At 38.8% G+C, this 243,793-nt stretch overlaps 2 protein-coding genes across 18 annotated transcripts; both read left to right on the top strand.

Annotated features, from left to right (window-relative positions):
* The first annotated feature begins 12,398 nt into the window (after nt 1-12,398).
* PLEKHA5 (pleckstrin homology domain containing A5) lies at nt 12,399-178,079 on the top strand. 16 transcript variants are annotated; one of them, XM_021535133.3, is made up of 30 exons: nt 12,403-12,547; nt 12,695-12,771; nt 15,573-15,630; nt 107,503-107,586; nt 108,470-108,590; nt 114,770-114,874; nt 119,433-119,505; nt 122,865-122,965; nt 123,898-124,013; nt 128,990-129,457; nt 135,138-135,606; nt 138,985-139,068; nt 141,634-141,753; nt 142,488-142,541; nt 149,059-149,139; nt 154,793-154,855; nt 155,426-155,506; nt 155,641-155,790; nt 157,114-157,215; nt 158,248-158,359; nt 158,585-158,631; nt 159,415-159,603; nt 160,131-160,248; nt 162,514-162,629; nt 164,561-164,770; nt 168,500-168,658; nt 169,838-169,959; nt 170,750-170,895; nt 172,011-172,091; nt 175,117-178,079. In XM_021535133.3, exons 1-29 carry the CDS (start codon nt 12,459-12,461, stop codon nt 172,079-172,081), a joined length of 3,786 nt encoding a protein of 1,261 aa, XP_021390808.1. In that variant the 5' UTR covers nt 12,403-12,458; the 3' UTR covers nt 172,082-172,091; nt 175,117-178,079. The 16 variants fall into 16 exon arrangements, with proteins under 16 accessions (XP_021390821.1, XP_021390820.1, XP_021390823.1 ...); XM_021535132.3 differs by having other exon boundaries at nt 171,987-172,091; XM_021535135.3 differs by lacking the exon at nt 149,059-149,139 and having other exon boundaries at nt 171,987-172,091.
* A 15,846-nt stretch (nt 178,080-193,925) lies between these two features.
* On the top strand, nt 193,926-234,221 carry AEBP2 (AE binding protein 2). Of its 2 annotated transcripts, XM_077783259.1 has the most exons (9): nt 193,926-194,599; nt 211,533-211,740; nt 214,731-214,838; nt 222,119-222,305; nt 227,208-227,332; nt 230,067-230,134; nt 232,361-232,474; nt 232,732-232,798; nt 234,110-234,221. In XM_077783259.1, the coding sequence occupies exons 1-8, from the start codon at nt 193,953-193,955 to the stop codon at nt 232,784-232,786; spliced, it is 1,512 nt and encodes a 503-aa protein (XP_077639385.1). In that variant the 5' UTR covers nt 193,926-193,952; the 3' UTR covers nt 232,787-232,798; nt 234,110-234,221. The 2 variants fall into 2 exon arrangements, with proteins under 2 accessions (XP_077639385.1, XP_021390805.1); XM_021535130.1 differs by lacking the exon at nt 232,732-232,798.
* Nucleotides 234,222-243,793: the final 9,572 nt, after the last annotated feature.

Here is a 243,793-nt window from a genome sequence, read left to right as displayed (position 1 = left end):
TGACTGACACATTTGCACCCTTTTGGAGCAACTGTCCCTTGAACTACCATTCCAGAAACAATTTGAATTTTCAGCCATTTAGATTTTACTTTACTTTTACTTTACTTTAATATGATGTCTATCCTATTATGTCATCTCCTGTGGGAACATGGAAGCATCTTGATTTCAGTCCCCTTTGGGTGGTTTCTAGGATATTTAGTTATTTTTTAAGCTATTTTTTAGCATGTCTGTGAAATTTGGTTACACACAGTTGCCCTCCCTCCCTCCCTTCCTCTTGCTCTCTCTCTCTTTCTTTCTTTCTGTTTTTCTATCTTTCTTCTTGTGCTGGATGCAGCCTACAACCCCAGCCTTTTCTACAGTTCATTATTCCTCTCTTTCATAAAGGTATTCTGCTGTGAGCATTTCTGTTGCATTACAATTATTACAGTGGAAATCTGACATTCTCATTTCTTTCACTTCTACTTTTTTACCTCATAGTATTACTGGAAATGTTGTCTCTTCTGCTGGTGGTATAAACAGCGCTGCTGGTTTACATGATCTTTTCACTGGTGGTCAACAACATGGAAGAAATTGTTCCCTGGGATAGCTGGACTGGTAAAGCATTTTCTTTCACAATCACATAAACTGAGCCACTCTTGTTAAAAAAAACCACCCTTTCTCCTGCTTGTTTTTCTGTTGCAACAGGCAATCTTTGTAAGTGGTGCTAGACACAAACTCTGCCTATCATCAAGAAGAAATCAAGCACATCCTTTTCTCTGCAAACCCATTCCTTTCCTCGCATTAATAAATAAAAGGACACACAGATGGTAACAATTGCATTGTCCCATCTCCTACCACACACATTAGGGCATCTATCTGGTAAGTTTTAGGGCTCCTTTGCAGGCAGGTGAACACACCCAGGAGGGTTTGCACAACTCCTCTAGCAGGGTGGCCATGTGGCAGGGAGCTCCTCTGCTGCAGCTCCTGGTGAAGCACCAGCAGCCCTTGGGCCTCTGGCATGCTGCTGCTCACTCCTGGTTTTCATTCAGCAACGTTGCTTCATTTGTCAGAGCTTTTGCAATCCCCTCTGCAAGTTGTCTTTGTTATTTAAAAGCCCTTCCCCCTGCCCTTGCTGAGGAATTTCTTTCTCCGTCATTTCCAAAGATTCAGGATTACTTAATTTCTTTCTGTTTCAGAGTGCTGCTGGCCTATATTTTTTTTTACAAGCAGCAGCCTGACCTCACAGAGATTTTCTTATACTCTTCTTACTATGACAATAGCACCTTTTTTTTTTTTTTTTTTTTTTTTTTTGTTTCATGATGTTTTAGAAGTAAAAGCAAAGCTTGGAGAAGTTAACCTCTTCAACTTGCAGTTCTGACACATGCCTCCTTGACCTCTCTAAAACCTGAAAAATTAAAAAACTTGCATGTTTAATGTTCTCAGTAGCTTGGTTGATGGAATTAACATGAGCATGCTGAAGAATCATGAAGAAAGCAAAACAAACAGGGCTTATCAGGAGAAATAAAGCAGGTGATCTAGCAAGGAGCAGAGATTTCAGTGCAGAAAATGAAATCATCAGCTCTGGGAAGCAAAAATGGAAAGGCAGGAGCCAGTTGTAACTGAAGGCTGGGTACAAGGGAGAGAAGAATGGTGTCACATGGACATTAAACATAGAAAATGAGTGGGCAGGGAGAAAAAAAAAAGTGATAGTCAGAACAGACTGGAGGGAGGGAAGCCTCGTTATTCACAGCACGAATCTGGGTCCTCTGGGGACCAGCTGGAGGAGCAGAAATTATCACAAGAGAGGACAGGTGCACAGCCAGCCTTGGAGAGAAGATGCAGCCTTTGGGGGAAGCCAGGCACAGGGAACAGTTCATTTTTACCTGTTCCTCTCCTCTGGAGAACGAGCAGAAGTGTAAATGGAGGAAGAGAGAGATTGAGTTAAAAGGGGAACGCCAGGAAAGGCAAAGATAACGAGGAGGAAGTAGGGTTCAAGGCAGAATGGCCTTCTTTCAGAGGAAGATAAAAAAGACGTTATGAAAGGAAGACAAAATGAGAAAGTAAAAGCTGGTGAAAGCAGCAGAACAAGACAGAAAGGAAACAAAATCAGATCATTCAATTGTTTAGATTAGGAAAAACAAGATATTCTACATATGCAGAAATCCGTATAAAAAATTTTGAGGTGAAAATTCCACAATACAGAAAATATAACTACAAAAAAACCTAAAAGCATAAGGATAAAAGGAAACTACTACAAATCAAGCTGGCTTAACCTTTGCTACAAGCTGGGACAAATGGAAATGGCTGGGGAAAAAAGGAGATGCATTAACAGCATTATTAAACCAGGGAGTTACAGCCTGTGTGTGATGTGTGAACCACTAAGAGTTCAGTGAAAGATAACCTTGTTTTCAGCTAATACAATCCTGCCACACAGGGCTCCTGCCTCCCCTGGAGAAGAGAAATCCACAAAAATAAAAATGAAGGTTGGAAACCATTTGAATGGCAATAGGAGATGAGAAAAAATAAAGTATGACAGAACTACAAGCATAAAACCAAGCACAGATGAGGAACTGAGATGATAGCAAGACAAATGTCAGTGGGTTTCTGGCTATAGCAAAGTGACCCATTGCCTTAGAGGCTGGAACACTCCCCAGTTCAGCAACTGCTGTCACTGAGACTTGGTGACAGAAACTGGCTCAGTGGAACATTTTTAGCTTCTCCTTCACAAATTCCTTCCTCTCTTGTACCTTTGTAACATATATATATATATATATATATATATATATATATATATATATATATATATTTATACATATTTCTATATATATATTTATGTATTTTTATATATTTATTTACACACACACACATATATATATATATATATGTGTGTGTGTGTGCACCTTTTTTTGTACGAGAGATGCCTTTTTTATCACTAATCTGGTGTTTTCTTTGGTGCAACTTAACATGCAGAAGAGTACAAACAAAAGCTGACATGGAGGAAAAAAAAGACCAGAAGGAGTGGTAAGGAGAGAACACTGTGGAGGAGAAACTAAAAAAAAATAATAAATTTCAAAGCTTATTAAATTCTCCTGAAATGGAGGATATGGTTGAAGTAGATTCAATAAAATAACACAGTTTTTCTTTAAAAAGGAGACAGGGCTGATGAAAAGAAAGATGAATTAAGGTAATTCTGAGTACTGCAGGACCAGAAGCACCAGATTGCAAATGAGAAATCCTGTGCTGTAGAGATTTGAGAAAATACTGTGCTCTAGGAAAGACTGAAATATTTGAGACATGGCCACTGTATAACTGAAACCAAGAGGAAATCTTTCCAGATATTTATAATGCTTGGAAGTCCTGTTGATCATGTAATTTTCAAAATCAAATCTGAGTCAGAATAGGGACCAAGAAACCCTCAGAAAAGGGTTGCTAGAAGCACACAGCTTTAGCTTGCTAAAGACTGTGAGAATTGGCTGCAGAACAGAGCTAGATCTGATTACAAGTTTTGAAAATGAAAACAGCTGATGTTACAGAACCTCATCGCAAAATGAAGAAGCAGAACAGGTCTGAATAGTCAGAGGTGAAGACTAAAAACTGCAATCAACCAGCATGAAGTTTCATGAAGCAGGGGAAGAAACTGATCAGAAGAAAACGCACCGTTGAATTTACAAGAATAAAAACATCTTGTAAAAGCTTCCCACGAGTGACTACAATTGTCTTTAAAATAAATAGCCTGTATGGGAGGTTCTTTGTGGGAACTGTCCAAATGGCAGCTCTGTTTCAGGTGGGATTTATCTCCTCTGACTACAGCAGTTTGCAGTCAAGGCCTCTCCTCCTGCCTGGGAAGGAATCCCAGCACTGTAAGAGAGTCACTGCAGCAGAACAGCTCACGGTAGGACTCAAGTGAGCAGACACAGGTCCCTACATCAGAATAAGAACTGCTCTGTGGTAAGCACATTTCTTTCTTTTTTAGGATTTTTTTTTATAGAGGTGCACAGAGAGAAATGAAAGAGAAAACAATTTCTATTTCTGCTCCTTGTTTTTCCCATGTGGAATATGTTTGGAGAATTGTTTACCTGGGGTGATTGCTTGGTTGGATTCTGGTGAGGATTGTTTGAGCCTGATGGCCAATCCAACCCACCTGTGGCTGGACTCTCCAGAGAGGGTCACGAGTTGTGTGAAAGTTAGAGATATGGTCAAAGAAAGTTGTATGTAGTTTTAGTATCCTCCTTTTATATAGTATATTGATGTATTTTAGCATAGTTATAATAAAAAAATAATTCAGCCTTCTGAATTTAGTCAAACATTTTCATTTCTTCCCATTAAATTCACCCACATTTACAATACTGCTCCACAGTTTATATTAAATACATTGACTAGCCCACTGCTGTTGTAAGTGAGGCCTTGGAAAACGCCTTCCTTTTGTCAGGAAAATCCAGTCCCAGTACCTGAAATTCAATGAGTTTGAGCTGGACGCTGTTTTGCAAGCCAAGTCTCAGTAACATTTTTTTTTTCAGTTAAATAACTATTAGGCATGAGGTAAACTCATGTCATGCAGTGAACAAAATATTCTTACTGTGAGTAAAATGTAAATCAGATGTAAAGGAAACAAATGTGAAAGAACAAAACTCAGTCTTACCTCCCATTGGGAGAGCTGAAACTATAGAAGAACAGCAGTTCATGAAGACAAAATGAAAGAAAGGTGCACAGGAAAGCTGAAATACACAAAACTACAACAAAATAAGAATAGAATTTCGAGGCCAGAAAGAACCTGCTAAGATGATAAAAAGGGAGTGCTGTTAACAGCAAAACAAGCCTTGAAACAGATACCAGCCCGTATCTAAATATAGTCAAGGGAATTTTAGATCAACGAGTTAAGATATAGCTTGGATTTGGTTATGATGCTGGGAAAATTACAGGCTAAAAATAGATTACTTTTCTTGTTGTTCCGCTGTAACACTATTAAAGAACATCACTGGTAATCTTATGTCTAGTCCATAAAGACTGACACACGTACTACACCAACTGTGGTAATTACAGAAAATGGCCCATGATTTGATTAAGACGTTAAATGGCTTACAAAAATAGTATCACTTAAAGCACTTCATGGCCAAGGTATCCACAGCATAATGATATTATGGAAAATGTCATCTAGATTGCAACAAGGGTGCCTAGTAAAATCTCAAGGGTGAAACACAGTATTATTTCACCCTACTTTGAAAAAAGACTGTCAGTTGCTGAAAGTTTAATGGGAATTGCTTAAAATTCGTAATACAGTTGGTATTAAATACAAACATACTGCAAATTCTTACTAGCCACACTACAATAAAAAAAAAAAAAAAAGGGGAACAAAGGAATGAATGCAAATGAGTAAAGGTATGAAAAAAAACACATAAAAGCCCATATAAATAAAGCCCTCTCAGCCACAGTGCCCTGCATATCTCGCATAATGCAAACCACAGGTGAAGCCCTTCCAGATATTCCACATGAAGCTCATTCCTATTTGTTCAAGCAATTACTGAACAAACAAAGGCAATTCTCAGGAGGAACTCAGGTCATCTTCTGATTCTTCCAGAACAGAGAAAGCTTCTTTGTCTCCTACAGTTTGAAACAGAGCAGGTTTTTGTGCAACTGGACAGCAGCAGTGAAGGTAACCATGTGAAGAAAAGCAGATGCTGAAGTCTACCAAATCCTGAAGAGATCTGTGAAACAGAGAAGCCAGCTGAGAGACGGGGGATTTATTTGTGTTGTACTGTATATGATTTCCTTCTAGATGATTCAAATGAGACGGCTTGTTTGAAAGATGAAATACCCTGGCTTAAGTCAACTGCCAGTGAGAAGAAAAGTAGGCTGTTGAGATCACCGTGTTTCCCTCACAAATCCTTTCCTTCTCAATACTATTTTAAACTAATCCTGGCAATAAACATGCTTTTAAAATGTCATTTTTAACAGTGTGAAAGCCACGGGCTTGTTATAATGAGGCTTGGGGACTTCCTAAGCAAGAAGGTGTGAAAAGGAAGAAAAGAAGGTTCCAGAAAAGTAGCTGTTCATCTTGAAAAGTAGCATCTTCCACCTTTTTTGAGACATTGAATATCATAGGATCAGTAGAAGAAACCTGAAGGTACCAAATATAGCATGGAAGACTGATCATGTAACCTCATCATGGTATATACATGGCATGGAGCATACAGTGAATGAGTTTCTGAAAAGAGGCTTGCAGCAAAAACAAGTTCTCTGTTCAAAATTGCACTGAATGGGCAAGATGATTCTGGCAAGATGATGCTGGTTCAGAGAACAAGAAGCCCTTTTGCTTTCCTGGTGTTGTCTGCCAGGGAAAGGCAAATCTCACGCTTTGGCTTTGGAGTTTGTTTTGTGTTAGTCTGACTGGATGTTTCAAAGAAAGCGGCCTCATATTAGGATTCACTGCCATGAAGGAAACAGAGCACAGCTAGACCTGGAAATCATTAATTGCAGATAAAAAAATAGTTTTGAAATGAGAACAACTGCTTTTCCTGTCAAGCACAGATTGCAAAACTTACTAAGCTGTAAGACAGTGCTCTGTTTCTACTGCCTGAGCGTGCACGGGCTTTGGTTGTCTATCTCACAGTGTGGGAGGATATCTGGTGCTGATGGCAGGCAGGCCAATGACCCAGTGCTTGTTCACATTGGTGCTTTGCACTAGACCAGAAGAGCACTCCTGTGTTACTGGTACCAATGACCCCCAGAAAAACTTCCAGCCTCTGGAGCTTCCAGATGGGAGCCCTGGACAGTCATCAGGCTCTGTATTTGGAGAAAAGCAGAGGCTCCACTTTACCAACAGAGCTGTCTGCAGAGGCTGTGTTCAACAGCTTTTTTCCTCTTTCTTATTTCCTCTGACCCAGGCTAATTGCTTCTTTCATCTGCATGGAGATATCCTGACTCCAGAGAATGTCAATTAGCGGATTTGTTGATTTTTCCCCCCTCCTCATCATTGAGGACTGTAGCCTAAAGGAGTGGTTCTTCTCACCCCATGTGCTGGATCTAGTTATCAAGTGACCTCAGGATGTGTTAGATCAGCTTATTGATCTGATAGGAAACTCATTATTTGAGAGGATTTGTGATTTATGTTCTATCAGATCAGCAAACCCATGTAATTCACCATGGACTGCAAGGGGGTACAAAGGCAAGAAAAACTAATGTTTAGGGATGGAGTAAAAAGGAATCCACCCTTTAGAAGTAGCTCCCTGGTGAGAATGTGTAATATAAAACTGCACCTCCAGCAATGGTCTTTGCTCACATTTCAAGGGTTATATTTTGTCACTAGTTAAACAACGTAAAAGATGTAAAGTCACAGACTCCATGAAATAACCCCATCCAGTTTGATTCATGTTGACAGAACACACAGAATCAATCAGTCCTGTGGAGAGGTTTTAGGTGAAGTGTCTGCACCTGAGATAGGGCAGCCCTGGCTGTAGGGACAGGCTGGGGTCTGCAACTGATGCCTAGAGAGGCTGACCTGGAACAGAGGCTGGGCAGAGTTAAAGAATAAAGGAGGGATTTATTAGGCCTCAATGGATGCAATTTACAGCACAAGAGCCCAGCCAGGGCTGCACCCAAGATGAACCAAAATGGTCCCAAAATGCATGACTGCTGACGGGGTCTCTCACTTTTATAAGTTCTGCTGCATATGCATATTGGAGTTAATTGCCCAGTTATAGCTTTAGGTTATGAAGTCACATCCTTCTTCTTTTTCTCTCTTCAATTCATTGTTGTTTATGCTTTTTTGGGCCTGAAGCTTGTAACAATTGTCCTTGGTTCTCAAGATGGAAAAGAATTGGTTTTTTCTAACTAAGCTTTGAAGAAAACCTGTTGACATTACATATGAAGCTCAGAGCTACACACCAAGGCAGCCCAAAAAAAAAAAAAAAAATGAAAGCCAAAACTTAAGACATCATTTCCCCACTTTAGAGGCTTGACAAGATGTTTATCTTTTTGATTCTCTATTCTAAACATCTAATAACAGGCATTTAATAACAGATCAGTATCTAACAATAGTAAATAACTAATAATAGTAAACATCTAACTGTTGCTATTGAGGCAGGATGGGAATGAAGAGGCTCTGATTCAGAAGGCTGCTGAGAGTAAAACTCCAATTTATTCAAAAGACACTGCTCTTTAATACAGAGCTCCGCTAGTAAGAATCCATTGGTTCTGAAGTGAAAACAACTTACACCATTGGTGCAGAGTGCTTGACGCACAGTGATAGAACTTAACTATAAACAATGTGAAAAACAAGAGAGATAAAGAATTATTTACATTCTTTCCCAGCACTTTCCCAGGATTTTTGCCTGGCTAGAAACTCTCAGTTTCTTTATTTGACTGAATCTGAGACCCACATCTAACAATAGATAAATATCTAATAGTAAATACCTGATAGATAACTGAAGAGCAGTGCCATGGAAAGGGATCTGGGGGTGCTGATGGAGGACAAGTTGGAGAGGAGGCAGCAATGCCCTGGCAGCCAGGAGGGACATCCCAGTCCTGGGGGCACCAGGCACAGCATCACCAGGCAAGAGAGGGGATTGTCCTGCTCTGGTCGGGGCTGGGGCAGCCTCAGCTCAAGTGCTGGGGGCAGTTCTGGGTGTCACAATGTAAAAAAGACATTGAGCTGTTAGAGAGTGTCCAAAGGAGGGCATGAGGAAGGTGAAGGGCATCGAGGGGAAGCCTTTTGAGGAGCAGCTGAGACCACTGGGTCTGTTCAGCCTGGAGAAGAGGAGAGACTGAGGGGAAACCTTACTGCAGTCATGACGGGGAGAGGAGGGGCAGGCACTGATCTCTTCACTCCCATGACCAATGGCAGGACCCAAGAGAATGGCCTGCAGTTGCATCAGGGCAGGGTTAGGTTGGATAACAGGAAAAGGTGTTCCACCCACAGCATGGCTGGGCACTGGAACAGGCTGCCCAGGGAAGTGGTCATGGCACCAAGCCTGGCAGAGCTTAAGAAAGGTTTGGAAAACTCCTTCAGGCACATGGTGTGACCCTGTACAGGGTCAGGAGTTGGACTTGTGATGATCTGTGTGGGTCTCTTCCAGCTCAAGATGTTCTGTGACTCTCTGACTGCAGTCTACTCACTGCTTAAGAGGCTTTGTCAGATGCTATGCTTACAGTTAAAAAAAAAAGCCCTTTTTTACTGGCTCATCATCTTTATTGTCACCTCATACCTGTTGAGAGAGGTGTGGATGGAATTCTCTGAGTCTCATTCAATGACTGTTCTCTCAACGCTGTTTTTAATTAATCTCATTTAAAGGGACTCATTGTTTTGTGGGCAGGGTTCCTTTGCCCCAGGAATTTTAAGTATTTTGATTATGAATACATTATTGGGCCAAAATTATTTTTCTTAAAACATCAATAGTCTTCTCCCTTAGTAATCCCTGGCCCTGAGGGAGTTGCTAGGAAAGGTTCTGTCATGTGGAGGTGAAAGAGGAAGGGAAGAAGCTTGGGTCAGTGTGGAGAAACTGAATTTTTCCCATGAAAAATCTCAGTGGAGCTGGGTTTTTACTTCATCCCAAGCTCACAGTGGTGGGGGGCCAATGTACTGATGGGAGGGCTCTGTCTCTTAGATTAACATCCTGCCCCACATCCTCTTCCCATCAGTGACAGGAGCAGCAGATAAAGAGAGCAGAGCAGAGAACAGCTGTGCCAATAGTGGTCACCACTCCAACAGTCTCTCTTCAACTCTTCTGGGGAAAAAATCAATTATTGGCCAGATGGGAGCACTGTGATGGGTTTCCCTGAGCTTTATAAATCACGCTGACCAGTTTCACATTTGGAATCATTAGTTCATTTTTATAGTAAAGAAGAATGATGTGAGAGGTAAGATATGTAGCATCTTGAATTATGCATGCGGTTTTTATGGTGATATAAACTCCTTTCAAATAAGAGTTTTACTCCCCTTAGTGATAAACCTTTTCTTTTTTTCTAAATGTTGTTCCTGAGTCCCTCTTTTAAGAGCATTCATGCACTTATCTGACTGTAAAAATATGTACCATTATTGAACCTTGCAAAAAACTCCACGTGTGATTTGTTTTGCTCAAACTTTTAGACCAACTTTTGAAGCAAAAGTTTTAACTGTGGAACTTACAGCAGCCTTCAGAAAGAAAAACTGCCAGCACCAGCCTGCACAAATGATGCAGATGTGGTTTCCTTCATACCCTTTGTTCCAAATCAGGGTAAAACTTCAGGCTCCCAGAAATCACTGGGAGTTCAGGGTGCATAGCACCTGGCAGTGTGAGCATTTGCAAATACTTTTTATTTGATGGCTGCTTAACATAAAACACCTGAGTCCCTGAACTAAATGTCCTTGAGAAGTAGAACCAAGGTCTTCCCTCACTCCCTGGCTGAGCTTCTTATTCATGAGCCCAGCAAGTCATGCCACCACCCTACAGACCAATAATTATATTAGCAAAATCATGTGAGGGGGAGGAGGAGCATCTTCAGTATCCTCATAGGATAGTCTCAGCTTCAGAACAACTTATGGCTTGGAGCAAAAAGCATTTTCCTGGGAATAGAGTGGCATGGTTTTGAACACCCTTCATCCTTGAGGCTGAACATGTTCCCCGTAGTGCTTGTGGTGATGACTCTGTGCCAGCCAGTTTGCTGTGAGTTATTCAGAAACAAAACTTCCAAGTCTTTCTTAGGTGTGGCCCGAACACGGCCAATTTACCCAGCCTCCGTGGCATTTGGGGCAATAATGCCTTTGCCTGAGAGTTCATCCAGGTTTGGGCATATTTTAAGTACCGTGATCCTGGTTTTACCAAGATGACAGCAATTCTAAACACAGGCAAAGCAGAAAGAAGCTGCAAAGAACTTAGTTGCCTACGGAAGCCATTTGGCAAAGCACATGCTGGGACTGGGCATGATTTATGCACCTAAATTCTACCTGAACACCTAATTTATGGATCTGGGCCAATATAAGTCTAGCAGTGCTGCATGCACTCCTCTGCTAAGGAAAAGAAATTGGTTCTGCATAGTGGAAGGTATCCACTGTTCTGGGGATTTAAGAGCACTTGCTTGGGGAAATATTAGGGCATGACCACTCCCACCTCAGGAGCCCAAAATGCACACGATTTCCCCCTTGCTGTTGCCAGCCCCTCACAGGAAGAGCCATTACTCACTTCACTCATCATCTAAGGGCTCTTGCTCTTAGGAGAGAAGGGAACTGTTTACAGAATGACTCGTGTTTTCCCCAGAGTATTGTTCCTCTGGTAGCCCATCAATCTCAGGTGCTGTCAGTGCTGAGTTGAAATGAAAGGTATTGCTGGACAGGGAGGAATTATTATTTTGCATCCAGTTATTTAAAGATAACTCCACATCTTCTCATATTCACTGCTCTTTGTGTCTGGAATATCTTGTGTGGGACAACAGGGACTTAAAAGTTTTGACCACGTGGCACAACGGGACCAAACTACAAAACAGCTTGTCTGTCCAATTTTATTTTTCTTGAGGTGTTCAGAGTGGGAGAGGGGACAAAGCTGCCCGTGCAAAATACTGTCAGCTGTGAATTACAAATGCTTTGTGGACAGGGGAGTGCTGCGAGCCTTCCCAGCATCAGTGCTCATTCAGAAAGTGGTTTGGCAAGGCAAGGTTCTTTTAGAAACATCACGGCCACGGCACAGTTTTAGTAATTCACATTTGTCACGTATCACTTCAATCGAAGGGGGGGATGGCTGTGCAGAAATGCACATGCGATGGGATTATCCACGTGAAATAAACTAGACACCCCGGCACAGAGTAATTTTTGTGGACTCTACCGGAATTTCCACCTCCCTGAAACACTGCAAACACGCATCCGTGCCACATCCCACCCCTCCTTTGGAAGAGGGGCACAAAACACAAATTTGCACGAAGGGGAAAATACGCCATCTCTTTATACTTTGAGCACCAAGCCTTTACACAAAAAATTCCAAAACCCGAAGCGGAGGGTGTGAGAAGCCGGGTTGTGGCGGGGAGGAAATAGGACAAAACTTTGGATTTCCTTTGTCCTTACGGACGCCACCAGCGGCGGAGCCGAGGATTTTGGAGTTGGTAGCGCCGCCGGTGCGAACGAGCGGGGCCGGGTCGGAGGATCCCGGGGCCGCGCTCCGGGCCGCTCCGCTCTGCCCGTCCCTCCCCGCCCCCGGCACGGCCGCTGCACACCGGATCCCGCCCCCATCCCACGGGACGGCCCCGCATCCCCTCCCTCCATCGCCGCCGCTCCCGCCCCGCCCGCCGGCACCGCCCCCGCCGGCCGGGCGCGCCCCCGCGGCCCGCGCGCCCCCGCGGCGGGGCGGGGCGGGCGCTGCGCCCTCCCCTCCCCTCCCCTCCCCTCCCCAAGGTGTTGGCGGCGGCGGCGGGGACGCGCTCGCCGCTCGTGGCCGCGCCGCCCCCCCGGCCGCGCTCCCCTCGGCTCTGCCCGGCGCTGCCCGGCGCTGCCCGGCGCTGCCGGCTGCGGCTGCTCGGCCATGGCGGAGCTGAGCGCGGAGCGGCTGCGGGCGCTGCCCGGCAGCTGGAGTTACGGGATCAGCCAGGGCGGCCGCGTCTTCTTCATCAAGTGAGCGCGGGGCCGGCCAGGAGGGGAGTGGGGCCGGGCCGGGAGGGGCGTGCGGGGAAGGGAAGGAAGGGAAGGGGAGGGGAGGGGGGGAGCAGGGGGCGGCGGGGCTGCGCCTGCCTGACTCGGTCCGTGTGTCCGTCCCCGCAGCGAGGAGGCGAAGAGCACGACCTGGCTGCACCCGCTCACCGGCGAGGCCGTGATCACCGGGCACCGCCGCAGCGCAGGTAGGACCCAGCCCGGAGCCCTGCCCCGAGCCCCGGCTCGGCCGCTCCCGCCCTGCCCTGCCCCGGGCGGGCTCGGCCCCGGGCGGGCTCGGCCCCGGGAGCCGCCGCAGCCCCCCGGGACAAGCGGTGGTCGCGCTTTCCCCGCACTCGGCGCGGTTGTTCCCCCCGGGCTGAGCAGCGCTGCGGTGGCCGCGCAGTCCTGCGTGTCCAGCCTGCTGGCCGCTGCCTTCAGGCGCCTTGTGCCCCTGCCCCCGAGTTGTGCCTGTGTAATGTGTCTGCCTCTGCTCTCCCTCCGTTGCCTTGTCTCACCCCTGCGAGGCTGTGTAGTTACCATTAGAGACCGCCTCGTTCCTCCCCTGCTCCTCGCTGGCTACCCCTGTTATCCACCTGCATAGAGCATCCTTCCCCAGTTTAGCACGAAACCACTCGTCGTATTTCTATTTCCAGCAGTGCCTAGATTTAACCACGATAGGTGTATTAGAAATGTAGGGGATGATTTCGCTAGAAACCCTTTTTATCCTCGCGCTTCCATCCTAGGCTGAGAGTCTGTGTGATTTCCAAGTAACTGAGAGAGGTGGAATAGGTAGGAGGAAAAGGGACTTGAAACATTAGAAATAACTTGGAGGGAGGAGGCTGGAATCAAGTCTTTTTGCTTCTGCTGTTTGTTCCACTCTGGAGAAGTATCAGCAGGAGGTGCTGGAGGAGGAGGATTTAGAGCAGACACTCCGGAGAGCCGGAGCCAAACTCTTGACTGCTGAAGCTGCGCACAGGCTGCATATGCCACTGGGAGGTGGTGGAGTGTAGTAATACGTGCAGTTGTTTTTATGTATATAAGCACTTGGATAATCACGGCGAAATAATCTGCAAGCGAATTGGTCTGTATCAGATTATTTGCTTTTTATGTTTGGTTAATACTTATGCATTAAGGAATCAGAAGCAGCCTTTTAGAAAACTGTGGGCAGCCTTTCTTTTATTTTTTTTTTTTTCGTTTTTGAGTTGGGAATAGTTTAAAAACCACAGGTTTCTGGCTATTAGAACCCTGCAGCTTGATTCGCAGTGAAGGTTCTGTCGTTTGTAAGAAGTCATTTAATGCTGGGGAATAGAACTACTGATTGCTATCAGGCTCCTCTTGCTCCAGCTCTCAGGGCTCAGATTGAGAAAGTGGCCTTCATCTGCAGCAGTATACATGGGGGCAGATGTGTGTGAAGTGCTTTTCTTGTTCAATACTGGCATTAGCTGAGTATTAATTCTTTTTTTAAACTATTCCCACTGTCCCTGTTGACTGATGATGATTTCCTGGTAATTTTCCAAGTGTCTCATTTGTTTCTGCTGTTAAGTGCCTTCTAAAGGAAATACAGTTTGCTTTTGAGTATCTGGAGTATTGTGTGTAGCAGAGCAGAGCAGAGTCATCATCAGGTAAATTAAACTTGTTTCTGAACACAAGGCTGAGGCATGACCTTTGACCATAATTCATCAATCAGATATCAAAGTGTCTAAAAACCAAATCTATTTCTCTAGTTTTCCTCATTCATGTGTATATTAATGACTCTCTCCACACACAGATATAATCAAAGAGAATTATTCTGGCCATTGTTCTGGAACCTAATCAAAATATGTTCAAAATACATCTTCTCTTAAGAAACAATTTTTGAGTGAATAGCACTTCTTTTGCAGATGCATGTTATTGTAAAGCTCTCCGTTAAATAATTCTGTGAGGCATGTTCTAGATGATGAGAAAAGCTTTGTCCTCCATTACGAATTGAAGCGCTTTTTATTCTTTGAGCTATTCAGCTCAAACTGAAGGGTATTTTTTGCAAAGTTCTTATAGCAGCCATAAATACTTCTGCTGGGGAAACTTCCTGTTTGCTGTACTTTGCCCCATGCCGTTATCGAAAGACACCTTGATTTTTGTTCTGCAGAAGACAGGACTCAAGAAAAAAAAAAGGAGCCAGAATAAATAAGTAATGGGCAGGATAAAAACCACCACATAACCCAGCCAGATTTTTTTTTCTTTAGGAAATGCATTCTTGCTTTTATAATTCAATGAAGAACGCTACATATCAATAATTTTCTTAATTGATGGAGCAGACTTTTAAGGGTAGAGGTGCATGGAGGTACCCAACATCTCCAGAGCTTCCATCACACCAGGAAACTGTTACTTGAGAAATTTTGACCATTATTGGTATGGGTTTTTTTTCATATCTGGACTCCTGACTCTTAAGAGTGGTAATACAAAGGAAGTGATGCACCCACATCCTTCACTAGATTTACATGGAAAACGATTTTCATGTAAAATGCATCAGAGTTGTAAACACTGCAGGAACACTTGTTAGTCACAACAGTGGTGGAATTATGCTAATGCAATGCTAATGCTCTGTGGTGCAGTTGATACCGTGCCTCTTAAGGAGCTTGTGACTTGCATGTAACTCAGATGGATTTCTGTTCACATCTCTGCCTGCCAGGTGATCTGATGCTGCTCAAGTTCAAGGCAGAGAGATCTGCTGGGCAAAGGGTGGGACGTTAAACGAGGGAACACTTAAACAAAGCATCGTTGTTATTATTTGACAATGAGAAACGCCAGTCAGATTTCTCAGGCGTGCAGCTTCTCTTGGCTTACAGAATTCCCACTTAGGCAGTCTTGTGAGTCAATTCTGAAATTCTTGTTTCTGGGACTAAAGGTTTCGACATAAGGAATCAGACACGGTATTTTAACTACCTTAGTGTTAGGGAGCAGACCAGTATGGCTAGCATAATTTCTCATTTCAAAAGGTAATTGGAATGTTTTGCTGCTTGTTTTCCAGACTTACCTACAGGTTGGGAGGAAGCCTATACTTTTGAAGGTGCAAGATATTATGTAAAGTAAGTTGAATGTTTGTCACAATACTATAATTTTCAATTAGTTAGTCTAAATGTCACTGTAATTCTGAATGCTTTCCATACGGAACTTCAACGTTGTGCTATAAATCCAAAAGGAGCATTTAAATTTGTCATAGGGTATCTAGTCCTTTGTTTACTGAATTCTGCACAGCTAAAACAATTTCTTGCCTTTTTGTGTTAATTAAAGCTGTGTGAGGATGCAGATTCAAGTGTAGTTTCTGCTGTGAATGTAACCATCTAGCAACAAATGTCCTTGCAAGCCAAGAAAACCTTGAATTTGTCTGTTTGACATTTGTGTGTGTACCCTCTTGTGCCATAAATGCTTTCACAAAGGCAAGATCTTACTTCATGACTTGGAGAAGAGTCTTGATTTCAACCCTGTTCTCTAATTACATGGTTTAAATCCACTCTGAAGGTTTAATTTGGCCATTTTCTTTGCTTCTGCTTCTAGCATTGATTTCAATTTTTTTTTTTTTGTTCTGGTTTTAGTATGTTTTGAGGAGCATGTTCACTGTGGTAGCCTTGCTGTGTGTATTGTCTTTTTGGATGAGAGACATATAAATCAAGCTCTTGCATAGAAGTTCAGAGCATGTATTGGTTGGATCTGTACAAACGTCTTACAGGCTTTTCCTCTCCAGATAGTTAAACCATCCTTACCTGGAAAATTTTTAAGTGGCACCTATGTATATTGGGTCAATATGCTTCTTTTTCCTCTGTTTAACAATTCACAGGCTTTTCTCAATTGATTCAGGAGTTTTTGCTCACTGCACTGTGTGTTTGGTTTGCTGTCATTAAACTAAAAATGTCATTAGTGTGATAACTTTTATGAGTGAAGATTACAGATAGAGTTTATAGGCTGCAGGTAGGTTTTTTTCTGTGTTGCAGTGTTGAGCACAAGGCTGCTGCTCTGTGTAAGATGCATTGTAGGCAGTGTAAGGTGGATGTTTTATGTGTGTTTCATGGTTTATTTTATATGAGTGTGTTTGATTTGGTCCTAAACAAAATTAAAAACATATATTGAAGCGTAATGCTTTCAAAAATTTGACCGAAATACATGCTTTGAAGTGTAATGCTCCCAAAAATCTGACCAAAATACATGCTGTGCTGTCTAGGAGGGCAGATTGTTTATTGATAAGCAACATGTTTGTTTTTCTGTTCTGTTCTGCCTTCTTGCAATCTACATTGCAGGAGTGTTGAGTAGCAATTGACAACAAATACACCAGACTGAGGACAGGGATCCACTGAGAATTTTACCTCTGCAGTTCTGTGCAGATTGTTAAATGAAGACAAGTGAGAATTAAAGAAAGCTGTGTTTGTGTGTGTATACGAAAAAAATTCTTCTGGACTTTGAGATGGAACATTTTCTTGTAGTATAAGCCTATGAACAGTGTGTTGGCCAGCTGTAGTAACTGAAAAATAGCAACTTGAGTTTTCCTGGAATAAACAAGTGTGTGAGCAGCTGTTGTAGAGCTCTTGTGGACAGACTTACTGAGTGCTAGGTTGTTTGTGTACCCTTGTCCTTCCAAGATCTTGTGTTCCAGGTGTTGCCATAACTGTGAGGATGTACGTGGAGCCGATTGTTTTGCTGATAGCCAGCACCAAAGAGCTCAGTTTGTGTCGGAAAGTTGTGCTGTCTTTGCAAACACGTTGCACAGACGCTTCTCTGGGATTTGCTAGATGTAGGAGGGTAGCAGGGAAGGTGCTGTCAGGCCTGCTGAAAGGTTCACATGGTCTGACCAGTTTGGCATCCTCAGTTAAATACTGGTTTGTTGTGTTTGAATTCCTGCCCAGTGATAGCTTCTCCTTTTAGAGCTGTCTCGCGTTCAGCCTTGCTGGTGCTAGAGAGGATGTGGGAGCTAACGTAGACAGGTTGACAACATTATAATCACTGTCCTCTAATCCTAAGCAGTGTAACTCGGGGTGATGTGTTGATTATAATAATTCTAGTTGTCTGAATTTTAACTACTGTGGGGTTTCTGCATGAGGGGCAAACAGCATAGGCTGTTGTGACCTTCTGCCATGCACACACCCCCACATGTGGATTTTTAACCATAACCTGCTCATTCGTGTGTAGTGATTTGCTGAATATTAGCATTTGTTATGTCAATTACAGCGTAATAAGACCATGTCAAAACAATAAATATTGAAAGCTTCTTTGTGGTTAGGTCTGAAAGAATCATATTGTTTTATGTTCCATATGAGTTACAAAGTTACAAGGAAATGAATTTTGATGTCATGCTTTTGGTGCTTCAGCCAGTGAAACCTGTCTGTTGCATTCCTGTGTCCAGTCAGAGTGAGACAAGAAGGGCAGTCAAGTTTCCTAATCACATAAATAATTTGACCTAACTTCTGAGGCTCAGCTTCAAATATGTGGGTTGAATAGAAATGTTTAACAACCTTTCTTTATGGTAAGATCTTATGCTAGACTGTGTTTGAAAATAAGAACCTTTTAAAAATTATTCTTCTGGTTCTTTAATAATAGGTCTTCAGTATTCCACGTGGGTGTGTTGCTGAATCTATTACTGTGCTTTTTTTTGGCTTTGATGTAGTAAACACTGTATAATCAAATTGGGATAATGTCATGGAGATAATAGTCAGCTAAATCTTAACATTCCTTGCACTGGCATTTCAAACAAATGATTCAGGATACAGACTGCACTGAAATGTGATTCTTTTTAAAGGACACTGTATTTTTCTTGGGATGTGTGCACTCGGTTTCAGAATAAGTAAATACCAAACGGTGACTATTTTACACATTTTTTTTTCCTCTCCTGTGGCATTGAATTTGTTCTAGTTTTAGAGTGGAAAGATACACTAAAACAGGGACAGATAAGGAGTTGTTCCCATTGCATACTGTGGTTTTCTTTTGGTGTAGGGTTGTCTTAGTAAGTTGATGCTAGCTAGGACTTTGACTTTTTTGGCATGCTATTTTTTCTGGGTTTTTTTGAGCAGTAGAAAATTTGCTAATGACAGAATCATTTCCCCAAATCCTCCTCACATCTGGTAAACCCGAATGACAAAAGGTGTCGTTTACTATTTGGAATTAAAAAATGTGCAATGCTTTGTGTGTGCTTTCAGGAGAGTGGTTAAATTATTTAGGGGTTTTGTCTCTTTCAGGGTGAGGGAGTCTGGATTTGTTTATTTTATATCAGATCTATGCACAGCCAGCCAGCCCTTCATTGGCACTTGGTGGGAACTCTAGCAGTAAACTTTGCTGAAATAACTAAACTTTTACCCAGAATATAGGGCCCTTGACTTGTAGAACTGGTAACATTCAATTATAATGTTTGTTATTTTCAGTTAAGTATTGAATCTTCTGTATTATGAAGCTAAACTCCTGAGGCTTGAAAACTGTCGTGCAGCAAACTTGCTATTTTATTTTTGTCCTGCTTGGGGTCCTTCACTTGACTGGTTATTTGTATTGAGTGTAATGTGCACTCCTGAGCTCTGAAAAGTTAAGGGCTTTATCCCCAAAACACATCTAAGCTGGACAGCAGAATGGGAATCTTAAGTTATTTATGATATTTATAATGGCCAAGGAAAAGGACCTCACAGGAAAATCCCATTATGATACTTGTCAGTAGAGAAAATACACCTGTTCACAGGCCTCAGACTCCTCCCCTGGTAAGATCATTGCAAATTTCCAGCTTGATGTTTTTAGGACTTTTTGATGACTTCATAATCTTTAGGCACCAAAGCACTGGCTTTGAGGACCATAAAATTACATAAATGCGTGTGTGTCTATTTATGCATGTGTTTAAGAAACCCTTACCAATAGTTAAAATGACCCAATGATCTAAACTCAGGTATTTGCTTACTTTTCTTGCATTTTTGGTTCTCATTGCAGTAGTTCTGAATAGATGTTCAATTTTTTTGTATTGCTTTTTTCTTTTCAAAGAAGGGTTATAATATTTAAATTACTAATTTGCCAAATAAAGTTGTTCTAAAAATCAATTATTAAATGATATTTGTGGAATTTCACATCACTCTGCCTAGGTTGGTTTCTACAGAAGTACTATTAGGTAAGCTGTATGTATGTTAGAATTTGGTTTTTCGTAACTTTGCTGCAGGACTGACACTTTCTGGGCAGTACAAAAGCTGATTGCAAAAGCTTTTAAAAACTGAAAGAATTAAGAGGGTTGAAGTTTCATTTGTGGGGTTTTCTCTTGAAGTTTACCTTTTTCTGTGTTCATCAGAACAGTTTTTGCTTCTTGTTGACTGAATCAAGGCATTGGCAAACCCTGGCCAAAGCCTTGATTGGCAAACCCTGGCAAAGCCTGGCCAGGTGCACTGTTGCATCAAATAGAGGTTTTGTGTGCTTTTGTGGAGACTTTTTGTCAGTGCAGGTTTGTTTATTGTAGACTTGTAGCTTGAAAATTGGAAAGGCGAGAAAAATTTATTAAGTGATTAAAAGGGATAAGATCTCGTTCAACTCTGAGTTTCTATTGTTTACTAAAATAAACCTGTGCTCATTGAGAATTCAGCTTTCGTTTGAACCTTTGTCTTTTATGTGCATTCTAAAGATCCTTTCCCATTCAGCTGAGACTTTCTCCAGAATAATCAAAGAACATCCAGTGGTGTTTGCAGAAAAGCCCTTTCTTGAAAGGAAAAACTGGAATTTGAAAAAAATAGGAACAGTTGAAACTGTTTTTCTCCAAGACTAAGAATCTCAGTGTTCCTCCTGGAAATTTAGTTGTTTTCTTGTTACCTCTGACCTTTTCTTTACTAAAATGAAGAATAAACTTAATTCTTTTTCTCACATGGTAAGACCTGTAGGTCAAATAAGAGTGTATGGGTGAACTGGGACTTAGTTACAAGCTACCCTGTGCCTTTTGGAGTGAGCAAAGCTGCTCAGATAAGGAGAACTTTTTTTGGGGAATGCCTGCACATTTATAATCTGTTTTAACATTTGCTTCTTTCTTCCACTGAAATATTCCAAGAACCAAAAATACCGCAGAGCTGAAGCTGGGTGTGGAGGTGGAAGGATTCTAGGCTCAGGAGGAAATGGGTGTGGGTCAGAGGAGAGGTGGGACTGCATCCAAAAAGCAACTTCTGATGGGTTGGATGTGGAAGGACAGGGCTGTTGGTGTAGTGCTGGACTGCAGGAGGAGGCTAAAAGGGTGGGAGCAGTGGCAGAAGGAGTGGAGAGACAACCAGGCAGAGAGGAGCAGTCAGGAGAAGGAGTGGGAGCTGATTTCCTAGGAGCCAACTTAATGGGATTTCTCCCAGAGGGAAGGGTGGCAAAAGTTCACCCTGCAAAAACAAGTTGTCTGACTCGTGTGCGGGTCTGGAAGGGGCCATTATCCCTGGCTTAGGAATCTGTTTCACAGTTAGTCTGGGAGGTGGAATATCAAATGTGAATGTTAGGAATTGCTGTGCTTCTAAAGGCTCTTTTTGCCTGTGACGTCTGTGGTTGGTATTTTGAGCTGTCTCTTTCCTGAAGTGTGTTTCTAAATTGGGCAATACCTTAAATGCTTCAGTTTCACTGAGAAAGACTTGAAAATGAATAATTATTTAAAACCACACAAATATCTATGCATAAGTAGTTACATGAAATATTGAAGTCCATGAGAAAGATATTGAAGACACTCAAAAGAACGATATTGAAGACACTTTTCTGATATTTGTGACCAAATTAGTAAATTGATCTCTAGCTTCAGAACCTGGTTTTTGAAGTGCAAAGATCTTTTCCCTAGCTTTGGTCTCTTTTGGTGATTAAGTACTAATAGCAGATAAAGTGGATATGCTCTACATTTACTACAGTGAAGTGAATTCTTACATGGTCTTTTCATTTTTGGTATTCATGTGTGAAGAATGGCAAAAAGCAAAGGAAATGCTCGTCAATCAAAACTTTCATGTAGGAGGTTGCTGCAATGTTTAATAAATATAGTGGTACATTTTTTCCCCGCCCCCAAACCCTCCCCCCTTTGCATTGATGGTCCTTCTTAAGAATGATTTTGGGGCACATACCAGTATTTCACTTTCCTGTTTTGTCTGGGTGCTGCACAGGTTCTTCTTCTTTTCCCCATCTTGGAACCCATATCCTGCAGCACCTGGAACTGAGGGACACTTCCAAAAACACCTCACCTCTATTGTTACACAATACACCTCTATTTGTCAGAACTTTCACAGGTCCAAATTTCACCTGGTGCCTTTTATGTTCTGCTTTTGCTTTAAAGCAGTTGCACCCACTTTTTTTTTTTTTTTTTTTAAATCCCTGTGGTCTGACAGAGTTTTGTTGTGCTGATCAAACCTGGTGTCTGTTGTGGTGTTGCGCCAAGCCTGTTTTTCCTGCACATGTTTATGTTACCCCTGCTCTTATTCTAATGAATTACACTTGCATTAAACCTGAGATACACTGGGGCTGGCAGTGCAGAGCACTCCTCAGTTTGCTCCTGTGAGAGGGGGAGAAGGCTCTTGTGGAGCTTCAGGCAAAGAAAGCCTTGCTGGAAGCAAAGCTCCACAGCCCTGACTGCTGGGATTTCTGCCAGCGTGGTGCCTGGATGTGTGTTCTTTTCTGTGTTTCAGTAAGTAAATAGCTAAATTTAAACTCTTTCCCCTCCTCTCTCCCTCCTCCCTCGCCTCCTTGTTTTGGGATGTGTGAGCTCACCATTTCTTCCAGTTCTCTTGCATTTGGTTGAAGGGAAGGTGTTCTCTGACAGTGATGTTGAGAGGGGAAGAAGCTGCATGAGTAGTCACCATCAGAAGTAGAAATTTGGGGATGGGAATTTGACAGCAGAGGCACTCCAGTGAAACTGCTCCCCAGTGCTGGCTAGGACAGGAAGGTCTGGTTGTATGGTTGTGAAGTTTCATCTTTCTGCTCCAGACCTATGAAACTTGAATTGAGTACTTGTTTGAAATTTATGGGATGGGGGAAAATAAGTCTTCTAAGACAGTATTTTGAATGCCTGTGTGACCCATGATTGTCTTTAAGCTTTATATAAATAATTAAAAAGTCTCTTGCATATTCAGGAGGCTCTACAAACTTAGTTCTTTATGGCTTTCCCCACTGTGATTTAGAAAGAGCAATTATTTGTAAGGAAAGGTATATTGCCAAGCAACCTAACCTTTAAAATTGGCTCCCTGCTTTTTCTTCTTCCAGAATCTATTATAAATCATGTTTAATAGAAACAAGTGCTTTAAAAACAAATTTTGTGCTTTAATAACTGGAAATGTTACAGTGTGTCAGACCAAGCAAGAGAGGTCCTAGTAAGAAAAGGTGTTTGAAAGCAAAATGCCTGGTGAAAGTTCCAATTTCAAATGCCATATTTCCATTTCAGTATTTCCTGGAAGCTTTTATCATCTTTACTACTCTCTGAATAAACAGCATACTGTAATTGCATAAATCCTGTAAAAATACAGCTTTGGATTTTGTTCTGAGCTGTAATGCAAGGAAAATTCTGTCATTTTGGATTTTTTTTAATTCCCTATTTTTTCATTAAATCCTTCAGATTATGCAGCTGCTGACCAATGTCCATAACATTTATCATTTTTGAGAATCTGTTTTCAAGATGAGTAAAAATATGTGATGTATAATCTTTAAAATTTTTCAATGAGCTTGGCTTATAAAAAGGACAGAAATCTCTCTTTGAAATAAAGTTCTGTGAGCAACAAGCATAAACACATGATGCTCTCAAATGTTTACAGTGAAGAAAAAAACCTTTTAATATGATTTACTTGAATGCCTAAAAGGGTAACTTGGTTTCCTCATGACTGAGATTGTGGAGAGGAGAGTTTTGTTGTGGATTTTAGATGTTGTTCACACCATTTTGTAGGATTACTTTTGTATTTTTTGGTGAGCAAGGAAAATCCTCTAGATGAATATAAAACTCTGTGGTTGAAATATTTTGTAAGGTTTGATGCAAAGGTTGAAAAAGAAAGTTGCAAACAAGAATGTATGTTTGAGCAATCAATGTCGTAAGAGCAAGTGTTCATTTTAATGATGAATTTTAATCAGAAGAATGATGCAAGTTAAACCTTATTAGATATTCATATCATCTGTTCTCATCTGAAATCTCTCTTGTGGTACAAACTCAGATATTCTCTCCTTGATGTGGGTATCTGTTGCTTACCTGGTCTGAAACACCGAAATATTTTCAGTTGTTAAAGCACACAAATGTTACCTTTTTTTTAAAATTAATAACATATCAGCTTCTGCTGTTTGATCCATCTTCTTTGTTGTGTCAGAAGAGTTAAAATAATTTGACTTTTCAATCAAGAAATTTTGAACTCGTTTAATTGAAACCTAAAGATATCCCTGTTACAGTGAATTTTGGAGGAGTAGGTCGCTAAAACTACCCTAGGTCAGACAGGAGGTGGTTATTAACATTGTCCTACAGAAAATGGCCAGAGGAGCAGGGAGGTCATCCTGCCCTGTGGCACTGGTGAGGGCACACCTCAAGTGCTGAGCAAAGTTCTGGCCCCTCACTTTGGGAAGGATGTTGAGATGCTCGAGCACATCCAGAGGAGGCAACGAGGCTGGAGAGGGACTGGGAACAAAATTCCTGTGAGGAATGACTGAGGGAGCTGCAGATGTTCAGCCTGAAGAAAAGGAGACTCAGGGTGACCTTATTGTATGACTTAAATCTCCCTTAAAGGTGGTTGTAGTCAAGTGGGGTTGGTCTCTTTCACCAGGCAGCACTGACCGAACCACAGGACACCGTCTTTAACTGCACCAAGGGAAATACAGGTTGGATATTAGGAAAAAGTTTTCACAGAAAGAGTGAGAAGGTTCTGGAATGGGCTGCCCTGGGAGATGGTGAAGTCACCATCCCTGGATGTGTTCAGAAAAAGACTGGATGTGGCACTGGTGCCATGGTTTAGTTCAGGTGTGGGCACTGGTCTTCCAGCCTAGTCATTCTGTATGTTCTGTGAATTGGAAGAATTTGGGAACCTAAATACTTAACACTCAGCATGGTGGTCTTGGCCTATGTGTTTGGAGTTTGTGCTCTGCAAAAAGCACTGGGCGGGGGTTTCTTACCTGGTTCCACACCCACCCCTGGGCACTGCAGCAGAATGTCCTGATCCCTGCCAGGCAGCCTTGGCTCCTGCCTGTGCCCGTCCTTTTGCTCAGCTCCAGGTAAAAATGAGCCGACAAGTCCTGCAATCTGCAAGGTCTCTTCATCAACCTTGCCTTGAAGTGCTGTGGGGATGAGGCTGGAAAGAAAGCAGGGTGTGAATTGTGCCAACACTGCTGCCAAAGGTTTTATATCCTCTGTACTGAGCCTTGTATTTCTTTATCTGCAACTCCTGTCTGTCTGACAATTCAAGAAGTAAATGAAAGGATTTTTCCTGTAAACTGAGTTTAAAAGTTTCCCAGGTTTAAGCTTTCTCTGTAGTGATTGCCACAAAGAGAAGGGTTTAAGGAAAGTTTTTGTTCTTAAGAGCAGATAAACTGACAACAAAACCATTAAATTTGCCTATTCTGCTAGCTGAAGTTATTGCACAGAACACAGTAAACAGCATAAAAGGTGACATTTTAGAATTATTTAGATGCGTGATGCCTAGTGGTATGGTAAAGTGATATCTGCTTAAATGTAAATTTAATGAAAGGTTATCCTTTTGGTCTTCCTGTTACCACTGGTGTTTATTTCTTACATATATATATATGTATATATATATATATATATATACTCACATACCTATACAGAGCACATTGTTCTTTATGCCTTGTCTGCAGACCACCCACTCCCAAAATTCTTACCTGGAATATTTGCACTTCGCTTCACTTTCAAAATACAATAAAAATCTGAACCTTTTCCTGAAGTGCTCCTTATTCTTGCATTCTAAGCTACACACTGCAATGTGCTTCAGAGTTGAGCTCACTCTGTGGTTTTCATCAAGCTCCAGGTGAGAGTGCCAAACCTGTCTAACAAGAAATTCGGGATTTCTGGTGCCTCTGATTGCTCATTTTACCGTTCAAAACAACAAAAAAAGTGCTATCAAATTCACCAATTCAAATGCCAGTGTTTTATCCTATTCATTAGAATCTTTTGTTTGGGTGCTTGCTGCCTCAAAACACTTTTGAGTTCAGATATGTAAGTTCCTTGAAAATCTTGCTATTGAATTGCTGAAAAAGAAGTGAGACATAAGTAGAAAACATTCTGTTGACTAAAGTGGTGATGTCCTATTCGGCTCTAAGTGGGATTTGCTGTGTTTCATAGCCCTCGATGATTTAAGCAATGATTGCATCAGGCTGAGGAGTTGGAATTATCAGGTCTTAAAGAAGAGGGGGAGGACATCTTTTGCTCGGTAATGGAGTTGTTTTTTTTCTTTCTGACTTTTAGTGATGCTGTTTTTAAGTCATTAGTGCAGACAGACTTCTCAAACTTTTAATGAGAATTGAAGGTACTGTCATTTTTTGTCAAGTATTGCAAACATTAGCTTAGACAAGAGTTCTTGCTTTTATTATTTTCCTTGAAAAACTACCTTGTGCAATTGTAAACAGGGTTTTAAAAGACGTTCTGGTAACTTAAGTATTTTATTTAATTTTTTCAAGGAGGTGAAGAAATGAATCTGGCGCTGTTTCAGAACATGTCTGTCTCACACACTTTCACCAGGCCTGGTATACAGGAGATTATGTTGTTGGCAGAGTGATCTGTAAAGAACAAATGAAATGTTTCACTAGTTTGAAGATGGGTCTAAGAAAAATGGGAGTGGAATTTGTGGAAACTTGGATCTTGTATTCCTACCTAATTTCTTTGCAGCAGTGGGGACCTGAATTGTAATGAATGGAGGTGAACAGGTTTTGGATTTAACAGCTGGGTTCACCAAGTGTATCTATTAGGAGTGTAGAAGGAATGGTCAAAAGCAGAGTTTATGGAGGGTTTTATGGTTTGGGTTTTTTCTGTCCGAGTTTGACATCGATGTGTTGACCACAACAAAAAAATCAAACGCAATGCAGACAAAGCTACAGTTGACAGCTGTTAATTTGTTTTGATTAGAGGCAAATATTTTAACTCTTCTGATCAGTTTATTTTCCTTGAGCTGAAGTAATTTGGTTTTTTAGTAGTCTAAAAGCCTCTCTGCATCACTGGTTTGGAAAAAAAGAATAGGAATTTATTTATATCAGAAAAACAACTGTCTCCAGCTCTTTGTCTCTTCAGTTCTTCTCTTCTTCTGCTGTTTGACCTTCTCTTTCTCTTCCTTTTTATCTTATTTCTGTATACATGCCCTTATTGTTCACCCTACTGTTTTCACTGTTACTCTGCTTGCTTCTAGCACTGGTAGCTCAAGTAATGTTAGACTTGATCTTCCCCAGTTGGACTGCATGCCAGATTTTCCTAAGGGGAATGTAAATACTGTGAGGTCAATGCAGTATCAAATGCCTGCAGCCTGAAATGAACCCAGCAGGATTTTCTGCTATTCAGTCAAAATTAAAACCTGCTCAGGATACACTGCTAAATGTTGAAATGTCAAGACTTTGAATTATGTATTAAGCTTTACAGATTTTCTAAATTTTTTTTTTTTACTTTAATTAAGCTTTCTTTTTTTTCCCCTAATGTGAAAGAGTGTGCACTAGGGACTATTCACTAGAACTGTGGTAATTAACAGATATGTTTAGAAACCTCTCTCTGTAAACTGATGGATTAGGTTACTTGGTTTATTTGTAAAAATGAGGAAGAGGTGAATGGGTGTGCATGCTCACCTGCAACATATTTAATACAGTGACATTTAAACATTCAACTAATGTGCTGTAAATAGCAAATAAAATCTTCAGCCCATCCATTCCTCTGAGTTTCCCCTCACCTCTTTCACTCCTCCCTTTCTCCCTGAAAAAGAATGGGTAGGGGTAAACTCACATGGCACAGCAAAACCAAATTGCTGTTTATGACTTTCTCCTCTGCTTCAACCAACCTGTTCTTCTGAGGGAGAATTGCTCCCTGTGATCCCTTCAGGTCAGTGATGCTCTTTAATTTGCCATGTGTTAGTTTGAATTGCTTGCATCTGTGTGCTGCTAGGGACCAGAACTTCTTGTTTTACAAGGAGGGGAATTAGAGATTAACAACTGAACTCGAGGGGGTTTTGCTGTGTAGGGCTGCTGTCAGTAGATCAAAACACTTTAGCTTTATTTGTCTTTCAGACTGTTGTCTGTGAAAGACTGGCTGCTGCTAGTTTGGGGAGGAATATAATTGATGAAATTAGAAGAAAATAACCTCTGAATGTTCATAGACAAGCCAGGAGTGGAGTTGTTCTTTGGTATTTTCTGTTGGCCACACCATGGCAAGACCAATTCTTTCTCCAGGTCTCTTAAGATGTCGTGGTAATGTCACTGTGAAATGACAACAGAAAAATAAGAGTTGTGGTCAGGGAATGTTTGCTTTTTTTGAAAATTAAAGCTGTTTTATTTTTGTGAAGAGATAGTGTTGTGGTTGTTAGATAAGTCCCTGCTGCTTCACAATGTTTCTGTTATGTTCCTAGTAAAGTTTCATGGTTTTGTGTGGGAGACTTCATGATGCTCAGATGAAGGAATATTTGATTATTGAATGCTACACTTTGATTTTCTCAGTGGATTAAAGTGGGTATTGAAAATAACTGTTAGACATATTGATGAAAAACTATAGTGCTGAACAGAGAATAAAGCAGATTTTAAAATGAAAAACATTAGTAGCTGTCATGTAAGCAAAGTAATATTAAGTTCAAATGAATACATTATGAAATACTCATTCTGAAGCAAAGATGAATGTATTATGGAGTGTAAAACTATCTTTCAAGAATAGCACTAAAATGCAGTCCTTGAACAGCTTTATTAATGCTTAGTTTTGTGCCATTGGACAGCATTTTTTACTAGAAATAATTTACTTGGGAGATTAACGTTTCTCTCTAAAAATGAAAAGCATGAACACCTTTATGCTTAAAATATTCAAGTATAAAATCAAGCTGTTGGCTGTGAAGAAGTAGGAACGGCTCATCTACCAGTTGTATTTTTTTTTTTAATGAAATGAAAAGCTATTTTGTTACTTAATAAAAGAATGTATGTGTGGGGTTTTTTTGTTGTTGTTTATGTAATGATATAACAGTAATTCCCAAAGTCCATTTGAAAATGAAGGGAATTTCATCAGCAGGATTGCAAGAGGTCTGGCATGTGATGAGCTTGTTTGTTTTTTTACACTTTGCAGCAGTGTTGTTGAATTTCTAAAGTCAGGGAATGAGGGTGTTGTAAGCACCAATAAGTGCCTCATTTCACCATCTGGATTGGTTCTGGAGCTGCTTGAGTGAAGGGCACAATGTCCATTGAGCTCATCCTAGCATCGCCGATTTTCCTGGTCCAATTCTGGAGCTTCAGCATTTATTTTGGGAAAGATCCAATATTGTTGGCTGAGATGTCTACAAGGGAATGTAGGGTTTGTTTGGATTTCTTTTTTTTCAATCAAAAAGATCACTGGGCTTTCTTAGAAGCTTTTTTTGAAGTGTTCAATGATTCCTCCTCATGAGGTGTGATGATTAAACGTAGCATCCCCAAGCATGGTTAGAACTGGAGAAAAAGTGATATTTGGTTTTCATTTCAGTAGGAAAGAGTGGTTGCATCTGCTGTCTCTTGCACAACTCTGTGCCCTGTAAGACACGGATTCTTCCCATTGCTGAGTGAAAAATAAACCACTCTGAGAACAGCAGTGGTTCCCTCACCGTACCCCTGAGCCCACCTGGGGATGGCTTTGGAGCGTTTGTGGTGCTCCCTCTCTGCAAACCCCTGGCAGCTCTGACATCTGAATTTCAGCAATTTCTCTGCACCCCTTGTCTGTGGATGAAGCTTTTCCCAGTCAGTGAAGATGGATTTTGGGTTTTGGGAGTAAGTTCTCACCCATGAGAAGGCGGCTGCAACACCTCTACTCCAGGGGCACTTACAAATTTGCATTTGTTAGATTTTGTCATCCTCAATAATTGAATCCAAAAGTAGAGGAATTCGTTAGCATCTCTAAAATTATGTGGAGCTTATTGGCAAATCCTCTTTCTTCATACACAGTTTTTTAATAACTATAAACCTAACTTTTTTTTTAGAAGGGAGGAGATGAAACTGAACACAGTTAATTGTTTAAAATCCCGATCACACCATAGACAGTAAAATCTTATGTCTGAGCAACCACTGGAATATAATAATGTAAAAATTAAAGTTACAGGAAATTATGTTGCTGTGGAAAAAATAATTTGCTTTATTCCCACAGGCACCAATTATCAGGGCTCTAGACTGAAACTTGTACTTTTCTGCAAAGGATCCTTGTAAGGAAAACATAATCAAGAGCCACTAAAATCTCTGGTCTTATTTTTAGAGCTAAATTGTGCTATTTCACTGGTTGCTTTCCAAGTTATGTATTGAAATGGTAAAACAAAAAAAAAATTGCTTGACTCAATTCCACATAATGATACATTCTTAGCACTCAGCACTCAAATAAAAGAGGTGGGAATGGAGAAGAATGTAATTTCTTAATACATTTCCACAATTTAGCAACTTGGGTTTACTATGTTTTTAAATATGTGATTTTTTTTTTTAATTTGTGTACAAAACCACTGCTTGTGTTTGTTCACTTTCCAAGGCATCTCAGGTTTTCATGCTCTTTATACCGTGTTTTGTACTGCACAAAATACCATGGAAATGTTAGTTCTAAAGTTCTGTGACATTGCTTTGAGCTGTTTCTGATTTGTTGTTTTGGTGATTCTTTTGACCACCAAAAATTATATAAGATCATTGCTAGTTTGTAAGCGATACTTGGATATTTAATACATATATATATATATATATTTTTTTTTTTACTTGCTCGAGGCGTAGTAAAGAAGAGTATATAAATATTGTGTGTGGAATGGTCTTTGAAGCTGGGATTTTGTTTTCAGTAATTTGCTGTACTCCTCTTCCAGTGTTCCTACTCTATGATTCACCTGGTGGTGTTGTAATAGCCAGGGTAATAATTTGGGGAAAACTGACTCATGTAAAGCTGAGGAGGTGCAAGTCCCAAAAGAAGATAATGGTACAGAAGAAGAGCTGATGTGCATCAGCAGCTGTAAGGATGTAAATGTTTTGTGAGTTCCAGCAGTAAATAGGGAGCTCTGTGGGAAGAGGCAGCATCCCTCTGAATGGATGCATTTCTTCAAAATAAAACTTTTAATGGAGGAAAGAAAATATTTACAAGAAGGATTGGTGCTCCAAATGCTCAGGAACAGGATTGATGTGCAGTCCTTGCAGCTGAGGAGAGAGTGATGAATGCCCTACATGAAATTAGGGCAGGGATTTACATACAGGAGTTGCTTCCTTTAAGCTGAGGATAACAGCAATGTTTTCAAGATATGACCTGTCTTGGCAGAAGATGAACTGAATAGTATGAATTCATCAAGAGTTTATGTATTTTTGTAACCTGTTTTGAGGCAGCTGAAGTGGTTCATGTTAAATATTTTACATGGCTCAGCTCTCCCTTTTAAAGAATTTTTTTTTTATCTAACCAAAATTAACCATCTGCTTGTCGGAGATAATTTTGCCACAAAAACAGATTAAAGGTTTTCTTTGTGGTGCAAGATTAATAGCTGGAAGACTATGAAGTTAGAGGCCAATTAAAATATTTTCTTGGTTACCCTGTATAGGTAGTCGGCATTAAAAAAAAAATTGAGATGTGTAATGGCATTGTACAGAGACTTTATTTTGCTAAATGATTTTTCCTCTATATACTTGTTCATTTTGACTGCTTAATTGATTTTTTTTTTTTTCCTGGGGAGAGAGACTTTTTCAAAATTAAAATAATAACTAAAAAAAGCACATTTGTGTAGTGTTAATACTGGTTCAAGGTTTTTCTCTTTGTACTGACGTGTAGTGTTCATTCTTTCAGTACTGACCTGAACATTGAATCCCTTTCTTTGCAGAAACCACTGGTTTCTTTAAATAATAAATTAAATATGAAACAGATCATTATATTTTTTAAGGTAACTAGGAAGAAAACTGCCCTCTCACTTCAAATATGTCAAGGTGAATACTGAATTCAGCAGTAACACACAGTACAGAGGAGTACAAGCTCCATGTTCTTTCAAAGATTTTCAAATATATCCCAATTCTTGTGAGTTGTGGTACAGATTTTTGTGAAGCAGGCACTAAAATTAAAATTTAACTTGGAGTTAAATAACAGCTTGCCTCTTTTTTTTTTTTTTTTTTTTTTTTTGTTCCCTGATGTGATTTGAACCTCTACAAAGGCAATCTGTAGATAATAGATGCTATTTTATCACTTCAGCTTATGGAGCCACCAGGTCTTAAATTTTTGTGATGACTTTCCAAAGTTGGATAAGTTGTTTGGTTGGTTTTCTTTTTTCCCTCTTTATGTCTGCTTTTGAGCCAGTATCTTAATTGAATCTTTTATTTCCACTTTACTAAAATAAACTTGGAGCAAATGTTGCTTCTTGAATGGATGTTCTTGTGGTTTGAGTGAAGAAACTCTGCATGCATTTAACAAAACTTTAATGTAGCTATATCCATTTGTTGCCTTATTGGTATTTCTAGTGCTTAGAGAGTCCTAAGCTGCTTAGGAGAGTGGGTTTTTTTAAATAATTTAATTTGGAAAGTAAAACGAAGAGAATTCTTTTTGATTTTTAGGTGTGCTCTTTTTTGTCACAACGCCACTGCTTTTCACTGACCTTTTCATGCAAGGATTTCTGTCTCTTTTTAACAAGATTTCCCATTTGAAAGGCAACACTACTTGCTCAGATTTGATTGATATCTTCATGATGCTAAGCTTATGAATTGAGAGAATTGCATGCCCTCAGGATAGGGAAAAAATGCCATCTATTGATATTTGGATTATATTTTATCACTTCCATTTAGGAGAAGAAGCGGAAACTGTGGCCTTCATCCACAGTCCAGAGAAAACAGACTTCCTAAAATCAAATTACAGATGGAAAAGTGGAATTTTTAAAGGCCTGACATCTGAAATAATGCTGTTCCAGTTCAGCATGTCTAGAAATAGGAGCATAGTTCTACTGTAAAGTAGTGCTGGTTTAACAGGAAAATGATACAATAGAACTGGAGACACAGGGGTGCTCAGAGATGGAAGAGCTTCATTTGGGGAATGCCTGGAATACTTACAGAGGGCTGATGTGGGGAGTGTAAGTCTTCAGAGTTAGAAATGGTTGAAAGGCAGGTGAAGAACAGGTTTGCTGTATATTCCAAGAAGAGAACTAGCAGGAGGAATCACAGATCAGGAAGAGCTGGCCCTTGTGGCTGATGTTCCAAGGTCTGAAAGAAATGTCTGTCGTTCAGGAAAGCGGCTGAAAATATGTGGGAAGTGTTTCCACGTGCAGTCATGGAATCCTGTGCTCACTCCTTCATTTGGGAGCCCACTTGTGAATTTTGTAATGGCCAAAACAAGGCATCCCTGTGCATCCCACCCATGTCAGGTGTTGGCTGCTGATCCCAGCCCTGCTTCAGCAGCTCTGGAGAGCAGCATTCATCACCAGGGTATACATATTAATTTGCCAGGAGTCAGTGAGAGGAATGTTGTTTTAATTATGGTGCTGCAGGTACTTAGAGAAGCTCTTGCAGAGTATCTCTGACTGGTATCTTATCACGAAAGCTTTGATGGGTGCTGTGTGTGCACAAAGCATGGCTGCATGGGAAGACTTAATAGTTGGCTTATAGTGAGGTTTTGGCTTTAGCTTGTTTTGAAAATAAACTATGTAAACATGAAAATCTTACTGATCTTCCTACTGAAGCTTTACTGTGCACAGAGACTTAATGAGAGAAACATAAAAGTTATGAAATCACTGGATACTGTCTGCTGCCTGAGTATTGATTCAGACTGGTGTAATTGACTTTTTACACAAAGGGGTTTGGGTAAGTGAGTTGGAATCTGGCAAAGAGATTTGAAAGCTGAATTGTTTTTCAGGTTATAAATAGATTTGAAGTATTAAACTTGTACCTGCTTTCAGAAATCCTATGAGATCATTTTAGAGATAGTAAGAGATTAATTTAGAATGATACAAGCTTGGGGAGGGTAGAGTAAGATGCTTACAACAGACTAAATGATGAAATGTTTACTTACTTGAAAAGAAAATCTTCTCTTTCTTTTTCCCTTCTTCCCAAAAGATTTGTTCTCTCAAAGCACACGGGCTTTGAAGAATGATTTTTCTTTAACTCAGTGCTTCAGATCAGTACTTGAATTATTAGGAAATAACTACCTTTTCTATGTTATTCTTTCAATAAATAAATTCATTGGAAAATGTATTATAGGTTTAATCATAAAGTTAAGGGCTTGTGTTTTGGGTTTTTTTTTCCCCCTTTTAACTAGTGAAACTATGAATTTATATGAGTAATGAATCCAGAAGCTTTGTTACATATGGATCTCAGTGTTGATCAACTCTGACCATGAATTTCTGTTTCTCTAAGACAATCATGTCAGAATATAGAGTTGCATATTCATAAAATCTGAAAGCCAAATACTTACTGTAATATTGCTAAGGGTAAATCTCTGTAGGTTGTATACACACAACTCCAAAAGGGTTTGGAGGACAAGAAATCTCTGTTAGAAGCTTCTGTGAAAGGTTTGGTGTTTTGGGCTCGGTATTCTCAAACAAAACAGAAAACCTGTGGTGTTGTTCCGTTTTAGATGCATGGAAGAGTGGAAATACACATTACTGGTCTGACACACATGATGGGTTTTGCTGTTAAACTGCATTTATGGGGATAGAGTTGTAAACTCTCTCAAAGGATGGAAATCAATTCCTAAATTTGCTGGATGTGCCACTGAAACATCTTTAAAATATGAAGAAAATGCTATAAAGAGAATTTGGCTGGCGAAAGCTGCTTCATATACCACCAGCTGGATTCCTGCTGTAGGATTCATGTGCTTTTAATGATTTCTCATTTGGGATGAGGGGAGCAAGATCAGGAATAAGTTATCTAATAGCACTGGAAACCTGGGTTCTCATGGGCTCTAGTAAACAAGGGAGAACTGAGTAAGAAGAATATTGGAAATGAACACTTTTTAAATCAAGTTTGTTCGTTTAAGTTGTTCATCACCAGAAATTAGGTTGTGAAGCTTCTACCAACACTGCCTGAATGAAATCCTATCAGGTATCCTCTAAAGCTTTTAAAGGCATTTGGTGGTTTTGTTTTGTTTTTTTTTCGCATGGTTATCCATTTCTGCAGAGAGAATAAGGAAATAACAAAATTGAAGAATAGCTGAGTGAGTTTCCAAATGCTGATAAAGATCTTGCCATGCTTTCCCAATTTTCAGGCTCTTTAATTTGGATTGGTTTGTGACTACTCCTTTATCCAAAAAGAAGTCAGTTTAAATCCTGAGAAACAATAGAAGAATTGTTTGGCAGAGAAGTCAGCAACCAGTATCTTGGCACTGCCTTCAGCTTTCTAAGCCAGGTTGCTGACAGCAAAAGCATGAACAGAACTTTGGAAAAAAAAAATTAAAAATCTCCTGTCTTACAGAAGCAAGTCTAAATGGAAAATGGAGTCCACTCTAGAGGGACTACAACAGCTTTCTGTGCAGTTACTTTAAAATTCTTTTGCATAAATAATGACACTTGAAATATATTTTTACCTAAAAATAGTTTTTGTTTTCTGTGCCAGTTTTTTAGCTCACATAATTACTAGCACCTAATCTAATGTGGTGGCATGTCCACATAAAAAAATTATTGGGGTGCAGCTTTCTAACTTTTGTTCTCTTCAAAAAACTCTTGGGACCTAATTCTTGCAGAACTCTTTGTAATAGCTGAAGAAATTGGAATACAGGAAAGAAGACAAGGAATGTGACATAACTTAGAAGTTATGTCAAAGGCTGCATTTGTCAAAGCAGCATTTGCTGTCTGCCACTGTTTGATGTGTATTTTTTGAGCAGGCTGGAAGCAATGGTGAATTGAGGCTGCTTTAAGTGCTGACAGTAGAAAGTATGTAAGCAGAATAGGGGAAAGATGACAATGGATCTTCTTCAGGCTCTGCTGTACAATTTTTTATTGTAGAATGTCTTAGGTTGGGGGGACCTTAAAGCTCATCCATGTCAGGGACACCTTCCACTATCCCAGGTGGCTCAGAGCCCCATCCAGCCTGGCCTTGGACACTTCCAGGGATGGGGCAACCACAGGGCAACCTGTGCCAGGGCCTCACCAGCTTCACAGGGAAGAATTTCTTCTAATATCCAGTCTAAACCTACTCTCTGTCAGTTTGAAGTCCCTCCAGACCCTTAGAAATAATCCCTCTCCATCTTTCCTGTAGGCTCCCTTCATGTACTGGCCACAATTAGGTCACACCTAATCCTTCTCTTCTCCAGGCTGAACTATCCAAGCTGCAGACAGAGAATTCCACAGAATGGATGTGGGTTTGCCAAGCTCAAATTTCATGGCTCACTCCAAGGAGAAAAGTGTTCAGGGTTTTTTGTTTTTTCTTTATTTGCTTGTGTTTTCATGGTACCTTTGGAGCACTTTGCCAGGATTGCTTCATCTTGGCTGAGATTGGCTTGGAACTATAAAAGTTAACAGTGTCACAGATTCATTTTCCTGTGGTCATGAAGTCTTTCCTCTCTTATCATAACTTTTCCAGTCATCCAACCACAGGGCAAATCTCATCAAACTGAAAATGTGTCAATTGTAGGACTACTTTACAGCGAGATATGAGCTGATGTGAACCTCTGCCACTTTCCAGAAGAGCTGCTGCAAATACCAGCTCCTCAGACAGTTTCAGCTATTCAGGGAAAAGACTTTTATGCTAGCATAGGCTCCATGTGCCTAAAGAGGGTTTGTTAATGCTGCAGTGTTTCTCACTAAATATCGAACTGCCTGGTACTGCTATATGGGGGAAAAGTCTGATATGTCGATTTGCTTATAGTTCTTATACAGTGTTTTTATGTGCATACCTAAGTAATGCCAGCTCAGTATTTCCCTGCAGTTCACTTGTATTTCTATTTATACCTAAAGCTTTCTTTGATTTAACTAAAACAGTAAGTAGGTGCTATTTCTAGCATAGGAGGCATTTTGAAATAAAGATGTGAAGATATTCTTTGAAATCTGCTTTTATGCTGCCTCCAAAATCAGCAGAAACTTTAGAACCCAGCAAAACTGATAATACTGTTTATTGAGTTGAATGACTTGCCTGTCTGTTCACAGAAGTTTGAAAAATAATATTGTTGGGTATAGCTGAAATGGAAGATGAGTCAAGTTAAAAAGTAACTATACTTGCGGGAATTCATCAGAACTGTAGAATTGTTTAGCAGTATGTGTTGAGATCTTAAATCACTAGAACTCTGTGAAATGAGTGTAACACCTATGGATTACACTTGTAGGTACAAGTCTAAACTTTTAGGAACTTTTAAAAGTGACTTTGGGACTGGGGTAAAGCTACTTTGCCTACATGTTTTCTTTTGGCTGTCACATGTGTTTGAATGCATATGAGACTAACTTTGCTATTTAGTATAGTTTTCTCTGCCAGTTTGAATGTCAAAAATTGAACTCCTCTCTTGGAATTTTACATCATATCTAGAGACTAAACTGTTGAAGTTAACAATAAGAAAATGAGTGCCAAGCTGACTGAGCAGGTAAAGGTTTGTTTTTCAATCAAGGAGGGAAGCACCAAATATAAAATAATGGCAAAAGGAGTGTTTACTTTGATTGCAAGTTCCTGGGGGACTTTGAATCTTTAGGTTGTCTTTGACTCGTTATTATAATTGATTAAAACTAAACAAAACAAAAACCCCAAACAACAAAGAAGAGTTCAGAAGTGATTCAGCAAGTCATTAATCACATTAATAAAATAAGAGAAAAGACCATTCATTTAGCTGACTTGTTTGTAAGCACTGTTTTTTGTCCATGGATTATTTGATGTGTCTGCTGGGTTGAAAAGGCAGAAAACATGTTCTGTGTTTGATCCACCTGTTATCACAGCATAGCAGTAAATATATGGACCTCTATGCCTAGAAACAGAGGCAGTATTTCTGACTGAATACCCAGAGTTTTGTCAGTATTGGCAAGATGACTTCAGGAGATGGTTGTGCTTTGAAAAATACTGTCAGAAACAGTTCTCAGTGTAGAAACTCTCTTATTGGGAATTGACAGCTGCTGCTGTTGCTGCTAACTCTTCCAGTGCTATTTGACACAGCAAATATCATTTTGTCAGCAATGGCAGGGGCTTTTGCCAGCTTTTGATGATAAGGAGATGTAATTATCCATGAGAGGAGCATAATCTGTGACCTGCTTCATCTCAGCTCTTGACCAGAAAGGCTGTGGGGTCTCTGTCTTTGAAGATTGTTGAAACTTGACTGCACAAGGTTCTAATTAACCTGAGCTAGGTCTGAGGCTGTTCTTGCTTGGAGCACGGGGTCAGAATAAATGAGCTCCAGAGGTGTCTCCCAGCCTAAATCATGGGGTGATGTTTTGTCAGTGAAGCAGTGGCTCTTTGTAAGATGATAATACTACAGTATTTTTTTTTCCACCATGGACATCAGCTTGTGGCTGAGATGTGGAAGGATGAGCACTAAGCAAAAATGCAAACGCAAATCTCAGTTCTGAGAAGTGACTGATATCGGGCTGAGTGGAGGCTGGGTTTTTTGGGTGCTTTTGTGGTTGCCAGTACAGTTGTAGGTTACAGAGAGTTGGGAATGTCTCTGAAATTGCAGCTTGTTCAGTAAAGATGAAAACTGGGCGCCTTTGTGGATCCCAATACCAGTGAGAGGTGATTTTCAGTTTAGTACCCCTGAACAAAAATAATCAAGACCTTGAATATAGAATTTAGAATCTCAGCTGTGAGTACCTGGGAAGGAACTGAAGCTCAAACTGAGGTGGTTGACTCAAAGTTAGTTCACAGCTGACTGATGGAATGCCCTTTGGATTGGGATGAATATGGGAGCAAGCACCATGCCCAGGCTTCTCACAAAAGCTGCAGTTTGACTTTATTTGCAGTGCTGGAGTTTGCTGTGATGTTAAGAGAATGCTTGAGCACCCCCTTACATATATATCTGAGTGGATATGATGAAAGATCAATATTTGAAATCCAGAATATCTAGAATAAAAGTTAATGGAAGTGGGTTAAGGCACCAGTTTGTCCTGAAGTGGTGATCTATGAAGGTGAAATTTACAATGCTTTTACTTTGTTTAGTGTTTTTAGTGGGGTTTATTACATTGGTAAATTTTATTTATATTTTTATTTTTGTAGCAAGGATTATTTCTGCTTCCTATTAGTTTGTAATATTTTGTTTGTAAGTGCTAAATGCTGCAGTAACTATTAAAGAAAATCTTCTCTATATGACATTGAATTTGAAATGTAGCACTTTGCAATTTATTTTAAAAAAAGTTGAAAAGAATTTTGCAATCAAATTATCTCTTCTTTTACGATGCAGACCTGTCTAGGACAAGGCATTTTTCCTGGGCTTGTGCTTTACTTACATTTCAGGAATAAATAGAACAGTAGAGGGAGCTTGGTAGTATCTTTAAATTGTCTAAAAACAGCAGCAGCCAAACAAAACAATTGCTTGTGTACCTTCTTGGGAGAGCTTTATGGTAAAGTAGCCCGAATAAAAATATGCAGTGAGGCTGCAGAGCAGTGTTGCAAGTTGTCTCATTTCTGGTTTGGTCCAGTAAAATATTACTGTGTAAGAGAGGAAAATCTCTTTTGCTTCTTAAACACTTTCAATTCCATGGATGATGCTGATATAGTGTTTGTTTGATTCATGTTTTTGGTTTTTTCCTTGTGGGTAGACCGCAGAAGAACTCAAATGTTGAAGTTTGTTCTTTTATGCCTTTTTTTTTTTTTTTTTTACACTTGTAATGTGTTTTTGTGCTTTTATATGTGCTTGTCCAGAGGGCATTTTATGCTAAATTATTTTTAATTAAATTGGAGGATAATTGAGTGTGACAGCTTTTCTGGGTGTTATCACATAAACTAAGTTTGATTTGATAAAGCATAAATCAAATAAGGTGTTTGATCTTTTGTTATTATTGTTCTTGTTTGTTTTTTTTTTTTTTTGTTCTGTTTTGAATTCAGTGGCAGTTGAATATTTACTTATAATTGTTATAGGCACAATGCTTGCCTTGATGTTTCTGGTTTGCTGTGTGTGTAAAGTAAGTTGAATTAAGCAATGCTAATAAGAGTAGGGCTCCAAGCATTTTTAACAGTGCAGATGTAAGCTACAATTATATATTTATTATTTGAGTTGACTGTTGATGCTGTTCGTTCAAACAAACTGTATGTTACGAAGTCTCAGGTGTGTGTAGGTTTTTAGGTACTAAACATCTCTCTCCGTAACATGATTGTATTTTGTATATATATATTGATGTGATACATAGGTGCTTCCATTTTTCTTTTCTTTCTGTTCTTTTCAAAAGACCTAGAAGTCTAAAAACCAGTACAGTCTTATTTTTTGCTTTTAGTGTTAATTGATGTAGTGTAGATGGAAATGTTATCTGTAAATGTGGTAAAAAGAGGCAGAACTTCCTTAAATTTAGGGAGCCTGTTGTTGGTACTTGCACTATTGAGGGTTTTTTGTGATTTGAGTCTGTTGCACTGTGTTAGAAGTAATCCTAGTTTAATTTATGCTTCAAATCTAATTTAAACATTTAACGGTTCCCTCTGTTAAGTGGGACTCCAAAATGGGAAGAGAGGAGCATGGACTTCTGTAAAAATGTGAAAAATGTGTATTGATGGAGACTCATCTTGATTTTTTTTTTTTTTTTTTCCCTAGAGCATCTGTTTTGGAAGTTTGAAAACAAATGCGCTTATTTGGGGAATTTTTTTTTTTTTTATGTTTACTGTCTTTTGTGACTACTGACTTGTCATGCCAGTAGATGAATTTCCTGATCTTATTCCATAGGTACAAGAAATAATTGTGGGGAGAAGCTTTGGGCTTGTGGCTGTGGTCACACACAGACTTGTAACTCAGTTGAGGTCACTTTTTTTGATTGACTGGGTATTGTGCTCTCTCTGGAAGCATCAATTAGTGGAACTTTCCTGTGGCAAATGCAGATCACCTCAGAGAAAACCAGCTTTGCCTCTTTGTGTGGAAGAAAGGCAACAAGTATGGTTACAGCTACCCTTGGACACCTTGGTCATCTCATTGCCTCTGTTTTCCTTGTGCATCTTCCCTCTTGCCACTGTATTTAAAACCTCAGTTTATCTTGTAGCTGTTGTCACCTGTCAGCATGAGAGCACTGTGAGATTCTTGCTGGAGTGGTGTTGACTTAGGTGGTGCTGTCCTCAGCCTTGGTTTCAGCCCAGGGGAAGCCAAACAAACAGGCACAGGGTTCAAATGTGACCATGAAGGGATGAATCTGTTACATGTTTATAATGGCATTTATCTGCTGTAAGTAATTTCAAACATGCCTGCTGTGGGTTAGAGCTCAAACATGATTAATCCCTACAAGGATTTGTGTAAATAGATGGAAGCATTTATTCTTCTGTGTGGGAAAAATATTATAGAGAAATTCAAAAATTAATTTCTGTGCGATACGCTAGAGAATCTGCTGCTTAATCAAGAAATTGTTCCTGAGTGAATTTTCTGGAGCATATAAAGGTTTTTGGATTGTTTGTTTTTAATCTCTGGCATACTTCTGTGCTAGTTCCAGACCAAAGCAGCAATGCTGCATAGTTCTGTGTTGTGTGCAAGTATTTCCAGTTTGATTGCAGTTAGAGATTTCCACTGTGCTTTCACATCTTTAACGTGTCCTAAATTTCTTGACATTCCCTGGTAGAACACAGAGAAGGCTGCCTAACCAGATGCCTTCCAAAATGTGGTGTTTTCCAGCCTTCAGAAAATAGAACAAGCATGAACTTTGGGCACCTCCTTGAGTGAATCTGTGTTGGTGAGATCATCGCTGCAGTTAATTTTAGTTCACGTGTCTGGAAAAAATTTGGAAGTAGAGATGAAGAAGTGGTACAATGAGGAATAGACTGGAGGAAATTCTGACTTTTAGGGTGCATGGGCAACCCCAGCTGCCTACCCCATCATGGCAGTAGCTGCTGTGAATAGTGTAGGGGGAAATAAGTTTAAAAAGACACCTTTTAAAATTTTTTGGGGAAAATTCAATTTGACTGACATGGTTTCATCTGGACGAGACAAACTATTTGCAAGAATAACAGCGACACTGTAAGCAGGTCATTTAGGGAGCAGGATATTGAGAACACCTTACCCTACATGTTGAGTCTGCAACTTCTTCACTTGGTCAAACCTGTTTTTCTTTCAGAAACAGAATGAATGTGAGTCATGGCTGCAGTTGTGTCACCTTCTATGAGAAGCTTTGATCTTTTATCTAACTCATGCTAATTTCTTTGCCGGTGGTTTTGGAAGTAAAATCAGTGTACATTTGTTGAGGGGCTTAGGGGTGGGTGTTCCTTGTGGTGGGTTATTTCTGAGTATTCAAATAGTGCTCTTCTATTAGAAGTGTTATTTAGGAAGAAAACTGCAGGAGTTTAGCACAGGAGAAGGAACCACTAACTCTGTACTTAAAGGCTGTAAATGATGAAGGGCTATTGAGGCTTAATGGGCTCAGAACCTTCCTCCTAGACAGAGAGACTGTAAAATGAGATTGCACACACCTGTTCCTGCTGGGAATGCTGTCCCTGTACTCGGGGAGTGATCCGGTTCTGACTGCATCGATTTGGGTTTGCTTAAGTAGAGACTACTCCTGACTTTGCAGCTTGGCTGCTTAAGGAGGGTATTAAATGTCAGGATGGGAGTTCAGAGCTCTGAGCAAGAGTAGTTTGGGAATTTAGGACAGGGATTGTTTTTTGACTCATAGAAGCAGAAGACAAACAGAACTCGAGCTTCTTGTTGAAGTCACCCACGTGTTAAACTATAGCCCTCACCTTTTCTTTCATAAAGCAAACAGGTTAAAATGAAGTGGAATAAGCACTTGTATTTTAGATTAATAATATGCTTCAAAGCATAAAGTAAAACTTTTCATCTATGGGAAAGAGTCCTGTTATTATGTCTGTTTTGGCAGTGTGTGAAAGTGCCTCATTTTTTTGAGCTTCAGAGAGCTATCTTGTAATATTTTCCTCTCTCTATTTTTTTATGTCATTTAGATATTTAATCAGTTTTCCAAATTAGAAAAAAGATCCACCAAATATTTTTCTTAGATACCTCTAAAAATGAGCAATCCTGTGTCCAAAACTTCAGTATCTTTCTCACCTGACATCATGCCTGTAAAACTTGTTCCATAGGTGCTTAGCATCCCTTTTGATGAGCATTTGCTCAAACATGAAAAACCTCATCTTTGGGAGCAAGAAAAGCAGTCAGTTGCTTTTGTGTGAGTCCTTTTTACCAGGACCACGTGGAATAATGGAGGACGTTGATCAGCAAAATTAATTTATTGCTTTAAGACCTATGGTGTTGTAGCTATCAGAAATTACCCAAGGAAACTGTGGTGAACGTGGGGTTAAGATTTGTATTAAGTTTATTAAGTGTATTGCACAATGTTGTCCATGTGATTGTAGCTCTCCTGGGTGGTGGTGCAGGTGATGAACTTAGAGCTTACAATTTACAACCAGTTCAGGACCTTGTCTTTCAAGCGTAGTTAAACAGGTAATAGCAATAAAATGCTGGCTTAGCTGTTTGTGTTCTTTAATTTAAACACAGTGTCTCCTAAGCTTTTCACTGTTTTGTTCCACTTCTTGCTTAAAACACATGAGTAATGCTGGGGTGGAGGAGCTTTGGCAATTAATTATCTTACCTGGATTATAAATGAGCAAGGACTAGCACAAAAGGAAAAGGTAAGCATCCTTTCTGTACACCACTGCTTAATTGGAGTGTGTTCTTCCATACTAAACTATGAACTTTATGGTTGATTTGGTCAACAGGAAAAACTTGTTTTAGGCCCCAGGGTGAGTATGACTGCTGTGAAGTTCTTAAGGGTTTTCTTGTTTTATATATTTTTTCTCCTTTTTTAAATCATTTGGGATTATACAAACTTAATGCTGGTGTTGACTTTTTTTTGCTTTGTTGAGAAAATAGTGTGTCATGCCAGTGTGAAAGAAGGAACAAGTGAGAACTGTAGGACTTCATAAACACAGCTTTGTGTAACTGGGATTTATAATTTTCAAACCAAAATATTTAAATAAATTTGGCTTATGGAGATTAATCTTTTAGGAAGAAGATTCAACACTAAGACAGAACAAAAACCCCTCAAGGCAGGAAGTACTTCCATGAATGCGAGTGTGTGTTGATTTTTAACATGGATAATGGTGTATCACATTGGTACCTACAAAAAAATAAGTGTAAGTTGAATTTATTGCATGACAACTCATAAATTAAAATAAATGAAAACAGAAACAGCAAAACTAAGAAAAGGGAAGCGCAAGAGCAGAAGGAATGACTCAATACAGTGCTAATAAAAGTTGTTCAGCATTAAGGATTTTGAGATTTTGAATTTGTTGCCTGGGCAAGGGGGCATAGTCAAGCACCTTCCAAGTCTTTTGGTGCTTAGAATTCACCAGTAGCAGTGACTTCTGAAATAATGAAGTTGAGTAGCTGTCAAAAGTGGTAGGTAGTTCAGAACTGTTTTAAGTCATTCTGGGTGAGGAGGTGCCTGAAGTAGCAGATGCATCCTGGAGCTTTTCTGAAGGGAGTCTCCAATCTGAATATGGTAGAAAATGGACTACACTATATATGTTACATAAATAAGTGTAAAGAACGAATGGAGGGGGATTATTACTGCAAACTTGCAAGATATGGAAGCTGAGCTGATCTCTTAATGAATTTACTTTCAGACAGATTTAAGCATTTTACAGTGGTGTAAGAGGTTTCCTTGCTTAGATGTTAGAAGGCTCCTTCTCCACTTCTACCAAAGGTTTTTTTGTGTCATTCTCTTAGGAAAGACAATGCAGCAAGAGATGTTCCTGTTGCACATCATAAAGAAAATCTTTAGCTTACAGTTCACAAATTAGCATGTATTTTTATGTGCCTTAACTCTTGAATTGCCAGAGTGCATCCCTGAGCTGTCAATTATCAATTTTTAGATATTCTGGGGAGAGGAGATGCACAGAAGTGTTTGAAGTCTTCTCATAACCTCAAGTAACCTGATGGAACTAATATTTCCATTTTTTCCCAAAAGTAGACAGGCATGAATTGTGTATATAATATATGAGAGGATTTTGCTCATTTGTATTTTATCTTTAGTGGATATCAACTGGCATCTTAATCAATTAGTTACAGATCCTTATCAGCCCTTAATTCAAGTAGCTATTAAATGTGAAAATACTGAAGTGTCTTGCTTTTTTCTTCTGAGAAATGTTAGGAGCATAATTTTGCTTCTGCAAGAATTTCAAGTGCTAAAAATATAAAATCCTGGTAATTTAAAGACTGGTAGCTGCAATGTGCATGCATGTTATGGATATGATTAACAGCCACCTTCTTATCTACCCATCTACCTTAAAGAGAATCTCTTGGAAGTCTTCTGTCAGTCAAAAACTAATTTATAAATGAAGCCAGAATACTGAGGTCTGCATTTGAATTTTACTGCACCTTGGGGGCAAGAGGAAGAGCCCTTTTAATTTAAATCCACATCAAAGGATTCTTTCACAAATTGTCCAGAGTCGGGATGGTCACAGCTTGACATTGACACTTGTGACAATGAATAATTCCCTATCGTGGCTTCTTATGGAATTACAGAAAAGGATAAGATTTAGCAGTGCTGTGGATTTTTAGCACCTTTTAAATACAAAAAAAAAAATAATCTAAACAATTTTTTTTTTGATCTTGCAGTTGTTTACACCTTAAGAATCTCTTTTAATAAAACTAGTTTTCAGATTATTGGAATAAGTGTCAGCTGATTTGCAGCTGCCCACTGGGCTACAAGGGTGCCTCCTCTGAAGGTCTGTTCATGACCTGTAAGCAGCCTATTAACTGGAAAAGATTGCAGCTTTTTTAAGTGATCATATTAAACTTAAAGATCTCAAATAAATCTAAACATCTTGCCACTTGCTTGCCTTAACATATTCTGGGTTATTTTTGGTGGTGTTTTGTTTGTTTGTTGTTGTGTTATTTTGGTTGTTTGTTTTTTTGTTTGTTTGTTTTTTAAAATAAATGTGACATTTCCCCATTTTATATAGCCTGGCTGTTGGCATGTTTAAATTCTGCTTCCCACAGAGGTAAGAATAAGTTACTCCATGTGGTTGGTTTACCTCTGACTTTTATTTTGAGACTTTAAAGACTACCATGCAAGTTTGGCCAGCTCCCTCTGTTGGAAACTGGGGAAATTTCTGTGCTGTGCTGAACATCTCTGAACACCCTTTTTTCCACAGATCATTCCTCCAGGGAATGTGGGACTACAGCTCTACTCTGTCAGCCAAGAGAGGCCATTGAAGCAGAAATAGTAGCTTAAATTTTCCTTTTCCTGTGCTCTGTTTCAGGTGATAACCTATGGGAGTAATCTGTAGCTCCTCAGGTGCATTTGAAAACAAAACCAAACCTACCTGAAATGTGTAATGTCCTTGGCACCAAAGGTTTTGCTTTTAAAGTTCTGTTCCTGTTTCTTCTACTTGCTTCTGTAGTCAATTACTGCAAAATGTGCTTGTTATGATCTTTTAATTGCTCACAGGGTTTTAAAAGAGGCTATGACTTTTTCATCAGCAGGAAATGGACAATAGTCAAAATAATATCATCTGTTTCTGATGTATTTCCCTGCTTGTTTTCCCATCTGTTCAAAAGTTTTCATGGATTGTGACTGCTCAGGATTTTAAACATTTTGTGATGTGCCTTCTTTCAATTAGCGAATCTTTTAATTGACCCTTTTTTCCTTTTACAGAAATCTGATAGTATTTGGTGTTGTAAGAGTGCCTTCCATTATGTAATCCTTTGCTGCTGCTTTCTGGTCAGAAGTCTCCTAGTTTTGAAATGTCAATTAAGGCAGCAGAGTAAAAGTTCTTAATTTTTTAGATGTTTACCTTGCTGACTATTAAAAATGTTCATGAATGCCTACTTTTCCTGTTTTAATGGATCCTAGGGGCCTTTTCAGCAAAGATGCATTGCAGTTACACAATTATTATATTAAACACTTAATATCTGTAATCTATAAATTTTACACAGCCCCTTGCTAGATGTATTTGCTTCATTTGAATATTTCATATAGAAGTGAAAAAGTAATCCACTATCTATCTTTCATTTAAGTGCATAAAGACAGCCGACATTAGTTTTAACTGTAACTTAAATAGCAGAAGTGACTACTGTGGCACAGTCAGCTGCAAAAATGCAGAACAAAAAAATTTTTTCTCATTTTGTTATGAAGCAAATGGCTGGAATATATAATGCTGAAATAGATAATTAATATAGAATTATATATAAATGTATAATGTCATATATATATATATATATATATATATATATATATATATTTATATATATATGTAAAAATTTTGATGTGCATAGTGTAGTCCATAATATCTATGGAGTGTTTCCACAAAACAAACTGACTTTTCTTTAAGGAATTTACTGCAAACAAAGGAGTTGTATTTAAACATCGATGCAAACAAACTTGGCTGCTCAGTTCCTTAAAAGATAGTGATCTGAGCCCCGAGGTACTGGCAGAAAGGGCTGTGCTGAATTTCTGTGCAGGAAGAGGGGTCCCTGCAGGTGTGTGCAGGGCCCCTGGCACAAGTGTAGCTGTCACACGGGCAGGTGCTGGGCTGAAATTGCAATATCTGCATGATGCTGAAGCAGAAGCGCTGAGCTGAAGTGATTTGGACCCTGGACACAGAGTCCCTGGCCAGTTAGGTATTACTGGGGAGTTCTTGGGGGCAAGAGGAACGCACAGTTGTGTTTTGCAAGAAGCACATGGCATGTGTTTCACAGTAGATCATATTTATTTGAGCCTTTCAATTTTGTAAATGAGACAATGGTTCTGTGTTGGGGTTTTAAATGTTGAGAATCTTAAACTTTCTATCCAAACTAATTTTAACTCTTTAAAGAGCATTATATTTAACTTAAAACTATGGAATATATTTCTAAAATTAATTAATAATGCTAAAAATATGAGTATAGTTAGTTAGAAGTGTATAATATTACAAAGTGAAAAACTTTCAGTTTAAAGTTTTAAAATATAGCAATAAATATGAAATGAAATAGAAGTTTTGAGGTAGAAATAAGTTATTTTTATTTGCTTTCTTTTTCTTTTTTTTTTCATAAGTTTAAGTAATATTTTGTAGTTTAAAAAAAAGTCTGCAGTGTGGACTTTGAAAAGTTAGTTGTTAAATTAAAAGTGAAAATAATTTAAATATAATTTCTTAATTAAGTAGTTTAGCTTTAAAAAACCTTGTAACAAAAATTAATTAGTTCTGGTTTCAACTTTCTCAATACAGGAACTGGACTGAAATAAATCCAGAAGGGAAACTTGTACATTATACCCCAACGAATGCATTTTTACCAACTATTTGCTTGTACAATGTGCTTAGCAATTACTCTGTGTTTAAGTTTTCCCTGTAAACATTTGGATTCAGTGACTCTTACAATAGGAGCAGTATTTTGATCTCATCAAAAGCTAACATATGAAAGCTTAAAAATAACAATTGTGTTAAAAAAAAATCTGTTTTGCTAAAGATACAGTTACAGCACGTAACCATAAGAACTGAATCTAAGTGGCATTGTTGTCTTGGGAAATTTATCTTTTTTTTTTTTTTTTCTGCACAGGGATTAGTATAGGTCTGAAACTGCTTAAATGTGAAGAGTTTGTCAAGAAAGGTGCTAATTCATTGAGATCTCTTGCCTAAAGCACGTGGAAAATTGATCATTATGTATTCTATAACTTTTAGAAATTTACTTTTAGAAATTTTTATGAAAAGTTGTTCCCTCTAAAAAAAAAAGGCACCTTAGTTTGTACTTCTGATCTTCATCCTCGGGTGTATTCCATGTGCAGATTTTAACATGTTTGGACTTGGAAGGTAGTTGGAAATGGAAACGTAAAGACATTCTGCAACCACATGGTGAATACTTTTATTTTTTCTTTTTTAAAGCTTGGATATTCCTGCCAGGTGTTCATCTCTATATCCTCAGTTATCCTACTCTGGCTTCCCATTCACATTGTAAGCATTTCTCACATTTCCTTACCTCATGTGAGCACATTCACTTCCCTATGACCCCCACATGTCCACATGAAAGGACTTGCAAGAGTGTTACTAGTTGTTGAAGCAATTAGCAATTTATGAGGGTCACCCCATATCCCTCATTATTTCAGTATTGCCTGTAAAACACCTTTTGTTAACTTTTTTCTTTTGTTTGTCGACTAATGGAGAATCACACTTGAAAATGTCATTGTTTGGAGGGTTGGGCTGTCAGTGTGTTTGGGTGTTAAACAACTCTGGTTTGTTATAAATGGAAATTCAAAAGAAGTGATAAAATGCATAGCAACTTGTAGTTGCCATGGTGTTTTAACTCAAAGTAATTTTCTTTGATATTAAAATGCTTTTGGGGTATTGTCTTTGCTTTTAAGTAGTCACTATTTAAGAAGGAAATGGCTCTGGGGAGAAGTAATGAGAAATTATTTTGGAATATCTAATGTGACAACCCATGAAGAAGTGCCAGGAAAATTCCTCAGTGTTCTGGAACGTTTGGGTCCTGGTTGTTTTGGCCTCTTGGAGGCTTTTGTGGCACAACTTCACGACACTAAAGATCGGTGGGTTAGTGCAGACTGCCCCCCAGATAGGGAGGATCATGAGTCCAGGAATTCATGATTCAAGGAACAAATCAAACTCCTGAATCAAGGAGCAGATTCAAGGCAGAAATGTGAAGGTGACTTTGTAAAATCTCAAATTCAGGGCAGGGAATGTGAAGTTGAGTTTGTCAAATGTGGGGTCAGTCCCCAGTTGTCCCGTCCCTCGGTGTCGGTCGGCTGACGCATGCCTGTCCTTCTCCTCCCTTCCACCCGCTCTGCTTGCATACCTTTAATTCCTACTCCTGCCGTCATCTAAAAGATGATTTCTCTGGATGTGCCACTTTGGAAAGACTTCCAGAGCTGTGATACCTCGTTGGTTTCGGTGCCAGAGCTGTTGAAGTGTTAGGCTTGGGTCCCCCATGTGGACCTGAGCTGCACTACGGCTCTCTCCCTTCCCAGCCCAGCTGCTGGGTTTACTTTTTCTTTCTCCTGCCTCCCTTTGTTTCAAATGAGCACCTTCCATATGTTCTTCTTGAGTGAGACCTTTGACTTTTTAACAAGATAGAATTCTTCATTATTTTTATCTGTTGCTAATCATTTTGTCTTGTTCTTGGAAACAACAAAGGCTTGCAAAAGCCTCCAAAGTGGTGCATGACTTTGATACATAAGTAGTAATAATCCCAAACTGGCAGTGTAGAAACTGCCTGTAAATGAATTTGTATTGAATTATTTAAAGAGTTCCAATACTGAGCATTTCTCTCTGACTTTTTAGCTTCATTGCATATAAAAAAAACAGTAAAATGTGTCTCAGGAAATAACTGCAGGAAGTTGTTGGTTCTCATCTCTTTTTTTTCCATAAAATACTTCTTATTTTAAAGGCATAACATTTAATTTTTAAAAAAATAAAAGTTAAAATCTGCTCCTTTGCTGTAGTCACACAAAGATTACAGCTGGTGGAATCTTCCTGTACAGTGAACAGCCAATTAATACAAGTTGCATAATATAAACTTCAGATTGCAGCACTGGCTTCTTTAAAGAACTTGCATCATGTTTATTCAAATGATCAATGCTGTGTGAACCAAACATGTCAGTTAACTCAACATGGCCATGTTCAGAGTTAATTTGTGTTTTGAGTGCTGCTGTATAGCTCAGAAACTCAAGGAATCTGCAGAAAAAAACACTGCACTTTGTAGGTTAATAGTCTTTAGTTAGGGTTCACTCTGATTCTTGGGGAACCATCAGTAGAGAAGTAAAATAACTTGGTTTTCTAGGAGTAAAAAAAGGTTGCCTTGTGTGGGTTTTTTTTATTATTTTGGTTTTTGGTTGGGTTTTTTTTTTTTTGCTTGTAAGCAACAAGCATCTTTTTTAATTAGTCGCTGAAAACATAACAAACTAAATATAAATAGAGCAAACTAAATATAGGATATAGGTGTTTTGAATGCCATTATTTCAGGCTGAGGCATAACAGGACAGTGATCTTCTTAACACTAAAAGATGACCTTTTCAAAGCACCGTTCTGCGACTGTTCAAAGCTACCTAATGGGCAAAGCTGAAATTGAGTTGTAGTTTTTTCCCTGCTCCAGGACAGTAGTGTGGTTATTTACTCTTCCTAGAAAGCTCTGTGCATTCCAGCAAGGTTTTGCACAATTTTCTCTCACAAAGAGGCAATAAAAGTTTGCATATTTTATATGTCCATGTTGGGGAGCAATCAGAAAAGCAGTAGTGCAAACTGCCTTGTAAAGAATGCCTTTCTGACCCTGTCACATCCCTGCAGCGGGCTGTGATGAGAACCAGAATGTTTACGTTCTGCTGCTCAGTCTAATGCTCCACCAGCTCAGGAGCTCTGTCCTGGTTTTCAGAGTCAGGAATAAATCACATCACTTCAAACAGCAGGTCAGTTTTTGAAATGTGCCTTCAGATTAGTCTTTCTGCCTGTCAGCAGTCAGCACAACTTAAGTTGCTTTTTGCTCAATTAAGTAAGCCAGCAGCACGGTGGGCGTAGCTGAGCAATGGGATGAGTTTGAGGTAATTTGCCTGCCAGCAAATCCTGCTGGAACCTCCACATCAACAACATTGAAGTTGTCATTGTAAATGGGATAGTGTTTGGAGTCAGAATTCCTAAGGGATTTAATCTTGTAGCTTCAGGCAGCTCAGAAATTATTTCAAAAGGGATGTCTGTGTTGACGCTTATATTGTGGTGTAGTGGTTCCTGGGCTGAGTTTTTCAAGACTTTGCTTACACACCAAAAGTGGTTAAACCTGAGAGAAAGATAGAACTTGACATGGTTTTGAAGCTTTCTTCCCACTGCATCTCTTCTGCTTTCACCTCAAAATTCCCTCTGCAGTTCCTCACTGGTAATTCCTATATTTTTATAGTTTTATGTGTGTTACCTCTATTGTGCCAGATTTTAGGAAAGGGAGTACAAGACTCTTCTGTGCTGCTGCTGTTATGGTGAAGCTTATAGTTATAAGAACGTTTAGGAGCTCCTTCATTAGCAATCTGAAATTGTGTATTCTGTCCTGCTCAATTCTAAATGCTTCCGTGGCTTTTACAGGACTGCTTTGTGTCTTGCACAGTAGAACAGTAAATTAAATCATCTCTTTCATGTAGCTTCTCTAGTTGAATAGCAGACACTTCCAAAAGCTGCTGTTACTCAAAGAACTGCTTACAATCAGCATTTTTCAGTTTGTCTCTTGTTCTTCCTCACCAGTGATGAGAAATATAACCTGAAAGTGTGAGACTTTGAGTTGCCAGCAGATGGACACCACCTGAAAGCAGTAGATTATACCTAAAGAAATGTCAGCTAGGATGTTAAGTCCCGTGAGCTGGAAAGTGTGGATCTCACTGTCCTAACAGCTGAGAGTGCAACACCCTCATGATTGGGTATTCTTTACCAAAACAATTTGCAGTGTTAAGTGCAGCGTGTGGTTGTATTGCTGCTTTAAAAACATTCAGAACTTTTTGGGTCAGGAGGTGAGGGATCTCTTCACATCAGCATCAGAATCACCATCACCTCCAGGTTTCCATCTGCTCTTTGGATCCCTGTGGTCCTCTTGTGTAACTTTGTGTAGACAAAAGTCTCTTTCCACATTTCCTAAGTGTTCAAACTGGCTTCTGAAATAAAAAAGATGCCTTGAGGAAGTTGCTACCAGTGCCTTTAGTCTGTCACCTTGGATTCGTTTCATGTGAAGTAAGATCTTGTAAGTGACTTAGGCCGATTTCTGTTTGTTGTTTCTGTGATTTTGAGGTCCCCCCTTAGTGTCAGGAAAAAGGGGTGGGGGTTGATGTTTATGAAAGGAGTTTCATTTCTCCAGTCAGTTGTAATCATAATCTCTTACGAAGTGTGTGAGGAGTAATAGTCTTGATCTATGTGAAACGAGAGGCAGTTCTGGATGTACTCCAAGGAAGATGCTTTAAAATGAAAAGTTTAATTCTAACCTTTATTTCCTTTGCAAGGAACCTGTAGAGGTTGTTTGGATTCTTAATTTTTAATATTAGGGTAGTATCAAGAGGACTGAACCTTCTCTGAAAGGAAGTGAAATAAGAAGAGGCAAATTAATGCAAGAGTCTGTCTGACACAAAAAAATAGGATGCCCTAACTTGGAGAAGTTAAAGCAGTTGTAGAGATGTGCAATGAAAATGAGAATTCAGCATATAAGAAGAGAAAGTGGAGAAAACCAGAATGGAAATAGGAATACATGTTATTTTGTTAAGGTGACTCTTACAGGATATATATAACAAGTATTTCATATCTGCTGGAGTATTGGTAGGGGAAATGTGGACAAGGAAGTCTCTAAATCTTGGAAAAGTCTTTGAAGAATGAAATAATTGGCTTGTTTGGCTAGCGTAGCCCCAAAGTGTTCTGACAGTCTAGTGCAGTCTGAACTAATTGGTAGTTTGTGAGCTTGATTTTTGTTCCAGTTGAGAGGAAGGACTGGCATTGAGTGAATTGTCTTTGGTAATCCTTTGAACTGCTTCTATGACTTGCTGGAGGTCTTCCAAGTTACCTCCAGCTTATTTCTTTGTAAATACTGGATCATTTATTCATACTTGATTTCCTCCTCTGAGACCCTGTGCATTCTTATTAAGAGATTTGGTGCCTCAACTTGGAATTAGTGGCACGGCCGGGTTTGCCACTGGTGTAGTCTGGCACATAACCCATTCTTTTCCTTTTGTACTCATTTTATTCTTCTCTTGCCATCCCTGCCTGGCATGCTGGGCAGGAGAAGGGCACAAAAGCTTTCAGATACAATGGATTGCTTAAACTCCGGTAAGGCCATACTGTTGTCGTTTTGGAAGATTTTTTAGTCTGCTTCCTTGCTGAAGCTGCTCCTCTGTCATTCTTAGGAGCATCCTGGAAGTTGACTTCTCTGGTCAACCTTGGTTACTGTAGAAGCTGATATCCAGCAAACTGATATTCAAGTCCCATTAAAGCCAGTCCTCTCTGAAGTGCTTTTGGCAACAGAGATTTCTCTCGAGTTCTCCAGGGGTTGGCACTGAAGATTTCCATGTCTAATTTTGCCCTGTATTCTGGGATTACGAAGCACACACATAAATATGCAAGTGTACATAGGTAAGCTGTAAAATATTGCAGTAAAGAGGAAATAGCTCATCATTTAAGGAAATTGCAATTTAATGTTATTAATAATTTAGTCATTAATGTAAATTGGTCCTGTATTATTACTCTCTCCATGGGAAAACTGTTATCTTTTTTGTTCCAAAATATTTTTTTTTTTCATACTGCATTGGTGAAATGCACAAGTTGGATCAGTACCCCTGTTTTTCCTTTCCAAAAATGCTATGCCCACAATTTAATTTTGGAAAAGCTTGATTTGTTTTAGTGCCCATTGCCGTTACTTGGTCTGAGATTGACAGTAGCTATATGGGGGAAATTATTAGCTATTAAAATCTGTAATCAATGTCAGTTCTTGTTAAAAAGGATGAATAAAGAAATATATATAATTAGATATTCAATACAATGAATGTTTTTGAACTTTGAAGTCCATTTGGGTATGGACCATTCCCAGTCCACAAGCATCATGGTGGTTTGTCTGCAGTTCTGCTACTGCTTCATGTTTCTTCCTTCTCAGAAAACAGCAAGGAAGGAACCTCAGAAAAAACTATTTGCCTCATTAAGGGAAGAATTGGAGCCATGACATTAAGTGGTGCAGATGAAGAGACTGTTTTGAATGTTGATGCAATGATTGTTGCTTTGGAAGGAAACTCTTGAGGCAGATTTTTGCGGCTTGTAGAATAAAGTAAGCCTTTCTGTACAAAAGGGAAGTTTATTCCCAAGTTGTAAGGACTGTAGTGACATGTTTGCTTTGGTTTAAAGAAAGTGTTGTTATTCTAAGATCAACATAAGATTTCTCTGTAATACTCTACCAGTAAGATTTCCTTGTTGCAAGATCACTTTCAAGGCCATATATAATTAACTGGCTCACAAAAGCATCTCGGTTTCCCTGTCAGCAATGCAGTAGTTTAATTATAAGAATTTGCTAATTCTTTTGTCCTTGCTGGAGGACAATCTTGTTCTTGTATTCCCTTACACCAGGATTTGGTCATCTTGGGTAGGACTGGTAACTGGATCTTAGAGGTTGCTCTACAATTGCTCTGTTTTATTGTGAGAGTGCTGCATAAGTGCATCCTCGGCCATAGAAATGAATTAAAAATATCCCAAATATTTTGATACTGAAGATAGGAAGTATGCCTGTTGAGGATGAGCAGTGCTGGTGATTTCATCCATGCTGGGAATTGTGGATTGGGGAATCCAGGTGTCCCCAGTTCTGCTTGTTAGAGTGGAAACCTGATTAGGGTGAATGAGACCCCTGTTAAAGGCACTAGTGGATTTCAGAATATGCACATTTCCACTTTCTTCAACAGTCACATCAGATGTACTGTAGAAAATAGTGAAAGGGTTGTAAATTCATGGGTTCACTGTGTTTAATCATTCATCTGGTGAAACCACATCCAGCCAGTGCAGATTGAGATAACCATAAACAGGGAAACACAGCCTGTAAAGAGAGATTATGTAGCCTACAGAGGAAGAAGCTGGAAGGCAATGGACCTCCAGAAATACACGTAACAGCTACAGCAAAGTGAGAGTAATTGGGTTTTCTGTGTCTGGTAGTTGGGACAAATACTAGTGCTCCAAAGCTGGAGCTGGGAAAAAAGCAGTGTAAAGGGAAGAATGTTCCTGATAGTTTCAAAAGCCTTGGTGGGACAGAGGACAACTGCTGTTTGTGTTTATAGTCATGGTGTTAACACACATTCAAATGGTTGTTTTGCTTATTAAATATGCGATGAAAGCATTCAAACATCTAGCTATAGCCTAGATTTATTGGCTAAGAATGTGCTGTGCATGAAGATTTTTTTTGTTTTTATTCTGAAATTATGATGTGTCTTTGGGCATGTGTTAAACTTTCACATTTGTTTTTGAACTTGGGAATTTTTTTTTTTTTAATTTTTTTTTTTTTTTAATGATGATGCACTCTGCATTCTGAAAGACTTTACAAATGTATATTACTTTCAGGATGGATTTGTTAGCTTTCCAGTAGTAATTAATCAGGTACATTGTGTTGCATATTGTCTGCATTTTTGGTCTGGTTTTCCCCTCTGAATGCAAATCTGTTTGAAGTAAGACGTTTTATTCTATGCTTATATGGCTGATAAGGTACTAATCCTTGACTAAGTTTTCCTGTATCATGTGTAGTGCACAAATCAAAACACCACTTGGTTTCTGGGCCAAAAAGGGGATTTTCTAAGTTAAACCTGTGAGGCAGCTGCTAGCCTGTGTGTGTTTGCAGTGGTATCAGGTCTCAGAGCAGCTGTGATATTTGGTATCTATTCAGTGGTCATTAAAGGCTGGAACCACTCTAATGTACCTTACTGCCATCTTTAGGAATCTGACTCACTTTGTGTTCTAAACCAACTGTTTTCTTTGGGGAGCCAATTTTTTTTATTTTCCTTTATTCATCTGGTTACCAAAGTTTTGCAAGTAAATGCTCCTGCAGGGAAATTAAGTTTGTCTTTTGGGAGTTAATACTGTGTTTCTTAAAAATACATGCATAGCAATGGCTGAATAGGCTGCTTGGGAAATAAAAAATTCGTTTTGTACTGCTTTAGCTCTCAGAAGTTGCTTTCTGAGATTGCTGGCAAAAATCTTGGAGGAAGGTGAAGTCAGTTCACCTGAGTTATAATGTTAACCTTGCTGTGGTATAATGTAGGGATAGAAGGGTTAGGCTTGGAATTTGGTTTGATGCCTGAAGTACCATTAATAATTGAATTTGGGATGGGGTGTGAAAATATTCTTTTTGGAAATAATATTTTCTAAAATTTATTAATAAACTGGTTAACTGGGAGTGCAGGTTCTATGCTTTAACATTAATATTGATTAAACATATTATTTTTTAATAAGTTTAGGGGAAAAAAGCCCCACAAGCATCAGTTTGTTCTCATAAAGTATTATATACTAGTTTCAGAACAACTCTAGTCCATTCCCTAAGTGCATATTCAGAGTAGGATTTTATTGTAATCTTAAGTGTTTTATTTTATTATTACACCGATACCCATGTTCCTATGCCAAAAAGCAAACAAACAAAACAAACAAACACTAAGGCTGCCTTTAGGACATTTTGTCCAAGTGGTTGGATTTTATAGTTCAGTTTAAATTGTCTAGTAAGTGGAGGGTTGCTTTTGTTTTTTGTTTTAATCAATGGTCATCTTGAGGATAACCTCAAAATGGTTGTACTAGGCAGACAGACCAAAGACACCCGTGTGTGATGAATGGTAAGACCTTTAGGAAAGAATATATAAAAATAGGGAATCTGTTGGGTGTGTGGGTATAGCTAAATGCTGCACCCCAAAGCATGTTGTGGTATTTTTGTACTCTTATTCTGCCATATGCATGTGGGGTTTTTTTTCCTCTCTAGAATACTTTGTGATGGGAGAGAAAGAATTTGTTCCATTTGTTTCTTTTGATGAACCAAACTTACTTTTCAGTGAATCCACTACTCCCATTACCACTCCTTCCACTCAACACATGATGAATGCTTCCTGTGCAGGAGGAATTTCCAATGTAATTCCCAGGTTTGCTCCACTTTGGGCTCTCTGCTTTGTCTGCACCATTCTTCCAGTGTTCCACCTCCCCATTCTCTGAGCTTGAGTCCAGTTAAACCTGGGCTCTTTGAGACTGTCCTTGTTCCCTACTGTCCTGTGGGAATCCAGGGCTTCCCTCTGGCTGCCCTGGGACCCTGGCAGAGGGTCAGGACCCCCCCTGGACAGAGCCCCCAGAGACACTGTCTGCGATCTCTGTCCATGCAAAAGAGTTTTCAATCTTACAGGATGAATTACCAGCTCTGAGTGTTTGAAATAAGTAATAATTAAGTGTGGCATGGATGCAAAAGTAAAATTTTAGAATTTTAGATTAGGGGTCCAAAGGGGACAAGATGGAGGAAATTGGGTGTGTCTTGTCCTTTTTCTCCTTCTTCATGCCCTCCATGTGTCACTGTGGTGTTGGCATTTTTCTGTTGGTTCAGGCTGGGACGTAGGTGACAGATATTGGCACGTTATTGTAAATCCAGCCCAGGGAGTTTCTGGTATTTAATGTTTGTAACATCCCACTGAGGGCAGAGCCCCACACGCTGCCCTGCAGGACAGAGCTGCGGCAGGGCAGCAGAATATGTTAGAGATAAACAGAATAAACAACCCTGAAAACAGCACAGACCAATTGTGGCTTCTGCTTTGGCAATGGGGCTCAGAGACAGAAACTTTTACAATCTCAGAATCATCAATACCTCAGATTCCCACACTGTCCCTGAAGGAGCACACAGCTGGAGTAGGGGCACAGGGCTGGATCTCTGTGGCCCCTGGAATTCTGTGGGGACACAGCTGGCTGCTGTTCCAGCTTTTTTTGATTTTTTTTTCCTGCCTCTGGGCTGATGCTTTTTGAAACCACAGTGTAGGTCTCCAGCCCTTTTCTGAGAGGCAGCACCTCATCCAGCCTGATCTTTGGCTGCACTTCTCTTTCCTGTAAGAATCCTTTTCAATTAATGCATCCCCTTTCAGCTGCTATCTTGTATCTCAGGCACAAGCTATTGTGGGTTTTCTCAGCAGCCCTCTTCAATCAAATTTCCCTGTCCTGAATAATTTTCTATCAAGTGCAAGTTATTCCTATGCAGTTCACTTACTTTTTCAGAGAGCTTATGAATATCTTGAGTATAATGGGTTCTCATATTCTGCATATTCCTACCCATACATACACAGGGCTTGGGTTTTGTTTCATTACTATGAGGCTTCTTTAAGAGATCTGAATGAAAGACTTAAAAAAAAAAAAAATCACATTTTTACAGATGACCATGTGTCTCTGATTAATATGGTTCCATTACAATAAATGTGCAAGGCGAGGCTTTCTTCTACAGAGGTGATACAAATTTTTTCACAGTATACACTGTATTAAAATTTCTATTAATTATGTTCCTCTCTGAATACCTGATAATGGTGTTGTTCTTAATACCTGATAACCACCCAGTACAGAGGCTGAATTTGGAAAAGAAGTGGAGAAGTGAAAAGCAGACAGGATCACCACATTCTTCTGATAAAAATGTCAGCTTATATGTGAAGTGCAGCCATTATGACATAGTACTAATTTTTTTCCTTATTTCCGTAGAATAATTAAATAAATACTGATTTAACCAGGTGGCTTTAGTGCAGTTCACTTACCAGTTCTCTAAAATAAAACTTCTGTTGTGGGTTTGCTTTGGGACACTTTATAACTCTCTTGCCTATAAAGAAACGCTTCAGTGCTTCTAAGGGGAACTTGGTTTCTCCAATTAGAAAAATGTGGCTGGCTGTTTTACTGTGGTTTTGCCTGTCTTGAGTGCTCTTTCTGCCTGTTCAGATCAAACCCCTTCTTAAGATTCTAAGTGAATTTTTTCTATTTGGAGCAAGCCTCTGTTGGATTTTTGTGCCATATGCCAGAGGCAATTTTTCTTGGCCTGCTGAATTGTGGCTTTACATTTTTGCTTTCCATACTTGGACCAGGTTACACTTTTTGAAACGTCTTTTTCTTTGTGGATTTTATTTAGTGGTTTTTATGTTTTAAAGATTATGACTGGATAAGAGCTGGCTCCTATGTTTACCCAGCAGCTCCCCTGCCTTTCCCCCAGCTCCCTGCTTACTTATCGCCAGCTGAAATAGAAAATTCCTGAATTTCTGGTAGATGGCAGCATTTACTGCTTGTTCTCCTGCCCATCCCAGGAGGAGCAGGATTTGCTTGATATGTGGACAAACATGTTAAAGCCAAGAGGGAAGAGGGAGGGGGATTTTTGTCAGCTTTCTCCCAGGCTTGGAGCAAACACTGCCAGGGGCACAGAACCTTTTGGGACATGGCTTAATGCTGGGCACCTTGTTTCAGGATTGTATTTTCTTTTTATTTTTTCTGGTTGTGTGGAATTTCTCAGAGGAGATTGAGTGGCTCAGCCTCTGAGTAAAAAGTGATGCTTCTCTGTTGCACAAGTCTAAATACTGGATGCAGTATGCACCAACTATAAATACAGTGTACATAAATAGCATGCATTAAAGATTCATTAAAGTGAATTTGAACATGAAGACTAGGATTATTCTAGAAAGAAATCTGTCATTAATATTGCCTTGCTTTAATAGCAGAGATTATTCAGGCTGTTTAAAGCAGGTGGTATTTTCAGGTTTTCTTTCAAGCTCTCAGTATTCCTTCCTCTTTGCAAACTTGCTACAAGAACACAGTTGATGTCAGGTCTAACATTTTACTTTGGCACAAGCTTAGAAGTGGACTAAGAGGACAAAATAGCAGTGTTGGGGTAGAATGTGAAATAAAATGTAACAGGACACAAATGAGGATGGTGTGGGAAAAGTAGGTATGTCAAGGGTAAAGAGAATTGTAATATTTGGTGTTTCCATCCTTTTTGTGGGGAAAAAAAAAAAAAAAAGAGTTTGCTTGGCTTCATTGGGTAACTGTGCTTTCAACCAGTATGTTTATATATATCTAAAGGGGAAGGAAGTGTCAAAATATTTTTAAATGTTGCTTTTTATGTCCTTGAAATGATTGAATGTAGGGGAGGGAATGGAAATAGTTCATTGCATTATGGAAGTGTTGACTTTTGTGTCCAAACCAATTCAAGGAACATATTGAAAATGCAGTTAAAATCTGTTTATAGTGTCCTTCCTGTTAACAAAAAACATTTGGCTATTTTTTGTCAATCATATCAGACACTTAAAGATCATCAGAGTATAGATGGAGAATCTCCTAAAGAATATGTAACTCACTCACTGGTAAAAACATTAGCCTTTATGAAAGAACTTCATGATACCTGTGCTGTGAATGTTAATATGGCACTTTTCTAATGACGTCTCTAACTTGCTGCATTTTGGGCTGTAAATCTGCTGGAACTGACCAAATCCTCATGTGTCTTGAAAGCACAAGTACGGGTGGGTTACAAGTATATCAGTGTGATTAAAACAAATCATTCATTCATTCAGAAGGAGTGACTTCTGTAATGATAAAAGATTTCAAAGGTAGAGTAATTCTGTTATTGCTTGGATCAGAAATTTGTGGCTGTTTAATCCATTCTTGCTCTCTTTCCTTCTCTCTCATTTCTGTCTCAACCCTGAGTAGATAGCCCAGAGGAAAAAAAGAAGTATTTTTCTCTAGGAAACTTATTCTTTTTATTTGCCACGCTCTTAAAGCAAATTCTGTTCTTTTTATAAAAAAATAATGTAAATTATTTAGGGGGATAAACCACAGCAGTCCTTTCTCAGCAGCTTTGAAACTTGAGTTGAAATCTAAAACAAACAAACAAGTGTGAGACATCTTGGGGGGTTTGGGTTTTTTTTATTCTGAAGAAATTTAGCTTTTTTGCCTAGGGTAAGACCCATTTCTGTGGCAACCTTCCTGCTCTTGTTGTTCAAGCCAGAAAGAATATTTGAGGTTCATTTTGATAAATATAGACTCTCTTACATTATGAGCTTCTTTTTTTCAGGACAAGCTAAATATTTGGATGGGATTTAGTTTTTATTTAGTAGGGTATTATTAATTTTTTTTCAGTTGCATTTGTATAGTAGGTTACACTGCAGATCAAGTTACTTCTTTTACATGCTTCTGTGAATAAGCTATGTGTGTTCCACATTAAAATATTAATGCAGGATATATTTGACTCCTTGGCACAAGAATAAGATTTTCCAGGTGAAGTGACTTGAGGTTGCAAAAACCATGCCAAATACTGCAATGCCAAAGAGGTCTAGTTTATGTGTAATTATTCTCAGATGTACTTCATACAATTAATAATTACATTGTCCTTACTATGATGAATAAAACCTGCTTTTCCAACTGTTTAGGTTATGCATGTCTGAATCACTGAAATATGGGTTCTTCTGGGATACTGGTAAGAATTCTGGGGAAGGAAGTTTACATCTAAGTAGAATTTATTAATGGTTTCAAAAGTGAAGAGGAGTTTGGGAATGATTTTTGGAATGGACCTGTTGCCACACTAACCTGTGCTTATCCAAAAACAGGCATAAATGTTATGTACATAGTTCAAAAGCAGAAAGCTGCTGTGAGAGGATACCAGGGTAGTAGTCAACTCCTCTTTCTAAAGCTGCTTCCATACTTTGAAACTTGGATGAAGTCTTTGAGGGCTAATGCTGCTTTTGAGTTAATAAAATCAAAAGCTTTGGAGAAAATGCATATTACAGACAAGTGTAAATGCTGACACTTCATGTGTGAGTATCTTTAACCAAAGTTTAAAAGAGAAGAAATGCTAGATATTGTCTTTAAAATAAAAATGGAGGGTTTAAAAATCATATCCAGAAGGGATAAATGTGATAATCGTAAAAGGTAACTTCTGTCTTCACACTCAATGGGAAATTCAAATGCCTGTCAGTCAACTTGCACAAGTCATTTCTCAAGCACACAAAAATCTGAAACCGTTTACCTAGAGAGATTAAAAAGAAAGGGATAAGAGTACTATGCCACAATGTAACACTAAAGAGTCAAAATACCCCTGTATGCTCTTGATTTTTCCAGTTCTGAACAAATTACTGAGTTTCAGACCCTGGGTTTTCTTTAGTGGGGAGTGTTTGAGTTTGGAGTCCTTGTGTTTTGTTTGCTTGCTTGTACACATGTTAATGAATTACTCAAAATAGGGGAAAGATGTCAATGAATCTTCAAGCCCTGCTGTACAATCCCAGCACGTCCTGATGGGCTGTGGTGTGAGTTCCTTGGAGCTGGAAGCTGCAAGTTTGTGCCTCAGGAGCTGCCCTGGTGTAGATTGACAAATAAAAATCCATTAATACTCAATTGTTAATCCTCAATTAATAGTTGGGGGTTAATTCATGGTGCTTTGTCATTAGCCCTTGCAAATACAAGATTTGGCAGATGTCAACAGCTGTAAGACACCCTTTGCTAAGGAAATAAATTCTTGTTTTTCCTCCAGTGGCAGGATGCTGCCAACCTATTTCAACTCTGCTGGCATGGCTCTGCAATTGAGAGCACAATGATTCATTCTGGTAATACTATAATATCTCAGCATTACAGTCTTAGCAGCTAAGGATTTACCAAGAAAGACCATTAATCCATAATTAATGCTCTTTCATAATTATTCTGAAATACTACATGTTTATATACAGAGTAAATTAGATTATTGTTTCAAGGGTTTTCAGATATAATGTGATATGTTTGAAGTGCAGCATAGGATATTGCATGGAGATCTGTAGCTCTACATAAATTGTTTAAAAGCACTTAGAGCAGCAGAGTTTTTTTAGATGGAGGTATTCACGTGCTAAAAAGATTAAACTTTTGTTTGTGTGGAGATGGTTTCCTGAGAATTTTGTAGCTACACGTGACAGAAAGATGGTCCAGCAGGGTTTGCTCTGTGCATTTCTGTAGGACAAACAAACATGGTGACTTTTGTCTAGAAAATTATTGTCTGTAAAAACTGCACCTTGCCAACTTTTTGTGTATAATGCACTTTAGTAGACTGTTGTTTCCCTGCTGTTGGGCAGAGAAACTTGTAAACAAGTTGGAACAAACACATTTACACATTTTGTCCATTTATGCTGTTTGCACACAAGTGGTGTGCCTGAACTTGCACTCTAAAGGCTTCTGTTTCTCAGACTGTGTTACAGAAAGCAGTTCACTGTTTTTATATAATTTTCTTCATTTTCAGTTAAGACGAAAACCAGTTTGTCATCTTCTCTTATTTTGTTTGAATTTATGCAATTGTTTAGGGTTTTTTTTTTTTGTGAGTTTTAAGTGGTTTGCTTTGAAATCTTGGGTCACAAATGGCTTAAAAGGTGCAGAATCAGCAGCAGTTTCGAAACACAAGCAAATTTATATTTGTTCTTCTCATCTCCACAGCAGAGGATAAAAGTAATCACATTCTCATGTAATAATCAGTGTAGAATAAAGCATTTGATGTTTCTTTTATTTTTCTGGTTTTCAAGTAAGATGTCAAAACATTTTTAATTTTCACTTTCAATGCTGCTTTGTGACTGTATTTTAGTTTGTATGTGTATATTTCTAAGTAATAGCTTAGCCTTAAGAAAAACCCATCAGAGGCTGCTTGAAAGAAAAAATGAAGCTGTGAATGAATTGCCTCTGGCTTGCACTGAAGGTACACATTTTAGCTATCTTGCTCATTAATTTTTTTCTTTTCTTTTTGGAATAACTGGGCTTTTGTAGTTTGGTTTCAGCATTTAATATACCATGCACTTTATCTCTCAAATTTCCCATGATTTTTCTTTTTTTAAGTTATTTGGATATTAATGATTCTTTTATTTATTGGAAGTCAAAGCTCCAGTATTTACTTTTCTGTTCTTAAAGGTACTGTAAATACACATGACTGCATGTCAGTTTTAGTAATTGTAAAAATGGGTATTCTAAGAAAATAGAATCACCTTGCAAAATATTCTTGGTGTATACTACCTTAAAAGAATTTGGACTGGAGGATTCAAAACTGGAGAGACTTGCATTAGTCATGTAAATCCAACTGAACTGTAGATTTTCCTGTGGTTTTGTTTTTAGTTTATTTCCTGTGAATCATGCTTGAATAGTATCCTGAGAATAAATTGTGTACTTTTTGAAGGACATAAAATATTGGAGTGCTAATGAAACTTTATCCCTGGGCTGTTGTCCTGACAACAAAAGTCAATTAAAAAAGCATTTCAAGTGTTGCTCCCTCTAGTTTTATTGATGTATGTAGGCTTTTTCCTATTGAAAATAGTATAAAGTCATTATATCAGTTAAAGCTATTTTAACAGAAGGGAAAGCTAGAATATGATGATTTTCATCTGTGCTGGTTTGATTTGAACTGTCACTGTGATTAGATTTGCTTGCAGCAGCTTTAGGAGGTTGGTGTCTGACGTGGGCTTCTTGGGGAGGGCAATGCTGAGCTGGTGGCAGCTTGGACAGAAGGAAAGCCTGTGCTATTAGGGGCTAATCCACTCTGCTGGATCCAGTGATTCAGCCGACAGCAAAATTAAACAGCTACACCCCGGCTGGTGAATTTTGTTGTCTGAGTATAATAAATAATATCCCTATTTCAGTCATCTGTCTGTGAAAAGCCCCTGACAAGGACTCGTCTCAAGCATCTGATGGAAATTTATAATTACAGACCTGTGTTGTGAAGGGAAGTTCAACTGCAAATTAGCTGTGGATCGTTCAGAGTTTAATTATCCTGTTCACTGGTTTCATAATCTTTCAGTGTCTGTGGCTTGAGAATTACTCCACTCTCCCTTCCACAATCCATGCTGCATCAATTCCCAGGGAAACAGGGAAGAGTGGGGAAAGCTCTGGCCTGCTGGAGGGAGATGTTTTTATTTGGCAAGCTTATGTAATTTGAAGTGCAAGTTAACTCTGTGCCACAAGTGGGTGGATCATGCCCTGCCTTGTTGAAAAGGTGAAGAAGCCAAAGAAATAGAAAAAACTGTTAGAAGTTAGTTTTAAGTTTAAAAAGACAAAACCCTAGTTTCTAATAAATTAGATGCTATATCATCATTCTTACTGGGCTTCACTTTAGGTGAGAAAAGGAGCCAAATGTAGGAGGAATTATCTGCAGCAGTTGGACATGTGCTGTCCTCACAGTTTCTTGAAAACTGCATTCACATTGGTTTGCTGCATTTACCAGAAACAGAGATTGCTAGAGGTGAGGATTTGTTTCAGAGGTTTTTTGGAGAACCTGCACAAGAATTCCTGGCCACCAGCTGTCTGTGGTTCAGTGACTTCTAGAGTCAGAGCTCCTGTATTTGCATTTAACTGCACCTGGTGGGTTTCTGTGTTCATCCCTGACCCCACACCAGCTCTCCATGAGTTGTTTCAAAAGCTGAACAAAGCTCTGTGTTGTTCCATAGGTGCACACAAAACTTGCTGTGAGTTCTCTGAGATGATCAGTCTATGAAAATAGTATCTATTTTAATGCTAATGTTTTGTTCCATGGTAGAAATGGTCATCTCAAAGTCCTCTGAATATTGTGGAATTGTGGAATGGTTTGGGTTGGAAGGGGCTTTAAACATCATCTTGCTTCCAAACTCCCTGCCATTGCTCTTGGCAGAGATACAAGACCAGGTTGTTCAAAGCCCTGTCTAGTCCACCCTTGAACTTCCAGGGATGGGATGTCCAAAGCTTCTCTTGGCTAACTTGTTCAGTGTCTCACCACCCTATAGTAAAGAATTATTTCCAGTATTGTATGCAACTCGACACTCTTCCAGTTGACAGCCATTCCCTCTTGTCCTGTCACTGCATGCTCTTGTGTAAAGTACAGAGTTTTTTTTTTCCATTTGTACCATGTTACACTGCCACTATTAAATGTCATTTGCTATTTTACTGCCTGTGTTCCTAATCCTGTCTAAGTCCTCTGTGATCCTTCTTCTGAATGGTACTTGTGGTCCTGGGGATAGTGGTAAAGTTAATTTCTGTATTCACCCCCTCTTTGAAATCAGGGTGAAGAGTTTGTGAGCTCAAGTCCCTGCAGGTTTATTAATTTGTGTCCTTTCACTGTTGTGAATCCATTGCTATCTCTTGACCTCTGGCACCTTGATTTCTTTCAGGAGCTTTAATGTGTGACCTTATAGGGTACTTTCAGAAAAACCAGATTTTCTGTTTCAGTAAACTTCTCTTACTTTGCTACCTACTGATGCTAATCTGTATTTTGCTTTAATTTTGAGTGTTCACATTTCCTTTGCAGTACATCACATTTTCTCTAATGCAGAAGAGTTTTTCTTCCACTCTTTCACTGCAAGCATTTAATCAACTCCATTTTTGCATATTTAGAGACTTGGTAGATGAGGCAGATATCTTGTGCTTGTTCAGATTGGTTCATGGTTGTAATTCTGCTCTGGCTACACAGCAAGTTGTCAGAATAGCATGTTCTTCTAAGTAGTTAATTTTAAATTCATTATATTTGTTTTTATAAACTGGTAACTCTACAAAAGGTTATTTTTACTGCAGTTCCTGCCATTAATAGAAAGAAGCTGCTTAATGAGCACATATGTAGCTGCAATTCAGAATGAGTTCAAGAATGTTGCAAAGAGCTTTGGCTGACTGGAAAGTTACTTTGAGAGGAGAACTGAGATCTTTTCCAGATGGGATTGCAGCAGTTTTAACTCTGGCTTTATCAGTTAATAAAAGGGATTTGTGGTTTCTGACAGTTGTTGAATAAGGATTTGAAAATGTGTGTAGGTCTTGCAGCACAAAAGAGCTGCTGAGCTTCAATGTTTCTTATGCAGAAACTTGTATTTGATGGGTTGAAACTCTGAGATTTTTTTTCTTCTGAAACCTGATTTGAAGTGTTGTTTCACTTCTGTGTTGCATCAAAAACTAGAAAATATTTTATGCTGCTTTGATTGCTGCCAGAGAGAGTGGAAGGCTTTGTTCTCAGCTGCCCAGGTCAGTGGCGATGTTTCACTAAAACATGTTCTTTGACTTGTACAATTCTTGCAATTGCAACATTTTGTAAAAAAATATATTGCATTGGGCATTAAGAAGAAGGATTCAGATTGGATTCCTGAGGTTCTCAGTCTTGCAGCAGAAGTAAACTCATTCATATATGGAATCATTTACTAGATTCCTTTTAACAAAACTTCTGGAAATCAACAGCAAATAAAAAGGAATGTCACTAACAGGCTGAATTTTAGAAACAGCAACAATTTTACCTTAGCAAGTGCAGTTCCTTTGTCAGGGACTGTTGTTCTCTTGCCCATATTGAATGTGTTTCTTAATCTAATGACTATTTTTTGTCACTTTAGATGATTATTTTTAAAAGACAAGTAAATGTATTAAGAGAATAGTATGTGAAGGGGAATTGTTGCTACTCTGAGGATAGGCAGAGGGTTGGCTGGGTAGTTAGAGCTTGTCTTTGGGATAGGCAGATGTGTAGCTTGAATTTATTGAAAGGTGCTCGGTTCAGACCTGGTCTTAGTCTCAGACACCCTATAATATAAATATATATATTTAAACTGGGAAACCAACACTAACAGTGTGGGCAGCAGTGGCAGTTTTATATATTCTGGCACATTGTCTGATACAATTTTCCAGATGAATCATTATGGTCATATATTAAAGACCAACAGGCAGCTTGCTTTTATAAGCTGTGAACAGCAGATATAAACCTTATTTTTCCATTTTACTTCTTCAAGAACATGAGCACAAAGTGTTGTATCTTGAATACAAACCTATATTTAGAAATGAAATTACAACAGAAATGGGAGTGCTCAATTCAATAGGTCAATTTAATTGCAGGTATTTGAAGAGTGAAAGACTATAAAGAATCAGACTTATCAGGAGATTGCAATAATTTAAGGAATAAAATCCAAGGCACATATCAGCTGATGTACTAAATGTACATGTACTTTATGGGTCCTTTGGTTCTGTTTGCCCCATGAGAGAGTCAATGTCTATATTTTTTTATCAGTATTGAAGCCATTAGGAAATGGGTTAACAGGGAAACTATGAGAAAAGAAAGTTAAAGAAGGCAAAAGTGGCATGGGATGGAAAGAAAAGCTGTAAACCAGGACAGTATTTTCAAGTGAGGTGCAAAAATAATGAGAAAATAACAAAAAAAGAGGTAATATACGTCACACAACAGAAACACTGAAAAAATGTAGCACAGTCAAAACTATAAATAGAAACAAGAATGTAAATGATACTATATAAATAAGAAAAAAAATTACTCATCTTTTGAACTTCGCATATGTAATTTTCCCCCTGTGGTTTTCTAGACACAGATATAGCCTTTTTAGTTTTGTTTGAAAAATGTTCTTTCCACTTGAATAGGTCAGCTGATAGATAAGGTATAATAACATAATGGCAAACAGACTTTAAATTGCTACACATTTCTGGAGAATGTAGCTTTGTCTAGAAATGGAAGAATTCTTACATATCTGTGATGTAGTGTTTGAGAGAGACATCTTGAGGTATTACTGCTGGTAACCAAATTCAGGAAGGCTGCTTGTGTCATCATGCCAGGGCTGAGAGGAGAGCTGAAAGAGCTCGTGTGTAAGAGACATCCTTGTAGAATTCTTCTTAGGATGCCAAAAAGTCTCCTGAAACTCAGCTGCATATAATTTACTGAAGAATTTATCATGTGTAGTTAAAAAACGTCAATTGCATAAGTCAAGGCTCTTAATAGAATCCATGTAAAGCCTAGTTATAAGCCTAAAAGTGAATCATATTTCATTGTGAAAGAGTGGTGAGTTTGATACTGAGACTGAAAATTAAATATACTGCTGAACACCCATCTTATTAAAATGAGCTGCTCTGCTATCAGAGCTGGTGATCAGGGCTGGTTCTGTGTGAAGCTGTTGGCAAGAAAGATGTTTAAAGTATTTACCACCATTTTTCAGTAATTTTCTAACTTAGCTTCTAAGTATCTGCAGGGAGTTTACTGAAATCAGTTTTGTTCCTGCTCTACTCTCTGAGGCTCACTGTTTTTACGACACAGTGGTCTGGCATGATTTTAGTGCTTTGTGTGGCAGCAATACTGTGGTTTGGATATCAGTGCAGAAACTCTAGAAAAATGTTTCAGCTTCCAGGGCTGTTTGATTTTAATCCCAGCTTTGTCATGTTTAGAAGAATTACTTTCTTAGAGGTCCTGTGTACAGGCTACATTTCCGTACTTATATATTAATTCAATTATTTTTTTCTTTCAAGACATGTTTATTAGATGGCAAATTGGTAAATTTACACTCACTCACTGTAAAACTTCCTTATCAAGATCTTGAAACTCAAATTTATGTCATCGTACAGGAACCCTTTCAAGGTCAGCAAGAGACTGCTTTCCAACTATTCTGCATTAGTTGTGAAATCAAATTATTTTGGCTTTATGTGCTGATGTGCTGCTCATAACCCCCTTGCATTTCATTATTGTGGCTACAATTTGTAGGCCATTAAAACAACAAAACAGATTCATCAACAGAAAAAACAAAACTGCCCTAAAATTTCCTTACGCTTCCGTAAAGTTGAGTGCTTGTACAGGAAGTGCAGAGGGTTTTGGGTTGGTTTTCTTCCCATGAAAATTTGTCTTTCGGGGGAGAATATACCCACAGAAATTTAACTTCAGAGCAGACCTTTTGAACTTGTGAACTGTTGTTTGGCTCAAAGAAAATTCTCGTAATTTGTGCTCAGCTGGATGGGGTTTTGGGAAGCGAAGGGGAATGAACTTGAAACAATACAACAGTTTTTATTTCAATTTTAATGGGTTTTATTAGCAGCTTCTTTTCCCCTTTCCTCATCTTCTGTGTAGAAACGGCAAATTACCGATTAGGTGGCTGTGGATTTGCACAAGTAATCTTTCTTCAATAACATTTATTTATTTGTTTATGTTTTCAGAATGAAGCTAGAGCAAGCCTGCCTGGATGAAAACATTTCTCACTCAGGGGGCAGCTCTTATGTCCATGGCACCTCGAATTTTAAAAATAAAAATAAGCATTTAAACATTTTTTTAAAATAAAATTTTGATTTGCTAGTTTGAATCTACATGGAAAATGAGAGAACAATAACAGAGGAAATGATGAGAAGTTAGGTGACAAAAGAATAAAAGCTTAGGTAAAAATGTGAAATGTGATTTAGTACTTGTTTCTTTAAAGTGCCCACTACCTGGCAAATAAATAATGAAATTCTTATAAAGAAGATGGCTTGATATGGTAGACTGCAGAATTCATCTGAATTTTGCAGTGTGGACATATCAACATATCCTACAGCAAGGATTCTTTTTGTATGTCTTGGTGTAAGAAAATTAACTATCAAGGTATGATGTGTTTAAAAATCAAGTGAATGCAGTTAGTGTTACATGACTATAAATAAACTACCTTTTATAGTCTGTCTCTGGAATATGGACTGGGATATTTGGGTGTGTTTATGAAATCAGGTTCAGCTGTGCCACGGCTCTGTTGTGCACCTTGACTTCTGGGTTTATGGCTGGAAGGAATCGCTGAAGTGGAAATCCTTCCTCTCATTTTGTGCGAATTCCAAGGAAAAGGGCAAGGATTAATGTTAAAATAATTGCCTTAGTAAAGAGGATTTTTAAAGCATTGGAGTGCAGAGTGAATGTCTTGCACTTCAGAGTTCTGTGTTTAAAATTGCAGATCCTTGTAGCAAATCTGTGCACAGGTGTGCAAAGTGTTTTTGGATAGATAGGAAAATCCAATTTTTAAGTTACTTGTAGATATTAGCAATGTTTAAGAATATTGTGCTGCTTCTCTACCAACCATTGTATCCACCAGTATCCACCATCCTAGAAGTAGAGGATTTGATGGTAGAGTTTATTCCAAATCTTTTTCTTATGCTCAGGTGTGGTACAGGAGGAGGGCTGTGCTGCTCTTTTTTATAGCATCCTTTAAAATACAGCATTTATGAAGTAGCCTGCCTGGCTCTGCTTTCAGCTTGAATGATAAGCAGGAAAGCATTTTAAAAAACCAGAAGTGCCTGGGGCACAGCTTTTTTCTTCTCACAAGAGGAGGAAAACTTTATGTTCATTTGAAAAAAATGAATATATAATAAATATGGAAAGAAGACTGTGAGACAGAGAAAACCAAAACACGGAAGACTTCTCTTCCACTTGTCTGTGGGTGTATTAAAAGATGTTAATCCCCTGAGGGGAAAAGGTTTGAATATCTGGTTCACAGGATTTTTGCATATGAATAACCTGACTTCTGATATACAAATAAATTGTTCCATTAAGAAGTTAAGTGGTTTCTTTATGTATAAAGAGACTTTAAGTGGAGGTAAATGGCTCTGGAACATAAATCTTTTGCTAGATTGTGCTCAAGCAGTCACTTGTTAGACAGTTCTCAAGCCTTTTGTCTTGCCTCCCTCATGCTAAAAAAATTAAAATAAATTAATAAATAATTAAAAAACCTGCTCAGAAATCAGCAGGTAGGCCAATTCCTAAATCAGTATGGACACTATTCAGCAGATCTGTTGTCTTTGTCTGATTTATGAATTGTGCTGCTCAGTGTTCAAACCATATGCTATCCTGAAAAAGGTTTTCCATCTATTGCAGTGGCATCATGTAATTACAGTGAAGCACATGATGATAGTGTTTAAGCCTCAGGATGCCCTTCAGGGAAGTAGTGCAAATAATTATCTGTGCATCAGTCCAGATTTAAAACAAAAAAAAAAGGGGCGGGGGGGGAATCAACACTGCTTGGTGGCCGAGTTTTGCGTATTCCAATTAACAATTTTAGATTTGACTTAAAGTTCTGAAATTGTTTGGAAGTAGGCCATCTCCTGCTGAGATGAAGCATCAGGCCATTTTAAATTAGGCACTGAGCATGCTCCCTCAGGTCCCCACTGTTTGAGATTTTGCAGTGTGTGTCTGGGCTGCCTGTGAGAAGAGCTGTCACTCAAGTGGGGTGGAGGAGAGCACAGCATGCCCTTTTGTCATCCTTCTATCAGTGCACATATGATTCCTCTTGGAACTGGCAAGTAGAGATGTGAGACAAGCCTTGCTGCTTTTGGTGAGTTGATATTCATCTCTTTTCCTTTCTGATGCCTTTAGATATCTCAGATAAAACTCAGCTTTACACTTGGCTCTCTTCTCTGATAATGGTATCTGTTTGAAATGGCTCTGCCGTGCTTCGCTTCAGTGAAATAATATGTGTATTAATTTCTTTACTGGAGAAGAATTGCTTTTTATCAGGAATGCTGGGCTGGGTGGAAAAATGGCCAGAATTTTTTTCCCCCTCTCACTTCAAATTAGCTAACTATTCTAAATATAGCAACAGTTTTTCATCACTTCTCAGTCATTTTTCATTATGTTCTTTTAGACCAATTTTGGTTTAAAACCTGGGTTATTTTGTGTGTCTCATATTTTAGAGGGAGCTTGAGTAGTCTTGCAAAAGAGAATTATTTAAGACAATGCTGAAAGATATTTACAGGACTTGGTTTCAAGACAAATTGCTAAACAGGGTAAGTTAGGTGTTGTCATGTTAGTTTTGGTGCTGTGCATGTATTTCCTTCTTTAACCAGCTAAGGAATAGGAAAAGGTATCTCCTAATTCTTCATTACAACTGAGTTTTGGCACGTTAGTAAGATACAGTAGAAATTTCTGAACAAATTTAGAGTCTTTGTGGTAGTTAAGGTGAATGCTTGTTATGGCTTAGGATTTAATTAACTTCTAATTAACTGTGGGGAAGGCAGGATTTATGATTCAGAGTATTATCAGGGCTTACTTCTTGCACTTGATTTAAAATCTTGTTTTCCTCCAAGAACATCTGCAAATTATAACTTTTAAATTCTGTAATGCAAGGCATTTAACCGGTAGCAAAGAAACCAGTTGGCAATATATTTTTAAAACCTCTAAACTGGGGTTGTAAAAAGCAGGGAGTGAATTGATAAACTGACACCACCCACTTCCATTCCCAAAAAAAAAAAAAATTGTTTCCTGATTTCACTTACCTGTGGATAAATAAAGATGATTTAATATCATGACTGAACTTCATGTGTGTTTTAAGGTTTTGGTGTGACACAGTTCATCATTGGATTGAAATTGGAGCTCTTAGTACTGATGCAGTCACAAATATTTTGGGGTTGGGAGGGGAGCTTGTTTTTACAAGTGGATAGCCTTTATCCTGTTGTGATTGTGGATATATACTTTTGGATAAAAGATTTGAATTACAATGCTTGTCAGTGAATTTGCTGAGTCTGACAAAGAGGCTCTTGCCAAAGACAAGCCCCTGTTATGATTCCAGCTGACCTGATTTATAGGAGTAAAATCAATAAGCCCTTAAGCTCCATCATCACTCTGACACTCCTGCTTGGAAGAGGGAGGGGATGGAGGATGATCTGTGCATCTTGAGTACTTGAACATGAGTTTGCTTGACCCCCTAATGTAGGGTTTCCGGGGAAAATGATCTAAATGGGTGCAGGAGTTAAGATTTTTGTTAAAGCCTGAGGATAATGCATTTAATTGAGGCCTTCTGGTGGCAAAGGGCTGTCATAACCCATCAGAAAAGCTGTGCTTGGGCTGCCAGAACGGGATTCTAGATTGCTGCTGTGACAAATGATGAAAGAGAGACAGCCAGGGGCAACTGCAGACCTGTGCTGAGCAAAATAAATCACTCTACTGCTGTTGGAGTCCTGGATGCTGAGAATTTTAGACTTTCTGTGCTGACAGACTGACCCCCAAGAGAGAACTGCATTTGACCTGAGGCTATGGAGAAAGCTTCCAAAATTAATGGATAACACTAAGATTATGAGCAGGTATTTAAGTGGTATTTTATAATTAAACAAAAACGTCTGCATTGCTAACTTTGAGTGATTGGTTATTAAGTTAAAAACAATAATAATTTAAGTGTAATCTCTTAATTAGATAGTTCAGCCTTAAAAGACCTTATTAAAAAATGATAGTTAACCATTTTGTAACTTGTTAGTAAAATACTACAAAACTCCCTGCTTGTGAGACTATAGAATAGATAAAAAAATAAACATTTAGGTCTAAACACAAAATATCACCTCAAAAACTTTCAATCCAAACTTCAACCAAAAAAAAAAATATGACAAGCACCAACATTTACTTGTTACACTAACTCATTGCCTTCAAAACATTATTAGTTTTTTTTATATTAGTTATTTCTGTTAGGAGTTTTACCTCATAAGCTGGAACATGTGCTTTGATAGTGGTGATGCCTTCAGGTGCCTTGAGCTGTGTCACAGAGATCTGGAGAATAATACGAAGCTACACAGATTTACCATGGGACAATTTCTGGACAGTCCTAGAGAGCTTCCAACCTCTCAGGAAGTTGTACTTCACAGGTTTTATAAAGAAATAGTTTTAGTCTAAAGGAAACCATAAATTTGCAAGTGTTAAACATCACAAGCTAATTTTATAACCTGGATCATGTCTATTTTACTCTTCAAGATAATATTTATTCTTTCCTTTGAAGTGCTGACTCTGGTTAGTTTTCCAAAAAAGCTCAATTCTTACATTATTGTTACAAAGGTTAACTGAATTCCATAGGTAAGACACTGTCTCCTCTGCAGAACTTTTCCAATTTTATTGAATATTCATGTCCATTTTGGGTCATGGGAAAAACAAAAATTCTGCCTTGTGTTTATGATCTTAATGGTGGCTTTGCATAAAGAGGTTATTTTGAGAACTCAGAAAACTTGACAACAGTAGATTGCCTTTTGTTTTGCTGCAGTTCTACTCTGTGCTAGTTTTGTTGGTTTCTTTCTATTTCTAGATGTGTGCGTGCATAAATACATATATATACACACATACAAAGAGAACATGCGGAGAGGGAGGTGAATGTATGTAAGGGCTGCTGGATGAACAAGATTATTCAAAATGCATTTAAATTGCATTGAATTGAGGACTAAAATTGAATAAAACTATGCTTTTCCATGCTAAGAAATGTTATTATTCAGTCATTTTATGCATGTCAGCAGTCATCAGGATTTTCTTGTATTTTGTGGATCAATTTATTGTAATTGGCAATAAAATAGCAGAATGAAAGGTTTAAGTTCCTAGGATTGTGCTATGTAGATGTTCTGATTTTTAGAAGCTGGAGGTCTGTTGAAGGAACTTGAGGAACTCATTCATGACTGAAAATGTAAGGCATGTAATTCAACCTGTTGAGTTATTTTTTGAAGAGGATGAAAAAATAATTTTTTTTTTTACACATGAATAAAAAAATCAGTGAGTTCTGTGGCACATTAGCACCAGGAGAGCAGTGAGAATGTGGTGGTGGCTTTAGTCCTTTTGAGGGAGCACCGCTGCTGAAATAATGTTTAAATAAACTTTTTGCTTGAATTTTTATAAATACAATTGTTTGTATAGGGGGAAAAAATCAGTTAAGGATGTGGGGTGAAGGGGAACCTTTGTATATGTATCACTTTAGCTGCCTGCCAACAGGTTTTTGAATTATTAAAATCTTTTGGACAGTGAAATCTCAGCCTTTTTCCATTCACACTGTGCTCTAAATAAGAGATTTTACTACTTCTGACAATTGCACATACTCAGTTGGTGTGCCAGATGGAGAGGATGGAGAGCCTGTGACAATTTTAGGCTGAAGGTTGTGTCTAAAAACCTTGTCAGCATTCTGCATCAGATCTTGACCTATTTTAGACAATTTGCTACAATCTTATACTGCCATTTATTAGTGGGGTTTTTTTTTATGAAGTGGAGGAAGGAGTGGAGCTATGTTTCACAAGCATGAGCTAAATTTACTTTTCCAAGTGAAAAAGAAAATGTACACCAGTACTCATTTAAAATAAATTGGCTCTAATGACAGCCATGTATAATTGAGTCTGAGATTTTATGGAAAAGTAAAGCAGGCATTATTAGTTCTTTCTATATGTGTCTGGTATAAGTTGAGGAATGGGTTTGTTAAAGTGAAAACCTAAAATATTTGGCATTATGTTATTTTTAAAAATATTTGGCTTTTTTTTTTTTTTTTGTACCAGGAGAGTGGAAATAATGAGCTGGCTAAATCCTTGCTGAATGAGCTAAAAATTGTCTACTCTTTCAGCACACTGAGATTTAAAATGGGTATTAAATACAATCCTGTGAATTCTGGCAGATTTTTGCCATGAATACACTAGATCATTGCAATTCAGTAGTGAATAGATATTTATTGGGATTATCTTGTCAATGAAAATTTAGCAAATGATTTCTGTATGAAGAGGTTGTTTGGAACTTTAAATTTCCTAAAAGATAACCAAGAGTAAGTAAAATATTTCTTTTTGTGGATCAGAATTTCCATCCCCCTCAAGAACATAAGGAAGGGAAAAGGGGAAAAACAAAACTACAGGAATGTTTCTCAAAATTATACATAAGCTTGAATTTTCCCAGTGTGTTTTCAGTAAAATATCACTTTCCTTATGTTTATGCATGTTTCCATATTTTAAAATGTTTTCAGGATATTCAGTCTTATGCACATTTCCATGCTGTGGTGAGGAGACAACAGTTTAGTATTTAAACATGTCAATGGCTGTAAGAAAACTGGAATTGCTTTGTGCTTTCCTTAAACTAATCTGAGTTTAATGGAAGCATGTACCATACAGTGACTTCATTTTTTCCAAGTCAATCAAAACTTGATGCTCTTTCAAAGTATGACCCATTGAGGAGAAAAGAAAGGAAATGTTAATTTTGATGTACTTCAGGCCACTTGAAGGGACTTGTGCAATTAATATCTTGGCAAAAAAATCAAATCAATTTATATCTTGCCACAAATATCAAAGGGTTTCCATGTTTTATACTTCCCTATTTATATGGAAACTATTAACTTAATCAGTATTTCAGTATTTTCAGTCTTTAAGTTTATTCCAAATTTGGCTGTCTTTATATTTCAAATGGTCCCTTTGCCTCTTTTGCCATAATATATATAATTATGTGTGCAGGTTTTTTTTTCCATGCAATCATAACATAACCATATTGGCAGAAAATCTGTCATTTACATGAACATTAGCATATGGGCAACTGAATAAAAACCTTTTAATCAGTGAAAGCATTGTGTTTGGTGACAACACTGAGTAACATCTTTAGTGGAAGGACCTGTAAGTTTTCCTGGAACAGGATTTGCCATGTGGAGTGTTGAGGTCCCTTTAAGTATGACCTCAATGATTAAGATAAAAACAAAACCAGCAAAATGCATTTATTGCATTGTTTTAAATGGACAGTTATTTTTGACAGGATGAGATCAGCATATGATGGTGGTTTTGGAGAGGAAAAAATGCACGAAGAAACAAAAAATACCAAAAGGTTTTCGGAGCTGTTGTTAAAATGCAGGATATCAATACAAGTCTTAACAATTTTACTTAATAGAAATTTGTCTGATATGAAACATTGTATCTTGCCTAGGAAATATATGTTAAACTTTTTTTTTTTAACTGTTCTGAGAAATAGGATGATTTTTTTTTTCCTCCTGGAGAAAATAGCCCAAGCCATCAAGGTTGTCATAGCAGAGAATGAAAGTCATGACTTAAACAATGCCAGTTTTGGTAATACCATCTGTTTCAGCCCACTCTGCCCGGTGCATTTGTTCTTATGAGCAAAGACAAGACAGATATCCTTAGTAGCCCTCAAACTGAGGCTGTCAAAATAAATTCTTTAATGCTGCTTCTGGAAGTACAGTGTGGTTCTGGCCATGATGTGCTTCCTGCAGGAGCAGCTGAATTGGATTTCCAGCTGTCTAAATGATCAGAAATAGGATCTAAATGATTCTCACAACCTTCCATTGCAGCATTAGTATCTTGCTGTTGCATTTAGCGGTTACATTTAGCTGTTGCATTGGTGGGGAGTATATTATATCATGACAGTACAAATTTGGAATGGAAACAGTGGTTTACTTAACATTAAGCTGTTGTATTTAGCTGCTGCTTTAGTTGTATTTAGCTGTTTAGTTGTATTTCTCTGTTTTAATGGTGGGGAGTATTTTATATCATGATAGTACAAATTGGGAATGGAAACAGAGGTTTACTTAATGAGGATCACAGAGGAAGGCTGGCGAAGCCAAAGGACACATTAGCAATTAGCTTGATGATGACTGTCAGTCAAATGCCTCAGGCACTGAAATGCATGTCAGTGCAAAGCTGCACCTGGCCCCATAGGAAGAAAATCCCAGAGAAGCTTCTTGCTCATGAAGCTGGATTGATTTCAATATCTTAGCTACCAGCTTTGCATGATTCCATGTAGAAATTCTCTTTTGGTATATTACCATGGCCCTGCCCTGTAAAACAGGAAGTTTAAGGTCCTGAATTCATCAGCTCAGGGCCCTGAGCACCAAGATGTTCTTGTCTTATTGAGTCCTGTAATGATTCACATTCACAGGACAGATTCAGATTGATCATTTCATCCATTGGATGCAGTTTTTTATTTCATTACCTTGTCTGTGTTGAAACCAAGTACCATTTCAATTTTGTTAAGACAAGACTATTAAATGTATTAATCAGTGTGGGACTTCAACATAATTAGATTTATTTCATTTTTTCATTTTATGTTATAGTGACATGTCTAGTAGAGTGGTCATGTGTCATTTCCTGACAACTCTGTTAAGGTGATGTTGAGAGTCTCTGACTGCATTCCCCTTCTCCATTTTCACACAAAAATTTATGAAAGCTTCTGCTGCAGCTATGGAAAGCTTGAACAAAGTCAGAGAACTATATGGAAAAATATTAGCACAGCAGCCAAGAGAAGAGAAGCTCAGAAATGTCAGTGTCATGTGAGTGCTAAGGGTGTGTCCATACCTTATGTGCAAGTTTAACCACTGCTTTACACTAACCACAACCATGTGGTAGTTCCTCTACACTTCTAGATTCTTACACTTCTACACTTTCTGATACAGAAAGCTCTTTGGCTTCCCAGGCTCAATTTTTTGTCTCTTGCTACCTCCATAGTTTTGTATAAAAGATTAAATAAAAATGGCACAGCTGTTTCCTGAAAAAATATTAGAAGAAAAATACTTTCAGTAGTTCTAAAATGTTTTCCATCTGATTCCCTGCAAAGCTCTGATATCCCTGTGGCATTGAGGAAAAGTTTACAATTTGAGTAGTGAACACTGGACCCTTTTTCACTGAAAAGCATTTCAGTGCCTGCAAATAGTCTACACTTTCTTTACTTTTAACTTGGGGGACCTCATGCACACAGCAGTAGCATTCATATTGATAAAAATGTAGACACTGGGACTGGTGAATACACTTCCACTTCTATGCAGCTTTCTCATATTGAATGAAAATAGAAGAAACCTTTTTAACAGAAGAATTACAGTAATAAGGAATAATAATTAGTAAGACCCTGCTACTCTTTACCATAGATTCTTTTGCTGATCCTGTTGACATCACAGTCCTTGCTCTAGAGGAAGAAATTATAATTTACAGGTTTAAAGTTATTGATAAATAACTTTGGCATGTCAGATCTATGGTAAAAACAACTACCCCAATATGTAAAATAGAGAAGCTCATAACTTCTAACCAGATGTTTTTTTCAGATTGTATCAAGGCCTTTATGACACTAGAGATGGTTATCAGTAATTCTGTTTCTGTCCAAACATTCAATTAATGTTTTCTGACAGGCAATATCCAATAGATATGGATCATCAGAATTCATTCTGCAAAGAGCTGAACTGTTTGCAATATGAATCTTGTTATAATTATTGGGGGAAATGTGTCTTAAGCTCAAGTAGTGAATATTTGATCATCTGATTATTTTTGAGATATCAAAATGACTGACCTAACCTGACTGGAATGTATTTATAGAAACCATGCCAGTGAAGCTAAGCAACTGCTGTGCACTGGCGTGAACATTTGCAAAATCATTAAAAGACCCTGGAGAAAAATCCTTAGAAAGCTGCTTGCCATACTGTCACCTTAATCCTCAGGGAAATTTGCAAAACAAGCATGGAAATGAAATTCAGAAAGCTGTTATGTCTTAACTCACAAACTCAATGGTTTTAAGGCACATAATTCTCTTAACCACTTCAGCCAATCCCACCAATTTAGCACCTTCCTTTTGGGGAGAGAAAGAAAAAAGTAATATGGAATTAAATGAACAAGTCTTGCTCCCTTTTACTGGATTCTAAAATTGCTTGTCTGTTTGTTGGTGTGATGCTCACACCTAATTTCAACTCAGCAAGATGAGCTTCACCTTTCCTGACTCAAAGAGCAGTGCTACCTTTAAGTTTGAGCAGTAGCTCTTTGCTGGTCACCCATTTCCAGCATTGTCCATGGATGTAATGAAAGATCCTTGTGCAAACCTTGCCTTGCTGGCTTCAGTGCAGTTTGTGGTAAGGCTACTATCAACATGTTTTGGTTTGAAAAGACAGGTGTCTGCTAAGGAAGGCAGGAGCCTTTCTTGAAATGGAAAATGTAAACCCCCTCCCTCTGAATTATTATAATTCTGAAATTAAAAGCTCTCATGCAAAGATACTGGAATAGGAATAACAGTTCTTTACTAGGGAAATTAAAAATACAAATAGAATAGTACAAACAAAAAAAACCCTACTGACAGAATAGGAGCTGACAGCCTGTGGGTCAGGGAGGTGGCAGCAGTCCCATTCCATGGTGGCTCAGCCCTCCTGCAGTGCCAGCTGTGCTTCTGCTGGAGCAGGGATCCTGGACAAGGGGGGAGTTTTCCTCTGGAGCTCCAGGGCTGGTGGAGATGGGCCTGGGCTTCCTCTGGGAATGCAGTGGTAAAAGGCTGCCTGTGGTGTTTCAAAAGTCAGATTGTATCCAGGTGGGAATGCTTGGCTCCTCCCCCTGGGCAGAGCATCTCCCATGGGATGATGGAATTTTCTCAGCCATGCAGGGATATTCAATAGGCCATTAACAGAAGAGATTTCCTGGAAGGAGGATTGGTTGTGGAAGAGATAAAGAAAAGTGCCCAATGAACAGAAGGTAACTGCCCCACCTCTCACAGACAGGAACAGAATACACACCCTCAGCCACATCTTTCAGCCTAAGACAGGAGATTTGACATCATTACTCTGTGTGAGTAGCAATTATTTCACTGACAGTGAGAGTTCCTTGTTTGGTTCCTCAGGATAAATCAGAGATGTGAAGTCTGGCTGGAACCACTTTGTGACAGTCCAAGGGCTTTAATTTAATAGCTCTAAAGAAACTTGAAGTATGCAAAAATAATGCAGGCTGCTATTTCTCTGCTTTAGAAGTGATACTTGGAAATAAGAGGGGAAGCTCCAGTGTGGAAGGTCTTTAGATGCGGTTTTGAACCATATTAATTGCCATATCATTTGGGGCTTCTCTTAACTTATTAGATAGCTTTGACTTGGTGTAAATATTGCACATCTAAATATATTTAAAAGAATCACAGCCTCCAGGTGATTTTCATTATCTATATTGGAAAACTTTTGGGCTGCATAAAACCTCCGGTAAATTTTAGAATTAAGTTTTAGGGTAACCTTATGAAGTTGTATTTGTGGGCAATGGGTTCAGTTTGGACCAGTGACATTCAGTAATTGATTTTCTTACATATGATGTTGAAAGCCTTCTGTTAATGTTTTGCACCTTCAAATGTGGGTTCAGTGGCTCACCTCATTTAGTGCACGAAATAAAAAAAAAAAAAATCCCTGGGGTTCTTTTCTTATCATTCCTTACTGAAGGCAAGGAATCACAGGTGCCACTAATATAAGCCAAAAATATTTCAAATAAGGCCATTTTGCTGTCAGTCTTTGAATACAGAAAATGTAAGATATATATCATCAAATTACACTGTCAGAATTATTTTTTACATAGTCATTTGGTTCATCTTTCAGGAAATAATATTCTTACTATGCTTACTTTTTAAAAACTTTTTGAAGCTTAAGAGAAAACAACATTAGAAGGGTAGTAAGAGTAGGCAAGTGATGTCTGTGTGGCAGGAGCTTCCTGTGACCTTTTTTTAAACAGAAGATTGCTGCTAATACTTGTATCAACAATATTTTAATTTTAAAATTATTTTTTTCTTTATCATAATCCCAAAAAATTGCTGTCAATGTTATGATTATAGATTAATTTTAAATCTTTCCATTAGCAACTACTTTATATTTATAAATTCCAAAAACTTTTTTGCACAAAGCAAGATTAATGTTGATGTAGACCATTCCTTATTTTTTGTAGAATAAAACTCCTTTGCACACTCAATTTTGGGTTTGAAGAACCTGTGAGAACAGTGCTGTCTGTATGTGTGTGTGATGCTGCTTCAGTGGCCTCCTTGTGGATTATATTTGGGTTTTTGCCACTGGAGGGAGCAGAAGACTGTCACAGGCTTCAGAAAATGGAATAAGTGTCTGCCTTCCATCTCAGAAGATGCAACCCTTAATGATGGGTTGTGGGAGACTGTGGGTCCTTCATGTCTGGTACATAATTGAAAATCTGTTTTCCAGTGAATAAAATCTCTAAATAATCAGATTTTGTGATGGCTCTTTTGTGATGAGTTGTATTCTGGATTAAACATGAAGTGCATTTTAGAAAAGCAGGGGAAGGAGCTAAGGGAACTTTGAAAAAGGAGAGAGAGGAACCTACACAGGCAGATAGTGACAGGGTGAGTGCAGTGGTTTTAAATTGAAAAAGGCAGGTTTAGTTGGGTATTAGAAGAACTTTTTGCCTGTGAGGCACTAGCACAGGTTGCCCAGAGAAGCTGTGAATGCTTTCATCCCTGAAAGCTGACAGGTTGGACAGGGTTGGAACACCCTGGGATCGTAGAAGGTATTCCTGCCCGTGGCAGGGGGGTGGAAGCAGAGGATCTTTAAAGTCCGTTCCAATCCAAACCTTTCTGTGACTGAGTGAAGAGAAGGTTTTGATGATGTTGGCTTCAGCAGTGTGCCAAAATTCCCTGAAAGATTTTGTTTCAGCTGCTGCCTAATGGCAACTCCAGCAGCATGAGAGTGTAGTTTGTGTTAATAAAAGATGCTGTAGCTGAGAAATGTATATATGTTTGTAAAATTAATGCGTTCTTTAACCACGCATTTGCTTTAGCCTTGGTCTTTCAGCAGTAAATGTAAAAATGCTGTTTCCTTCCTCTGAAAGCATTGGGAAGGAGGAAATATTCACTGTTTCTTTTCATTTTCAATGCATAGAATCAAAGGCTATATGTATATAAACTATAAGCATGTTATTCTAGAAAGGCTTCAACTCTAAATGCTGCCTGATTATTCCCAAGCTCATTTAAGGTTTGCTGTCAGTGTCTTTTTGAGTCATGTAATTGGGAAAAAGTGCCCCGTGGGCTGTGGAGGCATTGCCTTGCCTGCTGAGGTTGCTGGACTGGTGATGTTCATGCTGCATGCAGTTTCCATTACCTGTCTTTAGCTTCTTTGATGTTTGGGACAGAACAAGGCATTCCAGTTGCAAGCCCAAGTTTGGGCTTTCCCTTTGGGAAAACTTGTTCCGTCTGTACTGTCAACAGCAAGCAGTCAAAATTCCTGCATTCAAATTCATTATCGTTTTTGCTCATGGTGTATAGGGCTTAAACTGAGCAGGGCAAGCTTAAAGGAATGTTTGGATAGCACTTCAGTGCTCTCTCAGTCATAGACTGTGGATACAGAGGAAATATCAGATGGCAGCTCCCAGTATATCCTGGAGCATTTCAGCAACGTGGACCAGGGAAGTTTTTCCTATGGGGTCATTTGTTGTTCCACCTCTTTGTTGTTGTTTTGACAGACGTAAGCTGCCTTAAGACCCTTACCCCTCCTAGGTTGCTTTTTGTTGTTTTTTTAATATGTCATTCACTTTAAAATTATTTTTTTACTAATGCTTAAAACAGCCATGGATTCTTATTCTAGGAACATAAACAGCTGAGGGTGATCAGTGAGCTGACAGATGTCACCACGAGAGTGATTTTATCAACATGCATAACCCTGATGACTGCAAATAGATAAACATTACTATGTTAAAAAAAAAAAAAAAAGGCAAGAAAGGGAATCCAGGGAATTAAACACTGGTCAGCTTCACCTCTTTCCATGAAAATATTAAAAAGCAAGTTCTCATGTAAACTGTTCCTAGGCATGTGAAAGACTGGAAGGTAATTTGAAACAGGCATCCAAGGATATATCAAGGAAAAATCTTGCCTGACCAAGCTGGCTACCTCCTACAGTGACTTCCTCTGCAACTGAGGGGGAAAACAGTGGAAGCCACATACATTCAGCAAGGCTTTTGATGTATCTTAATGTGGTACCTTTGTGTCTGAGTGCGGGCTATGGGTTGGATAAATGGTGAAGAATTTACTGCACCATAAGCAATCAATAGTTTGAAGTTTCAAATCAATGGCTGTTTACAGGGAGCCTTTCCTGGAGTTACTGCTGGGGTGGAACTATTTTGTCACTGATCAGCAAGTCAGTTCTCACACAGGAATGAGGCTCATGAAGAAATTTCAGATGACCAAGACTCTTGGTGGTCATCAAGTTCAACCTCATGCTCACAGGTAATTCCAATGCCAGATCAGATTGCAAAGGCCCTTGTCCAGTTGAGTTTCAAAAATCTTGAAGAAAGACTTGGAATCATTCTCTGTTAATGAGGCTTGGGGTTTTTACTACTATTATTATTTTAATCTGTTAGAATGTGCTTTATTGCAGTTTATGACCATTGCTCTTTTTACAGTTCTGAAGAGAGTCTGTCCCATTTATAAATTCCATTAAGTTATTGAAAGGCTGCAGTTAAGTCCCTGCTTTTGTCATCTCTTCAGGCTAAACACATGAATCCCTTCAACCTCTTCTAGCACATCACATCTCCTAGCCCTGTAGCCTGAATTCTGTCAATTCCTGGAGTTGCTGCTGGGGTGGAACTATTTTTTCCCTAATCAGCAAGTCAAGCAGAGCGCAGCATCAGCAAGTTCCTGGATAACAGCACCCTTGGGAGAAGGGCTCAGGGTGGTCACCCACAGGCAGCTCAGCAGGCTGGAGGTGTGAGCAGAGTGGAGCAGGCTGGAGTTGAGCAAAGGCCAGTGTGCAGGTGGAGGAGCAGCAGCCCAAAAATGGCCTGCGGGTAATGGTGGGAGACAAGCAGGATGATGTGCTGTAATGGGGATGAAGGTTAACTGTCGTGGGGAGAATGGTGATTATTGCCATCTCTTCTGGAATAATCTGTCTGGTTTTGGTCACATCAGTGTGAGAGAGAGGGAAATAAGCATGAGTGAGTCCAGCACTAGCAGGCTACAGGGCCAGGAGATACGGTGTGCTAGAAGGGGATTCATCTGTGTAGCCTAAAGAGATGACAAAAGCAGGCACTGAACTGCAGCCTTTCATTAACAACACGGACTTTATAAATTATCTTGGTTTGAAAAGACAGGTGTCTGCTAAGAAAGGCAGGAACCTCCCTTAATATGGAAAATGTAAACCCTCTCCTGAAATTAATAGGCTCTCAGGCAAAGGTGTAGGAATAGGAATAATGGTTCTTAACTAGGAAAATTAAAAATACAAATGCAATAATACAAGAAAAACCAAACCACTGCCAGAGTCAGAATAGACCTGACAGCCTGTGGGTCAGGGAGGTGGCAGCAGTCCTATCCCATGGTGGCTCAGCCCTCCAGCACTTCCAGCTGTGCTTCTTCTGGAGCAGGGATCCTGGACAAGGGGGGAGATTTCCTCTGAAGCTCCAGGGCTGGTGGAGATGGGCCTGGGCTTCCTCTGGGAATGCAGTGGGGAAGAAAGCTGTTCCTCTGGGAATGCAGTGGGGAAGAAAGCTGTTCCTCTGGGAATGCAGTGGTAAAAGGCTGCCTGTGGTGTTTCAAAAGTCAGATTGTATCCAGGTAGGAATGCTTGGCTCCTCCCTCTGGGCAGAGCATCTCCCCATGGGATAATGGAATTTTCTCAGCCATGCAGGGACACTGACTGGCCCATTAACAGAAGAGATCTCCTGGAGGGAAGATTGGATGTGGAAGAGATAAAGAAAAGTGCCCAATGAACAGAAGATACCTGCCCCACCTCTAACAGATGGGAAAATACAATACAGAACCCCAGCCATATCTTTCTACCTAAGACAAATGAGACGAACCCTCCTCAGAACTCTAAAAAGAGCAATGGTCATAAACTGCAATAAAGCACATTCTAACAGATTAAAATAATAATAGTAGTAAAAACCTCAAGCCTCTTGAGCAGAGAATGATTCCAAGTCTTCATTGAAGATTTTTGAAACTCAACTGGACAAGGGCCTTTGCAATCTGATCTGGCATTGGAATTACCTGTGAGCATGAGGTTGAACTTGATGACCACCAAGAGTCTTGGTCATCTGATATCCTTGCATGAGCAAAGATGATTTACATCCTCTGTTACATCTTTTTTACCTAAGGTTTTTGTATATTATAGCATTTACACTGACTGTCCATAAGGCAGCCTGTTGAACTAACAGAAGCATGTCCCCTAAATCAAATATCTAAAGACCTTAGTGAAACAACATGATAAAGATCTTAGTAAGTTAGACATGAACATAAACCCCTGAATTCTGTGGAAAATATAGGTAATATTACCATGTGGTTGACTATACATATGTGCCCAGAACAATTTTATTTTCCCCTGCTCCTTAGGTTCAATTATGTTGTTTTGTCTTTGTATTGGTTTGGCTGAAAAAAATTCTTCTCAAAAAGAGCAAATTATGTTTAGTGGAATAGTCTGTAACTCTCTAGTTCAACAGTGACAAAGTGTGTCCTGTTGTCCTGTTCTGATTTAGACTGTTAGGATTAGTCTTAGCTGTCTTATATTTTTAGGATGTTAAGATCTTTGTTGAAAACTATGGTGCTTCAGTACTGACTGCAATCTCAGAAGGCCTTCAGAAATAACTGTTTTTTAAATGAAATTGATAACTGGAAAAATATAGAAGGTCCATGTAATTAAATATTAAAATTTCCTCTTTCAAAATCAACCCTTACATTCTGGTAAGCTTCTGTGTCTCAAAACTGGTAGATCTTTGTCTTCCAATGTCATGTGCTAATGCTTCATCAAGTCTTAACACTGAACTCAGGCCTGGAGGCTATTAATGAAATTTAGATTCTTCTGGAAATAGCACAGCTCTTACAGTGAGAGGCTTTAATGCCACAGAATTAACAGGAGATTAATTACTTCTATAAAACTTATCATATTCTATCAAAAAAAAAAAGAAGATTGCTAACTTCATTTCAAGCAGTGGATCATTATTGTAAATTAAATGTGCCAAGCAAGAGAAGGAGGCACAGTGTCTAATATTGACCACTTAGCACATGACTGATGGTAGAACTCTTACATTTTCTAACTCATTTCTGCATTGTTAATATTTGGCTCAAGTCTCACATTCCATACTTTTTCAGAAAACAGCATTTTGCAGGTTTTGCACCCCAGATTTTTGCTATTCTAAGTGTGACGGTTGAAATTGTTTCAAAATAGGTCACTTGCCTTCGGGGTTTAGCACTTGTGGATTTTGGAGCCAGCCTCTTTCTGCCACAGAAGGGTTTGATGATCTCACCCATTAGCTCTGAACCGGCTTCTGGCAGGAGTGTCCTGGGCACTGCTTGAGCACTTGGCTGCTTCTCTTTAACCACTTCCTTTCTGGCCCCCACGGCAGCTTGTACCCTGCATTTATTTCTAGTTCCTTCTGCCCCCCAGATTCTGCTCACACTGAAAATTGAGGGATAGCTCAGGTTTCAATCCCCACTTTAAGCCTTCTCTGACTGCCTGCCACTTTTGGGGTGTTTTCCCAGTGCTATCAGAAGAATGTTTTCTGTTGTTCTAACTTGATTTGCCATTTCTTTGCTTTGAAGGCTTGTGTTCTCTCTAGATGGTTACTTAATGCATTCCTTAGGATTTCTCATCTTGCACGAGTGGCATCACTTTTTAAAAAGTAGCAATTTATCTTGTGAATTTGCATTTTTTTTTCTGCAAGACTTGTCTCTTTTTAGCTCACATATTTTCAGTAATACATGTCCCAAATCCAGGCCTTTTCTTTGCAGAAAGGCTTGCACTGCCCTCAGTGTGGTTGACTAAAGGTAGTGCTTGCCCACACAGTGCCACCGTTGATTGCTAACCAGCTCTAATTTAGGATGCTCTTGGCTCGGGACTGTTGGAAATCTGTGGGCTGTCATATTTAAAGATGTGTGCGATGCTGATTTGAAAATATTCATGAAGATAATCTTTGATGTTTAGGGTTTTAATATGAAAGACCTCTGATCTCTAGTCTAAAATTTGGGTTTTTGTAAAAGACCTCAGACATCCCTTCAGCTGCAACTTTGCTTTTTACTATTGCAAAAATGAATTTTATGCACCAAATAATTTATTAATGCTTTTCATCTCCTTCTTGCTTTATGTTTTTAAAGTAGAGTATTAGGCCCTGGTTTTTCTTTCTCATATAGAAATTTCTTGCAGTGCCTGTTGTGATCATTTCTTTCCTTTCTGTGATGCTCTTCACAGTGTTTGTAGCTTCCCATGCTGCATTAGTAGTTTGGATGCATCTATTTCAGCATTAAAAGTTCCTGATTTTAGCACACAAGCATTATGGTTTTTGCTCATTATTATTTTTTTTCTTTCCATCCCAAAAAAATGTTTCCCATTGGAGTTGGGCAAAATCCTGAGGATTGAACTTCCATTGTGGGGCAAACCTCGGGGCAGAAAGAAGTCAAAAAAGGGAGAAAGGTGACCTGGCTGAGGGCACTTTGCCAGGCCAAGAACTTCTCAGCTGAGTTAGCTGGAGCTTTGTAGACAGATGCCCAGTGATGCTGTGGTGCCATCTTTGCTCTTCCCCTTCATTTCATGAATTTTCTGCTATTGCTGCCAGAAGGAAAATCTTTTCAGGTTAAGACAATTAGAAGAGATAACATTAGATTTAGATAACATCTGGGGCTCTTTTTGTGTTTTGTGGTTTTTTTTTCCTTCACTTCCTTATGACTGTAATAGTTTGTCTAAGCTTGAGATATGCTGTTAAAATCTGTGGTATTATCTCCTGTTGAAACTTAATCCTGTAGTTAAACATTTTGTTTTCTGTCATGTAGAGGATGAGATTTTATTGGTAGGAGAGAGTCAGTAGTTTGGAGCTGCAGTAACATTTCAGGAATAAGTGACATCACTCTGGTATCAGCTTTCTCAGAGTCTAACAGTCCTGACAGCTGAGTTGCTTTTCCTCTGGGTCAGCCTTGTGCAGTACTCATTGGGAAACAGCTACCAGGAGAACAGGGTTGTCCTCACATCCTTACGTGGGTTTTCTTGTTTGTGTGTCAAGCCTGTGGTAAAGACTTAATGTCTCTGGAGACAGGTGAGTAATTCTTACACATTTTAATGATTGTTTTTCCTAAGACATAAAGCATTTCCTCCCACTTCGGAAAAAAATGCTCTTTTTTAGGTTTTTCTTAATCCAGCACTCAATAACTCACAATACATGCAAAGCAGAATACAACTTTGTTAGTGTTCAAGTTAAGATTTTAAGTGGAAGCCTAATTGTGGGTAGAAGTTGTGTTTATTACTTACTGTAATTGTGTCTGACTTCCAAGATTTTTATTTAGACATGCTTGGCTGCTAAATCATGTCATAGAGATTGAATGTAGCGAGAATTTTAAGGGTTTTTTTTTTTTAAATAGCTTGCAATACTGAATGGGAAGTACTTTCCAAATAGACACTTGTAAAGTACCTGATTTTAACACACGGTTCATATGGCAGTGTTACTGGATGCCAGGTTTCAGATGTAACTCTGAGGGTTGTAGATGCTTGTGGAGGGCACAAAACAGAAAACAAAGTACATTTCCAGTCAGTGTATATATCTGTGCATATCACCTGCAAAGCTGGATGTTTGTTTCTCTAGGGATTCGTATATTGAGCTGCAAAATCTGTCAGCATAAAAATCATTTCGGAAAAAAAACCAACAGCCAACCCACAAAACAGTATCTGGTCGAGCTTAGGATTCAAATAATTGAAAAACATTTCAGTTTCCACTTCATGGTAACTGTTTTCTCTTCATAAGACAAATATAAAATACATGTCTCCTTTTCTCCTCGCTGGCAGTTAAAAGTCTAATTATAAAAGTGCTGCAGTCCTGTGGCACTTGGAACTCTTGTCAGTTTCCAATTTTGAGAAGGTTTTTATTTTTTATAGCTAGAAAATTACAGCACACTTATCTCCAGAGAAGCATTTAGCAAGGGAAGCTCAGGGTTTTGCTGTGTCACTTTGGTTTTAGTTTCTTATAGTGTTCCTTTAAGGATGACAAGTCTTGATGGATGAATAAATGCAAAAAAAATGTCTTACTTATCTGTTTGAAAATTCTGGGGAATACTGCAACTCATCTCAGTAAAAGTTAGGTATTGATTTTCATCAGGAAATAACTCCAGACTGAATTTGGATGGTCTGAATCAGAGCTGTGGGTGGATGTAATAAATCAGCTTCCAGAAACCTGTGCTTAGGGTAATTTCATTAATGCAGCAACTGGCAATTCTTGTGGTACAGTAGTGTGGTGGTGATACATTGCAGATGCAGAATTGATGTAACATTTATGATTTACGTGATTTGGAAGGTGACTGTTAGCATTGAAGTTCCTTTGTAGCTCTGACTCTTCATGTAGGTGATTTGGTTCCCAACCCAGAACTAAAAACAATGAGCTGTGGGAAAAACTTTTGAAATTCTGTTGTCGTGAATAGAAAAACTATTTTCTGTGTCATTTTAGTTCCCAAATAAATTCTGATGTTGAATTTAGATAAATTTTAATGTTTCCTTTTAATGAGATGTTTATCTTACCAACTTGGTACCTTTTTTTTTTTTTCTCTTAAAGCTTGATAAGATAAATTTAATGTGACTTTTATCACTGGTTTGTTTTGTTGGATTTTTTTAGTGTGTTTGAGCTTAGCCATAATAGCTTTTATGGGCAGTTATATCAAACTGTCTTCAAAGATGTTTAAAGTGCACTGTGCTTTTTGATATATTGAATGTACTGTTAGATGGAAATAAATACAGAGGCTATACACAAAAATGAGGTGCTGGTAGCATTTAAGGTTTGGAATTGTATAGATTGAATGGCACAAATAGCTGTTGTGCTGTTTTGTTGACAGGAATTTAGGATTGGACATAAACTTCTAATTTGCTGCTTTGCTTTAGCAAAAAAAAAAAACAAAACAAAAAAAAAAAAACAATGCAGATATACATTTAAGTTAATCAGTTAAGCATATTATAATGTGCTTAAATTCTTTCCAGAAACGAAAAGGGAATGGAATGAGGGGCCTTTCTTAAGTACAGATCTAGAAATGCTTACTGCATATGTTCCTTGATCATGGCTGCTAATATGAAACTTACTGGGTTTGTTGGTTAACTGTCTGGAGCCATAGTTGGTATGGTGATAGCTGGAATTTTCCAATTACTTTTTCCAGCCCATAGGAGTCACATTCTAGCTTGTAAGTTTCCCATTTTCTTGCAGGATTTGGGTTGTTGGGTGGTTTTTTTTGTCTGTTTGCTTGTGGGTTTTTTTGTTTGTTTGTTTTTTGGGGTTTTTTTAAGGAGAAAAGGATATAGTGTAAATAAAAGCAAGTTTTTTTGAACCTTAAAATATATCTTCATTTAAATGTGTGGCTACCAACACATAAGCTAGAAGAGGATTGATGTATTTAAAATGTGTTACTGAGCTATATGATAGAAAGAAACTTCTGGCTTTGCTTCTAAACTGAGCCAGGTGTATCAGTCTGCCTATTTTACTGGTGAAAGGAGATTATATATGGTTCTTCTGGTATTGAAACTCCTGTTTTATCTAAATAAATACGATCTCTGCTGGAACACCAGGTGGGAACATTCATTGTCACCTGCAGATTCCCTTACCTAGCCGTAGGAACAGATTTTTTTGCAGTAAACAAGTGAAAAGCTGTCATGCAGACAAAAATTTTCAAAAACTTGAAGTGTGGTGTTTATTTTGCCAGGTGGAGAGAGGAAAGGAAAAATTTCTGATTTCACCTGAGCAGTGATGTAGTTTAGCACCATTATCATAGAACAAATTCTTTACCTCAAAATACTTTCTGCCTAATGAGGAAAAAAATGTACAACATTCATGGCAAGGCACTATTGCTTGTTCATACTTGCTTTTGGGGAAGCTGATGAATTAATTGCTTGAACTTAACTTTTTTTTATTTACCTCATCCATTGGTCTGTTTTCATTTGCTAGAATGTTCTTTTTTTTGCAAAACACTGAAAACACTTATTTTGTGAATACCATGTTTGCTTTTATAACATAACATATTATGATATCAAGCTTTTAGCTTGGCATTAAATCATTAAAAACTTTATTTATGAGGCAATGCCAGTCATTTTAGGGTTGGAGCTCTCCAAACAAAACTGAAAATAAATTTTATCTGACGTTGTTTGACCGATATGTATTTTGGCTTCTGCATTTTCTGCTCCCTTAAAATGCATGAAGTAGGCTGAATTATTTGGTTTGGATGGTTTTTCCTTAATTACCTCCAGGACAAGGGCATGAAGAGGGAGGGGAGACCATGGCAAATGTGTTTTGCTGACTTGGCATTGGCAGAGCATCCTCAGAGTCCCTGCCTGAGGCAGGCATGGATCAGGAGCATGTTGGGTATTAGCACAACATTCTAAACAGCAGGCAGGGGGAAACCTCCCAGCCCAAGGCATCAGTCTGGCCAAATTCCCTAAATTCCTACTCCATGGAGGAGTTCTTCAAGTGACAGTTTGTTTTCAACATGCAAAACTTACTTTAGTCCCCATTCTTCATGTGGAATGAGGAATTGCTGGTGAACTGATGTAATTTTTTTTTCTCCTCATAGCCTTCTGCTGTTAAAATTAATTGCTTTATGAATTTCTGCAAATTGCATAGGAGGAGAATAATATTCAAAAATACCTTCAAGGGCTCTGTTTTCAAGGGACTCTTTTATTGTGATGTCCACCATTAAAAAGTAACATTGTTGTCCATACAACTCTAGCCAGTAGCTTATTCTAGAGATTTCATTGCCACCTTCATCAGAGCAGGATGCACAAAACCAGGCTGATAAGGAGTTAAATGTGGTCTGTGATTCCTGTTCCATGAGCTCTGTGTGCCTGGAGCTCCAGTGGGCACCAGGAATCTGAGTTTAAAGCAAAGAAACAAATAAATGCTGGTATTTTCAGCCAGGAATGGCCAGGGGTGTTGGGGTTTTTAACTCTTTGTGCCAATTCTAAAGTGTTGTACAACTCCAAACCTGCTGGCCATAAATACATCTTCAAACTTGCCAGGCTTTGGAGTTAGGAAAGGGAGTACACAAATAGAGAGGCTGGACCCCCATAAAGAATACAAGGAGATTTGGCATGCCAGAAGAAAATCATTCAGAAACAATTGAATGTCAGAAGGTACATAACAAGTAGAACTGTGCTGAGTTGCTGGAGAGCTGTAAAAATTCTGCATAGCATAGTTACTTTATAGATCTGGAACATCTCTAAAGCTGCTGATTCTGCAGAGTCTATAAGGTGAAAGATAGTGTAAAAACATATTCCTTTACAAATCCTCTGTTTTATAGTCTTGAAATGTAGCCTAAAATCTGCTTTCTGCACACAATGTGTAATCCAGAAAGAAAAAAAAGGTGGGGGAATGAGTTTTCACTTCTGGGTTTTATATGAATATTCCCTGCCTTGCAAATCTCTTCCTTATGTTCATGTTTTCTACTGGTAAGAGGAGAATTGAGTAATACTCCATATGGTAAACAGCAGTTCATTTGACTTCTTTGGATACAATTTTACTAGTCCTTTAGAAGTGTTTCCAAAGCCAGATTCAACAGAAGAAATCTTAAACAAGTTCCTAAAGAAGTCAATAAAAAACAATGTTCCCACCCAATACAGAGGGTGGTTTTCCTGGGGTTTTCTTTCCTATTTTAAAATCAAATGAAATGATTGCCATTGAGTGTGAGCCCAGTGTTCTTCTGTCCCTGACCCCTTGCTCTGACACAAATGAAATAAAATGATTTTCACTTCCCATAAGGTTTCTCAATGAATTGTGAGTCTTCACCAGGATATTTTTCATTACCGTGTAGTTACACTCTTAGAAATGTCAGGTACAAATGAACTGCTCTAACATTAAAAACACATTAAAAAGTCACTTTTGCCTGCTTGAGACTGAATATGTTCTTACACAATAGTCAGCTGTTGCCAAAACAGCCAGTTCCATGTTACTTTGCTGTACCCTGAGCTTGAAAAAAAACACCTGAGAAGAAAAACAACTCTCAGATCCTGGCTGTCACTGAGGTATCAATTTAATGGAAGGTCATTGGAGGCATCATGTCTGTTCAGGTGGTGTTCTCCTGTAGATTTCTCTGCTGCTGCAGTTTAACCTTGAAATGCACAACCTGATGTGCCATTTGCTGAAGCAGAATGTGTCGCTGGGTCAGCACAAGTCTTTAATAAATATTAATTGTTATTTCTGTTGTATTGTGAGATAAGGATACAGTTGTGAGATGTAAAACTAGGGGACTACTGAATTACAAAGTTTTTGCTGGGTATTTTTCCTGCAGAGCTGTCAAATGTGCTGACAGTTCACTTTGTAAATAAACTGTAGTTGTTCCTCTGCATTGATGAAGTAAAAGGATAATGCACATCAATCTGTGTAGGTGTTGAAATCTAAGATGTGAAAATACAAGGGGAGGCAGCCAAGAAATGCTTTTTGTCAAATGGAAATTTCTGGACTTCTAGAGCCAACAGTTTGATTATATGAGACCAACAGGCATCAAAGTGATTGACAGTCTGCATATAAGCTGTGGGTGGCAGATGTAAACTCTTGATCAGATGGGGCTCTAAAATTTTGTCTGGTAAATTGAATGATGATATATCTTGCTACCTAAATGCTGTTTTTCTTGTGATACTTACTTTGGCCGAGTCTCCTTTTAAAATACCTGACTGTGTACAAGAAGCCCTTTCTAAAAAGAAAATCTTTTAGTGTAATGTATTTATGATAACACTTTAATTCATTTGTTTACCCATTATACAGATTTTTGTTCTTAATTTAAAAAGGCTAAATTGCTTTAATTAGAGAGAAAGTGTTAACTCTTCATCTGCTCTGCTTCCTTACCTGATAGTGAGTATTGGTGTTGCTGCCTCTTCAACCATCTGTCTAAATTGTGGTTTTCATTTATTTTACAAGAAACTTGGCATTGAGATGGGAAGAAGTAAAACATTCCTTAAGGAAATAGGATTTAATCTTTTAGTGTCTCACTTTTTTTTGCTATTTGTTAGGTAGACTAGTTCTAAAAATCAATTATTTTTCTCAAAATAACTTTTATTGTGGATATTTTGTATATGGGAGCATCCTTTTAACTGCTTTTCTTTAGTAAAGTTTGCATTTTTGAGATAATTTTGGGAGAAGATGTTTGAGTAATGTGAAAGAATTCTGCACAGCTAGGAATCTTGAATATTAGCACCATCTGATTAACACTACTATAACATAACTAACTTTTTTCTGTGTATTCTGAACTAACGTAACAGAAGGAGGATCCTGCCAGTTTGGATAATGCATATAATAACAGATCAAGAGAAAGCAAACTAAAACTGTGTTTGAAAGAGGGTCTGTTATTTGGGTGTTTTGCATTTGTCGGTATGAATTTGTTGCCTAACCTTGGGACATTAAGACCAGTGCATCTAGATTGTAGAACCATAAAATCACAGAATGGTTTGGCTTGGAAGGTCCTTAAAGATCATCTAATTCCAGCCTCATGCCATGAGCAGAGACACCTTCCAGCAGACCAGGCTGCTCAGAGTTCCACCAAAACTGGCTGTGGACATTTCCAGGGATGGGGCAGCCTCTCTGAGTAACCTGTGCTTCATCAGCCTCACAAGGAAGAATTTCTTCCCAATATCCAATCTAAACCTACTCTCCTGGCCCTGTCTCCATCTCACCTGTAGGTTCCTTTCAGGTACTGGGAGCCTTCAGCTGGGTCACCCAGGCTGAGAAATTCCAAGTCTTCCAGCCTTTCCTTGTGGGAGAGGACCTCCAGCCCTCTGACCAGCTTGGTGGCAGAGCAGAGGGGCAGAACCACCTCCCTCAACCTGCTGGCTGTGCTCTGGGTGCAGCACAGGATGCTATTGGATAAATGTTCAATTTTGTGTTCAGTTTTGGGCCTGATAACAGAGGCAGGGCACCAGTCTCCAGTTTCTGGTGGAATTTGGCTCTGCCTGTTTCTGTGTCACGTTTCTCAGCCTGTTTCTTGTCACAGAATCACAGAATAATGAGGTTGGAAGAGACCTCTAAGATCAAGTCCAACCTATGCCCTAACACCACAACTAGACTATAGCACCAAGTGCCAAGTCCAGTCTTTTTTTTTAAACATCTCCAGAGATGGTGATTCCACCACCTCCCTAGGAAGACACTTCCAGTATTTTATTATTCTTTCAGTGAAAATTTTTTTCCTGATATCCAACCTAAACCTTCCCTGACGTAGCTTGAGACTGTGTCCTCTTGTTCTGCCAGTTGCTGCCTAGTGGAAGAGATCGACCCCACCTGTCTACAGCCTCCCTTCAGGAAGCTGTAGAGAGCAATAAGGCCACCTCTGAGCCTCCTCTTCTCCAGGCTAAACAACCCCAACTCCCTCAAACATTCCTTGTTCTCTGGGTTTCCATTGCTCCCCTATCATATGCATCAAAGCAAGGAGTTGATGCTGTAGATCAATAGCACTAAGCAGCACAGAAGCAGGGCTGGTTTTGCTAATTGCTGACAGGTATCAGTACCAGCAATTAATGCAGACACTCACTTAACTCTGACAATCAGAACTAAACTCACCGCAGCAGCAGTGAGCCATCACTGTAGATAAGAGGCTGGGTCCATCTGTACTGATGGTCTCTGCCTGATAAGGATCTGTGTTGATGTTGCACCATGTCAAAATATTATACTCTTTGGTGTTTTTCTGTGGATAGTGTAAGGATGCTTTTCCTGAAAAGGAGTATTTTTTTCCTCAAAAGCACTTGAGGCCTGCCTACTCTTTATAAATACTTGAAGTTAACAAGATGAATAATAGGCAGTGGTGAATTTAAAATGAAATAAAAGAGGGGATACGTGGCTTCTCTGCAGTTATATCAGGTCCTGAAGTTCCCCCATAAGCCTGATTGGCATCCACACCTCTAAAATAAAATACATTCTATCTGCACCAGGATTGTAACTCTGGTTTAGGAGCAAATGAGCATTAGGTGTGGGTGTTTCAGGAAAACTGTGTAGGATCAGTTTTAAAGGATGTGAGGGTTCCTAGAAAATCCTGAGATAATTCCTGATCTACTTGTGACGTCAAACAAATCCCCAAACCAATTTTATTTGTTGCTGATGTTTTAATCTTTTGGAGACTTGTAGAACAACTTGCTGCTATTCTTCTAAGGCAATAATATTATTATTTTTCTGAGTTGATCAGCTCCTGAAGCTGCACCCAAATGAGCTGAAAGAAAGGAGAGCTAAGCGAGGCTCAGCTGTGCCCTGAGACCTTGGGATGACAAGTGACAGTTCAGTGTTCCAGTTCAGTGCCACACTTTGTACCCCATGTGTCTCTGGGCTTGAACTTCACGTCACAGGCAGTGAATATTTTTAATAGAGTTTGTACTCTTTTGTCTTGAGATGAATGCAAGCCCACACATGGTGTAAGCCTCAATTAATTATCCTCTGGGGTCTGCTGCACATATTTGCATATGCTCTATCAGTGGACCACCAAGATTATTCAATTAAATCCTCACAATGGCTTTAAGAAGGCCAGTGATTAAAGCTTTAGTGATGACTGTTCATTTATAAAATAATTATTTTTATAAATTTCAATCTCACTGCTTATTTCTTCCAAATTAGGATCTATTGGGGGGGGACAGCTTGAAATGCAGGATGTGTCTGAATAGGTATCACAGTCACAACTGATAGACAAGTGGGTGCACCAACATTTCAGCTATTTTCTTCTGTCAGATTGCTAAAAGATAGATTTCTAATAATTTTCCAGATGACAGTGACTTGGCAGAAGTTTGCCAGACCATTTTTCTCTCTCAGCAGATTTAGGAAGGGTGTAGTTATGACCTGATGTTTCTGATATAAGTGCTTTATAAGTATGGTTTTCTTCTAAAACTTCTGCTGAATTACTAATAGAAATGTGGTTTTATTTAATAAAAATGTTTGTTTACCAGAGGTGTGATTATGTGGTGACTATGCCAATTCCCAGGTATCTAAAATGATCACGAAATGGAAGTTGTGTAGCTTTCTGGAGACAGTGCAATGTTGTTACGCTTTTGTATAATCTTAGCTAAGATGATTAGAGGATAGGTGTGATTTACACAATCTTAAGAAAACACTAAATGCAAAAAAACACCAAAGCAACCCACCATTCATAAAAAAAAAAAAAAAAAAAAAAAAAAAAAAAAAAAAAAAAAACCAAAACCCCAAAAAGCAAACCAGCCTGAGTAATGATAAATATTACCAGATGAGAGAAAGAGAAAAATGTCACCGAAGATAAATATGGTATTTAACTACTTCTGTTAATGAATATTGTTTTTTTGATCCAAATGTGCTTAGAGAGATTTGCAAGGCAACACTGTGGTTTTACCAAATGTCTGTTGAAACTCTGCTGTTGAATTTGAGGTAGTAATTCACTGAAATTATACATATTTTTCTGTTTTTATGGATCTATTTGATTTATAACTCAATAAATTCAGGAGCTCTTCTACAGTTCTATAGGAGTTTTTTGAACAAATGCATAACTGTTTCCACTTCAGTAGGTGTTAAACTGCGTAAATTGTCTGCATTCACTTTTCATATAAGGATCTTTAGCATTTTTTTCAAAATACAATTATTGAAAAACGGGTTAAAATTGCTAAGAGGAATTGCTATTAAAGTTGCTTTCTCTTGTAAAATATCTCTAATTTTCATACAGTGAAATGGAAGCATAAGTCAGAACTGCCTTCTGAATTTCTATTTCTCATGCTTGCTCAAGAGCACATCTCTAGGCTTTTAATAAATGAAATAGGCCAAGGCTTGCATAACTGAGCTTAGTGGTATGTGGTAATTTTCTATCTAGTGAGCTTTGAAAACAGTAAAAGTTGCTATGTAACTATAAAAGCATTTGCTAAAAGTTTTTATTTATTTTGATGCTTGTAGTTGTAGAGGGGGTGTCTAAGACAGCTCAATTATCTCTAATTTGCTTCGTGTGATGAATTTCTTCTGGTAGTGTTGTACAGTGTGCTCATGCAATCTGTGTTCATTTGTAAATTCAAGTCAGGTTTATTTCTTGTTCTGAAAACCTCTAATACTGTATGTGCAAGAAAATACCAATTAATGGTTTCTAATTAACCCCTATCAATGAAATGTCCCAATTTATTAGTGTGCTGATCTGAGTGGGCTAACTCCAACAGCAAAGAAAGCTTTTTCTTTGTTTTGGAAGAGTTTTTTGGTGGTTTTTTTGTTTGTTTGTTTGTTTTGTTGTTGTTTTTTGTTTGTTTTGGTTTTTTGTTGTTTTGGGTTTTCGTTTTTGTTGTTTTTTTTCTTTTCTTTTTTTAGGGGGGGCATTTTTGTTTGTTTGTTTTTGGGATTTTGGTTTTTTTTTTTTTGGTTGGTTGTTTTTATGTTTGTTTTTTTTTTTAACTGAATGTGGGCTTTTGTTGCCCTCTCTACAAGCTACCTTTTACCAGTTCTACCCTCTCTACAAAAGCCAGGGATCTCATAAAACGGGAAAGCTGGCCGGACAAAACGCACATCCCACCAATATGATTAATGCAACATTCTCCGTTTATTCGAGAGAAGATGGCAGTTTATATACACTTCTATATAGTTTACAGCTTACAAAGGCACTCTGATTGGCACGCTAACGTTGTTTACCTTTGCCTTAAGGTGGTCAGACTTTTCACACTGCAGCTCTACTCTTTATTTACACTCGGATAGCTGATTACTTTGTAGTTACCATAACATAATTTCTGACTGCGCCACAAGCTCTTTATTTCTAACTGCGTCAGAGGCTGGAAGGCCTCAGAAGGCCCAAATCCGAGGCCCAGACTGGAGTAGCTCAAATCTCATTCCAAACACAAATCATGCCCTCTGTCTCTCAGAAATGCTGCAACGCTCTACCTCCTCACGAGAGGCTGCAGTGTCTCTCCTGCATCAGGGCAGCAAGATTTTGGAAAACATTAGCTGATCAGACATCTGCTGTCAGTCTTCACGCACAGACCGGGTCAGGCTGGAAGGGCGTCTGGTCCCACCTCCCTGCCCAGGCAGGGCCATCCCGGAGCACAGCATTGTATCCAGATGGTTCTGGAAGTTCTCCAGAGAGGGAGATGACCTCCCTGGGCAGTCCTGCTCCACAGGGTGGAGGTTCTTGTGTACAGCTGGAACCTGGGCATCGGTTCCTGCCCAGTCCATGCTCTGCAGACAGGGACAGACAGGGATGAGGTCCCTTCTCAGTGCTGAGCAGCTCCAGCTCCCTCAGCCTTTCCTCCTGAGAGATGCTCCAGTCTCCCCACCATCCCCAAAGCCCTCACTGGATCCCCTACAGCAGCTCCATGTCTCTTTTGTCCTGAGGAGCCCAGAAGTGGACACAGCACTCCACGTATGGCCTCCACGGGGCTGAGAAGAGGAGGGTGACATTTGCTTCCTTCCAGTCCTCATCTCAGAGATGATGATGAGTGTCTTGCCAGCAGCAGCCAGACTGGAGAATCCAGTGGTGCTTCTGCTCCACAAACCACCTGCTGGACCTTGCTGCTCCAAACCCTGGTTCTCTCTAGAAAACACATTGTGGGGTTTCACTTCAGAATTGTTAACTCCAGTTCTTGGAATCTCTCTAGGGAGTTAAACTTTGAAGGATCCTTGGGTTTCTGAGGCTTATAGACAGTTCTGACTTCTAAACCCCACTTCACTGTTCTAAACTTAACCTCAGATAGCAAACGAAGTGTTGAGCATTTTTACTACAGAGTAATGCTTAGAGAACTTAAAAATGTTCTTCATCTGCAGTGCCACTGTCAAGGTAGTGTATTAGACCCCATGCCCAGGGTCTTAAATGTAATGAAATGTTACATTAATTGATGACACAGGGCAGGTATATCTCACAAATTACCACAATGGCTTTGTGGCCCTTACTGAATCCCAGTATTTTACAAATTCCCAAATACGTTACCTGCAGAATGAAAGACACCTCCCACAAAGTTCTGGGAACCCTGAAAAGAGAAACTTTTTCTGACAGTGGAGTGATTGATTAGAAAGAGGAGTTTTTTATTAACAACACCTCAGTCTGTAATAGAGTACATGCTCTTTTAGCAAGTATTTCATCCTAGCATTTTGAAAGAGGTTTTCTTAAATGTTTGCTCTTGCTTACATAAACTTAGTTTTATGTTGGAAATGTGAAATGAGAGCATGGTAGTCATATCTGCTCAAGAGAGAAAAGGCTGTTTTCATATGAATATTGTCACTGGAATATGAGTGTGGGTTTAGAGTGGTCCCATTGAGAGGAAGGTTTGTAATTTTGGGGCAGCAGTGCTTAATCTTTTGGAAAATAAAAATAAAAGCTGGAGTGCAGTCAGTTGTATATAAATGTCCAGATGCTTTTCACTACAGCAGCAGCAAAGATACCAAAGCTGCTATAACTGAAACTGAGGAGGATTTGAAAGGAAAGTCTTACAGAACTGGCAGGCTGCCTGAAAAAATAAATTCTGAGCAGCCCAGAAAAATGGTGGCAGCAGTAACTACACTTGAGGTGTTATATTGTCTGCCAGGAAAATTAGTAGAATTTTCTCTGCACCTCCCCAAAAGCGTGTGCATGCACAAAGGGTCAGAAACACTTTGTTCTTAGCAGCGTATGGGATATGTTACAGGTCTGTCAGCACTTTGGGACTGGCTGTCTCTTCACCCCCACTTTTGCTGGGGCTCCCTGATGTTAAGTTACCACACTCAGATGTTTCCCTGCAAAGCCACACAGCCCTGTTTCCAAAGTTGTCGTTGAAAAACCTTAATTGAAAAAAGGCTCGTATAATTCTAGGGTATGATAGCACTGGCAAAAAAGTGCTTGCATTTGCTGTTTGCTGTAAAATGTGGCATTACAGATTCAGTAAAATAGAAGTGGCAGTATAGCCACAGACCACATCCTTGCTTGTAGTTGTGTAGGGACTGCATTTACTTAAATTTTTTCCTAGTTCAGGCAGCCTTTAGTTAGGTAACTCTAAATGTATTTATTGCTGTTAGAAATGAGATATTCTTATGCTACAAAGAAAGCAACAAGGTAAAAAGGGCTGATTTGATTAAACCCCCTGCCCAGGTGAGGAATGAAGGGCTTCATTCACAGAAGCCAAACAAGTCTGCCCTAGACTTGTCTTATGTTTTTATCCAGTTGAACCTTACCTTTAAATACCAGTGCAGAAATTCAGCATTAATGCAGAGAGAATGACATTATTGCTCTGGTAATCTTGGTCTTCTTACCTTATTTGTCATCTTTTCAAGTGTTTTGCCATAAAAATGCATAAAACTGCTTCTCATAAGAAATATCTCTCAGCATATTTGTGCTATATTGGGATTGTGTGTATCCATAATAGGGATTAGATTGCCAGTCTGTAGATCTTAAGACATAGAATAAATGTTAGGAAGCAGATATTTGGTGTAGCATTCATCTGAAACGTGTTCTTCAGTGCCCATTTGTCAAAAGGAACAGTGTTTCTAAATTAAAGATGTGGAAGGCCTCCGAAAAGTTGGGTCCTGGTTTGTGATTTTGTTTGTATTCAGCCTTTGCTTTGATGGCCACATTGACAATAAGCAAATGAGAAGGCCTTAGCACTGAGGAACACATTAAGAAAGGCTACAAAGAAAGGGCATGAGAGAAGCTTTGAAGTGGCATCTAGTTTTAATTTGAGTGGGAGAAAACCAGATGTGTCTTCGGGAGCCCTGGCCCAGCTCTTTTTTTTTAAGAGGATGGGGAACTCAACCAAATCACTCAATGGAGAGACCCCAAAACCAACTGTTTCCACCCTGGCACTTTGATCTTTGTTGCCACTTTTGAGTGAACTGTTCTATCCCAAAGGAAAAATGCTCTAACCCTTCATTTTAACTGTGTGCATCATCCTGTACAACTGGATTGCATATCTCCTTTTTCCATTCCAACTGCAGTTATCTGAGTTAATTTCCTATGCAATATACTGACAGAGATGCTAGTGACTTCAACATAGCAAAACTGATCAGAATTTTGATTTGCCTGACTTTTGTAACGTGTGTTAGAAAAAAACATTGGTACACAGCGTTTTGGGTCAGCAGTCCTGAAAACAAAAGATGGAAAACAAAGAAACCTGCTTGTGTAGGACTTCTGTTGGCAAGCTCTGCACCTGGCATGATGTGCTTAGTTGCTGCTTACAGATAGAATAATATCTCTGAATGATATATTTGAGGGTTGGTTTTTTTTTTTTCAGTAGTCCTTGGATCACATTAGACAAGCAAAAAGATTGCTGTAGACTGTACATTTAGTGAGTAGATTAAAACTACACTACCAAGGTTTTTTTTTAACATGTTCTAGAAAATAAGTAAAATAATCTTGTCTTCTGAAGAGATTAAGAGTTTCAAAGGATGGAAAGGAGAAAGTGAGTAGATAAGAAGGCAAATAACATGAGTCAAATTCAAGGTTACTGTCGTTTCTAACCTGAACAGGATAAATTCTTTTGCTCTGGGGGCTTGTCCATGTGCTGCCTTATAAATGATGCCAAAGCTTGCAGCTTTCAGAGGAAAGGATTGGAAAGGAGAAGTTTGAAAATTCTGGAGAAATAGGGTCAAGTTAAGCTGATGCTGTTTGGCTGATACCAGTTGTCTTGAACTGTCATAACCAAAAATGGACCTTCTACCCAGGTGAGGATATTTTGTTGTAGTTTGGGTTATGTGTTTTCACAATTATTGTTGGTTTGGTTTAGTTGAAGTTTGATTCCTTCATGGCGGGTATAAAACCACTACTGGAATCAAGCACAGAATGTTGTCTTGATACATGCAAGTACGATGCTTTATTTTACATTGAATTGCTTCTCTCATGTCATTTTAGTGTAGATTTCTGGAGCCTAGCACATTCCAGAAGCAAATATTAAGGAGGAATAGTTTGTGGCACATACCAAATCTGGAGAATATGCTCATGAGTAGTAATGAAATACGCGGGGAATTTTTGCCTGTCTTGTCTCTAGTGCTTAACATGCCATTAATACAGACCCTAAAATAGTAAGGGTCAGTTAGGGCCTTTAGGAAAAGTGCAAAAGACTTTGTGTGCGGTTGTTCTGTGTTCTTAAAACATGTGAAAAACTGGAAGGAGAAGCAAGAGGATGGACTTCTGCACAAGTGAAAAGTAACACACTGGCTTCTAGCTGGCTGTGTCAAAGTGAATCACTCTATTTCTACATAATAAAGTACAGACACATAAATATGTAGGGTAGAAACTCTGAATTACACATTGGACTTGGTATAAAGTTGAAATTGGAGTTCTCAGTAAAATTAGGTTTTTGCTTTATTTCCCCTGAGATTTATTGGTGATGTATAGATTATTGTAGTATAATAAATGAAATTCTGTGTGTGTGTAGGCAGAAGTTTATGGATAACTGAACAGCTGTCTAGATTGGATGTTGAAGATTGTGAATATCAAACTGTAGCTTGGTTTAAATAAAACTCTCTCTGCTCTGCAAGATAAGAGTTTGAAACAAATGCCTTAACCTACTGTTATGTGGGAGGGTTATGACAATAATTATCAAGCTTCACTACACCTTGCACAAGTATTTTGAGGCGTCTTGTCAAAATACCAGGTAAATTACTGCCAAAAATGCACTAATTAGATGAGTAATGAAAAAGTTTTCAAATGGAAGTATTTAAAATCTGTTCATCCAGTTAGACATATTTACAGTCATCACTCTTAATTGCACAAGCTGAATTTCCAGTGTTCACCCATGAGATTTCACTCGTGTCTAAACTGAAGGGAAAGAAAAGCCTGTTTTCTCTTTTTCTTGAAGGGAAAAAAAAAAGCCTGTTTTCCCTTTGCTTTACCCTTTTAGAAGGAAGTGACTATTCAGGTCTAGAAGGAAAGTGCTGTGCAGTCCTCAGGGGCATGGTTCATGTCTGTGATATAGTGAGGAAAACTGTGTTTTGTTCAATGATTTTTTTTTTTTTTTTTTTTTTTGGAATGCTAACTTTTGATGTATGACTCAAACCTGGAGCAAAATGCTTCCTCTGCTCTCCTTTCCCACTTTTCTGCCCTCTCCCTTCTTTCCCCCCTGATTTTGTGTGGTTTCCCCACTGCAGTCCTTGGGTGTGGCCTCTTCCTGTATCATCAGTGAAGTGCACTCACACAAAATATGGGATGTGCCTCCACCTGGGTGGACCTGAGCATTTCTGGGGCAGAAGTCCTGATCCACTTATTTCCACATTTATGGATGTCAGCTGACAGTCACCTGTCAAAGTTTAATGCAAATAAGAAGGCAACGTTTTGGAAAAGCATTTTGGCCAGCTCATCTCCATTGTGTGTTTTGGGTTTTTTTTTTCACTTTGATGTGAGAGTTTCTGAAATGTTGGGGGGGGTGGGGGCGGTGAGGAAGGGTTTTGGAAGGGAAGAAAAAGAGGACTAACAAAAGAAAAAAAAAAGAACCCTCAACCAAAGAAACCTGGATGCTTCCTCAGGAATGTTATGAACCCAAATTCTCTTTAATCTGGGTAGATTTCCTTGAGAGGCATTGTATGAGGAGGGCAATTAGGAGTGACACAGACTGTCCTCGGAATGTCTCTTTCCTGTCTCCTCCTTGTAATTGATAGATTTCTGCAACAACAGCTCCTTCAATGGCTAAACTTAGAAATCTGCTGAATTTAGAGCAAAGATAAAGTACTGGCAATTGCCAGCTCATCAGTTGAGCTCTGTGACATAGTCTCTCCATTTAGGCATTAGTAGGTTTCTAAAATCTCAGTAAAGGAAGTGCAAAGAATTGAGCTGTCTTTCTAATCTTGCACTCTTAAGTTTATGAAGCCTTTTCCATTTATTCACCATGAAAGTAGTGTGAGTTTTTTATTAGGCTTTTGTTTGGAGGCAACTTTTAATCAGTAATGCTCTATAGTTGCAAATCGTTATGATCTAAAGAATTTTATTTTAAAAGTGGAGAATATTAAGATAGTCTTGTTAAATTTGGGTTGTTACATTTATGAAGCATGGAGGGCAGAAAGTGTGACATGCATGAGATGAGCTCTGCTTCATAATTTTGGAAGTTCAGATGGTTAAATGTATAGGCAGTAAAAGAAGATGGTGTTAAGGATGAAGTGACTGTGGAGATCAACTAGTCCAACACCTCTGCTAAAGCAGGGTCACCTAGAGCAGGAGGCACAGGGTGGTGGCCAGGCAGGTTTTGAATCTCTCCAGAGGAGGTTCCACAGCCTCTCAGGGCAGCCTGTTCCAGGGCTCAGTACTTTTTGCTCATATTCAGCTGGAGCTGGCTGTGTTTCAGTTTGTGCCCCTTGCCCTGCCACTGAGCTCTTGGCATTCAAGATATATCTTGGCACTCTTCAGATATGTGGATGCACTGATAAGATCCCCCTCAATCATCTTTTCTCCAGGCTAAAGAGGCCCAGCTTTCCCAGCCTTTCCTCCCAGGGGAGATGCTCCAGTGCCCTCATTATCCCCATGGCCCTCACCAAACCTTCTCCAGCAGCTCCTTGTCCTTCTTGCTCCGAGGGGCCCAGAACCCTCCCTTTCTCTTTTCTTCAGAGGCTGCAGAAATCAAACCCAGATATTTCTTCCCTGTGTGGCAGCAGCTGATAGTTCTTGGATTTGGGCAATTTCTTCCAAACTGTGGTAGCTGCTGTGATCTACCAGATCTGCAGTTCAGGGGAATGAGATAATGCAAAGGGAGCATTTTTGTGCTATTGGGGATGAAGCTCAGCCTCCCACCCACTGGAAGACACTTATGAGCAGCATCCTGAATTAAAAAGTCATGTCTGCAAAAGTAAAACTGTGATTGCATCCCCTCACTCTTACTTCAGTCACTGGGTATTTATCTGTAATATTGGAAATTTTAAACTAGTGTCTTCATGTCCTGAGGATAAAGACGATTGCTTTAATCCTTAACAATTGTTTTAATCCTAACAGAGCAGTTATACATCTCATGTTAAACTTGTCCTTGTCCAACTGAAACCCTGTTAATGAATACATAAAGCCATAGCTGAAGTGAATTATCTATGTTCATATATGAACTAAAACCACTTTTACTGTTTTTAAAATTCAGTGGTTGCCAACCCAGTGCCAGTGTCTGGCAGTGCCAATGAAGATTCTTCAATATTAGTTCTCATCCTTTTTCTTTGTGTATGTGAGTGTATATATATATATGCATTTGTGAGTGTGTACACTATTATATGCCATAATGAAATATTCTTAATTTTTTTCACTGCACTGGTACATTTGATGTACTGTATTTACATAGTTGAATTGGAAAGTCAAAACATATTGCCTAATACTTTTCCTTCTCTCTCTTTCACAGTCATAATGAACGAAAAGTAACCTGCAAACATCCAGTGACAGGACAGCCATCACAGGACAACTGCATTTTTGTTGTGAATGAGCAGTAAGTGCCTGTTGTTTCACTCTGTAAAACACAGATTTTAAAACCCATTAATAATGAAGTCAGTGATTACTAGTGGTAATATTTATTTTTTCTAAATCAGATCAACATGTAGATAGTTTTACTTGTTTAAATTACTTAAAAGGAATGATAAATATTTTATACTAACTTTTAAGTTATAAAGCAGATCTCAAATTACTTGAATGATAGAAATGCATCACATTTATGTATGCACTGTATGAATTTCTTCTTGTCACTTTAATTATTCTGTAATTTTAGTTAACAACCTAGATATTATATAACAATCAAATAAACTTCCATAAAGGGATAAATTTTATAATCACTTAGGGACAACCACAAGCTGTAATGTTTTGCCTGATAGTTTCTCCTCAATTGATTATTTCCTTGGCCAGTTTGGACACTTTCTGAATCATTGGATAATAACTGGGATTTGCTGTCTTAGCATTAGTTCCTGGGTGTCCTGCTCACCACCATTGCTGCAGCACCTCACTGGTGGCTCCAGTGAAAACCATCAGAACTGGCCAAATTTCACCAATGGGCCTGTTCTCACCCAGGGGGGACAAAGCCAGAGGGGGCCTTTGGAGAGCATTTCTTCCCATTTCCATCTCACACTCATTCCTGTCTTTTTCCCTCCCACCAACACCTGGCGCTAAGAGAGAAATTCTGTTTTTAAGCAACATGTTAAAATTCATCTATAATAGGATGGAGTTTAAAACACAGTGCAGGTAATTCTGCGGTGAAGTGTGAATTGCTTTCAAATTGGAAAAGTAGGACACAGGCTGTACAAAGCTACATCTAGGGGTGCTTGCTATTAGCAGTCTGCACACACAGCATGTTCCAGTACTATTACATATTCTATTTTCAGGACTGCTGCAGCAATGTCATCTGAAGAAAAGAAGGAGCGACCAGTAAGCATGATATGTGAAGCAACTAACTATAATCTGACATCAGATTATGCTGCTCATCCAATGAGCCCTGTGGGCAGAGTAAGTCTTTATGTCCAAATAAATTAGAACTCAAATAACTCAGTTATTCCACAGGGTACTAGACAATGCTGTCTGTTAGTATTCCACTGAAAAAGAGAAACAAAGCTTCTATATTTTTCAGGGCACTCAACTCCTTCCTCGTTTAATTTGGAAACTGAAGTGTCTCAAACAAATTGTCACTGTAGCTGTAATTTTTATCAGGTAACTCAGAGATTTTATGACTGAGACGTAAACTTGAGTTGACCTTTCTGATCTGTGTGAACAGCAAAAACCTGAGTGACTGATGTAGCATCCCTGTTGCAGAAATTGCTCCATCACAAACAACTGCCTGGATGTGTCCAGTAAAACAGAGTTGGGATTGTGTGCAAGAAGTAGCTGTGAGAGATGTGGGAGGTGACCCTGTGCTAAACAGCAGGTGACACTGGGCCAGAAGCAGAATTCCTGGCTTCCCAGAAAAATTCCTGCTAAATGTTTAGGGGAATCCTAGGGTCACCTTAATTTATGTTTTATTTCTCCAGTTTCTCAGGAGGTTAAGCTAAATGCCCAGATGTTCTTACCAGCTTCTAGGTTTATTGGATGAAGCTGATGAGCCTATTGTGTGCATATTTTTTTTTAATTTTCAGCTTTTTTTGAAATAGAAGTTGCTACAATGTTAAGTGCCTTAAGTTTTCTAGGAGACCAAGAAAATGGCTTTGATCAGTGATGACAGACAAGAGCAGTCATCTCTTCTAGCCAGTAGTTAACAGTTAAACAAGGGGAAAAACCCTGTGCTTTAGCTTGTCATTGAGAATGTTAACCCTGAGAAGTGCTTTTTCAGCAAACTAATCCGGCCTGCAAGGGAAAAATAAACTTTGGAATGCGTTCTAACTGAGAAAATTCCTTAATGTCAGAAACTTGGATTGAAATAATTGACTTACCATGTGGTAAGAAACATCGGAAGGTTCCTTCAAGTGCATTTTGGAATCTTTCTGTTTTAGATATCTCATGAGACAGGCAGAATCCTTGACCTAAGTTAGAAAACTGTTATTTAATGAGAAAAGTATCTATTAATGTTGCTGGGGGGAAAAATAGAGAGTCACAGATATATTATAAACAGTAACAAAATCCATCACAACTTTCATATGATCATGTTTAAGTCCATGCAGGAAAACCAGTTTGAAATACAAAAAACTAGAAAACTCCCAAACAACAATGGTAAAAAATAAACTCAAAGCCAGCTAAGCTTTAAAACAACCAAGGAAGCAAAAAACCTAAGGTAATTTCTTGTTGGAGTCCTAACAGTGGTGCAGAATGCAGTAATTACATTGCTAGTTCTCTCAAAATTCATTTTCTGGGAAGCAATTTCAGGTTAAATATGCAAAATTAATTACAATTTAGGAGCATGTGTCTTACATTCTTCTCACTTTGAAAAGAGAAGTTGAAAATGCCATTTAGCCTAGTGTTTGTATCATAGTCTTAGAGAAAGAAATCAAGATTTCTATGGCCCATTTACTGTCATTTTTTTTATTTTCATTGATTAATGGCACTTTAGTTTCCTGTGAAAATAACATTTTGAAAAAATAGACTGTTCTACTTTTCATTCCTCCTGTTCTAGCTATTTAAATGCACTTAAAATGTTAGTCTGATTATTGTGGCTGCGTGTGTAATTACTGTACATCAGTTTTTGGATGTGCATTTGTCTGAATTAGTGCAAGACCATTCAAAAACTGTTGGTTTTTGGGAGGTAAATGCTGGGAAAGTAGAACCACAGCTAATATCAATCTGCCTTTTCTGGCAGCTATTCAAAGATAATGACTTGAATCCTTTCTAAAGATGACTGCAGATATGCCCATGGGTTGTACCTGGATACAAAATGGATTTTCTTTTCTTATTCATGTCTTCAAACAGTAAAGTCTGAAATTCTAACTTCTGACTACAATATGTAGTTTGTAGTATTGTATATATAGTATATATATGTAATATATACATTATATATTATAATTATATATATAATATGTATTATACATATATATGTAATATTCTATTATATTAATATAATAGTAGTATTGTGTATTGTAGCACAATAAAACAGGAATAAAATGGTGAGAGAAGTTGCAGAGAATTAAAGAGGAGAAGGATGCTTCGGGTTGTTGCTAAACCAATTTTTTTTAGGTGGTTTTTGTTTTCAGAGATAACTCATGACCACACCTGATATTGGAAAGTAGTGAGGAATGGGAAGAAGTTTGGGAAACAACTAAAGTTTCAGGCAGTTAAGGGGTACAGGAGAAAGTTTTCCTTGCATTAATGTTAACTGATCCCAGATAGATAAAGAATATGGAGAAGTTGCTATTTTCTGTCAGAAAGACTCTCTGGAGTCTATTGCTGTTGCTGACCAGAGGCCAGTATGAGGTGAGGCAAAAATCAATTCCTGCCCAGTAAAAGTCTTAATTCTAATCTTCCTTTCCCACTGTATACATGGGAAGGGCCAAATAACAAATTACAGCTCTTCTAAGTGCTGCTGATTTCCTGTTAGCTGGAAGTGTATTTCCAGACATGAAGGCAATAGCACAGACCCCTGGCTGTGAAAACCCACAGGCTTCAGATTGCTACAGTAGTATTTGTTTTCATCTCTCTGTAGAATGAAGAAATTATTTTTGTAGTTGTCTTTATTTTCAATCTTATTTGTCTCCCTGCTGTTAAAATCACTACCTAGACAAACAGGATTGTATGTCATAAATTGCTTTTTAATGTGTAAAGTCAGTCACATCACCAGTCACCCTCCATGGTTCAGATCTGCTGCTCTTAATCACTGTCCCTGATTATCAGCAGAATAAGGTGAACACATTTTTCTCACAGAAAGTGGAGTGTTAGCCCAGGACAGCTGCTGAGGAGCTCCAGGTGACTCCAGTACAGCTGGCATGTTTCCCAGTGCCCACAAATATTAATTAGTTTGTTAATAGATATTTCAGTTCAGTCCAGATTTGAATGGCTAGTGTAGGTGTAGCCATTCAGGTCTGCTCAGGGTCCAGGTTAGCTGGAAATGTCTGATTAACAGAAATTAAAATTATTAGTTATTATTAAAATTCCTTAGCAAACAGCACAGGGAACAGGAGGGGTGTGAAGGGCATTCCTGGTGCTCAAAGCTGGATGTCTGCACAGTGTATTTTATGATTTATATTCAGATCAGCCCAGTAGTGCTCCTTGTGCATCTTGTATTTTAGTCCTGCCTAAAAGGAATCCAGTTTGCTTTATTATGCAAACCAAGGCATGCTAGGAGTGAATGATGGGGAGGTTTGCTTCAAGAGCAACCTCCTGGTCCAAGCTAAAATGCTGAGGCAGAAACCCGCTCAGCTCATGGAAAAGTGCAGCATTGGAAGGCACCAAAATTGCCTACAAAAACCCAGAAGGAAGCATCCTATTATTTTGTGGTTTGGAAGATAATGTAAGCCTTGAACACTGGAAATATATTTTTAAACAGAAGTTAAAACTAAGAAAGATACAGATGTTTACTCTCTGAGTTTACATGCAGAAAATTTCAAGCCACTTGCAGAGTGATGAATTGTGCAGTGCCAGATGCTGACTGCTCTGTTGTCCAGAGTTCAAAACCCTGCTGGGTGTTTTTTCAGTTTTGGAAAACAGTGAATATCACTGGCTGGACATCCTGGCTTCTTTCTCAGCACTGGGTTTGTGCAGGGCTCTTCCCACAGGATCTGATTTTGGAGGTATCTGAGTTGCTGGGACTTAGAATGGATCAGATGGTACCAGGTGTGACTCTGCTTGCTCTGTTACCTTCTGCACCTTCCAGCAAGTGATGATTGTTTGGATCATTCCTTCACTAGCTTCTTTTTGCCTTCTCCAGATGCTGGAGCTGGGCAATATGTCCTGTATTTTTTTTCTCTGTGTGTGTGCTGTGGGCTAAAAAGTACTTGAAATCTTCAGTTATTTTTTTTTTTTTTCTCCCCTGTCACAGTTTAAGATAATTAGTTATGTATGAGAGACAGGGATGGCCAGAGATCCCCAGGCATAACAAAAGGTGAAGTAATCTAAAGTCTGAGTACTCATAATCAGTTTATATACTCACCTACAGTGTTTCAGTGTCCCAAAATACTCATTGTCTTAAGGTTCAGAGTTTGTTGTGAAGTTATTCTCTTTATGCAGCATGTGGCAAACTAATTACAAGTCATCAGAAGTGTTCTCTGTAATAGCTAAAAGTAGAAAGCACTTGTGATGCTGCATTTAAAGTTTGTATTCACAGTTGGTAGGATGTAACCCATTAAAACTCTTTTGTTAGCTCAGTGAAATTGGAGTCAGTATGGGTTTTTATCAGGCCTACCTTAGAGACAGCTGTCTAAATTACCTGAATTTGTTAGACGTGACATAAGTGCATGGTTGTCTTCAGAAACATCCTCAATGTATTAGCTATTTTTACAATAGCTAATTGTAAAAATAGAGCACTGGAGCGCTCTAGGGGGGTTTTGAACCTTTAGTACCTAATATTAGAGTAGGTGTGAGTGTTAGAAATTATTTCTGATCAAAGTGTTAGCCCAGCTTTTGTGTGATATGCCAATGCAGCAGTCATACAGCTTAACAGAGAGAGCTGTAGTTCACTTTATAACTGTGTTTTATATGTTCTTTGTTCTGTATTCCTTTTTCACAGCTGGCTCTCATAATTCTCTTGGCTTCTTAGAAATCTTTGTCCATTTTGCACTGATAGAAATGTGGAAGTTTTTTACTTTTATTCTTAATTAGGCTTGCTTTTTAGAACTGAGTCAAATTTCTGTATCTCCAGGGAAAATTAAAAGCACTCTTATTTTTATATTCCCCCGTGATTCTTGCAAAAAAAGAAATACAAAATGTATTTTTTGTTGTAGACTCTAGGCAGGCACACATAACTTTTGTAATGTTGTTTTGTTGTTTTTTTGGTTGTTTTTTTTTTTTGCCAAGCAGTGTTGTATTCTTCAGTTAAGGGCATCACTGACAAAAGATGCATATAACTTTAAATCAAGTTCTCCATTTATGGTTTTTCAGCTACTGTGGGATTCTCTCTGAAGCATGAGTAAAACCCAGCTTAGTTCTGTGATGGGTGTTGAGAGAATTTCCACAGAGAAACCCCAAATGTCATTTGCAACAAAACCTGAGTGGTTGTCAAGCATTCATCCTTTAGGAATTTTGCATAACCCCATGATTAGTTTCAGTAGCAGAGAAAGGGAAGCTGAAACACAGGATTATAGTCTTGTCTCAAGCCAAATGGTGGATTTGAAGCAGAGAGTGAATGCTGCTTTAAAAACTTCCTTGAACTTATCTTCTTCTGCACAGGAGTGTACTTTGCTCTGTCCCATCTTGTGGTGTCTGAGGCACCAATTCTTACAGCATTTAAAACACAAGAAAATGTTCAGCTCGTTTAGTTGCAGAGCAAGCTTTCTAAATGTAGGCTGAGAACAATTAAGTGTGGATTGGCAAAGCACTGCAGGTTTCTTTGTGCCTTTTCCAAATTCCTTTGGTTATTCAAGTAAAAGGATGAAATCTAAAATGCTTTATTTTTCCTACTTCTCTTAATCATAGGTGATCATTGCAAAATTGTAAAAAATATAAGCAACAGCTGATATGAGATCCAGAGTTCCATGGAAAGATTTCTAAGTAGACTTTAGTGCAAGCAAGTAAAATAGTACTGAAATCAACCAAGAGATCACAGAACAAAGAAGGAATACTAAAAAACTAATTTATTTTAGGAAAGGGGGAGTTATATCTTGTTGGAATCTGAACAAGTTTTCATGTGTTAGTTCAGTGTTGGAAGCAGGAAAGAGTGGGATTCTTGGCCAGATCATTTGGTTTTTCATAATTAATAATAGTTCGTTCTGTGAGTTTATTTCTCTTCCTACAGCTCAGTAGGCATTCTGCCCACCTTAGAAGAAGGTCAGATGTGTATTTGGTTGGGTTTTTTCTTGTTTGAAAAAATCCCAAAACATCTTTTAGTACTTGTCTTGGGATTTATCTTTATATTCTCTGCAGAAGAAAAGAAAGAAATGCTGAAACCAGCAGAACCATGCAGTAATTATTTATCTAAAAAAGAATAGAGTTTGTGTTCTGCAGTCCCCCAGAGGAGCACATATAAGAAAAAGATGTTAAAGAAAAGAAAAGCGTTTTGATTTTTGTACAGTTATTGATGTCATGGTTTCTATAACGTGTTCAATTCAATTTAGACGTCACGATCTTCAAAGAAGGTTCATAATTTTGGGAAGAGATCGAACTCCATAAAGAGAAATCCTAATGCACCAGTTGTCAGACGAGGCTGGCTCTACAAACAGGTACCCAGACCCTCCTCACCCCCCTCTTTTTTTTTTCCCCTCTACAGTGTGCTACCAAAGACAACCACTTGCATAAAATACAATGATAGCAATAGCAGAATGAAGCTGTAAACTGTGATCTTCAATTCATTAACTTCTTACTGTGTATCAGTGTGATACAAATAAGGGCATCAGACAAGTAAAGAACATTGGTAGATTTTATATATACATGATTCTAAAAAATCTAAACAGATGTTGGTAGTAAATAGTTGATTTAATTTCAGGTATGTCAAGATGATGAGACAAGAGGTGTATGACCCAGAATACTGGGGGTTTTTAAGTTTCTTTTGTTCGACTAGGTATCTTTTTTCTAAAAGTAATATTTTCAATAAGAATAGTAAGTGGAGCCATTTCTTCATATATTTCACATAGGTATGTCTATTTGCTTTATTCAAAGATAATCATGTTAAAAAAAGATATTATTTTAGGTTTTCCCATGGGGTGTGGATTAATCTGAAGTATGTGCTCTGCAGGGACAGTGTTCTAACCTGCTATAAATTTGCTGTTCTGATTAATATTACAAATCTGTTTTTAAAACCCACCAAGAACTCATAATTTCAACTCATCTGAGACAAATGTGTGCATGTAATTTTTGATCTACATTGTCATTTACTGTGCCTACTCAGATAGACTGGAATGACCTGCATAGATTTCTGAGTGCTGGTGATGAGTCAGCCTTTAAAAACTGCTCAGATGATAAGATCTAGATGTGTCTGTTTAGTGGAAGATTTTCCCATGTTTAGACAATCCTGTGGCCTCTACTCTGAAAGTGAAGAGAACTCTGAGATGCAAATGCCGAGATTGAAAAATTTTCACAAAGATGATTTTGTTGCTGCTTTCTGGAGCACAGAATCACACAGTTGTCTTGTTTAGAAGGGACCTCATGATCATCTAACACAATTAGCCAGGCTCAGTTAGAGCAAGATCACAGAATCATGGAATATCAATGGAAGGGACTCATCAGGATCATCAAGTCCAACTCCTGGCCCTGCACAGGATGCCCCCAGAATCACACCATGTGCTTGAGAGTCTTGGGCATGACTTTGTCCAGGTGGGATTTGAATAGCCTCACAGATGAAGACTTCACCACAACCTCTCTGGCAACTTGTGACAGTATTTGACCATAAAAAATTCTACCTCTGCTGAGGTAGAATTTCATACTTCTTAATTTGTGGCCACTGTTTCTTTTCTTGCCCTAGGGAGAAGTTTGGCTCCACGTTCTCTACAGTCTTTCACCAAATGTTTATACTGATAGGATGCCTCCTAAGCTGCTCTCTCCCCAGGCTGAGCAGTCCCAGTTCTCTCACCCTGTTTTCATATGAGGATGCTCCAGGCTCTCAATCATCTCCAGGGCCCTTTGCTGGGTTCCCTGCAGTATGTTCACGTTTCTCTTGCACCAGTGAGCCCAGAGCAGGAGCAGCACTGCAGCCAGACCTCTGTGGTGCTGAGCAGAGAGGAAGGATGTCCTTGTCTGTGGGAATCCAGGACATCCCTCTGGCTGTCTTGAGACCCTGGCAAGAGGCTCGGAGACCCTGGCATGAAGTCAAAAACACCTGTGGCTTTATTTTAGCCTGTGGAAAAAGCTGTCAGCTTTGTATGAGGACTCACGAGCCACAAGGGTTTGAGTGGTCTGGTAGTTGAATTAACACAACGTGAAAAAGTAGAATTTTGTGGCTTTTTAGAATGGGGTTAAAGGAGACAAGATGGAGGGATTTGGGCGTGTCCTGACTTTCTTCTCCTTCTTTTTGCCCTCCTTATCTTGGTGTGATGGTGACACTTTTCTATTGGTTTAAGGAAGAGTCACACTGTCTACCATAAATGATAGATATTGGCACATTATTGTAAACATAGTACATGTAGGTTTTAGCGTAAAATGTAAATGCTGCCCAAGAAGGCAGACAGAATGCCATGGCCTCCTTGCTAGCCAGAGCTCAGCAGGTCAGAAAAAGAATTTTATAGATAAGGAAAAATAAACAACCTTGAAAAGCCGACCTTACGCATTACAGACTTCTTTGGCTGTGTGGGGCAGGAAAGGAGGACTTTCACATTCTCGGGGTCACCCCAACACCCAGACCCCGAGACTTGTCCTGCTCCTGGCAGCACTGCTAATGCAGTCTGGGGTACTGCTGCTCTCCCTTGCTGCGAGGGTGCATTCCTGGCTCATGTTGGTGTAGGGGGTTATTCCTCTCCTGATGGAGGACTGAGCATTTCCCTCTGTTGAACTCCTAGAGATCCTTCTCTGCCCAATTTCCCAGCCCGTCCAGTCCCTCTGTATGACAGCACAACCATCTGGAATATGAGGCACTCATAACTCTACCTATGTGCAGATTTACTCAGGTGAGCTCTGTGTGCAGCTCATTAATGAAGTTGTTAAATTGCCTTGGCCATGGTGTCAGCCCCTAGGGCACACCACAAGGCACTGGCCACCCATTCCCTGGGGCTGGCATGTCAACCAGTCCTTAAACCACCTCAGGGCTGGAGATGGTTTATGTGGGAAACAATTTAAATGCTGTGATGTTTGATTGGCATTTGTAAGAAAAGGTGCTGCTGTGTATTTCCATGTTGGAGTAGTCATTGAGAGCCAATTTAGTCAATTTTATCAACAGATAATCTTCAGAAATGGACAGTGAAAGCTTGTGCAGGTTTCTTTCTGATAGTAAAATAACATTTATGTAATCACAGAGTGGCAGTTTTTGTTTAATTCAGGGTGTGCTGTCTCAGTAAGTGTAGTGATCTTCTTCTGTAATTTTACTGCTAATTTTTAAATCCAGAGCCAACTTCTTTTTTGGAAGATGTTTACAATGAACATACTTTTTCTGAATAATGTTTCCTAGCTGATGCTTGGTTTATCCTTTCTTCTTCTTTCAGCTCATTTCCCCCACCCAAAAAGAGCAGAGCTTGAAATGCAAGGCTAAAAATATCCTGACTTTTCTTGAGCTGGGGAACTACTCCAAAAACAAACCCACCCCACAGTTTTTCATTAGAGAATCCCTCTTCTTCATTGTCACAAAACCTATTTACTACAAGAATATTTTCTAATTTGCACATACTTTTCTTTGTGAAACAGATTAACATATTTATTAAATCTGATTCTGCCAGGATGTGTGTGCTGCTGTGCTCTGGCTTATTTATACTGTAGGAGTGGTGGCAGTCTTTCATTCTGAGTTGTGTGGTGTGAATTGGTTATAAGCATAAAATAAAATTAAATTGCTGTACGAATAAACTTTATTTGGGAAGGAAATTTGCTCTAGGTATATGAGTGGTAGTAGAAGACAAAGTTCAACAGAATTTCTTCAGAAAACAAAGGAGGATGTACCTGAAGTGTTATCTTCCTCTTAAGAGAAAAAAAGCTTCTTGTTGTCGTTTTTGGGGTTTTTTTAATTAGTTAAACTGTAGATTTTAAACTCTAGCATGCATGGAAAAAAGGAGGCTCAGAGAGGGCCTCCTTACTCTCTACTGCTGCCAAAGAGGAGATTGCAGTGAGGTGAGGGCTGGTCTCCCAGGTGACAAGTGACAAGACAAAAAGAAATAGCTTCAAGTTCAAGGCTGGATATTGGAGAAAAATTTTTTCACCAGAACAGTTGTTAAGCATTGGAACTGGCTGCCCAGGGAAGTGGTTGGGTCATCAACCCTGAAGGTGTAATTAGATGTGTTCATGTGGCACTTGGGGACATGGTTTAGTGGTGGACTTGGCAGCACTGGCAGCAGCTGGACTCGATGAGCTGAATGGCCTTTTCCAACCTCAGCGGTTCCGTGACTCCCTGTTCACCTCAGGGTTCCTGGGTCACAGCCTTTGTCAGCAGTGACAGCTCAGGGTGAGAAGTCAAACACTTAAAACAGCCAAGAAATGGAGCTGGCAGCACACACAGCGCAGTTGTGTGTTGAGGTTTTATCTTTTTGTCAAGGTCGGGATTAAATGCGTGAGACGGTATTTCTTGTTGGGACTCAGATATTTATTAGTTCTTATCTGCGTCACAGTGTCACAAACTGAGAGTTCTACAGCATTTCACTCTAACTAAAAATAGAGCCCCATCTCTCTCTCTACAAGGCCTTTTAAGGATAAACTGTCCAATTAAGAAATGATACCTAAATTATTTTTACTTTTAACCCAATAACCAATCACCCATTCCTGCAATGAGAACTTTTTTATCCAATTGCACAAAACCACCCAAACCCACGGAGAAGATGGTGAAGAAGGACCAGCCTAAAACCTCCATCTTGCTTTATATATATTACTGTTTTTTAAAACCTTAAACTCTTAAGTTTTCCACCCTGTGACATTACACTCTTCTATTCAGACTCCACACCCACAATCCCAGTTCTGTCATTCCATTTTGGAAGCTTCTCCACGGCCTCAGGTCAAATGCAGTGTTCTCTTGGGGGTCAGTGCCTGTCAGCACAGAAAGTCTAAAATTCTCAGGAAGCAGGGTTCCAACAGCTGTGCAGTGCCTGGTTTGTGCTGGGAACCAGAGCTGTCCCCAGTGTGTGTTTTCTGACCTGATCCCTGTGATTCCTGCAGGACAGCACTGGAATGAAGCTGTGGAAGAAGCGCTGGTTTGTGCTCTCAGATCTGTGTCTCTTCTATTACAGAGGTAAGTTCAGCTTCTGAGAGCTTCCTTTGTTAATTTTGCTGGAAGCAGATAAATTTTGACACACCACTCAAATGTAAGAAATAAGTGGCTGCTTAACTTAATGGATTAAAATGGTTGTATAGCTGTCAATATCCAGGCCTGCTACTCTCATATTTTTTGGTTGTTTCTTTGCTAATTACCAGTTTCACATAATGGCTTCCTGCCTGCCAGGCTGTGCTCAAAGGGCAAGCCCATTCAGAGCCACCTCTGTTACTGAATTCTGGGTTGTAGTTTTTCTCACAGTTTCTGTTGCTATAAACTAAGCATGTCATGTTACATCTGATTTTTATGTGATTTAAGTAGCTGAAGTGGGGATAGGGAAGGGATATAGTGCAGGGGAGCTGAAACTCTGCCTTTAGAATAGTAGAGAGAATGGTAAAGAGCCTTTGGGAGCTCTAATCAGTGTTCATGAATACTTATCAAATGGAATGTTGTCCAATTCCATATGAGTAGAAGTCTGCTGTATTTGGAGCAAAAGAATCTGTTAGTAACCTCATGTAGCTAGATTTGACTTATTTTATATGGGAAAAAATAGCTGCTTCTCATTCTAGTCTGGAGTTAGGTGGGTTAGTGATCCCTTCACCACTGCAGATTATGAACTGTGGTGCTCCTTCAAAAGCAAATGGGACTTGGGCATAGGGAAACGTGGACAACCCTGAAATAAAGTCTGCAGCCATGTTAGTTTAAAGGAGGCTGAGAGTGAGGAGGATTGTAGAGCATGGCAAAATAGAGCAATGTAAACAGGGCTATCTGCTGCCTTAATGTGGGAGAAGGGCAACAGAGGTTTTGCGTCTGGGATGAAACTTTGGAATTGGTAGGACTGGTGCTGATGCTGGTGAGGCTGAAAGCAGAGACTGAGGAATTTAAAAAGGTGTTCACTAAAAGTGCAGCACAGATCCAATCAAAGACAAGTCAGGTCTGAAATATGAAAGCTCTCTTTGCAAATGAGTTAGTTAACAAATTCTGAGTTATTAAAATATGATCATTAGGCTTTGTTTCTCTGCCCCAAGTGGGTCAAAATCAGGCTGAAATTCCAGTTGTGGATGCATCAACTGACTGATACAGATACACTGTGGTTACCTAAGTGGCCATTATATATGCTTGGTGCTTTTTAGTGGTTTATTTTAAACACCTCTTTAGGCTCCTTCTTCAAAAAGTTGTAAAAAAGAGTGCTACATTACTGCTGTGTTAAGAACAGATTAAGATTAAGCACTGCACAGGAACTTTGTCAAAATAAAACAAAAAAAGCAATAAGCAAAACCAACAACAAATAAAATAAATATGAACAGCTCTGTAATCTTAGTTTTTATTTTCTATGTGTTATTCTGCCCAACATTCTAAAATACAGGCAGAATAATCTAAATTTTTTTACGTGATAAACGTAGCTTTTAGCCATCACTCACTAGAAAGTAGTAAAAACTGTTAAACTGGAATTAAATGTATGCAGTGATAGTCCAAAATGTATTAGAAGTGGCTGATAAAATATAAAAAGCATTTACTCTAAACCCTGTTATATTTCTGTTAATTCTGTCTGAGGTAGTAAAAAGATAGCAAAGGGAGGGTCATGCACTTGCTCCCAGATCAAACCACAGACCTGTTTGTGGTTGTGCAGTTGTGGTTGTTGGGTTTCTTTGGTTTTGTTAGTAAATCTTGCTAAACTTTCAGAATTGTGTTATAATGTTAGCAGCTGAAATCCAATTTATAGATGAAAAGAAAAATCATGTCATAGTATTTATTTTCTCCCATCTTAGAGAATATTCTCTTTCTGTTCCCCCGAGGCATGAAGGACTATCCTGTTTCATACTGGAAGGTTGTTATCGGCACAAATAAAAGTTCTTAGAACTGAACAGAAGATCTGCTGCTTTTTTTGCGTGCTGTTCACACACAGCACGCAAGTAAAGATAATATGGGGCAGTGGGATGTGTGGATAAAAACAAACATGATTTGGAACAGATTTTAAAAATCTGGAACTGGAATGTGGCAGAATGTCTTTAACAAAGACCAAAGGCCTTCAGACATGCAGCTGTTCAGTGGAACAAAAATGCTGAATGCTGTTATGTGGCACTGGTGGGGGATTTACTCAGTCATTAGTCAAAATATCATCTCGGAAAAGAGAACTTTTCCCACAAACAGAAGTCCAAATAAAGTAAACCCCAATATTTTCCCAATATGTATTTGGGGCCAGAGCACTTTGGTGTGTGGCTAGCAAGGAGTTAATATTTGAAGGGAAGGTGGGATGGTTTCAGTCATATTTGAAGGTACTGTTGAGTTGCTGGAAGTAAATCCACTCCATTTCTTTTCTGCCTTATAATAGGAATGAATTTATGCTCAGCTCTGCAATTTAAAGAACTATCCCCAAAAGCATCGTTTTTACATCTAATCTGTCATGTGATACTAAAATGGCTGGGCACAACTTTCCCCATATAAATAACAAATGAAGGTTTGGCTTTTCAAAATCCAGGAGTGAGAACCTGGAAAAGATTTTTAAGTCCACACATAAGCAATAGTCCTGTTTAAGTGTATTTTAATTGTAACAGTGTTGATTTTTCATTGAAATTTAAAAAAAAAAATTTAAAAAGTGGCTCTTTTCATCTTAATTTCATAGATTTATTGTGGGCACTATCTTCAACCAAGAGAAGTGTTATAAGGGACAGTCTCTAAGATACTGATTGTGAATAGCAGTTCTGTACATAACATACAATTAAGACAGACTTTATGAATTGCATCCAGTTATTCCTTTATTAAAGTATAAGTGGATTTAAAAGCTGGTTGAGGCTTTCAATTAAAATGTCAAATTTTTTATGATTTCTTGATCTAAAATTTTAAGTAAAACAAGGCTCTGGGAAAAGGTATTTATTTTGGGGGATAGTTTCTTTTACAAATTATCTGAAACGTGTGCATTCTTACAAATGGAATGTAATTGAGTGTAAACTCTGTGGGAATTATAATGATAATTCATAATTAATTATTATAATGGGAATTATGTAGCATAATATGCCTGAGATCATAAGAGGAATGTGCACATTTTCTCTAAAATGCCAGCAGTCATAAGCATTGTTTTTAATTACTTGTGTTGTCAGAGGTGTTTTTACAGAGGTGTTTTTACAGAGCAGGCAGGAGATGTGTGCTTTTCTGGTTGTCACTGAATTAGGAGCTTGACTTCAATCTGCTCTTCAGTGGATTTCTCGTTCTTAATTCTTTGTCTTCTGAGCTGAATTTCTTGGTCGTGCTCGTGTGTGGCTGAAAGAGTTTGATGAAGTGTCAGGATGCAAGTGTTGTGTATCCAAAGGCCATTTTCTAATCCCAGTGTGCGTTCCCAGATGAGAAGGAAGAAGGAATCTTGGGGAGCATACTTCTGCCCAGTTTCCAGATATCTGTGCTGTCTGCTGAGGACCACATTAACCGCAAATATGCCTTTAAGGTGAGGGAATCAGCTTTTCCATTGGATTTTGTATCTGAAAGCACAAGGGCCTGGTCACAAAAACTCATTTGACAGAGCTGTTAGGTAAAAAAGGATTGACAAACAGCTTCTGAGGCTGCTTTTTGCATAAAAGAGTAGCAAAAGTTTTGATATCAGTTTTTTATCCTGATATAAATACAGACATAATTACTAGAATGGGGAAATGGATGGGTATCACTTAGTAGTGTTTTCTTTTTTAGTTTGTGAATCTTAAATCCTGTGTGGTGCTTGAGAATTATAAACCAGCATCTGCAGCTGAACTTAACCCACTAATGAAAGTTCATTCATTATTTAATACAAAGTATCTTTACACATAAATAAAAATAATAACTTATTATCACTTAAATCACAATGTTACATGAATCACTCTTAGGAGTGTTTAGTGACAATCTTAAATCATGATATAAAATACTTCACTAAGCATTTTGTCCTGATCTTTTTTTTATTGTTGTTTTATGAGCTCCTTTTAGCACTTTGTTTGGTCTCCTAACCAAGACGTCACTTATTTACTATGGTAAGTACAAATTAAAACCTACTATATCATTCAGACTTCCAAAATCTTTGCTAAAATCTTATTTATTAGAATTATATTAATCTAAAATAATGAATTCTCAGTATTATTTTTAGTAGACTGAAGAAATTTAAACACTTTTTGTTTAATGTATTAATGAAGAAGCAGCCGTGATTGGAAATTATGGGCAGTTATTTTGAAAATATGAATGCAGTGACTAAGAAACAATGTAGTGTTCTTTTTGATTTTTTTTTCTGAGCATATTATTTGAAAAAATCTTGTTAGATAAAGCATTAGAGTGAATATGCAATAACAATATTTGCCTCTCTTTTTTTACAGAACCTTACATTTTTATTGCAATGACCATGTCATTTCCAATCAGGCAGCTCATCCAAACATGAGGACCTATTATTTCTGCACAGATACAGGGAAGGAAATGGAGTTGTGGATGAAAGCCATGATAGATGCAGCACTTGTGCAAACAGAGCCTGTGAAAAGGTAGTGTGGATTGACAAAACAGTGGGACAGTGTAATGCCTTCTCTTGTTTAGTTTGATTTGTTTAGTGAAAGACTGGTCCTTAATATAGAATGTAAATCAGCTGAAGTGATTTCTCCTTATATTGAAGACTCCTTACTAACTGGACAGTGTTGGATAAAATTTTGAAATAGCAAAAATAATCTAAATTCTGTTCTGAATATTGATTGTCAGGAGCTAGAAGAAAAAAAATGAACTATCCCTTTAGCCAGTGGCATCAGAAGAAGTGCAGTGACAAATTCTATGTGCAGGCATGTTTGACTTCTCTGCCCTCCTGACTGAATAGCAACAGTAGCTCAACTGGTGGCAGCCTTCGGCATAAACCTGTCATAATCCTCAAATTCACAGCTGGAGTTTCTGGCTAAATTAACCAGTTGTACCTGTGGGCAATCTGTGGGGAGCCATTCTTGTTCATCATTAAGCTGTCACCAAATTTATGCTTACCTGATCTGGAGCCTCACCTTCCTGTGCCCATGTGTTGACAGTGAAAAGCAAATTATCACCGGAAGCTTTGTGCTCTCTGAGACTGAGCCCTGTCTGCTGCTGTCTCTCCAGTGAGAGTCATTTGCTCTCAGAATGTGGTCCCTGGGGTCAGCTTCATGGCATCTGCAATGGAAACCTCATCAATTGAAAGTTTAAAAGCTCCTCATTATTGACAGCACAGAAGTTATTGCTGATGGCTGCTGTCACTTGATCCATTCCGTTAGTTCCTGCTACCCTGAAGCTAAATAAAGTCAGCAACGCTGAGAAACTCTTGAGTTTAAAAAAGTAATAGAAAAATCTGATGGTCACAGGTACCAGAGAAGTTTAGTAGTAATAAACTTTATCTAAAAAATCAGGTTTGGATTGCAGATACAATGGTAATTTATACATGGAGAAATTATTAAACCAAATCAAACCCACTTCAACCAAAAATCACATATCAATTGTATAAACACTTTGTACAAGAGCAAAACTGAAGTGGGGTCATTCTCAATCTTTTTCGAACTGGGGAAATGACCTTCATTTGATATTTGCAATACTGTGAATATCTGCCTGGGTATCACAGGCAGAACAGGCTTGCCAGCAGCCAAACAGTTGTCAGAAAAGCAACTTACATAACACCATCTTCTTATCTTGATTCGGGCAAGAAACCTCAGAATGAAACAGAAGTAGATGTGACCTCTTTGAAAAATTTTGTTGGTAGCCTTGAAATAATTACTTCAGAGAAAATAGATTTGAAGTCCAAGTCTTAAAGAATTTCAAATCTGTTAGCTATAATAAGGAAGAAAACTCTTAAGACATCTGTTTTCTAAAGAATCCATCTATTGGCTGTTTTTTAAGTTCTTAAAAAGAAACATAGCAGGATATGATCTTATGCAGAAGAAATACTGTTCTTTCCCTGTAAAAATCTGTTAAGTATTAAGTGTCTTATTACCTCATCTCTAAGTAACCTGGAGTTTGGCATAGATGGAGCTTAAGCATAAATGGTTTTGGTTCAGTCAAATTTGGCAGTACTTTTGTTACTGAATTCTGTTTTTTTAGAGGTTCTGACACTGCACTGAATACAGTTTTCTAACAGACTTGCAATGCAATAAATGAGTACTTAAGAACTTGCTTCCTTAAATATTCATGTAAAATGATGTTGGGCCACTTTTAATTGCCTGTTAATATAAAATGCTCAATGATAAATCAAAAGTTTTTTACAGTATAATTCTTTAAACTTAGAAATCAAGACACTTCACTGCTTATGGTACTCTGGAAATCAAATCCAAAAGTCTGTTAAACCAAATCTTTTAAATAATTTTTGTGTCTATTTTTTCTGGAGATGTGAGTTCCTTGGAGAGGATAAAGATAAAAGGAATATTTAAAACATTAAGTTGGTGGGAGGGAAGGGATGTTGCCAAGTTTTTTATAAACTACTCTTTTACTCTTATTTTCCACACATAGTTAGCCACATAAACCACAAATGAGATACTGAAGCAAGAAAGTAAAAATGTACCCATTTCTCTTAGAACTGGTCTTTATTAGCAGTAGAAATACTCCCTTCTAACGTTTAGCTGCAGGGAAGGACAAACAGTATTTGGTCCTATTGACTTAACTGTAATTACCCCTTTCTAAACAATTTTGACTTTACCTAGATAGTACGTTCAAGTTTAATAATGTACTGAGAGACCTATTAAACTAATTAAACAAAATACTTCATTTAGTGAGGAGCTGTTAAAGCTTATGACTCAAAATATTATCTCAAACACCCTCCCTGGCTGCTTGCCTGTGTTTTTAGATAGTAGTGTCCACCAACACACTGATTTACAGTTTAACCTAAATGCTGATTCTCTGCACTCCCAGGTTTGAGTGTCATTTTTCTGTCCTTTCACTGTCACCTTGTGTGCTGCAGCCTTTGTTTCTCCTCAGTGATGCAGCATGTACTAAGAAAAGATTGCTTCTTTCCCTCCTGGTGTAGTTACTTTCCCTGAACAGCATAAGCCAGGCTGCCAAAAAAGCACTTGTTAGCATAGAGACATCCACAGTGGGGGCTGACTGACGTCAGTGTGCTTGGAAAAGATGGCTTTTCCTTTTCAAATGCCTCTGCCTTGCTTCGTTAAATCACAGTCCTCGTGTCCATCTGATCATTAATCACATGCTCCCCCCCTCCAACCCCTTCAGCATTATTTCTTTCTATAAACCAGCATAAAATTGTACTTCTCCTGTACTGCATATTTATTGTACATATGATTCCTTTTTGGTTGCAGAAATACATGAACTGCATTCCGCATATGCTGAAAGACCCGTGTTCAGTGCTCATTCTCTTCCTCTTCTCCCTATCCCATCCTCAAACAGCCTGCAAGCTTTATTGAATATGTCTTGGAGAGCTAGCTATAAATATGGAGCCAAATACACATATGGATTTATGTTTCTTACATTTGTTTTTGATAATTTTTTCCCATATGGGTCCTCCAGCGTGGAAAGAGATCCCTTGCTCACTCAGAGTTGGCTGATTTGGTTTCACCAAGTTGAGAGAGTCCAGCAGGCTGTTTGAATGTCAGTCCTTCAGCCTCTACACCAACCCAAAGAGTATGAAATGTAAATGTTTGGCTCTGTATAACCATAGTAATGAGGGATACAGCATGAGGCTACATGGAAGAACAATTCTGTGATTTTGGGAGTTGCTGGTTTTTAATTAAAACACAGTGGAAAGTACTGTGAGAGTGTGAATTGAGCCCAGTGCCAAGGCTTGACTTTGCCACATATATGATGAGTGTCCTAAGACATGCCATTTTCCCTCTCCACCAAGGATTTTCCACCTTTTCCTCTGCTCTAAAGCCACCTGAGAATGATTTATAATATGTTTTATATTATATAATGGGGTAGATGGTGCCGTTGAGACATGCTGCAAATATTAATTCCCAGGATTATTTGCAAGGTAATCTTTATATTAATTTGTAAACTCCAGAATGCTGGCTCAAAACTGCAATCTTAACACCTTTTCTTTACTTGATAACTGTGGGAAATGGAGCTTTTAATTCACGTTCCTGTTGGGAAATTCCTTTGGTTTCTGGTAGAACACTGCGTAGTGCAGCTTTGAGGTAGGAGTGAGGAGGATCGTTTTCTTTTCCATTACCTTGAGAAGGAATCTAGGGACAAATGTTTAGTCTTGGGAGCAATTAAAGATCTTGGGGGGAAAAATAAATGGCTTTTTTTCACAGTGGGGTAAGCAATAATGCTGACAGCTGTGTATGTAGTCAGTCTTCTTGTGCTCTTGGTAAGTTGTGTGTGTGATGGCCTTTTTATAGACATTTCAACTGGATGCAGTTATAAAGATGAATAATGCATTTAAAAAAAAAAGATACAAAACAAAAAGTTAATTCGACATCCTCTTAAAATAAAGTGTTGCTCTTAGTTTGGTTTTATACAGAGATATAATCTCAAGAAATTATATCTCTTCCTCTTCTTCCCTCCCATACCAAAAAATATAGAGCAAAACATTTTGAAGTGGTGAGGTTATTTTTTTAGTGAACTAAACCCAAAAGTCAATTTTTGAGCTGGAATTGAAATTCAGGTCTTCCCAGTTTGGCAAAAGATAGAGCCTCTTGACATTAGGAAATTTTAAAAAGAAGGTCACTAGTAGAACTGCATACATTGAGTACTTGTGTAAATACTGTACAGCAGTAGCAATTCTAAAAGTATCATTATTTTTGTGATGCAGTTCCTTAAGTCAGCAGCTATTTCCCCCCTTAAAGTTAGAAAAAGCCACAGTCATTTTCTGCAAAATATGTGCCAGCCAAAGTGATAACACACCAGAGAAACCTAATTGATACCAATGACCATGAAAAGTCATTTGCTTTCTTTAAAGGAGCTCATTATATGCTAAATTCAGCAGTCTTGTGAATCACAAGCTGACTTTGAAAACCATGTGAATTTCAGCCTGTTGACATTTGGAAGCTGAAGCTCTTGGGGAGCCACTGAATATTTTCACCCTTTGCATTTTCCGCCCTCCAGGAGCTGAACATCCACTTTTTTCAGACTCTGGCTTTATTTCCTGTGGTGCACATGTTTTCTAGGGGGTTAAGTGACTCTTGAATTTTAAAAAAAAAAATTACCTCATGTTATAATTGTTTTAGAAACAGCAAATAAAGACAGAAGTGTAGAAGAAAACAATACTCACATTTGCCACCCAGAATAACCCTAAATCAAGCAACTAAAAACCAAACCAATCAAGCACTACCATCAATCCCCAAACAAAATTAAAAACAAAAGAAAAAGAACACCAAAACAGCAGCAACAAAACCCCCCAACCTGTCCTTGATTATTGTGAAAATGTCCTGATTTTTTGTCTCGAAGTCAAAATATTATTGCAAAATATACAGTCAGGGGTTGACTGAAATAACTTCCTATTTTTTATTGTTACTTGTAAGGAGCATTTTTTTGGTATTACAACTTGTCATATGTTCCATTCCAGAATAGAGAAGTTCACTGTTGAAAATACATCACCTCGAGAGGCAAATAACATTTCAAACCATCGGGTGCTAATTAAGCCAGAGGCACAGAACAACCAGAAAAACAAAGAAGTGAACAAAAACGAGGAGAAAAAAGCTTTGGAAGCTGAAAAATACGGATTCCAGAAAGTTGGGCAAGACAAACCATTAACAAAAATCAACAGCGTGAAGCTGAACCCTTTGGGATCCGATTACAGAACTTTGCCCATAAGCACAATTCCAGGTGGGCACTTCAGGCCTGTCCATTTGAATGGCTCTGAGAATAAATCCATGGGAGTGGTGCTGGCGGATGCTGGGGATGGGGCCCATCACAACGCGGTGCCAGCGCATGCCGAGTCCGAGCGGGTCATGCAGAGAACCAACTCCATGCTGCAGCTGGAGCAGTGGATTAAAATCCAGAGGGGGAAAGGACACGAGGAGGAAACAAGAGGGTGAGTACTGGGTAATTTTTTTTTTTTTAGCCTTTCTAGTAAATAATACTTACATTTGTATCCTGGTTATTTTCTCTAATTCTAGATCTATATTATATAATCACATTCTTCCTTCTCTCTAAGAAATGCCTGGGTCACTTCTCAGAACAGATGTATGAAAGTTTCGTATATTAGCATTTGAATTATCATGAATAAATTAAAGCATATTATTAATAAATAACAATGGCCATAAACCCTTTTTGGGTGTTAGGCATAACCCTGTCCTAGCTGGGAGAAGGCGTCATCATTCATAAAAATCCTTTTTCCTCTTAAAATCTGTTCTTGAAATTGCCCTCTCTTCTGCATTTGAGGATTCTCAGAACTGATATATGAAAGTTTCTTTTTTTAGCATTTGAATGATTATTAATAAACTGAAGTATATTAATAACTCAATAAATAAAAATGGTCACAAATCCTTTTTCGGTATTAGAAATTTCCCTGTCCTAGCAGGGAACATGTGTCATCACTCATAAAAATTACTTTTCCCCTTAAAATCTGTTCTTGAAATTGCCTTCTCTTGTACATTTTTGCTCAAAAATTCTTGTAATAATATTTTATTTGAAATTCTTTTTAAAAAATATTCCTGGGAGCTTTGAAACCTTAAACCAGCTTTAAATGAAGATAGTGAGAGAGAGGATTTACCTAAAAATAAGACAGAATCTAGCTTGATGCTTAAAGCTTCTCTTCTCATGAAATTAGCTATCAGCCAGTTATACTATTGAGCTCTAGAGCTTATTCATGAAGCTTTAAAATGGTGTGTGAATGATTGACAATATTGAATGTCATGCCAATAGTAATTTCTCTGACAGAAGTGCAGGGATGTTGCTTCCAGACTGCCTTACAAACAAGCAGCTCCAGCAGGAAAATGCTAAAGGTTTTTAATATTACATTTGATAGGAAGTATGGAGATGCTATCACAGGAGATACTTGGAAGGGCTGGAAATTAAGGAGTTTGTGTATTGATGGATGGCAGAGCAGAGCTTAAGATAAACCAAGTTCAGAAAATGTGTTTCCCCCACAAATTTTGAGATATATAGCTGGGTGCTTCCCTGTTTTTGCAAAATCTTGAAACATTTCCATGAACTTGGCTTCCACTTGCCAAGGTTGAAGATTTCCTCACTGCTTTTAGCCCTTTATTACACATAAATTGGATTTGTTAATGTTTTGTTTCATGAAATGCTTATCATAAGTAGTTTGATCAAGTTTGAACTTGCAATACAGACAGGGACTTGCACACCCTGACATTTATCTTATTATTTAAACTTGCATAATGAGAACTCAGAAGACTCTTTGATGAAGTTAATTTTTTTAATTGGACTTTAAAACTTGCAACCAACCAACCAAACAGAAGAAACTAGAAATAGCTATGCTATTTTTCAGTTGTGAACAAGTATAAAAACCCTAAAATTTATTTCTTTGTGGGAATCAAATAGAGGGAAATGCTATTAACAATATGTTACTAATTAACAATATTTTATTTCTGAGTATAGGGAGCACTTGTTTGCCTAGATAAGAGTGGCACTGATAACATAAATGCTTTCGAAAGCAGTTCTACATAAAAGTTGCAAACTGAAGGAGACTTAGCTTTGAGCTATTTTTGCTTTGCATGGAGACAGCCTTGAATAATGATCCAGATATCTAATGTATAAAATGATGTCTTTTAAATGAGCATACATTTAAATTTAAAATTTTATTTTTCTTCAGGATGCCAGTTTCTGGCTGGAGAGAGAAATTTAAATAGAATCAAAGTTGTGAATGAGAGTAGAGAAAAGTTCTGGTTTCTGTTAAAGCTTAAGGTTGGGGTGAGAGGAGCCTAAGGCTGTTTAAGACCTGTAAAACACATAATTAGAATTTTTGAAAAAAGTAGTCTTTACTTAATGGGAGAAAGTTGCTGACTGTCCACCAAGCTGCTTTCCAGTGCATCTGTAACTATTGTGTCTGCATCAGAGAAATCATGGAGGGGAGTATTTCTGGTATGTCAGACTCCAAAAAAAAAAAAAAAAAAAAAGGGACTAATGCTAAAATGTTAACAAATATGTTCCATTAAATGACTATATAGAAAAGAAAAGAGGAGCTCTTAGTTGTCCTCAGTAGAGAATGAAGAAGGTTCACTATACATTTACTAATTTTTTAGAGGAACAGGCTGACCCCTCAGTAGTTCGATTGCCCAAAAAAGTAAAGAGAATGACAGCAATGTAGATTTTAATTCTTCAAGGAGTTATCTGTTTTTTCCATGGATCTAGACATCTAGTTGGGCAAAACCCACATGAATAAACTGCTGCCTTAAGGCAAAGTTATTTAAAACCAAAAATAAATGTGTTTAAATAAAAAATAGACACATTTTACTTCATTATCATTTTATTGAGTTTTGCACATGTCAGTTATGAATTAAAATGTTTTTCATGAAAGTGGTTTACTTGACCACTTGGTCTTTCTCAAGTGTGAAAAAATAGAGGGGTCGTTTGGTACTAAGTTATGTTTTTTGTTGCTGCTAACCCAGGACCTGAGCCCGTCTCTCTGCCTTGCCTATATAAGAGTCATCTGAAATAATAAATGCAGTAAAACACCAGGCCTCAATCTTCCACTGTGCCACCCTTTCTTGAATCCTACTTGAAAGTTCTGTATTTGGGGCCAGCTGGTGTTTGTGTTCATTAGGATGAAGGGCTGTTTTCAGGTTTCAATCCGAGGATATTCACAACTTTGCAGAACTGGGCCCCTAAAGGCCAAGCAGCAAAGTTGCATTCCCAGTGTCTTGGTTTGAAAGACAGGTATCTGCTAAGAAAGGCAGGAGCCTCCCTTGAAATGGAAAATGTAAATCCCATCCCTTTGAATTATTACAGTTTTGAAATTAAGGGGCTCTCAGGCAAAGATGTGGGAATAGGAATAATGGTTCTTTACTAGGAAAATTAAGACAAATGCAATAGTAGAAAAAAAAAAAAAAAACTACTGTCAGAGTCAGAATAGGAGCTGACAGCCTGTGGGTCAGGGAGGTGGCAGCAGTCCCATCCCATGGTGACTCAGTCCTCCTGCAGTGCCAGCTGTGCTTCTGCTGGAGCAGGGATCCTGGACAAGGGGGTAGTTTTCCTCTGGAGCTTCAGGGCTGGTGGAGATGGGCCTGGGCTTCCTCTGGGAATGCAGTGGGGAAGAAAGCGGCTCCTCTGGGGATGCAGTGGGAAAAGGCTGTTGTGGTGTTGCAGAAGTCAGATTATATCCAGGTAGGAATGCTTGGCTCCTCCCCCTGGGCAGAGCATCTCCCCATGGGATGATGGAATTTTCTCAGCCATGCAGGGACACTCACTGGCCATGAACAGAAGATAATTAATAATTAATGGCCCAATAACAGAAGTGATCTTCTGAAGGGAGGATTGATTGTGGAAGAGATAAAGCAAACTGCCCAATGAACAGAAGATACCTGCCCTACCTCTAACAGATGGCAGTAGAGCACACACTCCCAAGCACATCTGGCATTTCCTGCTTAATACAGCCAAATAGTCCAACTCAGACACCAGAACCACTGTTGCTATCCAAGAGCAGTCCTAGAGACAACCTCTCAAGGTGTCTCTAAACACATGTGGAAGACTCCTTCTCATATGGGAACAATTTTAAGGAGCTATTTATGATGGCAGCTGCAGAAATATTTTGCAACCTCAGACCTAACTGCAGCAGTCTTTCCTTGTGTGCAGAGCAGCTGGAAGCTGCAGTGCTGTCTGGAGTTGGGTTTCAGGTTTGACTGGAATGACATTTTCGCAAGTGTCAACAGGACATTCGTGAAGCTATTTTGATTTTATTGAATTATGTAAAACAAGGCTTAATATTGAGGTGGTTGAACTTTTTTCAATTTTCATCATTTAGCAATTGAAGGTGGATTATGTTATCTTTCTAAACGTTCCAGAATATAAGTAATTGCATGCAGATTTTAAATTGATGTATTTGCACAGTAAGACCTTCAGGCAGCTTTTTTGCAAGTTCAGGGTATTTAAAGGTGCCCACAGGATTACACTGCCCATTTAATTAATAAATGTGTGAGGAGCTTTAGTGAGTGAGGTGTGTCTTGCTACTAAATATATTCATGAAAATCAGACTGTACTGTAGTTGTTATGGGGTATAGATAAAATTATATTTTGAAAGTTAAAAACAGAGCTCAAAAGCATCTTGTTTGGTTGGTTTGGAATATGGAGATGGACAAAAGCCTTATCATTAATGGTATTTTACTAGAGAATTTTGGAAGTATTTTAGCTGATTTGGCAACAGAAGACTAGGACTTAGAATCCCTTTTCCCTTTTTGTAATTTTTTTTGTGAGAATGGGAAGCTGTCCAATACAAAGTGGGGATAATTCTTTGGTAATTCTTGAAAACCTTCAGAAACTGTAGCAGATTCTGTACATAAAGCTCTTACAGCAGTTTTTATCTTCAAAATGTTGCAGATGATCATAAATATTCAGCCTAACTATTTTCAGTGAAAAGTGGGTTTTGCCATCATCAATTTCCCTGATAAGAAAGGCTCTCCATAAGGCTCTTTCCATAAGGCTCTCACATGCATGATGCTGGTTTACCTTGCCATTTGATCGACATAATTTTTTTTTTTTTTTTTTGTGACACTGAAGGAATTCAAAAGCGTCTCCAGGTTCTGGTGCTTCATGGTGCAGGGATTTTAGCTCACATTAGTGTGGGGTGTAGCTGGAAGCTACTGCCCTCTCATGGCTAAATCAGATCCAATATGAGGCTGTTTTTGTTGTCTATAAGCAAGTATCAATCATATGATTCTCTGTAGCAAAAGGCTTTAAGAGGTGCTCATTTGCATTTTAGATAAAGGATGAATAAATCAATATTTATGACCTAGATTTTGTCCTCTGAAAAAAAATGAACAAGAAGTGCTTTGTCATACTTAGGCATGCATCAATCCTTGGTATAGAAAATTTTGTATTTCCACTAATGCTGAAAGTTGCTAAATTACTGTAGAACTCCAGACTTTTAATGGGGCAAAAAATTAAGAAAATAAGCCTTTGAATTCATATCTGAGTTGAAAAGCAATAAAATATTATTATTAAACAAAGATGTGTACTGCTCTTTGTTTCACATGAATGGCTGATACAGAATGACTTGTCCTTGACAATTGCAAAATATAATTTCTGCAGACAATTCCAGCAGTTTTCCCACAGAATGCTGTTTAAATTTTTTTTTTTTTGTCTGTAGTAATTGCTCAATATTTTCTTAGGGAAACAACAGGATTTTTTTTCACTTATGAAAAAAAAAGCAAAGATTTCAAATGGAAATATGGAAACAGTGTAGAACTTTAAGCATTTAAAAACTTTCACCTATCCAGCATATAGACAAGTTCCAAGATTTGATCAAAACTGGAAATCAGGTTTGCCAGTCTAGTAGGGTACTAGACTGGCAAACTGGTAAAAAGATGAAATATGGATTATATCAGCAAGATAATCAGAAAGGATCCACTTTTGGCTGCTAACAGTGCATTCAGTCAGCATCATTGATTCTTGAACTGTTGCCTTGAATTTCTTGAGTGCTTTTTAAGTGGCACTCAAAGTATTATAAAAGGTGAGAGCTGGATAAACCCAACCCACAGTGAACAACTTTCTATTGCCACAGTATTAACACTAACAGAAGAAAACTTGTGTTCCAGCGTCATCTCCTACCAGACGCTGCCGAGGAATATGCCAAGCCATCGAGCTCAGGTGCTGCCCCGGTACCCAGAGGGGTACAGGACACTGCCAAGGAACAGCAAGACACGTCCAGAAAGCCTCTGCAGCGTGGCTCCCTCGGCGTACGACAGAGCCGTGGGGCCCGCGAGCGCTGAGGACAAGCGGCGCTCCATGCGCGATGACACGATGTGGCAGCTCTACGAGTGGCAGCAGCGCCAGTTCTACAACAAGCAGAGCACTCTCAGCAGGCACAGCACCCTTAGCAGCCCAAAAACCATGATCAACATCTCTGATCAGACCATGCATTCCATTCCCACGTCCCCCTCGCACGGCTCCATCGCCGGGTTCCAGGGATACTCCCCGCAGCGGACATACCGCTCAGAGGTGTCGTCGCCAGTGCAGAGGGGAGATGTAACCATTGACCGCAGGCACAGGACGCACCACACAAAGGTAAAAAAAGCTTCATTTAATAGTTAAAACTCTGTTTTACAGGAATTTTCAGTAGAATGTATCTGATCACTGGAAAACTCGTGTTGCACCAGAGTATATTTTACTATAATGGATATTGTTACGTCACGGTTTTTGTGGAGAAAGGTTTGGTTTTAACAAGGATGGAAAAACCCAAGAGTAGTAAAAAATGTACTTTTTAAAAATACTAGATGATGAAAATATGTCCCGATACTACTGCCCATGATAATATGTTTCCCCTAAAAAAAAATAAGGGGTCAGGAGGCAAATTATTCAGAATACTGTATGCATGTGCAGAACTGTAACTCCTTTCTAGCACCAAGAAGACTCAAAATCCCAGGTTTCTTTGCACATGCTGCTTTCTGTCCTTCAGCAGCAAGTTTGACTGCCTTGGGTTCCAGCAGCAAATCGAGTGTATTGTTCCTTTTTGTTCCTTCGAGCTCTTAGGGGGATCACTGTCGAAATGCACACAACTTTAGTGCTTGACCACATGAAGAATTGTAAACTTGGCTGCCATATATGCCCCTCTGCCACATCCAGCATGCTCGTGTTACCATGGGTTATAATAGATTGGAAATAATTAAATAAAAATTACTCCTTCAGTTGTATGTAAAATGCTCCTGAGCATTTTTCTAAAAACTTTGTATCTGTGGATGTCTCTTTTTTTTTTTTTTGATGCAGGAAAGAAAAAATCTATAACTACAACTTAAAGCAATTTAAACAACTTAGAGTTGATTATCAGGTGTTGGATTTTAAAGTTTTTAGATCCGTATCACCAAAGGAGTAATTTTGATTTGGCATCCTTTGTGTCTCAACTGCTCTGGAAATTTAGTAATCAATGCTTCTCAAATATCTGAGAAATATCACTGGGGTCAGTGCTGCAGAGTATGTATGACTTGTCCTGTGGTCCATGTTTTGCTTCCTGATGTTTTTGTTCCTTGTTGAACATTTTATGCTAGTATTTCATTTTATTATTGAGTATCTTTAATACAAACCTCCTGTTTCCCTTGAGTTTTTCATGCTGTTTGGTTTGTATGTAATTAGTTACACAACCAGCTTTTGCCATTAACATTAAAAACACCCTGTCTGTAAGAGGTGGGTACTTAGAAGACTGATTATTTGAAATCAGTAGAGTAAATTTTAACACCTTAACTCCATCTACGTAGAGATCTTAGTGGCTTTTCAGTGGCTTTCAATGGTTGGCTTTCTATTTTTAGGTTCTCAAAATCCTCCTGAAACCCCTCTGTGACAGTGATATGAAAATGCCCCGCTGTGTCTCTCCAGAGCTCAGTCCCATCTATGTGCATTAAGCACTATTCCAAATAGAGAAGTGGGATGGATTTTCCTTTCCAGGGCTGTATAGCCAATATTTGTCATACACAGTGCTGTACTTCTGCATAGATAGCCATCCAAACAGCAAGTTCTAGAATTTATCCAAAATTCTGTAATTCTTCTATCATGAGAAGTTAAAGCAGTGTTCTCGTAATATGTCAGTTGTTATAGGCTGGAGCATTTAACCCACAAGAAGATCAATTTTTTGTCACAAATATATTTTTTCCATGTGCTACAAGACTTAACATCCCAGGCTGGATTCTCAAATTTGCAGGATTCCTGTTATCAATTTGTTACCTTTTAAGCCATTGCCTTTTTTAAACTTGTTCACAAGTGATGAGTTAGAAAGAATATCTGGAGAAGGACATAAAACAACTCAAATGCTCTTTATTGTGTATAAGACAGAAAGGAGACTTAGTCCACTTAGCTAAAATCAAATGGTTAGAGAACAAGGCTGAACTTGCAGGAGTTGCCTCATGTGTTGGAACTGGAAAGGTGAAGAAAGTCTTTTTAGTCATCCAGCAGTTTTACAGGAAAGTGGACACTTACTTTGAAGAAAAGGCTACTAAAGAAAGTTAAAGCCCCACAGGAGGGGGGCTGGAGGTCTCTTCCAGCAGAGAGTCCAGGAGCCCAAGCCATGTGTACATCTATCCATGAGTACATGTATCCATCTATCCAAGCATCCTTCTCAAGCTGGGCTGCTCAGGACAAGCTGTATTGTCTGCCTAAGTCAGCTCACTCTGGCAGGCAGGGGATGCTCAAGCTGAGCTGCTTCCCAAGAGATCCAGAAAAAAGAGCTGGGTTTTGTTGTGGCTTTTGGTTTTGTTCTGCTGATCCTTCCTCACCTCAAAGGATGAGGCAAGGGTGGTATTGCAAGACCTGGCAAACATAAAATAATTGTGTTCATATCCACATGCCCATTTGCACAAATCCCCTTGTGTGTGACTGTTTCAGTGTGAGAAGTCAATAAAGGCATGGTTTGAAAGTGCAGGAATGAGAACATCATGAGCAGATGCCAAAACTTTCTATTTTTTACAGCATGTGGTTTTGAATTGATTGCTTGTATATGTTTAAAAGGCATTGCCTAGTCCAAAGTAGTCACCCTGCAGCTTAAAAATTTTCTTTAATATTTCTTTTTGTTAGCTAGTTTTCTGTCCTCTGTTGTCTTTCCTTATTATTCCAAAACCTTCCTTATTATTCTTGAAATAGAAATTACATCTGCAGCCCCAAGAATGCTGCACTACACCCACAGAACTTGCTTTATCTACCAATCTGCCCCTAATATTTTGAGATTACCGCAAGACAGAAAAAGACTTACCTCCCCAAATTGCTGTTCTTCAGCTGACCTTAAATGAACTGTGTCACACGAGTTCCCTTTGGAACACTGATAAAGGAAATAAGTCCTCAATGGTTTCTTTTATCACAAATCATTGTAGACGTACTTTTCCTAAGGTATCTTGCCATGGCTGTGGACCTTTCTGTGCTAAAACTGTCTATTGTTTTCGAGGCTTCCTTTAAAATTGCTACAAAACATTTAATACTTGTGACTATTTAACATTTTTCAATGTTCTTAGCTAATGTCTACATTTATTTAGACATTAAATGTCTACATTTATTTAAACATACATTTAAGTGATAAACATCCGCTTTGGGGAATATTACTGGTTATATTGCTTGTGCTTTGGAAATAGAACTGTAGTGGCAGACTCTTGGTGCATTGTCAGAAATGAATGTGATTTGTCAGTAGACCTTTCTCATGGTCAGCACTTTGTCAGTAGCAACAATAATGAGGGAGAACTGTTAATTAAATGAAATATGAAATTTGGGGTATTTCTAGAATTTAGATAGACTATTTGAGTGACCTAGGTAGTAGATCAGCAGGGAGCATGACTGGTACAAGTCATAGGAAGTTTTCATAAGGAGGAAGTTGGCTTGACTTTTTGTGTTAGCATTTGAAGTGTTTGCATCTTTAGAAATAACTGTGGATCACACTGTGCTTTTTTTTTTTTTTTTTTTTTTTTTGTACAGCATGTCTTTGTGCCGGACAGAAGGTCGATGCCAGCAGGTCTGAGTTTACAGCCTGTTACTCCTCAGAGCCTCCAAGGCAAAACAGTGAGTTGGATTTTTATCTGGTACATCAGGGGTTTTTTAAGAATAATCCTTTAAGTATGAAGAGGCAACACTGAAAATTTATTCTAGTTAAAGCTTGCTTTAAATGTAACCTTTATTTAAATTATCAGGGAAAGAAGTGCTCTGTGATTCCACAGAATTCTAAGAATATTGTGTAGCTGCTGAGTCAAGGTTTTCTTTGGGAAGTACACATTTACTATTTTTTAATCATTGTTGATACATTGCTGAAATTTCTGGGAGAGGGTGGACTACATCACAGAACACTTATTTCTCCATTAATTATTTAGAAAATCCTAGAAGTAAAGTTTGGCTTTTTTGGAAATGTAAAAGAGCATTTTGTAAAAGGATGTCGTTTCTGTCACTGTTCTGTGGTAGAGCTGAAATTCTCATTGAAGATACTTCATCAGAGTGATGTTGATGAATACTCTCCACTTTCCTAATTGGAACATGACTCTCAACCAGAAAATTGCCCTAAATTTATGTCACTTCTTTACCAGTCTTTGTCTCCTTTTTTTGTCATCTCTCTGTCCATCCGAAAATACTGATTGGAGACAGTTATGAATTAAGAAAACAGATTTTTTGGGGGGAATCATACTGTGGGCAGCCAGTCCTTCCACTGCCTCAAGGCCTGTTTCCTGCACTTCCCAGCACAGATTTCTGGCACCTTCAGCAACTTTTGTGGGTTGACCTTTGGCAGCTGGAGCCTTCCAGACATTTCTTAATGTGGCCTCTTCAGCTCTGCTGGGCTGATCTCTAGAGGGACAAGAAACCAACCAGAAATCCTGCCCACAGCAGAACAGTGCAGGGGCCAGAGGAAGAAGCCTGTAGGTAGCCCTGAGAAAAATTTGTGTTATGGTTGCTGCAAGAGTCCCAAGACCTGCATCAAATGCACAGCACCTGCAATAACTTTATGATTGTCTAGAGAGGAGCAGTTGTTCTGTTCTAAGGGCTCCTCTTTGGAAAAAAAGTTTGGGTTGGAGAGCTATGAAATAAGTTATTCCTAATGCACTAAAATTGGGCTTTTCAGAATGTACCAAAAGGAGTTTTGATCTTGAAAAAGTGCTCCTTTTGTTTGAAGATGCTACTTTTTGTTCTCATATTCCTAAAAATGAGGCTTCTTGTGCTTTGAGTTCTTTGCAGACTGAAAGCACTGTTGCCTATTTTTGGAGAGAACTCCAAAATGTCTTGTATAGCAGCCTAGATTTCTAAACTTACTCTCTGTAATTAACTATTTTAAATCCAGGTATTGAAGGAGAGCTGTAAGAAAGAAAACTGCCATTAGACAATTTGGGTTTGGTGTTTGTTTTCCCTCAAAAGCAAATGGTTTTGCCAACTGAAGCTATGTGGAAATCCCTTGCTCCCTCTTGTGGGCTCCTCTGTTCTGAACTCACAGAAGTGCTGGTGCCATGCTGCTTCTCAGGGACTTTTCCTCTTTATTCTGAGAAACTGGTATTCACTTTCAGCATTTTTAATGTGTGGTTCTCTGGAGCTCTTTACTTCTTTGTTTTGGGGAAGTTCTGTGGCTGTGGAAGAGGACAAGCGGGGGTTTAGGAGCTTTTTGTGTTTGGGCTTTGTTTAACTCACAGGGCTTGTGAGCAAATCAAAACACTGGATGAATATTTAACCTCTTGTAAGGCTGACTTCTGGAGAAGTGTAAGAAACAGAAGCAAACAGGAACATAACAAAAATACTTGTGATGCTCAGTGGTTTGTTTTCTTTGGAGTACTGCTAATAGAAATGGTTCCCAGGAATGGTTGATGGCCTAAGCTGATCTGTGTGGAATTACCTGACAAATACCCATTTGAGTTGGACTTTATTTCTATAATCTTGGGTCTTAAATGGTATTCTTCATCCCTTCCTAAGGCTGTATAATACAGCTTAGTCATAAAAGCAAAGCGATAAAATAACTGGAGGCCTCAGACCCGTGAAAGGTGGGATGGAAAAGTATTTTTGTCATGCTTGTGCAGATTTATTTTGTGAACGGTGATTATTTCTAAGGTAGTTCACTAAACATGTGATTGTCATAATTTTTTCCTCTCAATTTTGACACATGCATTTGAAGAATTATTTTAAATAATTCTGTGAAGAATTATTTTAAAAACTACATTTTCATGAGAGCATGTTTTGATTCTTTCACCAAGCTCAAATGGCTGCCCACATACAGGTAACGACATCCTAAGGGCTGGAATTGTCTACTCCTGACTTAAGTCAGTTTGATATGCATGTCAGGAAAATTTGAGGACTGCACAGACTTTGCCCTGCAAAATCCTCAATTATTTTTGTTCTCAATACAGAATGTTTGACTTTTATGGCATTTGCTGGTTTGAGCAGTCAAAAGCTAACCCTTCATTTTATATTTGGAGGTGTTCAGTTGGGGAAGATGTGTTGTGTCACTGCCAGAGTTTCTGTAAGGCAGTCCAAAGGTGCACCTGACTTAATTTTAGAAGCAAACCTTTTATAAGGCATGCCTTATTTTCCTGAGGTGTTGTTTGGTGTACCAATTAACCTTTTCTCTGCTCTTTGGCTTCTCACGCTGCACTCCTTCAGCCGGAGGAGCTGACGCTGCTGCTCATAAAGCTGAGACGGCAGCAGGCGGAGCTGAGTAGTATCCGGGAGCACACACTAGCACAGCTCATGCAGCTAAAGCTTGAGGCCAGCAGCCCAAAGGTCAGCCACCCAGCAATGTGTGTCATGCTCCATCCTCACTAACCCACGGTCATTCATTAACCCAAGTTTGCTTTGTGCAAAATTCCCTGGCTCCCGCACGAGCAGAACAGAGCGGCGCTAGTCCTTTGTGTGCGTGGGGCTCTGCTATCAACCCTTTGAGGCTTTAGTTTTGGAAATGAGCCGAGGCAAAAGTACCTGGGAATATTTTGAAGTGCCTTGTAGCTGGCTGGAGTTCTGGGCTAAACAGACAAATGGGGGCTACAGGCATCTGAAAGCCACCCCAGATTTAAATGAAGTGGTTTTAATCTATTATTTTGTATTACAAGCAAAATGAGTTGTGATAGATTTGGATTAATCTGCTGCTTATGCAGCCTCCAGTCAGACTCCATCTTATTTGTAACACATCTCTGAGAAGTAGGACATGTTTAAAACATGGATTTATCAAAGGGTTCATAGTTGCCTATGTAGTGGCCATTTACATAAGCTTACGTGTTTTATGAGTAAACCAAAATTAAATGTAGTGGTTCATGGTCTGATTTGTAACAAACTCTCCTAATTTCTGTTTTGGGCTCAAAACTTGTTAACAATTCACCAAAAAAGGGTTAAAAACAGCGTTGTATTTCTCCATCAAGCAGAACTGTCTATCACTGTCTAGTTTACATCCTTTAAAGCTCTTTTCATGCATTCTGCACCTTCTGTCCCTTTCCTTTTCCCCTCTGACTGCTGCCTTCTAGAATGAGATTCTTTTACATCACCTTCAAAGGAATGCCATATATTTGGATCACCAGGTGGGATTTGCAATTTGCTTGTGCATTTGTATTTCTTAATGCTTTTTTGCCTGCTCTTATCAAAGCTGGAAATATTTGGGGAGAAGGATTTTCAGTGCTTTTTGTGAGTTTGGATGATGCCCACAGCATAGAATATCTCAATCAAATATTTGAGCTCTTATGGGGAAAAAGAAGCCCTCAATTTAAAATTTGTCAGAAAACAGTAGCCAATCATCAATTAATTTTTCTGTTCTAAATATATTCCTAATTTCCTTTTCATAATAACACTAACTATAGCATTTTACATTCTTTAACCAGTCCTAATATGTTTCCAAGCTCATATGACACACATGCGATTTATAAAAAATGGGTACTTCTGAGAATTTCATTTTTTCACACTAAAAAGAGTTAGATGTTTCTACAGGACATTAAATGAAGAGGAGGTCAAACATGAAGGCATATTTTAAACAAATCATAACATGTCTCCTTTTCTCATTTTTCTCAGTTCATTCTGAAGGAAAAAGATTTTAATTCTTTCCAGTTTCTGGTTATCTCATGGAGCGAGAGTACAGTTCTGTCTTCACTAACATAATTGGCTGCCAAGTGAAGAATTGCAATATCACATCCTTCTCTTTCTGGCCTTGTTTCATGACCAAATGGGATTTCTTTACAAGTTGTGTTTGAGTAGTTTTGAAGTGGATTTTTTTTTTTTTTGCTAGCAGTTATAAAAGACAGTCATAAGTGCTTAGAACTAAAATAAGCAACTGGATGACCATTGGTTAAAAATATAAAAATCACTTTTTGTAAGAATCTTTTATATTTATTATGTCTTTTATTGAAACTTTTGAGCCTTACACTTAAAACCAACTGTTAGAACTTTTATATTCTATATTTTCCTCTACTGAGGTTTCAGTGAGTTTTTGAAAACCCCAGCTGTGCACTGAGACAATACACACTCTGACATGGGCTTGTTTCACCCAGTGACTTTATTTTCCTATCACCTCTTGAAAACAGGGTGGGAATTGTGGCCAATTCAGTTTGTTGGCAATGCATTTCTATTTAAGGGGCTGCAGCAGGTCCAAAACAGTAGGGACATACTGCTTGCTATATCAGACCAAAATATCTCATCCAACTCAAATATTTCCAGCCTATAATATTTTGGAATAAGGGAGTAATTCTGTCTTCATTGTCAAGAAAGGATAACTGTCAATGTGAAGTATAAAATTGTTGTAACTGCTTGGTTAGCCAAGCTTGCCAGTATGATGGGCAGGATTAAATGGGGGGAATTGTCTATGTACAAGATGCAAAACAGTAAAAATTACTTTCCTTTTGCTTGCACCAGATAAAATTTAGAAATGTGATGTGGTAAGCATTAATTAGGAAAGCGTGTAGGTCTTATAGTTGTGCCATACCAGAGATGCAAGGAATCACTACAACTTAGAAATCTAGTCTAAAATCTATTACCTTAATCACAAAATCATGGAAGAGCAGGTTGGAATACTCATTTCTCTTGTTTTATAATACTATTATCTACCTGTAGGAAATAAATCTCCCTGAAAGTCTTTCTGCTTTGAATACCACTGCTTCTAGGGGTGGTTTCACACTTATAGCTCTTCATTACTTTGCCAAATATCAAATTCCCTTTATGTTAAAAGCATAAAAAAAAAATCAAAATTTCTTTCAGTGTAATTGAGGCCTTTCCTCCTTGTTACCAGCATCTGTAACCAGCGTGCATAATAGCTTACCTTCTCTGGATTTTAAATGTCCTGTGTACTTAAGTTAGATATTTCCACTTGTATTTAATCTCTGCAAATAGTGTCAGAACCTACTTTGCTTATAGCACATGGTGGGACTCCAGTCCCTGTATGCTCAGCTCTCACCTTCTTGGTCACAAAGAGCTCAGTACTGTACACAATAAATAGTAAGTTTGTTGCGAGGTTGTACAGGTGACTTGTCAGGCAGATTAAAATTCACGTGCAGGGAAGGTAACTCATATTCTATTGCAATAAGCTGGCTGCTGCTTAGGTGGTTTTCTTGTCAAGAATATCCAATCACCTTTTAGCAATCAAGTTTTGTTTTTGTACTGCTGTTTCCTCTGGCCATGCTCAGAAATTCTCACGTTACACTTTCTGATGGTTTTTCATTATGCTTTCAGAATTTTTGTTGTTGTTGTTGGAGTTCAGAGGGAGGGGGGGGGTGCAGGGGGGGGGAAGCCTGAAAAGACTCTGCACACAGATACCCAGACATATGATTTCTTGCATCTCTTAGGGCCAAATAAACAGTTGTCCAGAAGCCTTTTATTTTTAAACCACTCTGCTGGCTCAAGATGTGCAGAGTTGAGAGAGAGATTCAGGTGCATTTTAGGAATTTTAGGAGTTCTGGACATATTTAGCAGCCCTAGGTAAGGATGATTTGTTTGCCAGCATGGGACATTGAGTACACATAGGATCTCAGTGTTCTGCATTGTCAGATTTTTAAAGAATCACTTGTGTGCTACTAAATGCAAGCCAGCTGTCTCCTTAATTTATTTGTACTCAGAAATTACAAAAAGAGTAAACAAAACATAACATAAGGTTGGGTTTTTTCCCCAAGTAAAAGCTAGACATGTTTTTTTCTCCTTTACAAATAGCCATGGCAGAAGGTCCCACTTTTGAACTTTTCTGTTATTATCAAGAACTCCAGCACACCAGTCTTTCACACTTCTGAATTTTATCTTGATAGTAAAGCTTCTCTTTGGCTGAAAAATCCTTTACTACTAAGCTTATGTTACCTGTATAAAACTCCCTATCCCAGGCTGATTGGTCACAGAAGCTTTACTAAAGTTAATTTCATTTAGTCTTTTTTGGGGGATTTTCCCCAGTTTTTTAAATAGTTATTTATTTAAATAGTTTAGATGCTTAGGAATTAAAATAATTCTGCTAGGACTTGAATTTTCAGTCTCTTTCCATTTTCAAAGTGTGTCTAAAAATAAACAGAATTTTAACAAGAAGTTGTCAAATGAAGAAGTGAAGGCCCTACAGCCAACATCCTCACTGCTCTTCATCTCCCTTTTTCTGAGGTGCTGAAAGTGGCTCTGGGAACAAGTAGTGAATTAAGGAAGGCTGAAGTAGTACAAGGAGGTTTGGATGGAGTTGACATGGTATCCCATGTTTCAGCCTAAAATTCCATGTCCTGTGTTAGCACCTTATAGGGTACTACTTTTATTTGTATTTTCCAGGTTATCTGGAAAAGCTGAAGTAGCTGACCTGGCCTTTTTTTTTTTCCTTCCCTTTCTCAAAGGAAGAAGGAAGGCTCAAGGATAGGGAATATGGGGTTAAAAAAAGACTGCAAGGAAGAAGGAGAAATGCTTCGTCTTTTCTTTCTGGGACAGAGGATTAAAGAACAGGGAAGGTGGAAGAAAAGCTTCCTCAGGTCCTGTTATTCTTTCCCTCAATAAGATAGAGAGGAATTGGGTAAAATGGTTAATCTGAGTCTTTTGTCAGCCAAAACATGCAGTGTCACCTCAGCAGTGAGGTCAACAATCCTGGTAGGCAGACACGGTCCCAGCTGGTCTCTAGAACATTCTGGATTGTCAGCTGTGCAGGGTGTCACCAAACATGGAATCTAGGAAAAGGCAGGAAGAGGAAAAGTTGCTGACAGCTTGGCTTTCCAATTTAAACCACAAAATACCCACTCAAAAATAAACTGGCTGTTCATATCTGTACCAAGAATTTACATAGCTAGCTCCAGTTACTGCTAATTAGACCAATTCCCTTAATTCCTCCATTACATTTTCCTGCATTTTTCAGTTAGCTCTAGTAAGAAGTAGTATAATAAGCTATTATTAAATAGAAACATACTTGATCCCATTACAAGTACTGAAAAGTATAGATCAGTGCACTACTACTTTATTCTAACTAAAACCTTACAATTAGTAAGGCAGACTAAATAAGATACCTAAAGCTACTTCACTGTGCCAGATCCATCCACCAATTTTGGAGCTTCTGAAATATTTAAAGCTTTTTCCCCCATCTTCTTGCCATGCAAGACCTACACAAGTCAGCCAAATGTGAATTACAAGGAAAAATTGTCACATGTCAAGGAGGTCAGGGCTTTATCTGCTTTGTTTGTACTACATCAGTACAACAAAAAAGGAGAGATGAAACATCACTTCTTCAGAGAAAGAGATTTACTCAAAGTAGGAAGTGGTAAAGCCAAGACTGATGTATTTTATTTGGGTTTGTTGCTGTGTGGCAGTTCACACTTCTCTTTGCTTATGGAGACATTAATTCCAATTTTTGTGGCTTTTCCAACTGGAGAGAATCTTTGACTATAATCCTTTTACTATTACATGGAGGGTCTAAATTCTGTCCTTTATTGTATTTTTTTTTTCTTAAATGAGTGAAAACCAAGGCTTGCCTCTGTTATGAGCAAGCCAGTATTTTTCCTTGAGCCATTTATTTAGTGTGAATGGTGTCCAGCTTCAGTTTGGGAGTAGCCTTGTGATAATGCTTGAAGACCCCAAAATAGGTGTCCTTGTCATATTTTCCAGCATGGGACTTGCCACTGTGTCCCAGGTAACTCTGATTTACTTGTGCACTGCCTTTAACTTTTAGAAGCTTTGTCACACATAGCTGCTCCCTCAAGATCCTAACTCCTCAGCACTTAAATGCCACTAATTTTTTGGAAACATTGATCCCAAAGGGGAAAAGCATTTGTACTTGACTGCTCCATAGGCTTTGATTGGCATTGCTTTACCAATTGTCTGCTTTTTGATCTTTATTCTATAAGGGCTTAAGTATCTGTGACTTTTCTGGATATACATGGCCTTTACAAACAGGGTTAGATAAGTGTGATTAAGCATCTGTAGTAATAAAAATGTTGGTAGAACTGTAAATCAAAGGTGGAGCCTCTAAAAGACAAAACATTACTTCAAAATGTCTTTTGAGCAAATACCCATTGCTTGTTTTCTGATCTGGGTTTAAACAACCTTTGAGCAGTTCAACAGAAATGAATTCTGGCACTGTTACTGGTCAGAAAAGAAAAATTTGGAATATTGTAGAAAGGTATTAGCTAGAGTTTATGAAACGGTTGAAACCAGATAATAAAAATGCATACAAACCTGTGTTCCTAATAAAATATTTGAGCCTCAGAGCAATTTTTCTTTTATTAATTTATCAGTCGGCTGTAGTTTGATAGCTTGGCTTTGGGCCTTATTGTTGCTCTCCTTATTGAGATCTCTTTTAGTATCACCACTCTCTGGAGAAAATTTTAATGCAGAGGGAGAACAACTTCTTGTGTCAGTTCTGTTTTTCTGTTTACATGTACTGGAGATGATGGAGTAAATGCTAGGGGCTGCTTGGTTAGGGTTTTTTCCCTGCCTTGGACAAACAGAGCATCATAAGCTTCTTAAGGTACCTTTTATTGGCTGATTAACTTACCAGCTGATCAGACTTTGCAATGGATAAGAAACAACAACAACAACAAAAAGGTCCTCTGTCTACAACAAGAAAAAAATTGTTAACCATAAAATGAAAAAAATACTGCTCCAAATGTAGAAGTTTAGATTTTTCCTAAATAATTTTGGGCAAGAATTACTAGAAGGTGTCAAAAACTCATTCTGTCGCATTTCCATCTAATAAAAGAAAATCTTGCTATGGAAATTTCATGGAGAGTGCATATAAATACAAAGTGAAAGATCATAAATGCTTCTTCACACACTTTGTGTAACCATACCTGAAGCAGATATTGCTAAAGTTTCCAACAAAAATAGGAGGAGAATTGTGCATTAGTGACTTTTCAGTTTTATTTTGGAGAAGAAAACCACCTGTTTTCATAATTTTCCCCTTATTTGTTATGAAAAGCTCCTTTTTAAGACCAAAATCCCATACTTTTTTTTTCTGGGTTGCACACTTTTCTGAAATCCTAAATGTATGCAATATGTAATAAAATACCTAATTTTGACATTTGCATGCTTAACAATAAATACTAATCATTATAGAAAATGTCTGGCCAGTTCCAAAATACACTCCTGCGTATGGGGGTGGATAAATGCAACAGGCAATGATTCAGAGTTCCAAAGGATATAAATCAGTGGAATATATAAAAAGGTATTTTGTGATATGTGGACATAAGTCTATTCACAGGCTGGGAATGCTTATATCTTTTTAATGTACACTGACTTATTAAATCCATAATTTAAAAGGTTTTCTGATAAAGGTTTGAATGTTCCTGCAGCAAAATCCAATAATCCTTTTCATTTCAATACCATGCAAAGCCAAACTTATTTTTTATTTTTAAAAAGGGAGAGTGCTGGTGAATAAATATTACCTTGGTGTTGAGCATTTACATTACTTTTAATATATTTGTTTGATATATTAAACTTTTCAGATGTTGTTATTACTTGAATGATGGAATATATAAAAAGCATGGGTTAAAATGTAATCTACTGCATTATTAGAAAGAATTAAAGTAGAGGCTATATTTTACAGTGTCGTCTTTCAAATCTAGCCATGCTGTAAACTGATGTTTGCTGTATGCTCCTCCTGATTTGAAATAGATGAAAGAGAATGAACCTTTAATCACCATGGTTCACACTATGATTGAGAACTCGGCGCTAAGACCGCAACTGTACCATCAAGTAAGGTCTTGGATAGTGAATGAAATTGCTTTATCATCTGCGAAAACTTTCCTTAGTGACAGTTTTGGTTGTCCCTCAGATTTATTCATAACATCGGTGTTTCTCTTCTTTGCTTTGGAAACCCACAAGTCATCCATGCTTCCCGAAGCGCTGCAGTCTCGTTAGCATGGCTTCTGCTGCGTTTTTTTGTTGTTTACTATTAAATGTACACTCTTGAATAACTTCTCTCTGTCTAGACGATTTAATTAGTTGGTGCTTTATGCAGGTGTCTAGTAAATTCATGAAACTTCCAATGAGCTTTCAACATTTGTCTTAGCATGATTCTCTGCAATTAGTGTTCAAAGGTGCTTCTTTCTTTTGACCACTACAAAAGCATGTGAGCGGTGTTTACCTGGTCATTTCTGGCAATTTTGTTTTGTTCTAGGAAGTGGATTTACAAGTTTTTGTTTGCACCTACCCAGCCTTTAGCCACTGAAGAAAGAAAGGATCAAAATTACTTTGATCTGGGGCCTGTAAATCCAAAAGGCAGTGTCTGTTCATAAAGTCACAGCAGCCTTTACTGTGCACACTTACAGAGTGTCTAGTGCTTGTTGGCAATGGTAAGATGGAAGAAGAATCAGAAATGTGAATGGAAATATTGTCTGGGAGTTGAGACCTGCACTGACTTATGAGCATGGCCAATCCCTCTCCCTTGGCACAGCAGTGTCTTACGGGTGCTGGGGCTGAACTGAACAGCCCCTGTCACATAGGGGGTGTTTTAGAAGTTTCTTGCCTCAGCTACAATGAAGGTGTTGTTCTCACAAGGGAATATCTGGCCAGTTCCCTTGCATTTACATTTATGCCCTTGTGAGCCAAAATTATACATAAAGGTTGCACAGTTTGAAGAAAAAGAGATGTTCTGCCATGTAAAACAGATCTTTATTACTGCCATGTTTCTAAAAAATGCTGCAACTTAATCCATTTCATCCCGTTCAATCCAGTTTCGTTTTTTTAAAGTCAACTCCACATCGTAAGTTTGCTTCTGATCCAGAAACATTGCCAAAAAAAAATCTCAGCTTCCCAAAGGAAGTTGGGTTGTGAGTGACTGATTTCATGACTGTCAGATTTGTGCTCCTACATGCAAAGCAGGACCTTTAACTTGGAACCTGGAGGAACTATTTGGAGGAGAATGAGAGAAGTAATGTGCCCTGGAGCCCTAAATGAAATTTCAGGGGTTTGTTGTAATTTTTTTAAGACGCCTGACTGTTAGAATTTTTTTTAAAGCAAGTCAGTTTTGTGTGATAGAGTAGGTAAGACAAATAAATCAATGGGTGTATAATGAGCAGAGCTTTTTTTTAATGTGTCAGGGGAAATTAGCCCAAGCTTCTAATATGAAATAGACATATTTGAGGTATAGCTGTGCCTGGGCTAATCTGATCCTGCCTTTGGGGATACCAGTAAATTCCCAAGTGCTGGCCTGGCCAAGCTCTGCTGCCAGCTGCAGTATCTGCCTTCACCTTGCAGGCACATCTGGCACTGAATAAACACCTTTTTTGACATTCTTGTCAGAGAAGCAGTGACTCTGAGTAACCTGTTGCCACTGGAGATACGGTCTCTTGAGGTCAGAGAGCTTGTGACATGCTGAAGGCTTCTGCAGAAGCTGCCTTAGCTGAGGAGTCACAACATCTACTTCCATGGATAAAGTTTCCTGTTCGAGATGTTGCATTAACTAACTTACAGGAGAGGCTAAAAATACACTCCAAATTTCACTGCCTAAATAGTCTGCTAAACTTTTGTAATGCAAAACCAACCCATTGAAAATTCTGGCAACTTTATTTCAAGTCTAAAGAGTGTATAATTTATTGTTCAAATGAAATAAATTAGTTTAACAGTCATCTTTCCTGCTGCAGTTTTAAAGACCTGTAAATAATTGGGAGAAGTCTCTGTGCAAGTGACTGAAACTCATTTTTTTGTCAGGATGCTAAAATAGTTTGTGATGACTGCAACCATTCCTGTGGATAAAGAAAAGGATCTTTCTCAGCTTCAGTTTATTCAGTTCAGTTTTAGGTCTGAGCTCATTTACAGTTAAGCAAAGGAAAGCAAGAAAAGTTTGTATTTAATTTTTCTTGCTTGCTTTTTGTAATGATTAATGATTCTTTAGTAAAACAGCAAAAACATCTACTGTTTCAAATGTGTTATTTATAAGTCACTTTTGCTTGTGATTTGTTACATCTTCAGAGTTATTTAAGTCATTTGACTTACATCAGTCTGCTCTGCAGACTGTTCTATAAATTCACAAGTACAGGCCATGGAAATTATTCCAAATGTACAGACAAGAAAAAAGGGGTTTTTACAGACTAGACTCATTTCTATCTTGGTTTGGAGTTTTTTGATTCTTTCTAATACTAGATGAGGAGTGTTAATCTTGTTCTCCAGTCTTTTTCTCTAAAGCAGTACAGGCTGACTTCAAAAAACAAAATTTTCCTCAGTTCCTCTTACTTGTGTGCGTTCCCTTAAGGATCAAGAATTAAAATCTTGAGTGCAACAAGCTAACATCCAGGTCTTGCCATGGATAATTGTTCTTAATACATTAAAATCACAGAAAAATAGCCCTTAAGTTTTTTGTTCCTGTAAAGATAGAGAGGTTTTGGTTTTCCCTTGTTACTATTGTTACAGGAGCTGCATATATTTAAACTGTTATACATGTTAGATTTTGAAATGTTTCAGGTTTTGTTATGAATACAAGGTGATGGTGTTTGACCTGAAAGTCTTGTCTTTTCAATTTGTATTTGAAGTGGTTTGTATCACAGAACTCAAAATTAGAGGAGAACCTTAATTGGACTAAAATTCCCATTTGCTTCCTGATAGCAAGATGTATTTTAAAAGGCAAGAAGTAAACAAAAGAGCCTCCGTGAAGTCCTGATTTTAATCTTGTGCTTAACAACAATATGTCCTTGGTTGTCCTGCTTTAATTTCCTAAGTGCAACATCCTGCAGAGGTGCATAGCATGTTTTTGGTGTGTGAAACATCCTCCTAGAAATTTATTGAATCAAAACAGTGGAATCTGAAAATAGCTTACAAAGGAATGAAGTAAGTCTGACACTTCAATGTTTTTAATATCAACTACTTAAATAGTTCAACCACTTGTGTCCCAGGGTGTCCATCACAGGGGATCTCTCCCTTTCTGGGAATCATCTGGTGCTGTGTGTGACAGAGGTAGGCACTGTACAGCTGATGACAGATGATCCCTAAGCTAAGAGGGAGGTTCAGTTAAGGTCATTCTGCTTTTTCGCACGCGAGATACACGTCTGGCCAAATTCTGCATGTGCAGCTTGCCTTTGAAAAATGGAAAGCTCCATTTGTAGCTCTCAAGGCGCTGCTCCCTCGTGACTGGGAGGTATTTGGTGTTAAGAAGAGTGAATTTGGTGTGTTTGAACAGGCAAATGTCAAGGGAGAGGGACCAGCAGCAGCTCCTGTTGTGGGTTCAGTAGATGGCACTCTTGCTCTGGAGTTCCTGCCCTGGCTGAGCCTTTGCAGGAGTTTGGCAAGGAAGGCGTCTGTGGAACGTGACACGAAGTACATTTTGATAACTTGGTCATTGCAGCTCTTATAATGCGTTTTCGACCTTGCCTGAGATGTGCAATTCTGTTTTGTCTGCCCGTGTCACTCCAGCAGCACACGGTAGTGTTCCGTGCCTCCTGCCTTCAGCTCATGGGCTGTGAGCAGTGAAGCTGCTGTTTTGTCAGGGATGGATTAAGTTATTCCTATTATTTGGGGTGTTTTTGTGCTAAGCCTGTGCAAAATGTTGCAGTGGAAATGCTAGAATGAGGTGGCTCTCCCTCCAGCAGTGCCTCTTGTGTGGAGCTGGCACTGCTTGACCCAAGCAAGAAGTCAGTAGCAATTTGAAAAGTGTGATAGGATTTTAGTAAGAAGAATTAGCACATCTGTAGTGGTCTTTGAAAAACTTTTCCTTTTCTGAATACTTAAAAATGCCTTAATAATTAAATTATTTTAATAATTAAAATGTAATCCTTTCAGGAGGTACAGAGGGGTAGGGATGCTGAATCAGCAAACTGTTTTAAACACAGCTAAAATTAAGGTTGAAATGACCAAAGAATGTCTTTCTTTTTTAAAAAGTATAAAAAATATTGGCTTGAAAAAGCAATATATTTTTCCAGCCAAGTCACATAGAATGCTGAGTAGTGACTTGGAAATGTGTATTTATCTAATAGGGGATAATCTTTCTTCTGTAAAATCTTCCTGTAGTGAAATATAACTAGGTTTCCTCTGCAATTTAAAGACATTTGGCCATGTTTATGGGTTTTATTTAAATATTTCCATTCCTCACTTTTCTCTCATTGTGATAAAATGAACAATAAAACAGCACAACTCTACAATAGTAGGAGTTTAAATAGCTTCTGAATTTGTGTGACATTCATGAGGTGCAAAAGTGCTGTGGCTTTTTTCATCTTCCAGCATTCATTTTCATGAAATGTCCGTTTCAAAGAAAGTTATTCTGTGTTTTTAATACACTATTCATACTTCTAAATTGTCACCAGGTACATTTGCATGAGGTATGTGGGCATAATATCGTGAAATGAAACACTTTAGTGTGTTGAAGATTTATTTTATGTTTGGAATGCTTGTCTCATGAGCCCTTCCCTAGTCCTTTTATTTATAAGTGTCCCTTAACATGGATTTGTGTTTCAGTAGTCTTCCTTGTACTATTAAGTCAAAATAACCTAATTCTGACAGACACACGGAAGGAAAGAGTCTCTGTTGGGACTCAGTGCACACTATGTTTTTTAATTAAATAGAATATGAAGGTTGATAGTGTTATGTCCTTCCTTGCTGTACAGAATATTAAGTAGTTACTGTGTGTGACAGTTCACTCTAAAATGGGGAGCTGCCTTTTTCCTTGTAAAATATTTTAAAATCTTGTTCCTGGTCAGTAACAGATTGAAAAAGTTAAGAACTTAATGTGAGGAACTGTATGGAAGTAGTTTGGCGTACTTTGCATCCTGACTAGCGCAAGGAGTTGAGTTTGCCTAAGATAAAATAGAAGAGCTTCCATTTGTGGCATTTCTGGTGATGCTCTGTTGGAGGGGAGGAAATCCTATGAAAAGTAGGAAACCCATATGAAAAATCCATATGAAAAGTGGTGACACTTACTGGACGTATCTCTAATAAGATATTTACATATATGTTGTAAACTTAGGTCATTCTGCTCTAGTTTTGGCTTCACATCAGATCACCCTGCTTGTGAAACACCTGACCTCAGTGGGCCTAGAATGATTAATTCAGAGTAGAATGAGCCCCTCTATTTAGAATTCATATAACAGAACTTAGGCACAATGATGCATCATTATTTAGATGTACTCTGGCAATTTCATCTCACGCCATAATCCATGTTTGATTGAGTTGTACATCTTTGAAACTCCAGTTTGCATTAGAAACAGCCTGTTAATTTAATGCAGCTCTACTGACAGTCTGCTTGACATTCCATTTAGTTACCCTCATTAATGTATATTGGCTAAATATGTATTGTTCAATGTGGCAGGTTTAACTTTCAAGCAAAAGCTGATTTCTGTGTTAAAACTCTTAAGCTGAACAGTAGTTTTCATTTTCATTGTCCAACTAAGTTGTTTTAAGGCAATATTATTCTTCCTTATAGTTAACACAAGAAGAATGTAGGGGTACACTATACAAATATAGAACTGAAGAGCTGGACATTGATGTAAGTCATTTCTATTCCTTCTTCCTTGTAAATGTTGGTATTTGTCTCTTTCTTTTGATAATAATTTTCCTCTTGGCTTTTGGCTTTGAAACCCACTTCGTACAGATGATTGCCAGCAGAAATTGCATCATGATACAGAGGGACATGCCTCTGTAATAAGCTTCTAACTTGCAGGAAATTTACATTTTAGGCTGAAATTTTAACTATTTGATACAATCACCTGAGAAGCCACGGGACAGACTGTGAATGTATAAAATCACCTTTGTAATATTAAGCAATATGTAAATTAGAATGGAATAATACCTATTATTAAGTTGTAAAGATTTAGCTGTAGAATCATTAATTATATGTTTTCAGCCATGCTGCTTCAAGTTATAATAGCACTTCATAGTTTCTTAAGAGGATTTCTTAAGTAATTTGAAAATGCAAGACTGACACCTACATAATTTTAGAATTCTTATTTTAATATTTTTCTGTGGATTCGTGTAATGATTGGATCAAGTTAGATTTTGATTACTGAAGATGCAAATCCCAAAATGCTAATTATGGTCATTTTCTGTTCTATACTAGGCTAAGCTTAGCCGTTTATGTGAACAGGATAAAGTCGTGCAAGCACTGGAGGAGAAGCTCCAACAGCTACACAAGGAGAAAGTAGGACAATTGTATTTATTACCTAAAGTGGATGTTATTTTACATGCTTATTATCAGAACACTGATAGCTGAAATAAAACGAAAATCAGCCCAATGATGCAGCACATTAAAAATAATTCTTTTTATTACAATAGTACACGCTTGAGCAAGCTTTGCTATCAGCAAGCCAGGAGATAGAAATGAATGCAGATAACCCAGCAGCCATCCAGAATGTTGTCCTACAGAGAGATGACTTGCAGAATGGGCTGCTCAGCACTTGTCGGGAGGTGTCCCGAGCCACTGCAGTAAGTGCCACGTTCTTTCCAGCAAAACTTCATCAAGTGCGAAATTATTGTGTTCTTATTCCTAATTGCATTGGTTTTGCTTGTTTTTTTTCATTACTGCATCCCAGCAAAAACTCGGTTGTCTTTTAGTTGTTCATGTTTTTGTCAAAGGTGGATGGAAAGTGATGTTTTCACTGTATTCATCGAGTGTTTTTTCTCTAATTGTACTTTTTTTTTTTTGACCAGGAATGGGTGCATACTGTCTTAATTGGTGTGGCAGTTATCATCTTTGAAATGTGAGAAATTGATAACAGAAGAAGTAAATAATGCAAATAAGCTATTTCATGTGATGGCAAAATAGTGTCAAACACAAACTTTATTTGACTTACTTTAAGCAAAAGCAGCTGCAGGACTGCCATAGTCTGTCTGTAATGTTGGACCATTACATTTAAAAGATCTTTCAAATTATGCACTTCCAAAAGTTTTTAAAAGAAAAGGAGATAGAAAGGAAATTGCTGTTTACTGTCCTTTTCTACTTCATGATGACAATGAATCGTTTTTGCCTACTTAGATATTTCCAAACAGGTGTCAGATTCCAGGGGGTAGCTGTGGTAAGAACTGACATGATGACAGCCCTGAAATCTTGGTTGTAGTCTGAATGTTGGATTGCCTTGGAGCAGGAATTGGTTGGACACAGCAAGGGGAACCAGGGGAAAGGAAATCCTCCAGACACACATTCCCTCATTAACTTTTCAATTTATTTGAAATGAGTAAATTGCTTGATGTAGGCTGCAAAAGTGAGATGGTGGGTCTGACCTCAAAGAAGAATAATTTTTTCCTTGTGGGGTTTGCAGCTGCACACGTGCAGAACAGTGGTGTGTAGGCAGCCTTGCAGGCAGGGCTAGCTGAATTGCATTTCCCCTGCATAATGCACTGCACACACATGCTGTGCACTCACACATGTGCATTCAGGGTGATAAAAGACAGAAATTTGCATCCATTTTTGTGGCTTTTCTGCCTCACTGGCAAGACAGCTTAAGATCAACATGCCTGCTGACTATAAAGGCATTTTCTGAAGAATTTGCCCTGGCCTATCTTTTTTGTTAGTGAAAAGACAAAATGCTGTTTGTTTGAATTTCATTCAGTATAATTAGAAAATCAAAAAGCTATTTAAACATTGCATTCTCTTAATTATTTATTAAATATTACAAATATTTATTTATTGTGGCTATCTATTTATGTCTTACTTCCTGAAGTTTCATACCACGGGGGGAAAAAAAAAAAAGTTTGTGTTTTTTTAATTGAACCTGCATCTGTAATTCTTAACATTTCTTATATACTTAGGAACTGGAAAGAGCTTGGAGAGAATATGATAAATTGGAGTATGATGTAACTGTAACAAGGAACCACATGCAAGAGCAGCTCGATCGGCTTGGAGAAATCCAGGTGTGGCAAAGATCTTAAAGTACACTCAATTCACTTGGACTTTCTATGAGTTTTAAAACTGTACATATGAAAAAAGGGGGACAAATGCTGAACTAACTTATAAACTTTTAATTTCTTTTTCTACCTTGTAAGTTCTAAAGAAGTCTTCAGATTTTTCTTTTTTTTTTTACATGGTAGCACTGATATTCCTTTGGGAGTTTTCTTTTTTTTGTTTCAGTGAGCAGGTTTGAAATGGAGTGGCTTTCTCAGACCTTAGTTGCTCTGACAGCCAGAATACATCTTCACACAAATCCTTCCATTTAACTGAATATTTTAAAATAAAATCATTTTATCAAAAGAAATTATTACAGGAAATCCTGTAGGTGTTGCTTCAGGCCTTACAAACAAAGGGTTCTGCTGTGTATTTTAATGATCAGGAATGGGTGCTGAATTCCTAAGGAGGGCTCTCTGTGAAAGACTCACAGAGATAAGGACATGCAGGAGTGCACAGGTTATCTGGGATGGGCACATGGGTGTGCTCTGCACTGCAGGTTCTGTGCTCCAGGGGTGCAGCTACAAAAGATTACAGAGAAGCCCAAAATCTGTACAACTTGCACTGATTGGTGCACAGTGTGCATGTCCATGAATGGAAATAGATTATATCCTGGCATGCAAACACTGTTTCTCTCCACCTGTGTTGGGGAAGGAAGTGATGGTTCCTTTTCCATGGCCGTATGTGGGTCTCCTGTGCAAAGGCTGCCTGGATTTCCTTTGGAGATTGTAGATGAGGCTCTGTTCTTGAAGTGAAGTTTGAATTAGCAGATTGCTCTCAAATTGACTGAGACCTTATGAAATGAGTCAATCGTTTACTTTTTGTTTCAGACACTATTTGAATGCTTTATGGTAGAGGGTCTGTCATTACTACATTTTATTTTCCTTCACTGTGAAAGGACATGCATTGTAGTCTAAAGGGAGAGAAAGGTTTTCCCTTTTTTTTTTCACTTGCAATGTGTTCTAATGTACTGGCCATATATGCTGTTTATTTGCTGACAGACTGAATCAGCAGGGATACAGCGTGCTCAGATTCAGAAGGAACTGTGGAGAATTCAGGATGTCATGGAGGGTTTACTTAAACATAAACAGCAAAGAAGCTCTTCTGAGGCAGGTAAGCAATAGGAAATTAAATTGGATCATGTATTTTTAAATATAAGCTCCATCATTGCTTTTGTATGTTTGAAAAAATGGCACAATGCCCAAGAAAAGAACAAAGCAAATGCTACTTTAAGTTGATAGTTAATAGCAACAAGTTAGGGTTCATATTTTAAAAGCTGTTAATTGTAAACCATTTTTCTCTTTTTTTTCCCGACACCTTCCCCCTTCCCCTAAACAGGCATCATGATATCAAGGACATTTTCTTCTATTAAATATAAAAATGAGGTATGGTTTTAGCATATTTACTATTTTAATATTATGGACGTTGTAATATGGCTATAATAAAAACCAGCATTATCATGAATATTTTGAGGATGTCTGAATGATGTATTCAGTATGTTTCTGTAACAGCACAATATTATGAACTAGTTTTAAAAACTGCTAACTCCACTAGTAATTCTAACACTCATTTGTACTGTGTCTCTGTATTCTCACTGGTATGTTTCTCTTTTCCATTTCTTACCTTTTCCTCTCCCTAGGCTCCTAACATAGAAATATAAACCCTGATTTTTGGATATGTTTTCTACCCACCATAGCTTTCATGGGAAAAAATACATTGCTTTATATGTTTGTTCAGATATTGAGCCTGGTTCTCAGATGGCCAGAGCACCCACAAGAAGAGCTGAGACTGTGGGAGCTCCCAAATGTTCAATTCCTCTGAAAATCTGGCTAGAAGTTACAGTTTTAAAGGGACGTTGTCACTGATATCTAAAGTGTGTACAGTATACATCTGGGTTACAGAACTTTCTAAAATCTCATTTATGTAAAAATCTTTCAAAAGATAATGGATTTAATTTTTAAAAGTGTGATTTAGCGAGTTTGTATGTGTCCAACAGAAAGCGCAGGGGTCAGATTTATTTTTTTTCCTTTTTGTTAAATGTGACATTGTCCCTTTAACTGCAAAATCTATAGCTGCTGTAGCCATGGTAATATATTTTTCTTTTTAAGTTATAAATAACTGTACCAGGTGCGCACGTCTAAATAAGGTGACTATTCTACAATCTTTAGGAAGAGGAAGTAGTCCCACCTCGTCCTCCACTCCCTCGGTCCTATGACTTTACAGAGCATCCTCCCATAATCCCCCCTCTGCCCAGTGATAGCAGCTCCTTGCTCTGTTATAGCAGGGGCCCAGTACATCTGACAGAAGAAAAGAAGATGTACCAAGTTCAAGGATATCAGAGAAATGGATCTTACTGTGTAAGTGGCTTAAACTGCCACATTGTTCTTGAAGCATCCTCCCTCCTTTGCACAGTCACCATTTTTGTTTACTCATCTGGCTGCTTTTGTGTTATGGTTTCACTTTTATTTGGTTTTGTTTATAGCTGCGTCATTTGCTCTTCACATTTTCCTATCAAGTGTTACGTGTGTATATAAAATGTCTTAAGACTTAAATTTCATAAACTTAGATCCTTCGCCTCACTAGTTCTTTAAAAAACTCTGGGCTCAGCTTTTGAGGCTTATACCAATTTGTTTCCAGAAGATCATTTAAAAAAAACCCACAACTCTGCCTTTTTATGGCAATTTTTTCCTGTAATTTGTGATTGTCTGCAAATGTTGTTACTCAAATTAACTACCAGAAAACACTTCTGCTATAATGCTTGAAGGATGGAACACTGTCTTCAAGTGAGAGCAGAGTTATCACAAAATAATTGGTTTGAGTCTTAAGACACAGATACTTGCAGCAAAGTGCCTGTTTATTTACCTTATCCCTTGATGTTCCTCAGGGTCCTGATTATAGGCTTTATAAGAGTGAACCCGAGTTAACTACAGTAGCAGAAGTGGATGAGACTAATGGTGAAGAAAAAACAGAACCAGTTTCAGAATCAGAATCTTCTGCTAAAGGTTTGTCCCCAGGCACGGTGTTTGCAACCTTTCATCTTTCTCACAAGGAATGCAGAGCTTCACTGCCTCATGCTTTGTGCCTTTGCAGCCTGTCCATTTCTCAATTTGATGGAACAGCTTCCACAATAAAATAATGATTTAATTATATGACGGGAGAAATCTCAGTCAATTACACCACAGAAAAATCAAACATTACACTCACCAACAGCCCTGAAATCCTTATTGACACCATGTCTAATCACATCACTCACATTCCCCACACACCATTCCCTTGAACAATTACCCATTTTATGTTCTTGCCCTTGAACAATTACTCAGTTTTTGAATCAAGCTCCCGATGTTATGTTGCTGGAACGTCCAAAAAGGCAGCACCACAGAATTTTCAGGCTCTCATAAGGCAGGGGAACAATGTCTTTTTCTTTTTTTTAATCTTGTAATTGTTGAATTGCCTTTCTGTCCTCTGATATAATAGGAATAATGATCATGACCTTGGAGTCTACAGACAATAAAGGTCTTTGCAATTGCTAAATGCTTTAGATTCTTCTCTTCATCTAGCTCCCATAAAAGCTACTAATTGCTTGGTAGAGTCTTTTACCAGGAAGTGCTTCTCAATTCTGTTTGTTAAAACACACAGAATAGTTTGTTAAAGGTGACTTCAGGAAAATGCTCAGCTTTAGCACCTCCCAAAAACCATGTTAAGAGCTTTGAGGAAAACTACCTAAACATAGCTATTTTTTTTTACCCTAAAGATTGATGTTGCCAATGCTAGCAGGATCACTGCTTTCTTTTGGTGCTTTGACTGAGCATTTACAGAGTAGGCTGATGCAATGGTAACAGAATTTTACCAAGAATTATGATTATACAAAGATACTGTTTTCATCAGAATGGTCATATAGGTTTTTAAAATTCAGGTTAGCGTACAGTTTGGGTATAAACTATGTGAATGGCCCTGTGATATAATTAAGCTTGCACTTAACACACAATTTGTCAATTCAGATTCTCTGGGGTATTGCTGAGACACAATGTTAAGGCACATAATTAAATTTCTGTTAACTTGGTGGCGGAAAATGGAATATTTATCCTGAGATTTGCTAATTATCAGTGACCTAAATTGAGAAACTTGTCTTTCTGACAACATGCCTAGGTTTCATTGACGTGTGATGTTTCTGATTATTCACAGTAATTTATGTCAAGAGGTGAAGTAATGATAAAGACAAAATGAGAGAAATCTACACCGACTATGTAAAGAAACCAAACACTTTTTAAGCACTCTAATCTGCTTTCTGTCTCAGAGACAGAAATTATTCTATTCTGTCCATTTGTAGAAAAACAGTCCTCAGTCAGGGAAAGCAATAGTGCAAATTGCTCTGAGATAACATTTAGAGGTGTGGAACAGAATAACTGCAGTGAGAGGCTCTGTATATTCTAAAACTCCCCTTCAGTGTGTTGTTTATCATAGCTGTGTTTTATCATGTGAGCATATGAATTTTCTAACAGACATTTTTTGTTCTGGGCATTCACTCATAATAACAATCCCAGTGCAGTAGGGAAATGTAACCATGTCTGATTGTTTCAGTTCTGTTATAGTGTGTAAGCCATGAGAGGAAACATTTTTATGCCATTCTGTCTTAAGTTTTTAAGCTGATGAGGAAGCAAACTGAAAGGCAGCTCATCTGAGTTTTTTCTACCTTGCTGTTTTAAGAAGTCATACTTCAATTATGGAAATTTCTTATTGAGGGTGGTTCTAAAAATAAATAATTTCAGAGGAAATGTTTAAAAGTTACAGTACTGAACACTACTCATGCCAGCCATTTCCCTCTCTTGTCAAACATCAGCAATTAAAGAGAAATGGGAGCATGTCAAATGTGAGAGCAGAGGAATATTTGTGACCCGTGTGGTACATAAAGGTGACACAAAAACAAAATGGAATTCTGCTGTGTTTTATCTTTTATGTCTAAAGGAGACCCAAACTGCTGCCTCATAGCAGAATATCCTCAGCTCCTGTTTTCACTCACCCGCTGAGCAAGCTCAGGGCTGATTTCATTCACACACAAACATGAGCATGGGTGTGCACACACAAATGAGGCCATCCAAGAGCTGGCTGGACTTTCAATATGTGCACCCATCAACTCTGAGCACCACTTTCTGAATCTGCCTTTTGGAGAAGAGTTCCCAAGGCTGACAGTGTCTCTTGTCTAGAAAACAAATCAGCAGTTTTGTCAGTGCTTTATACAGCACTCAGTATGTTGCTTTGCTGTTTTGCAGGCTCACATTTCCCTGTGGGAGTTGTACCACCCAGAACCAAATCCCCAACGCCAGAATCCTCAACAATAGCATCCTATGTCACTTTGAGGAAGAATAAGAAGATAGATCTAAGAACGGTACTTTAAAATGACATTTGAGCATTGGATGTGTTCATTTTTAAGTTTGGTAGTTACTCCAAAAGTTGAAGTTATTTTCACGATCTTTAAAAAAGAATATAATGAAAGAAATAAATAAAAATCACTGTTACAGAAGCATTATATACTAGATTAAGCAACTATATAGGTAATTAATTATGCTAGTTGGATTCTTTTGGGGTTTTTTGCATGGGTCAGGGTTGGGTATGAAAGCACTTGAGATGGTGTTTTATGTTCAGGCTCAGATGTTTATTCTTATCTATATTGCAATCTTACAAGCTGTGAGTTCTACAACATTTTACTAATCAAACTACAAAATGGCTCTGTATTTATCTCTACAAAGTCTTTAAAAGAACTACTTAATATAAGAAATGACACTTAAATTATTTTTACTTTTAACTCAATAGCTAATCACTTGTGTCCTACAACGCAGACTTTTCTGTCTAATTGCAAAATCCCCCTTAAAACCATAAAGAAAAAAGTAAAGAAGGTGAACAAAAAAGACTGACTAATACCTTAAAACTTCAATCCTTAGCTTTATATGTATTACTGTATTCTAAAACTTTAAATTCTACATTTTCCACTATATGGTTTTAGTGGATTTAAACTTTGATTTAAACTACACATTTGTAACCTCAGTTCTATCATTCAATTTTAGGAACTTTCTCCACAACCTCAAGTCAAATGCAGTGACCTTTTTCTTAAAGTTCTATACCTAAAGACAAGAGAAGTCTAAAATTCTGAACATCCAAAATTCTAACAGAGACAGCTATAGAAAGAATAATAAAATTATAAATGCTGTTCATGTTAAACTGCATGGAGACCCCCAAACTGGGCAAGAGCTAAATGGTAAATGATAAATCTGCTGATCTTCTGAAGTTCAGGCTTGAGTTGAAAGCATGTGAAGCATCTTTGAAACACTTGTGTTTGGCAGTTGAACAGCCTCTTTAAAACAAACACAGGCTTTTATTTATTTCAATGCTAAAACAATTTGGGAAATAGCAGCCATGAAATAAGGATGTAATAAGCAGTATGCAGGTAATAAGCCCAGAATTTCAGATTGGTCAGCTCTGTAGTCTCTGGGTTAAAGACACACATTTACATGTAGTTCATGCAAAAGAGAGGAAAACTTTTGCCATAGTTGCAGCACAAATAGAGGAGAAGTTGTGAGAAGCCTGGGAGAGGAGAGAGAAACTCCCAGGATGTTGACTAGAGAAAGAATACAACTTTTCATAATTGAAATAAATTCCTGGAAATGTACTGAATGCAGCTGATTAGCTTGAAGCCATTTTTATCTGTCATAAAAAGTACAAATCTGCCTGAAAACCAGTGAATTTCAATAAGAGAGTAGGTAAATGGGTGTTATTTTGGGAAAAATATAATGCTTAGAATTACAGATTTTTAAGTGGTAATAAATTTGTTTCAGCCCACACTTGCAGTTAAATGATGCCCAGCTGTAGTTTTTCTTGAAATAAAAAGGCAGAAATTACTATTAGATCAACTGGTGTAAATGTCCTGGATCATTAAATTTCAATTATGTTTCTGTCTCAGTCAAGTATCTTGTGTTTCCCAGTTTTATAATCTCTGGTAAATTGTTTCAGCTTGAGAGGGTGGCTTTGAGAGCATCTACCCATTCTCCTGATGTTTATTGTTGGTGATGGTAGTGTTACTGTTCAGAAGAGCAATTTATTCCTTCCTTTTATTTTGAATTTTGGCGTTTGTTTATTGATAATTGGGTTTTGTACAGTTTTTTTTCACATACATAGGAGGTCTATATTTGCCTACTATTTTTCTGCTCTTTACTAAATCATTAGGTGATCTCTTCTGGTAAGTTACCAGTCTGAAATCTTTAGTTTTTGTTGAAACACATACATATATATATATATTCTTTTTTTTTTCCTCTTCCATTTAAGGAAAGACCACGGAGTGCAGTGGAGCAGCTGTGCCTTGCAGAAGGCTCACGGCCTCGAATGACTGTGGAGGAACAGATGGAAAGAATAAAGAGGCACCAACAAGCTTGTCTGAGGGAGAAGAGGAAAGGACTCAATATTATTGGTGTTTCAGAGCAGTCTCCATCCCAGAGCTTGTCCCATGCCAGGGATAATCCGCTCAAGCTGGCACAGGTGGGTCCCACAGTGATCAAAGTGTGTCCAGTTAAAAACCAAAGGAGTTGATTGGAGGCTAATTGTGGAGTCACAGACTCAAAAGGACAGCCTTTGTGCTTACACCTAATGGTAGGAGCCACTTCTTTGCCTTTTTGGGAAACAAACAGCAGCACTTTACAGAACTGAACTCAGGGCTTTCCGACAGGTCGGACAGTTTAGCCAAGTTATCTGTTCTTGACACAGGAACACCAGTTTGTCTGGGAATACCCTTTTGCCCCAGAGATGGGGCAACTGAGAGGTGTTTGAAAAGCTTTTATTCCATTTTCAGTCTCACAAGAAGGGTGAGACAATAGAGATGTTATAATTCATGCCATCACAATCAGAAGCCAACTATTTCCTAATTACAATACATTTTAAGTGTTTCTTGGCTATCAGCTTTTTGCCATGCTATTGTAAATGCAGGCGAATCCAATGGGAAGAAGTGACGATGTCTGACTCAATTCAGAAGGCTGAATTATTTTGTTATTATAACTATGCTAAAATACCTTAATATACTATATAAAAGGAGGATACTAAAACTACATACAACTTTCTCTGACTCTATCTCTCCCACAACTTGTGACCCTCTCCCGATAGTCCTGCCACAGGTGGGTTGGATTGGCCATCAGGCTCAAACAATCCTCACCAGACCCAATCAAGCAATCACTCCAGGTAAACAATTCTCCAAACACATTCCACATGGGAAAAACAAGGAACAGAAATATAAATTGTTTTCTCTTTCTTTCTCTCGGTGCACCTCTATGAAAAATCCTGGGAGGGAGAGAAATGTTCTTGCCACACCATGCCATGCTGTAGATGCCTTAAAGCCAATCATCTAAAACTAGCCCTTGTAGGTCCTACCACAATGCATCTTTCACAGTTCTATTTTTCCAAAGTATCCAGTCTTATTTGTAAGGCCATCTTTTGAAACTTGTTTCTAGTTCCATTTCTCTCCCAACAATATCTGTCCTATTCCATGCCATTTCTAAGTCAGCATTTCTTGTGTCAAACTTTGCATACGGCGTGGGCCTTCTGTCCACCCCTGAGAACTTCTTACAAATCCATTCCTCACAAGGCACCAACAAGCTTGTCTGAGGGAGTAGAGGAAAGGACTCAATATTATTGGTGTTTCAGAGCAGCCTCCCTCCCAGAGCTTGTCCCATGTCAGGGATAATCCACTCAAGCTGGCACAGGTGGGTCCCACAGTGATCAAAGTGTGTTCAGTTAAAAATCAAAGGAGTTGATTGGAGGCTAATTGACTCAAAAGGACAGCCTTTGTGCTTACACTTAATGGTAGGAGCCACTTCTTTGCCTTTTTGGGAAACAAACAGCTCAAATCCACGTCCATTTGATTATGCATGGTAGTGTTTGCGAACAGGGCAGAGTGTTTTGGTCAAATTTAGCAAACAAGGTGAAATTTTAAGGTTTGTGACTAAATACAAGATCAGGGAGAATCGTGACTCCATTGATGTTGAAATGGACTCAGTGCTGACTTTTCTACCCTGTAACGTATTCCAGCATATGTAATATTTTTAGGCAGGAATGTATATTTATGATCAGAGCTCCTCAGTGGTGCTCTTCTGCTGTGGTGTTTGAGCCCATAAATACATTGAAATAGAACCCATGCTTTTGTTTACACTCATACTTCTTTATTTGCCTAAAAAGTTTATTCATGGGTAAAGGATGGGGAGAGGAGAGGAAGATGTAAGTCCTTGTCATTAACCAGGAAATATTATTCTGAATATATATCTAAAAATGCCCCAAACAAACAAAACCCCAAAAGCCAAAACGAAACAAATTAGTTTTCTTTTCCAGTAGCTTAATGGACTTGATTTTTGGTTGGTTTTTGATGTCTTTGGGTTTTTAATCTTCTGGAATACTTCTTTCTTCAGACCACACTGTTTACTGGCTTTTTTAATTATTTGCTTTTCTACTGGTACAGAAATGCCTTTTTTTTGGGTTTTTTTTTTTTTGTCTTTTTGTTTGGATTTGTTTTGTAGGCATTTAAACATCTGATTTTCCAAAAGCAGATTAAATATATTGCAGTGTCAGGAAATCAGGCATTTCCAAAGATGTTTCAGCTTTGCATTTTGGGTTATTTTTTTTTCCCTCTCAGCAGGATAAGCTGCTACAGAGCTATACAAAAGTTATTTTTTCATCAAGAGCTTTGCATCCCCAGAAGACTCTGAATTCCAATTTAGCCTTTGCAATACAGCATCTGCATTTGGGCTGACATCAGGAATGCTATATGTGAAGGGAGTTCCTACAAATATTTCTGTGATTAACACTGCCTTTCTCAAGAAGACATCATGCCAAGCAAAGCTTTGCAGATGTTTTGTTCAGTAATTTTTACTGAAAAGAAAAGTTTAAGCTTTGCTCTTCCCTGTGATAGAATTCTATACCTCAGGGTGAGGGAGCTGCAGTCCTGTGTGTCACACCTGGGTAGCAGAGTGGGGCCAAATCTGGGCCAGAACTCAGAGTAATTCTGTTCATTGCACCATGTTCCTCAGTCTTCTCTGAGAAATCAGGCCTCTCTGGATGGTAAGAAATTTATAGAGTAAGTGAGAAGATCTCTGAATTTAATATTTAGCTAATAGTCCACTTTACAAAGTCACTTTTGCTATTATAACTTTAATTCTTCCAGAATGCTATTTGGCTGAAAGCCCCAGGATGAGGTATTATGCCGAGTAATAGCTTTTATTTCTAAAAGCATCATTTTTATGTCTATTGATTTTTAGAAAAATGGTGCAGTGGCATTAACTGCTGGAAGTCTTTTCAACTGTGGTTTGGTTATTTAAGAAAAGGATTTTATAAATGGCCTGCTGTGTAATTTTGAAGTGATTACCATAATCCAAAAGGAAGTTGCTTCACAACTGTTGTTGGGATGAGCAGATGATAAAGGGTGCATACTTCAATTCAGGAGAGCAGAGACACTGATTTATGAACTGACTTAGGGGGAATTTCCTCTTAATAGGGTGCATGTGTTAGATCACAGGAGTTCAGCTTTGAGATTTACTGCCTCCATGGCTCCTATTTTTCTCAGCTCCAGTTCTCAGATGAGCTTCCCTTCAGGCCTGCTAATATCATGTTCACAGTTCACAATCTTAAGTCACCTCAACCATCTTTCCTCAAAATTTTCTTAACAACTTCTCTGCGCAGTGGATTTATTTTTTTTTTTTTTAAGAAATAATTAATATCCTTTGCCATTATCAGATACTGTGTTGTCCTCTATTAAATCATTTCACACCACAGGCTTGGAGGATACCCAAGATAATTGGAGGAAGTGCATGCAGGTGCACTGAGAATTCTGTGCTGAAAGCAGATTTTTATCGATTTTTGTTCTTAAACCAGAAAAGGCTATTTTATAAAAAGAGCAGTGCTTATGAATGCAGGTAAGAATGCTGATTTGTGACTGAACTAAATATGAATAAAATTTCAGATGATAAGGGTGACATTGAGAGGCTGGAAAGGAAGGTGGGGCAGTACAATAATCTTGCAGACAAAGAAATGTTAGGCTGAACTGTTTTGAATGGTACAAAATTGAGAAAATTCTGAGTCCTTAATGATTTCCATTTTCCTTATGGCAATCTATGCTTAAGGTTTATTCAAGTATTTTTTTTTAATCAGTCAGAGGGCAGCAGAAGGCTCAGAACTGAGACTGTGATAACTTTTGTAACGGTATGTCTGTGTACCAATTTTATTCCTCAGAATCGGAAAAAGGATGATGCAGTATCTGGTAACATGAAGGAGTTAGAGAGCACCAGCAGAGAAAATAATTTGAAACAAAACAATGGAAGTCCTGGAGAAGAAATAGCACAACTCAAAAATAATGGAGATCAAGAACATAATTCCAGTTTTGCTAAAGAGGTATAGAACTACTCCTTATTAAACTGTTCATCAGCTTGTCTTGCAGTAACAAACTATTTTGAGATACATGCACCACAGGATGGGAAAGTGTGCCAGTTCCTTTTGCTTGGAAGAGTAAGACTTCTTGTTGAAAATAAAATATTCCATAGAGAATCACAAAATTCAATAGCATCTGTCTGTAGTTGAGACATTGAATTTTCTTGTGTGTGATCTTTAAATAATAATAATCATTGCCATATTCATTGCTTAGGCTACCCCAGTGGAATTTTTGACAGCCATTTAATGTCCCTGAATTTTTGTTTGGTTGTCTGTGGTGCATCAAATGGTTTATAGAAAGCAGAATAAAGCTGACACAACAATTTACACATGCAAGTAGGCAGTACCTGTACTATTAGGTATTTTTCACTACTTTGATTCCTGCCTTGAAATAGTTTGAAGTACACTTGGCAGGGAATTACCTTGGTACTAAAGTGCCCTTAACACTTAGCAAAACCAGACTGACTGTGAAGAATGGATTACTAGAGTTACTTCTGCATAATCATATCCTGTTTATAGTTTAATATTTTTTTAAAGTACTATGTAGAGGTTTTTTTGCCTTCTTCTATATCCATATTCCTCAGTTAATTATCCTTTTGTTTTCCTATTTTATATTTAGGTTTTTAAATATATATATCTGATGGAGAATAGTATAAAATCAAATAATTTCTGTTGTTATCCATTAGAAACACTTCCTTATTAAGAGACTGTTGCTTTGTTAAATATGCAAATATTTCAAAAGGAAAATTAAGTAATACACTCAAATTGTTTATATGTAATCAGACTTTAGGAGCAGCATTCAGTCTTATCAACAAAATATGGAAGCATCTGGAGGTTTTTTTTGGCATTGTGAAGAGAGGGATAGCATGAAAAAACAGGCAGGCTGCAATCCAAAGAGTTCAGATAAGTTCTGGAAGTTATTAAGGCAAACCCTGCCCCTGGCCTCTGGTATAAGTTTTAGGATAACTCTATTAACCTGCATGGTATTGATAAAAATTTCTTAAGTTATGTAATTCTGAGTTACTAAGTATACATGATGGCAAAATTTGTCTGTTAATAAAACTGCTTCCTGGTACTGTATTTCTTATCTGCCACTTAGTGTGTGTTACAGCTTTTTGTTTCATGATTTCAATTTTTTTATAGCTGTCAAAAACTGATGATCTTTTATCAGATGCACATGTTGTATCTGACTCAAAAGAAGGGGGTAATGAAGAGAAAACAGAAAAGAAAAATAAATTGGAAGAAACACATGATGGTGATATAAGGTAAAAACCAAACAAGATGTTCAGAGGCTATTTTAAACTTGCAGTCTGTATTTATTAGCTGAATGGACCAAGCAATTGCCATAAATACTGAAAAGGTTTATTTATATGGTTTTGAGGGGTTTAGTATAGGAAAATCCAGTGAGAGGCTCGACTGCTGCAGGATTCAGTCAGAGTTGATGACTTGGTGGGTGAAGCAATGTTTATTTTCAAGTGTTGTCCCTGTTATAAACAGAATGCATTCACATTCCTTGTCTTGGCCTCCCAAATGTGTTTAAGAATGTCAGTTCAAGCTTTGTATCAATTTATTATGAACACTCCTGCTGGTGCTTCCATAGCATGCTCTTTATTGCTGATTAATTTAGGAGCAAAGAAAGCATCTTATTCTACATCTCCTGCTTTATTTTTTTACCTCACTGCTTTGCAGCATTGCAGAATTAGAGGGATATTATATCTTGGATATTTCTCTCTCACAATTCATAGCTTTGGTGTAAATTGCACTGCAGGTCCTAAGTGAGCTCTCACATTAGGTCATAACTTTGTCACAGGACCCTTCAGCAGTAGGAAACTGCAGGAGTGCAGAAAGGAATTAAATCCCAGGTGCTTTTTTAAAAGTGTGACTACACAAAGTAGAAGGGTTTCAAAATGCCTGCTTATTTTATGCTGCCCAGACTTGCAAGTTGCAACTTTTTTTCTATTAACAGGAGAAAATTAAATTATAGCTCCTATATTAGTGGTTAACACCTGAAATTAAGTTAGAGCAGGTCCTAAATGCTGTGCTTCTTTTACACAGCTTGCAGAGTGTGACCACAGTTGCAAACCACAAACCCAAAAGCAGCTCAGAAGAAAGTGAAATACTCAGTGTTCAAGAACAAGAAGGGATTGTGTCTTCATTTGAATTTGCAGCACAGTCTTCAAAAGGAAATCAGGCAGCAGCAGGTATGGAAAAGAGTTTGACTGAAGCACAACTTACCTGCTACATATGTAAAGCTTCTTTATTGCATTTTGATTGTGTCTTTTGATGCTCTGAAACCCTTGTGAATTGAAAATGCTGAGCTAGTCTACATGTGAAGTGTACAGTTTTATAATGTACAGAAAAATAGTTTCCCAGTGGGCAGCTACAGAAACTCCATTTTTCTGAGGTTTTAATATAGCTTTTATAGTTGCTAATTCAGGGATTTAAATAACTGTTGCCAGAAATTGAGTAATACTGTAGTTGTTGGTTGGAGCAAATCCTTCCTTTTTCATCTCAGCCCTGGGTATGTGTAGACTTTTTACTATTACTCCCTGCTGCTGAGTGACCTTAGATATGCCCAGAGTTGTGGAATTATTGAGAATTTCCAATGTTTTAAACTAGCAAGTATAGGAGCCCATTTTAGCCACATTTTGAGGAGTAAGAAGGAAGAAGAAAACAGAAAAACCACCACAATGACTGGTGGAGAGGACTATTTTGCAAGAAGAGTGGAATAAAGCACAACTGTGTGCAAAGAAGGAAAGAAAAGGGGAGAAGGAAGAAGGAAGAAGATAGAATTCAATACATTATTAGGATGTTTGCTGATGGGAATGGTTAAGTAAGCCAAATGGTTCAACTTATGGATATAAAAGGTGATTGCAGTCAGCAATCCTTTCTGTGACTTGCTAATCAAAACCAGAACTTGTATGTACATTTTGCACTGCTCAGCAGAATGAAAGAGCTTAGTTAATCTGAGCTGGGATATGAAGGTGGGTCTGGGCCTATCCCAACTGCTTAAATTTTACTCTTTTTTTTTCCTCTCTTTCTTGGCAACATAAAACATCAGCATTCCTGTGTTTGCTGTTCTGCTATTTATTTCTAAACCTGATTAAGGATCAGCTATGCTCTCCCTTGAAGCTGTGCTTTTTGTGCTGATCAGATTGTAAGCCTTTACTTGTGTAGCTTTCATTTGTTTCTGCTTATATTTGCTGTGGCTCGAAATGGTGCCTTTCCAAGCTAATCTTTATTATGGCTCCTATAACTTGTATTCTTATTTCTTTTGCTGTATGACTCGCAGTGAAAAGTTTGCCTTCCTCACCAGAATCGTCCTTGTCACCAGCTCCATCCACACAGACACAGCTCACAGAAGGATCCCATTTCATGTGTGTATAGTCACAGAGAAGTACGTGCTTTCTTTCCCACCTCTCCCCTTCCTAATATTCTTCCAGGTTGTTTGTGTGCTGTTATTTTTGTGAGAAACATCTGATACTCAGCAAGACAGAGTTACCTGCAGTGTTGAATACAAATTAGCCAGAACACAAATAAATTTGTACATTGATTTGCTTGCAAGGAGTGCATTCTCTGTCCAGCTACAAAGAGAAAGGGCTAATTGGTTTTTCAAGGGCTAATTGGTTTATCAGGCATGTTCTTCACAACTGGCAGGGTAATAGCCCTTGGAACTAACAGCCTGAGCTGTTCCAAAACAGGGAGTTAAGGCACGAGCATCACTGGACAGGTGCAGATGAGTCCTGATGCTTCAGCCATGGGCAAAATGGGCAACCAGAGCTTAGTGGTGCACAGGAGGGAATGGGCTAATGGCCTGAAGAATTCATGGCTTAAGACATAGAAACAAACACTTAAAAAATTTTTTCTTTCTTTCTTTCTATAGAGAAAGCCCTACACAGCTGGTCTTTCCTGCCATAGTGGGTGATGGTTTCTAGAAATCAAGTTAGAAAGTACGAGTTAGGCTAGATTTACATTTTCTGCCTGTGGTGTACCCACTTAGTGAATGGCAGTGGAAATATAAAGTGTGTGTTTGTTTGGGCAAGTGCTTAACAAATTAGTAGGATATCAGTGGGAATGCTTCAGCACTTTACCAACATTTAAATCAATCCACGTTTCTTTGTTGTCAGGAAGTGTCTGTTTAAATAAGCTTTCTGCTAAAAGAATGAGCTTTGCTTCAATGGCAATGTTAAAAGTCATAGCAAATGTAACTTGAGAAAGCTTTAAAATCAAGAACAGTTTAAAACTGAGATATTTTCAGTCATTCAGTATGAGGAGATGTGAAAATGCATTTTTTTAAAAATTTACTGTCTCAGTCTCAATTGCCAAGGTTTCATTTTAGCAAAATTAGACTTACTAGTCATCACAGAGACCTTTCTAATAGCAAATAAGGGCAAGTAATTATTTATACTCCTTAAAAAGAAAAAAAAAATGAAAATTATTAATATATTATTAAAATATTTTCTCCTTTTGAGAAAGTGGAAAATGCCATCTTCACATTCAGTCCTGACACTGCTCCTGCCTTCCTGATGGGTGTGGTCTGTCATGATTAGATTTAGCTTGAATTTTTGTACTTTTATTCAAAATGTTTATTTCAGAACTATTTTCATAAAATTGAGTGGGACTTTCCTTCTGGCAATATTGATTTGTGTTAATGCTTTTTAGGCTCACTGTATAAATATAAATGAATATTTTTATAAATAAATGTATATATTTATAGATATATATACATCAATTATATTTATATATAAATATATAGATTTACCCACATTTACCATGCATCTCCTTTTTAAATAGGACAAACATTCCCCCACCAGTTGAGGTTTGGGTCAGTAATGAAAGTGAAACTGCACTGCTGGATTTTCTCTGTAGGCACAGGGCATCTGTCAGGAAGAGGGTAGCAACCAGAAATCTATCACCAATTGCATTAAGCTGCTCTCAGCTCAGAAGATCAAATCAGCAAATTAATTTCCTTTAGGATTTATGCTAAATAAAGAGAAATGAAGAGGGAAAGGCTTGCCCCCACCTTTGGTGAGGTGTATCCCCACAGCCAGTTATGAAGGTGAAGCATTTCTGCGTTCAGGACAGCTCTACCCTCAAAAGCCCCTAAAGAGGCTTTAATTGCTTATGGCAGAAAGGTCCATCTGGAATGGCACTTGTCAGTCTGAATCTCTGCTTGCACTTGCCTTGTGCCAGTGTCAAACCATGACACTCACCCTGATGGAGAAAGGGTTCCAGAACTTCAGACACATCCCCTGTGGCTGTTCAGTGTTTGGATTCAGTTGGGGAAAGCTCTTAACTGTGGCACCTACATTCTGCATTGCTGCATTCGATGCCTCTGTTGGTTGTTTCCTTGAACTTCCAAAATAAATTTATTCCATGAACTGGACTTAGCATACAGAGGAGATGGATGGAACACAGTGCTTGCCTGCAGTATTTACTGCCCTCTGCCTTCTAGGGCTGTGATTCCAGTATTCCAGTGATTTGCTGAAGGATTTTGGCCCATATTTTAACACACAGGAATGCAGCATCCCTCATTTTCATGAAGTCTTAAGTGGCAAAGGGAACTTCCAGGCCGTAGGATCAGCCCTGGTCATATGCAAACAAATTTTTCAGGCAACATCTGGAAAATGTACAGTGAATTTCAGGGAAGGAAGAGGTAATACCTGTATTTTGCTTTTACAGTCAATTAGAAAAATGATACTCTTGGCACAATGCCGGGGGAGTTTGCCATAGGAAATTGTTGGCACAGGATATTGTAGGACTAAGGAGAAACCCCTTAACACAAAGCTCCTTTTTTGTCACAGTCCTTATTTTGCAGAGACAAGTCTCTTGTGTGTACCACTAACCCTGTTAGATTTTAAGCATTTCATTTGCACTGAGTAATGGGGGGGATAATGAAATTCTATACAGCACCTGGGTTCAAAGCTCAGGAACATTTGTACCAATGAACTGTTAAAAGTTAATTGCTACAATACAGCAAGCTCTGGGTAGACCATTTGAGCTACACTGCCACTGCAGTGTAGCAACTCAAAAATTCTGCATCCTTCTTCAAAATGTGCCTTGCATTTCTAAGACTATTTAGGATCTTCGCTATTATTATTAGTTTTAGGTGAAGAGCATTTGGAGGTGACCATGTGTAACAGGATAAAACTCTCAGAGTAAACAGACTTTCATTCCAAGTGGTGTAAATTTGAAAAAAAAAATCTTGGCTTGGCTTTGTTTCTGTTGAAATATCTTGACAGCAGTATTATTCATCAGGAAAACAGATTTTGGAACAATTGATTTCTGAGCTATTTTATTATGTTCTACACCTACATTGCTACATTGAGGTCAAGAGTTCTTTGCTGTGTTTAATCCCCTGAGTTCTTTAGATGATATTCTGTTGCTAAAATAAAGTAACTTAATCTGTGTCTGTCTTTCAGCACTAATGGCTTCTGTTGAAACAATTCATGCCTGAGATGTATGGACCTGACTTTGAAAATACGAGAAGATATTGTACAGTATATTTTAAATCTATGAAATTCATAGTTCTGATGCTTTCGGCCACAGAGCATCATTTTATCACTTCCTGGAAAATGTTTATTCCAAGAGAGCTTTAAATGGCCCACATGTACACTCAACAACCTTCAGATTGTTCTCCTGATACCAGCTTGCTGCTACGATTTCTGTGCACATAAAACAAAGGCTCTTTTTAATGTGCAGTCTACAGTCAGAACTTCATTTGCTCTTCTTCAGAATTTAATGTTCTTTTAATGATGGATAATATAAGTTCACTTTTTTTGCTTCTTTTAGATGCATAACTCAGTTAATTTTACATATCACCACTAAACCTTGTTTTACACTTTTTAAACATTACAGTTTATTGTTTTAACAAATTTATTTGTAAAATTTATATATATATATATATATATACATATAGATATATTTAAAATGTGCCATTTTTATTATTGCTTAGTAAGAGATGTCCTGTTTCTGCTGTAATGATTTCTTGGTCAGGTTGCAATGTCAGCAGTTACTGCCACTCTTCTGTCAACATAGACATTAATGTTAGTGGTTCCTTTCTCTTGACTAAAATGGAGTGTAGGTATTTTGAGGTACTGGGCTTTTCCTTCATGGGGTTGGGGTGTGTACAGCAATAAGCAGGTTTTCAATCCAGTACTTAGTTTGTGTACAAATGTAATTATGTTCATTGTGTATATATTATACAATGAGCACATACGATGTAAGTATAAGAAGCCACTTATTGTTCAGATACGAATGTTCATATCCCATTTCTTTTATATCATATTAAATAAATGTTGATGTTCTTAAGGACTTGTATGATTAGTATTTCTTCCAGCAAACAGATGTCACACTGTGTTCCACGTTTTGATGTGGGGAATGCAACAATTCCTCCCCCATTGGCAACATCACCTGTCAACCAGAGTAACAGTGACAGACTCTTAAGAGATCCCAGTCTTCCTCTTCGGGAAAGAATTAAGGCTGCAACACAGAACAAAACAGACAACCTGAGAATGAGATGCAAGAAATACAGGTTCAGCTCCTGGCTCTCCCAGACTTGTGTTGTGATACTGGAATAATCACTTAGTCATTCTGCTCCTCCATTCCCTGCCTGTTTACATGGGAGGTAATAGCCTGTCTTAGTGGGGTGTGTTGGGCAGTAATTCAATATTTGCAAACGCTGATTGCCAAGTTCAGTGGGGTTAAGGAGAGAAGTGTGAGGATTCCTGGAGGCTTTGGCATCTGCATAGCATCTTCCAGAAACTGAAAGAAAACCTGAAATAATCTGTCAAGTGTTGTCACACTACAGATGTTACCAGCTTTGCTGTTACATCTCGCACAGCTGCCTGATTTTGCCTGAGACAAAAGAGGGTTAGAAAAGAATTAAGAGAAACAAAAACATTTCACAGAAAGCTTTTGAGTCCCAGGATGTAAAGCTAAAGAATCTTTTGCAGGTTCAGGCAACTGCTGTGTGCTTGAGTGCATGTGTGTGCCATAAGTGGTAAGGCAAGTTTCACAGGAAGGCAGCTGCCAGCTCCTGTTTGGTTTTTTTTTATCGTACAAATCATATCCTGATCGAGTTAATATTACTGTTCTAGAAGCTATATAATTAATTGTGCTTTTCCACAGAGGAGTGGCTGATACTGTCTCACAGTTTGAAATTACTTTACCATTGCCCCTCTCCCCAAGTCAGAGTTTGTGTTTGTTAGATTCTTCTGGCACTCCCAGTTCTGCTGCCTGTTCTTCCTGGTGCTCTTTGCCACAAAGATACAGAGTATGTTGTCTGGCTACCTGTTGTCCTGCCATTTTCTCTGCAGAGTAAAAAAAATAGGGGCCAGAATTCAGCAGCAGAGCCTGGAGGGGTTACAGTGGAAGAGGTGCCTGAAGGAAAGATGAATGATGATGCAGGCATACAGCATGGAGCTGAAAAGTTGCCACATCAACATCTTTTTTTTTGGAACAGCAGCACCAAATTAGTGCATCCTTCCATGCAAAAGACAGAGCAAGGAAAAAGAATGTGATTTTATTGCACAACCAACCAAGGCTTAAGTTCAGTGGCATCAGTGGAACACCTGAGGCAGAGTAAATAGACACACCCTGTTCTCTCCCTAACCCTTTTAGAGAGATCTGTTTGCTGTCAAGTTTTGCAATCTCTTTCAGCCCTTGCTGCCAAGAAAAGAATTGCAACCAATAAAGGAAAGAATGACTAAGTGATTTTTGGACATTTTTAGATGTTGCCTGTGTCTAAAACAGTTGTTGGTTTGGTATATCTGCAAGGAACATGCAGTTTATAATGGAGCTGAGATGGGGAAGAGGGGAAGAATGAGCAAGTTTTGCTGAACTGTTGGCAAAGACAGCAAAGGTGAATGATGCAGGAATATAGTAATGATCATAGACTATCATTTCTCTTCCTGTGGGCAAAGGCTGCAAAGACTTGGAGTTTCATTGGGTGCTCTATTTTTTTGTCTTATGGAAAAAAAAAATAAATGTATGGCTTTGTGTTATCACAGAGCATCTACTGTTTCTTACCTCATCAGAATAACTCATCCCAGTGATCGTACTCCTGAGATATAGAAATATCAGAATACTGATACAGTCAGCCTTCAAACATCTATTTTAAGTTTGTATCTTAGGATATTTTTATATTTCTGACTGATGCTTTATTGGCTATTGCACTGACACTTCTATATATGGAACGTGCTTTTTTTTTTAAAAGCAAGAGCCCTTAAGAATAAAGCAACACATTCTCTACAGATGTTCATGCTTTTCAGAACCAATTACATCTATTTTTGTCTTTTGTTCACCATTTGCATTGTTCCAAGGCTACTAGAGAATGTGAATCTTTAAAGTCCCTTAATAAAGTGACATTACTGAAAAAGTTACAGTTGGTGTCTTGGCAGTTTTTGTATGTTATGGACTGGCTCAAAGGGAAAGACCTCACCAGGCAGCTGAAACCCAAGCCTTGTTTATGTTATCACTGATGTGGAAAAAGTAGTCTTCACATTTCCTCAGAAATATGCATCTAAAGTGAGTCCAATAAGGTTCTATTTTCAGGAAATCAGAAAAAATATTTGCACATTTCAATCTAAATCACATTAATTGGACAGTCTGTGACAGAATTCTTATCCACTCCATTGGATCCACTGGAGTGCATACATGAAAACATTAATGAATTACTCTGTCAGTAATAGATTTATTAAATTCTCTAAGACTTAGACTAGTGGATTAAGTTGTACCCTGGGTGAGCAAAGCAGCAGCATAGAAAACCTTTAATCAGTGGTGCTGTTGGATAATCTTACCTCAAACTTTACATTTTAAAGATAAGGTGGAGGGGGTTTATTTTTTTCCTTTTCTAATAAACCATAAGTAATAATCATTCAGATCTCGGAAATGGCTCATCATGTCTTCTCTACACAGTACTGTTTTGTCCCTGTGATCCTGGATTGTGCTATAATTATTTTCTGAAGTTATTCTAGGGTAGTGTAATCTTACATCAGTTTGAATCCTAAGTTAAAATGTTCTTTTCTGTCCTTTAGAAAGTTGACATTTAAACAGCCTATAAGCAAATTGCTGGTACCTGGAATTGATAATATATCTGAAACAACTTAATCTAACTTTTTTAAGGATGCACGTGGAGATAACAAAGCAACATCTGGCCTTCATTTCTTCTAAAGAACATTATATATGGTTGCTGGTATATCCTAAGAGCTGTTTGGCTTGTCCATATGGGAACACTGAAGAAACTGCTACAAAATAAAACAGAATATACTGGTGGCTGCAAACAAATGCCTGACCCAAAATGAAGGTTTAAAGCAGCTGCTTTCTGGGCTTGACAAGCACAGCTTCTTACCCAGCTGTTCCAGATGTGTCAGCACTCAAATGTTACTTGTGGAATGAAGATTCTGGGGGTTTTTTTGTGGTGTTTCTTCATTCTGTGGTATGCCAAAGAAAATGTTTTTAAGGTCTGTCTAAATATTATCTGGCTGCTGTGGTGAAGCTGCAAGCAATTCTTAATTGCAGCTCTGGGTAAGTGACATCAGCATAGGGGTTACTAATTGCCTCATGTGGCAGTCTGGCTAGGGATGTGTTGAACACTTATTTAGGCTGGATTAGGTTCTGTTTGGGATAAAAGTAAAACAGTGCTGCTTTGAGTGGGCTGCTGTAGAGTATATCTGGACAAAACCAGATGTGGGATCATTAACTTCTTTATTACTGAAACCAAAATGAAAATAAGGAATTAATTTTTTCTCTTTGTCAAATACTATCCAGATCCCTGTTCTGTGGAACGGGAATACTTCAAAGTATTTCAGGCTAAAAATGGAAACGCCCTCTTGCTCTTTTAAGGTGAAATGAGTACTGTTTAAAAAAAGAAAGAAAAAAACGGGCTCTGCATGTTTAACTGTATATGTAGAGCAAGGAAGATTTACTTACAGCCTCGAAGTTTGCTCAGTGAAAACTTTCAGGAAGGTACCTCATCCTCATCTGTTGTTATCTGGGCTGTGTCACAGTGAAGTGACTGGTGCTGTACTGGACTCCCTTCTGCATCTTTAAATCCATTACAGCCCAATGTGTAAAGTATTCTGCATTCCTTATGGAGGCAAACTGCCTTATCTGCACCCCAGCTGTCTGTCCCTACATGAGCAGCTGAACCCAGGCAATCAGTTTCTTTTTTAGAGAGGTGAAAATCTGCAGGTGCTTATTGTCCTGAAAGATTGAGTCAAAGCATGTAATGAGAGACACCCAAGATTCTCCAGTAACTTGCATGTAAATCTTTATTTTCAGCAATGGATTCTATTTAGAAAAAAACTTTTTTCTAAGTAATAGTCACCTTACTGGAAATAAAATAATGAGTAGGTATATAAACAAATACCTAAGAATTTATTTGAGAAATTTGTCATTAATTGACAGTACATTTCAAAGCAATTGAGAGGGGAAAAAAGAGTGCAAAAATTCAGCAACTCAGCTCATAAATCACCTCTTTACAGTGTGAATTTCTGGTGAGTCTTGACACTGATTACACATGTAAGTTGAGTGCTTCATACTGTGCAACTTTCTTCTTGGTAATTTCCCAAGTCAGTAAGAACATGTTTCAGATGTTTTAGCTTTGAACACGAATTATTTTTTTTCTTTTTCTTTTTTTAGTATGCTCATCCACCAGTCTAGGAAACAGCTGTTAATGGCTCTTGGGTTTACTCTCTTTATACACTGAAATGGTCATATCTAGACAGAGGGGACAAAAGACAGCTGAACTTTCTGATGAATGTTACCTGATGCTATTTTGTGTTTGGTTTTTGGCTACCTGGAGAATGTCTCAGAGAGTTTGCACGTGCAAGGGCTGGTACTGCAAGGAAGCCAGTTTGTAGGAGTCAGGTCCAGCTAGAGGTGTCATTTTGTGAGCAGGGAAATTGCCTGGAAACCAAAATCACCTTTGAATAACATTCCTGGCTGTTTTCATGGCATGTGCCAACAGACCCATAATTTTTTGTAACTACTGCTTCTAGTATATTGTGCCTACAAATAATAAATATTTTTAATAAAGACAAAGTGCCTGGATAATGTGTGAAATCCTGACCAGTACTTACAAGGTAGCAGTTACAAATTAACCAACCAGCCTCAGCCATTTAGGAGATTGCCTTAGTGAAGAGGAATTGGTTAGTATTCATGGATTACAACCTGGGAAAACCACACTTGCTTATATAAGCTGATTTGGAGGTATAACTACTCTGACCTCACAGCTTTTTATTGTAAAACTTTTATTTCATGATCTTAAAGCTATTCCATTTTGTGTGATCAGCTAAATATAACCTAGCTAAGCTCCATTTCATTTCCATCATCCAGATTTTAGGACAAGGGAGAACAGAGGTCATGACATTTTGATCATTTTTGCCTCATTAAAATCTCGTGGACCCCAAGGAGCACAGCTGGGTCATGTTTGTAAAAAGTGGGACTCTAAAGCCTTGCTTTGAGCCGTGCCTATTTCACAGGAGTGCTTCCCATCCATCCTCCCCTGGCTGGCTGTTCCCAGGCTGGAGCACTGCAGTTATTTCACCTGCAGACAGAGGCCCTGACTTTCACAACATTTTCAGGCGATTAATCAGAGGCGGTATGTGAAGTCTAAGATCTCTACAGCTGATGGCTCCAAACTCTTAAGAGGATGCCAGCGTGCGAGAGTGAATCCTTGTTAAAGCTTTAGCCCTGCAGACTCTCTAGGCGGTTCCCAAACCCATGGGTGCTGTACCTGTGCCTTTGAACGCAGCAAACCAGATTGCTGTTCACTTGAATGGTTGGCTTCCTCCAACAAGTGCTGGAGGAGCTGTAGATTTTCAGGCTGGATTGGTGTTTTGGATAAAGTGCAGCTGGCCATCAGTAACCCTGCAGGAGGAGGCTTTCCCTCCGCAGCCCTCCCTTTCTCCTGCAGCTGGCCCTAGGCACGGCTGGAAAAACACCGTCATTACCTGTTGGCCTGGATGCAGAAGCGGCCAAGCTTCCTTCCAGCGCCTGCCCTGGGCAGATAAGTTGTGTTAGGAGGGGAAGCAGGGGATGAAGGGCACGGGTGTTATCAGTCCAAGTTCAAGAGCTCACCCAGAAGGATCCCGGGAGAACAAAGTTAGCCCGGCTGCAGCTGCTGCCGCTGCATTCCCACTGCAGCTTCCCTGCCTTCCCCCCTGTGCCTGGCCCTTTGTGCTCACAGCGTGGTTGCCTTTGTATGGGGGTTTTAGGGGATGAAAGCCAGCGATCGCTGATGGGTGACATGATAGTGCTTTAAATGGGAATGCAGATTGCTCCCAGTACCACGCGATGGAGCGCGGCGGACAAAGCAAGTGGCGGCAGCACAAGCGGCTTAGGGTGATGGCCACGGCCAGAAGTGACTGACAAATGAACAAATACCAAGTTAATTTAAAAACAAAAAATGTCCAGGAGTGCCTGGGCATTTCTCAGACCCCGTGCTCTAGGAAAGTCTGTAACTGTGCAAGCTGCCCAGATGTGGCGGGCTGCAGTTGACCTGTCATCTCAGGAATATTTAGTATCCCTTTCCCTTCCTTCTGGGAATCTGGGTGCTGAGCACGCGCAGGAAATCGGGGATTACAAACTCGCCTGAACTTTTCACTGCCAGACATTAACATGCGGAAGCAGCAACCTGTATGTAAATGATGTTATCGGAGCTGTTTTATGCATGTGTTTCCAGGATAAGAAAGGAGATTATTTCTTTGTGTGAACTAATTACCTGTGAAGAAAAAATTTAGAGCCTTTTTAATGTTAATGCCAGGCTGTATTTTTATTAACCTTCCTACTCTGTGATGCAGTGTTGTGTGTTTATTGTGTATTTTCAAATGTTAAGGACTTGATCCTTTAACCTAAATGAAAGAAGTTCTTGATAGGACTTTGCATAAACAGGTTTCTTTGCAAGGTTGCAGCCACATCTCAGAGCCTTCCTTTGCCCATAGAATGGGGTTGCTTCACCAAATGGAAAGACAAAGTGGCTTTTAAGTATCGTGATGTTGCTGATTAATGGTGCACAGCAACAATTAAAGATAAAAAGGGGATAATGGTATTACACTGGAACTGCAAGACAAATTACTGCAAAACAGAGAAAATATGTTCTTGGCCTAACCTGCAGTTGCATATAACCAGGGCAACAGAATTAGTGTTGATGCAGCAGATCTGAGCCCAGATGGGAACAGCCTTTTTGGTTTCAGGTAAATAGATTGCATGATTTAAAGTTAAACACGCTCACACTGCAACCATTATGATACAGGAGAGAATTTGTGTGAGAATCTGATCTCTTGTGGTTCCAACATCTCAGATGAAATTCTGCATGTTGCTTATTAACAGTATAATTAGATAAGGGAGGAGGGGAGTAACTTTACAATGCTTCATGTTTCAATATTTATACGGCTTTTAAACCAGCATTTATTTTGTCATACTTTGTTAAGCATGATGTAAACTGAGCTGTTGGGGTTTTACTGTAGAACATCAGCTGATGAGAATATGCTGCATGTAATGGAAAAGAATATGCATGCAGTGTTGCAAAAGAAGTTACCATAGTGCAGTGCAGGTGGTGGACTGAGATCACTTACTGCAATATAAGAAAGTTCCAAAATCTGACTATATTAATATCCAGAAGGCCTCCAAAATATGTACTGTTATAAAAAATCTGAAATACAACTGGTTCATGGACATTGGTCCAGCACTTAATTTATGTTTTACTGAGGATGGTGAGGAGAATGTTTGGGGTTTTTTCTTGTAAAGTCCCATTTTAAATTGGCTGCTTTGCTTCCTCTCTACATGAAACTTGGGCTTGAGAAACTGCGATGTGTCTGAGGCACTTTTGTGTAAGATCAGGTCATCAAGATAGCAGAAAGAACAGAAACCACGTCCTGAAGTGGTGCCAAAGGATTTTCCTTGGAAGAAAACAAGGCAGAAGTAGGTCATGGCTCTCTGCAGAGCTGATACCTTAATGCTTTCAGTGCCTGAGTTACACTTTATAATACATCCCTCTTTGTTGTACCTCTTACGCACTAGCACAACCTAAATCAAATAGCTTCCTCAATTTAAGAGACCCCAGTTTTATGTGAAGACATATAGGCATGGACTATAAGATTGACCACATTTAAAATCAGCTATTTTTCACCTTGCTCTGAAAAGTTTCTCTATTTTCCAGGCTCTAAATAGCTGAATCCACTTTTCACCGAGATGAAACAAATGCTTAGCATTGCCAAACCCAGACAGAAATTCAACTGCAAAGATGATGGTTCTGATAAATTATCCACTTAAATGCAATATAAAGCCAAGCTGCTGCTGACAGTATGCCTCTATAGCAACAGCTTGCCAAGAATATATAGGGCCCCTTTTCCTACTATAACTTCAGTATTATATGAGGTTGTTTTGGGGCACTGATCTGCCTAGAAAATAGGATAGTATTTGTTAGGATAGTATTTGTTTCTTGAATTTGGTTGCGTCTGTCACTAGGCAAAAATCATCAAGCACATAATGTTCACCTTGACTGAAAAAACCCCCAGTTTTAAAAGACTGACTATAGACTCAAAAGCATCAGGTCATTAAAAGTCAGGCCCATCCCCATTTAGAACACTCCATGTGTGGGTTTAACAGCAGCTTTCACTGGAAGGCTTCAAAGACAAAACTGCACCTCAGAGCAGTCCTGGGAAAGAGACTCTCTTAACCATATCCTAACCAAGATGCATAAATTTCTGCACAGCAACATGCAAAAATGCTTTGCCCACTCCTATGCAGTCAGCTGTTTGGAAAATCTGGGAGCAGCTGAGCTGGGAATAGAATTTAGGAGAGGAGAATCGCTGCTTTGCCTATCAGAGGACATGCAGTGCATCCACAGGGCACACCATCGGGGCATTGAGCTAATTTAGGATCTACATTTCCCATTTCTGCCACATATTCCAGGCTTCCTAAGAGAGTGGACCTCTGAACTATTGAAATTCTGACTGATAGAGGGTGAAATTCTGAATACAGTGCAACTTAGGCTCTCCGGTGCAGTAGGGGCCAAGTTACCACCTCCTAGCAGCCATCAATAATATCAGGATATCAGGATTTCCTGCGGGTTCCTCCAAACTCCTTCGTTCCGCAGCTCTCAAGATGAGTTTGATAGTCTGGCCCCACTGAGGTCAATGTGAATTTTGCAATCAATACCAGAGACCCCAAAGTTTCAGACAAAGCCTGTAAAATTCCTATGAGGGCACCTATCTCTGAGCATTTAGTTTGCAATAAAGGTGGCTGTCGCAAGACTGGGTGTAAAGCACTCAATCTCAGTTTTCATTCCATCAGTGATAACCAGTGAGGGCATTAAACAAGTTTCCAGATGTTCTCATTTCCCAATGCTTCAAATGAACTCTATCAATACGTGCACCACCAAAAAGACCTTACTTTCTCTTTTCTTGTCTAAATTATGAGGCTCTCACCTATGCAGCAACCATTTTTAGTAATTTCTGTAAAATAAAACTCCACTGGGAATGGAACAGCTCTCCCAAAACTGGTGCTTGTGGTGATTACAGTGAGCACAGACAGCAGGATGCCTAACAGTGTGAAAGCAATGCATTGACTTGGAGTGGCCAGAGCTGAGCAGGAAACATTCCACCCTTGCCAAGGGTATGACCCCAAGGAGCAGACCCTGCCACAGAAATCCTCAGGCTCTTGCCCCAGAGCTGCCAGGGGAGCACCAGAGCACACAGACACACTGCCCCTTGCACTGAGGATGCAGGAGTGGCACTCATTACATCAACGGAGCTGGACTGCAGAATGAGCTGGTGTTTGATTGGGTTTTTTACAGGCTACTGCTGCCTTCCACGTCACATTTTTGTGGCAAAAGGGAGTGCAAGAAGGCTGTGTGCTGTCCTTGTTAAGCCAAAGAGAGAAACAGAAAGCGTGGGGAGTACTGAGGGGGAAGGAGCGGGGTGGGAGAGATCCATTTTTGCCAGATTGCAGTTGTATTGCAGCTTCGGAGGCCAGGAGTGGGGAAGTTTGCAGAGTAAAACCACGGAGGTTTGACAAGCAGGCATTCCCCTGGCTCTGTTGTCAGCCTGCAGATAGGCAGCACTGTTCCTTTGGCACAGCATTGCTGCAGTGAGCTGATGAAGATCTTTTCAGTCCCTGGGCTTCCCAGTGCTGTCATGACAACAGCTACTTTCTCAGTCCTGCTGAAACCCCTTTTCACATTCAGTGAATGCCACGCACAGAAAAGTAGGTTGTTCTCATCAGTCTCCCCCTCTCTCTCTCAAGATTTGATTGATTGAGAATAGGGAGGGGTGCTGCACTTCTACAGGCTTGGCTTATTTTCTGTGAACATGATGGATCCTTCATCTTACAGGAAAGGTTTGAGGATTATGAATAGCAAACGGGGTTTTAATGGCTCAGAAGACAAATACACTATCTGTAATAAACATTTGTCATTGGTGGCAAATGACAATGAAGTCATCCTGCTGGTTTTGTAATTGTTAAATTAGTTTTGATAAATCTGAGTATGACTTCTCAGTTCAGTGAATGCCCTAATAATGGCAATTCACATCTTTGGATGCGATTCTGAACTTTTCTGAAATTCATGTGTTTGTTTGTGCTCAGGCCTACCAAATAATAAATTCTATTTAGATAAATTAATTCTGTATATATCTAGCTGTTTGATAAACTTCACATTTCATGAATTTTTCTTGTAACATAAGCAGAGCAGCAGGGAGAGAAGATGAATTGTCCAGCTCTTAAGGTTTTGGGAAATCTGGATTTTTTTTCTAAGACAGTGTCTTGCCCAAGGCTGGCCAGAGTGTGTGATAAATGCCTCTCTTAAGGATAACCTCTCTCCCTTAAGTCTCTAGCCTGTCAAGATATCTGGCAATCATGGAAAACACGTCCTCTCACTTGCTTGTCATTTCTAATCTCATGGGACATAGCAGGAGCCTAAATTTGGCCAGTTTGGGAATTCTGAATGGAGCCATTCAGACTGCATCCAAACCTGCCTGCAGGGACTCGGGGCTTGGTCCCAGTCACACAGCCCCATTCAGTCCTGGCTCCCAACCAGGACTCCCTTCCCATCTTTACAAAGCATGCTGTAAGGCAGGAGTGGTGTGAATTATGATTTTCATCCCCACGTCAGGCTGGAGCAAGGCCAGGGTGTATGGTGATATTTGGGAACCCAGAAAAATACTGGTTTTGCAGATTTAGCAAAGCCTGTGTCTCTGTGTAAGATGGGAATAATATTTGTAACATGGGAATAATATAATATCAATTTTACAGAATCACCAAAAGGTAAGTTTGGAAGGCACCTCAGGAGATCCTAGAGTCCAAGCTCCCTGCTCCAAGCAGCAGCAGCTGGAACAGGCTGCTCAGGACCATGTCCAGATGTGGTTTGAATAACTTCACAAACAGCGATGCCACAACCTCTCTGGGCAATCTTTCCCACTGTTTGGAAGTGAAAAAGTTTCTTCTTACATTTAAATAGGATTAATGTTCTACATCTCAGTTAGTGACCATTGACTCTTAGCAGACACCACAAAGTCTGGCTCCATCTTCTTTACTTCCCCTCTCAGATATTCATACCTTGATAAGATCCCCCTGAGCCTTCACTTTCTGGGCTGAACAGTCCCAGCTCTCTCAGCTGCTCCTCATCTGACATGCTCCACTCCCTTAATTATCTTCAGGGCCCCTTGCTGGGCCCACCACAGCATGTTCTGGGAAGCTGAGAATGTTGTTTGGAAGGACATGTGCTCACAAGAGTTTGATCTTGGAACAACAGGAGATTCTGTCAAGAAAAGAGGGGGGGGGGGGGGGGGGAAAGCACATAAACTTTATAACTGGATTTCTGCAAGGGGATTTTCATTTAAATTTTATGAAACATTAATTTAAAGAAATCTAAAACTATTATATGGAAAAACCCATATTCTTCTTACAACCACAAACTGAAGAAGGGGAGTTACCACAAGCTGAAGAAGGGGAGTTTTAAAGAAATTCTAGAACACAGAAAAGCTGTTGTAAACTTGTACTCTTTCCAAGCTGTGATTTGTATTTAATTAGCATTCAATTAATTATGCATTTCTGTTTGGTTGTAATGGTTACACACCGGTTTTGCAACATGCAAGATCTTGATTACTTTTATGGCTTTTGAAAACAATTTCCATGTGTGTAAAAAAAGCCTCTGCTCTTGACTTCGTAGCCATATTTTTAGGGAAAAAAATGGGATTTACTGCCTAGTGTGCTTCTGCAGAATTGCCCCCTCAGTTGGGATGGCCTCCCCTGGTTTTACTGTGAGGTTCTGCAGCAAGTGACCTGCAGAATGGACATCCTGGTGACAACCCTCTACATGTGCCCAGGCACACACCTTCATTTAAAGCTGGAATCCAGCTCTGTTTTGCATAAGAATGTTGAGAAAACCAATTCCCCAAATTAACAGCATCTAAAGACTCTGTAATCTGGAAGCAAATATTTTAATTATCTCTGGCTAAAATTAATCTAAATTACAGCATTTAAGGATGTTGATTCTTCCAAGACTTAAGAATTTTGGCTGCCTTTACTGAAAAAGAGCAAACTGTGCCAAAAAGAAAATGTACACAAGGAGCTTTAGGATACTTTGGGAGGAAAAGAAAGTATTTCTGATAATTTATGGAGATTTTTTAGTCATAAATAAAAATATTGACAATACTGATGACAGAGAAAAGATACTCTATTTGCTTGTACAATCCCACATATATCACTGTTTTACTTGCTCGTGTGATATATTGCATCAGTTATTTAAATTTTGCACTTGAAAAACTTTCCCAACAGTTTCAAAGAAAAGCACAATGCACTTTTATCATGTACTTATGCAAGTCCCTGGAAGTCACAAAAGTTGAGAGACGTGGGGTGACAGGATTAATACTCAGCAATACCAGTGCAAATGTACTGAGAGTAGCTTTTCTTTCTGAAGAAAATTCTTAGTTCATTCTCAGTGCTATCTATAATAACTAATAGGCTATCACAGCTGAATAGTACCTACTTGAAATTCTGTGCTTATATTTCAGGTTTTGCAGCAACCTGTAGAGCACATCCATGAATCATATTACAAGGCCTCCTAATGCCTTGAACTCACAGCTTTTTTATCTTTCACTTAGAAGAAACGGTCAGGCTTTATCATTTTGCTTTTTCTGTTTTCCTTCAATATAGCTTGACAACAAATTAAGCATCAGTCAGTGTGCATTTTAGAGGTTTCATCTATTTGTAACGTATCTGATTCCTTTCAAATACATCAGAATATCTATGGAACATGGCCTTCCTTTCACTGTTGGTGTTTATAGATGGCTTAAAGCAGAGATGCTCTCATCTCCACTGGGCTGGCTAGAGTTTACCACAAATGCAAATAGAGTGAATGGTAGGATGTGCTTCTGGATGAGCTCCAGAATGACAGAATGGGGTTTTCCATTCCTGAAGTGACCCCCGGTTCTTCATATCACCTTAGCCAGTTTTTAACTTTTTTTGTTCCTCTTTTCCCATCCCCAGAGAGCTACATTTGACTGAGCTGTCTGGAGCTTTCTGAAGCTTCATGACCTAACAGGAACAGAATGCCATTTTATTTCTTTTCCTCCTAGTTACCACTAAAAACAGTTCCCTAGTCTAGATCATGGCAGGAATTTCAGGGACAGCTGCGCTGGCACCAGAGAAGAGGCAACAGATCAGCGTGACACAAAGCAGGGCCAGAGCAGAGCGGGAAGAAGGTCCCAAGCAGTATCAAGAATTCATTTTGCTGCAAAAAGTTTTTCAAAGTCAGTTACAATCCCAGAGAGGGCTCAACACTCCTGGGGAGACAAGAGGGACCCTTTCCCAACATGCATCCCCTGCAGTCTTCTTCTGGTTGGCCCAGCCTATGGGTGGCTTGTAGTTTCTCAGAGTCATGGTTTCTGAGCAGACAGTACAGACAAAGATTAAAGGCAGCTTTAAAAAGGAAAGAGCATGGGAGCTGAGTTTAAAGGGAGAATTAACTGGGTGCTGCAGGAGAGGGTGGGGTCACAATTGCATCACGAGGCAATTTCAGCCCAGTCTGAAGGGAAGGGTGAGAACCCAGCACTGCTCACTGGAAGCAATGACAGATGGCAGCCTCTTCCTCCAGACCTTGAACTGGGATGGAGAAGGGTGGGGCAGAAAGGAGGGAAGGGTGCAGTTTCCAGAGGCTGCTGAGTAGGCAGAATACTGAGCAAGGTGAGTCATGAGGTGCAGGCAGCAGGAATTTCCTGCACCGCTTAAGAGGTGCATGGGGAGGCAGGGGTTGGAGAAGGGAGCTCAGGGAGCAAATGCTGGGCTTTACAGAATCTCTCCTGGTATCCTAGCAAGTGTAAGACTGGATGGCACCTTTCCTGTACCTCAGGTCTATTTAATTTTTCTTCTCTCTATATAGGCCTTTCTTGCTGTTTTGAAGTGTTTTTCTTGCATACTCTATGACATAGTACTATAATGCTGATCAAAGTTAGGGAAAAAAACCTCAAGAAACCTGCCTTACATACATCTTCTGGTGATCTCACCTAAGTGTCCTTCAAGAAAACCTCACAAAACAGCAAGATTGCTGTGAATCAAGAAAAGAAGAAACTACTTCTCTGGAGTGTTTTTGTTACTGATCCCGCTGTCAGTGTGAATGCCCTGCACCCTGGTGCTCCTGAGGTAAGAGAATAAAATCTTCATTTCTTCTCCCTGCTCTGCTGTGTCTACAAGTTGTTTGTTCTTGAACTAATCGTCCTGCTTGGAATCTTTTGCCTGCGAACAAGCTTCTCCTGGTTTATCTGCCGGCTTTTAAAAATGTATTTTATTATTTTGTACTTTGTTGATTCCTCAAATGTCAGGCACAAATGTCTGAGCTTTAAAGCACCGTTGTAAGGTGATCATACCAAGCTAGACTGAGCACATCAGAGACCCTTTGTGTGAACGACAGTGTAACATCCACCCAAGTGAATGATGTGGTTTTTTCTCCAAAGGATTTCCTAACAGGAGTCTCCTCCTTTGAGCTTTTATCACAGCATTCAAATGTAAATGATTTAGCTGCTTTTGCAAGTTGTGGAATCACCTGTTCTCTGACAGATCTCTTTCAAGAGGTTTGAAAAGTCAAAAAACCTTGGGGGGAAAAAAAGAAATCTAGCTTTGGTAAGCTGTGTGGGTTTGTACCGAGAAAGCTCAGTGAGCAATAATCACTGCTGCTTGCACTTGATTAGGACTTTATTGCAGCACTCAAGAGACGACCTGGACGCAGAATTTTGTGTGTTTGAAAACCTGAGAGCAGGATACTGAGAGATTACTACGGAGTTTTTCTTTGATGCCTGCCTGCTGCAGCAGTGACCCCGTTGGTACTGAGCGCTTGCTTAAATGCCAAGTGATTTCCATCAGGCAATAGAAATGTCCCGAGGTTTCCTTCCCTGACCCTCTTTGAATACACAAATTACCTAACGAGCTGGCGTCTGTACCGCCCCGCTTAGGAGAGCGGAAAGTGGTAGGTCGAATCACCCTGCTCGCTTTCAGTGCCAAACACAGGGAGCCTTTGCGTGCACACAGCACCTCAGGAAACCCAGAGAGACCTGGGAGGGAAGGAAAAAAAAAAGACATTGATTGCCTTGAGCACTCAGCGGAGCCGATCAGGACGATTGACATTAGGGTACATGGAGTTGTGATAACTTTTCTCCCCTTTATCTCATATTCATCGTTTGTGAAAGGCGTCTTTTACGAAGTCCTTGATATATTTTTGGTTTCTCATGACTCGATACCTCCCTGATTCTGTCCCTTGCTGCAGCACAGAACTGCAGAAGGGCATCAGCGGTACTAGAGACATAAGAATTATTTCAGCTACTGCCGTTTCTGGGCTGAATCAGAGGCTGGGGTGTTTTTGAAACGTCACGCTCCGTGTTTGATTAGACCAGTGAGTAACTGCAACACCCACCCGGAGCCCCACGCCTTCCTCCGCGGAGAGCAAAGCACAGCACACGCTGTTACCCGGAGGAAAGGCAGAACAGGGTGCAGAAACTCAGGGTTTGGTGGCTATTTTGCTGCAGTTAGGAGACCTGCAATACACATCTTACACAGATGAGAAACAGCATTGCAGCTGTTGCTTTTGTCTCCCCCCCGCCGTGGTTTTTTTTTTTTGTTTTTGTTTTTTTTTAAACATTCTTAGTATTTCCACTTTCTAGCTGAGGTTGACTTCTAGAAATCTGAGGAATTATCATCACTTTTTCATTGTGGTTGGTTTCCAAAATTTGCTTATGCTCCTCTGCAGGCAAAATATGTTCTTGGTTTGTTTTCAAAGATTAATCCAGTGTTGAGTCCCCAACCCCCTGTTGCTGTTTCAGTGCTGTGCCTCTCTCTTTTGGCTGCTACACCACAGCTTGTTCTTGTTGCTGCTCACAGCTACATCTGTTGATGGGCTGGGAGCCATCTCCATCTATGTAAATGCAGGTTTTCAGAGCACCTTCTCCAGATTTTAATCCTACGCAGTTAACTCTCCTGGAATCCAGGATCTCTGTGGCCATGCCAGGTGTGCCTGCTGTAACTTGAGCTGGTGATCTTCCTCATGTGCAGAAGGCACAATGCTTTTCTGGACTGAGCTGTGGGTCTTTGTTTTTAAACTTAACGACCACGGCTTCATGATTTTTGTGTTAAATGTGGCAAGCTCTGTAAGCATTGGGTAAGGACTGACAGACGCAAGATATTTAAAATTCACATGGAACAGAATTTTATTACCTTTGGCTAATTTACCTGTGATTGAATAGGTGTGAGAGATATTGGTAATATTGGTATGAGAGATTCTCATCTCTCCAATAACTTGTCAAACTACCTGATTATATCTCTGTGTTCAGATTCTACCTTTCTGCTCTACTGCCAATCCCCATCCTATGTACTTTATACTTTATAGTAAACTTGATCCCATTTTACATGATCATTAAATGACCTTAATTTTCAAACTGTTCTGAAGCCCTCTGTGTGATTGACAGTCATCCTGCTGAGATTTCCCCTTTCCCGTTTTATACATCCATAGGTTTAGATTGGGTATTAGGGAGAAATTCTGCTGTGTGAGGATGGTGAGGTCCTAGCAGAGGTTGCCCAGAGAAGCCCCATCCCTGGAAGTGTCCAAGGTGAGGTTGGAAGGGGCTCTGAACAACCTGGTCTGGTGGAAGGTGTCCCTGGGCAGGGCTTTGGAATGAGAAGATCCTTCCAATCCAAACCATCTTGTGATACTTCAGAGTCCCCTTTGGTCACACAGCTTCTCCCCGGGAGCCGGGAAGCCTTTTCCCTGCCAAGGGAGGTTTCAGGCCAGTTCTGGTTCATTCTCGCTGCACAGCGCGGTGTTTCCCACTCCTTTCTGCCAGTGGCGCTGAAACCCTTTCCCCGTCTCCTTCCTGGCTCTGCCGAGCCGTGCCGGGGCACTCCTGCCCGGCTGGCTCCTCAGCGCGCCGCAGCTCTTCCCGAGGAACCTCGGCTCCCCCGTTCCGGGCGCTCCGTGTCCCGCTTACCCCCGCGGAGACCGTGAGGGGACCCGCAGTGCCCGTGAGGGGACCCGCAGTGCCCGTGAGGGGACCCGCAGTGCCCGTGAGGGGCCCGCAGTGCCCGTGAGGGGCCCGCAGTGCCCGTGAGGGGCCCGCAGTGCCCGGTGCCACCGGATCGCTGCCGCCCCGCCCTCCGCCGCGGCCACCCTGCTCCGGCTCCGCTCCTTCTGCAGCGCCAGCCGGGAATGTCCCTGCCCGGCTCTGGGGTGCTGCTGCTAGCGCCGGGGTTTGTCCCGGAGCGAGGCGGGGCAACCGCGAGCGCTTCGCTCCCGGCTCCCGGCCCGTCCCGCGGCACTCCCCCGCTGTCCATGGAGTCCGGGGACTGGGATCGCGCCATTCCAGCAAGTCGCCGGGATGCCCGGGGGTTTCGAACGGGATTCCCGGCAGACTCCAGCGGGGATCCCTGGGGGATTCACGCTGGCATCCCCGGCAGACTCCAGACGGGATCCCGCAGCGCGCCCGCCACCGCCCCTTCGCACCGGGGGCGGCGGTGGCCGCCGCCGCTCCGCCCTCCGCGCGTTGTTTGTCCCCCGGCGCGCTCCGTAGCGCGTGCGGCGGCGGCGGCACGAGCCGGGCCCCGCCCCTCCCCGGCGGTGCGGGTGCGCGAGGAGGGCGAAGGAAGGAGGGGGGGAGGAAGCGGCGGCGGGAGCGTGCGGCGGGCGCGCGGGCGCGCACGGGGCCGCGCGCGCACGCCCCCGCCGCGCGCACGCCCGCGGCCGGCCCCGCGCGCGCGGCAGCGACTCGCAGGCGCCATGGCGGCCGCTCGCTGCAGCGACATGGCGGAGCCCCAGCGGCGCCTTCCCGGGCAGGCGGCGCCCGCCGAGGAGGAGGAGGAGGCGGAGGTGGCGGCGGCGGCGGCGGAGGTGGAGGCCGCCGGTGGGGCTGGATCCTCCTCGTCGTCGCCGCCGCCGGCACCGCCTTCGGCCGCGGCGGAGCCGGAGCCGCTGCTCCTGCTGAACGGCGAGGCGGAGAGCATGTCGGAGCCGAGCCCGGAGAGCGCCAGCCAGGCCGGGGACGGGGAGGACGAGGACGAGGAGGAGGAAGAGGAGGAGGAGGAGGGCGGTGAGGAGGAGGAGAGCAGCCTGGTGGGCAGCAGCAGCAGCACGAGCAGTGGCTGCTGCAGCGACGAGACCCGCTCGCCGAGCCCCGGCGGCGGCAGCGAGGCCGACGCCAAGGAGGAGCCCAAGGGCCCCCGGGGCAGCCAGGAGGACGGGCCGGGCCGCGGCGGGGGCGGCAGCAGCTCCAGCAGCGTGTCCAGCGGCGGCGACGAGGGATACGGCACCGGCCCCGGCACGGGCGGCGGCAGCAGCTGCGGCAGCGCCACGTCGGGGGGCCGGCGGGGCAGCCTGGAGATGTCCTCGGACGGGGAGCCCCTCAGCCGCATGGACTCGGAGGACAGGTCAGTGGCCGGCCGCGTCTCCGCCTCGGCAGCCCCCGCTGCCCGGGCGCCGCCCCGCTCCCGGCCGCGGGGCTGTCACGGCAGCCACAGGTTTCTCCGGCCAACTTGTGCCGGACCCCCGCCCATGCTCCTCGGGCCTCCCCGGTTGCCCGGCCCTGGCCGCGGAGGAGGGGGCGCGCCCCGGCCATCGCCGCCGCTCCCCGAGAGCCCCGAGCGACCCCGCCGGGCGCTGCCTCCTCCTCGGCTTCCTCCGGGGCCTCTTGGCTCGGAAGCTGCGGATTTTTCTCAGATAGTGCTTTCGGGGTTCTTCAAGGCTGTGTCTTGCGGCAGCGCGCAGATGGGGTGTACTGGAGCTTCGGGATGGGAAATGCATTTCTGGATACGGTTTTACCTGCGCCCACAGCAGGGTCTCTGCTCTAGAGGGAGAAAACCGAGTGATGAAAGCCTCTTAAAACATAAGGGAAAAAAAACAAAAACGAGTTTACTCGGGAGACCAGCCTTTCCTGCATTACGTGTGCGCAAGTAATAGTCATGCACGGTGTGAAGTGAGGTTCAGTATTTGGAGGCTCAGAGTCATCTTTGAATGAGTTCTGTAATTCTGAATTTCAGAATCTGTAAGGATGAGTTCTTAAGCTGTTGTACGTTAAAGCTGCACATTTCATTTTACCAAGATTCTAGCTGGGTTCTGGTGAAAAGGCACAACCGAATTCTCACACATGGTTGAATTCTACCATTCAGATCTGTTTCAGCCTACTGAGTCAAGCATTTCAAAGAACATGGCTTATGTAGTAGCTCTCCTCGATGTTGGATGCAACAGTTTACTTGAAAAACTGAAAATATGGTGGAAAAAGGACATAAAAACAGTGTGAAAGTGCTGTGTGCCCCTTGCTAATTAGTCCTTTCAAATAGTTTAAGAAACTTGCACAATTTTTCCTTGTGTTTAGCAGAAAAAGTATCAGACTTCCCTGCTGGAGTTCCAGTTAAGTAACAATTAGAATTTTATTTGTATTTTCTTAAGGTAGTTTTGCTGTTAAGTTTGGAGAATTACGTGGTTTGGTCCAGAAATGGACTTTGAATATATGTTAGATCAAAATCTTTGTAACTATACAAGTACCCGTATTTCAGCATGACTAGACCTAACCTCGAAGATTAAAACCAGCCCAGCAAACTCCTCGTGAGTCAGTTCCCCAAAACCATGTAATTGGCCTAAAAATCTTAAGAAGACAGAAAAAAAATTCAGGTCTTTGGTTTCCATCAGACTTTTGAGACTCATAGAAATCACGTTTTCTTTCTTCTTAACTTACGCGAGTGGAAGGGGGGTGCGGATGTTTGGGCTTGTTTGTAGGGTTTGTTCGTTTACTGTTTTTTTCAGAAGCTGAGATTTTATGTGCAATTGACTAAGTATGGGTGTAGATTTCTCGAAAATCACCAGGTGCATAAAGGAACACTAAGATAACAGTTTCTTATTTTTCATAGAGTGGAAGTCCAAATCTAATCCTGATTTTATCCAAGTGCCTGTCGGGGTTGAGGAAATAACAGAAGTAACTTGCAGGGGTTTTCTGGAAGTAGCGTCATTATGCCCTGTGCCCTCCAGAGCTGGTTGCTACTTTCTTTCTCTGTCATTGTTCTCGTGGTCCTCTTGCTGTACGTGGTTAAATCCACGTCTGTGGGTCCTTGCTCCTTCCCTTTACCACCAGGAGTGGGACTCTTTGTTTTTAGTGGTTTAAATAAGGACTGTGCCTTGTTTTCAATCTTTGCAAAGTTTTATCTTGACCTGACAGGGTGAAAACTTGGGGTGTTGAGAGTGCATTTTGTACTGTAATTCCAGGGCCTGAAAGCAATGCTACCGAGAGTGACATTTGTTATTCCTGGGGTTGGAAAATTTTGTTTGGTGTGTACTGCTTGCTGCAGCATGTTAGAATGCTTTATTATTTTTGTGACATGTAGTCCAGCAAGTTGCTTGCTTGATATTGTGGTCCAAATGATTGCTGCTGCTTGGAAGGCAGCCACAGCAAAATCCTGTGCCTTTCAGATGATCACACAGACAAGCAGAGTGTTGCAAAAGGTAGGAGATGTGCTGAAGAGTTAGAGTGTGTAAACTGGAATATTGAAACACCGAGGAAGAGCTGGAAACAGTTCAGATTTAATATATTGAAATCCTGAAAGAATAAATAATTCGTTGTTTTGGTCACCTCTGAATTAAAATGTAAGTTCTGTGACTATTAGAAAACCATATTTTGTCTATTAAGTGTTATTTTATATGGGGTAGTTTATTAAGTACAGTACTTCATGACCTTTGCTGACTCCCTGTGTCTCCAAAGTCCTGAGGAGCTTGGTGTCTGACTCCATGTGTTGTAAAGTAAGATTCCCTGGGGAGGGAGTAGAGAGAAAAGGGAAGAGATGGAACTAACAGCCTTTTCAGACCCTGTGTCTAGCCAGAGGAAGCTGGTAGGAGAGTGTACTGGGTAAAGACTCTCCTGCTGTCAGCAGGTTTGGTAACATTCAGATCATGCCCCTGGGCTTGGGATTTTTTTTCTTGCTTCCTCTTTAGAAAATTTGAATGAATTAAGGGGTGTGGTAAAAGGGCCTGAATTCCGTGAGTGATCAAATTCCCATTTCCTTGTGCATGTTCTTTATCGTTCTCCACTGTGTATTATCTCTCATTTTTCCTTTAGTGATATCAATTACAAATGAAGCAGATGAAGAGGAAAATCTTGCATGTGGTCAAAATAGAGCTACTGTTCAGCAACTTCTACTTCTAACATTTTATTGTGTTTTGAGAGTATCCGCTGACAGAAAAAATAATTTATAGGAAATTATTCAATATTTATAATACATATTTATAATTTTAATAAATATTTATAATACAATAAATAAATATAGAGATGACTATTGATGCTCTGAAATTTAGCGTGAATTTTAACCCTCCATTTCCATGCCTGCAGATAGACTTTGTACTTTGTTACAGGATGCTTCTCTTCCCTCCCTAAAAACGCAGAAAGGAAAAGGCAAACCCCAGACTGACACTTAGGATAAATAACCGAGGTGGCATTTTTGGCTCAGCAGGAGAGTTCAGTGCAGTAACTCTAGGACTAGCAGGTATCTTGTTGATCTGTAGTAGTTGTGTTTTTTTCCCTGGGAATTGTGCTAAGTTCCCACTGCTTTGCAGGAGTTTGTCTGTGAGTTTTGTGAGCAAGCTCAGATCAGCTGGCTGAGTAATAATAGTCTGCATTCAAGCAGAGTGATCCTCTAGATTTACAGTTGGAACAAAGACTATTATCAGCACGTGAATGCTGCTCATTTTCTTGTGCCTTTCCCTAACTTGAGACCTCTGCTGAAAGGATGGATGTGTTCCTTCAGAGCCCTCTGGAGCTGCTAGTCTTGCTGCAATGCTGAGAAATATTTGACAGGACTTGAAAAGAAAAAAATAATGGTTCAGTTAACTATAAACACAGAAGCTGGACCTAAGCAAATGCATGGATTTGGGTATAAACCAGCTGAGCTGAGTGTGGTGGAGATGCATCTGCAGCTCCCTAATGTTGTTATTGCTGAATTATGATATTTTCTTACAAACACTTAGTTTACTGAAATAATTTAAATATTGTTTACTGGAACAGTTATTATGGAAATATATTTACATCTGAAATAGTTTCATCATGAGATTTTGTTTGATTTAGAAAGCAGTGGTAGGTCTTGCAGTTTGAAGTTGTTGAGCAGAAATTTGAGTAGTAAATCTGTATGAAGAGCTTTTTTTGTTCACTCTTGTGAATTTATCTTGTGCCTTCGTATTGTCACCTAGAAGTTACCCCTGGTTTACTATTCTTGCATTATCTTTACCCCTCTTAGCAGTTTATCCTTTGCACCCTCCTCCTCCTGGCTGGGCAAGGAGCATGGAAAAGGTGTATTTAAGCTGCTGTGTGATCTGTGAGTGCTGATTGATGTGTTCCCAGGCCAAGTGTAACAGGTTGCCTTTGGATCTATGTAGTAATCTTTCCCTTAGGCACAGCATTACATAAGATCCATCTTACAGGCAATTTTCATGAAACTTGTGAGGCTTTTTTGTTTGCATTTGTTTTGTGGGGGGAGTGGGATAACATTTTAATGTTTTTTGTTATTCACCAACGAGTCAGTTATTGAGAGTCCCTGACTCAAGGAGTACTCAATAATACTCAATGACAATTTGTGTTCTTAACCACATAAGATTTGCCGAATACTTCTAGAAATACTTCTACTGTCTAGAAATGTTCCTGTTTAATATATGAGCAGTTTTGAAAGCATTTTTCAGTAGTAAACTTTTTTGTGCTTCAGATTGTGATGTTTTATCATTTTACTGAATGAAATGGCAGTGTGGAACTAATGGATTCTACATAAAGATAAGAAAGATAAGAGGTTTAGACATCAAAATTCCAGGCTCTAGTCTGACTTTTTTTAAACTCTCAGGTAAAATGAAGGCTTTGCAACTTTTAAGATGTATGCTGATTTAAAAATACTAGTTTTAATTCTAGTCTTTATTTTGTCTATCTTTCAAAATCTTAAAAGTGAAGAACTTTCAAGTTCTTCACACAAGTGGCACACAAGTTGTATGAGTGACATTTATGAAGGCAGAACAGTAAATTTGAAATATAATCTGGAGGACATGTGGTAATAATAGGTGTGCTTCATGGATCCATGTGACCAGATTAAAAAGTGCTTCAGGCCTCTCTTTGCTGCATAGCCTCACTTGTCCCTATGCAGGAAGTGAAGAATCATTCATTAGCACTTATGGCAGGGTGGTTAAGTCGTTAAATTTTTTTTTCAAGTATGTATAATATTGCTATGTCACAGTGAGCTATACAGAAGATTATCCAAGTTTCAGAAATTCTGCTGAAAATTGTATTTGCAGTATTTCTAACTGCATTTATTGTTGCTGTAGTTATTTGCTTTCAAATTGCAAAATAAACCCCTTGTTTCTGTAATGGTTATGTTCAGGCCTTTCTGGCACGGGAGAAAATAGCTTTTGATGGGTAGACAAAACAGCCCAGATATTTTGTATGGTGAGTATCTTTATTACTAAAGCTGTTGGTTGGTATAATTGAGTGGTTAACATGAGGTCTTTTTGTGAACTAGATGAAAGAGCTTGGTATAATGAGCTGTTATAGTTATTGTAGTAAGATGTAAATATACTTCATAGAATTTGAGAAAAACATTTTCCTATTCAGTGTAAGACAGAATTCGTTTTGCTTTTATGTGGGATTTGAATGTCCACACTGGTCTGTGTGCATTTTGTGTAAAGTTTGTGATGTCATCAAGTCTGGTAACTTCTAAGTACAAAGTTTAATAGGTGGACTTTTTCAGAGAATTTCCTATGCCGTAATGGAAAAAACCTACCTTGGTTTTTCCTTTTTTCCCCCTTTTTTTTTTTTTCTTTCCCTGTTTAATTTCCAGTGAAGTTAAACAGGGTGTCACACACAACCTGAACAGCTGTTTAGCAGAGATGTGACATCACATTTCTGGAGCTGGTCACAGATAAAACCAGCTCCCTTGGATGATGCAGTGGAAATGTTGTACCATACCACTCTTGCTCAGATCCTTCCACACCTTTCTAGTACCTTTCATATATTTTTTTAAAACCCCTACCCAGCTGGAGAAGAGCAGTGGGGGAATGAGCAGCACGGAGAGCTGGTGTGGAAGTCAGCAGTGTGGAAATGCACCTAGAACCCATTGCCTTGGGGTGGTTGTAGAGCAGTCTGTTGTTGGCTGGGAAAGTGGTGCATGGCAGAGAAGGGAGATGAAAAGCAGATGGAGTTTTCAAGACAGGAATAGAGGTTTCTGGCAAGGGGACCATGTGAGATAGACACAGAAAACTTCTGGGATGTGAGGGAATGAGATATGTCTAATAGCCTGAGGGGAAAAAAGGGAACTTAACCCAAAGAAAGTGAAAAATTGGTCTCTGCTGTAAAGTAGCCAAGTAATTGCAGGGAGTCATTGAAACAGGTGGGAATGTAATCTCTAGTTAAGTTGTGCAGGAGACTGAGCAGAAGAGGGTAAGGAACTTCTTTGTATGAACAGTGAGTTTTACCCACTCTCCCCATGCTGTTAAAAAATATGATGGCATGACTTGCAAAAATACAAAGTGGTAATTTTGTAAGATTCCCTGAGGTAGCTATTTCTTTGGTTATCTATCCAAGTAACTGATTCTTTTTTCTAACTATATGCTTTATGTCTGGGGTCGTTCATTTAAATATGAACATGTTAAAAAATATTTGTTTTAGAAAATGAAATATAAATATTCCATGTTGTGCTCGCTGCTTATCATTGGTTTTGTGATACACAAAGATAGTGATTGCAGTTGTGGTTTTGCAGCATTCAAAACCAACAAAGAACTGGGGAAAAATTTTGAAGCCTTTTGAGATTCTGAAGTATTTTTTTTCCCCTTAAGAATGGTAAAATATAAAGCAAGAAAGACCTGGGATTTCTTTTCCCATATCTAATTTTCTTCTCTATACTAGAATTTACATTCTTAAATAAATTTTGCTGAACTTCTGTTGCTAATGTTTAGTGAATACTTTCTTCATTTGATAGAGGTGTTGCATAAGGTATATGCCAAGATATTTGATAGAGAAAAGCAAAAGATTTATGATTTTGAAAGTCCTGTTGTCATCCTGGTGCACCATAGAGGACTGCTGTAATTCACACAGTTTGTGTAATGTCAGGGGGAGAAAACTACACCTTAGTGGTTTGAGTTGAGACTTGTAAAAAACTTACTGTGGGCTCATACAGTGATATTATGATTAATTAAATATGCCTCAATAAGAACCTAGTATAAAGAATTTCCACTTACTGTTAACGTCATTCCATGTAGCCTTTTGTATAAATTACTAGCTCCCCTGTAAAATTGCAGTAAAGTCCTTTTTTTGACCATTTTACAGCACATTTTAGTTTATTGTGCTGTAGTAATGACTTATATTCCAAATGAAAAAAAAAACCTTAAAAATGCAAAGAAAATATTTCAATATGTGCAAACAAAGAAATGTAAATATTTCTTTTTCCTTTGAAATAAAACTCTTTTTGGCATGTTTTTAGGTAGGCTTCCTAAGGTTGACTTGAATGCTAAGTTACAGCTTAGACAGTTGGTACAAATAGAAATTAATTTATTGTCTCACAAAACAGGAGTCATACCTTCTTTTATTACCTTTTTGCTATGAATTAAGCCAGTTAGTGGAGTTGTGCTTTGCTGGTTTCTTTGCTTTTGATGCATGGTTAATACTTGAAGGAGCAAGTATTCACTGAGGTGGAAATAGGCAAGGCTGCTACTTTATACAATGCTGTCCTAGCTGCGTAATTTTTCTGTTTTAAGTTGAATTTAACATGATGATAACTGGAACTTTTTAGATCCGCTCTGTGAGTTTGCATCTTTCTTTGGTAATTTTATGTTCCACTTGTTTTCTGTGTTCTGGGGTGAGGGGAAGTATCCTGAGTTTGGAAGAATGGGAGGGTAATACCTACAGCAGATGAAATTTTCTTGACACCACACCTGAAGGCTGTTACCTTCCAGTGCTGATGAGAGAATTTCATCGTGATTATGGGTCTCAAAGTGGGAAGCACTGTTAGAAGAAAAAATTATTTCTGGTGGTTCTTTAGTGAGCGTTCTTCTTCTCCTAAGCTGTGCTAGTAAACACACTCCTTTATCAGTAAAGACTGAAAATTGTGAACCACTTGTTGCTGTTCTCTAACTTTTCAGGAAGATTATCGAGTTGAAGATAACATGGTTCCCAGAAATGAAAGGCACTTTTATTTGTGTCTGAAAGGCAGAATCGAGTAGTTTCTTGATTTGTGTCATCTTTTTGCAGAATGTTATCTTTCTGCTGTCATATCACAAGGCAAATATGTTTAACCTGCTCTCTTGGATATTTTGGCATTCCAAGTTTCCTCATTGTTTTTCCAGTTGCTCTGTATGCTACAAATCCTATGATGCCCTGGGTTTGTGTTATCCAAGTATTGGGAGCCCAAATATTCTAGGAATAACAATCTAAATAATCAGATTAAGTGATCCAGGAGAGTGGAAACAGCTCTAGAGTGGTGAATCATAACACACTTTCTCAGTCTTGTTTTGTTTCCTGTGCGTGTTTGTTATTTTAAGTTCCTTCAATTTCTCTATCTCAAAGAGCTTTCCTATCTTCCCTGGCTTTATATTATCAGGCTGAAGTGTTTGCAGTGTTTCCTTTTCTAGGTGTTTATACCTTATCTAGACATAGCTTTACTCTAAAATAATCTGCTGCTTCAAAAAGAATTTAAAACTGAGTTTTTAATGTTACCACTTGCTGTGCCGTATAAAATTCTCTTCCTTGACTATTTAATTTTCTGTTGTGTTGCTTGCTTAGTAGTCAGATAACAATACATATATTTCATAAAGAGTTTTGCAGTCTTGTTTTGAAGATTGATTTATGAACACTTTTTGAGTATGTTCATTTTGACAAGTTTTTTGTTAGAATAATGTAATCAGTGTAAGGCATAAATTTGATAGGTTTGATTTCCAGAGAAATGCTTACATGATTCAGAAGCATAAGTGCTTCCAAGTGAGTGGGTGCAGTCAGTCATGCAGTCCTGGAAGTGAAGGTGTTTTTTTCTTTATGCTGTCTTAATGTTGCTTTTACTTATTTTTGCCCATCCTGCTTTGCCTGCCTTGCCTCTGAAGAGGTGTGGAGTCAATTGTTCTGTCTGTCTGCCGGGGCTCTTTGTGGATGTCATGTTCCAAGAGAAGGTGCTGCATTCACAGCACAGTGGTGGACTTTGACTTCATGTAGTCCTGGCTTATTTTTTTGATACAGCTATTCTGATTTCTTGCTGCCATGTGAGTATTCTTTCTCTTTGGCAGATGTTTAGTGTTCTGCATTCACTCTTTACTCTGGTTTTTTTTTTTCTTTTTTCATGGTGGTTTATCCACGTACACTATTTTTTTCTTACTGGTGGTAGGTTTTCCTGAACTCACCAAATGATCATTATCAGTCATGAAATTATTTTGGATACTTTCTATTTAAAAGCTTAAATTTAAATGTTTTTCTCAGCAAATCAGCCAAAAAAACCCTTAGGTATGCAGGTAGCTGGAGTTGCTTTCTATCTCCTTTAAAGATTCTCTCTGGGCTGCTTGCTGGTTCAATGAAAAGGAACTGTAAGAGCTCTAAAGCATAATGGTATTTTCCTGCCACAGTCGAACTACATCCATTAAAGTAAGACAAACTGTTTTGTTTGTGAAACATAAATGTTTGGTTTAGGGAATTAAATTGATAAATAACTGAAATTTAGTAGGAGGGGTTTAACTGTTAGATATATAGATGCATCATAAAATAACAAATTTGCCAAAGATGAGCAGAGGAATAAAAAAAAAAAATCAGGCAAATCTCAAACTTTGCTGGCTCATGGTAATTGCTCATGTTTCGGGAGCTCTGTTTTTCCTAGCACTTGTTTTAATCTAACTTTTAAATTGGCATGATAATTTGGAGACCATACAGCTAAAAGATGAATCGAAATCTCCTTGCCCACCTGGGTGTAGTTGCCTTGAGCCCTGCATTTTATTGCGTACTGGTACCCCCATGCACTACAAAGACATTGGCATTAAAAGTTTGCTTATACTCATTAAATGTCAGCAAAAATTAAATCTTAGTACAAAAACAGACGAATTTGTTCTTCCTCTTCTTTTGCTTAGGAGCTAAAAATATGTTAGTAATCTAATCTGTTACTAATCTGTTGTGTCCATGGCTCCTCTGTTTGGAATTGATGGAGATATTCTAAAATAGGACAGGTGAAAGATCCTCCTCTCAAGGATTGGAGCTGAGGGTTAATTTGATAATTTTGAAGTTTTGTGAGGATTTATTTTTGCTGGATTATTGATTGCATTAGGAAGCGGTGAGCACAAATTGCTTTGAATTTGTTGATGTTGAAAAGCTGTTGTTTTTTGGAATTTGTCCTTTGCCCAGAGCTGTACACCACAATTTTCCACCTTTTATCTTGGAAAGTAATAGGAGTAGTGGGGAAAATTGTGAAGTTTTTGTTTTTGTTCTTTTTTTTTTTTTTTGGTGAAATAAAAATAATAAGGTGCTGGAAGATGTCACTAAGCATGTCATTATTATTTTCTTTCAATGTTTCTATTTTTACTTGATGTTTGTAATTGAACGATTGCAGTTGGTGCTGTTTGTTTTCTTTCGGGATTAGTACCTAGTTGTGATTTAATCTTCCAGGTGGTAAAAGCTTTTCTGTTGATTTCTAGGTTTTAACCCTTGAAGTTGCTGTGACTGACTGTCAGTCACAGTGTTCCCATTAATCTGAGGTTGTTTTATCTGACTGTAACAGTTCAGTTTTCTTTCTTGAGCTTCCCTCATGGATTAGACCAATGTAGCTGCAGCTGTAGGGGGAAATGACAGAGTATTTCATGATTAGTAAAAGAGAAAGAAACTAGCAGAGTATTTATTTTTGTTTGGTTTATTTGTTTGGTTTTTTTAATCCTTAACCTTGTAATTACTTCCAGTAAGGTTTGTAGCATTTGGTTTCAGAGGCAGTCTGTTGATTTGATGTTTTATGGTTGGGTTATCACTGTGTATTTCAGAAGAAACTGTTCTCCAAACTTGCAGTAGTGTAGTGTGCAGCTGGATGGCTGCTCAGTAGCGTGGGTTTCAGCGACCCTGCAGTGTGTGCTGGCTGCAATTGCTGTTCGTTTTTAATTTGATGCCTTCCAAGAGGAGGTTTTTCCGTATAGGACCTGTCAGGATCGTTTGGTGTCAGCTAAATTCAGCTGGGTCCTTTGGTCACCTCCTGCACCGAACATCTGGGCACGGGGAGCAGGCTCTCGGTGGAGGTGCTCTAACCCGAAATGAGCTCCTGTTGATCAGGCTGAAGGCTGCTTGTTGACCCTCGAGGGCACGGTGTAAGGCCCATCTGTTAGGGCTGCCTTTTGCCTCAGGGAAGGTTACTTCAGTTAAGGTCTACAGGGAGTATGTTTAGCAGACATTAAAAGTATAATAGCAAATTGATTGGGCTTTTGTGCATGTGTTCAGTGCCTGGCTCTGCTCTCGCTTCAAGTGGACAGTTGCTAATGGGACTTGGTGGAAACTAAAAATGAAATGATTTTGCTGTTCTTTCAGGTTTTTTGACCATATTCCTTCTCGACTCTTTACTGTTTGTTGTTCTAAAATATTAACAAAATCAGGGACAGGATAAATTTTGGGCATTTATTAAATTCAACAGAAGGAAATACTTGCAGTAGTGAGGAAAAAAATCTCATTGGAGAGCCAAGTGTGTGTCAGCAGTGGTGTGCGGTATACCATTTTATTTAATGCATTAAATCAGTCTCATTATAGTTTTATTCGCATTTAAATGTACACAAAAATTAGGGCCCAGGTGTATAATATGTAGTTTAAAATTTGTACATTTTAAATTGTGAATAATTTGGATTTTGGTTTTTTTCCTTATAGAAAATATCTACATTTACAGACCCCCAACAGTGGCTTAATTTTGCTCAGATCCTTAAAGGAAGAGAATAACACAGAATTTAAAGTGCTCAAAAAACGCTTTTTTGTTTTCTATGACATGAAAATGACTAGCAGCTTCTTATCAGTTTTTAGGTATTATTTTTTGTTTCGAGATTGTTTTTAAATAGGGTTTGAACTAAATTAACCAGCTAGACGCATTTAATTGTGTAAGCACTAACCTTTTAACATTAAAGTGCTGCTAAAAATACCTTAATGTTCTTGATAATGAAGATAATATTATTTCTAGCCACAGGTAAAATAAGTACAGGTAAAAATAAGACCTGAAACAATGCCTTTGAGGTAATGATTCAGCTATTGAAGCTTGCATGTTTTTGCTTAATGAACACATGTTAAATGTCAGTATTGTTTCAAAGCTGTTGATCTCTTGGTAGAGGGAAAATTTGTAGGAGGAGAGAAGAATGTCTGACCCCTCTGAGAAGATTCTGTGTTTTCAGTTCTACCTTGCTGTGTTTGGCAGATGCTACCAGTGTTTGCAGACTTGGTGAAAGGAGGTGTGGGTTTAGTAAGGCATTTCAGAAAGGCTTTCAGTTCTTGCCTCTAGACCTGTGATTTTTGCATCAAGTTGATTCAGGTGCTCAATTAGGTTGAAAATAGGGACAACATAAGCTCGAAGATCATGTTGTGCTTGCTGTAACAGTTCTAAATTTTAGTAATTAGTCAGTCTTTTGAATGGAGCTTCTTAAAAACTGCTATTGTGTATGCAAGCTCTCTCCAGCAGTGACTGTTTTTGATGCTCTATTGTTTGGGATGACCCCTGAGCTGAACTCTCTGAAACTCGAATGTCTAATGTTCTTCATCAGGCCATGGTCTATAGATCCATTACAATGGAGCTGGAGCCTGCCTACAGCTTGGGAGCAAACCCAGACCTGTCTGTCACTGGCAGGAGGGGAATGCCACAAGAGCTTCAGTTCTGCTCGTGTCATTCTGCTTTGATAGTGGTAGGCAGACTTCAAACAGATCTCCTGCCTGCGAGAGAGGGACTTAGCAAAAGGCAGAAAAACTTGCTTTAACTTAGCTGAAAATCTGTTTCAGTGTCTCTGTCCTGTTACCAAGGTTTCTGTGTATTTCTTACTTTGTTTTCTCCTCTTTTGCACATTATTATTTTCCCACTTGCAGGCTTCATGGATTTGGGGAGAGAAAGCAGAAGGATGCAATTTCCATTGCTACCTTCCCTTTGTTAAGGAACCTTTCCCTCTGTCAGATCTCAAGCAGATAGAAAGTTGTATTGGATTGAAAAGCCCCATTCATAGACTGAAAGGTGCACACACTTTTTGTGTAGTCCAAGCCCATCTTGGGCTGAGTGTTTGTGCACACATCTTATTTGCTTGTGTGTCCTGTCCTCACGCCCTTTGTGAAACTCTGAGAAACAAGTAAGTGGCTGAATTGGCAGCTCTAACAGACACAGTGTTGCAGTTAAGTCTTAACAGACTTAGTAGCAGCCGCAGCTCTGTCTGTAAAACTTATCTTCCTACTTCATCTCAAAATGGGCAGGTCAAGAGACTGCCCAAGTGAGTGTCTTTGATGTTACATATACTGCAGACTATTCTCTGAAAAGCTTCCTGATATTTTCTCAGTGTAAGAAAGACGAGAGAAAACTGCACACACTTGAGCTGTGCTGGGCACTGGTCTTTCACAGATTCTCTTTGCAGCCTTTACCTCTTCTGTGAGGGACAGAACTTGCTAAGTGAGACAGAAACTAATTCTAGATATCTTAGTACTGGGAAGCACCTGATCACCTGAAATACGCCGGTTCTGGAGGCACAGAAGAGGAAACAAAAAATGTATGTTACATTTTTATTTAACAGATTGTTACTAGAGAAGGAATGGCTAGGGCAGTGTGTTTCTAGAAGGATGAAGAGCATTTTGTCTTAAATATTAAGCTGTTATTGCTCAACTGGCTTTGTGTTATATTTTTCCCCCATTTTTAGACAGGATTTGGAATAGGTTATAGAATCATAGTTCAGTGTGTCACTTCATTCTCATTTTTCAAATTCTATATGCTACTACTTGGTTTGAGTGCTATGGGCAGCCTTTTTTTATTCCAGTTCCTCTGATACAAAATTTTGATACCGTGTTAATCTGTTAGCCCTTAGCAAACACTTAGGCTATTAAACCCAAACCCAGCAAACATTTAAACAGTAATAACTAAATTAGCTTGTTACTGGTTTCTTATGTCATTAATAACCTTACTTGTTACAATAGCTTTTGCTGGGATCAGTTGACTTTTACATATTTTTCTCCAGAAGAAAGTAGGATAGATTGTAAAAAACCACAAAGCCTAAGCGTTTGCATTCCTTAGGCTGTAAAATTGGAGGCCTGTGATTTTGTATCAAGGTATGTTGCACTGCACCAGCAGTGGGAACTAGATTGTCATCTTTTGGTTGATAATTTTCAGGGGGTTTTTTTTATCTCTTCTTAGACGAATTAAGTGGATTTCAGGCCTGTGGAATGGAGAAACCACAAACACGCACCTGTGTGAGGGTACACTTCTCCCCTGCCCCAAAATACTTTCACAGAACTTGTTCAGGGTTATATTTTCTCATTGCTTTCCCACTTCAGACCAGACAGTAAACCCAGGGAACTGTTAAATACCCCTCATACTCTGCCCTGTGGTCAGCAGCACCACACATCCTCTCAGTCAGAAGTCTGCTTGTACTGTTTGTGGGGTGTGCGAGAGCGGACCTAATGGTGGCTGTGGGTGTAGAAACTCCTACTGACTGGAAATAGCCCTGAAGCTTGAACTCCTCCTTGAAAGTGTTTGGGAAGCAGTTTCCTTTGGTACCCTTCAGCTGTGGGAAAGGCAGGGTTATTTATGGACCTGAGCTGGTATGAGGCAGCTATTGCACGAGTGCTGTGTGTGCAGTGCTTTGCCATCCTTGGCTAAGCAGCTTCCTGTCGGGACCACTGAGCCGTGTAACAGCACTGTCTGTGGCAGAAGTGGTTGGGCTTTGTGCCATTCTGTGTGTCCAAACCTACTTACAAGTGTGATTTTAAGAAAGCTGTATTTGGATAGCTTAAACCGAGGGGCAGGTGAGGTGGTGACACAATTAACTATAATTAATTATTCAAATTTTCTGTCATCGTGGGTAAATTTTGCTTTCACAATGCAGTTTTACAGGCTTTATTTTTGGGGATTATTTTTTGGCCTGGGCATCAGTTGAGGAAGGAGAAGATGTCAGTCTCATAATTGCATCTATTATGAGCCTGGCACCGTGGAAAAATTAGGATTACTTGCAACAGGTTTTGCAGATAAAGCTGCTGACAATTTGCTACGGGGATCCTAAAATGCTGTTACAGTACATGTAGTTAGTGCCTCTTAATGCTGTTGGAGCTGGGAACTTCAGCTCAGGGCCAGTGGAATACTTGTTTACTTGCTAGTGACAGGTTGGGAGGTTGTATGTCATTAAAAAAATCAAGATTACGGGGAGGGAAGGGAGACATGGGGAGGAATCATGGGAAGCTCTGTGTATTCAGGGTGTAGAAAAGGGAAGAAAGTAAAAATAATGGACACATGGAAATTTGGTGTGTAGCAGCAAATAGCCTGTTAAATAGCAAATAGTATGACTTCTATGGATAGGAGCTATGCCTTCTAAATTCTTAGACCTTGTTAGAAATTGGGAGCAGGGCATGTGGTATTTGTGTAGCATTTAGGAACTATGCATTTGATACACCTTCATTAAAGCAAAAAGGTGTTCAAAAGGTATCTGAAATTTTCTTTTTAACTTGTAAGACAAAGGCCTAAAATAGTTGGTCAGTTTTAATAGCAGATTTTGTAGCAAATTAGCTGAAAGATGATTTTTAAGGGTTCTGTGTTTGGAATATGTTATAGTATATGATACCACCATATATGGTGGTATCTCTTGAGATAAATGTTTGTTCATCAAACCAAATTACTCAGGGTAGTTAAAACTAAAACTTATAACTGGGAGCATTGCTGAAGGGAATCTGTTATTTAGACTAAGGCAAGTCACTTCTTATTGATAAATGCAGTGGAATCTACATGGTGGTTGAGAATGGAAAGTCTAAACAAAGCAAATATCTGTGATTATTTCAAAATCTATCACAGAAAAAACCTTCTAGCATTGTAGTGATTCAGAAAGATACAGATAACGTGAGAAATCACTAGTAGAGACTCTTACAGCAGAAGAGCAAACATGCTAATGATGTCTTCATATTTTGACTAATGGTGTTTTTTCTTTCGTTCATCTGTGTGTAATAGAACAATACTGGGCATGTAAACACTGATGGTAAAAATAAGGAACAGCACTTGTACCTTAAAGCAGAATGGTTTAGCATATTCCAGTTGTACTGGGAGGATCTGGTGAAGGCTCTCCAAGATGTTTAGGATGCTGAAGCAAATCCAGAACATGGAGAGGCTGAGTGCTTGTGTTCTTTCAGTTTTTGGAGGAGGAGGGCAGTGTTTTTCTGTGTTCTCTGATCTGATAGGGAGGTTTAACAATGGAGCAGGCAGAGTCATCTCAGCCCTGCAGCTGCCAAGAGACGGAAGTTGCAGCACTGGAAATTCTGATGAGATGTTGGGAAACTTCCCTCCTCCCCCAGAACAAGGTTAGTCAGCTATTGAGAAAATTGTTCAGAAAGGTAGCAGAAATCCCAGCCTTTGAACACACCCATTATCAACTCCACTGGACAAGACCACAGGCAAGCTGATGTCACTCGTTCCTGTTTAAGCAAATTTGACCACCTGTTCTTTGAGGTTGTGTCAAAGATGAGCTGTTCTGTAATGTTGTGACTTTGTGGAAGAGAAAAACTTAAAGGCCCTCATGGCAACTGAGCAGGTTAGCAAGATAAAAAAAGGTGTATCAATAGATATTTAATGAGGAAAAATACCTTTTGCGTATATAGAGAAAGAGCATGATCTCTAAGTTTTTTCTGATCTGTTTGATGCTTGTCTCTGTATCTGCTAGGGTACAGAACTGAAAGGCTGATGGAAGGGACCCCTGCTGGCCGCAGTTTTCCTCTGCTGATTCTGGCTTCTCTGGAAACATTTTGCAAAACCAAAATAAAACAGCATTAGTGTAGACCATGCACACGAGGGACGATATGCTGGGGCCATGTGGGAGTGCCTTAAACCCTATGTAGAACTGAAGTGCTGTAATCTTTTTAAGGCTCTAATGTTGGCAGGAGATGTTTGACTCAATATATTCAGGATTTTCTATTCCTCCCTTTTGTTCCCAGTGTCCAGAAGAAGTTAGACCGTTGAGTAACAGCTGTTTCCTAACTGTACATTTATTATTAAAGTGATGAACACAATAAATAATAAATTTGTACAAGGTTTTATTTTCAACCTGTCTAAATATATCTGAAACAAAAGCGCTGGGGTTTTGATTTGCTCTGTTAACATGCAACTAATGCAACCTTTGATTAGTTTTGGGGTTTTTTTTGTCTTGCAGCATAAGCAGCACTATCATGGATGTAGACAGCACAATTTCCAGTGGGCGTTCCACACCAGTCATGATGAATGGACAGGGAGTTCCTGCCTCCTCTGCCAAAAGCATTGCCTATAACTGTTGTTGGGATCACTGCCACGCCTGCTTCAGCTCCAGCCCGGATTTGGCGGATCACATTCGCTCCATACACGTGGATGGTCAGCGAGGAGGGGTTGGTGTTACTTTTTGGTTTTCCTTCTTTCTTATTTGCCAATATTTTGCTCTTGTGTTTCAAAATTCCTAAAATTCCTTTTTTCAAGCTAGTGGCAGCAAAGTTAGTGGCCTAACTTTAAGAATGTAGTCAGTTCTTTTAAATAAATTATTTGAGATTACCAGGGTTTTGATAGTGTGTTCATTTCTCAATATCCTGAAGCTTCTGCTTACACTTGGAATTAATTAAAACTCTTAGTGTTCCTGTGTGTGAACTCAGGTGAAGTCACATCTTAATTACTGTTACTGAAGGAGTCTCACTACAGCTAAAATCCATCCAGAATGTATAATGGGGAAGATGTAAGACTGACTCAAGAGTACAAAGTCTTAAAACAGCTCTGTGTGTAATACTGATGGCAAGTTTGCCTTCTATATAATTACATCTAATTTTATTTTTTAAATTGAGTTGCATATATAAGCATGTAAATTCCAGTCTAATCCCTGGTCAAATGATAATTGGTCTCTCAATTTTAATGTTTAAAAACATTTTATAGTAGAGTAATTTCAACTTTGTACTTAACTACCTTCCATCTTAAGCTCCCAAATTACCTGTGATGTCTGGAATATATCATGTAAACTACCTTTACATCCAGCACAAGCAATCTGCCTGCTTTAGGCACTGTGTGTTGCAGCTCTTCAATTTCTGGGAGAGATAATATCAATTCTCAAAGTAGAATAGTTGTTGTCTTTTGACTTTTGCCTTGTCGGTTCTACAGAAGGAAAATGTTAGGCTGTTGTACTTTATCTTCAGTGAATAAGAAACTTAAATAAAAAGCTAATTTGCATTATTATAAATAATTTATTATGTAAATATGTCACCAAGACAGCTGTGACTCTGGCTGTATTTAGGTAATATTTTTTGGCATGATTGAACTTGTCAGCTTCATATTTGATGGCTCTTTTCAGTTCAGTGTCTGAGCAGAATCATCCATCTAGTGCAGTGGCTTTTTAGTCACTCATGAGATGATTTCTGAGTTCTGCCCACAGGTGTATAAAGGTGTCACATAAAACCTGCATGAAACAGTGAAATGAATAAGGTGTGTTTGGACCCTTCTTATCCCATCCATGACTCCTTTACATTTCTTAAAAAGGGGCTGGAAGATTCTGCATATTTTGGTTGAGTTTTTTTCCGCCTGTATTTTTTCTTGTCACTTACCTTTCATATGACATGATTCATAGATATTTTTATTTAGAAAATATTGGACTGTATTTGTATATTTAAAAGAGGAGGTTGTTGGAAGCACGAAGTGTCTAATAACTGATGCATTGAGTTCACACTTTTGAATGCCCTTACTGGAGTTAAATTTTTGAGAAGTTCCAACGCACTGCTGTGGAAGGGGGATGCATCCTGGTGGGTTTGTTTCAGGGATTTGTCTGCCACCTGCCGGTGCTGTGTTCAAGTGTGTTGGAAATTGTCTCGTGGTTTTGATGGGATTTCAGACCTTACTTGACTGCAATGGCTATAAATTTGAAGAAAAGTGGGGGTTAAGTAGTTATTGAGAATGGAAAGGAATATGGAAAAGAATAGGATAAACATCTTTGCATGGTAAAATGTATTTTTTCCAACTAATACTGAGGTCATGGTTCCAGTCCAAACCAGATACATTAATGAAGAGCCTGGGAAGCTTTTTGACAAAACAGTTTTGCTTTTGAAAGATGTTAGTTCAGAAATATTTTAGGTTCAGCTTTTTGACAGGGATTCCCAAGAAGCCTTGTCTAGACTTCTGGTGTGTAGTTACAAACCCAAGTCCTTGTATTTCCCCTGTCTGTAAGTTCCCAGTAACACCTTTGCCCTGCAGTCTGCAGTTGCTGCTGGAAATGCCAGCACACTTACGGAGCTGTTGCAGAATCAGAAATCTCAGAAATTTCAGTTCTATGGCTTTGAGGGGATGTCAAAACTGAGGAGTGGCAGACCCCAAAGGTTTAGGGGCTTGGGCCTTGTGTCAGTAGGTCTGGATCAGTCACACAGACACTGAGGGGTTTCCAGCTTTGTCTGATAAAACTGGGTTATGTGTCTATTGTACAGCAAGAACGTACAACTCCTGTGGCTTCTTTTTCATTTTGAAAATAAAATCTTTTGAAGGTTGAGGGGGTTTTATTCTCCAAAAGAGAACAAGAAACTGAAATCCAATTAGTTTCCTGCATTTCTGAAAACCTGTGTTATGAACAGTGCTGTTCCTGGGAACTTTCTTTTGCTGCAACAAATTAGGGCTTTACCTCCCTTCACCCACAGACCTGTTGAGGAAATTCTAATGAAAGGCATGTTCATTGAGCTTTTTTATTCCCTCAGTTACAGATAAACACAATGAGAGGAGAGGGAAAAGCAGCATGAGCAAGTTCTGCTCCCCTTAATGCACTATTGTGCATGTGATTGTTCTGTACATTGGAATCACAAAACACCCATAGATTTTGAATCCTATGAGAAATGGTAGCTTCCTTCATCAGGAATTGAATGTAAGGGCGTAAATGGAGGTATCTGGTATTCCAGAATACAAAACTCCAGTATATAGACTGCATTGCAGCTAAGAGTTTTTACTTTTTCATGCTCAAGGAATACAAGTAATTGCTTATGAAAGCAAATAATTTTACTTCTATAACTACTACCCAGAAAATGCAAATTTTTCATTTAAAAATGTTCTGTCTCCATATCTGGTGGATACAGATACTGAGTGGAAACACAAATACAGCAGATCCGGTTGCTCTTGATTGTGTTTATCTGCAGGAACATCTGCCTGTTGGTATTTTCTTCCAGTGACCTGTTTTTATTAAATACTTAGGATTGTAATTATTTTTTCCTTGGTGAGATATGAGAAGTGTGTTTCAAAAGAAATAGTTATTGTTCAGAATTCTTTGAAGTGTTGTGAGATGTCAAAACAGCCTTCTTTACTAATGTGATTTTTATTTACTGTTCTCTCTGACTTGTGTAAACTTACCACATTTTTACTCTAATAGGTGTTTGTTTGCTTGTGGAAAGGTTGCAAAGTATATAATACACCTTCAACAAGTCAAAGTTGGTTGCAGAGGCATATGCTGACACATAGTGGGGACAAACCTTTCAAGGTAAGGCTCATTGTAACATACATTATCTCTCATTTTTAGAAAAATTCTCTTTATTTTTCCTAATGCAATATGTCAATTGAAAAATATCAACACTGGAGGATTTCTTAAAGTGAGCTGAGCTTTCTTCTTTGCAGTAATAGTGCCCAAAGGTCCTGTTTTACAAAATGAGGTGAAGAAACTCTTATTGCTTTGCTATCCCTGTTTCTTTTAATCTATAAATGGCAGGGAGTGTAAAAGTAAACAGTGCTAAAGTTCAGGGGGTTTATGCATTTTGAGGTTGAGCTGCTTACACTGTAAGAGTGAGATGTTTTTTCTTGATACTTTGCACTTCCACATTGAGTTTCAGATGATGGCTGATGGTGCACATTCCATGCTTGAGTAAGAGCTGCTTTTGTTAAATTCAATAGAAGCGCTGGCAGTGACTATTTATGGTTCACTTCTCTGAACAGAATAAGGAAGTCAGGAATGCAGGACCATTGACCTGACTGTATTTCCTGCATGGTATTTTCTAACTTTCTCTTTCTTTCTTCCCTTAATCTGTACCTGCAATTCTAGGTATAGTAGTGTTTATCATTCCCATATCCACCAATCCGTTATTAATGAGTTGCTTCATCCTCTTATGGATACAGTTGGGGCAGTTCATAGCTGTCAGTCCTGGATCACTTGATGGTAAGTCCCACCCACACTACTTCAGACTGAAGTTCTTCCATGTAGGATATGAAAATGAAATAGGATTTGGGTTTTTTTTGAGTTTAGGTAGCATTTTATGCCTCCTCTCCCACCCCCAACCCCACCAAGTTTTAGTCCCTTGTCTTCCCTCTCTCTCCTCAGGTAATATCTTCCACTTCTTAAAAAATTTATTTTAAGGCAGCTTTATTACTAAAAATACTTTTCTGTTACAGGAGTGTCTTTCCGTAGTTACATTTTCTATATAGGTTTTAATAATAGTTATGACAGAAAACAAAACTAAATTAAACTCAAAACCAAGAGAGTAAAAATAGTGCATTGCATGTGAAAAAGATTTTTTTTTTTAACAGACAGATTTTTTTCCATACTGAACTGTGTAGTTTACACTGAAAATTTCTCACTCAAAGTAACCACAGGAAAATGAGTTTTAAGGTTATCACACCCTGTGTTTGAAGGAATAGGTTTAGCATGCTCTTGGAAGGGTAGCATAAGGATCATAGATCCCTGGAAGTTTGCAGATATGGTTGTTCCAGGAGTTGATCTAATCTGTAATCCTAATCTCTGATTATTAATAATAATAATAGTAGTAGTAGTAAAAAAAACAACCCTCAGTTACCAGAGGACACTTGTACCTTAGGTTTTCTCTATTTTGGAATTAAATATTTTGTCTACCTTAAAGTGTAATGGCAAGCTTTGTTCTTGGATGAAAGTCTTCTAATAGCTTAATCTGTGTTCTTATTTGGTCTAGATCAAATAAACTCAGTTTTAGAGACACTGTTGTTGAAGAGGTGGGCGTAGCTCAGAAACACCAGTAGTACTTTTGAGTCTGTCAGGGTTACCTAGCAAAGACAGTTGGTATCCTCATTTTTTTAGCTAGGCTGATTACTAGCTGGAGCCCTAAAATTGTCAACAGTTGTTTCTGATAATAATCATCTTGTGTTCAATATCTGTTGTTTCACCAGCTGATTTTCTGTACTTTCTGGTCCTACTGAGGGAGAGAACAAAACATTCAAGGGTTGCAGTAGTTAATCATCCTGGCTCAATGTGTGTCACTGCAGCATTTTTTCATGCTGTTGTCTCTAGTCCTTCTGTTTGTTTTTTATCCCTGTATTTCTCAATCTGTTCCCGGGAGCTTTGAATGGAAGTAATTGTGGTCTGAGTAGAATTTTGTAACATCTTTTGTTCCCCTGTCATTTATGCTGAAATAAGCTTCAGGGCTCACATGAGGTAGCCAAGTATGTGAGTGTCTGTGATGGCAATCCATTAATTAACTGGCTCCTTTCCTTCATTTGCTGCTTCTATTTTTTTTAATGCTGACTTTAGAAATCTACTCTCTGAGGCAAAAAATGCTTGAAGGGTTGGGTATTAGTCTTGACCAATCCAAGAACAGCCTTTTATTGATCGTTTTGTGGCAGCCAGTCAAAAATGGAGCCAATGTGTCCATTTTGTGTGTTTAGCTTCTATCATAAATCTTAATTGCTCACCTTTCAGGGAAAGCTAGATTTTTTTGAAGTCAGAGTTGGTTTAAAGACCTGTTCTTGATAATTTCTGCAGACAAAATATCTCCTTAAACCTAAACTGCAGATGAAACTTCAGTTGCCTCATGAGAATATACTTGAATTCTAACATAAAAGGAAGGAATCTTTCACTTTAGAAAACTTGCAGAAAGTAGTCATGCAGTGTTTTGGTTAAAGAATAATGTTGGGGTTTTTGAGGAAAGCTGTAAGAAGCAGTAGTGGAAGTAGTACAGCTCTATGCTGTTGTCTGAAGAACTGCTATTTAGAATGTTTTCAAGTAAAACAAGGAATCTTAGCTAGGAGAATGAGAAACTAAAAGTATGGAAATCTTACTCTCAGAAAGGTAAATCAAACAGTGACCAGAAGAGAGTAATAAGTATACCGCAGATAGATACATTCTTACATTTCTAGTGAAGAGAGAAATGTAGCTTCTTAAATTGAAAAGCATTGGGGACTGTCTCAGTCATAACTCGCTTTTGCATTGAAGAATATATCCCTGTCCAGCTCCCCTTTTGCTTGAAAATTGACTCATTTTATGTAGTTGCACATTTTGGGTTTAATTATCTCTTTTTGTGATACACATGGAGTTGTCTTTGACTAAAAGCTCCATTCAGCTCTAAATGAGCTGTTCTGCTTTCCTATTGAAAGGTCATTGTGGGTTTTACCTGCTCTTGCCATTCCTTCCTATCAACCATGTGACTCTGCAGTTCATTTGGCACAGAAATAAACCCACTTCTAAAGTGCAAAGGCAAAATGGTTCGTATTTTCATAAATTTGTCTTTTTTTGCCTGGTTGTGTGGCTTAGTGTGTCCCTCTCATCATGAATATTGTAGTACCTGTGTCACAGAAAAGGTGAATTTCCTTATGGATACCTATTTTTGAGACTTGTTATGTTAGCTCCTTTTTTCTGTGGGGTAATATCTTGGTAGTATACATCCAGCTCCTCACTGAGTCATTTTCTTCACAGTCTGATTTAGCCAGTTCTTCTTATATTTTTTTGTCATTGTGGACATTCATTGAATATAAGTATTCTCTCCGAAGACGTTTAGTATGCTCATTTTGTGTATGATTTTACAGACAGAGTTGAGAGAGTAAACTGTCAAGTTTATTCTTTTTTAGATCTCTTACTCAACTTGGCTTTCAGACCTTATAGACAGAATGTAAAGGAATAATCTGCTGAGTCAGAAAACATCCTGATTTCAACAAACTGCCCTTGGCAAGTTGAAAAGAACTGAATAATAAGATATTCCATCTTTCTTGTCCTAAACTTTGCTGTTACGTGTAATAAGTATTGGAATAGTTAAAGGAGTTGTGACAACCTGCGTTTTCCAGCATGGTTTCTGGTGTGCAGGGGCAAAATTAAATTAATCAAGTGTTACTTGGCACTGAAGGTTGCTTGAAGACACATCGAATGAGCTCTTAGATGTTGAGCACAATCAAAGGGCAAATGGTAAATGAGCATGAAATTGTGGGAGATTTTATGCAAAATTATTGCATCAAATAGTAATAAAAATTAATAAAGTAATAATTCCATATAGCATTAGGATTGTGGTTGATGATCTCAAAGGTCTCTTCCAACCTAAATGAATCTATAAGGATGCGTGTGGGAGTGCTAGTAGCTGCTTTCACCCATGGATTCCAGTGGATACGCTTTTCATGTTCAAGAGCAGTTGTGCAAGGTTTGCTCCTGTGGGGTGAATGTTTCTAGTGACAATGAATGGTAGCACACAGGTTTACTGCAGGCTTCCCCTTAAAATGGGGGAAGAAAGTAGTATTAAAAATGAAGTTTAGTGCTCCCTGTAACTTCCAGAATTCATGAAGGGGTGACTGCATTTGATACAACTCTCAGTAGAGTAATGCTTGGTGAAATGCAGAAAACACAAGCAGCAAGCAGCTCCAGTCTTCATTGGCAATTCATGCCTGTTACTCTCTTGGCAGATTATTTTCTGTCCATTAGAGCGTTGCAGATGTAAAATGTAAAGGCACTCTGCCCAAACACTCAGATGTTGAGACAATAAGAAAGTTTATCCAGATGTCTAAATTATTTCTGTTAGATTTACTAGAAAAAAACTACATGTTGAATAACCCAAATAGATTTGCTTATTTTGAATTTAGAACAAAAACCTGCATTGCTAGATACTTTTATATCCTGTTTGTTAAAGTCACTGGTCATTACTGCCCATTAATAATGGTGGGTATGGGTACACTGGAGAAATTAAACTTCTTACATGTTTACTTACTTTCTCTTGAAGTAACATATCCACCAATCCGGACCCAATCTGTTGTATTTCAAATTCAATGCAAAATTTTGAGATTTAGGTTTTGGGGGAAAAATGAAAAGATTGGTTCAAAGTTGTGCATAATAGTTGAGTTTGATTTATTAGAAGTCCTCTAGAGCTATAATTACCTGGTGGGAAGCTGATTTGGTGTGACTTACCGTCCAGAGATCCTGAAGTGACAGCCTGAACTGCTCCTTTATCTTTGGAGAGAAGAGACTTTGCCCATTAGTAACGGATTGCTGGATATATTATTTTAGAGAAAAAAAGGAACAAACAGGTAAGATTTTTTCATTCTCCTCTTCTACTATTTCCTGTCTACTGCAAAGGCATTCTCTGTCATCTTGGATCTATCAGCTGTTGATTATTTGAAGACATGATCAGGTAGTCTCAACATACACAAAATTTGAGTGTAATAATTTCTGAAAATGTGTTGGTTTGGGGATTTTGAAAATAAAAGCTGGATAGAGCAAGAGAAGTTCGTGGTAGCTTCTGTAGATAATCCATTTAGAGTATTTGGGATTGTTTGCTCTGTACATAACAAGAAAAAAGTTATGACATCATGAGTCAACCTGCAGTTTGTCATAAAACAATGTTTCCCATCTGACGAGAAGTACAGTTATGGTTTGAAAAGTTTTGGAAAAGTGCTTGACACATAGTTTGTGCTTTTTTCCCCAAGGTGTTTGCTTTTTGTTGCCTTTGGAATATGGTAATGTATGCACTGTACCAAGGCTTTAGGTTATTTTTGACCTCTAGAAGGCATTAGTAAAACTAAAATTTTAATTTCTCAGTGTGTCTGAATTTCAATATATGGGCTGGTTTTGAGAATTTTTGTTTTTCTGACACTGTATGAGCAGAAAGAACTGGAATTTGAAGACAGGAGCACATTACTGAAAGTTAATCCTAAATTTAGTTTTCGTGGCTTAGTTTTGTGAAGCTGCTTTTATGGGCAAGACAGCTATTTCAAGGAGAAAAATAAGGAGAACAAAAAATGTTTAAACTGATGCACACATGCATTGTAGACTTATCTGTTGATTGTGAGTTAAATAATCTGATAAAAACAAGTGGTTTGGGTTCAAGGTCAGGTTGAGGGGTTTAGCAATCTAATTTAGTAGATGCTTGCATTCCCCACAGCAGGGGGCTTGGAACTGAATGAGTTTTAAAGGGACCCTTCCAACCCAAACCACCCTGTGATTCTGTAAGTGTAAATTTTAATGTTCAGTATGAATTTAAAATAAGGAAAATTGTGTTGGAGTTACCATAGTGTAATGAGATCAGCATCCAGAATGTGTTAGGACTCACAGGTGTGCTGGGTTTTCTTCCATTGGAAGTCACTATAAGAAGACAGTATTGCTGTTTTTTGAACATGGGAAATCTTAGGGCAAAATTAAAAAGCATAGGGGGGATTTTGGTAGAAGTCTTCTCAATTCTTAAGATGCTTATTAGTGGGAGAGACAAGGAGAAGCAAATGCAGTTCCTCAAGCTTTTTGTCAGGGAATTTTACATTTGAGTTAGTTCAGTACTTAGAGAACTTTGTCTAAGTCCCTCTAAGAATTCTTCCCTTTAAGAAAAAGACAATGAACACACAAAAAAAATGTTAAAAACATCCTTTCATTTTTTTTTGCCTTTTACTGTTCTGAAATCTGTGTACATATTTTTAGTCCTATAGCAAGTATTAAGCACAGTTTTTACTCTTCGTGGACACTGTATTTTACTACTGATCATGGAAAACCATTTGCAAAATCTGAGGCAGAAATAGACTTTTCAGTTCTGCAGCCACTGTTAGAAAACAACAGAGTTGGGGTTTGGGGGCAAAAAAATGGGATATGTGGATTTCTAAAGCTATTTGCTTGTCTTCCAATCAACAAGAAAAATCAAATCATATGGATACATAGCCAGTGATGAAATGCATATTCTAAAATCTCCTTTCTATTACCCATATAAGCTCAGAGCACAATAGAAATGGGTTGTGCTTCCCTCTCCAATATGATAATTAAACACTTACTCTGCAAATGAAATAATTGTAAATATGAATAAGATACTTATAAAAATACCAATAATTGTAGCCAGTACAAGCTTAGTTGCTTCTGTCATTCAGTTTGTATGTTTCTGCTTGATTATTGTTGGATCTTACTGTTCTGTTGAGAGAAGACATTTCCTTTAAATGGGAACTACCTTAAATGAAGTAATAGCAGCATCCCAAAACGAATGTATAAATAATTATTACTACATCTTCACTGAAGTTTTAGACAGTACTGTAAGGCAGCTGTTCATTGACCTTTTTATAGCCTTTATACAGAGCTTTTCAAACTGTTTCAAATGTCATGTGGGTAAGGATGTGTTTGTTCCTTCTGCCTTTTCACAAGAAAGGAGGATGTTGGAGGATGTTACTGTTACCAAATCCAGAACATTGGAGACATGTTGAGAAACAGTAACAGTGCTGTGTTTTGAAAGGCAAGGGAATGTTGGTCTGTGAAGAGGGAAGTTCTTCAGAAGCCTGTTTTCTGTGGAAAGTTTGCCAGTGCATTGTTTGAGATTATTTTTGTTCTATACAATATAAAATATAGTATGGCATAAAAATTATTGTCTTTTTTATGCCATGAAATAGTTATCAAGAGTTAAAAACTTGAAACAAATGTATTTCAGAATATGTTTTTGTTTTTCTTTTTAAGAATTGCATGGTCATTAAGAATTGGTTTTGCTTTAGTGTGTTGGAAGTTGAGGCAGAGAAGTCACGCCGGGGTCTCTGAAGCTGCTGTGCCACACAGTCACTGATGCAGTTCTGGTTTTTTCTCACTAGTGTGTAGTTGGTGGGTGCAATGCCAGCTTTGCATCTCAGGGAGGACTTGCCCGTCATGTGCCCACACACTTCAGCCAGCAGAACTCTTCAAAAGTTGCCAGCCAGCCAAAGGCCAAAGAGGAATCTCCATCTAAAGCTGGAATGAATAAAAGAAGAAAATTGAAGAACAAGAGACGACGATCACTACGTAAGTGTTTCACAGAAGTAGTTCTTGAAAGATTTGTCTTAGAGCAAATGTTCCTCCTCGCTCTGGTGGTTTCTCTGCATATTTCAGTCCGGTAGGGTTGGCATTCCTTGTGATGGGAAGAAAACAATCCAGATTCTGTTTGTGTTCCTTTTCAGGGTAAATATCTTATGTGTCAAGGAAGAAAGATCAGTTTCCTGTGAGCAGCAATTGGAGTTGCCAATTGAAAGAAGCTTTTAATTTCGGAGTTGCTTTTTATTTACTGACTATTACTGTTGGAAAGGGTTCTGTTTAGTGCTAATGAGATCTGAAGTTCAGACAGAGATTGCAAATTCATATAAATTAGAGATAAAATCATGTTATATAAGCTCTTTTTTGAGCACAACATTTCATTATGTTAATGACAGTTTTATGAGCATAACCAAGATCTAATTTTGGGCAGAATTGACTTGCTATATTTTTTAAATTTGTCTTCACATTGTTGATGTTCATTAATTTTATATGAACCAATGTGCTGAGAGGTGTGATCTGTCATTTAAAGTGAGAACCATTTCCTCTAGGAAGAAATAAGCACTTACACAGTACCTCTACTAGTCCATTTGGATCTGGTAGTTTGATTCTTGAGTTGTCCTAGTTTTAGACTAATAAAACATCAAATTTCTGCAGAGTTTCTAATCCTCAGGGATAGTTAGGAAAGATTAGGTAATTGTAAAAATATTTTACTTTGGGTTATAATTGCTTTGGATGCAACTCTCCAGTACCAAACAGATCATTGGCTAATATTAAAGTGTTACTCTGCCACCTGCATTTTAGAAGAGACATTAAAGAAAATATTTACATTTTTTTCTGCTGGTGTGTCAACAGCTGAAGAAAAAATGACATGAATTTTTACTTGTGCAAAATCCATTTCACAGTATTAGAAAGTAGCATAAGTTACCTTTTTTTTAGGTTTTATTCCACAGTTTGATTTCTCCAAAACTCTTCTGTAGCAGAGCATGTAACTGCATCCATCTTTCTCTTCCTCTGAAGAAATACAGTTACCAGCTATTCAAATGGTACTGCAACAATGGTTTCACATACTAATGGACTTACGTAATTACTCTATCCCATGATTGTGATTTATTCTTAATACCTCACCTGTGTTTTAAGGAATTTTAAGGAAATTTATGAAGCAGTGGTCATGTTTCTGCTTTGTATGCAGACAAGTATGCCTGGGAAGTTACATTATCCTCTGAAATTCTGAAAAGTTTCCTTAAAAATTCTTCTTAAAATATATATGAGCAAATTGTGTATTGTGAAAAACATCTTAAAAGTAGAGATTTCAATAATTGCTCTGTTTTTGGTTCCAGATTTAAAGAAATTGGAGAACTTTCTGTTCTTTTAGGAATTGGATTTTCAAAGAACTTTCCCTTTCACTATGGAAATCTGTGTAAATGAGAAGGTTTCAGAAGGGAAGGCTGATCAGTGAAGGGTTATGGACTCACTTTGTGCTATCTTTTTGCATTTTAGATGTAATGAGAGAGACATCTTGAGAAAATCACAGGTTCCTTAAGAATCATTATGATTTGTTGACCGTGTTACTCAAAATACAGGTGTCTGAGACTGGTCACTTGAAAGTTCTCATTTTCAGAAGTTCCTGAGTTGCATGTTAGCTTGCTTCTCTGTATTGATTTTGTTAGGTGGCTGATTTAATGCATCTTAATTAATTTTCACCCCCACTATATGCAGAAGTAGTTTTTCAGGGTGGCATTTTATTAGTAATTGATAAACATCAAATTATATTATTTGACTTACAAATTTCAAATCAGAGCTGCATAATTAAAACTTCAAATCACCTGTTAATATGCTTTAGTTGTAATAAGAATTTGCTGCAGAAGTTATGAATCAATTTATGGCAAAAAATGGAAATAATAAATATTGTGAGAATGTTAAAGACCAGACTGCAGTGTTTGAATGGTTTGCTGTCTTGATCAGGTGTTGCACAGGAGGAAAAATGACAGCTGCTTGAGCAATTTCTTATCTTCTTGCCTCTTGAGACAAATACAATGCTGGCTGTAGACTTTTGCCTTAAGGCAGAAATCATCTCTAACTGGATTGGAAACTGACTACTGTAATGTATTTCTCTAGAGGGTTTGTGACCCAGAAATGTATTCAAAGTTGATGGCATTTTCTGAAAATGCTGAGTATTGGCAGCTTTCCTTAAAAACTTTGTATGGATTATTGTTGGTGAAGTGAACGTGACAAAGGATTGATACAATCTTGCTTGTATTTCTGGTTTTTAGCTTAGTTTTAGTTAAAGAATGAAGTGTGCAAGTTTGTGTATTTTGTCTTTATAAGAAGAATGGTGGAAGGCAAAACCCTTATATGCGAAGCCAAAACAACACAATTAACATCATTAACTATTTTCAGTCTAGAGTATATGAAGCTAAGTACCTAAGAAGGATTTCTATTTAGGTATTTGTAAGTGCCTAAAAGGAGAGATGTTTAACCCATATACCAGGTTCTCTGCAAGAAGGGTTACAAGGACTTAATGATGTGGATGTAAAATAAAATGCCATTTAATAGTGGTCAGTCTGTTTAAATTACTTGCAGATAATAATTTGACAAAAGCTGGCAATTTTTCAGCACAAAACAATTAGTCTCTGGAAAAAAATGTTGTCAGCAAACCTCATGGTTTTATTAGACCCTGGCTTTTTTAAAGGTGTAAGTGGATTACAAAATATTTATTGACAATTAATGCCCGATATATGCTGTAACTGAAGCACCCTCATGTATAAATTCTTAATAATTTGAGTACCGCAAATGTATACATTTGCTTCCTATGTTTTGTATCTGAAGGTAACATCCTTCTGTGAGAGAATGTATAATGAAAAAGGAGACTTTACTGTGGCTGTATGTGAAGAGCCTACAATCTTAGACTTTTAAAAGAGAATTTTTACTGTTACTTAATTGGTTTTTAAGATCTTGTAATTTAAGAGTGTTTTCTTTTGTCCTGTCTTATGTTTTTATGTTCTTGTAAGTTTGAAAATCAGCTATTTATCATAAAAGCTTGTTTTACTGGTGGCACCCTTTTAATTGGTTACATTCATGGTGCTGTAGAGATCTTATTTGTCTTAGAAAGTGTGATGTAGAATAATGCAGGATTAGAGTCTGGCTTGCTTTCTCTTCTGAGTGGCCTTTTACGTGTTCCCTCATTCATGCAGAATGGCATTTAGAACCAAATATATTGAAAGTGTGTACCTGTAAAATAGGTCACAGCATTGCTATTCTAAAGCTGCCTTGACTACAATATTGTCACTTGATTTTTCATTCCAAAGATGACATTAGTTATTAACAAGCATGATAATTGAGTTCACAAGAGGAATATGAGAGATAAGGAAGCTTACTGTTGATGGAATTTACAGTGAGACTGTTCCTTATGTAGGGCTTGGATTTTCATTTTGTGGGTTACTGATGTGATTATGTAATTTATTTGACTTAAGGAACTGATAAGTACTTGGAACTTGCATTATTAAGTATGAAAGAAGATACTTAAATCCATTTTCTCAAAATCATTTTGGGGTAAAGGTGCATAGAAAATACTAACATTATGAATAAATTTAAAAATTCATACACTTTTGAAACATTGTACCTGTTCTCAGTCTGCTAAATGTTTTCCACTATAAATCCTGGAGAAATTTGCTGCATAAACCTGAAAGCAAAAATTTGTTGGGTTTTTTTATTTTCCGTCTTTCCATCCTCCTTCCTTTCTTCCCTCAGATTTATTTATCAAATATTTATATGCTTGCGTCACTGAGCACCTGCAGCATGAGCTGTGGTCTTCCATTGCCACTTAGAGTGAGAACACATTGCAGTGAGATGATTGCCTAATTGGCAGTGTCCAACTGAGATGGAGCAGGGACAGAACAGAATGTACACATGAATGCTTACCAACAATCAGCCCCAGGAGTGCAGCAAGTGCTAGCTCCAAGTGGAATTTGCAGTTCATTTTGAAATAATAGATACAGGAATATAGCAGCTGCTTTTAAGTGAAGACAGCAGAAGTTTGAATCATTGTGCAGATTTCAGAGTAATACATAGTTGATAATGTAATACCAGTTCCTATTCTTAGTTTTAATTTCAATATGTTATTTAATAAATTGCTGCTCTCAAGTGAGGCTTAAAAATGTGAATATTTTCATTCAGACTTTTCTGCTAATGTAATGTAGTTACAGTTTTATATGGTGTATTTTAAATATTTTCTGTGAAATATTTCTAATACCATACAAATATTTTATTAACAGCAATTATTTTTTAGTTTAAGTACTTTTAGTGTAGCATTGATGGACTTCCTTTTAGACCCTAAATCAAAATCCAATAATATTTTTACTGTTCAAGAAACACGTAACTATAAAAATCCTTTTCTAAAAGGAGAAGGTCTTTATAATGCCTGCTGGTTTTATACTGGTTGTAAAATCTCAGATGGGTGTTAGTTGTCCTTTGCTTGTTATAAATTGAAGGGTAATATGTGATGCATGCAGCTTGTGCTTCTTGGGTAAAAAATATTTACTAATAGTCCAAGAACATCGAATGACAACTTGTGCATAGAAAGAAATATGTAATAGTGTGGAGTTTTTCACCTGACTATTCAGCATTATGGAAACTGAAATTAGTGGATGTGTTTGCATTTTTGGAAATAGCTTTTCATCCACAGGGAGTGTGTTTTGACCAAACTTGAATTGTGCTTCTCTAGGAATAATTTCTCCCTCCCAGTGAAATTAACGTTTTCAGTTCTCTGACAAGGTAGTACTGCTGACATAAGGGTAAATGATTTACTAATGATACTACAGACCTATTTACATACTTGAATGTGTTAGAATGCTTTCGGTGTGTGGAACACTTAAGATGTATTTTCCTTTTTTCCAGCAAGACCTCATGACTTTTTTGATGCACAAACACTGGATGCTATAAGACATCGAGCCATCTGCTTTAACCTCTCAGCCCATATAGAAAGTTTAGGAAAAGGCCACAGTGTTGTATTTCATAGTACTGTAAGTATATATATATATATATGATGCATTCTATTTGTTTACCTGTGTGTCTAAAAAAATCTAAACTTTCAGAAGGATTTCTTTTTTCCTCTTACTGCTGTAGACATTTAATCAGAAATAGTGGCTCTTTAGTATTGTTGAATTGTCCACTGTTTTTAGTAAATGGACTTTTAAGAGGTATTGGTGGTAGTTGTTCTAGCTCACAGATTGAGTGGATTGCAACATTTTCTGTCTGATCCTGTTGGGGAATATCTAACAGCAACTTTGTGTTGCAGAAGAAAATTGGTTCTGTCTTCTAAATAAGAACACAGATCAGATGGCATTTCCGTGGTCATGAGTGACAGTGGTCATTTATCACAAGAAATATTTTTGGTATATAATTGAATATGTAAAGATGCTGATCTGAAGTATGTGTTTATTCCCTTTTTTTCCACAGTTTAAAAGATATAATCCTGAATAAATTTATTCCCATCTCTGTTTTTTCTTTGACTAAATTTACTACCAAAATATTGGTGAATTGCTGGAAGGAGGCAAGAACCAAGTGGGGAACTTGTGTTTGGATAGAAAGATATCAGTATTAATTTAGAAGAGTTCAAAGCAGGGATAAAATACTGAATTGGGGGAGAAGGATCAGAACTTAAAAAAGTTGAATACCCTCAGGTTTTCTTAAGCATGTTGGGTGATGAGGGCATGTAAAAGGTGGAGACCTGGCTGAAGAAAAGAAGTAAGAGTTGGGACAAAATGGGGAGAGATGGTTTTAAATTGGTAGAATAGTCCAAACAAGGAGTGCTGGCTGACACATCTTCAGTTACAGCTTAATCTTAGTATGGGATTCAGACTCTTGAATTATCAGTCTCTTTCCATAAATAAAAGATGATTTTGTGTGCATGAAGCTTATTTCACCTTGTTCTGGAAGACTGAGGACTGTTATAAATACCTGTTGCCTGTATGGGAAATCTTTTCCAAGCTATTTCTGCTGAGCTTTTTGTACATTGTGCACGAGCTGGAGGTGGAGATTGCAGGTGGCTTAGCAGTTACTGTATTTAAATCTCATTCTAGTTTCCCTGGCCAACATGGATTTTACAAGGCTGTGAGAAGAGCAGATTCTTTTCCAATTCACAGCTTGCTTTAATCTGAAAGGTTATCCAGGCAGTCTGCTCAGTTGTGGAAGAACAGCTCTGGCTATTGGAATAATTCATAAGGAGGTGGAATTAGAGGGAGGAATCTGCTCTTAAACTGCTTCACATTAACTTGAAGGAATCGGTGAAAATCCTTTTAGCTCATCCATGCATGTGTCACTTTTGATGGTAGGAGTTGATTAGATCTGGAATTGCTTAGACCTCAGTTGTGGGAGAGGTTGTACCAGTGGGAGAGCTGCTCTAGGATTTCAGCCCCATGCTGCACCTGGCTGCTGTATTTTGAGGTACTGGCTTGTGCTGGACATCAGTTTTGTTGATGAGACTCAGCCTAAAAATCAGCTTTAAAAAGAAAAGGTAGGCAAGGGGCTGTTTTGTGGATTGTTACACTGAGCTAACAATACCTCATATACAAACACTTATTTGTTTTGCGTCACTTAAAGGCTTTAGGACATGAGATTTGAATAATGAATGGCTAAATGGCCTAAGTTTGTATATCCACCTTCAGATGAAGGAAAAAATGTGTAATTGTCAGAGACATTATTTGGAAAGGTGGAAAATAGGAAGATGAAATTGCCTGCTGTCTGAAAACAAACATAAATTATGTGGCTTTATTGTTTTACTCAGCATAAAAATAAGGTCAGCACAATGCAGTATATTTCAGGGCAGATATTCTAATATAAAGCATTTCTAAGCAGTCACTGTAGATACCTTTCATGTTCTCTGAAAAGGCACATACTTTCATTTACATATACTCTTTTAACACCACCTTTTCTTTGTAGATATGGCGAGATTTAGAATTAATAAAACCTTTTTAAAGAAATGTGCTTACCATCCAGAGTACACCTTTGACTTGAGTATGATGGGGTTTCTTTCTGCTTGCTTTTTTAAAATTGAATCAAATTCTTTGTATTTTAGTTCTCTGAATTGTTAGATGAAAAAAGCAAACATGTTTAGTTAAACTAAGGAACAGGTGTTACACTGAATAAAAAATATAACTTATAGGTTATCATGTCATGCCACCCCCAAACTTTGAAGTGGCTTAAATTAATTCTCTAAAACAGTTGAACACTAAACTGTTCCCTGGTTTTAGTTTTTTTTAGGTATTTCAGTTCAGTGGCCACATGTATTTTAACTAGTTACATTGGTTCAATGTACCGAAACCTTGTAAGACCATAAATGAATGCAGTGAGATGCCTACCAATTTACAGTGTGAAATTGTTTTCTTTTTCCAGAAGAGGTCAGCAAAACTCCATGTCTGATTTGAGACCACTTTGATGCACATTTGCTTTGAATTTCCATTTTGTTTTTGGGACAGTGCAGGAAATCTAGAGAGTGTAGTTAGAATATTTCCCAATAAAGCTGTATTAAGTGGACATCTTTGGGCTGAATTGTGGTTTTCACTTAAAAACCTAAACAGACTTAAGTTCTTTGCAAAACAATTTTAAGTCTTGAGAGCATATTTATTGCAGACACACAACTTTCAAGGTATATAACAATTTGCCTCCTATGAATGTCTAGTAGGACATGAAGAACAACAACTTTTGAGTAAAAAAAACAGTAATTTGGTTTTAATTATGATTTTGTAATTATTATAGGTAATAGCTAAACGAAAAGAAGATTCTGGCAAAATAAAGCTCTTGCTTCATTGGACACCAGAGGACATGTGAGTATATTGCTAGTGATATATTTTAAATGGGGAAGGATTTATAGTGGGATAAATGAACTGTTAATAAATCATTTTGTGCCTTTCAAAATTTGAGTTAAAAGTTAATATTTAAAATATGCTTTTCAAAAACTAATTTAGAAGTTTAGAAATTAATAAACACTGAGTTTTTTGATTTTTACTTTCCCTTTCAAGTCTTTGGGCTCTAATACCAATTCAGTTAAATTTTGCAATTTGCATAAATTTTGCATCATATTTTTAATGCATTTTGTCACAAGTTTCAATTCATCTTGAGAGAATAAAGCTAAAAGATTCTTAAAAAATAGGCAGTTTTTTGATTTCTTTTAGGACAGATGGTAGTATATATCTAACAGCATTCTGAAATGATTCTTCTTAACATGTTACAGTTAAAGACAGTTAATTTTATTTTAATATAAACATTAAGAAGTATGCAATACTGGGAATATGTGAAATAAATGGAAGAGTAATATTTTTATGAATATAGAGTTGAATGATGTTTTTTGCTCATGCAGATGAATTCAATATTAGAATCTCTGAATTGGAGAAGACAGGTTGTTCAGTAATGTTAGAACATTCCCCGTGGAATTTAGATTTGGTTGGTTGGGTCAGAGGAAAAATATGTTTTAGATTGCTGTTTGTTGCATCTTGGTTAGGTTTAGATAGGTTAGATAGAGTGTGTATTTCAGGCACTGAGTGATGTGGTTTTGAATTACTGAGCATTCAGTTCATCTTGATTATTCCATGTAAGCAGAGATGCCAAGGTATCCTGGCACACACCATCAGTCTGTTTTACACTGTCAGGGCACTTACACTTCATGAAGTGAGATTTACTCACGGCGATTTCTTTCCACTCTCCTGAGCTGTTCATCAGCCTTCCCCATGGAGCTGGGAGTAGTGATTTTAGCTTCTACACTGAGTCCTCTTGAGAACTGCTCAAGTTCTCCAGGATGTCCATGTATTTAGGATTTTGGTCAGGAAAAGTAAATACAAGTCTTTGTTTCCTCTACAAGAGGGAAATAACTTCTAGCAGGTTGGGAGGTTTGTTTTCAGGGTTGTTTTCTTGTTTTTTTTTGCTAAGAGCAGGAATTTATTTTTGGTGCCAGTAAATCAGCTTAGTGACTTGTTGTCTTTCTGTACATTTCAAATGTCTGCATGTGAAAAGTTTTCTTTTTTGCTGTTTGTATCTTGAGCATACAGCTGCTACTGAAAATGTCTTCCCAATGTCGGTTGTTCAAAAACTGAGTTTTTGCTTTACTTTAAAAACTTCCATGATGTTTTTCCACCTTTCATGATCCATGAGACTTAGTGAATAAATGGATTGCCTGCTGGGTTGTTCTCCCTCCCCCTATGTCCTGTTGTTTTTAATTTTTTTCTTCCTCCTTTATCTGAAAGATTTAATTGGAGAAACTCCTTTTCCTGCTGGGTTAGAGGTTCTTGGTTTCATTTCATGTTTTGAATAGCTTACCCAAAAAATGAATTTGAGTTGCAGCTAACTTTCTTGCAAAGGGAAATCTTTGCAAAATACAGATTCAATGAAATAATTTGCAAAAGTCTGTGAATTTTTGCTTTGCAGAGAAAGAGCCATTATATTTAGTTTTACGTGTTGAGCTTCTCAATTTGAAACCTGTTTCAATGACTTAGACACCTTAATTGCAAACTCCTCCCCCAACCTGAAGTTAATCGTTGGCTTCTAGGACATGTAGAAAATTTTTAAAACCCCACCAAAAACCCAAAGAAGAGGACGATCAAACAATTAACTTCAGCAAAGTTGGAGCATTTTGTCTTTGAAACGTTTGAGCTTGGAGGAAGCAAATTAGTGTAAGTCAAAGCTCAGTGCCTGCAGTGTGTCCTGTCCTTTAATTGAACAGAGTAAAAGAATTTCTGCCTAGTAAAATAAATTATTTTCAGAGGTCTGGTTGTTTTTTTTTGTTACCCATTTTTACATTAAATTGTTACAGTGGGGAATGTAGTGCCATTGTCATTGTACACTTGGAATGTACTTCTGGAATATTCTAAATTCTCTTCAGTGTCTTTTCAAACTGTGAACCTGAAAACTTCAAAGCATAATGTGTAAAGTTTGGCTGCCTTTCCTCACTCTGGTGAAGATGCTTTTTGTTTCATATGTACTAGTTTACCACATAATGTTATGGTAAGAAAAACAGTTGATCTTTTTTGAATATTTTTATTTTATTTATTTATTCATAGTCTGCCTGATGTGTGGGTAAATGAAAGTGAGCGACATCAGTTAAAAACTAAAGTAGTTCATTTATCAAAACTTCCAAAAGATACTGCCTTGCTTCTGGACCCAAACATTTACAGGTAACATCTTCATTTTAAAACTTTCTTTACTTTAATGTAATCTTAAGCCTCACTTAACTTTTTGACGTTGGAAAATCAGGATTGCTAATGTATTATACACCAGATCAGGGAGACTTGGTACTGTAAACGTCCAGGAGTTAAGTTCTGAGGTCTTAAGTTATTTCAATATTACTTCTTGAACTAAACTCTAGTGACTGAGAAACGGGGAATGTGTGTATTTACCAAGTGTATTTTACTTTTTTGTGCTTGGTGTACAGAAATTCTAGTAAAGGAGGTACATACAGTGGAATCCTGAAAGATCACTTCTGTTAAGATCACATACTGGTTTGTATACCAATTTTTTTAAAGTCCAAATTTATCTTTCCATATTATATTCAGCTGTAATACCTGCAGTATTACCTTGAAATTTGTACTTGTATTCAAGTACTGTTATTTTTTATTACAAGATTCTTTATAGGGGGACAAAAGGGAACAATCCGTGTTACTTGCCTTTAAGCTACTTTCACATTTCTATTTTTAGGCCTTCAGATTGGCTTCTAATCCATCTGGTTTCTAATAATTTCCTGATTCTCCCCCCACCCCATTATTACTGCTCTCCCATGATTGTCAGTACCCACAGTTCTGTGTATACAGTTTTTAAAGGTAATCTGAAATGCTTATCTCATTTTGAAATTTTGAGCATCCATAGATCCATATGTGATTATATTAAAAATTTATGAAAACAGCTTGTGGAAAGAAAGTTTGTCATAACAGAAGTTCAGTGTTCCGATGTTTCTTCCTTAACATCCAGTGACCAAGAGTCCCAAGGAGTAAATAAAACACTAATCTGAGGTCTTTGTATGCAATAAGCCTTTCAGTTCACCTTTAATACGCAGTGTATTTCACTAATCAAATTAATGAAATTTTGCTTTACAATATGAAAACCAATCCTACTGTATTTGCTATCTTTGTAAATGTGTTATAAGTATTTATCTTAGTCCATGAATCATTGCTATTAATGATAAAATCATAAAAATGTTAGTGCGAGATTGGGTTGTGTATTTTAAAATTGCTTAACACAGTGACTTTTATAATCTAATTGAGCTGTTAATAATTTTATATTGATTGCCTTTGCTGAGCTTGATGGATTAGTTTACTTTGAAAAGAAAATAACAACCTCTTAAAATAAAAATGTAATGATCTCTGAATTAAGTCCTTGGAGAAAATTTTATTTGGGAGAGATAGAAAGGTTTGCTAATTTAAGGTCCCCACATGTAATGTTGTACTCTATTTTTAGAAGTATGGATCAGTCTGTGATTGAAATGAACTTTTGGGACCAGCTGAGGGAACTTAATGATGAAATTTAAAAACCAAAGCTTCAAAATGAAACTTTAAAAACCAAAACCTCTTTTCAAGGGGAAAGAGTAGTTAAAAAATTTAGTGACAACTATTAACGTCATCGTAAAATGTCATGCTTTAATAGAAACTTGGAAATAATTATCTGAGATGTACACTTTTGTGAGATCATCTGAAATGGCTCTTGGATTTTATCAGATGAAAGTAGATTTTGTATAGTCATGATTTCATAGTGCATTCAACTGACCAATGTATACATCACAGGGTCTTAATGTAAAGCTGTACCATCTTCTTTTACAGAACAATGCCCCAGAAGAGGTTGAAGAGGTAAAAACCAAGCAAGTGGGGACACCTGCAATCTTAGTCACTGACAATGGATTTAGAAATAAAGTTGCACATTAGTCAAATCCCATCTTTTTTATTTTTTCTTTTTTCTTTTTTTTTTTTTTTTTTTTTTTTTTTTTTTTTTTTGTCAGAGAAATATTTATGCTTAGTGTAAACATTCTGTGAATGAAGTTGATGCTTCTGTGGAATATATTAATATATTACTGTATATCCACATTTTCATGGAATGGTACAGTGGGAGACTGAGCAAACACTCTTCTGGCAACTTAGTGGAACAACTAAAAGGCTTTGCATGCTTGCTTCTTTAAGCTGCTTTTTTCTTTAGTGAATACAGTAGTCTACATTTGATGAAAAGAAAAAGTAACCATCACCATTTCCTTCCAATTCCCAGGAAAACTGTTAACAAGCTATTTGGCTTCCTGTCAATGTTAACTAAACCTAATACATGCCAGACAATAGAACAGCTACCAAGGGATTATCCTGTTGCCCTTTGAGTATGGTGGATAGTAATCATTCGTCATTTGTGAGCTCGTGTCCTTTTGCAGATCCCTAAAATATGTTGGATTATGGTGTTGAAACAAATATTGATGGAATGCTTGTCTTTTCCAGTCAACTCTGAATACATATAGTATGGTGGCAGGATGTTCAGAGTGTTGCAGTCTGTCTGACCCCTTTGCAGGAGTAGTGTAGTGTGTTCATCAGATCTGCTTTGGTGTGAGCCGTATCAATGGACGGGTTTGGGAAACCTCAGTGTAAGCAGTCAGTGTTACTGGTGATTTATTTTGCTTTTTTGACCCTCTAGGATCCCCATTCACTTGTAAAGTATACTTTATTTGGCCTAATGTTTTCTAGATGTAAAGAAAATGGTATTTTTAAAAAAAAAATGAATCTAGAAATTCAATCCTTTATGCACCAAAGTTGGCTTTGAAAAGGAAAGGTAAATCATTTTCTTGCTTAATAAGCAAGGAGCCATCGATTTTTTTTAACTGACAAATAGAGAGGCGTCTAACCTGTTAGTCTTTGTATGGAGACAAAAATGTTGCATATAGATAATAGGACATTGCTTGTAAATATTTCAGCAGATTTGTAATATATTTTTATATTATGAAATGTACTGTAGATGTTTTTCTAGAGGCATGAAAGTTAAAATGTATATATTACGGTAGAAATAATATTGAAGGATATTGTAATTCACTAGTGCTGCCAGAAGAATTGTTTTAAAAAAGCACCTTCCTTAACAGTAAAAAAAAACTTTCTTTTAAATACCTAAGGGACTATATACTACTGTTAGTATCTGTTGTAAGAACAAAAATACATTGAACATCCTTCCCAGAAATCTTAGAGGGATGAATAGTACTCATAATTAATTCATGGCACTCCTTTCTAATAGTAAACACAGAATTAGTTTTTTCCTTACTGTCGGAAGGAACTAATATGTAAAATTTGTATGGATATATGCAGTCAAACTGCAGAGTTAGTCCTCCTTATTGGGGAGGAATTTACTACAGTGAAACTAATAACCAGCAGTTTTTACACTAAATTTTTATTAAATAGATTAAGACTTAAAGTTACCCTTTGGTTGCAGAAGTGAGCATATCCTAATGTGATACAAATGCATTCTGCATTGGTACTGACATGAGTCTTGCTTAGCTCCAGTGGGTTAAAAATGTTACTTATATACATACACAAAAAAAAAAATCTTATCAATGATATGAAGTGCAGATTAAAAGCACCACTAATATAAGATGTTCTGGAATGGTTGTTTAATAAGGGTATTATTCATAAAATCTGTAGTGATGTGACTTTATTTTTGGAAGAAATGCAGTGTTTTGGTTTTTTATTTTTTTGCTTGAGCACTTCACCTACTGCTTTTTCTGTACTTATAAAGTAATCCGTAATCTTTGTTTCTTTTTATTTTGAATTTGTTATAAAATTGCCAAATAGAAGTGTTTCAGATATAGTTTGTATTTGTATTTTTTTAATTTTATTGCTTCATGAGTTTCTTGTAAGTCATTTATAATTGACAGATGATTGTAGACCTTGCCTGAGTATTTTTTCTAATAAAACAAAGCAAACAAACCTCATAAGCTTCAAAATTGTAAGATTTCAATGGAGTTTTCAAAAACAAATATAAAAACAATGTTGTTTCCTCTGAAAGTTGCAACACACACCTTTTACAGAAGGGGGAATTCATAGATTCAAGTAATGTGGTGTTCATGTAAAATGTGACTTTTCCTGGGTTTGAGATAACTATTACCTGGTGTTCTCACGGCATAGTTTCTGCTTTGGAAGGAAAAATCAGTTAAAATAACAAACATCTGTGAAGAAATGGATACACTGGAGTTAATTAAACTTTCTATAATAGCTGGAAGGTAAGTGAACATTTGGCTGGGTTTTACTTTGTAGTAATGGAAGTGAATTGCTAAAACTATTTATGCTTGAAAATTATTTGCATTCTACAAATTTTTGAGTTACTTGGTGGTGTTTTGTTTCAAATTCTGGTCTGTTCTCTAAAGCGCTGCTGCAGTTTTTTGTGTGCCCCTGGGCAGATTTCACTTTTGTTGGAATACCAGGTAGGTGGAAGTGCCACTGTGTGCTGGGGGCCATTGGTCATGTTTTTGTTCTGAAAATAATCTTATTCTTACTCTTGAAAAGTATTTTTGAAATAATTGGCCTCTCCCCTCATAAGTAATTCCATGTGCTTTGTTTTGGGATGTTTGGGATGTAACATTTAAAGGTTTCTCCCTGTCTTTTTCAAGAACATTTTTTTAATGTTAGGTTTTCCAGACATCTACAGATTACATTCCCTCCCAGCTTGAGTGTTTATTTTCATTGTAGAGAAATGTCAGCTCCTTGAAAGTAACACTTTTCAGGAGTTGCAGTGCACACAAATATCTGTGTCCAAACTCCCATTCTTTTGGAATGTGTTGGCTTGAATAGTACAGTTTTCTAAAATGGAATAACAGGATTTTTGAGTGAGGGATTGTGTTATGGGCTTGAAGACAAGCTCTGCCTGTTGCTTAAGTGGATGGAAATTCTTGTCTGGGAAAACTTGCTGGCATTTGGGCATAGCCCACAGCTGATTGACTGATATGAGATCTTACTCTGTTTGCTAAGGCACCCTAATAATCTGTTTACTCAAGACAGATGAGAAACAAACTAGTATTTTTCTTACACTTACTTTGAATATAATTTTCTCAAGTTACTGTGGGTCTTTCAGGTTTTGGCCAAAAGCTGCAATAGGTTGCACTATATTTTTCCTTATAGTCCATGAAGTAATTATATAAAATGGAATTTTAAATTGCATTGCACATTGATTCTGGACTAGCTTCATTTGGAACAAATGGGTGAATTGTGTTCAAACATGCCTTGTTTTTAATAATCAAAATTCAAGTGGTTGATTTCTGTGCCCTTTACCTTTTCAGTACTGTGTATGAATTAATTAGTGCAGAAGATTGGTCTTGTTTAATACTTCAGTCTGATGGGTTACACTCACTTAATGCTTTCCTGCCTTGACATTTTAAATTTGTGGGTGAACCTATCCTAAGTATTCCTCTTGTCATATTAATGTATGACAAGTACAACAGAAAAAAATCCTGTAACAGCAAAGTTGGCATTTAAAAAAAAGCAGCTGAATGTATGGCTTCTTTCAGACATTTGGTGTTTATTTATTCCAAGCAAAAAAATATTCTGGTAAACTTTGTTGAATCAACTTTTATTTAAAAATTCTGTATTGTTTTGGGGGAGGGAGAAATAAGCACCACCTGCACTACTGCTGTTTGCAACAGAAAATGTTAAAGTTGTTTAATTTGTAATTTCTGAAATTTAAAATAGGTACCGGTTCTGACATATGCTTGCTTGCGGTGGTGTGTTTTTCTTTCATTTGATATTTGTTTAATATCTGTTTCCCCCCCCAACCCCCCTTTCCCTGCCCCTTTCCCTAGAACCTTCCCTGTCATTCATTCTAGCCCCCTCCTCAGCTTCCAGATGTTAGTTCTGCCCTAAACTCCTCCCCTGCTATTCCCTCATTGGTTACTGTTCCTACACCCGTCCTCCTGAGTTCTGTATAAAACCTTTGCCCCCCCGCCCGCCGGGGTCTTGGGGCTCATGGAATAAAACCATCTCGTTCCCCCCCCAAGTCCCGTGTCGCCTTCGTCTGTCCCTGCGCGCCACGAACTGAAACTGCAGAGCTTGCGGGGGAAAGCGGCCGCCCGTTCTCTTCCCTCACCGCCCAGCACGGCTCGGAGTGCCGCGGCGAGGAGCGCATGCCGCGCCTCAACATATGGTAGCAGAGGATGGTTCCCTCCTTCGTCTTGTAGAAAAAACGGGCAAATTCGTGGGGGCGCCCGCCTCACAGAAGAGGAAGGAGGGAAGAGGAACATCTACGGCCGTAAAAGCTCTGCCTGATGCTAAGAGGAGCTGAGCGCCGAGCGAAAAACTGACGCTCCGGGACCTCTTTGTTCTCGCCATCTTCCCGCCCGGGAGCAGCCGCGCTGCACGGGCAGCCGGGCTGCAGAGCTTTTTGGCGGGCAGACTTACCCGAGAACACAGAGGGCGGTTTTGGCAGCGGCTCGGGGGAGCCTGAAGAAAGGCTGATCGAGAAGAGGTTCATTCCTCGGTCAGCATCTGCAGCGAGACCACCGGAGGCTGATAGTGGCCGAAACCAAGGCTTCGGGGACGAGTCTTGGTTTAACGGGAACACCCAGGCTTCCGGAAGGGCCAAAACCGGGAAGGAACATCCCCAGTTTTTAGCGCGACTTTTCCATCGAGTCGAGGAGAAGATTCAAGCCATCTCCGTCCGAGCCTGCAAGGTAAGGTGGGCTACACGGGGTGGGGGTCGCCCCGACGGACGGCTGGGTCTGCCACCTTTTTTTTTCTCGCGTTTTAACCCCCGTCTGCGCCCAGACTGGGGCTGTAGCCGTGCATGTCCCTGGCAAGCGGGTGGGTTTTCTTTTTCTGGGGGAAGCTAGCACTGAGTGCTATCCTTCGCCTAGTCTTCTGTGGGGACCTAGATTAGATCGCTTTTTCTTCTCCTCGAAAAAGTTGTCTTCTCTATCCTCCCCTCCCCATTCTGGGCTGGACGGAGGGGGTAGAAAAGACACCAGTAGGGATCAGCTAAGAAGACGACACGTTAGCTATAGGAGAGTTGTTAAAAGGGGCCCTTTACACCCACGCATTGCGCCGACATCCAGCTGCGTCGGGCGGCCCCCCCCCCCTCCTATAAATTTCCCCTTTTTGCTTCTGTGAAGCTCCCTATGCCCCCATCCCCTCGGACTTTCCTAAAACCCTTTCCTATCCTCCCTTGGGGATTGCTGTGGCCGAGCCGCCCCAAGTGCCCTGCCGGACACTGCTCAGGCCAAGTGCAGTGTATCTGGCACCCCTCTCAAGATGGCGCTGGCCACGCCGCTCGGGACCCATTTCCCGCCTTGACCCTTCTTTTCCGCCCCTGGTTTCCCGCCAGTCCCATCTCTCCCCCAATAGCCCTGCACCGTCCCTGCACGAGGCTAGTCCCTGTTGGGGGAGGCGGGGTTGGATATTCCCCATCCTTCTTCGGGCTCGTCCTCCGGGGGGAGGGTCGGGAGGGATCTTCTCCCGAGGAAATGGAGCCGAAACCCGAGACTGAGGATCCGTCATTTTGTCTTCCCCCTGAAATGGCGGCGCCCCGGTCCACCCCTTACCGATACCCCCTGTTAATCATGGCAATCACTAATTAAGTGATTGTCTGATTCCCCTATCCTATTCCTTAATGTACCCTACCCAATACTCCTTTTTATTTAACTACAAATTCCTCTTTTTGCTTTTGATTATTTTTGAATAATCTGTTTGTTGAGTTATATTTTATAGAAGAAAAAAAAAATCATCCCAGTTAATTATTACTCAAGATATTATGCCCACCTCTCAAACGAACATTCAAATTGAACAAACCACATCGCTATCCGCTGACTCTGCTTTAAGACAAGTGCCGTTATCCGCTAACTCTGCTTTAAAAATTTAAGAAGCTGAACATCACAAGCGCCGCGACGAAGCAAATTCTAAATCAGATAAAATCACAAATCCTGCTGTGCTTTGTACCCTTAATTTGGACTTTGATTTAGGACAATTTTATATATTCCAGATGAAGTTTTTATATGTTTCATATGTTGTAATCACAATTAGTTTATCATTTTTTAATGTCTTTCAATTTATGTTTTTTTAATAATATGTAATGTTACAATTTGATTTTATATTAAGTTGTTTTGTTATAATTATAATTAATTCAGTCTTTTCTGATATTTTTTAACTTAAAGGCTGTGTTTAACCATTATTGCTACAAAAATCACTCAGCTACTATATCGCTTCAGGCTTGCTGCATTGCTGCGAAATTTAAAAATTTATTAGTTATATTTAATTGATCTTTTATTATATTTAATTCCAATAATTCCATTTAATTATTTTATTCAAATTAGATAGTTATAATTTTAATCATTCTAATTAAATTTTTTAGTTTAATTTCTGTCAATTATTTCATTCTATTTCAATTATTTACATTATTTACATTATTTTAAATTGTTACTCAGAACAGCAAAACAGCAAGTTTTGTGCAGTCTTGTGTCTAATTTAAGCTGTTACTACTCTTCCTGCCCTATAAATGCAATAATGTGTCTTTCATGTCCTTTAAGTAATTTACAATATTATCATATAATTTTATATTATTTGCATGTTTTATTAATTTGCTTAAACCACAAAATTCTCCTTCTTTTTGTAAAGTAAAAGAGGGAGATGCGGTGGTGTGTTTTTCTTTCATTTGATATTTGTTTAATATCTGTTTCCCCCCCCAACCCCCCTTTCCCTGCCCCTTTCCCTAGAACCTTCCCTGTCATTCATTCTAGCCCCCTCCTCAGCTTCCAGATGTTAGTTCTGCCCTAAACTCCTCCCCTGCTATTCCCTCATTGGTTACTGTTCCTACACCCGTCCTCCTGAGTTCTGTATAAAACCTTTGCCCCCCCGCCCGCCGGGGTCTTGGGGCTCATGGAATAAAACCATCTCGTTCCCCCCCCAAGTCCCGTGTCGCCTTCGTCTGTCCCTGCGCGCCACGAACTGAAACTGCAGAGCTTGCGGGGGAAAGCGGCCGCCCGTTCTCTTCCCTCACCGCCCAGCACGGCTCGGAGTGCCGCGGCGAGGAGCGCATGCCGCGCCTCAACACTTGCTGTCCTTTCAGGGGTGGTGGCAGGACTGGGTGTTACCTGTTGTTACTCACAGGGCTCCTGGTGCTGAGCTGTCCTCATGGAGTGCCCCAGCCCAGGAGTCAGTGTTACCATGGGTGCAGACTTGGATAAAGAAGGAAATGCTGCTTGTGAGTTTGGTGGCTGTTGGAAGGTTGAGAATTCATTATACTGTGCTCAGCTCTAGACTGGAAGGAACTGTGTTCCAGACATTTAAGGCTCACTTCCCCTTCTCTCCCACATTCATCCATGCACTTACCTCTAACTCTTACTAGAGAAGAGTTAAAATCAGGATGTGTCTGTCGTAATGTAACTTAGAGTGGACTAAGGAAATGTAGTTTTAAGAGTAAAGACAATAAAATTGTGTTGATTGCATTCAAAAAGTGGGCTGTTGCTTGTCAGCCAGTTGTGGATGAATTCAAGTCCTGCAGTTGTTTGTGGTGATTAATGTGCCGTGGTTGATGCTACATTATTTGTTTTTCCTAATTCTAAAACTGGCCCTTTGAACTTCTGTAAATCCTCCTCGGTAGTAAAGCAACAAATACTAAGTAATATGATAAATCTGTTTATTTCTTCCCAAATGAGAGATAATTGCTGATAACATCCCCTTGGCTTGGCTTGTGTACAGGAGATTTGAGTCCTGTCTGTTGGATGCTGTTCAAAAGAATTGTCAGATTTTAATATCCTTTAGTCTTGGTGTTTTGCCTGTGTTTGTAGCCTCAGTGGAGGATGAGAGATCCCCACAATGATTTACTGTGAAGAACTGCTTCTGATTTGAGACAGACAGCAGCCCTCCTGGCTAATCAAGGGCTACTGTCTGTCTCAAAGGGTGAGGCTTGGAGAAAAAGATAAACTTGGAGACCTTATGAAATGATAAAAGAATATCCCTTTGGTCAGTTGGCTCAGCTGTCCTGGTTCTGTCATGGGCACCCCAGCCCACTCCCTGGCAGGGGAGCATGAGAAGCTGACAAGTCCTTGACTGAGTGTAAGCTCCGCTCAGCAAAAAGTAAAAAATATGTGTGATACTAGCATATTTGCCATCCTAAATCCAAAACAGCACTGTAGCAGCTACTAGGAAGAAAATGAACTCCATCCCAGCCAATACAAGGAAGGATATAGGACTAGAATTAAATGCCCCATCCAGCCTCTGGGATCTCCTGTTTCTCAATGCCTTTTTTGCTCAGTCATGTTTTTTGGCTTGTTTTGTCCATGAAACATGTCTAAGCTCATGTGGCTCAGTGGGATTTGCACAAACATATGGAGTCTGACCAATGCCTTGTTGATTTTAGGAGGACATCGTTATGGATATTTGATTTGTCTACCTCTGTTCAAATCTCCTGTCTGAAACCCAGATTGTGAAATCAGGGGGAATGAAACGTGATGTTGCTCGTGATTCATTTAAGCCAAATGCTCAACATAAGCCACTTAAACGTGTCTGGGCACTGAAATATATGTTTGGATTTACATAATTTCAAGGCCAAAAAATTAGGAAACATATTGTTTTGGGAGCAAAGCCTTGGAATGTGAGATTCAAGACTGCCCCTAAGCAAAAAAAGCATTTTAAAACAGTTCTAATTTTAAACACTTTGCAGCTTTTACTTCCTAGTGAAAATGAGGCAGGGGTCAGACCCTGCTTGCTTTTTTCTTGTCATAAATATTCTCTCCTAGAGCATGGAAAGTAAGTCAATTACGTTTAAAACTGTTTATTGCAGAGCAGATGTGTGCATACAGTAACTGTAGCTGAAACCCCAGGTATTTAATTAGCAGTTGCCTGCAGCTGGATTCTTTCTTTTTAAACAAGTGAGGAGGTAGGAAAGCAGAAAAGGATGTCAGGAGACATTCTGCTGACAGTGAGCAAGTTCATGTGTAATTACTTATAAAAATTTTCCTCTGCCTCCGTCCTCAGAGCCATCATGTGGTATTGCTGCCTTTTCATTGTGCTGTGCAGTCATCCATGATTTCCGTGTCCTTGCTGCCCTAGTCAAGTAACATTTGATGGGGTTCTATGGCCTTAAGAAAAATCTGTAGATAGATCTGAAGGTTTTCTAATAATCCTGTGCTCATCTGGTAGTTTTGTGGTAGCTGTTCCCTCTGCAGTTGTTGAGAGTTTGCCATTGATTTGGAGACTGAAGATTTATGTTACAGTTAGAGCTCAGAGTGTGGACAGACTTTCCTCGTGGGCAGAGCTGTGTGGATTTGCTGCTGGAGGTGTAACATAGGCTCTACAGGTCAAATCCATGGTGGTGGTACTTCGTTGTGTGCTTTACATCTCATTGGCTAGTTACAAATAGCTTTTAAAATAGGCACTTGCAGATAAATGTTGTGTGTATGTTGTAAAAATTTTAGAGAGCTGGTTTGTGGATAAAATGTGGCCTCTGTCTTAAAATAAGCTGCATTTCTTTTTGTTCAGAAGGGAATTGCTGTGGAGGAAAGGTGC

This window comes from Lonchura striata, chromosome 5 (genome assembly GCF_046129695.1).
Source record: "Lonchura striata isolate bLonStr1 chromosome 5, bLonStr1.mat, whole genome shotgun sequence".
Lineage (NCBI taxonomy): Eukaryota > Metazoa > Chordata > Aves > Passeriformes > Estrildidae > Lonchura > Lonchura striata.
The sequence above is the reverse complement of the archived record's forward strand: the minus strand, read 5'-3'. Positions and strand labels throughout refer to the sequence as shown.

Bases quoted from the DNA above. Each gene is read 5' to 3' on its own strand.
- PLEKHA5 (XM_021535132.3), top strand. From the start codon at position 12,459: ATGGCGGAGCTGAGCGCGGAGCGGCTGCGGGCGCTGCCCGGCAGCTGG. The intron at 141,754-142,487 runs GTCAGCCACCCA...GCTGCCTTCTAG, and splicing joins TTGAGGCCAGCAGCCCAAAG to AATGAGATTCTTTTACATCA. The intron at 155,791-157,113 runs GTAAGTGCCACG...TTATATACTTAG, and splicing joins AGGTGTCCCGAGCCACTGCA to GAACTGGAAAGAGCTTGGAG.
- AEBP2 (XM_077783259.1), top strand. From the start codon at position 193,953: ATGGCGGCCGCTCGCTGCAGCGACATGGCGGAGCCCCAGCGGCGCCTT. The intron at 222,306-227,207 runs GTAAGTGTTTCA...CCTTTTTTCCAG, and splicing joins CAAGAGACGACGATCACTAC to CAAGACCTCATGACTTTTTT. The intron at 232,475-232,731 runs GTAACATCTTCA...CTTGGTGTACAG, and splicing joins CTGGACCCAAACATTTACAG to AAATTCTAGTAAAGGAGGTA.